Source organism: Lytechinus pictus, chromosome 9 (assembly GCF_037042905.1).
Source record: "Lytechinus pictus isolate F3 Inbred chromosome 9, Lp3.0, whole genome shotgun sequence".
Taxonomy (NCBI): Eukaryota; Metazoa; Echinodermata; class Echinoidea; order Temnopleuroida; family Toxopneustidae; genus Lytechinus; species Lytechinus pictus.
This window is the reverse complement of record NC_087253.1, coordinates 10172261-10414644: the sequence shown is the minus strand read 5'-3', so window position 1 is coordinate 10414644 and position 242384 is coordinate 10172261. Positions and strand designations below refer to the sequence as shown.

Sequence of the window (242384 nt, the reverse complement as noted above, 5' to 3'; positions counted from 1 at the left end):
AGTGATTTTTTTTTTATAAGATAGGCTTATATATATTTGGCTTTATCTTTTCCGCGAGCGAGCGGTATGGAATTTTTTTTCAAATTTGAGTTGTGAAACTAAATTTTTGTGCCCCTCCCCCCTTGGAAAATCGTGGATCCGCCCATGATAAAAGAAATGTGTATCAAACTGAAGAATTGACGCGAGAGGCGAAGCGCGAGATGAAATACTGCATGCATGACCAGAAAAGGTGACCCGAATAAGGAAAAAAATATGTAATATTCCAACATGAAAACTGGACATTCTAAGCACAAAATGAGTAGGCCTATATTAAGCAATAAATGATGCGAGCCTTTGATATTCCACCCTGAAAACTGGACATTCTGATCAGCAAATTGTAACCAAGAACAGAATGACCACCTATAGAAATTACAAAATAATTGATGCGAAGCGTAAGCCAAAAATTTTGTGATTATCTATTCTAAAATGCATTATGTTTTACTTCAAAAAGGGTATTTCATTTTGAAAAAGGCACTTTCCTGTGAAAAAGGGGATTTTTTTTTACTACGGGGAATTGCCCCCCCCCCCCCGCGGGTTCCGCCGCCCCTGGCTGCCGATCGGGAAAATTAGTATGGATGAAAATATTTCCGGCCCTCCTATTGGCAAAACCTGGATCAGAAGGTCAATTTTTTATCATTCAGATACCCCCCCCCCTCCCCGTAAAAATCCTGGCTAAAAGGCTTGGTACCTTTAAAAAGGAAAATTTTGATTATTATTATCTAGCCTTTGCTCTTTCACGTAAAATATTCGCCATGTATTGTCATACACTTATAAAAAGTCCCCCCCAAACAAAACCTTTACTTGAATAAAAAGATAAAATTCCTACAAGCATAATCACTGATTTTTTTGTTTATCAAAATCGAATGTAAAATAAAAAAGTTATGACACTTTTAAGTTTCGCCTCATTTCACAAAACAGTAATGCACATCCTGGTCGGTATGCAAATGAATGATGACGTCATTCGCTCACTACTTCTTTTGCAATTTATTATAATTATGAAATATGAAATATTCTAATTTTCTCCCCTTCATTGTCCTGTGAAACAAAGTTTTACTCCTACTCATGGGCGGAAATCCCTGGGGGGACAGGGGGGACGTGTCCCCCCTACTCAAAATAGTAGGGGGGACACAATATCAAATGTCCCCCCTACTATTTTTGTCTTTTATGATGGTAAGAAATATATCATTCTAAATCGAAATAAAACATGTATTTTGGGACGAGATGACCGTACTTTTGGGATGATAACCTTTTGTTTTGCTTGTCAAATTTTCCCGCCCCTTGTCCCCATATAGGCGGATCCAGGGGGCCGAGCCCCCCCCCCCTCCCTCTATTGGCGGAGCAAAAAAAGAAAAAACGGGAAAGAAAGAAGGAAAAAGGAAAAAAGGAGGGAAAAGAGAGGAGAAAAAGAAGAGAACGACGACGAGTGCATAAAATAAGATGAGGGGAAGACTTGGAAAATAAAAATAATCTTTCGTGCCACTATATATAATTTTCGCTCGCGCTTCGCCCTCGCATTGCCTGTTAGGTGATTTACATATCTTGTTCAATATGGAGCTCAAATATCAAGTTTGGAAGTCAATATACAAAACATATTTCACCTCGGAAATCGAACTTTCATTATTTTGTGTGATTTACAAATAGATTTTTAAAAAGTGCTCTGTAAAAATGTTAGTTTTATGGTCTGAATAATTTTATCAACATTTGCTGCTTGCGCTGCGCGTGCTCGCAAATTTTGATTTATCAGGTACCTATTATTTTCGTGTATTCCATAAAGTTTTCAAAATATCCTTTTTCAGGTCTGATTGTCAAGACGTATCAGCTAGCGCTGCACGCTGGCATTTTGATTGGCGAGTTATGTATGTTTAAATATTGATTATACAACAAACTACTTAAAATCCCCTTTTCATGACAGTTTATCAAAAAATTTAGCTCGCGATTTGCGCTCGCATTAATGGTTAAAAATATATTACCTGATACATCCTATTCATAATTACAAAATAAAATGTCCAGTTTTTATGCCATAATATCATCAGATTTCGCGCCCTCATTAGGCATTAATAAATATGATATTAAAATTAAATTGTCCCTTTAGTTTCATCTCGCGCTTAGCAAGAGGAATAGGAAAATAGTCATCATTTTCATGACATGTCGTAAGGATGTCCCAGTCCTATGTCAAAACTCAAAGTAATAATAATTAAAATTTTAGATCTTTTTTTAAGTGCGATCCTTATCCATCTTACAATTTTCCTACAAAGTGCTTGAAATATAAAGCTGTAATTGACTCTTTTTTCAGATCGGAATATCAAAGTTTCATGATTTTCATGATTAAAGATGTATTTAGAATGCCTAGATTCTAGGTCTAAATATGAAACACGCGCGCGCATGTTTATTCAAATACTCAACTTGTTCTCTGTTTAAATCATTATCCAGTTTCAGATCACAATATCAAAATTTTTCTGCTCGCGCTTTGTGCTCGCATTATTAATGTAGGAAGACCCCCTATTACTCATCCTTTTCATGATTTACAAAACATTTATTTTTTCGAAATTACCTATTCTGCTTGAGTTACAAAAAGTGCTTAGAATTTCCATTCTTTAGGTGAAAATGAAAAAAAAAATCAGCTCGCGCTTCGCGCTCGCATTATTTGATTGTTAAAAGCTAATTGCACGCAATCTTTAACAGGTACCTTTTCCACCAGTTCATTTCTACTCGCGCTTTGCGTTCGTAGTAATTATTAAGTTGCATACACATTTTTTTCAGGATAACAAACATTGCCCAGAATGTTCAAATTTTAGGAAAAAATACATAAAATTTCCAAAAAATTAGCTCGCGCTTCGCGCTCGCATCATATAAATAAGGATTATGTTTTATATATGAATTTATAAGAATAAAGCTAAGAAGTGACTAATGAGGACTACCCCTTTAAATAAACAAACACAAATCATCTTCGAGCTGCCGATCGGGGAAAAAATAGCTGAAACAAATTTCCGCCCCCTCCCTACACTGTTAGACCGCTGCGTAAAATTAGTGCTGTGTAAGATCAGTTGTGTATTTTTTTTTCACAACCATGCGTAATCGTACCCGAGTTGCGTTAGATATGGGTTGCGTAATGAGTTTTCTTCAATATGAGGTTACGAGATCACGTAAATTCCCGCCAAAGCGCTCCCGTTCACAACAGCTGTGTACATAAATTTACCACGTGACTTGAGACAGCCTATCAGCAGTCATAAAAGTTTTGTCAAACTTTTTATATCCAAAATGGAGCGTGTAAAGGAAAGGCTGCGCGAATGGGGATTCGAGTCAGCCATCAGCAATTTTGAGGGTAAGTGTGATTGTGTATTTTGTTAAACTAAAGAAAGTGTAATATAGATTGTGATAGATCTTAGTGTGGGTCGAAAAGGGAATTAAGTAAGCTTGCTTTTGCTACAGAACGAGGTAAGTTTGTGGAATGATCAGACTGAGTGGGATCGACAGTGCATTGCATTTGCAATTGCAGTGTGAGCGGTGCATGCAGCAAAGTCAAAGAGTCGGTGCAACGCTAGATTTTGCGAAGCGCTGTATGTAGGCTAGGCCTAGTACTATCTAGTACCGTACAATGGGCAGAACTCGGCCCTCGTGTAAACTCTGCCACAACATTCCTCTCAATCAAATTGAGTTTTTCTTGCTCTTGCAAGAACAATCAACAGCTAGCCTAAATTTAATCCATAGTTAAGAAACTGCCATTCTTCCGTCCTTGACTAATGGTGTCGATTAATGACGTTGAGTGAGACTCGTAAATGCTTAGTGCTTTCACTGAGTATGTTTTTTGGTGCACTAGAACCTACCTGACACTGTCCAAGTTAATTTTTGAAGGGGTAGCAAAATTTCTTTGGTAGGCCTAACCCCTGATAGGTAAATGTCAAGTAGTCTAGACCTATTAATAAATAAAATTTGATGGCATTCCTAGATGGGACGAAGGGTGATCTGTGACCTTGAACTTGGCACATTTCGCATTTCTTCTAACTTTGAGGGCGCTCTTCCTAAAAAAAAGAAAATGGCTCGTACAACTCCGCTGATTTTTTTGACGGGATTATTGCCCTTACAAAAAATTCCTGCAGTACTTTAGTGGTACTCTGTTGTACCTGTGTGATACTTCTGTCATACACGACGGTACCTCAGAATTACCACAGGACTTCTGTGGTATCACTCTGTGATAGTTCTGTCATACTTCTGTGGTACAGGAAAATATGAAAATTTCCTGCAATACCTTAATGGTACTCTGTCGTACCTGTGTGATACTTCTGTTGTACAAAACTGTATATAGAATTACAACAGGACTTCTGTGGTATCACTCTGTGATAGTTCTGTCATACTTCTGTGGTACAGGAAAATATGAAAATTTCATGCAATACCTTAATGGTACTCTGTCGTACCTGTGTGATACTGCTGTTGTACAAAACTGTATATAGAATTACAACAGGACTTCTGTGGTATCACTCTGTGATAGTTCTGTCATACTTCTGTGGTACATAAAAATATGAAAATTTCATGCAATACCTTAATGGTACTCTGTCGTACCTGTGTGATACTTCTGTTGTACAAAACTGTATAAGGAATTACTACAGGACTCCTGTGGTATCACTCTGTGATAGTTCTACTTCTGTGGTACATAAAAATATGAAAATTTCATGCAATACCTTAATGGTACTCTGTCGTACCTGTGTAATACTTCTGTTGTACATAACTGTATACAATATCACTCTGTGATAGTTATGTCGTACTTCTGTTGTACATGAAAATTCTAAAATATCCTGCAGTACTCCTATGACAACCCTGCGATACTTCTGTTGTATATGAACATTTTTTAAATTTCCTGCAGTACTCCTATTACTAAGCACTTCTATGGAAACCCTGTGATACTTCTGTGGTACATGAACATTTTGAAATTTCCTGCAGTACTCGATCCTATTAAAGACACTTCTATGAAAACCCTGTGATACTTCTGTGGTAAATGAAAATTTTGAAATTTCCTGCAGGACTCAATATAGGCACTTCTAAAATTCTATGGCAACCCCAGTGCTATACTTTCAAAATTTCCTGCGGTACTTCTCATGCAGCCACCCCAGAAATATGACTGAAACTGTATCACAGACGCTACTGGTGTATTTTCTGTGGTACAGTACATGAAAAAATTAGTTTCCTTCAGTACTTGTATGGAAGCCCTGTTTGTACCACAGACTAATTTTTTTATTTCCAGTGAGGGATTTATCTTTTTTTTCAGTTTCGGGAGAGGTCAGTAGCGTATTGAGTCTTATATTTTTAGAAGGCCATATGGCTTAAAAGGGCACCATTCATTTTAAAAAGTACAATTTTTTATATGAAAATTTAATTTTGTGATAGCTAGATTGTGACATATAGGCCCTATTTCAAAATTATATTTCACCCTGTCCCATTGTGTAGGTCTATATCAGCGAGGGGGGGGGGGGGTTATGCCTACTGAGACTCAGAGGTTTTAAGTTTGATAGCTTCTATTTCTACGAGAAAGGGTACTATACGTACTAGATCAAAACTAGGAGCAAAGCGCGAACTGAAAAATGCGAAAAATTATTGACCCCAAAATGGGCAACTTATATTTTGAGGACTATTGTTCGTTTTCAGGGTTATTTCTTTTTCATGCGCTCTTTTAAATTTCAATTATCATTTTTGTTTTGTTTGTTCGCCACTTATTTTTCATAAAAAACAGGATGAATAATAAAAAAATGACTATATTTAAAAGGGTACGTGTTGAAATATACAGGACACACCTAACACTCTTAGAGCTTAATGGTTGTGAGGAAGCCGGGTTGAATTTCAAAGAGATATTGTAATGAATAAAAATATAAGCATGAACGTATTATTCTACTTCATCCATCTCTTTCTAACAATACAAGAAAATAATTGAAGGGGAGGTCAACGCTAGAGATAATCAATAAATAAAGTAAAATTCACAAAACAAAATGCTTAAAATTTATTCAAAATCGGATGACAAATAACGAAGTTAAGTTGAATTTTAAGGATTTGCAATATTCCCATGAAACAGTTTTATTTAGGCATGTCTCATGAATATTCATTAGGTGGGCTGATGATGTCATATCCCATGTTCTTTTGTACAATATATGAAATTAGATTTATTCAACATATTTCTACCAAGAACTTAAACAATTGGAATGACGACTAATTAACCGCATTAGTTATTTAATGCAGCAACTTTACAATGGGGACACATTATTTACACATGTATTGAAAAAATAGATAATCATAATTTCATATCTAACATTAAAAAAGAAAAATGGGAATGTCACATCATCAGCCCACCAAATGAATATTCATGACGATGTGCACACTATCTGTTTTCACAAAATATTGATAAACAATTAACATAAGAAAGTTCAGCGTTGAATGTTGATTAAAAAATAAATCTCAGTTAAAATGCTATCTAAGATTTTGTTTTACACGTTTCATAACCAAGTTTTAATGCGATTCTGGCCCCTTAAAGTTTTTATTGCGAGAAAATACATTTTTCCAAGTTTCCCATCTATTTTTTTATTTATTTTTTTTTAGTAAAAAGGACCTATTTTCTTACAAATATATTATTATAAATAAAATTACTTCAATATTTGTTCTCCTATTCACAATATTTTTTACAGGTGGAATAGGATAAACTAAAAATAGGATATTTAATTTCCATTTTAAGGCCTATTTTTTGCTTTATATCCCCGGTTTATATCTTTGCCACCTTGCAATATGTTAGCCAGGCTGGTTTATATCTATTTCTTTTTAAATCAAATAAAATTGGATATTTTCAATCTATTTTTATGATGCGAAGCTATATATAGTTTGTAAATATGTTTTTTAATTGCAAGAACAATCTTGTATCTCTGTTCACATATGATGGCAGTTTATTTTGCTTCTTTTTTTCTAATTTGTATGAAGTTTGTATCTATATATTTTCAAACTATTTTCCATCCTTAAAGTGTCACAACCGATATCATATTATTTTTTACCTCGTTGGCAAAGTTATTATCTTTTCTTATGTTTCGCTTCAAAATGGTATCTTTATATTTGCTTGTCTTGCTCCTCCACCCCTTATCAAAATACCCTGCCGGCACTTGATCTAAGATTATTTTCTTTTACTACTTGAACCTTATAAAGGGATCTTTCCTTCGATCGCAAGAAAGGATAAAATATGTGTTTTTGAAAAGAAATAAAATTAAAAATACATAGGATTGGAGCTGTGATTTTCCTCATTGCTTTCTTTGTCATCCTACTTGCATACTAGTAGGCCTATATAACATATTTTCAGTAAAATTGTGAGACATGTTTTTAAATCCTATCCTTATATTAAAAAAAAGAATAAAGAGAAAGAAAAAAATTAAAAGACATAGAAAAGAAAAAGAAAGGAAGAAGAAATAAATATTTGAATTTTACTTTATTCAATTCCTTTACGTTAATAATATGATATATAAATGATGGCGAAAATAGTCAAATTGTCTGGTTGCCAAGTAAAAAGTAAGACCCCCCCCCCCCCCCCCCCCCTCCGAGCTCCCCGTACAAACGCACGGACTGTACCGTATACGTGTTTCCGGTTCCGCCATTTGAAAAAAAACGTTCGTAACTGCTCAGCTGAACCCGAAGCTTGATGAAGAAGGCCGTCAATATTTCAACAAAAACTAACAGAATATGGATCAGATTCGGACAACGACTTCTTAAGACATTCACACAACAGGCTAAACAGTAAGTTAGATCCATTTTTCGTAGTTTGGCGCGGCATGCACTTAAATTTCTTCGACTTTTTAATCATTACCGTACGGCCACTGCACTGCCGTTGTTCCCGATCGCTTATCGGGTGGGGGCTGATCTGCGGTGTGCGCGGCCGGGGACGGCCAACGGCTGGCTAAGTTAGTAGTATATTGATTGCGGCGGTGAGGATGTTTGTATTGTCATGATTGTAGCCAGGTCAGGGGTGGGCGCTAATGCAGTTTCGCACCGGCCGATTAATACCAGCATACCTCATCACCAATATTTGTTCCCAAATGTCATGACAAGTCTCTCAGACTCAGTCACATTTGAAGTCAATATATCCACCACTTTTCAAAATATCGTGATCGGGAATGGCTGTAGGCCTAGCCAGGCGGCTTCTAGAGAGTGAAAATCATTTACTAACGTAACTTCGTAAGGTCACTCTCATATGAAGCCAGGGATCCTTTCTCATATACCCACACAGAGGAAGCCAAAACTTGAAACTTTCACCCCCGGCCCCGAGATTTCTACTTTCCTTCTAAAAGATCTAGCCTAACGTTAGACCTAAATCATGTACATGGGATAAAACTTAATTTCCAACATTTCTACGCTCTCGTCGTTATTTTTGAAGAAGAAATTCATTCCAAAAAATGCGAAAAATATCATGATTAGACGGAAGAGACTTGCCCGATGTTTACGCCGCCATCTTGTTTTCTATTGTTCTTCGCCAACGTTACAGACGCGAACTTCGAGACCATGAACTCGATCTGATATTCTGAGTGACAGAGGTGGGATTTTATGGGGGTGGGGAATATAAAATTCATGCAACATCTTGATTTTTAAAAAGAATTAAAACTAATATTCTTACTTTACACAAAGTTTCATTTAGTTCCATGCTTTTATCAGTCTCAAAATTGGTGATTTAGAGCCAACATGAAGTTCCTCACACATATTTATAATTCGCTGCCGATTTCAAAACATTGCATGCGGATGCAATATTCGCGAGATACCGGGCCTGGTCTGACCCGACCGACCTCACACGCATGCGATGTATTGAATATTGATACGTGTGAGAAACTTCATGTTGGCTCTAAATCATCAATTTTGAGACGGATAGAGGCATGGAGAAGAACTGAAACTTTGTGTGCAGGAAGAATATTAGTTTTAATTTTTTTAAAGAGCGTGATGTTGCATGAATTTGATATCCCCCCCCATAAGATCCCACTTTTTGTCACTCGGAATAAGACAGATCCAGTTCACGGTCTCAAAGTTTGGGTAGGTGGAGCGTAGTGTAGCAATAGTGAAGTGGAGTGGAGCCTGCACAAACTTCACTCGAGGTAGGCAATCCCACAAATTTAAAAGAGGTTTCTATAAAATCAAGTCCGGCCTTCTATGAACATGACAAACTTACGAAAAGATGTGAAGTCAATTCACCCTAAATATCATCAATATCCCTCAAATAGCTTCATTTAAGCACTAATTTCTCTTCCGGTTGATAAAATATGGATCCGTCTTTAATTTCCAAAATTGTTCGTCTAACTAGCTAAAGGACGCATGTTTTATCTACATATTAAAGACACTACATAGAAAAGACTAGGCACAAAGACTATTATACATGTAAATCGATGCAAAGCATTACGCGATGTCGGCAAAGTGCCCAATCTTCTTATTGTAAAGACTTTAGCGACAATAACAGACTGTGAGTAAGGTTAAAATGCTCCTCTACTTTTAATGTTTTCATTAGCGCTGTTGTCGGGAACAAAAATCCATGTCGACATGTCGCTTAAAAATTAATCCCGACATCGACAATGTCGACATGAAAAAGGGACCGTAATTTAGCCTGGGCTCCCTAACATAAAAAAAAAGCATTCGATCGTGGAACAACACTCTCAATCAAATATATTCACCTTGACACGAGTGATATCCCCACACTAGATCTATATAATACAGGCTCAGTTCAAGAATTGAGCTTCCAAAATCACCGATTTAATCCACATTTTTTTTCTGGAGAATCAAGTTTTTGTACCAGGATCCGGTTTCGAAAGCATTGCTCAATAACACTCGTAGCCAATTTGAGAATCACCAATTACAACAGTGATCATTGCTGCAAACGCAAGCTCCTCAATTTGACAATGAAAAGTAATGAAAATCGACCGATAATTTCAGTATCACTTCCGCGGCGATCCGTGCAACGATCTCCAAACGAATGAAGGGAAGTTTTCTGTGACTTCGTGATATGAAGTAAGCGCTCAATTGCGGCAGTCACAACTTTGACAAAAACACGTGTTCGCTGCTGCTCACGTTTATGTGAAAAGTAATGCATTGAGGAGCAACGTATTATCAAGCACGGTGAATAGCGCGCGATGGGTACATATTTCCGTGGATGGGTACGGTGAATGCTACTCTCGCTATAACGGGATATCGAGGGCGGCTCGATCGGGCAGGCCGGCCCTGCACTGACGTATTTCTACTGCCGCACAGCTCGCAGATATTCTTTAAGCTGAATAAACCTTTTAATCGCGCCAATTACTGTGGATAAATGCTTCTAACTTTTCAGCTAATCTTTACACTCGTGATTGTAGGCTAGACCCCTTTTTATTTTATGTTTACATGTCGATGTGGGTGCGTGCATGTCGACATGTCGGAATTTTGAAAATCCTTCGTATGTCGACATCAATGTCGATATGAGGCCTATCGACAACAGCACTAGTTTTCATTGATTTTATGTTGAATATTATTAAAGAATATGACTCTTTGCACCTGAATTGTAACACTGAAATATGGAAATGAAGAAGTTTTATCATGTATTTTTATTACATCATGTATTTGTATTAACCTGCAAATAAAATTTTACTATGTCACTCAAATTCATTTCATTTCATTAAAGATTCAAAGAGGGATCTCTGGATGATCGAGCAGCAAGTCCAGCATTATGTGGGAAAGATACTACAGGTGTACACAGAAAAGGCCATGTTCTTGTACAAGACACGGTTGGAGTTCATAAAAGGTGATTATATAGGCATTCACTTCAGTAGATATTATAATTACAAAATTAAGCAGATTGTATTCATGCAGTGGCATACAGTGTAATCCTTGTTAGAAGATGTAGATTTATTCTTCATTGTTTTATTAAAGAGTTTCAATATGTGCTTATGACAATTTGTTTGCATTATAAATTGTTTGTCACTCTTCGGCTTAGTTTGCTTTTATAAGCAAGAATATGCTAAGAGAGATAGCCGCAAGGACCTCATTATCCGATAGATGTGTACTTGTGAAAAGAGGTCTAGATGGGGGCAAAACACTTTATTTCTTGTATTTTTATGTTGTTCATGTTATCGTAATGGTATGTGTTTTTTTTTCTACAGATTAAGCTGCCTCGTGCTATACAGACTTGGATAAAAACAAGCTGTCCAATGAATGGTGACTACTCAAGAGGAGCCAGAAAGTCAACTAAAGCCAGGGTATTTTGGGAGTTGATATGGCCGGGGAAGGGGGGAGGGGGGGTTTCCAGGGCCCCCCCCCCTTCCTTGAGATCTTGACCGCACAATCGCGTCTAACATTGGCACATGGGTTGTCTAGGGCATAATTTACAAAATTAAATTGTAAATTATTTCACGCAAATTGTTAGTAAGTGATAATACTAATTTATGCGTAATTAGAATACAATATCATACTTTTTCCTCTATTGCATTGACTTTGTACACAAAATCACGTTTTTGAGCAATTTTTGGTATGACATGTACTTACATAATGTCACGTTATTACAGAACCACGTACCGGGTGACACAAGATTGGTCTCAAAAGATGCACAAGACTAGAAAGAGGCATGTTTTAAAAAAATTGTGCGACAGCATGGTCGCAAAATTTTTGGAAGGGGGGGGGGGGGGGTCAAATTGGTCCAATTTAACTAAGGGTTAATAACTGGGAGGCTGTTAGCTGCCTTTTTACTTTCAAGTCTTGCACATCTTTTGAGACCAAATTTGTGATGCCTGGGTACGCTGTTCCGAAATTTCGCAACATTTTTATGTATTAATCCAACACAAATACTGTTTCTTGCTAAAAATTCACAATTAGTATACCAGTAATATACATTTATCAAGTCAAATTATTTAATTACATTTATAATCATAAAAGCTTTGATAAAGTATAAAAAAAAACAAAGAGTTGTATGTAGGCCTGGGACTTTCGGGTTTTTTCTCTTCGGGTACCCGTGGTAATTTTCGGGTGGGTACCTGAAAATCATGTCACTTGAAATATGACTGGTGGAAAAACCCCATAGGTGACGTCATCAAGCCAATGCGATGCAAGCCAATTTATGAATGAAAATATAGTAAGCATGCGCATTGCAAGCCTCCCGTGCCCCACGCAGTATTCCATCGAAACAAGTTTCAATAATCTGTCACCTCGTACCAAAATCGACCTAGAATTCCACTTTCCTATATATCATATGAATTATAAAAGGTTTTCTCACCGATACTGCACAGGTAAGCAAATTTTTATTCTTGCTTTTCCGTCAAAATCTTACGAAGTAGCATCGATATTACATCGTGTTCGTGAGTTTGTATCGCTACGTGAACAAAGTCAATTGATTTCCGGGTTTCGGAGCGTCAAATGCGCCAGCCAATCACGATCGTGTTCCCATTTTCGGTTTATGATGAACTAAAAATGGTAACAAGAACGTGATTGGCTGGTGCTTCGTAGGTCGATTTTGGTATGAGGTGACAGAGTATTGCAGACTTGTTTTGACGTAATACTGCGTGGGGCTGAGGCTTGCAATGCGCATGCTTACTATATTTTCATTCATAAATTGGTTTGCGTCGCAGTGGCTGGATGACGTCACTGCGCTGCAAAAGAAACATGGCGATGATTGAACGATCTCGGTCACATCATCATCACTTGAAAACTTGTATATTTATGGATATTTAGAGGGTAATTGGTGAAATTCAAAATGAGGCTTGTGTACTTTTGTAATGAGTTACAATCATGTCTTACACTACGCAATACAAATCAAATACATGTACATTATACTGGTGAGCAATTTTCGGGTATCGGGTATTGATTTTTCTACTCGGGTACCCGGGTTTTAGTCCCAGCCCTAGTTGTATGAAAATTTTCAAAAATAATGAAAGGTAAAAGAAAACAAGATTACAATGTCCATTGCAAGGGGGCTAGTCTAGCTATTCAGGATAATTGGGATTTTATTCAGTTTTTAATTGACATAACATTATGACAAGATCCCTCCATTTAGTGTATAAACAGCACATGGCCATGATTGAAATTCATATAACATTAAAGTATGCAAACCAGGCAGCTACATGTACATGTAGGACTCACTGCTTGTCAATTCTATTGTCTGCCAGGGTCAAGTGACATACAGTGCACATGTATAAGATGTGTGAAAGTACATAAGAAAATCAGCTTTTTATTTTTGTACTGTAACATTGGGTGAACTGGTGATCACTTTGGATATGATGCTCTTCATATTGGTTTATTTTATGTATATGAATTTTTGGATAATCATTAAGAATTAAAGCCATTTACTTAATATATGGAAGCATAAGCCCATCAAAGAACAGAATTATGTCATGTACAGCTAATTCATTTTGCGTGATATTACAATTGTAATTGTTTACTTGAGCAAGTAATTTGAATTGCTGCATGACCTAAACAATGACATGTTCCAATTCGAATAGTAACATGACCTAAAGAAGAGTTACTCCACCTCGATTGAGAGTGCTTATGTTAAATAATTGATGTTGCTACTTCAAATAATTGAGGTCAATCAAATTGGTCATAATTATTCAAGTCAATTTTGAGCTATATGTCATAATTAATTAGGTCATATACTAATTGAAATTACTAAATGACTCGAGTAGGTATGAATTCACATTGCCACATGACCTTAATTATTTTATGTAGCAACATCAAGTATTGAACGTCATTTAGTTATCAATTATGACATGTAGCAAATCAAATTACATGCCGCAATTTCGTGTTTATGATGGGCTCATGCTTACATTCATATATAACCCTTCAATACGTAGTTGGAGCAATTCTTAGACAAGAAGACTGTGTAAAATGATATGCCTATTCAATGTCAAAAAGGTTAATGTCTCAATAGATTTGATCTACGTTTTGGCAAAGTAATCTTATGTTCATATTTTTTCTAACCTATGGTGAACGTTCTAAATCATGTGAAATTCATTCAAAAATATCTTTCAGTATTTATGGACTTAAGTGAATTCTGAGCAAAATGAAGTGATTATGATTACGTTCATGTACTTTAAGTTTATACTGGTGATCAACACATCATAATTTCATCCCTTACTGTATGTGCACCATGCATTATCTGGGGCCCGTTGCAGAAAGAGTTGCGTTTAAACGCAAGCCAAAAAATCAAACGCAAGTCCCAAATGCGCGCTGTTGATTGGTTGAAAATCAAGTTGCGCATGATTTTTAGAGTTGCGATTGATTGCAACTCTTTCTGCAACGGGCCCCTGTACATGCAGAAGTGGTTATCCATTGTTTCATAACATGGTTGAGTAAAGGATGTTCTGCTTTTAGTATTAAGCCAATCGGGTGTTGACAAGAAGGGGAAAATGCAATTGCTCAGCTATTACAGTTTTTTTTGCAACCATAATACTGGTTAAGCCTTGGTTACATTCGCCGGCTCGTGGCCTTACGTCGAGTCAAAATTAACAGTCTTAATCATCCTTGTACCAGCTACTACCAGCTACACGTGGGTGGTTTGTACAGGAATACCTAAAACTGCTGATTTTGTCTCGCCGTAAGGCAACCGGTCATGGAATGTGACCAAGGTATTAATAATAATCGCTTAATGTTGTGTTAGAGGGAAGGATTCTGGGTCGAATCTAGCTTTCTTTATGTGATCTCAAAATGGCAGCAATGTATGAATAGTGAAAGTAGTTCATGTGGCATCTCAATGTTCATGGATATAAATCTTTGTACATGTCTTATCCTAAAGATGAAATGTTACTGCATTATTCTAGCAGTCATTTATGATATCAAAGATGTTCTATACTGTGCATAATACAGCTCATACATAATAAAGGTATGTGAATATGCTTTTAACGTCTTTGCAAATTTGTGGGTTTTTTCACGCCTCTTTTCATTAGTCAAGATGTCAAAGTTGTTGTGCTGGATCACAGGAAATTCTTACAAACTACTACGCCTAACAAACCAGTGCAGGACGGTGTCGTGAGAAAATCGCACAGACTACTACAGGACAATACCATAGGATTGTCACAGGAAATCAACAAGAATACCCCTGCAGGATTACCACAGTAAAGTATCACAAGAAGGCTGCAGGATGAGACCAATAATGCCACAGAAGATATCAAAGATCAGTATCACAGGAATACCACAGGACAGTACTGCAGGAATTGTCCTGCGGTAAGGTCTCTTGGTATTCCTGCAGTACTGTCCTGTAGTACTGTTCTGTAGTACTTTCCTGTGATACTGGTCTGCGGAATTCCTAAAGTACTGTCCTGTCATACTGTCCTGTGATACTATTTATCACCACAGGATAGTATCACAGGACAGTACTACAGGAATACCAGACCAGTATCACAGGACAGTACTACAGGAATACCTGACCAGTATCACAGGACAGTACTACAGGAATACCAGACCAGTATCACAGGACAGTACTACAGGAATACCAGACCAGTATCACAGGACAGTACTACAGGAATACCAGTCCAGTATCACAGGACAGTACTACGGGACACAGTACCAGAAGCCTGCGGTACTCCTGTAGTACTGTCCTGCGATACTGTTCTGTAGTACTTCCCTGTGATACTGGTCTGCGGTATTCCTGTAGTACTGTCCTGTCATACTGTCCTGTCATACTATCCTGTCATACTGTCCTGTCATACTATCGTGTGATACTATCCTGTGATACTATCCTGTGATACTGTCCTGTAGTACTAATAGTAGTGTGGTAGTGGTTGTAGCGGTTGTAGCGGTTGTGGTGATCGTGTCCTGTCATACTTCCTGCCATACTTATGCGGTTATTACCACAGGAAGTATCACAGGACACGGACCTGTTGTACTCCTGTTGTACATTTCTGTAGTACCGTCCCAAATTACGTGCACGTAATTCCTGCAGTACTTTCCTGCGATACTTCCTGCAGTACATATCACAGAGTACTACAGGAATTTTTTGTAAGGGTGAGCAAGTCAAAGTCTCTCTTGGCACATAATTTAGCTGATAAAGTACTATCACTACTATTGGAGATGTAGGCCTAGTTCTAGATCTATTAAAGGCTCTGAAAATATGCTTCTAAAATTTCAAAATTGAAATTTAACGACATATTCGGTAACATTGTGCATGGCAACGAAGAGTCCATTTTGTGTCGCAATTGATTTTTCTTGTAAAGCGTATAAAGTTCCTCCCATATCTAGATAATGAACAATTCTGGATTAAAATTCAGGCTACAGTAGTGGATAAAAAATGCCTAAATTTATTTCAACTCATTTTTTCTTAACGTGCATTGGTTGCTGTGTGAGGCTGTATCTTAGCAACCATTTCACCTTGGGGCAAAATATTTCAGGGTTTTCCATCAAACACTCTGAGAAACATTTGGTGTGAGTTTTAAAAAAATAGGAGGGGGTCGGTTGACAAATTAATTGTCAAAAAATTTGTTGATTTGACGTGGATTGATCCATTTTCTAGGTCAACCCTTAACAATACACAAATATTATGCCAAAATGCATATTGATTTCGATTGAGAAAAAAAATCATAAATTTTTTGATGTCATTGTTCTTAGAATTCTATTCTCAATCACATATCATGAAAAAATGCATTGTGTAATCATTTTAACAAGACAAAGTTATTAAATGTTATGGTTACAATTAAGCTCCACTTTTTGCCCTCTGCTGTAGTCAACCCTCCTTCAGGGGCGTCGATTCATTTCGAAAATACAAAGCCCAATGTTTTGTATTTTTGAACGAATCGATGTGCCTGCCCTCCTTTCCTTTCTCACAGGTATGTATTTTTTTTCCAAACTTGTTAACTGTACATGTAATGCAAATTAATATTTATGTGAATTAATACATTAACAACTGTACGGTAAAGGTACCATTATTGTCAATATGAAATACATTTATGAATTAAATGCAAATAAATGGTACAATGCACAAAACAATGCAAGCACTCACCAAGCTGCCACTGTTCCATTTCATCGGAGCTAGATGATAAATTTGGACATTTATTATTCAGTGTTATATTATTAATCAAAAAATGTATTCTCTTGATTTCCATTTCAGAGAATGAAGTCGATGAGGATTCATTTAAACTTTTGGATGATGAACTCATTAAAGAACTCTTCCCAAAAGTGGGACCAAGAAGCAAGTTCACCAGGAAGTATCGGGAATACATGCCCAATCTGAATGGTACAGGAAATGCAGAGGTTACTCGAGCAGATGTTCCAGAGGATGCTCAACCACGTGTAGTACCACAGGATGCTCGGGCACGAGCTCCAGAGAATGCTCAAGCGCAAGAGGAGGTACATGTTGACAATCAAACTCTGACTTGCTTTAAATGCCAGAAAAAGATAGGAAATTGCTGCCTTTTCATTCATTTACAGTATGTACATAACATTAATTCAGGAACATGTACACGTATTGTGTGCCCTGAATGTCAGATAGTGTTTACACATTGCAAAAGTTACAAAAAGCATGTTCGAAAGTATCATATTAATGTGGGACCCCAGCACATTGTTGCCGAGAACCATTTTGCTAATAACAATGGTGTCGTAGGGTGTGAAGAGGATGTACCAGAAGAGGATGTACTAGAAGTTGCTAGTGATGACGAATCTGGGTATGAAAGGTTATCTGATTCAGAAGATGAGTTTACTACAGCTGGGGATGTCTTCACAGAAAAGATGGCTTTATTTGTTTGCAACTTAAATTACAAATGCATACCAACGTCATCCATGCAAAATATAACAGAAAATGTTGAAAGTGTGATTCATGAAAGCGTTCGTCATGGTGTAAAGGAGATACAAGGGTTACATGAAAAATGGAGAAGTGGATCTTTGAATGGGGAATCATTCACAGAAGCCATAAACTCTTTGGAGTCATTGGAGGATCCATTGAGGGAGATGAAATCTGAAAAAAGGCAACTGAAATACTTTAAGCAAAAAGAAGTACTTATTCCACCAGTGAGCAAAACCCTGGGATACAAACATGTCCCACAGGTTAACAAGGTTACAGGCAGAGCAGAGGAAGTGAAGACAAAAGAGACGTTACAGTACATACCGATCGGGCAAATGTTGAAAAAATATCTTGAGCAACCAGGAATGATGCGAATTGTTCTCAAAGAAATAAATGGAGATAACACTACTGGCATGTTACGGTCATATCAGGATGGTGAATATTACCGAACATCCTTCAAAGAGGACGGTAAATTGCTAATACCATTGTTGTTGTACAGTGATGATCTAGAAATTTCAAATCCCTTGGGGTCACGAAAAGGTGCTCATAAGGTATGTGCCTTTTATATGTCCATTCTTTGTCTTCCACAGAAATTCCAGAGTGCATTGAGCAACATTCTGTTGGTAGCCCTCACAAAATCAAAGTTGTTGAGCAAATATGGTATTGATAAGGTACTTGATGTGATATGCGATGAACTAGAAGTGCTGCATGCTGATGGCATCAGAGTTGATACTCGAGAATATAAGGGACAAGTGTATCCAAAACTTTTTCAAGTAATTGGAGACAATCTAGCAGTCCATTCACTTTTGGGCTTCCCCTGTGGATTCACAGCCAACCATTTCTGCAGAGAATGCAAGTTGAGTAAATATGACTGCCAAGAGGACATAGAAGAAAGGGCAGACCAGTTACGGACTAGGCAGAATTTTGTTGAAGATCTCGAGACTGGAGATCTTACAACCACTGGTGTTGCACGAAACAGCAGTCTCAATAAGCTGTCTTATTATCATGTTATTGACAACCATTCATTCGACCTGATGCATGACTTGTACGAAGGTGTTGTACCACTCGTAGTGAAGTTAGTGGTAAACGATTTGATTGATCAGGGAGCAATTACTTTGGGGGAATTGAACAGTAGACTCACTTCCTTCAGTTATGGATTTATTGACAAACAAAACCGACCCTCCCCATTGACATTGGCATCTCTAATGAGGCCAAAGGGCGCAAGTGGGCAAAGTGCTTCCCAGATGAACTGTTTGCTTCATTATTTGTGTCTCATGATCGGTGACAAAGTTCCTAGAGAATCAGAAACATGGGAAGTTTTGTGCAGCCTTCTTGACATTACAAAGCTTCTGACAGCTCCAAGTATGAGTGTTGAAGCCACTTACATGCTGAAAGCCAAGGTAGCTCATCATCTTCAACTTTACGTTGATATTTTTAACATTCCGCTTACACCAAAACAACATTTTTTGGTCCATTATGCTCATTCCATCAGGCTTCTGGGGCCATTGAATGCTTACTCCAGTATTCGATATGAAGGTAAACACAAAGAGCTTAAACGTATCGCCAAGAACTCAAACAACTTCATCAATGTGGCAAAAACAATAGCTAAGAGGAACCAGAGCAGACAGTGCCTTGCATTTCTACTCAAACAGGATGTAGACCAAAGAGAGATCCAAGTACTAAGTCAAGATGTAACCCAAGTATCGGATCTGGAACATGCAGACAAAATATGTACAGCACTTCAGTGTCCATTATATTCAGATGTTACTGTGGCAAGTGCAGTTCAAATGAATGGGTACATCTTAAGACCCCACTCATGTGTTCTCCTTAGTTGGAATGAGGATCTCCCTAAGTTTGGAGAAATTGGCCAAATCATCATAGTTGATGGGACCATCTACTTTGCAATTCACCCATGGACGACCTTGTACTTTGATAGACATTTCCATGCATATGCTGTACAGGTCATCTCAGACACAATTGAACTTGTACAGTACCATGAACTTAAGCACCACAGACCTGTGCATGCAGTAAAGAGCTATGATGAAGATGACCAGATGTACTACATTGTCCTTCGTTTTCAACTTGCATGAAGTATGTGATTGTTTTTTGTTTTTGTTTTTTTAATTTTACATGAAACTGAAGGGGGCCATTTTTTTTCCAGATCAAAAAAGCTTCGAGAACATTCTACCAAATTTAAAGGGTACATGCATTTTTTTTTAAAAATCAGGAAGCAGAATTTTCACTGTTGTCATGATAGTTTACATTCCAGCAAGAGTTGATATCATAGCAACTTTTTATGAAATGGGGCCCTGTTGCACGTTCATACATACATGTAGCATCTTCTGGGAATTTTCCTTGACCCCCTCCCCACATTTTCTCCGGTCTCACATAAAGTTGTCCAGAGATCACATCAGTGAACTTGACAGGTGGTTACATGTAATTCAACAAAGCCTGTTGGATCGAAATTAAACAAAACACTGCGTACTGTACAGTGTATATGTACAAGTGTATGCTGTCAAGGGTAATTCTCATTCATGCTGTGCTTATTGATTTTTGTACTTTGTAAATTCAGGTGCCTATGGAGCTGAGTGAGGATGAGCAGGATCCAGTCTGGCAGGATCAAACGGCACCAAACCCAAGAAAGAGGGCCAGATGCATGTATGACTTTGTAAGACTTTAAGTAATAATGTGGGGTGATAGATATACCGTTTTAGACCTATAGCTAAATCATCCTTGTATGTGATTCAATTGATAGCTTGCTTTGACTTTTTTTTTTTTTTTTTATGGTGAAGCCTAAAATAAAACTGATTTGTCGTAAGACATTTATAGAACTAGCTTGCCTGACTGGTTATGTATGTGATATTAATGCATTGATGTTATATGGGTCATGATGCATGGGCAGTTTGGCTGAGCTATACCAATTATTAAAACAAAATGATAATCATAATAGTCTATATATGGGTCAGTCTATGGGGTTGAGTCAACTTTTGTGACATACCAGAATTCAGGCCTCAGTTTAAACCAAGCAAATATCTGCCAGTAATGACCTCACAAAAAAGGTGTCCCACCAAATTTTATATCTCTAGCATCATGCTGTATTGCAATTTCAGTCCTGAAATTAAGTTTATGGACAAAGTTATATAAACGTGATGTCTATGTAACATAGGTAAGAAAATCAATTTGTAATGCAGCAAATCCATGAAAGATTTCTGATTTTAACATGAATCCCTATGGCAGGGAAAAAAATTCAAATCATGGACACTGCAAACCTTAACCACATTTGAATTGACCTTCATTGTGAAATAAAAATGTTGATACCTCCGTTACAAGGACATTAAAAAAGATGACCCAACCCGATGGACTGACCCATATATGAAATTGATTTCTATACAGGATGTTGAAAACATCATTTTGAAAGGCAGAAACGGAAGGGGCTTGCTGGAGGCATTAACTCGAGGACGAGTTCTAAAGAACAGCGAGAGAATTCAACTCAACCAAGTATTGGTTAGCCATCTCATTGAAGAGCATGGATGGAAGTAAGTGTATTTGAGGGTGCATTGAAGTTGCACCAATTTCCTCTCAGGCTCTGCTCCTCAGTATATCTCCTTGATCAACCATTAACTCCCCTATAGATTGCTACACTCTCAAAATACTGTTTTTCCCCCTCTTTTTGAAGCTCAGTATAAAAAGAAGGGAACCTTCATTCATACTTGGCCGTCAACATGGATACTCTCACTCAAGTGATTAGAAATCTTATGATCATCTGGCACCCCTCAGACTTGTCGCTTGATTATCCTGAAATGCACAGAGTGAAATTGAGTGTTTTATATATGCAGATGTTTTTGTGCATAAATTTGCATGATCAAATTCAATAGAAAATAATTATTTCTTACAAGCTTCTATTCAGACCTATAGTTCACGTAAGAAATGCAAGTGCTGAATTTCAGCATGATCATGTACGTGGTTGGCGGACGAGATCGGAAGGCCCACCTAACCTCAAAAACTCCAAAGTAGCCCAGTCTTTTGAGGGTTAAACGTATTTGTTTGATTTGGCCTAAAATTTATTATCTTTACCTCTTTATATGACCTTCCCTCTCATTTTGCACTTCTGTTCATCTTTTCATGTTATTATTTTATTTTTTGTTGCAATTTTCATCTTTGGCATTTGTTTATTAAGTGAATTAGGTGCCATTCAAATCTTATATAACATCATTAAATTGAAATTACTCCTATTTTTTGAAAGCCCGCCATCACCTGTGAAGGAAAGCCTTGCGCAAAGCCTTGTGGATCAATTCAAAATTTTGAAGGACAACAGTGGAATCACAGGATATGTAAGTATTTTATTTGTTTTTGTTTGGGGGGGGGGGGTGTATAGCTGTGGAAGCAAGGACAGTGAACAAAGAAAAACAGCCTGAAACAATAGTCCTTTGATGTAAAACAGTCCACTGTAGAGTTGAGGCCTATTTCAATGAGCTTTCCAAGGGTAGGAGACCACAGTTGGGCAACTGCACAGAAATTGATTTCTTCTGTCATGTCCTAAATGGAGATAAATAACCTGATATCCAAGTAGCAGTACGTTTGAAATTCGTCCACAGATCGTATACATTCTCCAACCTATATGGAACTTTTGTCAAGACGAATGAACAAGACTTTATACAATGGAGGCGAAGGAAAAAAGCCCACTGCGTTAACAAGCTGTGATAGGCTGTCAAAACAAAATTAGCCTTGACACCCTATCACTGCTTGTTAACTTAGCATGCTTTTTTCCTCGTTAGCATTATATATTGCGGCTTTGTGTTCATTCATGTGATTTTACTCTGGTGAATGCACGTCGGAAAGCTTCAGTATATATCTGTATTCAATACCAGTGGCGTCGGTAAGCTCGGAGGAGACAAAAGATTGAAGGGGCAAGGCATTGTGTGTTCACAATGGCATTCCCCTCCAATCCTTTGTATGATCAGAACCTTCTGACGCCTCTGTTCAGTACTGTTTCCCGGCTCTCATAATTTCAGGAGCAATGGTTCATAGCAGGGAGAAAGCACCACCCTGCAAGTGGGAGTCTGGAAGACAGACTACGCTACGTAAGGATGAGGCACTACCAACAAATTCGGAAAGAGAATCCTGTGAGAGATGAACAGGGAAAAAGGTCGAAGGAAGGAAAGAGAAAGGCAGTTGGTATAGATGAATTGCCAACTTTGCCTGAAGATAAAAGTAAGTACGATAAGGTCAATAATATCAGAATTAGTGTAATTGAGAATTGCAGTGATTTAATTTTGATCAGTGTGATCAATTAAATATTCCCATCATTGAATCAAGTGAAAACATGCGAAATTAAGAATAAATAATTTTCATACCACCAGAACATTCTGCCAGAACATATACTGTGAATGATGTTTCAGCTGAAGTCATGTAGCCCAAGCATGTTGTGGAAAACTTATCCTTGAATTGGGGGGATTTGAGAGATAATGTAATAATAAATGAATTATTCAATGCTATAATGGGCATGGCATTGAATAATTTATGATAATGCATGGATCACCAATTTGTAATCTGCATGAGGAACTAATGATGAACTCTTTATAGGGCAGGATCCTACAGGCCAATTATGCCTGTGTTGTAATAGGTCACTCTTGTAATGCCTGTCACACCAAAGCGGTAGTGCTCCAGTAAGGAGGTGGGTGTGGTGTGACAGGCATTACAAGAGTGACCTGTTACAACACAGGCACAATAGGCCCATAGGATCCCGATCTTTTAGAAGTTCCTTGTTGAACACTTTGTCCAGCTTCACACAATAGAACAGATTTTTAGAATTGACAGTGACACAGAAAGTTGATGAAAACCATTAGATTTATTCCAATGCTAATATTTTGAACATCAAATCTTTGCTTTCCTTTCATTCCAGTCATGGAAGCAATAGAATGGATGAAATATAATGACACTCCCAAGGTCAAAGTCCAGGAGATGATGGCAGAAACTTGTAAACCACGTTATTCCTGGATTAGGTCAGATAGAGCACCAACAACGGCAGAGATCCTCGCAAGATATCCTCGGCTTCTAGATCCTGGAATTGTAAGTAGGACTGAGTCGAAACAAGTCCCCGCCCAGGGCCTGTCGAGCTGAAACCCGGTTTTGTGTTCTCAGCTATTCGATTTCTGAATCAAAGAGGAATGTTGGGTCTTGTCTTCTAAACCTTTCAAATTTAGATTTTTTTCTGAAGCATTTTTCAGAGACAAGTTGAGGTAGATATACTAAGAAATATTAACAAGTGATGCGGTTTCCTAAATTGAATTCCACACTCAAATGAATAAAAAATACTTTATTGATCAGTTAAAACTTTGATGGTGAAGGTTATGAAAAATTCATTTGGAAGTGAATGATGACTAGAAATACAGACATGTAGCACTTTGACATCCTCTCCCTCACCACACCAGCCACTTGTCTGGCATAATGACCTTGTCACCCATTCTTGTCTCATGTTTATCAACAATCTTTGACTCAGAAGGGAAAGTGATTATCTTGGGAATATTTGGTTTTCTAATTTTATTTTCGGAGTTGAGTTTATCAAGTGGTACATTTGGGAAGAGAAATGACTGTATATGAGATCTGATATATAACTTACATGGATTTAAATGTATAAAGCAATTTTTTGCAGATTTAACCCTATGTAGCTGGGGGGGGGGGGGGCTCTGATTTAGCTCCCCTTGATATTTTTTTGTGAGAGATTTTAAATGCATAAAAATCATGCGCTGAGATTTCAGGACTTTCCTTCACATCTCGTGCATCTTTTGACACCAAATTCGCAACACCCAAGCATGCTGTTCAAAAGCTATGCTTAATTTTATTAATTTTATGCTATTTATGATTGCAAAGGTGTCGCCCACGAATTCATCTAAAAAGCAATGAAAATAACAAGGTAGAAAAATAAAGAAATGTATAACAAATTTGAAAAGCAATGTATTACATAAGATATGAATTTTTATGCCAAATTTTTTTTAGTGTACATTTGTTAAGGATGCAATAATGAGTATCTGGACCAAAAATCAGCATAGCTTTAATTTCATTGAGTGATTTAGAGCAACAAAACCTTATTTCATGCATGAGCATTATAAGCATAATTTTCCTAATTTGATTTTTTTTGGGGGAAAAATAAAGTATACTGTTTTAGAGATTGTGTCATAGGCATTGTGTGTGCTGAATTTCATCGCAATCACGCAGTCGAGGGCTGAGGTCTGGTCGGGGGGGGGGGGGGGATGTCAAATAAGCGGGGTGTCAAATAACCTCCCCCCCCCCTCCCCCATGTATTGTACATTTATGTCCATTTACCATATTTCTGTTGAACTGTTTAATGTTGAATTGCAGATAAGTGTTCATCCGTTGCTATATATTTATTTCAGGTTCAAGAAGACTTTCGGCTAACAATATCTGATCAAACTAACCAGTTGTACGCAAAGTGGCCCGCTATGTCCAAGCAAGTTTTCCAGTATTCATCGGAGATCCAAAAAGACTGGAAAGAGAAGCTGGGAGAGGTGGAGGTGACAGAATTGTCGGATGGTAAGGTACCTAAAACTAATTCAGCATTGACTGAATATTTTAGTCAAAAATTTTTACAATTGAAGGCACATTTTTCTCATAAAGGTGGAGTTCAGTACAGGCTGAACCCTGTACAGGGTGGCCCAAAAAGTATGCGTCACTTTTAATCCTTAATTTAATTCATTTTAGATCAAACGTTAAAGTTTACGTGCAGGACTTTCTTATGACACAAAACTATGCAACCGTGACTCACTTTTCAACCAAACTTGGGTTGTAGATGCACTAAGGGGACCTGCATGTTATGGTCCAGTCAGAGGTCACATTGTAAGGTCAAAGGTCATTTCAGATCAAACGTTAAAGTTTACTTGCAAGACTCTCTTATGACACATCGCGATTTTCACAAATGGGCGAGACACATCATCGCTAACGCCTTGTTTCAAGATAAGTAGTAATTTGCTGTTTAATAAAAATCAGAGTAAATTAATAATACATTTGTTACACATACTTCTAAGCTCTCAATACCAGAATAGCCATACTACAAAGGAATACAAAACAGCAATGGTGATTGTGTAAGCATACCTTATATCGGGTGGCAAAATGAAATATACTAGAATGTCTTTGGCTTGACATGTGCATAGTATACTTATTCAAATTTTACTTACATTCTAATTTACAGATGAGTATCAGACCTTGGCTTTCAGCTTGCTGCCTGTATTGTTTGTGGGACGAGGCAAAGGGATGAAAGGCAGATGTTCGGCAAAGGAGGCTGTAACGTCATTCATAGATTTCAAGCCTGTAAGTTTTGTATTTGTGTGTTTTGAATCTTTGGCAAGTTGCCTACAAGCATACTATAACTGGTAAGGCATTATGAACAGGGGGAGTGGAGACAAATAGCTCTCTGGAATATAATTTGATAACATGCGCTACACTATCACAGCTATGCACCACCAATGGCACATACACATAAAATCAAAACAAATCATTTCTGTCCTTCATCCATCTACTTATGTTAAGAAAACAAGAAAGAGAGTAGTAAAAACTGTTAATTTCAATTCCACTGTGACATTTTAACCCCAGGTTTTCTGGTGGCAAATTCGCCACCCATGCTCGATCATGCCTCGTAGTATGCATACTGATCGTAAGTATACTGGTCCCAAGTGCTGCCTACACATTCCACTCTCCTCTCATCCCACCGACAATTATACTCCTCCCAACATTTTTCATGGTATCTCGGGAGCTCCTCTGCAGTGAGTGTAAAGTGTGTTTCTCTTGACCTAAATAACCTGTCTAGGTCACCACTATATCATGACTTCCTTCCCTCCTTCCTGACGACTCCTCCCCACACTTTGGCAACCTCGAGAGGTTCGACGGATTCTGTGGATGAAGCGAAATTGACTTGCAAGCTAGGATCAACAACTATATTCCGCTTATCATCATTTCGCTTCTTAGGCTGGCGCTTTCTCTTGCCTTGAGCCTTCTTTCCTTTCCTAAACTCATCATCAGTCTCCCCTTCCTCTGCTAGAGATGCCCCGTGTTTCACATCCGATTCTGAAACCCCGGTGGAAGTCTTACGGGTCTCGCTTGGTTCTGACCTCTTCTCTTTCGTAGAATCTTAAGATTTAAGTTTGGCTTCAATAATATGTCTATCAATAGTCTCTAGGATCAATTGAAATTTTTTCACACTCCAGTTCACCAATAACTGGTTTGAGCTTTATCTTATCACCACCCTGGTCCTCTGGAGCATTTTCATTATTTTCATCTTGAGGATCTGGTCATCATCTACTCCTCACCCTCTTCTGCTTCAACATCTTCCTCATTGCAAAGTGTGATTCTTTGCGTATTTGTGTACAATCTTGCGCAAATCACAAATGTGCAATTTTTTTCTACACACCTTTGTCATAAGATGCATGATTGCACACTTACTATGCAATCTATTTGCAGACAATTACCACTCATTTTATGCTTAAGAAAATTTTCTATCAGTTACTGTTTGAATGATTAAAATCGGTGAAATACTTTTCGAGATACTATCAAAAAATGTTTGGAGGGTAGGGGTAGGGTATATATTACCTATATTATTGAAACTTTGCAGGCTAATAGCATGCCAACACAGTTGCAATATGATACCAAACATGTCATGGTAGTTTCAATGGTTCTGATAAAAAGGAAGAAATAGTTAACTTCAAAAGCACAAAATGTAACCAAACCACCTTTTAGGGGTGCGAACTAATATGACACATGTTCCTTTCTGTGTTTGTAAAATGTGAGTTTATTCTCACTGACATATTTGCAAGGATCATGTATTGAGAAATTGAACATATTCTTATTGTATAAAAACAAAAGCATTTTAATCAAGACATTAGAATATAATTGTGTGCACCAGCTTAGTCAAGTTCCCCTTGAATCTCATCTCTTCAATACAGGAAGGAACATCCATAGATTATTATCTCGCAAATTTGGATGGAAAAGAAAGACCGCAGCCTTTCCTCTTAATCCTTGGAGGCTCAAGGTGGAAGCCAAACCAGGTCTTTGTGATAATTGAGCGAAGCACCATCCAGTGTTCCTCAATAATACAGGGTGTCGACGTCTGCTTCAAGTTGACCTATGTGCTGGACGTGGATTACCAAGCCCAATGTTCTCCAGCGTGGCAGATGCTCCAGCACTTGATCTATGAATTGCCTCCAGGTGCTCTGAGTGGAGTGGCTCTGCTCAGTTTTCGAACATGGCTGAGCAACATCCAGAAGGAAGATTAGCCTGGGCATGGCAGCATTCAGTACTGCCGTAATTTGATAAAAAGGAAGCAAGTGACAATAGAGAGTTTTGTAGTAAATAGGCAATTTTTCTCGGCTCTCCTTGTTAAAGATTAATTGTCTCTGGATATAAAATTGTTCAAGAACTACTTTTGGATAACTTTTTTTGACAAATAGTTATGTTCATATGATTTAATATTTATGTAAGAAATGTGTCACTTGCTTCCTTTTGTCAAAGTATTATAACCACTCCGCCGCTCACAATACTGTGACAAAAGGAAGTAACTTCATCAGCATTTTAAAGCAGACCGGCGTAAAAAAGAGTGATTGATGGTTAAACATATAAAAAAAAATTTGATTTCCTTTTTAATGTTACTATTTTGAGCACAAGAGATGGGTTATGGCAGAATAATCAGTTTTAAGAAGGGACACTGTCATACAACTTGTGTCTGTCCTGATTTCTTAGCTTCGTTATTTCTGCTTTCTCTAACTCTCTCCACATTCTTTGTTTTTCTCTTTCGGCCATTTTTTTAAGCATTACAATGACCTTATATCATTAGAATTGTGATAGATTTTGAATAGGTGGCTCAAAATTGAAAGATTTCAGTCCATTTCATTCCCTTTTTCTACCATACTGAGAGATCTATGTTAGTTTGGGGAAAATAACCCATTGCCATGTTAACAGTCAAAGGTGGCTTTTTATAAATTTGGCAACAAGTAGATTCATGTTCAGCACCCCAAAATAGGGAAAATAGTGGAAAAAATCCACAGAAAATTTTAATTATTCCTGCAAACTGCCGCATAATATCTTGTCACTTGCTTCCTTTTGTCAAAATATGATAATATGTGTGGTCTTCCTTCCCTTATTAAACAATATTTTATAATTCAAAATCCTAGTGTCATTCCTTTTTTTTTTTTTTTTTTTGCTTCACAAAGATAAGCAACAAGCAGATTCGTGTTTGGCATACCCAAATTAGGGGAAATTGTGGAGAAAAAAATCAGATTCTGCAGAAATTTTCAATTATCCTTGCAACTGTCCCCATACTTTTTTGTCACTTGCTTCCTTTTGACCAAACAGTATTTCATAATTCAAAAGTCAAGAAACATTACTTTTGTTGCTAACATGTTAAGCACGTCTTAAACACCTCACCTCACCTTACCTTTTTTCAAAGTAGGACAGAATATTTGAGACTGGTAAATTAAATCAAATCAATGTGAAAATGACGAGAACTCATCTGGATATCTGGACTAAATTGCCAAATATGTGTTGACACACATACAAACAACCTGCTAAATTGTTTATTTCTATTTTTGCAACAGTTTGCATTGTTTATGGATGGAAGTTAAATACAATGTGAGAGGACCAATGTTATAATTAGTGTTATATGTTACATAACATCTGGATCATTAACTTTCGACTTTTGTGAGATACTTGCATGTACATATAGAAGTTTTTTTTTGTTGAAAATGAAAGTATTTTGCAACTAGGAGATGAGTCTGCCTTTTTACACTCCAACTCTGTTATATTTTTGGCTTATAGGAATTTTCTCATGCAAATTGCCCATGAATCCTCAAATCGTAACAGTCATGAAGTTTTAATGAAAAAAAAAATGACAGTAAAGTTTAAGGGTTAGACATATCATTAGATGAAAAAGGGGAAAAAATCATTGGGGCCTTCATAATTGATAGGTTAAACATGAATGTATGAATGCATTTAACATGGTTGAGATCAATCGAAACTGGTTTACATTACTGCAGATGTTTCACTCAAATATTGCTGACAGGTTGCTGTCTATGTTGTCAATGATCTATTGGACATTCAACAATGCAGAGAAGTTAAACATTGTGTTGATGTTACTATAAAACAGATTAAGACAATGTAGCTGAAAATTGTTTTACTAATACATATTATGTGCATGTAATTTCAAGTGTTATCAAAATGTATCATTGATATGTTTGAACAGGTCTATAAAATATGTAAACCCCTCTCATAGTCCATCACTAATAACCCTAGCTACTTTGCTGAGAGCAGCAAGTCCTTCCCAAATATTTGAGTGATGAATATTTTCCATCTAAGGCTTAGATTGGCTATAAAATTCTTCATCTCATATTTTTGTTCCATGGCAAGATCTTGATCATGCCCTTTTTGGGCAAAAAAAAATCTGTGGTTAAAAGTTGATATTAACATGTATTTTTTGTAAGTTTTTTTAAGGATTGTTCCGAATTATGTGGCATAGAAGCGTTCAACCATACAATTCTGTTGTGGTCATTATCTACATGTACATGTATGTTAATGCTAATTCTTTGAAGTACCATGTCTTTTGATAAAAGTGATAAAATGACATTTTTTAAATGCAGGGCTGAAAAGAGCGAAACATGCATTTTAAAAAATATTTCACTTTGCTATAATGCTACTCTTGGTGATCAGGAACATGTTTCTGTCTTTAAACTTGGTAGTTTTGGTCAAATGAGATGTCTCTCTTTTTTCCCCTTTCACCATAAGATGAGGGAAATTATGATAAAAACAGAACAGTGATCTGAGCCCTCTTTCATGAAAAGTTCAAACTGATGTTAAATTTCTTCGCCATATGGATTGCCTTAGACTTACAATCAAAATTGATCGTTCAGCCATTGTAACAATTTATAAAATAGGGCCCTGTTTAGTCTAGAAGCAAAATTTAGAAATCTTAAAGCACTCTGTCAATTTTGTTTAAGAACTTGGACAAATTAACCAGATTTCTAGCCCACAATCTGCCCGAATCTGGCAGAAACTTACCCAAATTTTGTACTTGCCCCAATTTTATTGATGGGACTGTGTCCCACACACAACTCTGCCTAAGATATACATTGTGAATATTTTTCATGTTGCATACCATACAGGTGAAAATGATTGTATGAATGTGTTTTTATTATATAATTAACACACATTACCAAGGGTGTTAGTAAAATCATCCACCCGATAGTAACTTTGGAATCAGTCCAATCATACGAGGCGCAGCCGAGTATGTTTTGAACTGTTCCAAAGTTACAGAGAGTGGATGATTTTACTAACGCCTGAGAAAGTAATGTGTGTTGATTATTTTATAAAATAGTCACATTTTATAATGTAACTAAATTAGACAATGTGTGCGCCGAGTGCCGTTACTTTTGTTAGCATTAACATATTTAGCCTAGAGGTCAATTAAACAACATTTAATGTGAGAAATTAAGTAATTTGATTGAATTTAGTCCTGTACTCACCTTCTTTGGAAATGGAAGATCCAATTCAAATTTAGCGGGCATTAGTACAAGGCATTAGTAAAAACTTATGCCAGCTGAAAGTGGCTTCTGCCCTTGTGATAAGATAAATGACTGGTCACATGAGAGCTCTCGGTCAATCTTTTGACTAGGATCCATATCACCATTTTATAATACACAGTGAAGTTCACTTCAAGCAATTGTGCTGGAAATTATTTATTATACATGTACAAGTATGTTTATTATAGAAAAATTGACCAGTGGCAAAGGATGACTGGATCAGTTGAATTGAAAGGAAATATAATAATTTATATGCAAATACTTATAGGAAACATGATCACAAAGGGTCAAGTGAGTGCCCATTCTATGTGAAGGAAAAATCCATGTCAGTTTAAGTTGATTTGCAAGAGTAGATAATTGCAAATGTTTGTCATTTTAATTACATAAGTAAAATAGTGAGACTATGACATCAATCCACTCATTTCAAGAACTGTTGTAAAAATCAGTAAAGAAAAGAAATATTTCAAAGTTCTTAATTATTTTTGTTGATTATTTTATTTAAAAAAATGAATGTTGCACTCATAGATACTTATTCATTTTACTTAAATGTAAATTCAATGTAAAATTGCTCAGAATTCCTCCTAATATTGTGAATGTACATGCATGTTTGTATATCTTTAAACCATGAGATTGGTTGCAATTAATTTTGTTAGTGGTTGGATGTTTTTATCGCGTATTACATGAAAATGTATTGTTGACGCATTTGGAAGATTGTATGAATCCATTTATGAATGGAAATAAATACATCATAATACACACAATTCTTTATATGTATGTGTATGTGTCAAAGAGTGGTGTCCTATCTAACACAATTGGTTGCGTAAAATGAAAATTCAACAGTTAATGTTTAAGTATTAAACACCTATTGTGAAAAATGCCTACACAACCTGGCTGTGTAAGTTTATGGTTACACAATTCCTGTGTAGAAAATGTACACAACCGCTACTTAGAAAGTTACACAACCCGGGTTGTGTAGGTTTTTACACATTTGTTGCTGGGTTCATATTAGCCTCTTGTCGAGGCCCTGGCGGCTGCTCCCCGAGCGAAGCGAGGGATTCCCTAATTCGCGAAGCGAATTAGGCCTGGCGCGAGCCAGGGCCTCTTGACATCTGAACTGAATTATATATTCATGAGGAACGTCTTCCTAATGAATATACATGAGTCATGATATTACTGGTCACCGAGTAAACCAATGAAATGTCAGAGCTGTTTCGTTTTGGGTTCGGAATACTATATAGTATAGTAGTCCATTATTCTGCAGGGGATTCATTTAATTGCGGGACACTAAAGGGGATATAACCTGCAAAATGCTACAAGTAGTGGTACTACTACTACTACTACTACTACTACTGGCCGTAACAGACCCATCACCGCCCCGAAACTTCACGGGAGATACTGCTCAGCCGCTGGTCAGACTAGAGTCAACTCCCAGCAACTCCACCCCAGCTTCCCTCACTGCACTGCACAGCGGAGATCGATAATCGACGCCCCGGTTCGACCGGTGGAATCGCATGAAAGATAACATTTTTTCCATATCCTGTGGGTAGATTTACAAAATCATCTCGTCCTTTCAGTGCAGAGTTAATTTTATCGACTTGCAAATCCTTAAATCGATCAATATTCAGCATTTTAGAGGCATATTCAATGCTCTTTGATATTTCGTCGTCATTCTTCGCCAAGAATCCACGGGTCGCCATTCAAGATGAGCTCATGAATATTCAATATGACGTCATAGCAGCCCGCGCTCTCATTGGATGATTTTCACCGACCAGTTTTTGGTCGGTGAATTGTTAAAAACAATAAAAAACAAAAGAAAGTCGGTGAAATTCGGGTCAGATGTCCAGAGGCCCTGTCTCGCGGCGCTCTGCTTCGCTCTCTCCCTTGCTTTGCCATGTTCGCTCGGAAAGCAGCCGACAGGGCCTCGACAAGAGGCTAGGTTCATATATGATGCAGCGGCTGTGTAAGAATTTACACAAGTTGTGTAAGATTTTACGCAGCCAAATTAACAGTGTATTAGCGAAGGCTGGATCCGCCCCTGTGTCCCCCCTACCTTTTGGGAGAGAATTCCGCCCCTGCTCCTACTTGAGCAGGGGCCGCTGAAGCGGGGGGGGGGGGGGGGGGGGGGGCTTTTTCCAAAACCGTGTACAAAAACGTGACCATATGATATTGTGATTTTGAGCATAGTTCAGCCCCCCCTCCCCACTTTCGGAAAACCGTTCCGCGGCCCCTGCTGAGCATGTGGAATTAACATTAAAAAAAAAACATTTTATAGTTCAGTCAAGTTTTCGAATCGCCAAATCTGAAAAAAAAACATTGTATAATTCAAACAATAAAACAGAATAGTGAGTGAAGAACGTCATCAACTCTCTCAGTAGCTTTCACGAGTTGTGCATAAATATAACTATTTTGTAAAATATATGCATTAGTGTTATAACTTTCTTATTTCACATTCAATTTTGATGAAATTGTCAGTATTGTGCTTGTTGGATTTTTCTCTTTTCATACAAATCAACATTTTTCTGGGGTGGACTTGACCTATTATTAGTTCTTGTCACTTCGATATTTTGTAATACCACTGTCCTATAAAACATAGAGATGCCCTTGATTTAATCAAGAAGCTATAGGCCTTTACACTTTTGGCTCTCAGGTTCATATCCACATCTTTAGTTTTCTTAGTCACTGAAAATACTTTCTTTATTCCTAAATTTTGTAAATATTTTGTATTGGGGACTTTCCATTTGTTTATGAGCTAGGACGTACTGTAACTTCTATTTCATTGTTATCTGTATGAGGCCTATATAAAAAAAGTGAAATGTAGAAACGAATCCTATATTGAGTCTTGAACTAATTTTAAATATCTGCACCCCTCAGAAAAAAAGTTTATTTGAATCAACAGAAAAAATAAAAAACAATGCCCACACTGAAAATTTCATCAAAAATCGGATGTGAATAAGAAAGTTATGATATATTTCTTTTGTTTTTTATTGTTTGAATTACATTATTCCGTTTTTACACATTTGACAATAATGACCACTAACTTGACTGAACCACATAAAGTTTAAAAAATGGTAATCCACATACATGTACAGGGAGGAATAAATATTATATATGACAATGAGGAAAAAATAAAACTTTATTTCACATTTCGTGATAATGGAATACAAAAGAAATTGTAAACGGGGGACGATATCAGTCCCCTCATTTCATTACGATCCGGAATAGCATTTATTTTTATTTGGTGAAATATAATGAGCGAATGACTTTCTATTTACATATTTTGATGAAAGCTTTAGATGCTTGTTGGATTTTTCTCCTTTTATTCAAATCAACTTTTGGTTTGGGTGGATTTTTCCTTTAAGTGATAAAAGAAAAAGGAGATAGAAGAAGAAAGGGAGAAAATGGATTGAGGACGATATGACTAGAAGTGATTTAAATTTTTAAAAGTGATTATAAAACTGCCCGCGCGGCAGCCAAAAAAGAATAATGACATTCCTATACCAGCATAGTCTCAAATCGGACCTACTACTCTGACAGAGGTCCATGGTCTTAGTAACATGCAGGCAGTGGTATAGACACACCCACGGCCCACCCATGCACGAACCCTCACCCACATCCCCTCAAATAACATTTGTCATACCGGTGGGAGGGGGTGTTGTTGGCCTGGAAGGGGGGGGGGGTAGTCCCGGCCCGGTGGTGGTGTCTGGGTCAGGTGACAGAGCTAGAGGGGTGGGGTCTACGTTACGTCTAGGATCGTAAATGTTGACGGATGGCCAAACTCGGCGAGTGGTAAAACTACCTCGTCTTGTTTACGGGATTGAATACAGTACAAGATGAAGCTGTCAATGTAATGTGAGTACGGTATCAGTAAATACTTGGAATGCATTCTCACTGCACTGTTAAGTTTCTTGAAATGAGGGCTCCGATTCGATTTGAGGCTGCCCGTTCTTTGGTGACTTTGTCTTTGAGCCCGAGCCCGAACTGAGCCAATACTTTGCCTACGGTAGGACGCAGTATTTCCCCGGGAAGCTCCCGCGTGAGCATCGCGAAGTACGGTAACTCGACCGCCCGGCTGAGCCTGAGAGGAGCGATCGAGCTCCACAATAATTAACATCATCGATCCTGAACCCAACATGGTGAAGGCTCGCGGGTTTTTTACATCAATAATTTTAAATAAAACAAAGTTTTAACTTTGAACTTCTGCATGAAACATGACTTAAGTTTATTATTACATTTTGTCTTTTGAAAACATCATACATGTCAAATTGGATGAGTGCTCATCAGTAGAGCCTAGAGGCGCACGGCCAATATGGGAGACTCTCTCCAATACTAAAATAGGGTAGACAATCTCCCACATTGGAAACTTGCTTTGCAAAAGGACAAAAGAAACAACACCAACAAAAGCATGATTTTTTCCACCCAAAATTTTGTCTCACCGAGGTCAGAAGGTGAGAAGCCCATTTGTTTTGTGTGTGATTGACAACAAAAATCCTTATCAAAACAAAGGTAGACGGTGAATTTTGAAAGTATATAGTCAAAAGGGGTAATTTTTCATGAGGAATCTGCTTATCACATTTTTATTTGCCGCCAAGGTAATCCTTTTGCAGCAAATGTAAACAAAGGAAATTGGACTCCAAAACTCAAGACTGTCTCTGAAATTGGATACCCAAATTCTTTACAAAAGTCTCTGATATTGGAGATAATCTCCCACATTGGAGACAGTCTCCAATATTGGCCGTGCGCCTCTACTGCTCATGACCATGTCCATGATGACATGTCCAATTATGATAAATATGTCAAAAGAAACTTATGAAATGAGATTCATTGACCTAAAATGACCTTTGACCTTGTTCTAATGAAAAATCTTTCCTAAACCAATATTTTCATTTGAAATATCTGTCAAAATTTTTATCATTTGAACCTTTAACTGGGGCATGATGGGGGTATTTGTTGAATTACCATTCTGAAAGTGTATTGTTCTCTAGTTAAAAAAACTTGGACTTAAGAGTAATCGAGTATCACAGAACATCCTGTGCGTGTTTCAGGTCGCATGACCAAGGTCAAAGGTCATTTTAGGTCAATGAACTTTGGCCATGTTCGAGGTAATTATTAAATTGCTGCCATAACTTTCATAGTTTATGAAATATGGACAAAGGGGTAATAAAGTATCACTGACAAGTCTTAGGCCACATGATCAAGGTCAAATGCCATTTCGGGTCAAAGAACATAGTATTGTATCATTATATGAATGGTGTTTTTTGTGAATAATTAGTAGTTTTCAAAGTCAGCACTGCTGCTATATTGAATCGTGTAATGCAGGTGAGACTGGTAGAGGCGCTCCACTTGTTGACAAATTACCTCGATAACATAATTTTTAAACCTGTATCAAGTATTTAAAAACAATTATTTTCATTGTTATCTTGTCATTTTGTTAAGTTATTACTTGAGTATTCGAGTGATCCCAAGGCCCGTATTCTGAAGTCGGGTTTAACTTAAACTCATGTTTAAGGTTGTGGTTTAAGTATGGATAGCCAATTACATAAATCACTAACAGTAGAGATATCATATTTTAGCTCATTTTGCTCTCAAATCATTCATAATTGTCTAGGAAGTATAAATAAATGATTTTCTTCACCATCAATGAATCAGGAAAGAGCACAGTAAACATAAGAAACATACAACTTAATAAAAATGTTGACACTTTTGGCTTCCCATAATTTTAGCACAGAGTTAGACCACGGTCTATAAAGTTTAACCCGACTTCAGAATACGGGCCCAAGTGTCTAACCGGGATCTGCCGAACATTCAAACAGTGTGAATTTTACTAATCGAATAGCAATCGGCGGCAAGCCATTCGATCAATCGATGTTTACTCCCAAGCCTACCGGTAAAATTGACTTGCAATTAATTCCAAGTTTCTTGCATTGCAACAGCCTAATAGTCATAATTCTTTAATAACTATTTTTCTTCATAATATTGTTTTGAATTTATCTAGATTTAGTGCATCTACTTCTGCATAACTGTGTATTGAAGTCAACTGACTATGGATAGTCCTGTGTGTGCTAGTGTTCGTTCATCGGAAGACGACAGGTCCTCACACATCTTCACCGACCTCAGGTCACATGATGACCTCTTGCTTCCAGTCCAAGGGTCAAAGAGGTTAAAGGTGAGTGCAGGGAGATTGTCATATATGGGGACCCAGGCAAATTTGGCACCCGAAATGACTGCAAAGCCCTGGAAAAAAAAAAAAAAAGCCTTTGAAATTCACAGACGGTTCAGTATTCCCTGTATCATAGTTTAGCCAATTTGGGCTGGTGAAAATGTAGCCCTAGAAATATTTGCAATTAATTGTTTCCCTAGCTGGTAAGTACCCATTGATAAAGCCTATTAAATGTGTTGCATGTAGATGTGGAGTGGAAATCCACATAAACTCCAGGTTCCGTATGCAAGGACAGGATTTCTTCAAACATCATTTTACCCAGACGCTATCAGGCTGTGGAATTCATTACCGCCTGTCACTGTCAACTGCACCTCATTGGAGCTCTTCAAGCTGAAGGTGCAGTGTGTCAAGCTTCGTTAAGTTTTAGTTTGGTTTTTCAGCTTCACATAGTCCATTGTAGAAGTTTTTACTTGCACCGTACATTCAGCACTTGACAAGCACAAGGTACGATAATACGCCAGTGGCGGACTGTACCAGACTGGAAGAAGAAGAAGAAGAGTGGACTCCTATTTAAAAAGTAATGATGTAGTTTCAAAGGAATTATGCATGAGTTGCATACAAAAACTTATTTTTGTTGGCCGCTTTTCACATCCTACTGCCTTATTAAATCTGCAACATTTGATAAGCTTTTAGCATTGCAGTGAATGGGGATTTTCTAGGGCTCTTTTGACCATTTTGGAGGCAAATTGCCCCAAGCCCCCATGTAATTTTTCCCCACCTGATGAGTTGCCCCCATCTCCTTCGCCCACTCTTAAACGACCACCCAACAAAGCGGATAGAGATGCCATTTGAAAAAAAAATAATTTCACATATTCGAAAATCCGCCAAACCAATACCAGTTTGCCGTAATGCTGAGAGCCTTTGGGAATGTCTGAAAAATCTATAGTCATTTATAAGGCTCTCAACTGTTTTCCCTTTTTCTGCTTGTTATGATGTTGATAGGCACGTGGATAATTAAAATGTCACATTGAAGAGTTATTTAAATGTTTATTTGTACTTTTTTTCATATATGTTTCTTGTTAATTTACTTGGATTTCTTTGTTTGGTATTTTACAAATTTGCAGTCAAGTACTCACTTATTATTATTTTCAGTACACATGTATTACTTGCTGTCGTCAGTACATAGCACTGGGATCGTCACACGGCGGTCTCTATATCTTCCAGAGGGATACACTCAAATACTTGATGCAGATTGGTAATAAGGTATGAAGTTAAGACTATTTAACCAACTCAAGTCACATGATAATGTGATCTAACTATTCACCTTTGCTAGATAAGAACCCGCTGCACTATTCGTATAAGACAGTGTTCCCAGCCCATTAGGGAAATCAGGGAAAATTATTTTACTTTTTTCCAGTCAGGGAAAAATCAGGGAATGCGATTTAAAAAACCCCTCAAATCAGGGAAAAATGTTTTAAATGAAGGAAAATATCAGGGAATTTTGATCGGCCCTGAAGTCGAAAGCACGGTAGTCAGTCAGACTCTGGTATATATTGTAGCATATCAAACCATCATTAATTGAATGACTGGTTATGGTGGTTTTTTTTGGTGTTTTTTAAAAAAAAATGTAATTCACTGCAACAACTTAAAAAAACCTAGAAAACATGCAAAACTGGCAATAGGTTTGAATAATTACCGGTATCAGGGAGTTTCTAAACTTCATCAGGGAAATATCAGGGAATTTTGTTTTCTTGAAAAGCTGGGAACCCTGATAAGAGAAGGGGGAAACCCCAGTGTACTAAACCACCTGCAATCTTCCCAATCAGTTATATTGGAAGGAGAGACCTGCGGATCACAGTGATTCAGTTTGCTTTTCGCCTCCCAGGTGCAGGTGATGCCTAACAAATATTAATAGTAACTTTTGGGGTGTTGCCAGAAAATATTTGCAAATTTCAATTGAAAATTTACAAGTGATAGATCAAGTGTAACTATATCAAATTCATTTATACTTATTGATGCAAGAAATAGACCAGCAACCATTCACAAATTTGCAACTAATTAGAAGACTTAGTGATTGATCTTAGGACCTAAATTCAACACTGTGACAAAAGCGCGCATCAGCATTTGACATTTGTTAATATACGCGGTAAAATAAGCGTAATTTATACAGGAAATCTGCATAAACCATGGATTCAACCGTGGGTTTTCAAAACCACCTTTGTGAATTCGGGCCTAAAAGTCTCATGCCTGTATCACAGCCTATCCCCTTACACAACGCCTGGTGATCTGTTACTAAAGAGCAGTTCCCTGAATAAAATCTCATGCATCGCCGTTCTATGAACTTTTATATCGTTTAAAGTGTCAAATTTGAGTCTGTGCTTATAGACTAATATGAACTTGCTCTCTTATACATGTACATATACATGTACTCTGAACAACAAGGTCAACGTTGGTATCATGTAGAATCACATGATTGTATTTTTTTATTACATGTAATTGTGTTTATGTGAAGTTCTAGTCACATGCAAACCATGTACACTAACATTTGTAATGTTTGTTTAAATAGGGAATTTCCCCCTGATGTGTTTTATAAATGCACAGAAATGAGAGAAACGTTTTGAAGGTAACATCCATCAACATTATAATTGACGGGTGGGGGGGGGGCACTCAACTATATTGCTGTACACACGCGCCACCAAAAATATGTGTAAAAGGTAATTTTTGCTGATCATGGCACATCACGCTTGTGACACGTTTAGGGTGTCAAAAAGGCAAAGGCCAAAATCAAGCAAAAGGGGTAGGGTTGTGGGGTAAAACACATATATTTTTATGGGTTATACATGTACATGTTAACCCTAATAGGACTGGTGGCCCCCCTCGACGCTTCACGTGACTTTTTACGAGACAATGTCATGCCAAAAATGGCTCAATTTAATACTTTGTGTACAAAGTCTATGGGAGATGAAATTTATAAAAGAGTGATTATTTTTCGTTATAATTGATCTGCTCGATTAATTTTGGATTTATTTTAGTTGTCAAATGGTCTGTAATAATTTCCATTGAAAAAAACAATGAAAAACAAAAGATGAAAAAACAAAAAAGTACATAAGAAATTCTAAAAACAAAGAAATACAAAGGATTAAATTGGCTTTCGCAATTTTTCTTTGTGGAAACTTTAAATTAGATTACAAAGATGACATCTGGAAAAAAAATATTGAAGTGAAATTAGGTGTTAAATTTGCAAATAATGTTTTTCATGAATAAATTTGCATATTTCATTCATAATAAATAAAAAAATAATTGTTTTCAGAATTTTTTTTTATACTGCCGTATAGTTTATGTGGTAAAGAATGTGTGTGCCGAATTTTTTCGCCATCGCGCGAACGGCGGCCGAGGTCAGAAGAGGGGCCATCATGCCCCCCCCCAGTGCCCAGTCCTTATAGGGTTGAGGGGTCAAAATCGTAAAAAAATGCACACGTAAATACTTGAATAGGGTATAGGTTTGACCAATGGATAAATCTTGTTTAGGAGGGTTTGTAAACCTGTGTTCGCGCATGTGTTCTATATATAGTTGAGTGCCCCCCTGATTTAATTGATTTTTATTTATTTTTCTTCTGCTATTCCATATTTTGCATGCATTTTAGTTAATTTTGATATACATGCTTCACATTATTATTGTTATTGTCACTAATATTATTTTGATTATTATTATTTGGAGGCGCGGTAGCTCAGTCGGTAGAGCGGGGGATTCGTATTGCGGTGACCCGGGTTCGATTCCCACTTGGTGCGCTAGTGCCCTTTGGTAAGGCATTGATCCTCAGTACCAGGTCCTTCGGAGAGGACCTTAAGCCGTCGGTCTCCTGGTTGCTTGCTAAGCATTTATGCTTTCTTAGCAATCAGGTAAAAAATCACCACCACCACCTATTTGTCTTTACAGGAAGGACTCACAAAAGCTCTTTTCTCTCCAAATGAAAAAGTGATCGGCTTGGCAACGAGGTAATAAACATTAGGTTCTGATTGAAATAAAAATTGGAATCTCATTATGGTGTTACATGTACTTTACATTTGATTTGCAGATGCTTAATTAGTCTGCGGACACAGACCCTTGATTTTCACAATTTCCATAGTGCATAATGCAGAGTCTTAAAGGTAAAAGATAGTAGCTGCAGCAAACAATTATTTCATGAGAAAGTCTTTAAATTCAAGGTTAATCGTCACCATATTATCATATATCAAAGATCTGGTATATTAATGAAAGCATGAAATCTTAGCTCGAGACCGATAATTCTGATGATCATTCACACAAAAAAGCTCATGTGGGACAGTGTATTAATATTGTTTGGAAAAATACCCGACATTGATGGGATTCCATGCTTATTTTGCTCATTTCTCAGCAATTACGCATTTTCTCCCAAAGCTATTTGGCACATATTTTTCATTTATAAATACAAACACTTGTGGGGTAATTCTATTGGATTCTGTTTGAAGTAATTTTGAGATCGTTACCACAACTGGTATGTATCTTTAACTAGTGAGACTCGATATGGCTCTGCTTGGAGTCTAGTCTTCACTCTAGGCATGGGTTTGGTTAAAGTGTCAAACTTGAGTTAGGTGCATGCATACTACTCAATTATATTCGTGTGCGTCCTATTCGCGCATGCTTTTAAAGAGCACTGCGGATTGACATAAAATTCGCTTCTCAAGTGATCGATCAGCTGTCCACATGTTTCACATGTAGAAGTATTTTGATTGGTATTATTTGTATTATAGTTGATCCTTTTAGGTTTATCTATTGGCCAGTGATTAAATGAATGAATTAATGGATGGATGGATTGATGGATGAATGAAAAGATGGATGGACGGATGAATGAATGGATGAATGAAAGAACGGATGGATGGATGGATGAATGAATGAATAAATGATTGAATAGATAAAATGAATGAATTAATAAATAAAATAGATTAATAGATAGATAAATGAATAAATAAACAAATGAATACATAAATGAATATTAAAATGTAAGGAAATTATCATATGTTCATGATATGTGGCAGAAAATAGAATTTGTATTGAAATTTTATAATTTTTAAAACAATTTTGGTCTGATGCACAGATACAAGATTTAGAACGATATGATTGGAGGTGAATATGATCTCTATGAAAAGATATGGAGGAGTTGAGAACCATCAGTTAACAAATATAAGCCAGTTCACGGTTAGCTCATGATAAACTTTTCTCAAATGACCTTTGTGATTTTTCATTAGGATAAGCACAATCATTTTCAAATGTAGATGTTGCGGTAGAGTATTCAAATTCTAAGAACAAAAGGCATTGTATAGACCAGGTGACTAGAATAGTACATCAGGGATAAAGTTTGGAAATCTGTTTTATTGTCTGCCTTTGGCACATTTGACTATTGTTTAGGCTACTGTCAAATACCAGTGATTATGAAGGCTCTATTTATTACTCTTCAGCTTGGATGTGATAAAATGAATATTTTGAAAGGAATACATGAATAATCATCAAATCACAAATGCCTATGTCAGTGAATTTGAAAGCCACCTTCATGGTTTATCTCAAATGACCTTTTTCTGCTCGTGCGCAATTTACAACCGTGAACAGGCTTATTGGGCAATGCCATAAAATGATAACCTTTTTGTACATCCGATCCCCATTTTTCTCAAGTCTTACTTTGCATCATAAACTGACCAAGTCATGGTCCTTTGAAAACATTACAGACTGTCAGAAATCTGAGACAGGAAATTTCATGAAGGTCCCACATATAGGGGGTCGGATGTACATACAGTATTTTATGGAATTGCCCTATTTAATTTTGTTTTCAGCATTCACTACTCATTCCTGTTCTTAAATTTTACCTGTTACTAAAGTATTTGGATATTTTGTCTAATTCAACTCTTTTCCTTATGAAAAGTGGAGGAGCTGTCATCGCGTGGCAGCTGAACATTTCCTCGCGGCAGAAGGCAGAGAGACTGGTAGCTACACAGACCCATCGTAATCACACAATCACCAGTCTCTGCTGGGATGGGGCGGGGCTAAGACTCTTCTCCGGAGATGATAGAGGGCGCATCACTGTCACAAATACAGATAGCAGTAAGGTACGTCACTGTTGGGACGGGGGGGGGGGGGGGGGGGGGCTAAGAGTGTTCTTTGGGGATGATATAGGGCACATCACTGTCACAAATACAGATAGCAGTAAGGTACGTCACTGTTGGGACGGGGGGCTAAGAGTGTTCTTTGGGGATGATAGAGGGTAAAAAAGTCTCAAATACTGATAGCAGTAAGGTACATGTATGTACTTGTTAGGATGGGGCTGGGATCCTTTCCAAGAATTGCTGCGTTAAGCTAATACGGCAATGTGTAGTTCAAAACACAAAGGTATGAGCAGGGCTTCAATGACATTTCAAATTACTGAAAGGATCTGTCTAAACGGGTGGGCTGTAATAGATATTATTTTGTTATTTTCTATTGCTGTTTATATTTTCAACATCATTCCTACCATCAACATTGTCATCACAATCGCCATCATTATCATAATCATCATTGTCATCTTTATCTTCATCATGTACACCATCATCACAATACCCATCATTATCGTCACCGTCAAAATCAACTTCAACATCATCACTGCTATCATCTTCATCTCCATCATCATAATCATCATCATTATCCTCATCCTCCTCTTCCTCCTCCCCCTCCTCCTCATCATCCACCATTCTCCTCATCATCATCCACCATTATGATGATTTAGATCATGATCTTGATCCGTGTCGTTATTCCCATCATTACTGTGCTCAAAATCCTAACACTCATCATCTCTATCATCATTCTGATCACGATATTACTGTGATGATGACCATGATCATTATTTCTATTCTTAGCCATCAGGCCTCTTCAAGTTCCAGTCAGAGTTGGTTGTCGATGTCGACTCAAGTGTCGTTCAGATGGACTTTGCCGAAGAGAGACTTCTGATCTCTACTCTGACGAGGTGCTACTTATGCGACCCTAAAAAGTAAGATAGTGTTTTGTGATGGGTGATATTGCTAAGGACAAATTTTGTTTGATGCTATATTAAATAGTTATTCATAATAAGTTTGTTTCTATAAATTTCATTCAGGCATAAAAGGCACCCCCTTACGTTGTAATTTAGTGATTTTTTTTATCGTTGTTATTGAAGTCTTGTATAATTATTATGTTATAGGATCAGCTAATCACAAGGCTTGTTCCTTTCTTGCTGTCCCTCTCATATTCAATCCAATGTTTATTTCTATTTGTTGTTGTTGTTTTTCTTTTTTGTGAATACGATACTTTGTATATGTAGTGTTTTTGTATGGATTTTTATGAGCAAATAAATTGAAATTGAATTGATTGAATTGAAATTTATCTTACCCAACTGACCTTCGTAAAACTCTTCATAAAACCTTTTGATGAATTAAAACAGAGAGATGAAATTTTCTATTGGTTAACCAAAATAACTTGATGTTGGTTGAAACTCCCCTTTTAATAATTAAGTTTAACCAAGTTTTTTAATTGTTTGTTTTCATTGTTCAGGCGACTCTCTTTCCAGATTGGTTCAAAACTAAGGTTAGTACTTTCATTGTCTGTTTATTTGATTAGCGACATCAACTTTCAGAATCCAGTAAACTCAATCCAGTAATCTCAAGGTTAATTTGTAAAATATATGTATACCGTTATATCTTTTCTTATTCAAGGTCTGAACATGTTTATAATTTATTTTATGTAAAAATTAGAATTTCATACACTTGCAGTTTGTAAATTCCCGGATCCATCAAAGTTTTATACTCTTTTACTCTGTGTATATTAAAACCAGACTGTTCTTTTCTATTTATATGTGCATTGGTTTGCTTTAATAGCAATTGTTGACCTTATGACTATTTGATTTACAGAGATGGTGCTTATGGAGCTTGTTTTTTGAGTAAGATTGGAAGTGAGAAGCCCTCTATCTTTTGTGCAAGGCCAGGAAGCAGACTGTGGGAGGTAAAATTATTGTCTATAATGCTACATGTATCTCTAAAACTTTGTGATTTGTTTGTGTTTCCTTGTATTTTTCTTTCTATTCTGCTTATGTTTCTCCTTGAAATAAAATTGCCATTGTTTTTAGTGGATAAAGTTCTCATTACTGGCTCTTTGATAATGTTTATTTAGCAGCTATTTTGTATGTTAATGATTATTGATTATTAAATTTCTCTCTTTGTGAGTAATTCATAAAGTTTCCTGAAATATTATTATTATTTATTCGGCAAATAATACAAAAATACATTTCAGTATAAACGATACAAAATAAGAAATATCAATCATTGGAACGCCGGGGACAGAAAAAGTTAACTGAATTAATGTTTGGCTAAAACTGTGCCCTTTCCATCCCCATTCAATCCCACTTTCCTAAGTTCATGTACTGATTAATAACCTCTGCTGTTTATATTTCTATACCCTTTATCAAGGCCAACACACTTTGTCAAGTGCTCAACACACATCAGTTCAAACAGCTTCTAGCCACTCCCCCGCTTCCTGTCATGGGCAAAGGGTAAGATTTCTGGCAGTTCTACCAGGCAGCAAGTGCATCAAATGCAATATAGAAATTGTAAACAAGTATAACACAGGAAATTCCATCAAAATGAAAAAAAAATTATGGTTTTCTAAAGTTCGCTTAATTTCACAAAGCAGTAAGAAAAGTGCATGATATATGCATGTACAGTGTAGTATTGATGATGAAAATCTTTTTGTTTCATTATTTCTATTTCAGTGATATTTTTATTGATACCTTCAGTAAAACACATAAATCTAAATCAATGCTGATGAACATAATGATGATGATGACAATTATGATGGTGATGATGATGATAATGATTATGGTGGTGGTGGTGATGATGATGATGATGACTATGTTCATTATGATAATGCTGATGATGATGATGATAATGATTATGGTGGTGGTGGTGATGATGATGCTGATGATGATGATGACTATGGTCATTATGATAATTCTGATGATGATGGTGATGATGATGAAGATGGTGTTTATGATAACGATGGTGATGGCGGTGATGATGATTATGATGATGCTAACCATAATGATGATGATAATGTTATAAGTGATGATGACGATGACTGATGTTTAGTGATATGTGTAGTTTACCGTTTAGCAATGGTGAACGATGATGAGGTAGATGTTAATTATCAACCTAAAATATTTCTTTTTTCTCCTCCAGACGAGAAGTGAAATTTTCATCTGATGACGACAAACATCCTCCCCAGTCCCTTGCTTTCCCTATACTCCGTCCTCTCGGGTAAGTCCACATCTAATCATTTGGACACTTTTAAGTCTGGTATATTTTATTATATTCAGAATCTTTACTGTAGTGGGGGGCAATATGCATTAAAAAAAAAAAAAAAAAAAGCGAAAGTGAGGATAATCTGTGATGGGTGTGATCATGATTTTCAAACCTTTCTCTTGAAATTATCACTCTCTGAGATTTTTGTTGTAGATCAAAGTCACCCAATAAACAGCAGGGTTGTTTGAGACCTTTCTCATTAGGGAGCTTTCACACCGCAATACAGAACACTTTCAAGAAGATCGAAAATCTATTGTCACATCCCTTCTTGACAAAGAGCAACCAAGAAATTCTGTCGAAAATTGGTGAATCAAAACAGTCTCGTCCTAGATTCTGGACAAAAGACGCATTTGCAATTATTTGTCAGCTCTGAAACTTATGACGAAGTTGCTGTCCCGGTTCACCATTTTTCAACAAAGACCTCCCAGCTGTTTATGGTCATTTGACCTGCATTTTCAATACATTTACTTTTTTTATTGAATTCGTTCTGCGTGGCGGTGCGAAAAATCCCTATTGTAAAGCAAAGAAGATTGTCATTTTGGGTCAGGATTTGGGTCATTGTCGCCAGGGGAACAACATCTTTGAAGAAATATTCCAGAAATTATAATTCATCAATAATAATGACAATAATATTCAGTCCTTGTGTATCTCATATCATGTACCAATTCATGTCATTATGCACTTCCAAACAAACTTGGACAAATGCTGTTAAATACCTATTCTTTTCCTTCATTTTGTCCTCTTTTTCCTTAGCAATCAATTCTTGGTGACGTGGAATGAGCGAGGAGTCTTTGTCTTTGATCCTGTCAAAGTAAACGTCCTGTTTTGGACAAATGATATTTCAGGTATGTTTTTTATAGAACATTTTTCCTTCTGTATGCATGCTTATTTCAATAAGCCAGTTCGTAGTTCCTTTCTGCGCATGATCAAAAGATTCTACGCATGATCAGAGGAAGGTCATTTGTACTTAAGTGACATGGTGGTTTAAAATCTAATGAGATAAGCACCAACTTTGATGTCTTAATTATTTATATATTCTTGTGATTTGTGGTTTTCATTTACATCCACAAAAACAACAATGCGTCCACGAACGACTGGTATTTCACAATTTGCCAAGCACATTGTGCAACATGCTATGATATGCATTCAAAGTAGGAATGCAACAAGTACCTTCATAAAGTGTTCATTGGTGTGCTATTCTAGTCACCTGGTCTTTTCAATTTCTTCATCCTGCTATGTAAGGCAAGCTTAAGTAATATCTTGCTTTGAAATCTGCCTATCATAATGAAAGAAATGAAAGGTCATTTGACCAAAATTGTCCATGAAGTAACTACGAACTGGTCTATTGCACTAGAACTTGTACTCATGTATGTGTGACCAGCCACCCCCAACCAACAATGCATGTAAGTCGCCCTAAATGAATTTTAGATTTTTAATGAGTGTGGAAAAGCACATCCCAAGATTTAAAATGATATATAATTTGCCAAAAATGATCAACATTAACCCTCACTAGTACTTGATTGAATACAGAAGAAATTCAAGCAGTCAGCTAAAAAATGCTGTCAAAGAAACTCTTATATCTTGTCTTTTATTGAACTTCACAACTTCTTTTTTTGTTGTTGACAGTATGGAACTTAAGGCGCAGAAGTATCTATCTGTCTATCAATCTATCTACTTGTATGTTATTTGTTTTGTAAGGAGAACTTGAAGTAGATGAAATGAAATTTATGTGTTTGGATCATCAGGTTTATTAGATATGAGCGTAAGCAAGAGCTCCCTCTACTGTTTACACAACGACGGCCGCATCCGCAAGTACACACTCCAAACCATCGCCCGTTGTGCTGCCTCTCTCTACCAACAAAGCCTGTTGGTCCAGTGCTCTCGACTAGTCTTGCGATTCCAGACACAGTTCCAGCACTCCCGTGCCAGGCACCACATGCCACCGCGAGTCCTGCATGAGTTGGCCATGCGTGTGGCTGCGGAGGAATCCATCTTGGGCAGTGAAGTCGAGGAGCTTGCTGTTTCTGTGGAGAAGAGGATGGTGGATGTGTCGTCGAGGATGAGCAGTCGGAGGAGTAGTTTCGACTCTTACGACGGAATGAAATTGCAGTCTGGGATCTACGTTGTCAGGAAGCGACTTGACAGCGAATGCTCTGATGAACTTCCTCTGGGGTGAGTCCATCCATTTCTATATACTTAGTCTAATATTAGATGGCCTAATTTCTCTGATCAGGTTGGTGTTTCATAAAGCTGTTCGTAAAGTTACGCACAACTTTACGCACGACTGGAACATGTTCTTAGGTCATAACTCAAGTACATAGAGCTATCACAGCATAAGAAAGGATCACCAGTCGTGTGTAAAGTCATTCGTATCTTAGAAACAGCTTTATGAAACACCCACCAGTTCCATGACATCTGCTCTGGAGACAATTGCTATCATGGAAGATCTGCACGTTAAGCCAAATATAAAATCTAACCTCCAACACTAAACCATAATCCTTATCTTATTGTTCTGAACCATAAACTCTATTGCAGTCCCAACTCTAATCATATGGCCTCTGAGATGTTAAGACCGGAGCAAATGTCGCATGAGAATATGTTGTGTCACCCTCTGATTGTCTAACATCTTCATGGCTAAACCCAATGGCCCGTATTCTGAAGTCGGGTTTAACTTAGACCATGGTCTTACTCTCTGCTAATATTATGGGAAGCCAAACGTTTCAAAATTTTGTTTACAGTGATTGCTTCTCATGTTTACTGTGCTCTTTACTAATTCTTTAATGGGGAAGACAACTGTCATACATGTACTTATCCTTCCCAGGCGGTTAATAATGTTTTGGAAGTCAAATGAACTGATACATCGAATCTCTACTGTAAAGAGATTTATGGAACAACTGGCTTTCCATAGTTAAACCCCAACTTAAACTTGAGTTTAAGTAAAACCCAACTTCAGAATATGGGCCACTTTGACTACTGTCAGTTTGGCCCAACCATATTCATTTAGTCTAATGCTCAGATATTCTAATTTCCTTAGTCTCCACCAATTAAACATTTTCCCACTTTATCTCATAGTATTTGGTTTGGAAAAAAGTTAATCTAATAAAAAAAGAAGTGGTTTTAGACCAAGTATAAGTACATTATTGTCTCACGAGACAAAATGATTATTGGGCTAAGTTGCAAAACAGATTAGATGGATAGGCCCGTATACTGTAGTCGGGTTTAACTTAAACTCAGGTTTAAAGTTGTGGTTTAAGTATGGATGGCCAATTGTTACATAAATCACTAACAGTAGAGATATCATACTTCAGCTCATTTGACTCTCAAATCATTCATAATTGTCAAGGAAATATAAATAGATGGTTGTCTTCACCATGGATGAATCAGGAAAGAGCTGAGTAAACATAAGAAACGTACAACTTAATACAAATTTTGACACTTTTGGCTTCCTATACTTTTAGCACAGAGTTAGACCATGGTCTAAGTTAAACCTGACTTCAGATTACTGGCCATAGTGGACATGTAAGGCTTAAGTTATTATGCAACGGTCTCCTTGTCACCCAAGCAATGATATGTGACTTGGATATTGTAAATAAGATATGTCATTATTCCTGTATGGAGATCTATCCTAGCATCAACAGAAGTAATATAGGAAGGGAATTTCATGTACTTAAGCAAGCAATGGACATAAGAGCATGTTTTATCGGGTTAAGACTATATTGGCATTGATTCAGCCGACTTAGCACCCAATAGGGTTTATTTAGTAAGACTACGCCTCGTGAATATTCATGGAACAGAATATAGCGTACTTTACAATGTGTCGACCAGCTCGTCTGGTGTGGCGCGATTGGTAAAACGGTGCGCTATTATGAGTTCACTGCAGTCAAGGTCATTGACGCAGGGTCGAGTCTCGCCTTGAATGATTTTCAAAGTTCTGTTTTTTTTTTTAATTGAGGCAAGACTCTGAAAAATCACAATTCCAAGATTTGTAATCTCATTCAAAGCCTCCAAAACTGACTTTGCCCTTATCGTGTGGTTATGAGTCTGCCGAATCAACGCCAATGTAGTCTTAACCGTTCTATTGGGACAGACAAACAATATTTCTAAAGTGATAAATATTGATTTTTTATTTATGTATTTCATTAAATGGGTGCATCGTGGTCTAGTGGTTCTGACTCTCGCCTTTCAAACAGAGGGTCGTGGGTTCGAATCCTAGCCATGGCGTGTTTTCCTTAAGCAAGAAATTTATCCACACTGTGCTGCACTCGACCCAGGTGAGGTAAATGGAAGTAAGCAGGAAGTGATTCCTTAAAAAACTGTGTGCGCCAGAATCAGTAGACTAGCTTAGCCGGGGTAAATATAGGAGCGCTTTGAGCACCTAGCAAGGTGGATACATGCGCTATACAAATCCTCTATAATTATTATTATTATTTATTTATTTTCTCTTAGGTACGATGCCCACATGGAGAGACTTCAAGCAAGCCTAGAATGGACCAGCCAGGATACGATCCAAGAGACAAGTCTTACCATGGTAGGACAACCATCAAAGGATGCAACTCAGAACGATACTATCAACTCAGGAATCAGAGACAATGGGAGGGCACATACTGTGGTCAAAGACAAGAGCCTCGAGGAAGAAACCAGCAGCGGCGATGCTGTTACGGGAGACATTGCTCTGGGTGAACAGAGTGGATCTTTGCAGGACGCAGTGGATACCCAAGTCATTAGAGAGAACGGACTTCGTTTGGCCCAAGTGGATGTTGCAGGTGATGGCTGTGTTGCGGAGGAGGAAAATAGCAATGTTGTTGATTGTTGTGAGGTCATAGAACACCAAGAGAAACGGGATGTTGAGTCTGCTGTTAAAGAAGCGGAGGATATAAGCAGCAACAAGGTGGACACACCGGAAAGAATTACTGATGCAACAGACCCTGGAATGGAAACTCTGAGTCCTTTAAGTAGTCATTTAGACTCATGTGAGCCTTCATTGGATATTAGGCAACATTCCTCTGAGGAGCATGATACTTGGACTCATTCTAATGAGAGTAACATATGTTCTGATGAAATAGAAGCTCCTCGGGAGAAGGGTCTCTGGAAACAAGACGCAGAGAAGGTAGGATCTGCGACAGATGGCCAGATCCAGGTCCAAGGCAATTCCATGGACATGGATTCGTCCAGTACTGCAAATCAAACCATTCTCACAGAAAGAGAGGAACCTGAGGAAGTTTCAATTGGAGTGCAAGGTGAGGAAGAAAGTGGCCAGGTGATGATGGATGATCTGACCGAGAGCGATAGGTTGCATCAGGGTCAGATGCTGCAAGAGAAGGGTAAAGCTTTAGACATGACTAAGGATGAAGAGGTCCTCGTAGGTGATTGTTCTCAAGAGGAGCATGGTAAAACCAGTGGCCCAGGAGCAGATTCTGAAGAAGCCGTGAAAGAAATGGAAGCAAGGACGCCAGATGCAATTGCAGTTGGAGGAATTTCGTTTGAACAACTTGCGCTCAGAAGCAGTGGGGTGGACAAGCCTGTGGGTATCACTGAAAGCAACCAAATGGAATCTTTATCAAGTATCTCAGAGGATAATCACAACCCGAAGTTAGAAGGTCCTGAAGTACAGAAAGACTCAAAGACTGCCTTAGATGATATTCATTTGCTTGAACTAAGAGACAAGGGTGTCTGTATAGAGGAGACTGCAAAGAAAGCAGAGGACATTGGAAACCAAAGATATACAACAGGTGCTGAAGCAGGAGAAACCAAAGAATCGTTTAGTGTAGACACAACTGTATTACTTGACGTGTGCCTTTTGAGTAAAGAAACTGAAGTTAATGATGAAACTGAGGAATCCCAATTCCAGGAGGTTGCATGTATGAACCATACAACAGGAGAGGAATTGTACCATTCCAGACTGGATGAGAATGTGAGTAAGGTCAACCAAGAAAGCATTTCAGTTGATGTGTCTGGGTTTGGGCTGGATGTGTCTGGATTCGGGCTTAGCCCATCGGATGACTGCTTTCCCTCTTCCACATGTGAGGTAGAAGAGACCGTTCCTCAAAACCAAAGCTGTCATGTCCTAGTGCCTTCCATTGGAAATGAGAATGCACCTCATCAGAGAGAAGACATTGCTTGTCTTGGTGAAGAATCCGATCAATCTGTGTCTCTTAATGACGATCTTGTTCGGGATAACCTCGCTTTGGTCGACGTCACTGAGGTGAAAGCAGTTGACCAATCGGAAGAATCTTGCAGGAGTCCTCTCGAGTCGAGGCATTCCCCAAACCACCTGTCAACAGACGACAGCATCCTTTCAACGTCCCATACGTCTAAAGACTCCAGCGTTGGCAGCTCGTTTAGCTTATCAAGCGCCACAGATTCAACCATGTCACCGCTTTCAATTCAGATTCCCAATGCTTCAAGGAAATCCAGTTCAGCCGAAAACCTGGAGATTGTCATTGAGGATGACCTTGAGATGGAGGAAGGAGATGCCCAGTTTCCAGATGCTGAAACCGAATTGATCCAGTCTGTAACAAGGAGCCAGTACACCCAGCAAGAGAGAAAGGGGAAAATCAACCAACTTGCTGATGAATCGTCAGGAAGGCAAACCCCATCGGAATCTCCAAAACGGAAAAAGACGAAGAGTAGAGTGATAGACATCAGTGAGTAGTTTTTTTATAGATCATTTGATTTTATGCTTCTCCCCAAAAATTTCTTTGAAAAAAAATGAATCCAAAAATTGATAAACAAAGAAGTACATGAAAAAAAAATCGAAGAAAATTGATCATTTATTGAGATATTTATAAAAAAAGTTAACGAGATGATAGATTAATTTTGATACTGTTTTTTTTTATACTTGTGATATGAGATTTGTGATCTGACTAGATTTTGGGGCCATGGGGTCAAAGGTCACTGAGATGTTTGGTCAGATTCAGTAACAAATATATATTTTAAGAAATACATGTACCTGTATAACAATAAAAATATAAACATACATTGTGTGCTTTCATTTCAGCCGCAACTGTATCAAGGAAGCCATCACCTCTACATTCCCCAGCCCCTGGCTCTGTCCTTTACCGACCGACAAGTCTACCAGACCTCTCCCCCCATTCCTCATCCCAGCCTCGCTCCCTCAAATCGACCCCTTCACCCACCATCCCTTCCCCAGCCATGTCGCCTAAGAAGGAAGCTCAGAGACCCTCGCCGGTAAGCTCCACCCTGCCGTCTTCCAACGTGATCATAGCCGCAACGTCGGGGTTACCTCATTCGAGTGGATTGATGGAAACGCAGCAGATTATCTTGAACTCTACCGCTCAGATTAATCTCAAATCCGTCAAAGACAGGTATATATATTAGGTATAATCCTATATTAGAGAATTGAAATGTCTTTTACTGGGGTGTATTTCAGAAATTGGGGTTACATGACTGTTAATTCCTTTAGCATCATGTAGAAAACAAAGAAAATATCCCATAGCAGGAAAAAAAAAATCATTTTTGACAAAAATAAGAGTCGCTTCCTTTTGTCATAGGATTGCAGCATAGTCCATATCACGTACCATTGTGCGTCCAAAGGGGTACTTTAGCCCAGCAAGCCTTTTACACAGCACACAGGAATGAATTTCCTCACCCGGGTTGAGTGGAGGTACATGTATATAGATGACGCTATATAGATGCAGCGCATGTATTTTTATTGAAGATTAATATGTTTTCTTCTTTCCATTCTCCTCAGCCTCGCATCAAAATTAACGAAGACCAAGACCTTCCTCCAGTCCATCGGCGACAGCAACCCCCTCTCACCCAAAGAAGAGGAGCGTTCTACACCCCCACTCCAGCCACGCCCTTCCCCCTCCCCGAGCCCCGTCTCGGCAAGCCCCACACGCAGGAAAGGGTCCTCCTCGGCCATACAGCACAAGGAGATTGCCTATCAGCAGTCTACTGAGAGGTCCCAGCCTCCACCGGGAACTTCACCTTCAGTTGGAGCTCGTTCATCTGATAATGGGTGGTTTTCACAAGAGAGTGAAGAGATCGAAATTGATTCCAGGCTCGATGATGTGATTGAAGCTACAAAGACTGCTCTGTAAGTTCTTGCACAAGACCATGTTGTTTTGACTCGTCTTTTTTCTTTTGTTGTAATTTATGCTTTGTTGATCTTACGTTGATCCTTAAAACTTACCTGTTTCATTCTCAAATCCTACTGTCATTTATGTAGATGTAATTATTTAGTATTTCCAAATAATTCTTAATTATATATACAGTATATTGGGGAGCTCATAAAGGCAAATGTACATTTAGTGTCAGACATGATCAGTGATTGCCGCATACTGGCTCTTTTGAAATTGATTGACGAGCAGTTTCATTTTCACTTTTCTGTGAATTGCAATACAGTGCAAGAACCAGAACCAAATTATGTGTGCAGAGGTGTTTATGCTCACTTGTTAACTGTGCTGATGCTGGATATGATAACATCATGTTAAGCAGGGCATGCTGGGAGAACAGATTTCGGAACTACCTTGAGTAAAATATGATGTTATTATAATCATCATTTGTAATGTTTTTTGTAGCAAGCAAATCTCAGAAGACCCTAAGATGCGTTTCCCCTCCCAGTGCCATGAGAGGTGTTCTACAGACTGGGGTTGATAAGCTAGAAGAGACATATGATTATTTCCACTTCTCAATGTCTTCTTTAACTATCCTCCTTGAACCACTAAACTAATAATACTCATGTATATTTTTTTGTAGCAAGCAAATCTCTGAAGACCCTAAGACCCGTTACGCCCCCAGCACCATGAGAGGTGTTCTACAGACTTGGGTTGATAAGCTGGAAGAGACATCTGACTGTGAAGGCATCAACCCATCACATCTACCAGTGACTATCAGGGAGGATGTCAGTCGCCTAGCAATGCTCAGCTTTACTCTTGATATCTATGCAAATGAAGAAGGGCGTGGTGATGAGAGAGAAGCAGAGGAGGCTCCTCAATCAGAAATGGAGAAAGGTAGTGAATTCGCTGTTAGCCCATTGTCTGTTGCTTTGTTGTAAAGTGAACCATGTTTTTCAACGATCCGTCAAATCGCTAGAAATCAAGCATGTTTATGATCAATATTTTCTCGACCATGCATGATTCATACATGATGTGAAAGAAGAAAAGATGGATATTTAAGTTGTGAACTTTTCAAATAGATAGCAGTAAAAGCTAGAAAAAGCTACTAAAAAATCGTAATTTGCTCATGCAAATGAAAATTTGGTAGCACCAATTTTCATTGTTCAAACTTATTCATGCTTGCATTATCAACATTGATATTGGCTTCAATTGAAAGAAGAGATGCATATCTGTTCATTCATGTACATTTCATGAAGCAAATTTATGATCATGAAAGCAAAGGATTACTCTGAATTGTGGTTTTGGTTTCTTTTGGGGGATGCACTGTATTCAAAATTTATCTATGTATGGGTGTATAAGGGGGGGGGGGGAGAAATAATAAGTACATGATAAGTATAAATACAGTAATAAACAAAAGTGAAACTAAATTTGTAATCATTATTATATTTATTTCAGAGTTGGATGAATGCAGATCTGTATTCATCAAGAAGCATTTCAGATTACTGGACAGACGGAGGATTATGGAGGTACTGCAATACAAGCAGAGCTGCTATCATGAAGCGTTTAAAACTCTTCTACAGTGTGAAAGGGGTGAGTACTTGCTCCACTGTGGGGAACTTGATACATCGTACGATGAAAATATTTTTCCTTGTGAAAGGGTACATAATACATACATTATGCACAGAGTCTCATTTAGGAAAATGAATTGGTTGAAGCCCTAATTGATTAGCTTTCATACTTCAAATTGGCAAAAGTAGTATTTTCCAAGGAAGAGGTTTACGGTAATAATAATATATAGCATTTATGAGCTGCCGATTTATCTAGTTTCCAATTCAATGGCGCACTGTATATCACCCCGGCTGTAGCTCCAGCTGCTAAAGGTGCTTGGTGCATTTAAGGAATTCACCTCACCTGGGTTGAGTGCCGCACAATGTGGATAAATTTCTTGCTGAAGGAAACACGCCCCTTTCATTGAAAGCCGAGATTCGTAACCACTAGACCACGACGCCCCCACTGTACCCCATGTTGTGAGTCCTAGAATAGTGGATAGAAAGAAGGGGTGACATTGAGAGCTGAGGAAGTGGAAGGTAGAGTATAAGATAAGATAAGATGAGATGAGATGGGACAAGGCGAGAGAAGGAGATATGAGATGAGAAGGGGGGGGCGCTTCAGCTTTCCAAAACCCCCACTTTTGGTTCTGTACCCCCACTATGAACATCGTTCCGCAGCCCCTGTAAAGGAAAAGTCCACCCTAACAAAAAGTTGATTTGAATAAAAAGAGAAAAATCTAAAAAGCATAACACTGAAAATTTCTTGAAAATCAGATGTAAACTATGTTAAAGTTTTGCTTCATTTCACAAATTAGTTATATGCACATCCTGGTTGGTATACAAATGAGGAGACTGATGACATCATCCACTCACTATTTCTTTTTGTATTTTATCATATGAAATATTCTGATTTTCTCCTCATTGCCAAGTGAAACAACAATTTATTCCTCCCTGAACATGTGGAATTAGCAATGTTAAATAAGATATGGTTCCGTCAAGTTGGTCCTTATTGTCAAATCTGCAAAAAATGAAATATTGTGTAATTCAAGAAAAAAAATAGTGAGTGCGGGACATCATCGTCTGTCTCGTTTGCATGTCACTAAGTTGTGCACATCACTGTTTTACGAAAAATAAGCGAAGTTTGAAATGTTATAACTTTCTTCTTTTACATCCAATTTTGATGAATTTTCAGCGTTATGCTAGATACTGTAAGTTTGATTTTTCTCTATTCATTCAAATCAACATTTTTCTGGGGTGGACTTGACCTTTAGCTGAGCAAGTCACGAAATATGCCTTACTTATACCCCCATTGATTTCTCAGTTTGATTCGTCTAACTGTTGGTTTTTGTTTTTTTCAGCTGCAACGACAAACAGCTATCCTGATGATCAAGACAGCATAGATTTACAGGAAACCATTGACCAGTTATTGAGTGCCGACCTCATCTCCAGAAATCTGCCGCAGTATCTCGGCCTTCTGCAAAGGTACATGTACGTGTACATCATTGCAGTATACAGTATTACACTATATAAAGCAAGTACATTTATTATTATTTATCAGAAGTCTCTAAGCGCTGTAGAGTAATGCAGCATGATTACCCTGCCAAACATCCATTTACCTCACCTGGGTTGAGTGCAGCACATTGTGAATCAATTTCTTGTTGATGGGAATTACACCATCCCTTGGATTCAAACCTACGACCCTCTTTATAATTCAAAGTGTGAGGAAGGGACGTCTTTGTCTGTCTCATTTGCATGTCACCAAGTCGTGCATATCAAAATAAGCAAACTTTAAAATTTCATAACTTTCTTATTTTATCATGTCCAGAGACTAATCCACTGGGCCACAAGACTCCACATACCATTGTGATCCCAGCCATGGCGTAATTTCCTTTCAGCAAGAAATTTATTCACATTGTGCTGCACTCAACCCAGGTGAGGTGAATGGGTACCCGGCAGGATTAATTCCTTGAATGCATGAGCGCTGAAAGGCAGCTCGAGCTAAAGCCGGGGTAATAATAACATCGCGCCTCGGAATAGAATATTTCTAGATAGATGGCGCTCTTTAAATGCCTATTATGATTATACCATTTAAAGGAGAATGAAACCCTTGAAACCAGCTGAATCCATATCAAAGAGAAAAATCAAAGAAACATATTGTTGAAAGTTTGAGGAAGATTGAATGAATAATAAGAAAGTTATGAGCATTCGAATAATGAGATCACTAGTGCCATGTAGATCCTCCCAACGGCAATGCGACCAAGATCTGTGATATCACACACGTACAACTCCCTCATTACTTTAGTACTTATTTCACTTATATTCTCACTTTTATAGAGTCTATCACAAGGTGAGGTGTTCTCTTTATGAGATGACAAGTACAGAGGTTTCACAACATTATATCATTGATGAATCATTTGTCATATGATTAGAATGGGCAAAAAGAGATGTTTTGGGGTATATTTTCAGTGTCCAAATGGGAGAGTTGTACGTGTGTGACATCACAGGTCTTGGTCGCATTGCCAATGGGAGGATCTCCATAGCATTAGTGATCTCGACATTCAAATGCTCATAACTCTTTTATTGCTACTCCTATTTTACTCAAAGTTTTGTTGATCTTATTCTTTGATTTTTCTGCTTTCACAAAAGCTAACTTGCTCCAAGAGTTTCATTCTCCTTTAAAATCTTTTGTTACAGGCTTTGCGGCTTAGATTCCCAGAAAGCTTTGGATATGATGATATCGGACTTTCCATCCATCAGCCCGTGGCATGTTTATCAGATACTACATGACCAGCCCAAGGATCTCATCCTGCATTATGTAGAAGCGTTCCCAAGGACTCACCCACATAGCAACAGGTAAACAGGGTTTCTTGTAATACAATGGTCTGGAACTATTATTCTTTATAATTTTCTGTGTGTATTGATCTCCTATAAGTACTTCAATTTGAAATAGGGATCTTTGTGGTTTTGGTCAGTTTTAGAGTCCCCAAATTTTATGTTTAAAGAACAGATGTATCCCACGGAATACAGAATTTAATAGAAAAGGATTTTTTAAGTTAGATAATTTTGTTTAAAAAACGGATGAATCCCACGGAATACAGAATTTATTAGAAAATAATTTTTTTTTAGTTAGGTAATTTGAATAACAAGAAAAAGTATAAAGGGAAAATCATGAAAAAGAAAATTCAATAAAATATTAATGAAATATTTGCTTATCAAACATGTTCACAGTGTTTGCCGAGACTTATTCGCGTGGAAACTGACGTTTTTCTGAGAATTGCTATTTTTACAATGCCTTATCGTATGTCTTGTATATGTCACCAAAGAATGTGGAGTGTAAGGTTTAGAACAGCGATGAACACAAAATTGGTATTTTAGAAACAGAAAACTGGAGTCTCCAGGTTATTTATTTAGTTTGCATGCTCTATTCCTGGCAACTTGCCTGCGATTTGCGCTCGCATTGATTGTTGAAAATATATTAACTCATGCATCTTATTCATAATTACAAAAGTGCTTTAAATGTCCAGTTTTCAGGCCATAATATTAACAGATTCCATGCTCTCATTAGGCATATTAGATTAATAGTTAAGATATTAATTTAATAATCAAATTGTCCCTTTTTTCAGAATGGAATATCAACAAGTTTCATCTCGCGTTCAGGATGAAAAATAGGAAGATAGTCATCATTTTCATATGATGACATGATGTTCTTAGAATGTCTCAGTCCTATATGTCAAAACTCAAAGTAATAATAATGAAACATATCAGTTTTTTTTTTTACTGTGATCCATATCCACCTCACAATTTTCCTACAATGTGCCTGAATTGACCCTTTTTCAGATGGGAATATCAAATATTTTAAGCTCAGGATTTACACTCTATTCATGTTTTTTAATCAAAACTTTGTTTTCATGGCTGATATACTATCATTTTTTATTGTCCAAAGGAATTCAAAATTAGCCTATATCAATGTCTTTAAAAAATGACATAGAAGGCGTTTATGTCAAATAATTCACTCTTACATGTGCCTGTGTTTTGTAACCCTCCAGGACAAAATTCATAGATCAAGTGATGGCATTAAAACCACTGGTTTTAAGTCTAGCAGAAGCTGCAGTGACCTTTGACACGCCAAGTCCCAGTGACCTATTTTGTGATTGCGGCATACTTCCAAAGTAAGTGAAATTTATCAAAGATGAATTGATTTCATAATGTAAATGTTAACTGGGAGAATTTATATACTAACAAATCATTTCAACATGGCTTCTAACAGGCAATTTTTTATTTTTATTTTCGCTCGTTACTTTTCACAACCTTCTGCATAAATCTGCTGCTGTGGATTTACCATTGCAGTAAATGGGAATTCTCTTGGGCTCTTTTGTCTTGCCTGCATAGCAGAGCGAGACCATAGGTGCTGCTTTTCCGACGTCGGCGTCAACATCAAATCTTAACTGAAGGTTAAGTTTTTGAAATGTCATCATAACTAAGAAAATATATGGACCTAGTTCATGAAACTTCAACATAAGGGTGATCAAGTACATGTATTACTGAACATCCTGCCTGAGGTTCAGATGACCTATGACCTAGGTCATAGACCATTTGATGGCCCCCCTTCTGATCTCGGCCGCTGTTTGTGCGATCGCGCCGAAATTCGGCATGCACATTCTGTACCACATAAACTACGAGCTAGTATAAAAAAGATTCTGAAAATAATTTTTTTTCATTTATCATGAATAAAATATGCTAATTTTTTCGTGAAAAAACGTTATTTGCATATTTAACACCCAATTTCACTTCAGATTGCCCTTTTTTTCATCTTTTCAATCTAATTTAAAGGTTTCTACAAGGGAAAATAGCGAAAGCCAATTTTTTACTTATGTATTTCTTTGTTTTTAGAATTTATGTATTTCTCTGTTTTTTCATTGTTTTTTTTTTAATGGAAACTATTACAGTCAATATTGCAACTAAATTAAATCCTAAATTCATTAAGCAGACCAATTAGAATGAAAATAATCACCCTTTTATGAATTTCATCTCCCTCAGACTTTGTATGTAAACTATAAAAATTAGCCATTTTTGGCATGACATTGTCTCGTAAAAAGTCACGTGGTGCGTGATGCTATACTTGTATGTCGTGACTTTGATCTTAAAAGTTGCACAAGACTTAAAAAGAAAAAGTCATAAAATTTTGCGATGCTATCTTTTTGCATTTCGGAAACATTGCGCGATTAGTCGAGGGGGGGAGGGCCATGATACTCCATTAAGCAATTTAAATATCCATCATCAGCTATAGTTATCATTAATTTTTCCACTTCCTTTGTTTTTGTATCTTGCTTGTGATTTCATTCACCCAGGCTTGGGAGTCACCTGATAACATGGTCACATGACCTGACCCTTGACCTAATCCTGACCTCCGGTAGTGCTCCTGTAGACGATCTGTTACCTCTGTTTTTAAGGGCCGGCTACTGGAGAGGGGCAGTCGTCCTGTTACGCAGGGAGAAAGATCGCAAGATGGACGCTCTGAAAATCTGCATTCAACTTGGAGATGTTGCATTAATTGAGAAAGGTGAGAGCCAAGATGAAGTTCACTAATACATGTGTCATATCCTATGCCATTTGTATCACTTTTCTTCATTCAATATTGACCTAAATCAATTTCTGGAACACATCTCTTCATAGAACCTTCTAATATATTTAAGTATAAACATATAATGCACTCATTTCTTCTGAAGAAATAGAGGGATAATTCTTATTATGGAGAGCTGTTGGAGATGGAGATACGTACGTTTGTCTATGTACATGTTTACATAAAAAAAGGTTCCGCTTAGCCCGATCTTCAACGTAAGCTGAAATATACACTTAAAAAAAACGCATATAATTTTTCACACATATAGTGGGGTCAACTACATGTATGTGCCTCTGGGGCATGTTTTGAAATGGAAAGCATGGATTATAAGTTGATGCTCAGTCGAAAATAATTTTTCGATTATACAATTAATGTAATCCTCTGGCTCCTGGACCTTGACCTCATGGGAAAGACTCTGTTATTATTACTATATTCATTCTCAATTCCTACATAGATTGAATCCTGTATAGTGATTGGTTCAAATTGTAGCATCATGTGACCAAATACATTTTAACTATATTCATTCTTAATTCCTACATAGATTAAATCCTGTATAGTGATTGGTTCAAATAGCATCATGTGACCAAATACATTTTAACTATGATGTTGCGTGGCGTCAGACCTCGATATATTTTTCACTATACCAATATTCTGACGTCATTATTTGAGAAAATTGGATATTGAGCTAAACTCAGCGAGCTGTCTCTCCCGGGCAAGTCCTGTGATGCATCGGGGCAGGCCAATCAGCGTTCAGATTGGGGAAAAGTGGGCCATCCAACGCAAGTAACCGGACTCTGCAAGCTTAGTGCATAGATTTTGGTTCTAAATTATAAAGTAGGATATAAAACATATATATCAGGCGTTTCCTTCGAAAGCATAGTGGGAATTATTAATCCTCGGTTGGACTGGCAAAACTACTATTATTTACTATAGTTTACTATAGTAATTGCCAGACCAACCTCGGATAAATAATTCCCCTATAATTTCTCAAAGCCTGATATATTTGTTTATTATCTATACATTGTCTCATTTTATTGCAGACTTGATACCTGCTTCTGCGGAAGAATGGAAAACCGTTTTGGGATGGATGAAAAAATGTCAGCCATCTTGCAAGGGGAAGAAACGTTTGTCTCAGAGAAATTGCTTGAATTGTGGAGCCATTCTGTCACCTTACGCTATAAAGAGTGTATCCAAATCGACTTCCCATGTTGACGGTGAAACGGGTGTGAAAGAGGCAGAGGTAACGGACGATAGTACCAAGCCGGAATGTGACTGGTCAATCACGGAGGCATCACAGCCAAAGACCCAATCAGAAGGCTTGACAGAAAAATGCAAGCAGAGATTAGAGGAGTGTGAGATCAGTACTATCCAAAGGGACAGTAACTCGGAGGGATTGTATGGCCAATCAGAAGAAGGCATTGAAAATTGCAGTACTCTTCAAGAAAATGTACAAGAAGATCTGGGTTCAACTCACTCCCAAGCGAAAGCGAGTGTTCCTGATTGGTCACCTACGGTCACATGGCAGAGGATAGCCTTCCTATTGGTCGGTCACCTTGGTGCTTTGGAAGGGGTCAAGCTTTTGAGAGAGGTTCAGGTTCCTGATGGATTTCTAACCAGGGAGTTTAATCAGATGTGCATCTATGCTTGCATATGGGAGAGAAAGCAAAGGTGAATATCTTCTCTGTGCATGATAGTACATGGATTGGTTTTTTCTTACCATCTACGCAGGGGTGGATCCAGGATTTTCCAAAAGAGGGGGGGGGGGGACATTTTCCCAAGGAAAAATGTAACAACCAAAAAAAAAAAGGTCTTCACTTTCAAAAGGGGGGGGGGCGCACACTTCTGTTTCAACGGCATTTTTACATTTCAAATTTTGATTGTGCCTCTCAAAATGGGGAGGGGGGGCACGGGCCGGCTCTGCCCCCCCCCCTCCTGGATCCGTGAGTGCATCTACGTTTTGTCTTACCATCTATGGTACATTGAAGGTGGACCAAAAGCTATGCAATGTGTTTATAAACAATGAAAGCTATGACAATTTGGATGGAATTTATAACTTTAATAATCAGTGATAAATATTTTGGGGAACATAACCCAAGAAGAAAATAGCACAAAAACTCACTAAAACAAAAGTCTGACATCTGTTGAACACCTCTTGAAATTGTGACCAGATTTGAAAGGGGCCTTGATACTTCACACTTGATTTTTTATGCAATGAAACGGCAACTCTTGTGCCTCATTTTCTATGATCTTTTATAATTATTGTAGGAAAATAAAGAAGTCCGAGACAGAACTCCAAATCTGCAAATTGTAACAGACACTAATGTGTATATCTGGGGCCCGTCTTACAAAGAATTGCGATTGGTCCGATCAATCGCAACTATGGAAAGCCAGCAAAGTCAACATACATGTATGCATGACTGTATAATGCATGTTTGTTCAACAATTTTTCTAGATATGAATGTATATCCATAAATTAATTGATTTCTTGACAATTTGGTGTGTTCTTCTTTGTTTACAAAGGACATTTTGCCAATTGCCTGTAGAGAAAATTATGACACTGATGGATTTCCATAGAATTACGATTGAATGGATCAGTCGTAACTCTTTGTAAGACGGGGCCCTGGTGTAAAAGATACCCCCTGAAACGATTATTGTTCCTCTTTCACAGCTTGCTAAGCCATGCGATGATAGAAGGAACAGATACTTATCTCTGGTCTAAAAGACACCCCCTTCTGGGACCGTTCCTACAACACATCGTGATGGAGGAGCACCAGGATAGCATGGAGGGGTGCAAAGATATCGGTAGTCAGGAGGAGAGGGTAAGTCAGTGGCAAGGTTCTGTGATAGCTGGCACCTGTTGACCATTTCATAAAGCTCTTCGTATTTTACAAGTGACCTTTAGAACGACTGGTTCTCACAATGAACATTTACTGGTGAATATCATTTACCACAAGAAATGATCAGTAGCTACATGTATTCTGAAAGTCCCTCATAACTTATTAACAACTTTATGAAACGGCCCCTTGGTGGGTTTTTCATATAGCTGTTTTTATGTTATGAGCGATTTCACGAACGTCTGGTGTTCCTTTCTTGTGGTAAATGATATACTCAAAATTTCATTGATGTTAATTTAGCACCTAAGAGAGAATCACCGGTTTTATCGTAAAATTGCTTGTAAATTGCGTACAGCAATTTGATTGGAACACCCTCTAGGTGCGTTTTTCATATGACTGTCCGTGAAGTTACGCACAATTTTCCAATGACTTAACACGCAAATGGAAGATGACTGTTCTGTGCTCAGTCAATCAAGCTATTAAAGGTTAAAGGAGAATGAAACTCTTGGAGCAAGTTAGCTTTTGTGAAAGCAGAAAAATCAAAGAATGAGATCAACAAAAGTTTGAGTAAAATAGGACTAGCAATAGAAGTTTTATGAGCATTTGAATGTCGAGATCACTAATGCTATGGAGATCCTCCCATTGGCAATGCGACCAATATCTATGATGTCACAGATGAACAACTCTCTCCTTTTGGACACTGAAAATATACCCCAAAACATCTCTTTTTGCTCATTCTAATCATATGACAAACGATTCATCAATGATATAATGTTGTGAAACCTCTGTACTTGTCCTCTCATAAAGAGAACACCTCACCTTGTGATAGACTCTGTAAAAGTGAGAATATAAGTGAAATAAGTACTAAAGTAATGAGGGAGTTGTATGTGTGTGACATCACAGATCTTGGTCGCATTGCCAATGGGAGGATCTACATAGCATTAGTGATCTCAATATTCAAATGCTCATGACTTTCTTATTATTCATTCAATCTTCCTCAAACTTTCAACAATGTTTCTTTGATTTTTCTCTTTGATATGGATTCAGCTGGTTTCAAGGGTTTCATTCTCCTTTAAGTCCACCCCAGAAAAATGTTGATTTGAATCAATAGAGAAAAATCCGACAAGCATAATGCTGAAAATTTATCAAAATCGGATGTAAAATAAGAAAGTTATGACATTTCAAAGTTTCGCTTATTTTTAACAAAAACAGTTACATGTAGTCACGTGCAAATGAGAGAATCGATGATGTCCCTCACTCACTATTTCTTTTTTTTTTTTATTATTGTTTGAATTGTACAATATTTCAATTTTTACCAATTTGACAATATGGACCAACTTAACTGAACCATACAATGTTATAATAATGGTAATACCACATGTTCAGGGAGAAATAAAACTTTGTTTCACAGGAAAATAGGGAGAAAATTAGAATATTTCATGTCTTATAATAAAATACAAAAGAAATAGTGAGTCATCACTCATCAGTTCCCTCATTTGCATACCACCTGGTGTATGTGCACCTAACTGTTTTGTGGAATTAAGCGAAACTTTGTAACTTTCTTATTTTACAACCCATTTTTATGAAATTTTCAGCGTTGTGCTTGTTGGATTTTTCTCTCTTTATTCAAATCAACTTTTTGTTGGGGTGGATTAATAAATGGGCAGTTGAGGGGTAAACAGGGAAAAGTCACACAAAAAATCCCTTCCCAAAAGTTGCTGAAATTTTTATATTTAACATCTTTATATCAATGAAATCGTCATCTATTTTCCATATTTCCTTTGAAATTATTTGCATCAAATTGCTAACTATCAAGAAAATGAAGAATATTCACCTCATTTTTACTCTGAAAGATTGTTTTCAGGTGATGTTACATTCCTGGTTTTCTGAAAGTGGGACTACAATAAGTTGCTAATATAATTTTTTTCTCACACTATCAAATGGTTATCAGAATAGGAAAATATTTTGTAATTTTACTGTGGTGGCATCGTGGTCTAGTGGTTCTGACTCTTGCCTTTCAAACAGAGGGTTGTGGGGTTGAATCCTAGCCATGGCGTGTTTTCCCTCAGCGAGAAATTTATCCACACTGTGTTGCACTCAACTCAGGTGAGGTAAATGGGTACCGGCAGGATGTAATTCCTCAAAAAGCTGTGTGCACCAAAATCAGTAGGGTTATATAGGAGCGCCTTGAGCACCTACAATGTAGCAAGGTGGATACGTGCGCTACACAAATCCTATATTATTTTTATTTTTATTGTTTGAACAGCGTTTTAGCAAGCCCTCGACATGTCCTGTTTGATGATATCTTTTATATGTCCTGTGCAGGTCCTTCAGGTAAAGAAGCTTCTAGGCCAAGGAAATCACTTCATTGAAGATCCTAGAACTCACTGGGGTCAGTTTACAAACCTAAGCAGGTAAGAAGAAACTCAATCTGTTCCTCACGCACACAATTTCTTCAAAAATTTCATAGCAGCGGATCATGTATTGTGCGCCCAACTTAAGGGTCGCTTTATTATTAGCAGTCTGATCCAACAACAGCACTTCGTGTTGCCTTTAAGTTTGGACGTTCTTCTACGTCCCATATCCCAACGACACAAAATTTTGCTGTGCTTACAGAATTTTATGGCTGTAAAATGATCATGAGCATTGGAAAGTTATGGAATTTGCAAACATTAAAGGAAACAAAAACCCCAAGAGGAGAAGCAATTTTATTGGAAAGAGTAAAATGAGAGGAACAGTTTAAATCAAGTTTCATCAAAATCGGTTGTGAAATAAGCAAGTTATGGACGTTTAAAAGGTCTTGTTTTACTTTCTATGGGGATCCTCAAATTGGCAAACATGCTTCAAAATGGCTAATTTTGTGGACAACTCTCCATTTGTTCTGTACAAAATTTTTCAGATTTTGCCCATTATCTTTCAAATTGCATATTGCCTCATTCTGAGTATAATTTATGTCATGGGAAAATGTAATTCACACCACATATATCAAGGTCAGGAGGAAATGATGCGAAATATGTAACATAAAGGGGAAAACCTGAAAATTTGTGTACAAAACAAATGGAGGGTTGTCCACAAAATCAGCCATTTTGAAGCATGGATGCTAATTTTAGGATACCCATAGAAAGCACAACAAGACTTTTTAAACGTCCGTAACTTGCCTATTTCATAACTGATTTTGATAAAACTTGTTTTAAATTGTTCCTCCTGTTTTACTCTTTCCAATAAGATTGCTTCTCTTCTTAGGTTTTGGTTTCCTTTATATTTAATGATTGATAATAACAGTTCTTAATTTTTCTGACTGGCTTTACATATTTTCATATCAAATGTCTGCATGTTTTCTACAGGATATGCTCCTTGTGTCAGCAGCCTCTTTCACAGAACCTCTTCCGGGAAGCTGCTGGCTGTTTGATCTTCCCTTGTGGTAAGTGGATGATATATGACCAGGGGGAGGTTTCACAAAGATTTGATTCGGACTAAAGCCCAGCGCACACTATGCAACGCGATTGCACTAAGATGCGATTGAAACAGAATCACAGAGTGTGTGCCAACCTACAATGGGGTGGTTTCACAAAGAATTTATTCAAACTAAATCCCAGCGCACACTATGCGATGCGATTGCACTAAGATGTGATTGAAACAGAATCACAGAGTGTGCGCCAACCTACAACGCACTGCAGCTACGACCAGCTTTGTTGCAGAAGAATAGCAGACCAAATCTCAGACATTTGACATGTCAAATCTTTCTGCGATTGTTCTGCGAATTTCGGCCAAGCAGATTTGTCCTAGGCGATGACGTCATGGCCGATTTGCTGCGCTGCTGCAGCGCATACTGTACAACATATGTGAAGAAGTAGAGGCACCATGAGATGCAGAGCTTTTGCAATGTGTGCGCTGACATGTGATGCAATTGCACCGAGATTGGCATTCTTGTTGCAATTGGATCTTTACTATATGTAGATCATATCAATGCATGTACCTCAAAATGGATGTTGTGTGACAGATATGAGCTGAAAATGTGATTTATTGGATAAATTCTTTGATTTTACATCTGGTTTTAATTTAATCGGGTGCCCAATCCAAATAGGACATCTGCATTATTTTTGTCTTGTTTTTATAAAACATCTCAAGAATGATGTGGGCTGTTAATTTCAGGATAATAATAATACCAACATGCCTTATACAGTGCGTCCCAGAAAAAACGAAACCGAGATTTAGCGATGATTTATCATAACTTAATCAAAAATAAAATAGACAAATGACCTACCAATGTAAAGCTTAGAATCTCCTCTTTCATCTGATATTATTTAGATTATTCCTCATTCACGCATGAGTGAGCAAAAACAATTTGAAGGAATGATACCAAAAACTCATTTGGCGGGGGGTATATGAATTTCAAAAAGAAAATCACATGTCTTAAAAGTTTAATATCTGCTCTTTAATTTGATACCTCAATTACAGAAAATGGTCAAGAAATAACAAAGTTCTGGTTATTTGAAGTAAGGCTTGAATTTCCATAATTTCATTAAATAAACTGTTTTCACCGGTTTCCCACAGAAGCTATCGCATGGTTAACAAAAGACTTAATGCATGGCTGATCGTAAACAAAACGGAGTGTCGAGTGAGTTTGAACGCTAGCCTGTAAAGCCTCTTCATTTTATGAAATTATTGAAATTCAAGCCTCTTTTCAAATAACCAGAACTTTGTTATTTCTTAACCATTTTCTGTAATTGAGGTATCAAATTAAAAAGCAGATATTGAACTTTTTAAAAATGTGGTTTTCCTTTTGAAACCTAGATACAACCCGCCAAATGACTTTTTGGTATCACCTCTTCAAATTGTTTTTGCTCACTCATGCGTGAAGGAGAAATAATCTAATTAATATCAGATGAAAGAGGAGATTCTAAGCTTTACATTGGTAGGTCATTTGTCTATTTTATTTGTGATTAAGTTATGATAAATCATCGCTAAATCTCGGTTTCGTTTTTTCTGGGACGCACTGTATAGCGCATATCACTGCCAAATGCATCCCTATGCGCTTAATTGGATATTATTACCCTGGCTTTAGCCCCGCAGCCTTTTTACAGCACGGTGGCATTTCAAGGAATAAATTCCTGCCAGGTACCCATTTACCTCTCCTGGGTCGAGTGCAGCACAATGTGGATAAATTTCTTGCTGAAGGAAAAGATATTATCCTTGTCAGTAGCTTTCTAATATCCAATTACTGAATATGTAAAGTAAGTGCTCAAACGACTATTGTAAATGTAAATAAAAATGCAACCAAGAGAGGGTGCTACATTTTAATTCAAATTACAAAGCCCCCAAAAATATGTAAATTCTTATGGATAGATCTTGCATTCAATTACTACTATGCTTTTTAAATGTTCAATGCTCCCTGAGTCCCTGTACAGTTCACATTACTTTTTTTTATATACATGTATGTTGACATTTGTTCTACATACACACATGTATTTCAGTATGTCTGTGTGTATGTCCTGCAGGTGGCTTGTCTCTTTGAACATATTTTCTTCCTTGTTTAATACTTTTTCATTGTTTGTTCAATTCATTTATTTATTCAACCATCAAAAGGATAAAAACAGTACAATATACAGTATTAACAAAGTATCAGAAAATAAAAATTATGTATATATTTGTTACTTGTATGCAGGGCCTCCAAGAAAAACAGTGCTTAGTCCACTGATGGGGTTACGCTGGGTAAACAAACAAAATAAATGAATAAATGAATAAATAAATAAATGAATAAATGAATGAATAAATAAATAAATAAAATGAATAAATGAATAACTTTTTCTTTACCAAAGCTAAAGAAGGCTTTAATCCTTAGGAAATACCCCATGCACAACAATAAAGAAAAAAGTCAAACTTTGTGATTTTTAAATTTAGCTCATCAACATGTTTTTTATTCTTTGGGTATTTTTTGAAATAGTTATACTTTTCTTCATATAATGTAAAATTTGGGTACTCCAAGCATTCCTTAGATTATATTTTACTTTTGGGAATAGTTGTTATTATTTCTTCTTTCTTTAGACCACCGATCTTTCTTTCATTTTGAACTTCTCTAAATTGAAAATCGTAATTTCTTGCATGGATACTTGTACTGATACTTGTATGGATACATATTATTGCAATAAACAGGGATTTCCGAGGCTCTATTGAATTTTTAGATAGCTTAAAGCAGATACGAATCAATAGTGCCATCTCGTGTCCTCAACTACTCTTAACTGGCCAGTTTCCTGACCCATAATGCTAGTGTAGTCTGGTAATATAGACCCACTTGAATGATAACATGCTAATTAACTACTTAATACATTTATACCGCAATAATTATGTTACCAAGTAGCAAAGCAATTACTTTTCCTCTCAAAACAATTTAGTTTCTCTATACAAAAAAACAAAGTTAGGCCAATTTATTCTCTGTAGTATTAGTAGAGATCTGAAAAGGTATATTTTAAGACTATGTATTTATAACACACAGTCAATGAGAGACCACACACAGTTCACTCCCCCTTTAAAACGCATATCCTGAGCTATAAAATGATTTATAACTTGTCAAACTTGACCAACAACCGCCCACACAAGTACTTGAGTGAATGAAGAAGAAGAATTCAGCGTGAGCCTCAAAGGACAAGGAGAAAAGAAAAAGGGTTGGGTTCTACTCAGGCATACATGATTCTATGCATGGTGTTGATGCAGTCTAGGTGAAATTTCCAAGCAGCCTGTAAAAAATAAATACAGTCAAACCTGTATTAGTGGTCACCTGTCTATAGTGACCACTAACACTGATTCCCATGAAGGCAGGTCGTGTGTAGAAGAACCCGTCTAAAGCAGCCACCTGCCTATAGTGACCACTTAAACCGATTCCCATGGAGGCAGATTGTGTGTATAAGAACCCGTCTATAGCAGCCACCTGCCTATAGTGACCACTAAAACCGATTCCCATGGAGGAAGATTGTGTGTGTAAGAACCCGTCTATAGCAGCCACCTGCCTATAGTGACCACTAAAACCGATTCCCATGGAGGAAGATTGTGTGTGTAAGAACCTGTCTATAGCAGACACCTGTCTATAAAGGCCACATTTTGTGTTTTCCTCGGGTGGTCGCTATAGACAGGTTTCACTGTAGTGTCGAAGAAACTATTGTATCTCAGCTTTATTTACCTTAATACTTCTTCTAATTTCGACACTATGAAAAGAGAGAATTATCCTTTCAGATAAGCTGAGTTTCTTTTTTGTTGTTGATCAAATCACTCTTTTTGGCGATTTACAGAGAACCGTCCCTGGCGACTTTGTTGTTTTGGGGGTGGCAGGTTACAGTTGCTTTAACAAATAGAAATCAATAGAATGTTTTATAGTTGACTGGTTTTGAATGTCTCTATTCAAAGTAAAATCATCACAGAATCACATCAGCGTTTCTTCTTTGTCTTCTCTGCAATGTCAGAGGATAAATAGGATTATCCAATAGTATTGAAATACATGTAACACATCAGTTTACATTAAAGGGATACTGTTGGGTTAGAATACGTGTAAGTGCATCTAAATAAATAGAGTAAAATTCACCAGGCAAAATTCTTTAAATTTGATCAAAATCTCATATGTTACAAATAATAAAGTTATTGAGGTTTAAAGTTTGGAATATTTTGTTAAAACAGATTGTTTGCATACTGTCATGTTGGGCCGATGTCATGTTCCCACTTTCATTTTCTTATGTTATACATGAAATCATGATCATTTCATATTTTCATTCTGGTGTGTATGATGTGCCTCCCTTGTTACAAAATGAAATTTGCATCTATAATTGCGCTTGCCAAATTCACTCCGTAATGTGCTCAAGGCACTTTAAAATCAGTTTTTGCATAAATGATAAGATTATTTATTTATTTTATTTATAAGTATTATTCATCTTTATCACCCATCAAATGAATCCTTTGATTTGATATCTATTGTATGGGATAGCTTGAACCCAGATCACTAAGGGCACTCTGGTGGTCTAGTGGTTATGACACTGGTCTAGTAATCCAGAGGTCATGGGTTCGATTCCCACCCTGTCTGCCTATGATTTTTTCCCATTGGCAGGCATCACGCAGCAGTAGCTGTGTTGCCGTTGTGGTATTGTTGGAGAAACATGAAGAACTTATTATTATACAAATAAAATTGAATGTTCCTTCATTCGTGCAATTGACAGAATACTTTATGAGGTGAAAGATGAATAGATACATTCAACTCGGCTACACCTCGTTGAATGGATCATTATTTCATCTTTCACCGAATGAAGTATTCTGTCCATTGCACGAATGAAGGAACATTCATTATTTGGTTTATACTGTATGACACTTAAAACTAGATTATTTTTCATAGGAAATTTATCAGTTTCGATACAAAATATGATCATGCAGTGCGAGTTCGGTCTGTTGATTGTTGCATATGTCGCGTACAATGCCTGCATGCAATGGAAAAAATGGTATTGATCCATGATTGCACGATGAATGGATCCTAAATTGCACGGTTGATGACGTCATTGTAAAATGGTCCGAATGATCGATATCAAACACCCAATCAAATGCCAAGGATCCATCTAGGTATCATATAATTATCTTTATCACTCAACAATGAATCCTTAGATCTGATGAATTTTTTCATTCTTGGTAGACAAAATTGGAGTAAATATAAATTCATTCTTAGAAGAATTCAAAAGAATACAGTAAGTGGGGATATGACATCCTCAGGTTGCTTGCTCATGTCATACCAATAAAGACATCCATAAAACTGTTTCACCAAGATACATGTAGTGCCAAATTTTAAAGTGTCATAATCTACTGTATTCCTTGTCCAATTTTGATGAAATTCTCAGTGTTTTGTTTGTCTGATTTTATTATATCTGTTCAAATCATATTATATTCAGCCTGGAAGTACCGCCTTTAACACAGAGAAACTTTTCTTATACAATCAAAATGTATCGAAATAAGAATCTAAGAATTATTTTTTGCCAAGTTACTAATTTCATGAAATATTGTCGATAAAATGAAGAATGTACGAATATGCATCATGTATAGAAAACAATTTGAATGAACATGCATGTTAGATGTTGACGTTGCTGGCTTTCCTTAGTTGTGGTTGATTGGATCAATTGCAGCTCTTTGTAAGACGGGGCCCGGTTTTGTGTGTGGAAAAGTCAATGTAAAATGATGTTCTTGGGATGAGACTGTACATGATATTATCCATTTATCAGTGGTGTGAGAGTTCAGATTTTTATCTGATTTCAGATTTTTTTGTTTTGATTTTCAGCTTAATTTCAGCTTATTTTTGGCCTTCCTCTGTACAAAAAGTATGGGAGCTCTTTCTATTTCAGACTTTTTCAACACTCTTCAGCTTTTTTCAAATCTTTTTATTTGTGACCACTCACACCCCTGATTTATAAAACAGATCCTGTTTTTTCTTTCATTGACAGGCCATGCATTCCATATACCTTGCATTCCGGAAAAGGCGTGTACCTTTTGTTACTATGGCAACCAAGAGAAGCACACCTGAGCATGCATCTGTCTATCAACCATCTACCAATAAGGCATGTAGATGACCCGGGTCATTTTTTCTTTAAGTTGTCACAATTAATGAGAATAATTTCTTTGCAGTTGCTTAGCCCATGCACATTGAAAGTTGTGCTCAAAAGTTAGTGAACCCCACCACAAAATGCACTCCTCCACGCTGAATGTTGAATGCAGTCAACAACACTACAATTTTCAGCGGCGAGCCCAGAGAAACAGACTTAAAGCCCCTTTCACGATTGATGGTGCTACTGCTTACAACCACTGCGATTCTGTGCAACATATATTGTGACCAATCATCACAAACGATCACCGAGCAATTGTGAAAGCCCCTTTATTGAATGTTATACATGTACATGTACTTTATCCCCTTACTTCACATTCCAGAACTTGAACAATTTCGAAATGTTCATGTTGTGGTGGGATTCACTAACCTTTTAGCATCACTTTTTTGATATACCTACATGGGGAATAATCTTGGATTTAACAAAAATGGGTCCCCAATTTTTTTATGGAAAAGGGTCCTTCAAAAGGAAGGATGTGCCCCCCTCCCCTTCCACTCCTGCCCATACCCATGGAGACATCGGAACAAAGAGACAACTGGAAACACCACGGCTGAAAATGGATTGCCCTAAATAAAGTCTTTGTCTCAGAATTTTAAAATGAACCATGTAATATAGTCTCGCGGCTGGCAGTAGGCGATCGAGCTGACGCCCTTCTGCCAGCCATGCATTGATTTATTATTTTACCTTGAGTGACGGTACTCAACGGAAGAAGAAGTGTCATATGGGCTATTCCACGGTTACTCACGTTACATTTGGAGACACCTTGACTCATACTTGGAGCTGTTACTCCATTATTATTGATAGGAACTAAACATCTCCTTATCACAACAAAGTACACAGTCTGACTATCCTTTGTATAAAAACAAAACTTGGGAAATTTTATTATGCTCCTGGCAAATCTTTGGAATGTGTCGGTTACTCACGTTACATGATTTGGACATGCATAAAATGAAAAGTCGACATAAGTGAAAAGTCTCCTCATACAAGGCTTTTATGAAAGTTGATTATATCTATTTCAAAGAAGTATATTAGGGAGACAAACTTTGTACATAATTAAAAAAATAAAGAACACATGGTTTTTACTTGGGGTGCAGATAATATGGTTACTCACGTTACGGTTACTCACGTTACATTTTGTCCATGTATGGTTAACAACACAAATGTCATTAAAAATTCAATAATGTGTGTAAAATTCATTGCTAGGAACATCAAAAAGAGATTTTATACAAAAAAATTGAAATATTGGAGCTTTATTAGGGAGTAAGAGGGAAAAGTATGATTTTGCTTACTAATTATGCATAAATTAGCATAATTGCTTAATACCAATTTGCATGAAATAAATTACTGTATAGTATTGTAGATTATGTCCAAGACAACCTGCGTGCAAATTTTCGGCGTGATCGTGCGGCCAATGGCCGAGATCTCAAGGGGGGCCTGGGAGGCCCCACCTACCCCCCCCCCCCCCCGGGCCATATTAACTCCCAAAATACCCCAGCCTAGATAGGGTTACAGGTAAGGACATTCAATGTGTTGTTCGAACACTCTTTAAAATTTGGTTAATCGAAACCAAGTCTTACTAATGCACTCTCGCATTGTGAATACTTCTACTAATATTCAATTTTTTGTGTGATTGTATGACCACTGATATTTTGATGAACAAAGAGTCACATCAAAGAGGTGTACCCTCATTTTGCTTTTAATTAATCAAAAATAACTTCACAACTCACCATGAGACTTGAAACTTGACATCCCACTGAAAATATTACCTCACTGCATGATTTTTACTGGTTACTCACATTACATGATGGTTACTCACGTTACAAGGTTACTCACATTACAGTTTTTCTTCATCATTTTTATAAAAAAATTGTACTTTTTAATGATTTTGAGAGTCATCACTGTGTCAAAGATTGTTTGAAGGAAGAGAATTTAAAATCCCACCAATTAACTGTGAAGAATTTTTCTCTCAGAAAACAAAGTCAGTTTTTTCGGTTACTCAGGTTACATCACCTTAGCAGGTTGCAATATTCATTTTTGAATGACTACTACAAATTTACTTGAAAAGCTGTTGTGTATTTTAGGTAATTTGACTCTTCTAAACTTCAGAAATATATAAAGTGGTATGTTGTTGCAATAACAAAATGGTAATAAGGCATATTTCATTTTTCACTATTTTTCTTGTATTTTGGTACAGAATGGAAGACACAACTTTTGACCATTTTTTTCCAAAGTATACATATGAAAATAAACTTTTTATTTCTTGTTCCTGAAACTATCATGCATGAAGGACTTAAAGTATTAAAAAATTCAAGAAAATATTGAATTTGAATTTTTAAGCTCATGTCCACCAACCTGTGGAATTGCCCATATGATGATAATCAGGGTGCTATTTTGTAACGCTGTTCGTAAGATATTCACAACTGGTGAACGTTTCTTGTGCTAAATTGTGCTAATTTTCCTGGTTTTAGCACTGAAATGGGAGTTAATTTCCAATAACCCTCCTCAAACTGAAAAATATTGAGCTTTGCATTCAAATTTTGTTTAACAAGGATAGGCTTTCAAAAAAATGAGAGAGTCTATTCAGCATTCAAATGAGGGTCACCAGTCACGCGTTAAGTCATGCATAAGTGACAAAGAACTTTTGTGAAATACACTGTAAGAGGCTTAGGCCAACATTCGTGTGTGCGGGAAATCATGCATTACCTATAAACAACTTTAGAGAAAAAACACATAGGCTTATCTGTGGGAAGATAAGCATTGAATACCATGAGATTCATGCATAGTCATGACTACAGTACAGTATGTCAACAGTTGGTTTCAATTCTTTCATTTGGCTTTTAAGCGACCTCCGATTGACAAATCATGGGGAATTTGAATCAATTTGAAATTTGCAAAAGGCCAATTGACTTGCATAATATAATCCGTCCGCCATGAGAGCCCGTCGGACTAATGCGATAAGAGTTCGGACAGCACGAATTGGACCGAATTCGTGATAGTTATTTTACTTCAGGTCGTCGCAGTTCTAGTTTCCAACGATTCCTAGACTCTTAGCAGGTCTCTTGATTGCTAAACCAAAATAAATAACCTCTGTGAAGTTACATGTCTCAAAGTGATAACACGTAGTTTGCACATGGTTGGTTAGTCTACTAACTATCGCTCTCCTATATTAGACCTCCCAGGCATGCAGCCGAGTGAAAGTCTTGAATCCCTTCTCTGTTCCGAGATTAGCCTTGATTTCCCCATGATTTGTCAATTGAAGGTCGCTTTAAGATCCATTTCCTTACCGCAGATTCATTGAAAACAGCTACACTGCCTATATACTCAGTTAAATATATGGTTCAGAGAACTTGATCACGTTTTCAGTAGGAGGTTTCATAGAAATTATTTGTAAATAAAACCCACAATGGCATCTCATGTCAATAATAAGTGCTGTTGGTTATACATGTACTGAAGTATTGAGGTATCAGCCGACATTTTCATTGCTAGTGTTAAATAATTTGAATGCATTTTTGCGTGTGTCTAGTTTGAATCGTGCAACTTTCAAAAATGTTTTGATTTGTAGAAACCAGGTCACATTCCGTTCTATTTCTTTTTTTAAAATAATCAATTATGCTAGTTAATGCACTGCTTATTTTGAATTTGCAGACTCTTTGTAGGACTCTGCTATAAGATACTTAAAAAGAAATTCAGTAGCTCAATTTTTCCTTATGTGTTTTATTGTTTGGAAAATTACTTATGTATTTCTATGTTTGTTTGTTTTTTTTGTCGATGGAAATCGTTGGGCAATTTATTCTGTCCATAAACAAGATGAAATTAATTAAGTTTAATCAGAAAAAGTAGAAATACATGTAATGATACATTTATGAATGTTTGCTAAAAACACAATTACATGTATTTGCATTGGATTTGTGCACAAATTCACTCTTTCCACTCTTTTGAGGCCGACATGCTCTTACAAAATGTTACTTAATTTCAGACCTGCATACCCGAGTGTCGCCCATATGGTTTCATACATGTAGGTTGCGCGCGACTTGAAAGTAAAATTTCAGTATGAATCGAGGCAGTTTAAAAAATTTAGCGTGGCAGATTTATTGTGAAAAATGTCAAGGGGGCATGAATCAGCCCTCCCCCTCTATCATCTTATTAGGGTTAAAGGGGAAGTCCCCTCTGATCACTAGTTGGTTTCAATAGAAGCAGAACAAGCAGAGAAACATTGCTGAAGGTTATATGGAAATCCATCAATGAAAATAGTATTAGTTAAGTAAAATTTTGATTTTGTAAATGTCGCATCACTCACGTGCAAGCAGCTGTTTTATATGTCATGATTATTAATGATAATAATAGGCATTTATATAGCGCCATCTGTCTAGAAATATTCTATTTCGAGACGCGTTGTTAGTATTATTATTACCCCGGCTTTAGCTCGAGCTGCCTTTCAGCGCTCATGCATTCAAATAATTAATCCTGCCGGGTACCCATTCACCTCACCTGGGTTGAGTGCAGTGCAGCACAATGTGAATAAATTTCTTGCTGAAGGAAATTAAGCCATGGGTGGGATTCGAACCCACGACCCTCTGTTTCAAAGTCAGAAGATTTATCCACTGGGCCACAACGCTCCATAAATGATTCCATGAATTCCAATTCTTTAATGTTTCTTAGTGACTGAAAATATTGAAATAATGAAGGCCATGTACTTAAACCTGCTGCCTTGGTGTACTACATGTATATGGATTGCTAATAATGAACATAGAAATATCTTTATGAATTTTTTAGGAGGATTTACAGTATTTACCAATTTTCTTGTCTATACAATGTCCCTTGGGACATGGAAAGATTTTACGCTGTCAAATTTGGACAAATATATTTTGAATGAAAAACAGCTAAAATATAATTAATGAATTATGCAATTGTTTCATGTATTGGTTATTTGTTTTGACAATTCAGGTTTTAAATGGCATTCTTACTTCATGGGAGCACTTACATGTACATTGCTTACATGTAGTATACATATACTTAGTATTATTTTTCTATGAAGGATTCTGTGAATTTATATAATAGAAAAATATGAATTTATATTATACATGTAGATATATATATATATATATATATATATTACCATTTATGAACTTTGATTTAAGTACTATAAACTGTGTGTGTTCAATGAGCAATGTTCATGATATGTAATGTAATTTGTATAAAGAATATAAGTGTCTAATGAATTATGATTTAACAAGATTTTACCAAGATGTACAGGTTTACGGGAGAGGATTTACTAACTGAAATATACATGATTATGATGTCAAAACTAACCAAAGAGATGTAGATAGATAGATACAGATATATTTTTTACAATTAGGTGAACCATCATAGGTACAAAATAGTTCGCAAAAATGACACAGACCATGACAGTTTCTGTGCAAGTTTTACTCTTGTCCGCCTTCCTTTTTTTTAAAAGATGATCCTTTTTTGCCTCAGACTTGTGAATATACATCCTCACAACTTATTGATGCTAAGAACTTATTGTGTAAAGCATTACTATGTTTCTGTGCTATCGACATGTACACAGTTTTGTATTATTATTCAATGTTTTTGTTCATGTCATTTCACATCAATGCAGCGCCGTTGAAGGCTTGAGGCAGGTTGAAAGTGTTGTAATGATAAACTATTAATGGGGAATCTAGCTTTGGTTATAAAATGTTGTGTTGGAAAGGAGAAAAATAAGACAAACAGAATGGCGAAAGTTTGAAGGAAATCGGACAATAAATATTAAAGTTATGGCTGCTTTAAAATTGAGATCCCTAGGACTATGTAGATTTCAAATTGGCAATTGTTTAAGTAAATTATGAAAAGGAAAGGACAACTTCCCTATAGGCCATGTACTTAATTATCAGGGAGAGGGGGTTTTCTCCCAAGTACCAATTCCCCTGGGGCTGTCATATACATGTAAATACTGTATATCCCAGGTAGTATATTATTTTAGGTCATCATGAAGGAAAAGCATAATTGGAAGTAAAACTTTTGAAAAAATTACATTTTAGACATTTTATATCACTATGACATTACATATGCGGCCAATTGGAAGTCGCCATGGGTATAATAGTGATTACCAATATTTGCAACTTAAAAATTCATAACTTTCTTGATGTTTGTCTGATATTGTTTAAACTTTCACCTGTCAATTGGTCTGATTTTTATTTCCCCCTAAGAACAAGTTTTTATTTGGGTTGGATTCCCCTTTAAAGTTTGATTTGATGGTAAACAATCCTTTGATTTTGGCAAACACTATTGTAAATGGTTGGTGCCCGCCGAAGTGGGGGGGGGGGGGAGATTATTATATGTCACAATTTTTCCACAATAGAATATCAAATTACGGGGGGGGGCGTACCATCATTTAGTTACATTGGTCCGTATTCTGAAGTTGGGTTTAACTTAAACTCGGGTTTAAAGTTGTGGTTTAAGTATGGGAAGCCAAAAGTATCAAAATTTTTATGAAGTTGTATGTTTCTTATGTTTACTGTGCTCTTTCATGATTCATCGATGGTGAAGACAATCATCTATTTATACTTCCTAGACAATTATGAATGATTTGAGAGCCAAAATGAGCTGAAGTATGATATCTCTACTGTTAGTGATTTATGTAACAATTGGCTATCTATACTTAAACCAGAACTTTAAACCTGAGTTTAAGTTAAACCTGAGTTCAGAATACGGGCCATTGAGTTACACTTCCCAAGGCCTTTATATTTGGTAGTATTCTTTCCTGTCTTTTCTTCCCTCCATTTTCCCTCTTTTTTCAAGAGTTGCAAAGTCATGGGTAGTAATTTTGGTTACACTTCGTAATTCCAAAGGTTCGTAATTCCGAAGGTTCGTAATTCCGAAAGACGTAGATTGCCTATACCTCGATGTTAGTTAATCCGAAAACGTAAAAGGGTTCGTGAATTCGAACATTTAATTTGTGGCGTTCCGAAGGTTCGATAATCCGAAAACGAAATAAGGTTCGATGTTCCGAAGGTTCGATAATCCGAAAACGAAATAAGGTTCGTTGTTCCGAAGGTTCGTTAATCCGAAAACGAAATAAGGTTCGTTGTTTCGAAGGTTCGTTAGTCCGAAAACGAAATAAGGTTCGTAAATCATTTCGTTTCGGACCAACGAACCTTCGGAATTACGAACCTCATTTCGTTTTCGGATTTACGAACCTTTGGAACAACGAACCTCATTTCGTTTTCGGATTTACGAACCTTTGGAATTATGAACCTCACTTTGTTTTAGGACTAACGAACCTTCGGAATTACGATCCTTCGGAAATACGAATCTTCGGAATAACGAACCTTCGGAATATTCGAACCTTCGGAATAACGAAGCTTCGGAATTACGAATGTATGCAGTAATTTTGTACCTAAATAATTACTTGATGACGAGATTTATACACATGGTATGTAGCAGGGATATAGGAGAAATCTCTGTCCTTGGCCCCCTCATACAAAGAGCTACGATTGATCCGATCAATCACAACTATGGACGGCCAGCGACGACGTCAAAATCTAAAATGCAAATTTGTTCAAAATGTTTTCTAGATACACCTGTAATAATTCATACGTTCATCATTCTCTTGAAGATTCGGTGTGATTTTCCTTGTTTACTAAAGGAGCGAATTTCCCGTAGAAAAAAAAATGGTATGGATGGATTTCCATGCAGTTGAGATTGATTGGATCAATCATCACTCTTTGTAAGACCAGGTCCAGATCCCTTCGTTTGATATGGCATGTTAAAATTCAAAATTTCTTAATTTTTTTCACCACCTCAACTTTGGCATCCCCTGTAGCTGTTAAGATTTTTTTCTTTGAATCACTATGCAATGACATACTTTTTGGTTCATTGGAATTGAACACGAGTGCTATAAATGTATGTATGTTATTTCTTAATCAACTCGATGTGTTTATGTAGTTTACAATGCTACATGACGTAATGTGCATTATATATTTTGTATTTACATGTAGAACGATGTTTGTTAAACTGCAGAGCATCTCTTTAAAGCAGTTAAAAAGATCAGGCCTAACCTGCAGGGGTGAATGAAGTAAATAATATATCAAAATTAATGAATGATAACTTATTTGTGCTACCCGTTTAGTGTCCAGAGCTAGACTCTTGCCTTGCAAAATTTCTGAGAGAGTGAGAGAGAGAGAGGAAGGAAGAGGACGAGAAGAAGAAGAAGAAAGAAGGAGGAAGAAGAGAAGAAGAAAGAAGGAGGATGAGAAGAAGAAAGGAGGAGAAGAAGAAAATTATTAAAAGTAGGATATAAAACAAATATATCAGGCGTTTCCTTCGAAAGCATAGTGGGAATTATTAATCCTCGGTTGAACTGGCAATATGAAAATAGTTCTTTCCAGACCAACCTCGGACAAATCCACTATTTCTCAAAGCCTGATACATTTGTATAACGGAAATACACACCTGAAACATTACCTCAAGTGTCCTAACTTGAGGTGATATTTTCGTACTTGGCAAATGGCAAATCCAACCAGTTTTCTGCGTGCTACCTTCTAACATGTCCAAGGGCGCCGGAAGCGGGGGGGGGGGGGCACTTGCCCCCCCAAATTAAAATTTTGGGGGGCAAAACGAGATTTTGCCCCCCCCCCCCATGTGCCCCCCTAAAAGTAGAAAAATTATAAATCATTTAAGGACAAAAGTAAACGATAAAGGCACTTTTCTGCCTAAAAATTGTAATTTCCATTGTCAAAAATGAAAAAATTTCGCCCCTGACGGGGCAATTACATATAATAGTAAGCCTCGCGTCTTTTGACGAACATGTCCCTCTGTGAAACATACCTTTGATAAGCCCCTTTTCCATCTTATTACAGTGTGATAACGTTTAACCTTTTAATGAATACATTTCAGACTAAAACCGAATGGCAAATTGAAAGTGGTTCACCAATGCATGTTGGCTGTGTCGGCTAACAAACGCGCGGTCGCCCAGAAACGCTCAGACCGTACCCGATATCACTAACGCGCGTGAACGCTATACTCGAGCAACATATGGAATCTATGTCATAGCTGTCAAGCCCAGAAACCATAACATCTCGAGGTTGTCAATATCTCATATACTTGTTGCGTGTGTAAGTCATCCCTGAAATATTAAGTATAGATTAATAAAGATATAGATTTAAATTATGAAAACTTATTTCAATTATTTCATTTTCAACTTAATATAAATTGAGTTAATACAATAACAAGTCAGTGCCCTAAAGAAAATACCAAGGTCATTTCAACTCAATAATTATAGACATGTTATCAGAAAATTACACACAGAATAATTATGTGTAGAGGATTATAATTTATAATTTGTGAAAATGGTGAATCCAACTCGAAAGCAACAAAGGCCCCTGTTACATCTGAAAGTTTCCTACCCGAGACCCGACCGAGTCCACTTGCAACCTTGACTGGATTATTGGTGGATTAGCTTCGCGAACGGACCGAGTCCAAAATGTGGTCTGTTTACATCACAGCGTTCATTCCCTCCCCTATCGGTACGGTTTTGAGCGGTATCCGATTGCTGACACCAAACGGCACTCTCGATCTAGGCTCTGAATAATTTGCGCGCGCTAATTGAAGTTGTTTACATTTCGTTACACTCGTCGAGATTCTGGAAGAATGCTGATGATCCCAGCAGTATTTTAAGATATGATGACTTGAAAAGGATAAGTTTAAAATGCTTCCTTCTTTCCACTCAAATCAAAGACTTTATCAATCACAATTCATATGTCGCATGCCGCAAAACGTTCGAAGAACGACGGGGCTGGGGAGGGGATAGCGCGCGCTATGACGTAATTTGACAGCTGGCGAACGGACCGAGATAGGTTCGAAACATAGGTTCGAAAGCTTGTGTGCGTTTACATCTACGAATCGGTGGACCGGGGCCGGCCCGATACCTACCCGAGACTACCACTGGATGTGGTCTCGGGTAGGTTCGCTAAAAGGTGGCCCGAGGTAGGTTTGGGATGTTTACATCTGATTTCTTTCCGACCCGAGGTAGGCCCCGGGCCGGCCCGAGGTAGGGAATCTCTCAGATGTAACAGGGGTCTAAGAAATAATGTTTATGCATGAAAAAATAAAATCATCTGTGAAAGTGTCTACTTGATCCGACTTATATTATCCGAGATATGAATAAAAATGTAAATAAAGAATATAAAAGAAAAATAAGAGTTACAGTACTGCTCTACTATAGAAATCTGAAGATATTTTCATAGCTCCGTATTTTCCTCGATTCCTTTTCATTGGCATGATTGGCAGGCGTTTTGTCTGGTACTATTTCAGCTCATATGATATAGCACTTTTGTATTTTAGATTCCAAAACTCCTTCCCATTACCTGTTACTAATCAGATCGAGAGGCAGCTATTTCTCTGGTTCATCCCAGCTTTTGTTATTCATCGACGTATGCAAAAAAAAAAAAAAAAAAATCCGGGGGTGAGTGGGGCTGCAAGACCTAATTTTTCGAAGAAACTTAAGAGCGAGGGGGTTTGTGATGGGGGAGCTTTTGCATTTTCTAGAATAAAATTGAAGGATTTCGTGCACACTTTTGTGAATTTTTGCCCTCTCGATCGGCGGCCCCCGGCTGCGTACGGTCATTTGCTGGAACTGCGACCCTGATCATGATTGATCAGACATAAAAACCACATTCCGAAGCGATCGTTTTGCGCGTAGATTTCATAAGTTCTCATAAATTATGAGTAGGCCTATAGTCTTTCGTAGTGAATTCTATGTTTAATTCTCAAGAAATTTATTTTTGAATGCTCTTGGAAACGCAACTTTTATACTCCATTTTTACACAAAGTCCTTATCGTGGGGGTCCCACACCCTCTCCCGCTCGATCGCTTCGGTATCTCACGCTGTCAAAAATATTGTGCCCCCTTCGGGATTTTGCCCCCCCCCCCCTAAAACTGAAAGTTTGTCATCAATTATTGTCATCTCTAATGACTCCAAGTCAACAGACCCAGGGTCAAGTTGACGCCAAAATGTAAATGATATCGAAGACTCTTATATCCTATTCGAGGTAATGTTAATCTTTTATTTCTATTTAAGCATATCATATGCAATGCATAAAAGCGTATGCAATGCTTTCCCCGGGCCTCAACCCCCGAAAGAGGAAAATCACAGAAGGTCTCTTAAAGAATGTATAAATGTTTGGCTAACGTTCTAATTTCGATGTGTTTATGATGTTGCAAAAGAAATGTCGGGCCAACATCAATACAATGCCACAATATCGTCAGTCGCGAAAATGTTGGCAAATGGTCAACAGCACAACGTTTGGCCAATGTAAATATTATGACCTGATCGCAAAATTGATATATCTCACCAATATCATGCTAACAACATAATGCTGAAAATAGGGAAAGGTCTGCAAGGTGTTAAAATATAAATGTTGAGTTGAGCCAACGTCGTTGTGGTTTCGACTTCTTTTTGATATCCCAAAACTTATGCTGGCCCAACATCACTCAATGCAACGTCAGAAGTAGTATCTTGCTTTGAAATCTGCCTAGAATAATTAAATAAATAAAAGGTCATTTGATCGAAATAATTTCCCATGAAGTTACGACCAATTGGTCTATTCCATTGTTCTGTTTGAATAGTGTGATGGAGGGGGGCGGGCGGTGGTCCATGACTGGAGCTGTACATGGACTTCGACTCCGGGGGGCACTTACATTGACGAGTGGATACCATGCGCGACCAAAAAAAAAACACGTAAAAAGATGTCTTTTTCAAGATAGGGCACGTTACGTACGTATAACGTGGTAAGGGTGTCAAAAACACTAAAATAACGAAAAAAGGTATCTATTTCACTAGGAAATGTACGTCTTTAGGGTCAAATTTGCGAGGGTAAAAAGACTAACTGCTCTTCAGAAAGGACATACTTTTTGCCCCAACAGTCAACACTACGTGTTTAAAGTCCGATTTGCGCGAGGTGTGGGAGATGGGGCCGTACTCAATGATGTAGGTAAATTAATGGTAAAACCGACGTCCTCTCAGCCAATCAAAATCATGGAAAGGTGTCAGATCTGACAACTTGTCGGATGTAAATATTGATGAAACGCTCCCCAGGTATCAACTCGTCAATGGAAGTGCCCCCGGGCTTTGACCGCTTACTCATTCTTGTTGGACAGATGGACTCCCTCCTGCTTTTAACACCTAGCTAAATATTTTCTCTCTAGTTCTTTTTTCAAATAGACAATTTCGTAGTTACTTCATGGGCAATTTCGGTCAAATGACCTTTTATTTCTTTCATTATGATATGTAGATTTCACAGCAAGATATTACGCAAGCATGCCTTAGATCGTCGTTTAGGATGAAGAAATTTAATAGACCAGGGGCCTGTTGCAGAAAGAGTTGCGTTTAAACGCAAGTCAAAATATCAAGCGCAAGTCCTGAATGCGGGTGCTTCATTGGCTGAAAATCAAGTTACGCAAGATTTTTTGAGTTGCGATTGATTGCAACTCTTTCTGCAACGGGCCCCAGGTGACTAGAATAGCGCACCAATGAACACTCTATGAAGGTAATTGTAGCACTACCTTGCCTTAGAATGTTGTTACATAACAATGTACATTGCCTATTCACTTTTTAACTTTTATTAACGACTCTAGTACACCGTGTACACCGTGTCTGTACACATTTCACCCTCCAGTTAGCTGAGAAGTGCGATATGAATAAAACCCTTTCAATTTCAATTACATCTCAATAGGAAAGGAATGGCAAGAGACGCAGGCCAGTTGAGAGTCCACTGGAAAATCATATAACAAAGCTGAACTGAATACGCCAAAACTGGAACTGAATAGTTAAAGTGAACAAGTGAACCATGAACATGACTAAGGAAACCCAATGAAAAAATAACAGTGCTACACCATTGATATCATTGTAATATATATCTTTAAATTCCAGAAGAGCTCAGCGGGAATAGAGGGATAGAATGTGAGGTGTTTAAACTATATAGTACCTTGGTTTTTATAAAAAGATTTGCTTATTAACGCTCAATGCTTCGTGGAAGACGAGGCGACACTTGGTAAACACTATACACAATGAAATAAAAAAAATGGATACCAAACTCCCGGGAGGCCACTTACATTGACGAGTGGATATAATGCGCGACCAAAAAACACGTAAAAAGGATGTCTTTTTCAAGAGAGGGCACGTTACGTACGTAACGTGAAAAGGGTGTCAAAAACACAAAAATAATGAAGAAAGGGTATCTATTTCGCTAAGAAAGCTACGTGTTTAGGGTCAAATTTGCGGAGATGATGAAACAAAATTAAAATGTTTCAAATAAGGATGTCCTTTTTGCTCCAACACTACGTGTTTAGAGTCCGATTTGCACGAGGTGTAGAAGGTGGGGCTGTACTAAACCAAATGGTGTGTAAAGGTAAAACCGACGACCGACGGACCCGTGACACAATAAAATATCGCTGTACTTGTTTAGGATTCATTTCAGGGAATACTTGCCAAGAGTACTGTTTTGTTTCCAATACTTGTTAAGGGTAGGGTTTCAGTTGCCAATACTTCTTAAGGGGTGCATTTTCAGAATATGGAAAATACGTGTTTTGGGTGCTTTTCAAGACCCCATGGTCGCGCATGGTATCCATGCATTTGTCAATGGAAGTGCCCCCCCCCCCCTGGACCAAACTCCAGAAGCAGAGATTGCTAGCGGGCCGTGTGAAAAATAGGCCCAGACCTGTTCCATCTATATCGTGTGCAAATCTCTGCCAATTAATCTCCTTTCTTTGTAAATTATGCATATTTCTGTCAGTTTTCCACACGGGACCTAGCTCAGTGACAATTGATCTAGATCTACAAAAGGAATACGTGAGCTACTTAGTGATCACTCTTTTCCACTTTCCAGCCTACATGCCCTACCAGTTGGTGGAGTGGTTCACCTATCACCAGTGTTATCACGTTGAAACGTCTTTGATCCATTTTGTACCACGTACGGGTGAGTTATCCTTCATTTGCCCCCAAATGGCTCTGATCTAATACTATAAAGGTTTTATCATTAGCCTGTGCTTCAGATTTGAATTATTTCGGGCTACATATTATTGATATAGTCTAAAGTGGTTACGCCTGTTACAATCGGTTATGTCGCAGCGACGCTTAATGTCACACCAACGCAAAATGTCGCAGCTCGAGTGTCATATTATGCGATGGCCGTCCAACGCATATTGTCACAGTCAACGCATAATGTCGCAGCCTTTCCATATCACTATATCAGGGGCCTCGGAACGGTTTTCAAAGTGGGGGGGGGGGGGGGCTGAGCCAAAAGTGGGGGTGGCTGACCATGCTAAAAATCACAATCATATGGTCAATTTTACGTTTTTGTACACGGTTTTTGGAAAAAGTGGGGGGCTGCGGTTCCGCGGCCCCTGCATATTATGTCACTGGTCCTGATACAGTGGGGGTGTCGTGGTCTAGTTGTTACGACTCTCGTCTTTTAATCAGAGGGACGTGGCCTGGTTCGAATCCCAGCCATGGCGTGTTTTCCTTCAGCAAGAAATTTACCCACATTGTGCTGCACTCGACCCAGGTGAGGTAAATTGGTATATACCCGGTAGGATTTATTCCTTGAATGCTTTAGCACCTATACGGCGGCTCAGGGGTAATGATACCTAGTATCAAGCACAGTAGAGTATATGCAATTACAGGAGCTGCGTTATACAAATGGAACATATTATTATTGTTATTATTATTACATAGTGTCGCAGCAAATTTTCTATCACACTAGTTCACATGCCACAAATGCATAATGCCGCAGTGGTATTTCGTCAAGGAATATCTCAAGACCTCAAGACAGATAAGTTTACAATTATGGTTTCACTTGGTATTTTGAATTATCCAATCTGTTTACAAGGCTAGATTCAGAACCACTACACCACGGCTCTTCCACACCATTGCCTCTCAACTTATTGTGCGGACCTTAACAATAGGGATCGAGTTTTCGCATTTACTACGGAGATACTCTCTAGAACGCGTCGATTCCTTTGAAAATGCAATTAAAATCACAATGGAGAGCTGAGAGGCTATTGTCGAAAGTTGGTGGCCTGGGACAACAGAGGATACGAAAATTTACACCAGACGAACAATTGCAAAAGTGTCGTTGTCCAGACTCAAGAGTATCCCGGGGCCTGTTGCAGAAAGAGTTACGTTTAAACGCAAGTCAAAATATCATGCGAAAGTACCGAATACGGGTGTTTCATTGGCTGAAAATCAAGTTACGCAAGATTTTTTTGAGTTGCGTTTGATATCAACTCTTTCTGCAACGATCCCCCTGCGGGTCCACCAACCTTCGGCAAAAGCTTCGGCAGCTCTCCATTGTTATTTGACTTGAAATTTCAAAGGAAGCGGTGCGTTAGAGCATGGAAGTCCATGGTTAGAGTGTTCTCCGTAGTTAATTCGAAAAGTCTGGATTTTTGTACCCACCCTAGCTGGCCCTGTATTTAAGACTCGGTTGATTGCACAAACTCCAATTTGGCCAACCAGCGCGTATTAATATTGGCCGTTTTCGGTACAATCTTAATTGTATTGGACAGTGTTAAAACCGACGGAAATAAATTTCCGTGTTAAAACCGGGAGAAGTCCTTTTAAGGAGGATGCAGAGGCCATTGATTTTTCTCCCCGCCGAGTTTGTAAAGTATATTTACATTTTCGTGTCATTTCCTTCACCACGGCAGACCTAGTCCTCTCTCCTCAAGCCCATGTGGTTATTGCTTCAAGCAGTTTTTCTGCTTATACAGTGCGTCCCACAAAAACGAAACCGAGATTTAGCGATGATTTATCATAACTTAATCATAAATACAATAGACAAATGACCTACCAATGTAAAGCTTAGAATCTCCACTTTTATCTGCTCTTACTTAAATTATTCCTCATTCACGCATGAGTGAGCAAAAACAATTTGAAGAAAGGATACAAAAAAACTCATAATGCAAACTAACAAAATTGCGGAAATGGCACTATGATGCAAACAAAAATTTGAGCGAAACATTTATTCATACTTGGCATATTCATTAGATTAAATGTGATTGAAAGTATCCTATACAAAAATAAATAGAATTGTTAGGATGTGTAGGAAATATTGCTGTCGTAACGAGCATAGGTTTCATTAATTTCATCTATGTCGTCAGTATCTCATCGTATTTCGAGTATAGGGTATTAGACCTCGATATTTTTTGTAAAAATTATCCCCCGCTTCCACAATGATGCCATAATTACCCCTCCCACGGCCAATCTAGTCTACAAAGGTAGACCCACATCTGCAGTGTGTGTACCACAGCTGATTCAACGAGTCTGCATAGCAGACTAGGTCTACTGTGGCTGCAGATGTAAAATGTCTCGCTTCGCTCGCCCTTTCAGGCTGGTTTGCTTCGCAAACCAGCAGCAAGCGCGCTGAGATCCCACCTTACGAGCCATTCAAAGTCTGCATAGCAGACTACGGCCAATCCGGAATTCTCTGGGTGATGATTTGACAGTGGTTTATTTATTTTTACTCTGATGGTGATTATCTCATTTTTTTGCTAATATAGCAAGTCAAGTTTTTTTTTGAAAAATTTCAAGCCGCCCCCCCACCTTGAATATCTAATGGTGCGTCCCTTAGGTTGCCCGTCGGCACCTTTGGTTGCCAATGGCACTCGGGCAACTGCTAATTTCGAGACCTATCAAAATATGTTAATCAGTAGCGTAATGAGCCAAAAAAATGAGGGAACTCGATATGGCGTATCGCGTAAAATTAATAAGTTGCGAGTGAAGCAAGCGAGCAAAAATTTCGACATTTTTATTACAAAAATCCAAGTTTGTGATAGATTTTGACGTATTATTCGGGAAAAAATATATTTCACCCTTGTCCTTTCCTTTTCTTTCCTTTCTCTTTTTTTCTTAGTCGTTTGTGTGGGGGGGGGGGCAAGAGCCCCCAAGCACCCCCTTCCCATCTGAACGCCCATGATGTTCGTTTTAGATTTCATGTTTCCTTTTTTTATCATTGGCAGTCGGCCAAGATGCCTCAATGGGGAGGAGGAAACAGATGCTCAAGATGTGACAAGTCCGTCTACACCGCAGATGAGATAATTGCTGCAGGGAAGGTAAATGTGTGGCTTCTACAAAATATTGATTTAACAAAGATTTAAAAGAAGATGTTTGTCATAATCACCATGATCATCATTATCACCACCATCATCACAATCATCGTCACCATCAACATTATCATAATCATGTGATGCTCTGCTATAAATTGCTTATCATATATCATTTATTATCATATGGGCTATTCCACGGTTACCCACGTTACATTTGGAGACACCTTGACTCATACTTGGAGCATGAAGCTATTATTGATAGGAACTAAACATCTCTTTATCACAACAAAGTATGCAGTCTGACTATCCTTTGTTTGAAAAAAAAATGGAAAAATTCATTATGCTCCTGGCAAATCTTTGAAATGTGTCGGTTACTCACGTTACATGTTTTGGACATGCATAAAATGAAAAGTGGACATAAATGAAAAGTATCCTCATGCAAGGCTTTTATTAAAGTTGATTATATCCATTTCAAAGAAGTATATTAGGGAGACAAATTTGTATATAATTAAAAAAATAAAGAACACATGTTTTTTACTAGGGGTGCAGATAAAGTGGTTACTCAAGTTACGGTTCAGATGGGCTATACAGTACAAAGACACATTGAGCTCATGTCCACCAACCTATGGAAATGCCCATATATATATATAATTATTGTCATTGTGTTACAGTGGTGCTAAAAACTTAGTGAACCTTCGCCACGAAAACATGACATATTTTAAAGTGTTCAAGTTCTGCCCCGTTTTAGAAATGTAATTGTGAAGACATGTGATAAAATGTTACTTTCAATAAAGTTTGTTTCTCTGGGCTCGCCGACCATTGTAATGTTCCTGTCTCCGTTCAGCACTCAGCATAAGGGAGTGCGTTTTTGAAGGGGTTTACTAACTTTAAAGCACCACTGCTGTTATCATGTTACGTTATATTGTAGATGACCTATTGATTTGAATATATTCCATTGTCAAAGCCTCAATCCGCTATTTATTTTTATCTTTTTACCTGAATTTTTGATGAATCATCAACATCATCGAAATAATCTTCACCATTATCAACAGCACCACCAACCTTATCATCAAATTCAACATCTCATCATAATTTATTATAACCGTAATCTTCAACTTCACCATCATCACAATCAGCAGCAGCATCACTATCATCTACATCATCGTCATTATCATTATCATCATCTTCATCATCATCATCATCATAACCACCATCAGCACCACCACCATCATTACCATCATCATCATCATCATCATTGTCATCATCACAATCATCGACATCGTCTTCGTAATAATCATTATTGTCATCAGTCGTTATCGCCATCGTCTTCATCACCATTATCATCATCTCCAGCACTATTATCGTCCTCATAATCATCACCATTATTGCCATCATCTTCATCACCATTATTGCCATCATCTTTATCACCATTATCGTCATCATAATCATCATATTCATTATCATTAGTCATTATCACCATCACCAACGGCATCCTTAACATCATCATGATCAACATCGCCACCACCACCATAATCATCATCATCAGGGGCGGATCCTGAATTTTCCAAAGGGGGGGGGGCACATTTTTCCGAGGAAAATTTGTACAAGTAAAAAATAAAGGAGGGGCACAAATCTGTTTTAACGGCATTTGTACATTACAAATTTTTAATTGTGCCTCTCAAAGGGGGGGGGGGGGGGGGTCACGGGCCGGCTTTGCCCCCCTGTTTACGCCAGTGATCATCATCATCATCATCACCATCACCATCGTCACCATCACAATCATCATCACCATCATCATCACCATCACCATCATCATCATCATTATCATCATCATTATCATCATCATTAACTTTCTAAGTTATCATTTCCCCCTTCCAGTCTTGGCACAAATTGTGTTTCTCATGCGAATCTTGCAGTAAGCGCCTGGATTCCACCACCGTGTCCGATAAGGAGGGGAAAATCTACTGTAAAGGTAATCAAACATTAATGCCAATTGGCATTTACATCATGTACATTCGGCCCCATGTAATATTACGACACCTTCATGAAATTTTCCCTTGAGCGTGTGAAAACTCCCCTGTAAGGTTCTTTGCAAATATAGCCAATATGGTAATTAAATCTTCAAGAAGTTAAATAAAAATTAAATGAAAATGGATTTATCTGAACTCCCAAATTCAAACTTTGTTTTCTCCACGCTCTGTGAAGTTCTCACTGAATTTCTTCTACATACATTATGTACATTCAATCACGTTAGATTTTTTCCGAACCTATCGCATCTACTACGGTGGCACTCTCTACAACGCACCAATTCCTTCGAAAATGCAAGTCAAATCACGATGGAGAGCTGAGAGACTTTTGGCGAAAGTTAGTGGACCGACCGGCGCAGCGTCGTCAAGGTAATATGAAGTTTTCGATTGGCACGTCGATTAGTGGACTGCGACGAAATATACGTCATAATAGTCGAGCACATGATTGGAAGACACTGAGCATGTGCAAGCCATTCTTGACACGTCAACTTCATGATGACGACCGTGGATTTCACTCAGATCACGCTCGTTCGAAATGTAGTAAACGAGCAATCAAATCCTTGCTCATTGATTGAAGCGACGTGGTGATTTACTCCAGCGGTTCTGTATACCGTAAACACAAAGCAGACTATTATGACGCACTTTCGTCGCAGTCCACTAGTCGACGTGCACATCGAAAACTCGCTAATCTCTCGATACTGGACAACGACATATTTGCAATTGTTCGTCCGGATGATCTGCTGTCTACCGACTTTCGACAAAAGCCTGTCAGCTCTCCATTGTGATTTTAATGGCATTTTCAAAGGAATCGATGCGTTGTAGAGAGTGTCTCCGTAGTAAATGCGAAAACTCTCTATTGTTTATAGCCATATCGACAAGTGACATATCGTTTTCATAAACTGGGACGTGCCTTCCAAGCTGAAAATGATCTCAAAATCATTTGGACGACTAACCATGCTAACTTGGTTTAAGGGGGACAGGCCCGAATGTCACAGGCCAGTGCGTTGGTGTGGCCATCGTCATTGGGGAATTAATTTTTGAAAGGAATAATCCAGAAATAGATTCCAATAACCGATAGTTTCGTGGGGAGGCCCCTATACTGTGGAGGTGCCGTGGCCGAGTGATCTAAGCCGCTAGATTGGAGGCGGTTGATTGGATATCCGGGGATCGGCGGTCCGATACCCGGCGCGGCATGCCCCTGAGCAAGCCATATCCACATTGCTGTTTTATCGTACACCAAATAAATGCCATATGCATTATGAATACCAATGTGTGGACTTGTTTAAAGAAAGTGTGCAGTGGGCTCGACAAGTTCCTTTCATTATTTCTTATACGTTCCATATTATCTCCTTTATCATTTATGTTAATTTCATTGACTTACAGGGTGCTACGGGAAGCACTTCGGGCCGAAAGGATACGGATATGGCGGAGGGGCCGGTGCTCTTACAAACACAGACTAGATAAATATCTTGGTATTGCTACGGAAATGTGGTATTGCTAAGGTATTACAATGAAATGTGTCCGGTTTCATGAAAGGACCTGTGGGATGTTTTATCCGCCAAGTCACCACTTTATCCGACAGTTACCATAGTAACAGTGCCTCTCAGCCAATCAAAATCAAGGAAAGTTGTCAGATCTGACGACTTGTGGACGAAACATTGATGAAACGCTCCCTCGGGGCCCGGTTGCAGTAACGGTTGCGTTAAACGCAAGTCAAAATATCAAGCACAAACCCCAAATGCGCAACTTTAATTGGTTGAAAATTTAGTTGCATAAAAAATATATGTTTTCATTGTTTTTCAGAGTTATGTTTGATTGCGATTGTTTCTGCAACTGGGACCTGCGGGGGGGGGGGGGGGGGGTGGGTTCACAAAGATTTAAGTGTAACTTAGGCCCAGCGCACACTATGCAATTCGATGCGACGCGACTTTTTCTTTTAATAAATTACATTTCGCATTAAGTGTTTCGTTTCCAGGAAGCAAAATGATTTTATTTGAAGTTCGGCATAATGTTAGGAATAATAAAATCATAATTGTACTGTTTAAGGCAAGCCCTGTATTCGGAGAAAAAAACTGACTTGACTTTTATTCCAATAACGGGAGGCTCGAGTCCTATCGCAATTATGAATTATGATTGCTAAGATTGTATGGCTTGGAATGTTCATATGAAAATGTTATTGCAATTTCTTTGAAATTCGGATCGCAACGAATCGCTTCGTGTGCACTGGTCTTTAGATTCGCACTTTTTTGTTAAAAGTGTGCCATAGAAGAATCGCCGATGTTCATAGGGAGTTTCCACAATCACTAGTCTACGCAGACGCTGCTTGGATTTGATTTGAATTGAATAACTTTATTGTCCATAAAGGAAATTCTTTTTACGGGCGATTCCATACGTGTCGTACGGGACATTTTGACAAAAATTTCTAGTTTCCTAGCCGAATGCTTGAGTAATAGAATATTATATTTTTTCAATGATAAAGCTATAGTGGGTAGTCATGTGAAAAACTAATAACCAACACAAAAAAAAAATTATGGGTAAATTATAGATGAAAATGTTGTGTGTCGTACTGGACGCGGAAATGTCCCGTACGACACGCAACATTTTAAGCTCTAATTCACCTATGGACAACATATTTTTGTTGTCAGTTTTTTGCATGTCTTCCCAGTAGTACTTTAATATCACCACAAAGCAAATTGAAGTTGAAGTTCGTTTGGACAGCAGGCTGGAAAATGTTGTGAAAATTGCTGATTTTTCTAGCATGGAATCGCCCTTACACAACGATGTATACACATACATACACACAAAACAGATGGTGATAACATGACAACATAAGGAATTTGGTTTGGCTCAGGTATACAAGATTCACGTAAAATTTACAATGCACAATTATTTGAATTCTAAGTCCAAGTACATTAAAACTTGAATACTTGCACTTAGCATTGAACAGAATTTAGTAAAGTATCTGTAGTATGTCAACTTTATGAGTAATTTTACTTGTTGTTATGTTACAAATCGTTCATCTACTTATAACCCAAAAGAAGGTTCTGTTCTTTTGAATAGGCCATACAACTTTTTATAAATAATTTTCTCAAAAGTATTCTATGGCATCAATACATTCCTGTTTGTTATATGGCGATATGCACGATGATTAAAAAGGCATTCTTATTAAAGCATTAAAAATACAGAATTTTATTAATGAATTATATTATATGAATCTATATTGTAGAAATAGTATATGAACTTCGATTTAAGTCATGTAAACAGTGTCTTCAATAACTGTGTTGATGTTATGCAATATTATTTGTAGAATTGATATTGTAAGTTTTTCATAAATTTAACGAAATTAAACCACGGGTTTACATTAGAGGATTTATGACTGACTGAAGAATATATATATACATATATATATATTTAATTTGAAAGTATGTTTGTGAAACTGGAGGTCATCATTGTAAGCAGTTTTACAAAACTACAGGGCTAACTTGCAGGGGTAAATGAATTAATAAAAATTAATGAATAATATTTTGTAAGTGATACTCATTTACCTTTCAGTAGTGTAAAAACGTAGGATGAGAGAGAGAGAGAGAGAGAGAGATAGAGAGAGGGGGAGAGATTTCAGAAGGGAATAGGTGTGGGAAAGACCGAGTAAGAGAGAACGATGAGGTGAGGAGGAGGACCAGCGGCGTACCTAGGATTTTCCAGAGGGGGGGGGGGCAAATTTTTGTGAGGATATTTCGTCCGCGAAAAAATTTGACAAGCAAAAAAAAAAAAAAAGTCTTCACCCACAAATAAAGGATTTCGTACCGAAAAAAAATTGACAAGCCAAAAAAAAAAGGTCTTCATGTTTAAAAGAGGGGGACATGCGTCTGTTTTCATTGCATTTCTACATTACAAATTATCACTTGTGACTCGTCAGGGGGGGGGGGGAGGGGTACGTCCCCTGCATGGGTTGTGACTCGTCAGGGGGGGGGGGCAGTCTGCCCCCCTTAGGTACGCTAGTGAGGAGGACGAGGAGAGAGAGGGGGAGTAGATAAATATGTATCTATAGTAGATGCAGACCGAGTGGAACGTAGAGGGAGAGACGTGGGGGAAAGAAATCTATTGCTGGGAAGAGAGATGGCAAAGAGGGAAAATGAAGAACGGAAAATCAGATGAGGGCGTAAAAGGGATAGATGGGAAAAAAGAAGGGGATGGAATGAGGGCCAGGTCTTCCAAAAAAGAGAAATATCCAAGAGAAAACTGGAACAAAGTATTAAAGGGGAAGTTAACCTTGACAAAAAGTGTATGATAAAAATAGCAGAAAATTATAAAAATATTGCCAAAGGTTTGAAAAAATCCAAAGAATAAAGTTATTAGAATTGTAATAATTTTAGTTGTGACGTCATATGGTTTCCTACATATCGTAGAGTAAAAAAAACAATGTCACACTCGTTTTTAAAAAGAAAGAAAAAAATCACGAACCTTAAAAAAATTGTGCATTTTATACAACATAATGGGGTAGCTCCTCATTTATAACGTCACATATCAAAATCTTAACATTCTAATATTTTTCTTAATCTTTAACGGATTTTCATCAAACCATCAGTATTTCTTATTGCTTTTTCTGCTTTTCTTGCAATAAACTTTTCTTCAGGGTGAACTTCCCTTTAAAAGGTCTGTGTATAATTTAGTTTTGGAAAATCCCCCAAAATGCAGCTGTCACTATTCCATTTCATTAACCATTTATTACTTGCTAATGGCCTAAAACAATATTATGATGAAGAGGAAGTAAAATGAAAATATCTTTTACATGATAAATTGAGCGAATTTACATGAAAATTTAATTTGATCGGTGCCCGATCAAAATAAAATAACTGCGTGTGTCGCCCTTAACGCTTCTCGCGATTTTTTTAAAAAACTCACTCGGTGTGAGATGAAATTCATAAAAGGTTAATTATTTTTAATTCTAATTGGCCTGCTTGACTAATCAAGGGTTGTGATTAGTTGTTTCATGGTTGTAATAATTTCCATAAAAAAAAATGAAAAAATAAAATACATACGAAATTATGAAACCTAAGATAAACACAAGGAAAATTTTTGATTTGCAATAATTGTTTGTGAAAACCTATAAATAAGATTTCAATGATGCATTCAGAGAAAAAAATACAGTTCTACGTTAATTTTGGTTTTAAAGAATTATTTGCAGAGTTTATTCATATTGATTAAAAAAACAATTACCATGGTGTCGACCTTCGGAGTAACAAGACTTGAATGTAATGTACTTTTTGAATATCGAAACGCTGGACCATTCGAATCTTCGGAGCAGCGCACCTTCGCTCTGAACGAGCTAGTAGGCCTTACCGGCGCCGCCCTGGCCTTGCCTCAAATTACCTTATTGGTGTGACGTTTGTCAACATTGGCCTATGTGTTATTAACATGATATGGGAGCCGAAACCCATCTCTACTCAGTCATGTAGCGTGACATTCCACAATGGTGATTGATCGGGGGATCCTCAAGCAAACAAGGCCTTCCATTCATACCCACCTTTATTAAGGCCTGTTGATTCCACGGAGGAGAGGAGTGAGGTACCGAGGTGAGGGGGGGGGGGGCAGTGACCTAATGCGTTGAAGGTAATGAGTTTTGAGGGGACAAGACATGGCATACCAGCTAAAATTTCTTAAATGCTGGGAGCGAACGAAGCTAGCAAAGTAGATTTTTAACCTTAAAAACATGTTGTTTTAAAATAATTCTACAGATAATGTACAAAAAATTTAATTACATAACACCTCCTTATCCTTTTTCCTTTAGTCTCCTGTTTTTCTTAGCCGTGAAAATTTGAAGGTCCATGGGCCCCGCGCCCCCAAGAGGGTAGAGGTGCGGTGTCAGTCGAGTATAACGCACGAGCGTCTAGAAACACGTGTTTGTTTGTTGATTGAAGCAATACGTGCGAGACGGGATTATGGTGTTTAAGAACATTCCCCCATCAGTGGCGCAATGAGCCAAAAAATTTAGGGAGCCCAGATATAGCGTATCGGGCATAATTTATAAAAAGATGCGAACGGGCGAATCGAGTGAGCAAAAATATTAACATGGTAACTACAAAAATCATTTTTTTGATAATTTCATAGACCTACTCAGAATATCATATATATTTCACCCTTCTTTCTTTCTTTCTTTCTTTCTTTCTTTCTTTCTTTCTTTCTTTCTTTCTTTCTTTCTTTCTTTCTTTCTTTCTTTCTTTCTTTCTTTCTTTCTTTCTTTCTTTCTTTCTTTCTTTCTTTCTTTCTTTCTTTCTTTCTTTCTTTCTTTCTTTCTTTCTTTCTTTCTTTCTTTCTTTCTTTCTTTCTTTCTTTCTTTCTTTCTTTCCTTTTTTTTTCTTGGTCATGGTATTTTTAGGAGGGGGGGAGGGGCAAGCATCCTCCCATCTGTACACCACCGTCCCCAATGATGATAATGTAATAATGCTAATAAAATTATAATGACAAGGATATTAATAATGGCACCAAAATACTGATAGCAGTAGTAGAAGAAGAAGAAGTAGTAGTAGGAATAATAATAATAAAATAATTATGATAATAATAATGATAATAATAATAGTAATGATAGCGATGATTGATAAACAAATAAACATATAAATCCAAAATCTTGAATACTGACAAAAGTAATGATGCGTCCGTGTATTTTTCACTGAAGTAGAGCAGTAATAGTCATCTTTACTTTGATCGGTGAAAAGGCTTAGTCCTCTAATATCGTTGGAGTAAAGTAAAGTAAGGTAGAGTAAAGTAAAGTAAGGTAAAGCAAAGCAAAGTAAAGTAAAAAAATTATATTGAAAAGTTAACTTTATTGTATGAAATAATATGTAACCTGGTTTTCGAAATTCATGTCGTCAACTCTTTTTAAATTCTTTCTCAAATAGGAGAAAGGTCAGTGCGGAAAGTAGATAACCGCTGTTGGTGATCACTGCAAACATGTGACTAGATGTTATGCTGTGATTGGCTGGAATGGATGACGGTCCTCAAGCCTGGCGCCACAAGTCCGTCCGACAGTTCAATGACGTCACAATGAACAGTCTCGCTAACTACTTGCACAGATTTTACCATTGATATTCACTGTAGTAGTTTAGTCGAGAAGAGCTTAAACCTAGCAGGAATAGAATGCGAGTGCACATGACTAAGATCTGGATTTAACAAGGAATACCGAATTTCCATGCATCGACTTTTGTTTGCTATAACGTTATTTGCTTCATGGAAGACTAGACTACACGGGGTTCAGATTAAAGCGAAACCAAAAATGGATGCCAAACTCCACAAGCAAAGACTGATAGCGGGCCGTGCGAAAAATAGGCCCAGACCAGTCCCATCTCAAACTGACAGATCTGTACCGTGTGCAAAGAGATACCCGTCTTTCCTCATTCCAGCCAATCTTTATTCTTCTCTGACTGAGCACTTTGGTAACCCGAGTGAGGACCTTTGTCAGATTTCAACGCGGGACTCTCGCCAAGTGACAGGAAGGACTACGGGAGCAATTTAGTGATCACTCTTTTCTGGACTAGGTCTTAGGCTGGGTATTTAAGCTATCGCCAGAGTATCACCTTGGAACGTTTCGATCCATTTAATACAATAGGTAAGTAATCTTTCATTTTCAAAACATGGCTATTAGTATTGGTTATTGGTATTGGTTTGTCTAAACTAAATGCTCTATAACTAGAACACGCCGATAAAAGATTTGATATGATTATGCTTCATATTTGAATATTTCGCGCCAATATTATTTACCTGCTTAGTTCCGATTTTACATTGTACTAGTCTCGATTTGCCAACCAACGTTGTTTTATCTTAATTGCCAGGTTGTGACGCAATTATGTTGGCCTTGACAACAATATGAAATAGAAACTTTGCCTGTCATGCAGTAATTGATTCATTTCTAGGTTACTGAGCGTTCGCAACTCGAAGTCCACTAACCTCAGATATGTCGATCGCATATTTGAGATTCTTTTGCATTCAGCCTCCTCTTAGTTTCCTGGCGCACTTCATTTCATTTGGTGATGATAACAAAAGCATATGCATTTTGTATCTTTACAAATTTTCGTTCTTCTCATTTATTACGACTGTATCGACTATCAAAATTAATTTTTTCATGCTATGCTTATATTCAAAATATGTAAATTTTACAAAATGCAGGATTTGCTATCTTTCACTTTCACAGTTACTATCATTATTTATAAAACTATTATAGTTGTTATCACTATAATTATTGTATTATTATTATTAATATTAGTAGTAGTAGTAGTAGTATTAGTAGTAGTAGAAGTAGTAGTAGTAGTAGTAGTAGTAGTACCAGTAGTAGTAGTAGTAGTAGCAGTAGTAGTAGTACTAGTACTATTATAAGTAGTAGTAGTAGAAGTAGTAGTAGTAGTAGTAGTAGTACACTCCTACAAATCATTGTTAAAAAATCAACCGATAATTAATTTTGTTCGAATCTACCAGAATTTGGTTGATTGACTATGTTTATCGGTCGAACACATATTCAACAACTATAGTTCGACCAATCCATTGAGTGTAGTGGTATTAGTAAAAGTAGTAGTATAGTAGTATTATCATCATCTCCATCATTATCATCATCATCGTCATCATCACCATCATTATGATGTAGAACGTCAGCATTTATTGGTCACTCTTTTTTCATCTGTAGAGACATATACATTACACACACACACACTCACTCACGCGCGCGCGCGTACACACCCACACCATCATATGAAGTAATATACACATCTGTACTTGTTTTCATCCCATCCTCTCTCCGTAACAAACACCGCCATGAAGGTCATATGTTGTCGATATCGTCTTCATTAACCATCTCTACACATGATACACACGATAGTAGATCCCCTTTCTAAGGAACCTTGAATCAGAGCTCAGGAATCCATGGTATGTATGCCAAGATAGCCTTTTAGGCTTTGAAGTGACCCTGGGTGAAATAACTTCCGGGTTATCAGCACGAAAGGCCAAAGATGTCGCACTTGATTTTGAGGTAAAAAGTTTGGGAGGGAGAAAACGTCAGTAAATTCTTCTGCCATATTCGATTACAAAGCGATCAAGTATTGCATGTGAATTTGGCCAGGTATACGGGCTAGGTTAGCATAATGTAATTCTACAGTATCTTTATTCAAAGTGCAAGGAACCCCAAACACCGTATAGAAACTGTAACCTGTGATACATACAATTAAATATGTCTTATTATGTTTGGACACTCTGAAAATTTCAAAGTTATGATTTATTAAAACGCTTGAACAGCACATTTCCATATTTTAATCAATAATTTATATTTTGTGTCAGTGACACAATGTATAATGTAAATAATTACGTTATTATTTCACAAACAAACCACTATTGACTAAAATAAATGTTTCTTGTCATTAAAATGACATATGAGAGATACCATCCAACAAAAAATACATTTCTCTTTTAACTCGAATAATGTTTTGTCATTATGTCACGGAGATACCGGTACATTAGGGAATTGTGATGAATCAATAGAAACTATATATTTTTTCAAATAACAAAATCATGAATGATAATCATTTTTTCTCCACGTATACCACATTCTAAATATGCTTCATCAATTTTCGTGAAATGAATGAACTTTATTTTCAACCAAATTTAACATAACTTTCAATGGTCGACAAATCAACCACATTCTTTTCACATTTTTTTTCTTTAAAGGGGAAGTTCTCCATGACGAAGGTTTCTTTTGAAACACAGAAAAAAAAACATATTGCTGAAAACATCAAGAACATCAAAACCTTTTTTTCATTTGTGATGTTATATGCGAGCAGCTTTCCGATGAATAGTGTAGTGAATAAAACACCAATACAATGTAATTTCATGAAAAATATCGTTCCTTCAGTAGACCTATATCAACAGACAAATCATTTCAGATCTGCTCCTGAAACAAACAAAAGAAATAATGAACCATTAAAAACTTATTTAATCAATTTATGCATTTTTTATTACGAGACATACGTAGCAGCTGCATTTATACGACGTCACAGAACAAAAGCTTAATGTTCTTATCAATTTGTTAACCTTTTATGCATGATTTTCCTCGAAACCTCAATCTTTTTTTGTTGTGGTATTTCTATGAAAAACTTTTTATCAGGATAAGCTTTCCTTGGACATGAGTGACTATACCCTTTTAGCAATATCTTCCCCTCGAAGTAAACTATGTTGTCTCTGCAGCTATCCATCTGTCAATTTCAATGCTGATGATAAGCACATGTTCCTCAACGAATCCCTGGCTGGAGAATCTGTTATCCACTAAGTTGTTTACCCGAATTCATTTGAAAAATAGAACTTCAAGGTGATCTATAAGAGGATAGCATACCTGGGGCCCGTCTTACAAAGAGTTGCGATTGATCGGATCAATCGCAGCTCTTTATAAGACGGGCCAGATGGAAAACCAGCAAAATCAACATAATAAATGCATGATTGTACAAACATTTTTAGATATGAATGTATATCCATAAATTCATTGATTTCTTGATAATTGGTGTCCTCCTTTGTTTTTCAAACGACATTTTGTGAATTTCCTGTAAAAAAAATATGACACTGATGGATTTCCATAGAGTTACGATTGATTGGGTCAATCGTAACTCTTTGAAAGACGGGGCACAAGTGAGTGTTTCATAAAACTGTTTGTAAATTACAAGCAACTTCACAAGAGATTGGTGATCCCTTCGCAGGGACAAAATCAACGCCAATGCAAATCTAATGTGTATCACTTGCCACAAGAAAGGATCACCAATAGTTCGTAAAGTCGCTTGGAACATACGAACAGCTTTATGAAACACCCAACTGGGGACAGTAGCAGAGAGAAAATTGTAATCAATCGCTACGTCAAAAATCAAATGCAACCTGTATTTCAACCAATGGAATCGGCTTATCAGGCACTTGTGCTTTTTATATATATATATATTCTTTTAGTAACGTCTAAATACGACTCTATCTGCAACACGGTCCCGTATCCTAAAGATTTGTTGCAATAACAAGTACACAATTTCAGTAAAAAGTTCACTATCAGCCAATCAAACTGCATGATTTCATTTAGCTTTAAACCGTTATTGATTATAACAAGTTTTATGAAAGGGGCCCCTGGTCCCCAAACTTGAACATGGTAAAAGTTGGTAATGCGAAAAGACAGGGCACATGAAGAAGGGATGTACTTTTCCTCAAGGGTGGCTTAAAGGCCTTTTGATTTAATTGTAATAAGGTAGATGCACAGTAAAAAAGTTTCAATGACATATCTTTCTTTCTCTTTTTCTTTCTTTCTTTCTTTCTTTCTTTTTTTCTTTCTTTCTTTCTTTCTTTCTTTCTTTCTTTCTTTCTTTCTTTCTTTCTTTCTTTCTTTCTTTCTTTCTTCCTTTCTTTCTTTCTTCGTTTCTTTCTTTCTATATCCACACTTGTCGAATCTTCCCTCTCTATCTCCATATCTTTATACCTTCTCACTTTCTCTCTACGTTCCTCTCTGTCTAAATCTGCTTTAGATGTTTGCCTCAGGCTCCCCCCCCCCTCTATCCACCCTTGCCCCATCAACTCTCCCCTCCTCCCTGTCCCATCCCATTTTTTTAAATCTCATTATCTCTCTCTCCATCTCTCTCTCTCTTTACGTTCCACTTACCCTACATCTACTGTAGATAAACATTTGTCCTTTTTTCTCTTTCTCTCTTCCCCTCTCTCTAAGTATCTTACCTTGTCTCATCTATACCTCTCTCTCCCTTTGCTACTCTTTCCCTTTCTCCGTCTGTTTCTCCGTCTCTCTCTCTTTACGGTCCACTTTCTCCACATCTACTATAGATATAAATTATTCTTATCTCTCTCTCTCTTCCCCTTTCTCTAAGTATTTATCCTCGTCTTATCTACTCCCTCTCTCTCCCCGTTGTGCCATTCTCCCCCTTTCTCCATCTGTCTCTCTCCCTCTCGGTCTCTTTACGTTCCACTTGGTCCACATATACTGTAGATACACATCATTTTATCTTCTCTCTTTCTCTTCCCCTCTTTCTAAGTATGTCACCTCGTCTAATCTATTCCCCCTCTCTTTCTCCATCTGTTTCTCCGTTTCACTCTGTCTGTTTACGTTCCACTTGTTCCACATCTACTATAGATATAGATTTTTCTACTCTCTCTCTCTTTCCCTCCCTCTAAGTATCTACCCTCGTCTCATCTACCCCCTCTCACTCCCTTTCATACCCTCCCTCTCTTTAGGTTCCACTTGGTCCACATCTACTGTAGATACACATTTATCTACTCTCTCTCTCTACTATAGATATAGATTTTCCACCCTCTCTCTCTTCCCCTCCCTCTAAGTATCTACCCTCGTCTCATCTACTCCCCCTCTGTCTCCCTTTCTCCATTTGTTTCTCTCCGTCTCTCTCTATCTCTTTACGTTCCACTTGGTCCATATCTACTGTAGATACACATTTATCTATTCTCTATCTTCCCCTCGCTCAAACTATCTACCCTCGTCTCATCTTCCCCCTCTCTCCCCTTGTCTCCATCTCTCCCTTTCTCCATCCTTTTTTCCTCTCTCGCTCTTAACATCCCACTTGGTCCACATCTACTGTAGATACACATTTATCTACTCTCTCTCTCTTCCCCTCTTTTTAAGTATCTACCCTGATCTCATCTACCCGCTCTTTCAATTTCTCCATTTGATTTCTCCGTCTCTCTCTCTCTTTACGTTCCACTTGGTCCACATCTACTGTAGATATACATTTGTGTACTATCTATCCTTTCCCCACTCCCTCTCTCTCTCCCTGCCCCTCTCACTTTCTCCATCTGTTTTTTGTTTTCTCTCTTTCTCTACGTTCCACTAATCTCCCTCTCTTCAAGTTTTCCTTGACACTCGTGCCCCCACCCATTGATATATTCAATAGTTGTTCTACTCGGGTACAGGAGGGTGCCAAAAGTTCCCAAAGTTTCCCCTTTGTAATTCATAAATTTGTTCTAAAAGGAAAATTATAATTAAAAAAGTGATTGTTTAAACCGAGAAGATACACGATTAAGATACAATACGTAGGCAGCGATTTTATAAGATTTTGTTCCCAGGAGGAGGGGGGGGGGGGCCTCTCCCAAATGCTGGTGTATAGAATTTGCAAATCAAGGGGAGTGAAAACTTTTTAGTATAGTCGGCCCCTTCAAATCATCCCCTGCGATTGAATTATTACTTAAAGTAATCTGGAAACGCAGCTTATTGGACATGTAGGAATATTGGAATGGCAGTTATTCTATGGGTGAACGAAGGTGACATAGTGCAAGGGTTTCGGTTGGCTCACTTGATAAAAATGGTACTCCTCCACGTGAAAGTGAAATATTAAACAGTGCAATTTCAACACATGGGACACAAAATGCTATAGGGTGAATATCCATTTATACGAAATTCCACCCGTGCAATTTATACAAACCTAGTCCGAGAAGGTTAAAAGCGTAGTATCTGAGATAAATTGTATATACCCACAGACTGTGATGTCATGCTTATTTACATACTACATTTGACATAATTGGTAATAAATGATAAAGACAAGAATTTCTTGTACTGTAACCGCGCATATCATAATCATGTATAACATGTATAACGTCTCTTTGCGCTTCCCTCATGTCCAAAAGACTCAGATAATATTTTCTTGCATGGCGTTAGACTGGCGGCCTTTATAAGTCTCCTGAAATAAATTTCTGCTAGGTAACCTTATACCTCCCTTTGGGTTGATGTGGAAAATTTTCTAACTGAAGGAAATTACGTCATGTCTGGGACTTGAAACCACGACCCTCTGTTTCAAAGTCCGAAGACTGATCCACTCAGCCACAATGCTCCACACTGAGGTTGATGTACTCCAACGAGCTCTCCCTTGGTATCTCATCATCTCTGATAACATTCCTTGATCTACATAGAACTTGACCCACATTCTAACAGGAGGTCAGGGGTGGTGCTCAGTCTGTACTCCTGTGGCGCCAAGGTATTTCGGAAGGAGGGGGGAGGGGCAAGATCACTGGCGGATCCAGAGGGAGGGGGGGGGGGCAAAGCCGGCCTGCGCCCCCCTTTTGAGAGGCACGATTATAATTTGTAATGTAAAAATGCAGTTAAGACAGAAGTGTGCTCCTCCACTTTTTTAAATTGAAGATCCTTTTTTTACTTAATTTTGGCTTGTCAAATGTTTTCGATTACCAAATATCCTTATTTTTTGTTTAAAACCTTTTTTTTAATATCTTTTTTGCTTGTCAATTTTTGTGAGTGGAGGAATCTCAAACACGTTAGAGCGCCTGTTTCGGTTAAGATCCTGGAATAAACATAGCATGCAACTTCATTGTCGGCACGATCGAAAGTTTTATTGGAAAATCTAGGTCTACTCCCCAATCGCAATGTAGTTATTGATACCCCTGCCCCGACCCCGGCGCAACGGGGGTAACGGGAGGATGCCAATTCCTGGATTCTTATCACTGATCGCTGGTGATTATGTTTGTGTGTCTATATGCGATACACAATGTCAGGTAAATGGAATTATGTGTCAATATGCGATACACAATGTTTTGTAGATCAAATTGTGTGTCAATATGGGATACACAGTGTTTTGTAGATCACATTGTGCGTTAATATCTGCGATAGACATTGTCTTGTAGATCACACCATGTGCGGTAGAAATGTCTTGAACAGCAAATTGTGTGTTAATATGTGATACACAATGTCTTGTAGATCAAATTGTAAGACAATGTGCAATACACAATGTCTTGTAGATCAAATTGTGAGACAATATACGATACACATTGTCTTAAAGAACGTCTTGTGTGTAAATATGCGATACACAGTGTGTTGTAGATCACTTTGTGTGTAAATATGGGATACACAATGTCTTGAAGATCACATTGTGTGTCAACATGTGTTACACAATGCCTTGGAGACAGCTGTCAGAAGCCTTTCGGTTCAGACTTCTAAAGTCAGAGAGGTGAGAGAGTACTTCAAAGTCAATTTAGCGACAACGATATGATGGTAGTCAGAGTGTCAGGTTTTGTCCGGGGCGGGGAAATGGTATATGGTAGGTGCAAGATAGATGGCCTCAAGTGACGTCATTTTTTCTTCATATGATGACATGGGATAGAGTTACACGATACAGACCTTTTTTTCTCCTTTTGCCCTTTCACTTCTTTGAATTCCTAGGGGCGGTCGCCCTCCTGCCCCCTGTACATAGTGCCATCTGTGGAATTTGTAATATAGCAAGTCATGCTAGGGACGAGGTGATAAGCATACATGTATTTTTTTCGATGGGCCACATCGTAATTTTTAAGTACGTTCAGTGAGGTACTCTGTGTGACGAAACAAAGTGAACAACGATTGTCATCAGAAAATGCTTTGACACACACACGCTCACGTTTTTTAACATACCCGCACACACACCCACATACGTGTAGTATACGTATAGGCCTTCATAAATTATAAATACCCCATCTTAACCATCACCCTCTCAAGCTCCTAAAACTGACCAATGATATCCACGGGAAAATGCTTTGAATCACCCACATACGAACACTAACAAAACCCACACCCTCCTACAAGATTTGCGTGACCTAAACTTGACTGTTAAATGGTATAATTCTTTAGAACTTTCTTTCGTTTGTTTCAGATGACAACATGCTTCATCACACACACGCATACACACATACACACCCTCACACACACACTCTCTCTCACTCGCCTTAGCTTACATCACCCACACTATCTCGTAAATACTCTCATTCACACACACACACATATACCCACTCCTCAACCCTCACACAAATCCATGCACACATGCATGCACACATGCAACCCTGTACCCATGAAAGCAGGCACTTTCTCTCCCCTTCTCTCTCTCTCTCTCTCTCTCACACACACACCCTCTCATACACACACCCAATTACATTCACACATATAAAGAGACATTTCGATTGTTCATAGAGGCCTACAGTTTGTCAATATACGATATACAAAATTTTCATGTTATTAAGTGATTGCCCTTAGACATATTCAATGCAATGAATAATAAAAGCATGGGAAGTTTGAAAGCAATAATTCTATACAATATGCTCTCCCCTGATATGTATAGGTGATTCATGAATTACGCGTCATTTTCAGCATTATTATTATTATCATTATTATTATGACTATTATTATTATTACTATTATCATTATTAATATTAGTAGTAGTAGTAGTAGTGGTAGTAGTAGTAGTAGTAGTAGTGGTAGTAGTAGTAGTAGTAGTAGTAGTAGTAGTGGTAGTAGTAGTAGTAGTAGTAGTGGTAGTAGTAGTAGTAGTAGTAGTGGTAGAAGCATTATCAATAATATTATTATTACTACCATCAGTCATCATCAAGACCAATACTATTATCATATTTATAATTACTGTTCTCGTTACGGTAATGATGGAGATGATGATGATAACGATGTGCTGACAATGATTTTTTCATCATCATAATCATTGTCATAATGACTATTATTGTAATTTTCGTTGTTATCATGAAATATCTATTGACCGAAACTGTAGGTCCATTCAACACAATTATTGCATTAGGCCTACGTATTCCCATGTAGTTAATTACTTGGATCAAAATGAAACAAATGGGGGCATAAAAAGTTGTTTTTATCTTCAGATTGTTATTTTATGGTAAACTATTTTATTATCTATAACATGCCATCGAATTAAATGAGAGTATACTGTGCCAGCTAAACAAATAAAATTAAAAAAGTTATGCCCAAATTTATGACAAAGAAAAATTACATGTACTTCCCTCAGATAAGTCTAAACGGTTCCATGACATTTGCTCCGGCGACAATTGCTCCGCTATAAATTCCGCACACACGTGGAAATGACCAACTTTAACCTTGGATTTAAGAGTATACCCTATGTAACACCTAACTCTAAACCTAACACAAAAAGACCTATTGCAACCCTAAACCTAACTCTATATCTTAGACAAAATAAAACCCCGGAGCAATTGTCGCCGGAGCAAATCTCGTGTCACCGTCTCTGGACACATAGCATAACACACGTCAATGACACATGGCCTTGGGTCTCTTTAATGGGTCAAATACATTAGCCTAAACGTTTCTGCGTAAAAGCTGCAGTCACACTTACAAAAACTAATCCAAACCGACCGATGGCATGTCATTCAAAATAAACGTAATAGCCGTAATTAGTCTGGAGTCAGTGCGTTTGTTGTGACTGCGACGTCAACGTTCGGGCAAAGAGATAAAGTACAGCTGCGACATTGTTCCAGCTAAGTTCTTCATGAAAGCGTGTGGTGAGATGGGCGCATGCTGGCGGAGTACCAGCCATTCTTTGCCCAAATAGAGCGGTTCGCAGGCGCCTGCGGTATGCAAACTGCTCGTCAATTGGGGCGGTATGGCCACACGCCCACTATATCGCTTCCAAACCGTGGTTTGATGTCCCGTTGAGATTATGCCATCCATTAGAAGTGTGTCTACACATCGCAGTGATGGGGCTATTATTAGGAGGTGATATCAGATCAACGAACTTATTCTTTATTTTTTTCTGTACAGCACAAAATGAGGGCGAAGAGCAACATGAGTGCATCAGAACACTAAATACTGATAGTAAACCCAAGTTTAAGTCTATACTTAAGGGGTATATATTTTAGTAAATACTTCTATGGAATTTCATCTTACCCCTTCAATATTCATGACAATAATAATTATAATAATAATGATAATGATGATGATGAAGATGATGATGATAATGTGCTAGATATTCCCTTGAAATTATCTGTATTTATCCTTTTGTTTTTATTTCATAACAAGGTAACTTATATAGCAAAATTTAAAATCAACCGCGGGACCAACGAGTTTATTATTTGTGAATGAGATAGAAGTTGTCACTCCACGAAAGTGTAGTCTAAGGCTCTAAGATGACAATGGCTTGATTTAACAATTGTTAATGGATATTCATTAAAACATCTCGACAAAATTTTGGCATATTAAACAAACAAAAAAATCTATGGTAAAACTTGTGTTACAGAGAAATGAAATCGTGTTCTACCGGTTTGGCTATTCTTCGGAGAGTCGGATGCCATCCATTTCATCTATATCATCAAAAAATCAACTCGGCCTTGCGGTCATAGTATCGGCGTGTGCACGCCTATATGCGTTTGCGTGTATTAAGCCCAGTATTATGCGCGGCGTCGAAGTGTGTGTGCGACATAGCGGTGTGTGTGTGTGTGTAAGAGAGAGAGAGAGAGAGTGTGTGCGTGTTTTTGTTATGGTGTGTGTGCGGGAGGAAAAGAGGCGGGCGGGGGGGGGGTAAAAATATACGTAATGAAAGCCACAAGTGAAGTTTACTTGGATTGACTGGTTAGAATCACTGGGCATGAGGAGCACCCTTCCCCCTTAACAAAAGCAAAACAAAAAAACAAACAACCCCCCCCCCAACAAAAAAAAAACAGGCGGCATTTTAAATAGTGCTCACATTTGGGTCTGCACGACGTACATCTTACCAAAATTATGCAATGTTTTCTTCTTCTTTTTTAGGTAGATGGCGTTGCAAGTCATTACGTAAAATTAAATATAGGTCAAGTGTAGATACGTTTGTTCTAAAATGAGTCCATTACTGATTATTTGTTATATATCTACAAGTTCCCTTTCTATCCCTCTTGTTCTGCTTGTAATTTTGAGAAGAACTTGCGTCATTTCTTTTTGCCGGTTAGAATCACCCGGTTCGCGTTTTAGCTAAAGCGGTCAACAAACTTCTTGTGCCCCCTCATCTTATGGAAATCTGAATCCGTCCTTTAATGACGAAAAGTAGAGTGTCAACGTTAAATCGTTTTGACAACGAGGATAATAATGCTTTATACACCGGGCTTATTGACCTATTGAAAAATATACACATTTTTATCAATATCTTATCTTAGCTCGTACTAAAGTAGCATTTAGTAGTAGTAGTACCACTGTTATCCTCATTTTCTTGAATATTATCGTCACTATTATCATGATGATGCTAAATTTCCATTTCGTGTTTCTCTTTTGTATCATCCCCAGTCAGCCAAGATGCCTTTGGGTGGAGGAAGAAAATGCTCCCGATGCGGAAAGACAGTGTACGCTGCAGAAGAGATAAAAACCAATTCATTCTCCTACCATAAACTATGTCATAGATGCTGTAAGTCAATCTCAAACTTAATCTTCCACTAAAACATTGGGTGTTAAAAATGCATGACAACCGTTGGTGCCCATAGACATAGAGGACAACAACACGAAGTGCTACAATCACAGTCGAGATATTGAACATAACTCAAAGTTGTGTAAAAACAAAGAGCAAAGGTATTGTGATAACACCCATATAACTGACACCAACCGTTTTAACACCAAGTAAAACGACTGGTGTAGTCCTCCATGAACACCAATCAACACCATATTCTTTATGTGCTAGGTTTTGAGGATGATCGGCCCATTGTATTGTTGTCAGTCAAAATAAACCCATGATTGTTCTTTGTAATCTGTCACATATGCCTAAGTCGTTATTTTCATGAATAATGTTTTCTCCAAATAACTTCCGGCAACCTATTGATCCGCAATCCAAAGTAAACTACACCAGCACCAAATTTATATGATGCACTCAACCCTGGTGTGTTAAGTGGGTACCTGGCAGGAACTCGTTCCTTGAAACGCCGAGCGCGTAACCGAACCTCTGCTAAAGCCAGGTTTTATGTTGCATTATTGTAAAACGCTTCGAGACTTCTCATATAGAGATGTTAAGCGCTACACGGTAGCATCAAGCATACAAATCATTCATGATAATTGTTTATATTTCAGTCCTGTGTGACACCGGTTTGGACTCCAAGACGGTGTCTCCCCACGATGATGAACTCTACTGTAAGAAATGCCATGCCCGTAAGTTCGGCATCAAGGGTATCGGGTTTGGTATAGGAGGAGGGGCCCTTGGCATGGACGAAGGCGAACAACTCGGAAACGTTCCAGACCCAAGTCTAAGGTATGCCTTTAGAAAGAATTTTTAAAGATAGGAATATAGTACACACAATAATAATAATAACTTAGTCTTATATAGCGCTCTTCATGAAATCCATATCAAAGCGCTTTACAATGTAGAACATACGAAATATACAAACAAAAGTGAAATTAGAAATCATATAACTAAAAATTAAAAAATATCAAGGACACTGTAAATGGGGCTATGTTTAATATACTTTATTCATGAGGTACGTCTTTAAATTGGATCGAAATGATGTAATATGTGGGATACAACGGAGGGAAGCTGGGACCCGTTGTAGAAAGAGTTGCAATCAATCGCAACTCTAAAAATCATGCGCAACTTGATTTTCAACCAATCAACAGCGCGCATTTGGGACTTGCGATTGATTTTTTGGCTTGCGTTTAAACGCAACTCTTTCTGCAACGGGCCCATGGAAGAGTGTTCCAAAGACGTGGGGCAGAGCTTGAAAAGGACCTATCACCAAAAAGTTTAGTTTTTGCTTTTTTGACTTTTGAATTTTGATTTGCAGAATGAAGGGACCTACTGAGAGTATATGCCTGGATCAATTCAGAGATATATTTTGGAGTACGTCCATGAAGAGATTTGAATGTTAGGAGTAGAATTTTGAATTGTATACGAAATTTAATGGGGAGCCAGTGCAATTGTTTAAGAGTAGGTGTTACATGGTCATGTTTTTTAGTGAGTGAAACTAGTAAAAGATTACAGCATAAATTGCAAGTTACCCAAAGTGTTTGTCTTTTTATTTGTAAATAATATATTTATAAGGTTTGATTACTATATCATTTTATCATTTTATTGTTATATTTTGTAACTCCAATGAAATTTAGCCTAATTGCCTGCGATATGTGGATATTCTAATAAAACCTTAATCCGTAAACTTAAGTATTCCACATGCCATATCGCATCTCCCCGTGCCCTAACCTCAATGAGCAATGTCGCCTAAGGACGTAGTGGTTGTTTCATAAAACTGTTCGTAAGTTAAGAGCGACTTTAAGAACCACTGGTGATCACTTTTTAGGTAAATGATATTCACCATTAAATGTTCATTGGCGATGGTTTAGCGCGTAAGAAAAGATCACCAGTCGTTCTTAAAGTCGCTCTTAACTCACGAACAGCTTTATGAAACGCCCCCCCCCCCTGGGGCCTGTTTCATAAGGACTAACTGTTCTTACTTTGTCATTATGGCAACTACCTTGGTATCGGGGCTCAGCAGCCAATCACAGTCAATGTTTTCATGGTCATTGCCATGATGGCAAAGTTACAACAGTTGTGATTCCTTTATGAGATAGGCCCCTGTTCCCCGTAACACAAAGGTTAGCGATTAATCGTGCGCTTGATTTTCACGATTGATTGTACATTGTAGTCAATGCATTCAATCGTAGAAAATAATAATAATAATACATTGTATTTATATAGCGCTTAATACATGGTGTTTCTAAGTGCTTTACAAAACGATTAAGTAGCATACATCAATAACATTGAACAGTATAACACACATAAACAAATAAGAAATAAATTAGGAATAATCGTTTGATATTGACAAAATTAGCTTAAAACTTAAAGGAAGAATTGTAAAGGTAAGTTTTGAGAGAAGCTTTGAATGATTCGAATGACGGGACATCCCTCAATTCTATGGGAAGGTCATTCCAAAGCTTTGGAGCAACAACACTAAATGCTCGGTTCCCACACCTTGTCCGAGCTCTGGGTCCTTGGGCCAGTTGCAGATGAAGATGTGTGGAAGATCGGAGTCGAATGGAGGTTGTCGGGATCCTGGGTGAGAGAAGGTCGGTAATATAAGAAGGGGCTTGACCATGTTGGGTTTGTAAGTTAGAATCAAGATTTTGAAGATGATACGTGCAGAGACAGGAAGCCAGTGAAGAGAACGGAGGATAGGGGTGATGTTGTCGTGCTTACTGGAACGAGTTACAAGCCGAGCAGCCGTATATTGGAGAGGTTGGATAAGAGAGTCTGGTAAGCCGCAAAATAAGCTATTGCAGTAGTCCAAATTTGATGACACGAATGCATGAACTAATCGTTCATTTGCACTTGGGGTCAGATACTTTCTTATTTTCCCCATCCTGGAAATTCCAAAAGCTGCTGCTCGAGACTTAGATCGGATGTGGTCAGCCATGGTGAGATTCTTATCAAGCATTACACCAAGATCACGGGAGACCTTATTACATCCAACTGACGTTCCATCTCCAATCTGCAGTACAGGGAGATCCCGAGCACCTCTGAACCTGGAGAAGACATGTAGAACCTCAGTTTTAGAGTCATTTAATTGAAGATTGTTCCTTAGTGACCAGTCCTTAACATCTGCTATACACTGCTGCAATTTGTGGAGGCCTACATCATGTTCGTCAGGTCTGATGACAGCATACAACTGAGTGTCATCTGCGTACATGATGTGCTTGATTCCTTCATATGTGCTAATGACCTGCGATAGAGGACCGGTGTACAGTGCAAACACCAAAGGACCAATGACGGAGCCCTGAGGGATTCCCTGGGAGAGAGGAAAGGTCTTTGAGATAGCGTTGTTAACTTTGACCCTCTGTCTCCGATTTTCTAAGTAGGATGTTCTACGATCTTTGCTATAAAGCTTTGTAACACAAAGGTTGGCAATTACTCGCTAAAGGAAATATCAAGATCGTCGTTGCACGCGAATTTTGCTCAGTAGACTGACTAGGAACCAATCAGAAACGATCCTTCAAATTAGAGATTAATCGCTAGCCTTTGTGTTACGGGGGCCCTGTTGGCTGCAAACATGAAGGCCGCTGTTCAATGGGCAAAGTTCTGACCGAATAATATGACATTAACTTGTACCTGAAGATAATGGGTACAAAAGGAGAGGTATCCTGATGAAGTATTATGGTCTTAGGTGCGTGTAGTGGATACTTCTCTCGTCTCTGGTCTCAATCAGATGGTCTTGGGGTTTGAATATCCGAATAAAATTGAATGACTATTTTCCTATTTATAACAGGGGAGCTCCAGCAATAGCAGCAGCGTACGCCCATTCCGATCTGACGGGAGTCTCGGGGACCGGCGGTGACCGCTGCCCGAGGTGCGGCGGATCTGTCTACGCCGCAGAAAAGAAAATTGGAGCAAACAATGTAAGTATGTGGAGCTTTATGGAATTAGACTGATTCAAAGTTCTTTTGATAGATCGACCTACGGTCATTCTTGAGAAACTGCACCAAATGATTGAACGCATAATCTTATGGTCTTTTAACTAAATCTTGATAACATTGTTACGTCTCGCAGAGCTGGCCTTGAAAACGTTAAGGCCGAACACATACAGTATATAACTATGCCCGACAGAGGGAAGTAATCCACAAATTTTAATGAAGATAAGAAAGGAGATGTAGGAGATTTTTAATCTATACCGCTTTACTGTAAGGTCCTTTTTCAGGCAGATCAAACCTTTATTTTCGTCATCACCACAATGGTCAAAATTTTAATTCATCTTCTCCACCTCCTCATTGTAATCGTCGTCATCATCATCATTATCATCATCATCACCATCATCACCGCCACCATCACCACATCATCATTACCATCATAATATTTATCATCATCGTCATCATCATCACGATCATCATCATTATCACCATCATCACCACCATCACCACCATCACCATCATCATCATCATCATCATCATCATCATCACTACCATCACCACCATCATCTTCACCACTATCATTAACCTTCTTTGTTGTCATTTTCTCAACTCTAGACTTGGCACTCTAAGTGTTTCACGTGCTTCATGTGTAATAAGCGGCTGGATTCCACCACCTTGGCCGATAAGGACGGCGAAATCTTCTGTAAAGGTACACAAACATGATAAATGCCTAATTAACGATCGTCGTAACACCTACTTCCCACTGATTAGGTTTCGCGCCACGATTAAAACCAATCTAAATCGTGAAGTAATCGTAGGGATATCGATCAGCTACGAAAGTGCAATCGTAACGGATTGTACAACAGTGGGAGCGAGCTATAAGATAGATAAAGCCAATCACACACTACACGATCCGATAAGACAAGTTTTTCCTTAACAAGTCGCATTTTGCATGAACCCCAATGCTAAATCATCACCCTCCCCCCCCCCCCCATGATCTCGGCCGTCGACCGCGCGATCGCGGCAAAATGCTCATGGCATAATCGACAAAACTGTAAGATCAAATTCTCATTACTAATTTCTTTTTATAATTTATGCGTAAAATACAAAAGATGTTCTAATAAACTAAGAAGTGAATAAGGCACCCAATCTTTTTTTTCTCTCATTTACAGACTCTTTGAAGGATTCCGATCAAAAGTATTTTAAAAAAGCAATATAAAATTTTCCTATGTATTTTATTGCTTTAAAAAATCATTTATATTTCTTTGTTTTTCGACTTTTTATTTTTCAGGGTTGTTTTTAGATGGAAATCGTCGGCGACTGACCATTAATTTGCACAAGACTTGCAAAAAAAAAGTAATGGTGGCGCGGCGCGTCGCCAGTTTTTCGCGTTACAGATGCAAGACATGTGGTCCAAAGTTCCAAATCGGCTTCACTGCGCAGCTGATGATGACGTCATTAAAATTTGGAATAGAATTTTCTTTTATTCCTCCAGGGAGGCTCGAAATAGACTGGAATTTCGATGTCATTATTCATAGCACTATACGGAACTCTAATCGTTCAGATTCTTTAGACTGAAATGCTCATATCAAATGCTATGAACATTTCCTTGAAAATCGGAATGCGCATTATTACCTGCACTGTCCCTTCAGGGGACTTGCCCGGTAGAGACACATCACCGACCGGTGCGTCCGAAAGATTGCATGATCTGTGACGTCAGCGATGAAATAATGCACTATCCCACCATTGACGTCACGGAATAGCAGATTTTCTTTAGTGGGCGTTTCGCTTCAACACCATAGCTAGAATATACTTGGTCACATGATGATGTTTGAACCAATCACCTTTGATAAAAGATTGAATTCATGTAGGATATAATTTTGATTTCTAACTCACATTCTTACGTAATATTATGTACCAATCAACCACTATTGCCTTTTAAGAATTAGTACGGAGAAGGAAAGGATAAAACATCTGAAAGACAAGTTGGAATTAAATCCTATTATTAAGTACTCATTCCGTTTTCATATATACATGTAGGCCAAATTATTATTTTGTATATTATATTGTATGTTATGTCCGTTTATGTTGTGATCGTTTTGTTCATTGTTAAAATTTGAATGAGAATGATAGAAAAAATCTTGCAATCTTGAAATTTAATTGATTAGTCTAATTGCATATCATTTCTAAGAATGAATAGAATTCAAACTTTTGAGCTTGATTTAATGGCTATGTGCTATTTTATTTTTAAGTGTAAAGTCTTTAATGTCTAACAGTATGTTTTGCACTTATTTAAATGAATTTTATTTAAATTGAAAATGCATTTTATGCAATTTTGAAAGAAAATTATATAAGTGCAAACCTTATTTGCATGTTTATTATTTCTTATAATTTTGCTCGTTCTGCAATTTTGCTGATGCTATTTTACTGACACCTTGGAATATGTTAATTTTACTTTCTTTCTTTCCTCCTCTCGTTAGCTTCTGCTTAAACAAATTCATCGTACATTAAAAGCGGGTACATTGGATGTCTTACTTTTTTGGAGACCACGATTACAATCTCAAATATGAAGCCCACCTGCATAATTATTCGGCTTTTGCGTTAGATGAGAAATTTGAACATGTGAAAGTTTCAGTAAATAATATTGTCTATATCAATGAAAACCATTAGATTCCAATATCCGATGATTGAAATACATTCATATTGTCGAGAGGCATTGGTAATGATCTGAGGGGGTGGGGGCTCCATTTTCAACATTTTCAAAGTTGTATATCAGCCTATACGAGAGGATAGTCTAGTCCCTTTTCCAAAGATTGACCCAAAATCTCAGAAATCGGCGCCTTTGACCCTAGACCACAGAGATAGGGGAAATGTGCGGTGGGCTTCACAATCTCCTTGCATATTGTTTTATTATAGATAAATCCCATGACAATAAAGATCGTCTTCTCTCTGTTTTAATTGTGACGTTGCACTGCTTGATATGACAATTATTGTTGCTCTAACCCATGTGTTTGCAGGATGCTATGGAAGGGGCTTCGGGCCTAAAGGAGTCGGCTTTGGCACGGGTGCCGGTTCGCTTGCAATGGATTAGACAATGAAAATTGGTATTACAATGAAACGTGTCCTGGTGGCCCCATCCCTTAATCATTATCATTAGAGAGTTTTCGCAAATGCAACGGGGACAGATTCAGGAAAACGTGAAATGTATTGAAAATGTCCGTCGAATGACAAAGAATAGCTGGGAGGTCTTTGTCGAAAGTTGTTGAACCGGAACAGCAGTTTCGTCCTAAGCTTCGGAGCGGACAAAACCTGCTACTACGTCGCCTTTCCAGAGTCCAGGACCAAATTACTCTTTTGGTTCACCAATTTTTGACCAAGACTTTTTGCTTGTTCTTTGTCATGAAAGGCATAATTTTACAATACATTTTCAATGTTCTTGAAAGCGTTCTGCGTCTCCGTGCGAAAAGTCCCTACTTGCTGAAAGTGTACCATTCGCCGAAGATTACACTGTAAAGATACCATAGACAAAACCTGAACAATACCTATATGCGACCTTACCAAAGAAGTGTTGAAGCTACACCAGTTTTATTTGATTTTACACTGAATGGTGTTGTATAGAAACCTAATTGGCGTGAGCCTAAAACCAAACTGATGCTGCATGGTTCAATGTTATGTTTGGTGTGGTCATACAACGGGCAGGAGTTAAATCACCACAGGGCATTACTAGTATTTTTGCAGTGGAGAGTGTCTTATATAAACATACCAAGTTTCACATATAAACAACACCAAAGTGAATTAAGAGAATTTGATCCGAGTATCGGGAAAATTTTTCATCAAGCAAGAGAGGTCTTATTCATTTCTTTGACATTATGCTCAAACGAACGTACATTGTAGAGGGCGTCTGAAAAGTGTTGACGCCCTCTACGTTCTTTGATCTAAACAGCAAAGCGGGAACTCTTTGTTGAAATAAATATTTGAAACCCAAACAATTTCATACACAGCATAACATTGTGGTGTTGACCGCTGTACATAGAGGACACGATTCATTTTTACTTCAGTGCAAATTTACAGTGTTATTTCAACACACATGGGGTGTTATCACATCATCGGTTGTTACACTAACACTCTTTGGTGTTTTATTCAATCTCTAGGGTGTAATTTTAACACATTATGATGTAGTCCTCTATGGACAATTGTTTTTAACACCCGGTTTTACCGTGTATCTTTTCTGAGGTTTTGGCGAATGGTACACTAAAGCGATAACGTGACTATCGTGTTTCTGTAGAATAGATATCACAGAGAATTCATAAGATGTATTATTGCCATTATACCATTTAGCTTAGCTGTCTTTCAACGTCATAATTGTCAGTAGATTAGAATTCCACTGTTACACTTAAAGGGATGGTCTGGGCTGAAAATATTTATATCTTAATAAATATAGTAAAATTCACCAAGCAAAATGCTGAAAATTTCACCAAGATCGGATAACAAATAACGAAGTTCATTAGGTGGGCTGATGATGTCATATCCCCACTTTCCTCAGTTTTCTTATGTTATTACATGAAATAATAATTGTTTCGTTTTCTCAAACATTTTTTCAAACATGTGTAAATGATGTGTCTCCATTATGATGAAATAAGTTGCGGCAATAAATAACTGATTCACTTTTAGTTCTTTTGAATAAACCCAATTTCGTATAATGAAATACAAAAGATTAAGTGCGGATATGACATCATCAGCCCACCTTATGAATATTCATGAAGACATGCCTAGAACTGTTTCACCTGAATAACGCAAATCCTTAAAATTCAATAACTGTGAATTTTACTCTATTTATAGAGATATAAATATCTCAAGCCTGGACCATCCCTTAAATATAGATTTCTCGCTCCGCAACACAACGGATTCAAGAACACAACAAATAAATTGAGGCTACCGTCAAATGGCAATAGACAGCTGGGAGGTCTCTGTTGGAAATCGGGGATCGGGAACAGCAGTTTCATTCTAAGTTTCGGAGCTGACGAAAAATTGCAAATATTGTGCCGTTTCTCCGGAGTGAACTAGGAAACTGCTGATTAGATTCACAAATATTCGACAAAAACCTTTTAGTTGTTCTTTGTCATGGAGGGCGTTTGACAATACCTTTTATTTGTTCAAGAATCCTCCGTACGATGTGGAGCGAATTAAATCTCCCTCATATCACCTCTCCGGGATCCACTCATTAATTATTTTTAAGGGACTTCTCTATCCGGTGCGTCCAAGAAAAAAAGGAAACCAAAATTATCGAGGTTTTATCATAACCTGATCTCAATGATAATAAATGACACCTTGGTTTTTAAACTGCGCAAGTCGATCTCTTAGCGCTTTGAAATATAAATTAAGTGGACGAAATGATGAAGAAATAAAGAATCATGTAATTGGAAAGAATAATTGACCATATTTCACAAATGCAAAATCAAATAAAACTTTTTGCATTAGGAACATCTACGAATGATATACGTAAATCTCAGTGCATCCAAACTTTCTACAGTGTCGATTTTGTTCTCGAAGTAATCAGTGCAACCACAATTGAAAATATTTTTTAAATACAGTGAAAATCACCAGCATTTATGTAATATAGAATTATTTAAAAGTGGAACCATGTGAAAGAAGTAATGAAAGAGCTGAACAAGGAACTGTACATGCTCAGCAGAATGATATCATATAATCTTCCTGAACGTGATTTGTTAACACTATATGGCCTATACAGTGCGTCCCAGAAAAAAGAAACCGGAATTCCCACATTTTTTTCTCTTTAAAGGCATAATAATTATGATATTTCATTACATCATCATCTAATTCGATTATCCCTCTGTCATGTTGATACCTTACATGTGACGAACACTTCACGCATTAATGGGTAAGAAGAGTTTGAAATTTTAATGTCAAAGTCATGTTGCGCAGAAAAGTTTAACAAGATTTAGATTTAGATTTATTCATTTTCCGTTCACAAAGCATAACAAAATCAAACGATATATAGTCAAATTTAAAGTACAACATCAATCGGAATACGGTATAAACAATGAGAACTAATGCGAACTAAAGTAACTTTGACTATAATAACTATATAAAACAGAACGGAGGGGCTTGCCAAGAAAAGCAAAGCTTGTATGAGAGGCAAGCCCCCGTAACTTAGTTTCAGTACGTATATTACAGATTGGTTCGTGGTCACCTGTGCTTATTCGACGATTGGCTCATCAACATTTTCTTTTGCATTCTTTGTTAAGTTTCTCTCACTGATCCCTGAAAATGAAAGTGCATTCGGGTTAACACGTGTTTTTCTTCGCAAATCGTTTCTGTTAGGCCTCAATATTTATTGTTTGTAATCTGCCATGCGTGGATGATTTGCTAAGCCGTTGGTCTTACATTAAGATGATATTCCACTCTTGCCATAAGTATCAATCCATCCTAAAACGTTTAATAGTTGTGAAATTTATCTCTGAAGAAAGGGTTTCCTATTTTTGTGGGACGCACTGTATATGTAAGAATGCTCCCGCGTCCCCTATTAAACCTGCAAACAATATAGAGCACCATTAATCTATCGAAAATGATAATGTCGAAGCCAATTGAGATAGATGACTTACGCTTTCACCACAGTTTATAATCCTTGACGAAACTGAAAATTATCTGTAATTTCCTTGCTCGTCGATTCACCATTCATGCACGTGATACCAGTTGAATATATTAAGGTATTTTCAAGTATAAAATTAATTACGATTTATGACATATTTATGAAGGTAGGTTGTAATCTGGTACATTATCGAGAAAAGAAAGGAAGATTAATTTATCAATACAATGTGTCCGGTGACATTCGAATGTCAGGTTATTGCATATTGTCATGTTGGGTAAACTACGTCCTTATTTATGGAAAACCAAATGAAAATGTTTTGTTGGAAAAAATGTAAAAAAAATTTGAAGAAGAAGAAGAAGGAAGATGAGAATGAGATGATGAAGAAGAAGAAGAAGGAGGAGGAGAAGGAGGAGAAGTAGAAGAAGAGAAGAAGAAGAAGGATGAGAAGAAGAAGGAGAAGAAGAAGAAAAAGAAGAAGGAGGAGGAAGAGGAGGAGGAGGAGAAGAAGAATGAGGAGGAGGAGGAGAAGAAGAAGAAGAAGGAGGAGAAGAAGGAGGAGGAGGAGAAGAAGAAGAAGAATAGGAAGAAGGAGGAGGAGGAGGAGAAGAAGAGAGGAAGAAGAAGGAGGAGGAGGAAAAGAAGAAGATGAAGAAGAAGGAGGAGGAGAAGGAGGAGAAGAAGAAAAAAGGATGAGAAGAAGAATAAGAAGAAGAAGGAGGAGGAGGAGGAGAACAAGAAGGAGGAGGAGAAGAAGAAGAAAGGGGATAACATCAATGGCATCTATATGCCAATGCCGATGTAATGTATGTAGTGTAATACGTATTGCAGCGCTTAAAATCATAAGTGCTATATAATTATTGTATATTCTATCATTATTAATATCAGTTTTACAACATCGACACAAAATATAATGTTATCAAACATACATATATGATGTGGGAAATGAATTCCGGAGATCATGTACATGCATGTAAATTTCTGTTTTCATGTTTATTTTGCTCACTGCATACACTGTGTCTTTATTTCATATTCTCATGCCACATACCATCATTGATTAATTCCTAGGTTGTGTTGCATGTGTGAAATGATGTGCATGTTTTATTTGATAACGATAATATTGAAATATCAATATTCGTTTGCTTATCTATATCTTTGATGTTCATTCTTTATTAATAACATAGCATGTGAGCTAAGTAAACCTATTTTAAAACATAATTTACATCCCTTTTAAATAACATATTTGGTTAATATAATCATAATCAATGATGATAGAAATGCTGTTTGACGTGCAATACGTGACACTTGATAAATAATTTAAAGATGAGATTTTCCTCTGTTGCTCCATAAATTTCAAATTGAGATAAAGCATATTAAAACTCAAAGAAGACGTGTACCACACTGTTTTTACATTGAGTCCACATTGTGTTCACAGTACGTACACAATTTTCCACAGTATATTCACATTCTGTTCACATTGTGTTCAAAGTATATTCGTAGTGTGTTCACGATGAGTTCACAGTATGTACACATTGTGTTCACATTTGGTCAACATTGTATTAAGTGTGACAGTATTCACATTGTGTTCACAGTATGTTTATTGTGTTTTCACATTGTGTTCACGTTGTGTTCACGTTGTGTTCACATTGAGTTCTCATTGTCTTCACAGTATTTTCACAGTGTATTCATAGTCTCTTAACCGTGTGTTCACATTGTATTCAAATTGTGTTCATTGTGTGTTTATAGCGTGTTCACGTTATGACCACATTGCGTTTACATTGTGTGCTCAGTATTTTTTTTACATCGTGTACGCAGTGTATTCACAGTGAGTACACACTGTGTTTTCACAGTAAGTATTCTCATTCTGTTCACATTGTATTCACAGTATGCTCGTAGTGTGTTCACGATAGGTTTACATTGTGTGTACAGTGTGTTCACATTTGGTTCACATTGTCTTCACAGTGTGTTTATCATGTGTTCACAATGTGTTCACGTTGTGTTTGCACTGTGTTCACATTGTGTTCACAGTCTTTTCACATTATGTTTCACATTGTGTTCACATTCTATTCACGTTCTGTTCACATTGTGTTCAGAGTGTGTTCGTAGTGTGTTCACATTGTGCCCGCAGTGCATTTACATTGTGTGCTCAGTCTTTTACATTGTGTACGCAGTGTAGTCACAGTAAATTAACATTGTGTTAACATTGCTTTCATGGTGTACTCATAGTGTGTTCACATGGTGTTCACAATCTATTCGCATTGTGTCCAGTGTGTTCACAGTCTTTTCCAATCGTGTTCACAGTGTAATTACACTGTTCAATGTGTGTTCACATTATGTTCACAATGTTTTCACAGTGTGTTCACAGTTCTTCTCTGTTCAGTAGACAATTCTCTCTCCCCCTCTAAGCACTCACTCTTATATCTTTTTTACGACTTGTAATTCTTAGGCTGCTACGGGAAAGGATTCGGGCCCAAAGGAGTCGGATTCGGTGGCGGCTCTGGTGCTCTGGCCACGGAATAAAGCGTCCTCTCTTGGCGGAAGTTTACTAATCCCGGACAACCTTTTTACTTAAAAATCAGTGTTATTTTATCTCCAATATAAATAAGATCATTCATTACCTCATTTTCCAATACTCGACACGATCTCTTCGTCGAATCCACCCAGACATACACTGTAAAAACTGTGGTGTTAAAACTGACACCAGTTGGTGTTAATAGAGGACCACACCCTGAGGTGTTTAAATTACACCCTAGAGATTGAACATGACACCAAAGAGTGTAAATGTAATAACCCAAGGTGTTGTAATAACACCTATGGGTGTTAAAATAACACCGGCAATTTAACACCGGTGTAAAATAACTGGTGTGGTCCTCTATGTACACCGGTTAACACCACATTTTTACTGTGTATGTGTACCATGTATACGTGTTGCTGTTTATTGATATTTTAAACGTATCTAAAATCTTGACGACTAAAACACCCTCTGAAATTATTTATGGAAAGTGAAATAGCAAGTGTTTTTACTTGAATTACTCGTCATTATAAGGTGATGATATAACCAACGAAGTATTCCGAGGTTTAATTAAAACGTTGAACAGATCAAATTTGGAAATCATGTTATCAAAAATATTTTCCTCACAAACTAACGCTGATAAAAAAATAATAATTATCTGTACACATGGATTCTTGTTGTCCTAATGTTGATATGATAGGGATGTATATGGTATTTTTAAGGAATATTTGATATTTTATTTTCAGTATTAACGTTGAATAAAAAAATTCGTAATAAAATCTTACACACGCTTTAAGGTTTTATGCTAGAGCGTATTACTCGTATTACGAATTTATATGTATAAATAAAGATCAATCAAACTTACGAATTAATAAAAACATCCTTTAAAAAAAATAGGAACTTGTTTTGTATTGAGTTTATTTTAAAAAATCTTTATTGTGTATTCCATGTTCAATCTGTATGTTATCGAAACATACATCTGATAAGACATTTTAAATATTAAAATAAGCATTTTTTCAGATTTTAAGTCTGAATTTGAATCTAAAGAGAAGACATATATTAACAATTTTTTTTTCTTCAAAAATATCGTTCAATGTGACGGCTGCCTTCTATGTAGCATGCGGTATGTAAAGTGAGGTTCCTATATGAACAGCCACCCCAAACCAACAATAAAGTCGCCCAGAATTAATTTCGAGATTTTTACTTAATTTGAAAAGCCACGTACTTAGCATGAAAATGATATATAACTTGGAAAAAATGGCTCAACAATAACCCACTCAAATACTTGATTTAAAGCAGAGGAAACAACGCGAGAGTTTCAGGAAATATTAAAGGGAGAAAACAACGTTTGAAGTTTGGGTTCACTCAAGCAATGGGATGTGCACCCTGTGCAGTTTCAATGGAACTTCCAAGCAGTCTGCGAAAAGCTTGTGCCTTGAAACTATGGTCTTTTGTTATCTTATCAGCTTTACAACTTGACATTTTTACAGTATGAACATAAGAAATGCTCCTTCAGATAAGCTAAATTTAAATTTTGGGTTTTCGAAGACCAGTTTAGTATTTTGGCTATTACAGATATCCTTCCCTGGCGAATTTTTGGGGTGGCTGGTTTTCTATTCATGTGTGATGCTTTGAAAAATGTAACTAAGTTGAATGTATTAAGAATGCATGCATTTTAGACTATTAGTTTGTATTTCATTTGAATAAATAGATAAAGATTGTATAGTTTAGTAGAATCTGTCTCGGACTTTAGGGTGAAATTAAATTTGTACATTTGGAAGAAAATGGGCTGTTCGTATTTCATTACCCTATATTTTTTTTCAGTGGATATTTTTATGTGTCCTGTGTCAAGAGAAGTCAGGAAGGCGTGTTAATCATAGTGTAATTTATCTACATTCACTCTAAAATTGAAATATTCAATCAACATTTGAAAGGTCGGAGGAGTGGCAACTTTTTCTAAATGTTGAATTTATTACTTTAAACAGTTAAATGGTTCGACCAAACACTTGCAAGGTTAGATTCAGCTTAATGCAAGGTTGGATAGAACATTTGGAAAGGGTTATCACTAATCCATTCTTTCAAATGTTGACTTCAAATTTTATTTTTCGAGTGTTTTGTCTATAATGAATAATGAAAGACCTGGATGAACTAGATAGGTACAATAATATTCAAAAAGATGGGGGGGGGGGGGGATTATGTGAAACGGTAATTCTGCCTCCCCATGGAAAAACGCAGTACATGTATCTACATTTTGCACACGTTGAGGTATTAAGCATTTTAAGTTTTTTTCAAAGCCCCTCAGAATTGAATAGTTTTGAGGTTGCTTTGAAAAAGTAAAATAAAATGCTTAATATCTCAACTTCTGAAAAATTTAGATAATAATAATTATAGATGGAATTTGTAATGCGCCAATTCTACTCTACAGAGTGCCCAAAGCGCATATATTGCGTTTCCCACGAGCAGGGGCGGATCCAGGATTTTCCAATAGGGGGGCAAATTTTTCGGAGGAAATTTTTGACAAGCCCCCCCCCCAAAAAAAGGCTTTTCAACCACAAATTAAGGATATTTTTTACCCGAAAAAAATTTGACAAGCAAAAAAAAAAAGGAAAAAAAAGAAGGTTTTTTTACATTACAAATTGTAATTTTGCTTCTCAAAGGGGGGGGGGGGGGGGCACGTGCCCCCTGTATCTGCGCCTGCCCACGAGGGAAACCCAAGGTTCAGTGTAGATACTGCGTTTTGCAGTTACTGAAAAGTGGCTTTCCCAAAGGAAATTCAGAAAACTGGATGTGACATGTAAAAAAAAGTGGTTTACTCACTACTTTTCTGAAAAAAATTAAAAAAGTAAAGAAGTAATGGTTTTAAGAGACGAGAGTATTAATGGAAAAGAGTATGAAGAGAAAAGGGTTTGACGAGACAAGTCGTGTAGAGACAATGGTGTGACGAAAAAGGAGTAAAAAGACAAGGGGTAAAGAGACCGAGTCATGTAGAAGAAAGTTACGAAGATACAAGGGTATTACGAGACAAATATATCGAGGGACAAGTGTGTGAAGAAATAGTTATGAAGAAAAGCAGGGTATGAAGATACAAGGGCTTGAAGAGACAATGTCTTGTAGATACAAGTGTGAATGAAGAGACAATGGTGTGATGAACACATTACAAACAAGTGTGTGAAGGAGCAAGGCTATGAAGAGAGTTAAGTATGTGAAAAGACAAGTTTATGAAGAGACAATAATAAGGAGAGACCAGGATATGAAGAGACAAGGGTATTTATAGACAAGGATTAGATGAGACAAGAGTGTGAAGAGGGGTATATGTAGAGACAGATGCCTGAAAATACAGGACTATATGAAGACACAAGAGTGTGAAGAGACAATGGTATGAGGACCCAAGGTTTCGAGACAGTGGTGGAAAGAATGAAGAGATAAGATGATGCAGTAGATATGTGCTTGAAAAAAAGGAGTGAAGAAACAATGGTATAATTGACGACTAGTTTCGGGAGTCCAAGTTGCTTGAGAAAAATCCTTTCATTTCAACGAGGAAGGAATCACATCCTTGAAATGAATGTAAGAATGAGAAGTGTTTATTAAAGTTAATAAATCACACTATTTCATCATTCTTTGAATTATGGAACCCAATTCATCTATAGATGTTAATTTTAATGGCAATAATAATATAAAGCATTTATATGGCGCCATCTATCTAGAAATATATTCTGAGGCGCACAAGAAAAAGAGAGAATTTGGATGAGTGTCAAAGTGCTAAGAACTAATACTGTTAGAAGAGATAAAACTGCAGTTTAGATTTGAAAGTCTCTGGTGATGATACAATTCTTAGATTCAATGGCAAATTATTCCAAAGAGGAGGTGCTGCAGCCGAGAAAGCTCGCTCACCATAGGCTACTCGTGTTTTTGGAGTCTGGTGTGAAGATCTCTGGCTACGAGCTAGTGTTAATATTTTGGATGCGCATTTGCGTTTGTGTCCTATGGATAACAAACACATATCCTATTGTCAACTTAAAACCTGCACTGTGACCATGGTGAATGCTTATTCTGAAGCCGTTTCCTGAAGTCGGGTTTAATTTAGACCATGGTCTAATTCTGTGCTAAAATTATGGGAAGCCAAAAGTGTAAAAAATCTTATTGCATTGTTTGTTTCTTATGTTTACTGTCCTCTCCTGATTCTTCGATGGTGAAGACAATTATCTTATTTATACTTCCTAGACAATTGAGAATGATTCGAGAGTGAAATGACCTAAAATATTACATCTCTACTGTTAGACATTTATGTCACAATTTCCTATCCGTACTTAAACCACAACTTTAAACCCAAGTTTGAATTAAATCCGACTTCAGAATACGGGCCTATGTGACCAGCCATCCCCAAACCAACAATAAGTCGCCAAAAATGAATTTGATCATTAATAACGCATGCAAATGTGAATGCAGAGAAAACAAAGCGAGAGCTTAGCATGATATGTGCACACTGAGCAATTTCAATGAAACTTCCAAACAGTCTGCAAAAACCTGTGTCAAAGAAACTCTTGTATCTTGTTTTCTGTTCAACTTTACAACTCGAAATTGTTACAGTATGATGATGAACAAATATCTCTTCAAACAAGTTAGGTTTTGAATTTTGGCATTTTGAAGACCAATTTACTGTTTTGGCTATTAACAGAGAACCTTCCTCGGTGACTTATTAGTGGTATTGGGGTGGTTGGTCACACACATGTACATAAAATATTGAATTCGTCGTATAATGAAATAAGAAATATCTTTAACAACACATTATTTATAAATGTCACATATAAAACTTTGTCTAAAACTTACAATCTTAGCATTAAGCTTTATGACATACAGCGACTACAATTCGAAGAATCTTATCAAAGGAGTAAATAAAGGCTCGCATGCCTTTGGCAACAGTACTGAATGTTACATTTGTGAGCTGGATAAACATTTCTTAGGGCCTTTTTATACGTGAATCTTGAGTTGCAATTGCATTGCAATGATGATTGCTATTGTAATTGTGACTGTGATTAGCGTTCGTGATTCTAATCATGCTCTAGTTTGGTTTCACACGTGCTAAATATTCGTCATTAGCCTTATTTTTCGCTGGAATCATCATTCCAATTACGATTGTTTTTTATCGTGTGAAATGGCGGTAACTATATAGTTCAGCAGCCCGGGAGAATTATTCAACCGAAAGTCGGACAAGTAATTGACCACTGGATGGAATGCTCTCTAGAGTTCATTGCGGCCGAGTATTATCAGCGGCCTTCTAATCGAAATGACGTAATATATGACGCCACTACAAATTGACCCACGTACTTTTCACAAATTTTAAGAGAATCTACAACATAGCCTAAGTTTGAGAGAGTCTCTCTCGGCTAAGTTCTTGTTTTTGTTCAAACTATTTTTGATATAGTACTTATAGCACAAATGCAAACTTAAGCAGCAGAAGTTATCGTTTGCATAAGCAAATTCTGTCATAAAATTTTCATATCATTAGCTTCGGAGATTTCTTTCGGCAAACATTACCGAAAAATTGATTAAGAATTGTATTTGCTCCTTAATTGTACTTTTCATGAAGTATTTCCCTGCAAACATTATTTATATCATTCTTTACTGTCGAATTTCAGAATATACATTATATGTCATTAATTTCAAATGCAATTATAGAGCACGTTTTCAGACCCCCCCCCCCTTGATCATGGTTCCTAAGTAAAAAAGTATATGCGTTTTAGACATTATTTCGACTAGGTTGGCCAGAACCTAGTGGCAAGGTCACAGGTTTTTAGAGTGTATGCATTTCACTGACATTTTTTGTCTTTTCATCGGCATCATATCCGTCTTCCTCGATTTCAAAGCTGGAGGTACTTGTGAACAGGTACTCACTGGACAAACCCAGTAACAACGAAACAGTCTCGAATGTCGACTGGGTCAAGATCGAATCCCTGACAGACGGTACTCTTAGAAGCTTTCCATCTTCGCCGTACAATTCAATCCTGTCTTCCTCCTCATCGCTTTCAGATAGTGTCATCCCGTAGTCATCCAGGGATTCGACGTCGTCGTCTGTGCCGTTTGGATTATCGAGGAGCTCAGCGTTGAAAGCGTCATCAGGGTCGATTCGATCGTTAAGGTTGTCAGAACTTTCGGTGAACGCGGCATTGTCGTAAACATGGGAATGGCTGCTTTCGTTTTCATATTTGTTAGAAGAATGTCGATCGGAGATTTCGATGTCGTTGATTCTGAGTGACGGAGTTGGAAGTTTTTGATCAACACCTTGTTTCGTTGACTTGGGTGGATCATCTGCCACTAAGGGCAACACGACAATGTAGTTATCCTCTTCATCAAAGACCTCGTCGTAGACGGCTCCTTCCTCATCATCTTTAGAGAAAGCATTATTGACGTCGTCAGAATGAAGGACGAGAGCCGAACCTTGAGAATTATTCTGAGGATCAAAGTTGCCCATTTCAGTATACAAATTTCCACTACTACCATTATTCGGTGTTTTAAGGGTATATATTGGTCTCGGGGCAACAGGGGGTGCATGTAACGACGGTTGATGCATTTTACCTTCAGTCTCTGACTCCATTGGGGTACTGAGGCTTCGAAGAAGATTGTATTTAGTGTTCTCGATTATTTTCCGTGAGGCTGCAGGTCTTTCTGCGCGGCTTGTCCAGCATCTTCCAGCGATGTTCTCGTATTGTAAGATGGAATCTCGTTTCATCTTTGCTGCTTTCGTTCCAGTATCCTCAGACAATGACAGTTTTTCAGATTTGGGGGATATGATTTCATACAGCCATCCATCTTTAATTGCTGATACTGGCCTGTCTGGGAGGCTGTTTCTGCGCCGCTGACAAAAACCCAATGGTTTGAACGAAATCATTGTTCGACTGCTTTCATCAAGTCCTAAATCTCCAGATGAATATTCCTGAAACATATCCGAACGGTCGGCTGTACCCCCTTCATCAGACTCACTGCTGCAGTGTACCTTTTGGAGCCCAGAAAAAGCTGCCGCAAGGCCACTCTGGTTCCTATTAAGTGCATGTCTGGCGCAAGCGCCATCCTCGCCTTCAAGTCTTGTCTCATCCCGGTTATGGATATCAAGGGTTCCACATCGACTGTTCGTGACAGATCCTCTTATCTTCAAGGATTCTGTAAAAGACACATAAACAATACTCTGCTTTATTTTGGCGTGATGCCGATGCTGCTTCTGCTGAATAATCATTCGGTGAAGACAGCATCCACTTGCTACTACTGCCGCTACTAAGGCAACTGCCAGAAGTGGCATGCAAATCCAGAAAACCGTATGTCGAGAATTCCATGAAGATATTGTTAATTGTTCAGAATCATTCTTTTCCATTACAGCACCTACGTCTTCGATAGAGAGATATGATCTATATAACAGATTTGTTGAATTCCACTGCTCCTCACCAATATACAGTATTCTCAGGTTTGACGGATTGGTTGGATCTTGCTCGGAGAAGTTGCTGAGTAATGTATAAGACGCAAAGCGAGTTTTCACCATTGGGAAAGCTGGGAGATCAACTCGAACTATGGGGTTGCCTCTTATATTGAGGATTTCCAAGGACGTTAGATTGATCAGGATGTCAGGGGAAAAAGAAGATATATTGTTGTAAGACACGTCGAGATTTCTCAGAGAAGGCAGATCCTGCCCCCACTCACCATCGAAGTGAGTGATACTGTTGAATTGAAGGTGAAGTGTCTCAAGTCGTCGAAGGCCGCTGAACGTGATATTGGAAACGTGGCGTAGTTTATTGTGGGATATGATTAAATGCCTTAGATTCTGCAGACCATCACACCAAAGCGGTCTCAAGATACGGATATTGTTGTCCCATAGATAAAGATTCCTCAGGAAGGAAAGACCGATGAAGATCCGTCTGTTTAGAGAATCTAACAGGTTCGACGACAGGTCAAGTCCTCTAAGTTTAGAGGTATTCCCTGCCCAGGAGATGTCAATGTTCTCTGATTTTATAAGGTTGTTGCTCAGGTCAAGCCACTTCAGGTTTTTGAGCCTCTCAAATGCGTCTTGTCGAAGACTCTTAATCCGATTCTCATTCAAGAACAAGTACTTCAAACCTTCCCAGTTGCTAACATTCCATGCGCCAGTGGTGTTAAGTTTATTGTTAGACAGTGATAGATATTTCAAAGAAACACTATCAGTGATAGGAATAACTGTATTAGTCAAGCTATTTCCACTTAAATCTATTCCATTAGGAACTGCGTGAGTTTTCCATTCTGGAGGGTTGTTCAGTCCAAGGTTTCGACAGTCTGCACAAGAAACTGTCTTCCAGGGTAGATGTCCACAGTTACTGGCGGCATGGCTGCATGAAGACCACTTCTGCTTCCGAGTGCATGCTTCTGTTGGAGAGTAGACCACCAATATTACAAGAAGGCAGAGTTTCATGAGCGCCATATTGATTTCAATAATCCGAAATAGATCCCGTTATGAACAGTATTCCCCGAAAAGATCTAAGTAAGCTTCTCAACTTCTGTGGAGAATCATCAAATATCTCAGTGTACTTTCGTCAAGTTAAGTTTTCTGTACGGTACTTACATATCTTTAAAACAAAATCAGGAACATGTCCAATCACATCCAGATAACAACAGCTAAATACACGTCTCAGAGTAAAAAAGATTCAGTTTTCTTTGCCGTACATAGATGTCTCAGGCTTACAAGGTGGAAAAGCTCGTTCTCGTATTCGCAATCAAATGAAATAAAATCGTGTTTGCTTTGAATTAGGAATAGATAATCAAGATGTGTGTACTTCGGTAAGTGAACTGCTCTTCGTTTCTGCTTTCCTTATCTACTAATTTATCATTTTGTAGCCATCTGACGATCTGGTATTAAATTGGTTAACCTCAAAGTGTTGGCAACAAGGAAAGACAGGTCGCCGTCACGTGAATCTGGAGACAGGCGGGGTGTCACCGGGGATTATTTGTGGGGGGGGGGGCACTCGGATTTGAAAAGGTAGTGGTGTACGGCCCCCAAATCTGAAACCACACCTAAAAAAAGTTAAGTTGTTATGAAACGAGGGGCTTAAGAACTAGATGGCCCTCTGCAAATGGGGGGGGGGGGTGCTTGAGAACTGTAATTTAACATGAAATTATGGGGGGGGGGGGGTTCGAGAACAAACGTCTGAAATTATGGGCTTGAACGGAGGGGGGGATGGCTGGTCAATAAAAAATGGTGAGAATTTTATGATTGGGAACCGCTTACAAGGCGTAAATGGGGGGGGGGGGGGGTTAAGGGCCACACATATCCTTATTGTCATAATCTGTGAATGCATCCTCGAGGGTATATTGATATTAGGGATAGGAAAGTATTTTTTTACTTTTAGGTTGCCGGTTTTTTTTTCAAATCTCAATTGAATAATAGGGCTGATTACAGTTATTTAATGACCCACTATTGCGCTCCCCCTTTTTCATTAACACATGTTTCTTCTTTCACTTAACACAAATTCTAATTTTCGTCCGCCTCCTTGACTTGACGTGAAACCCCCCCCATGGGATGGTCGTCTACTATACCCCCCCCCTTTACCCAGTTACCTAAGCGTGCTGTCGGTTGATGTGTTAAGAGCAGTATTGTCTGTTTAATTGTCGCATTGGAAAAGAAAATTGAAACTAGTAACCACTTCTGCTTTGGCACGCAATTTCCACAAAAAAAATCTCTTTAAGACACCAAGTTGTGTCCAAGGATCAGCGCAGCAGCAGCAGCAACCAGAAAAAAAAGGGGGAGTGGGCAAGTCACCAAATTGTTCAGAGCACTTGCCGAATCCGAGGGGGGGGGGGGCTGCTGCTGCCTTTTAATTTTCGCTAAAGTGGTATTTTCTTTGTCAGATCACCTTGAAGTATTGACCGAATTTCCTTTAACATCAGATAGATTATTTTTTGGCACGCAAAAATTGTGCATAACAAAACGCTGATTGTTTAAAAATGTAAATTATTTGCTCCTGACTGGCTTTGCTCGCTTGCAAATTGGTAAAAGTAGCGCCATTTACAAAAAAATTACCCCCCTGGAAATTATTAACTCACTTCGTAGTTTGTACGTCACTATTTTAAGGATCTTAACATCAAGGTACTTATAACGAAACGAAGAGACCTCTAATCAATCAACGAGTTTCGATCTAACAAAAAGAAAATAATACAAAAATAGAGGGTATTCATCTCAACTTCCTCTCTCGAATGTTGTGTGAAAACAGATGACACTAGTTTATCAATTTTATTGATCTGTAATGGGCGCGCTTTGTTTCAATGAAGTATGGATAATTTGGGGAAGAATAATTAACTTCTTGTACCAAATGTTGTGTGAAAACTAATGAGTCTAGTATGTCAAGTTCATTGATATTAATAATCTGCTTTAGGGATGTGCTATGTCTCAATGGAATTATCGATGTTCATGGATATTTTTTTTTTTGGGGGGAGACTAATGCTTGGTTAATAAATTTGAATTATTCCTCATTCACGCGTGATTGAGCAAGAACAATTCGAAGAAAGGATGCCAAAAACTCATTTGGCGGGGGGTATCTGAATTTCAAAAAGAAAATCACATGACTAAAAAGTTCAATATCTTCTCTTTTCTTTGATACCTAAATTACAGAAAATGGTCAAGTAGTAAAAAAGTTATGATCCCTCGAAACAATGCTTGTATTTCCATAATTTCATTAAATAAACGTGTTTTCACCGGTTTCCCACAGAAGCTATCGCACGGTAACAAAAGACCTAATGCATGGCTGATCGTCAACAAAACTGAGTGTCGAGTGAGTTTGAACGCTAGCCTGTAAAACCTCTTCATTTTATGAAATTATTGAAATTCAAGCCTTATTTCAAATAACCAGAACTTTCTTATTTCTTGACCATTTTCTGTAATTGAGGTATCAAATTAAAGAGCAGATATTAAACTTTGTAAAAATGTGGTTTTCTTTTTAAAACCCAGATACGGCCCGCCAAGTGACTTTTTGGTATCCCCTTTTCAAATTGTTTTTACTCACTCATGCCTGAATGAGAAATAATGTAAGTAAATTCAGATGAAAGAGGAGATTCTAAGCTTTAAAATGGTAGGTCATTTGTCTATTGTATTTATGATTAAGTTATGATAAATCATCGCTAAATCTCGGTTTCGTTTTTTCTGGGACGCACTGTATATATAATATTTGGAAAGCATGTTTTCGCATGAACAAACTTCCTTGTTATCAGGGAGTTTTTCGCAGGATTTTCTGCATTTTATTGGATTGAATAAACAAAATAAGTTTACAATGCATGAAACATAATCATAATATGGCCTAAAAATAACCAAGTAACAACTTTATAATGACACGAGTTAGACATAGATACGATGTATAGGCAAAACTTAATGCAGATAAAGTCGGAATCAAACTAAATAAGCCAAAAATAAAATGCTTGAAACATAGGTATTATGGCGCCACTCCGCCGTTAGAATAGAACAAAGAAACATATAGACCGGTAGATTTTTTTTTTTTTTTTGGTGGTGGGAGTGAGGGAGTATGGTGACTGGAACACGAAATACTTGCTCTTGTTTCCCTTTTGCAAATTATAAACATTATAATAACAACCCCAAACCCTAAACCTATCACTATCCTACAGGAGGTTAGATTTCAATGTTGATGACGTCGCCGCCAGCGTCGGAAAAGCGAAGCGCTCTGCTATATAGGAGAGGCAATTAGGCTTACAGCTACTACCATCACAATAAATTACCATCATAATCTTTATCTTAACTACCGCTTTTCTTATGATACAATCAATACAAATAGCACTCATCGAATCCACAGGAACATGCCATACAACCGCAACTTTCATCACATGCCCCCCCCCCCTCATCTACAACATTCATCATTATGCTCCCCACAAATTTCATATGCCCCGCAATCCACAGCTTTCATGTCCCCCACAACCATAATTTTTATGTGCCTCCACATCATATGCCCTCCCCACATCCACTAATTTCATCACACGCCCCCCCCGAAAAAAACATACACATCTCTCATCATTGCTTCACCCCTCAACTTTCATCACATGCCCCCTAACATTCACAACTTTCATCACATGCCCCCATACAGACATCTTTTTCATCATTGCCTCTACCCCTTCATCTTCAACTTTCATCACAAGCCCTCCCAACATCAAAATTTTTCATCAATGCCCCCCTCCCCTCAAACATCCATTGTTTGTTTTGTTTGTTTTATTTCCGTATATAAAATAACAGATACAAAGTACATACAAATACATATAACATGAGATGATGAGGTCAATATTAAGATACAATAATAAAAGGTAAAAAATAAAGTAAATTATACGGCTGGTAGTCCATATTCAGCTGCAATAATGCATTGCTGCTGGTCTTCCATGGAGCCAGTTTACTTACAAAAATGCTATGATTACCATTCATCGTACAGTGTATGCCCCCCTCAAATTCGCAACTTTCATGATATACCCCCACCCCCACAACTCTCAACATATGCCTTCCCTACATGATACATCCATATTTATCACATGCCTCTAAATATCCACAACTTTTATCATATGCTCCCACCCACACATCCACCACTTTCATATGCCCATCACAACATCCACAACTTTCATCATTACCGCCATCCATAGCTACATGTATAACCATTTGTCCTCCATCACTTCCATAACTTCATCACACACCCCCCCAATCATGAATCACTATTTTGTGCTTCAAATAGTTAAAAATAAAGTGAATGAAAGCATCAACCAGTATTGAATCCATAATTTGTTGGAATTAAACTCCCAAGGAGAAAAAAAATGAATAATTATTTTTTCAATCCCAAATGTCTTGTGTCTCTTTTTCTTTTTTATGTTATTATATGAACAACATTACATGCTACAACCATCGAAGTTCCAGACTTAAAAAAAAAGTAAGACCTTTACAGCTTCAACTAATTTCTTTGAAGTGAATTTTCTGTATTTCAATCTAACCACATAGCCAGCCAATAAAACAAAATGACAAAAATTATATTTCATGATTCCATTTATTTAGCACAAAAAGCCAAATATTTACTCTTTTTGTACAATATTTACAGCTGTACAATAGAATGGTAGAAAAAATACATTTAATGTACATTATCATACAAATTAATAAAATAATGCAAATCGTATCAACCAGCTTAAATCGGGGAAATTATACCAAAGTTCTTTGGAAGCATATAAGATTTTTTTCTGAGAGATGAGCGCTTTACAAAAACTGTTTATTATTGTTATCATCAATATTGTATATAACAAGCAAAATTGATTTTTGTTCTTTCATATGAAGTAAATAAATCAGAAAAATATATTAGATATGAAAGACTTGTATGCATATTACCTTTTAAATAGCAAATATTTTTATTACAAAGTATATTTAAGTAAATACATATAAGAACTTTTCTCAGTCATTTCTCAGTCATTCTTATAGGAATCAAAATGACTGAGAATAAAGACTTACCACCCAATAAATGGCATGAACAAGTTCCAGTTGTGCATCAAGTTGTGAAAAATTCATGAAAACTCCAAAGAATCCAAGAATATGCCAAAGAAAAGTTGAATGAGGTCAATAGACACCGTTAAATCTTTTTCAAAGTGATAACCATGCACTTGCCATTTTTCAATAGAAAATGATCTCCATAAGACTTTACTTTCTTTGGTTGTAACTTTCCCTACGATACCATCCAAGTCAGGGAAACGCTTGACTTTACAACAGTGGCTGAAATAAATAAGATTTCAGGGTAACACAATGATACAGACCACTGGGTCTAGCCATGGTGTAATTTCCTGCCGCAAGAAATTGATCCACAAATTGTGCTGCACCCAACCCAGGTGAGGTAAGCGGGTACCCAGCAGGAATTCATTCCTTGAAAAGCTTGTGTCCTGTAAAAGGCTTGCCCGCCTAAAGCCAGGGTAATTCTTTCCTAGTCCCATTGGAAGGGTCTGGAGATAATATGGTACAGTACATGTAATGCGCTACATGCATGACCCTTAGAAGCGGGGTGCTGGGGTATTTCTGGGGTGAAATTTTGGTTGGTGTGCTCATTAGGCTTCGTTTACAAAATTATCACATAGACAAGATTCACATAATCTTTTTTTTTTAGAGCAGAGGTGTGAAAAAAAAATCACCTCTATATTTTCTTAACCAACCAGGGGCTTGTTGCAGAAAGAGTTGCGTTTAAACGCAAGTCAAAAAATCAGTGGCAAGTCCCAAATGCGCGCTGTTGAAAATCAAGTTGCGCATGATTTTTAGAGTTGCGATTGATTGCAACTCTTTCTGCAATGGGCCCCAGGACACCCTAAATCGTTCCCAGGCTCCTGGCTACATGAATGAAAGAACCCTATTAATGAATACTCTTTTCATTTAATATCATAACTTTATTGCTAGTTCTTCATGAAATTTGGACACCCTAAATCGTTCCCAGGCCCCTGGCTTCATGAATGAAAGAACCCTAAATGAATACTATTATCATAATAATAACTTTATTGCTAGTTCTTCATGAAATTTGGACACCCTAAATCGTTCCCAGGCCCCTGGCTACATGAATGAAAGAACCCTAAATGAATACTATTATCATAATAATAACTTTATTGCTAGTTCTTCATGAAAGTTCTTGGTTTGAGAGGGGGCAGTATGGTACCCTGTCCGAGCTTCATATTGCTATTATTCAGATTACCCTTCAACGCCCCCCTGATTGGTAATGAGGCAGAGAGGGGGTGCTGACGATCGACCCCCTGGTTCTGAGCGTTCGAGCGGAGGGCTGCCTGGGCAAAGAGCCCCTTGCGGTGGGAGCCTCTGACCTTCTGGGTGATAGCTCGTACCAGATCCCTGGCGTGCTTCAGGCTGTGAGCTGTAGGTGGAAGGGGGAGGTGGATAGAATTTTATATTTAAAGCCATTCGGGGGAAACAATTCATGCAGGGGATCTGGGCAATTTTACCCTCAAAATGCTCAAGGGCCTTGGAATAAATAAAACAAGCCCCCATTTTTATACTTGCAATGTTAAAGCTTATCCAATGTTAATTTATACCTCGCTTTATACGCTCCTATATTCATTTGCTCTTCGTTAAAAATTTTAAAGCAAAAAGTGCTATGATATATACATGTAGATACACAATACATTTTACTCTGTGAAACTGACAACAATGTACTCTTCAAATTGTCTCTCAAAACTCACATATTTCAGCAGATGTATAGAGCCTGCGCCTATGGATGTTTTTAACAGAAATATGGCGCAACACAAATGCTGTGGATCGTCGTCATCTTACATACATGTATACTTACACATTTCATCCACACCAAATTAAATCTTGAACGTTTCAATATAGTTTGATATATGTACATGTATATCCCATAAAATAGAAAGAAAAATTGTTAAAAATTGAGGGAAAATCTTACCTTTTAGCCTTGCCTTGACCTCGTCTGTAAAGAATCCACATTCTAACCACTCGTCAAAGTCGATGATGCAGTCAAATGCAGTCAAACCTTGGATATTCTTATGCCTCACGTTGGCCCCTGTATATATATATATGTAATGAAATAAAAAAAATCAAACATCTTAGTCCCACATATAGTAACAAATTGTAAATGCAGAAGTCGATGTACAGTCAAATAAAGAATGGGTAAATAATACTCTTTTTATTATTATTAATGTATTACATTGTAGTTCCTCTAATTATTCATTCCCTACATGAATGTGAAGTGATACTACTTTTCGTTGAAAGTTGGACTGCAAACCAATTTGGATACTTAAAAGGAAACCAAAACCTAAGAAAAGAAGCAATCTTATTGGAAAGAGTAAAATGATCGAGAGGAAGAATTTAAAACATGTGTCATCAAAATCGGATATGAAATAAGCAATTTATGGACGTTTAAAAAGTCTTGATTTACTTTCTTTGGGGATCCTCGAATTGGCAAACGTGCTTCAAAATGGCTGATTTTGTGGACAACTCTCAATTGTTTGGTACACAAATTTTCAGATGTTCTCCCTCTATTTGAGATATTTCACATTATCTCCTCCTGACCTTGACATATGTGGTGTGAATTATATTTTCCCATGACATATGTTGTACTCAGAAATAGACAGAATGTAATTTGAAAGATAATGGGGAAAATCTGAAAATTTGTGTACAAAACAAATGGAGAGTTGTCCACAAAATCAGCAATTTTGAAGCATGTTTGCCAATTTGAGGATCCCCATTGAAAGTACAACAAAAGTTTTCAAACTTCCATAACTCGCTCATTCTATAACCGATTTTGATAAAAACAAGTTTTAGATTGCTCCTCTCATTTTATTCTTTCTGATAAGATAGATTTTCTCCTTGTATTTGGTTTCCTTTAACCCTAACTAGGCCGGGCTTTTTTGGCTGTTCTGTGGCCGGGAGGGGGGTTGATTCAACCCCCCCTGAGATCTCGGCAGCCGATCGCGCGAGCGCCGCAAAAACTTGCACGCTGGTAGTGTGCGATGTAATCTACAAGGCTATATGGTAAAATTTCCCAAAATGATGAGATTTTATTTTATATGAATTAATTATGCTAATTTATGCATAAATCATACTTTTTGCTCCAATTCACTTAATAAAGCTCCTAGAATGCTAATTTTTTGTAAAAATATTCTTTTTAGCATTCTTAACAATCACAAATGAAAAAAACTTCGGTTTGGAAATCAATTTCTTATGTACATGTATTTTATTGTTTTATGAATTTCTTATGTATTTCTGTTTTTCAACCTTTTGTTTTTATTAGTTTTTTCACCAGATTTATTGCACAACCTTTTTGAAGCATAATTATGCTAAAATCAATTGATTTCAGCTGTTTAAATTAAAAATAATCATATCTTTATGAATAAGATGAGAAAACTCAATTTGCATTGACTTTGTACACAAAATCACGTTTTGGAACAATTTTTGGTCTGACATGCACTTACAAAATGTTGCGTAGTTTCGGAACCGCGTACCCGGGCGTCATAAATTTGGTCTCAAAAGATGCGCGAGACTTAAAAGTATAAACTCTGCGAGTGGACCAGTCAAAAAATTTCGCGCGGCGGAATGATCGCAGAAAATGTTGAGGGGGGGGTTGATTCAACCCCCCCCGGCCTGTTTAGGGTTAATATGCATGAAAATAATACATTTAGCCGCATTACAGGAATCTTGCAATACAATGACAAATCAACCTTACGGCTCCAAATCAGTCATAAGACTTTGAAATAACTGCAAATCATTTCTTCTCTGATTCTTGCTTGTTATTTGCTTCAAGATGTTGACATTGTTTTACCTCCGTTCAATAAGACACTAGCTGCGAAGTAACTGTTGGACTGGGTAGCGAAGAAGAGAGGGGTGCAATTATCATCATTGACCGAGTCTAAGTCTGCACCGTACTCGATGAGAAGCTCCAGTATATCAGTTGGTCCTGTCATCCCCGCAGCATAATGGACTGGTCTGAAGGAGCAATACACAAATGTAGAAAGTGAGGAAATGGAAAGGAATGCTCCACACTATGGTAGGGGAGTTTTTGTGAACGGCTTAAAAGAATCAAGAAATATCTAATAAATAATTGCTTAAAATAATGTACGTGAAAAGGCATTTATGCAAATCACATTGTAAAGCATTATCATGAATGAGAAGATGATAAACACAAGTTTAATTTAAATTAATTTTAATGAATATTTAGAAATTATATTTTAGATGCCACATTGTTAACAAGCCTTATGTGATATGACTTCTTGACTTAGTAGGTATACCTTTATGCTTTCATTGGCAACAGATGTTCATACAAGTATAAACATCTATCTACCAGTCCATACACACATATATAAATAGCATGATACAGTGCACATATATGCAACCAAGCACATGTTATTGGTAAAGGTAACTGTAATTTGTCATGCATTTTAAGAAGTTAAACTGTTAAAAAGAAGCAAACAGATTTGGTGGTTTTGCAGTTTGACAGAGGTGGAGAATGGTGGCTGCAGATGAATTAAAGGGGGCAGTCTTAACCCTATCCAGGCTAGGGGGAAGGGCCCCCCCCTCAACGATTTGCACAATATTTTGTAGATTATGTCCCAGACAACCTACATGCCAATTTTCGGCGCAATCATGCAGTCAACGGCCAAGATCTCAAGGGGGGGGGGGGCCTCCCAGTCCCCCCACCCTGGCCATATGAACTCCCCAAAACCCCTGCCTAGATAGGGTTAATTAAGTCCTTCAAACTTGGAAGTGAAACTACATGTAACTAATATCAACCAGTATTGTGATAGAATAGAACTTTAGAATGAAAAAAAATATTTAAGTTAACAAAAAAAAAAATGAAAAATTTGTCATGCAATCTAGATAAGAAAAAAGGAATAGTGAACATCCATGCAAAATTCTGTAAGAAAGAAAATATAAATGTTAGCACAAAGTCAAGAGAGCAATAAATTCACATGCATTGATATGTGTAGAGGCAGTTTCATGACATATGCTCCTGCGACAATTGCTCTTGCTCAAAATGCATACATTAAGCCAAACATAAATGCGAGCTTTGAAACCTGACCTAAACTTATTCCTAATCCTCATATGATATCAAACTAAAAGCCCTATCACAACCCGATCCATGACCTTATATCGTCAGAGAAATTAGAAGAGGAGCATTTATCGGAAGAGTAAATATCTTGTTAACGCACAGAGAGGGCTCTCACTGCCTGTCTCACAAAGAGATGCAATTCATTTTCGGTGACATGACAATTGCTCCGGGCTTAATTTCACCTAGGATGTAGGGTCTGGGTTAAGGTTGCAAAAGGATTTTATGTTAGGTTTAGGGTTAGGTTTCAGGTAGGATATAGTGTTCAACCCAGGGTTGAGGTTGGCCATTTGTTTAGTGTGTGGAATTTAGAGCTGAGCAATTGTTGCCAGAGCAAACTGTCATGGAACCTCATTCTTAAACTACAGAAAGTTTTACTCTTCTTTTTCTCTCCCCACCCCTCCCTCCCATTTTGTTTCTTTACTTGAACAAGTGGAATGCCTCTGGCCGTCTCACCTGCATCACGCGATTCAATATAGCAGCAGTGCTGATTTTGAAAACTACTATAACTCGCACAAGATGTTCAGTGATACTTGGTTACTCTTATTTCCACGTTTTATGAACTAGACCAATACACTTTCAAATTTATGGCTGTAATTCAACAAATACCCCAATTTGGCCAAAGTTCTTTGACCTTACATGACCTTTGACCTTGATCATGTGACCTGTAACTCGCACAGGATGTTCAGTGATACTTGATTACTATTATGTCCAAGTTTTATGAACTAGACCAACACACTTTCAAATTTATGGCTGTAATTCAACAAATACCCCAATTTGGCCAAAGTTCATTGACCCTAAATGACCTTTGACCTTGATCATGTGACCTGAAACTTGCACAGGATGTTCAGTAATACTTGATTACTATTATGTCCAAGTTTCATGAATCAGATCCATAAACTTTCAAAGTTATGATGGTAATTCAACAGATACCCCCAATTCGGCCAAAGTTCATTGACCCTAAATGACCTTTGACCTTGGTCATGTGACGTGAAACTCATGCAGGATGTTCAGTGATACTTGATTAACCTTATGTATAAGTTTCATGAACTAGGTCCATATATTTTCTAAGTTATGATGACATTTCAAAAACTTAACCTTAGGTTAAGATTTTGATGTTGATTCCCCCAACATGGTCTAAGTTCATTGACCCTAAATGACCTTTGACCTTGGTCATGTGACATGAAACTCAGGCAGGATGTTCAGTAATACTTGATCAACCTTATGGCCAAGTTTCATGAACTAGGTCCATATACTTTCTAAGTTATGCTGTCATTTCAAAAACTTAACCTCAGGTTAAGATTTGGTGTTGACGCCGCCGCCGCCGCCGCCGCCGCCGTCGCCGCCGCCGTCGCCGTCGGAAAAGCGGCGCCTATAGTCTCACTCTGCTATGCAGGTGAGACAAAAACCAGGGAGCTCCTGCCCCCTCAAGACTATAAGGTTTAACAAGTGTGTCATAATGAGCAAATCCCCCTCCCCCTCCCTCCCTATACTTACATGTCTAAATGCAGTATTATGTTATTAGCAGAGCTGCCAACCACACTTGACAAAAAATCCTATTATTTCACCCAAAAAATCCTATTTTTAGACAAAAAATCCTATTCATACCCGTCGTGTACTTTCCTACTATACATCTCATTATTTTGTTGTGCTCACTGTAATTTGACCTTGGTCATGTGACGTGAAACTCATGCAGGATGTTCAGTGATACTTGATTAACCTTATGTATAAGTTTCATGAACTAGGTCCATATATTTTCTAAGTTATGATGACATTTCAAAAACTTAACCTTAGGTTAAGATTTTGATGTTGATTCCCCCAACATGGTCTAAGTTCATTGACCCTAAATGACCTTTGACCTTAGTCATGTGACATGAAACTCAGGCAGGATGTTCAGTAATACTTGATTAACCTTATGGCCAAGTTTCATGAACTAGGTCCATATACTTTCTAAGTTATGCTGTCATTTCAAAAACTTAACCTCAGGTTAAGATTTGGTGTTGACGCCGCCGCCGCCGTCGTCGCCGCCGCCGTCGCCGTCGGAAAAGCGGCGCCTATAGTCTCACTCTGCTATGCAGGTGAGACAAAAAGGAAAAAACTGTCTGCTTATTTTTTGCTAGAAAAGACACAGCTTCGAAAGAAACCAAGTATCAACATACATACAAATGCACATATGGGACTGTGATGTACTCACCTATGTGTTTTTATGTGTATTAATACATTTGGAAATCGGTCTTTTTGAGTCAAAAGAGAGGTCATAATTCCTGTTTTTAATGCTTGCAAATAGATTTTCAAAGTTCTGTGGAAGATATCTTAGCAGCAACATTTCGTATCGTAGCTCCCCGAGTCTGAATAGGCTGATAGCGCACAGATAGCTACATGTAGCTGCAGTGGTTTCATGCAAAGCTCACGCACGCCAGCCGGCCGGCTGGATAATAGCTACTGTATGCTAGAGCGGTAAGCCTATGTACTGTCATGTGTGTGTGTATTTGTGTGTAGATCAACAAAAAGGGCGCATGACGAATTGGTTGCAATTTGAACTGTATAAAGTTGATAAATGGTGCAAAATCGGGAGAAAAATTGCGCTACTTTGAAAATTATTGGTTGCCCGATTCGGGCCACCAAAACTTAACATTTTTCAATAATGATTGCCCGAGGTGGATTTCTGTTATGTCGAGCCTTACCATAGCTATATTTTCAAAAAATCGTATTTTATTTGTAAAAATCCTAGTGTCGTATTTTAAGTGAAAAATCGTACGGAATACGACAAAATCGTACTATTTGGCAGCTCTGTATTAGTCATTCATAAAACTTTGAAATAGGCCAAAATCATGCAAATAAAATATAGGAAGGAAAATATCAAACAAGGTGACAAAAGAGTGTAAATCATTCATGCACGTGCCTCAAAAACCTCTTGATTCAGAAAACAAAGATATAGGGTGGATGGAGGCACAGAGATACTAGATGATGAATTATCTTGAAATTTGGACTAACAAAAGATTAAAATATTGAAGTGTGTTTCTTTTCATTTTACCATTTATATTTTTTATCAATTTTATCAAAAGGTCTATCAAAATGCTTCATTCTTCTTCTTCTTAATTCCAAGTAACTTCTTCTTTTAAATTTCTAGAACAGAAAGTGGATTAAACTAATGTTTGCAACTTAATGACAAAAAATTATATATACCTTCAATAGAGAATTTGGTTTTTAGTGTAGAACAACAAATAATATCCGAAATATATATATCTTTTTAATGCAATACTTCACTCATCATTCTTCATTACGTGTTTGTCTCATATCTGTTTTCTTTTCTCGATTTCGATTGCTAATGTTTAAAACAAAAATGCCACAGACTTTAATCAACTTTGAAAGAGTTTAAAAGGATTAAAAGGATATTCATCATCTAGTAGGTTTTGATAAAAAATATAGATAAAGGAAAGGATAAGTTTGGCAGACCATCCTTACTCTTTACGCTTTGTGTGAAGCATCATTCCAGCCGCATAATGCAAAGGGCTACACAAAATACCAGAACAAAGTTTAAAGAAAACAACCAAAAACAAAAACAAGCATTGCAAACTGATAACAAAACAAAATATAGAAATCATCATAACAATTTAAGCAGTACAAAATCACGTTGAATATTCTTTTAGAAAAATGAAGTATAAAAGAACCCTTTACCAAGCTGATATATTTTCACGCAAAATAATATTAACAATAATAATAGAAACCCTCTGAGTGTACAATTAAGTCACATATGTGCTGATGTACTGTATAACAATCATAATTTTAATGCAGCACACACTAATAATGATATATAAATGTAGTTTACAAAAGCAATACAACGAATTTAGACAAATCGCATGACCTGAAATTTGTCAACAAAACTCAACATATCTCAACAACTACAAATTACAAAACTGAAATCAACTTGTTGTTTGAAGGTTTGCATGGTGGTACATGTATGTACAATCGCTGATGTGGTTTACGGTACACCATGTGAAGTGTTATAGAAACAGTGGATAGAAGAAGAGAAGAAATGGATAGGCGAGAACGTGGAGATTTGAGAGTAGAGTATTCTTTCTTGAAAGTAGTCCTGAAAAGGACTGTAAACCAGGAAAGATTGATGAGTTGAGAACAGCTTGAGTAGTAGAGCTAATGAGGAGATGCTGGCTTGAGTCGGCGAGTAGAGATGATGAGTAGTAGAGAGACTCATCATCTCTACTTGCCGACTCAAGCCAGCATCTCCTCATTAGCTCTACTACTCAAGCTGTTCTCAACTCATCAATCTTTCCTGGTTTACAGTCCTTTTCAGGACTACTTTCAAGAAAGAATACTCTACTCTCAAATCTCCACTTTCTCGCCTATCCATTTCTTCTCTTCTTCTATCCACTGTTTCTATAACACTTCACATGGTGTACCGTAAACCACATCAGCGATTGAAATAAACTTGATGAAATGAGTGCAAAAGCTGCAATGTGCATACACCATGATATACTATATAATGCATTTTCGAAGACCATATAAAATATTAAAGCCAGGATCAAGCTTCAACTACATGGTGTACTTGCATATATAGTTTGCAATGCTAATATGACTTTTTTTGTCTTACTGATTCCTTTTCTTGACATGTAGGCCAACTTGGAGTTGAAAAATGTTGATAGAACATTGGAACAATGAAACAATGGATGGAATTGATTTAAATGAAAAAAAGGGCGACACGTATGCATGTGATATTACTAAAGGAGCAGTTCACTCTTACGATAAGTTGGTTTTGATAAAAGCAGACAAAAATAACAGTGAAGATTTAATGAGAATATGCTAAAGCATATTAGCAGAGGTATTAAAAAATTTCAGTTTTGTGATGCCACAAACGAGCAGCTTCTCCATATCTCGTGTGATATGAATTCTCAAAAAGGCCATTCCCCCCAAAAAAAAAAATAAATGAAAGTGGTTTCATTTGAGCATTAAAATCAAAGAAATTGAATTTTTGACATTCATATCACGATAAATAGGGAGCATCTGGCAGATGACGTCACAAATTAAATATTTAACCAATTAATTACTTAATTTTAATAAACTGAATTAATTAATCTTATTCATTGATGGGTTTTTATCAAACTTCTGTCAATATCTTTCTCCAATTTTTTCTGCTTGTAATAAAACCAACTTATTGCCAGGGAAAACATCCCCATTAAAGGTAAATTGTGACATTGGTTTATTTCAAAACTTTCTTTTAGATTTCACTCTTCGCTTTTCAAAACGCTCATAAACAAGTTCTGAGTCCATAAAATGTATTGCATTGGCCAAAAGAACTGTTTTTATTCTCAAAAAAATATATAAAGAAGAGAAATTTTGCCAAGTGAGCTTTCTTTTGATGCAGATTTTGAAATTGATATAAAAAATGAAGAGCGCCACCTTGAGACCAAATGACATCAATACCTGCTCATGAATATTCATATCCATCGCCTCTGCGCTTGTCTCACGTGCCGATCTGTATACCGGCTATACAGTACAGTATCGGATTGAACGGCGGAGTCTGTTTGCGACTTTTTCATTAATATCCTGTAGGAGCGTGTGCATTCGCGCAGTCCCTCGACGGCAAATTAAATAACTTGGAAACAACCAAGGAACTTTTTTAAATGACCATCATAATAATTGTGATGTTATGCACGTTGTTTTTCAAATCGCGGAGAAAAGGTCCTACGTACATCTTGATATCTGGGCAGAGTACCAGGTACCGAGAGACGGCTTCCTTCCCTTTCCTTGCTTTTCATCTTTGCTTCGTTTCTCTAGCTGTATTTTTTTTTCTTTACTTGTCCAGGGTATGAAGGGAGGGAGAATTATGGTTGCTTGTGAAAGGGCTATTCTTATTTTTTTTCCCGTTTTTTATTTCTATTTTATAATTATATTTACATACGCATTTTTGTTTCGATTCCGATTCACTGAATTGTTATCAATTTCTTCAGGTTATGTATTTTGATTTGTTCATTATTATAACGTGTTGTAACATTTTTTTTAAAGGAAAAGGAAATCATTTTGTATTGAACTAGCTTTGCCGCCATTCTTCATTATTTTGCTTTGTGCGTTATATAGGCCTATAAGATGCTCTTTCTCTTCCAGTGATTATTTGTCAATATACTGCCTCAATGTATTTATCACTAAAAAATGACAAATACCGCGTGGCCTATGCCTTTTTTTTTAAACAATATATTCTGGGGCGGATCCAGCTTTCACTAATAACGGGGCCGGGGTGAACAATATTTTCATCCACATTTTTCCCGATCGATCGGCAGCTCAAAGCTAGTTTTGGTTGGAATCTATAGTCGTAACAGTACTAAACCCTATAAAAAATGCGAGCGTGAGGTATTATTTTCGGACTGTGTATTGTGTCCTGAAAATTGATCTGAGCAATATGATCATTAAACAAGATGCACACTGACGGATAAGGTGCTCAAAAATTTGAATAAGTAAAGGCCTATTTAGTTCCCTTGTTCGTTTTACTATAAGCCCTTCAACAATGTTTCCGTGTTTTGTATTACATTGATCAGTTAATATTTCTTTATGTCTCATACTATTTCGATATGAATTATACCTTGTCATTGTACTTCTTACTATGATTTTATATACTAATAACTCTGAACTTGTGAACCTGTTTAACCATGACTGAATGAATAAATCAATAAATGAATTGGTATAGATGAATAGATGTTCCATCGAACAGGCAATGCGAACACAAAGCGCGGGCTAAATTGTTTTTATACATGTGTAGTGACATGATTGGCTCCCACCCCTCCCCAAGTCTGAATTCCCCTCACCTTTTTTTATTCATTCTTCCTCTTATATTTTGCCCCCCGCTCTGCTTTCGTTCATATTACTTTGCGCCGCCAATATCGGGGGGGGGGGGGGGGGGGCGTAACGTCGGCCTCCTGGATCCGCCTATGATACCGGTGCGTAGGTCTGTATGTTATAACCATGTAACATCGATCCCCCTCCAAGTTTCTCTTTGCATTTTTCTTTTCAACTTGTTATGGTAGTATACTGAACAAGAACAAGTATGACGTCTCCTAGGTGCCTCTCCCTCCACCCACTCTAGCTCCTCGGTCCGCTGCATGTGCTCGGATAATAAAATTACGTACTTATCATGGTGATATATATATAATAAAATTGCAAATTTTATTGCAAAAACTGCATTACTCGTGAATTTGTGTTTCGCATTTCTGATGTCTTATTAAATATATATATATATATATTCGAGGACATACAGCTAGGCGGAACTATTTGGGGGAAGGGGTCTTCCATCTCTGTGTGATTCCGAAGTTCCGATGATGGTTCAGAGAATGTACTTCATGCAAAATCACGTTTTGGCATGACCTCTCAGCGCTGGGCATATCGACGGACAAAAAAATGCAAAAATGTGATGGATCGAAATGGTAAAAAATATATATTTTAAAGAAAACCATCGTTATAAAATGCAGTCATACCAACATATTTTTGTTAATACCAGTTTGAACTTAGATAAAAATTATAACCCGAGGCTATATTAGCAGCAGGGGCGGCGGAACCGGGGGGCGGCAGGGGCACTTAACCCCCTACATAAAAAAATCCCAGTAGGAAAAAATGCCTTTTTTAAATGGAGAGTGCACTTATTTCAAAATGATGTACATGAATGTCCCTTTTCAAAATAAAATACCCTTTTTGAAGTCAAACGATACATTTTAGGTTGGAAATCACAAAATTTTTGGCTCGCGCTTCGCGCCCACATCATTTATTTTTTAGGAAGGCACTCACTTTGTTTTGGTTACAACTTGTGCTTATAATGTTCAATTTTCAGGTTTAAATGTCACAAATCTTCAGCTCGCGCTTTCCGCTCGCATCAAAGGTACACATTATGTTCTTGGTTTCAAACTGCTTAGAATATCCAGTTTTCAGGTTGAAATATTACAAATTTTCGGCTCGCCGCGCTTCGCATCAATTATTATTTATTAAGACACACAATTAAGTTCTTGGGTTAAAAAAGTGCTTAGAATGTCCAGTTTTCTGGTTGGAATATCGCGCTCGCGTCCATTCTTCAATTAGATGCACATCTTTTTCATAACAAAATTGCTCGGAATGTTTGATTTTCATGTCTTATTAGTCATGTTAGTACAAGCAATGTCTAGAATTTATAGCTCGCGATTTGCGCTCTTAACACCTCGCAAGAATGCTCTTTTAACAATAATTTGCGCGATTTGACCAAAAAGCGGCGAGTTTCACAACTTCAGATTTGAAAATGTTCAAACTGCTTGCTTGCTACGCTCGCTCCCGGAAAAATAAAGCCTAAATAGATATTTTATCAATCAGAAAAGACTTTAAAAAGGTTTTGCTCAATTTAATTACTACAAAACGCACAACTACTTAACACAGATGATAATCTCATGGTGAAAATATAAGTTTGCATAAAAAATGCAATTTTTTGCATATTTGTGCCTTTTTTCGCTTTGTCCCCCCCCCCCAAAAAAAAAAAAAAAAAAAAAAATTGAAAATACGTTCCGTCGCCTATGATTCCGTCACCTATGGCACTCGCTGGTATTTGAATATATCATCATTTACACCCTCTCAAAGAAAGCAGACTTACTTTTGCCCTTTATTTTGCCCACAATGGAACTTACAGGAAAGCATATCAAACAGGATGCAAATGGAGGTCTATTCAGCCGGACGTTATTATACGCTTTGGAGTTTGGATTCTTGTTTGCCTAGAAAACGTAAAGTATTTCAAGAGTTTTTATATTTTCATTACATCTTTGTCCTTATTTCTCTATATCCGTAGCTCTACCATGCGCGTATTCGGGGGCGCCAAAATAGGGAGAAAAGGGAAGGAAAGAAAAGGGGTTGACGAATTGCTGTTTGACATGGGGGGGGGGGGGGTGGATGCGCCGAATTGATGTTCAACCTAGAGTATGTATATAGCGGGTGACGAATTTATGTTTTGCTTAGGGGCGCCGAATTGATGTTCGACCTAGGATGTGCCAAATTGATCTTCATCCTAGGGGGGGGGGGGGGCGAATTAATGTTTTACCTCGGGGCGCCGTATAGATGTTCGACATAGGGGCACCGAAGGGCACCGAAATGATGTTTAACCTTGGGGATGGGGCGCCGAATAATTTTTTTCTATATACGGTTGTCGAGTTGCTGTTTGACATATAGGGGCGCCGAATTGATGTTCAACCTAGGGGGTGCCGAATGGATATTCACCACACGCCAATTTGATATTTGTCTCGGTGCATCAAATTCAGGTTCAATTTACCTAGGGAGGGGAGGGGGTGCCAAACTCATGTTTGCTCCCATCAATTACCAATCATGTTCATGATTACCAAAAGTGCCTAGAAAGTCCTAATTTTAGATCAGAATATAAAAACAAATTCATCCTACTCTTCGCATTAATTGTTTAGTAAGGTGGCGATCCTGTTCATGGTAAGATAAGTGCTTAGAATGTCTGACTTTGTATCAAAATATATAGATTTTTATTCAGCTCGCGCTTCGCGCTCGCATAAACTGTTTTGTTACTGATCATCCTTTTCATGATAACCGAAAATGCTTACTCAAATGTCCAAATTTTAGGTAAGAATATGAAAAAAATTTCATCTCGCTCTTTGCGGACGCATCAATGTTTAGTTAGATGACAATCCTGTTCATGATTACCAAAAGTGCTTAGAATGTCCACATTTTAGGTCAAAATATCAATCACTTTTTAAGCTCGCGCTTCGCACTCGCACAAATTTACGAGGTCAGAATATCAAAAAATTTGAACTCGCGCTTAGCGCTCGCATTAATTATTTAGCTATATACTCATCCTGTTCATGGTTATAAAAAGTGCTTATGATGTCCAGTGTTGGATTGGGAATTCAAAAATTGTCAGTTCGCACTTCGTGATCGCATAAAATGTTGATAGATACTCATCCTGTTCTTGATTGCCAAAAGTGCTCATAGATTTTTTTCCCCTCAAATTTTAGGTCAGAATATAAAAAAAATTCAGCTCACGTTTCGCGCTCGTATCAATAATAATTGTTTAAATAATTCATATACATATCATGTTCACGGTTGCAAAAAGCGTAGAATGTTTGATCGGAAAACAGATGAAAATATCCCCCTCCCCTATTGGCGAAAGCTGGATCTAGCCCCGGTTAAGAAATTACAGCTCCCGCACATAATTTTAGTATGGTCTACCACTCTGATGAAAAGTTGAACTAAATTGAAACCCCAAAACGCTTAAAAATTCTATGCTTTCTGGTCGCATTTATTCTTTTCAAGAAGTGGATACAACTTTGATCTTTTTTTACATGGACACACTATGGACACATTAAAAAAAATGGTCTTCGATTGCCTTTTTCACGTGGTTGTGGAATAAGACAATTCAAAATGCATTTAGGCACTTTGATTGCCTGAGTGGTCGGGTCGGGGTGCAATTTTCCGAAAAGTTCACAGGGGCGCAAAAATAGTGACCCCCTCGTGGTGCAAAATCCTGGATATGCGCATGTCCGTCGGGCATCGTTTCCACTTTTGTACCTCTTTATCTATACCGGTGTGATACTATATAAGTCCATGGATCAGTTTACTTCCATTTCGTCTGATGCCAAATCGTCAAATTGCCAACTCGCCTACTATCATTAAAGTCTACCATAATTATGTTCATCCACTATCGTCTAGTAACCAGTTGGTCCAATAGCCATTCAGTCCATATACCATTTGGTCTAATTGGACAACGTGCTATTGTGCAAAATGAATGAAAATGAATTGGATACTGGACCAAATAGTTGTTCGACGAAATATTGATGGACGGAATGGATATGGACTAAATTAAATCAGACCATGTGGTGAGTGCAAGTTGGCACTTGGCAGTCGACGACTTGGCAATTTACCAATGGACCTACTAGGCCACTAAATTGAACTTGTCCGAGTGTGCCATAACACCTAAACTGCAGGCTTTCTCATATCCGATACCCCCCCCCCCCATCCCCGCCGCCCCAAGAAAGGGAAGGGGGGCATGGAGGAGAGAGAAGAAATAAAGAAAGAAGTAGAGTGTTGAAAGGGAATCAAAATAATATGAATCAAAGGGAATGTAAACGCAATATCATACTCTGTTTGAATCGCTTCTCTTTCATGGAATTTATATTTTGAATAGATCGTTTCATTTCAGTCTTTCTCATTATTTTACTTTCAACCCTGTATTTCATCAGCTTTACTATCAAAAGCCTGCGTAGCGAATTACAAAACGTCCCACCCTTGTTTCACCACCCATGACATTACGTAATTATCATTTTATTATTATCATGTAATGAAATTCATACTGTGTTTACACGCTGCATCTGCTGTCAGTTTGACTACCTTGTAAATATTTATTTACAAGGTAAAGCTTATTTCCAAGGTAATATTTATTTACAAGGTAAAGCCTATTTCCCCACTGGAAAATAGCTTTAGAGCTTTCGTGGGTCATCCTGTGTAAGCCTGTTGTTTTTAATGCTACTGTATATATATTATGGTGACTTGCGAAATAAAATCAATCAATCAATATTTTTTGACGATATCCAGTTGAAATCAGTGGCGTTCAAAATAATGGGGAAGGATTGGGGCTTTATGGATTCCCAAATTTGTCACGGCCAATACAAAAAGAAAGCGAGAAGGGGAACTAATATCTGAATATTATGTCAAAATCTATCACCGATAAAAAATGATTTGTGCCCGACACATATATCTGGCCCCTTAATTCATATATTTTACGTTTATTATTTACGCCAATAGTTCAAGCAAGGTTCCTAACATCTTTCTGTATTTTTCGATGTTTACACAATTCCTAGCCTTGGGTTGGGGGTTGTGTGTATTCCTTATGTTCGCATTTTTTAATGTTATTTTTCTATTTATTTCAATATTATCCTCTCCAACTTTATTATGGTATGACTATTCAAGGAATTATAATTACTCGTTTGCTTGCATGCTCCATGACCGCTTTGCCTTCACTCCGGGCGGGGGGGGGGGGGGGCACTTACATTGACGAGTGGATACCATGCGCGACCCCAAAAACACGTAAGGATGTCTTTTTGTCAAAAACACAAAAATATTTAAAAAAGGGTATCTATGTTGCTAGGAAAGCTACGTGTTTAGGGTAATATTTTCGGGGATGATGAAACAAAATTAAAATGTTTTATAAAGGATGTCCTTTTTGCCCCAACACTACGTGTTTAGAGTCCGACTTGCGCGAGTTGTGGAAGGTGCATGGGGCCGTACTAAACCAAAATAATGATGTGTAAAGGTAAAACCAACGACCGACGGACCCGACATAACAATAAAATATCGCTGTACTTGTTTAGGGGTTCATTTCGGGAATACTTGCCAAGAGTATCGTTTTGTTTCCAATACTTGTTAAGGGTCGGTTTGAGACGCCAATACTTGTTAAGGGGTGCAGTTTGAGAATATGGAAAATACGTGTTTGGGTGCTTTTCGAGACCCCATGGTCGCGCATGGTATCCACTCGTCAATGGAAGTGCCCCCCCCCCCCGGCCTTCACTTCTCTCAGTGCGTATTCAGAACTATTACTGTATTCTCATTGATCCCCCTGGAGTTGTAAAAAACCCATAAAGGCAAAATATTATATTTTCATCGGCAGCACATGTGCATTAATTACATCATCATAAATTAAGTACATCAGGGTCCATGATCAGAAAAAGCGTATACCCATTAAACCTCGCCAGATGGGGCTTGTCCCAAAATAAAAATTTTATTTTTGTCTCGTTTCGAAATTTCATTTTTATTTTGGCTGCTATATGCTTCAAGCACATATTTGCTTACTGTATATAGTTTGCCTATGCATTTTACTCATTATATATATATTTTTTTATATATTGTATTTCTCCAGTCACTACATATACGATTGTCACTTGTATTATGATCATGTCTCAAGCATTGTAAATTTGTTTTGTATATTATTCCCATAAATGCAAAAAAATCCTGCAAAAAAAGCCACATCACCACATAGTTGAACCATTCCAACTATTTATACGATCAATACGATCGCCTCGACTGATCTGATACGATTAATTATTCCGCGATTATAATTAAGGCCCTTGGAACCGGGGGTGCAAAGCACCCCCAAGATTTTACAATGGGGTGCGGCGTGCATTATTTTCCATGTAGGCAGCTCCCCCTGGAATTCTGGTATAGGTGTCGAATTGGATAAATGTAGGAAAATTACCAACATTTTGTATTGGAACCTTTTTTAATGTTTTTCTTTTGCTTTGTCAAATTTTCCTCAGCACCGCCACCAAAAAAAAAAATCGTGACAGTGTGAACTTGGCACTTTTTTTTCAATCATAAAAAATGATTATATTATTTTCCCGCATGAGTTTTGAAATATTGACACGTACGCCAGAATCTCTTTGGTCCTAATATGAAGCATAAATTTCCACGTCTATAAAACAACAGTTATCATTCGTTTTTCCTATAGTTATAGCAGGGAAATGGGAGTTACAATTCCATTGATAAATAAGTCTAAAATGTTATGCCAATCAAGATGCAAGTCCCGGATGCAAGTAATGTCTTTGTCCTGCTCATGTCGCAGTCATTCACATTTTTTCAACGGTTGAACTGCTCGTGCACACTCTGTATGCGTATAGGCCTTTCCCGGAGGCCTTTCTTCCTTTCATTTGTTGCTATAAAATTTCATCTTTTTATCAATTCTTTCTACTTGTTTACTGTCTATGAAGGGGTAGCAAGTTGATCTCCCATGGGGTGCCCCTACATATTGCTGCATCATTTGTATCCATTTCTCTTTGACCATCCATTTCTTGGGAAAATACATCAATTGGATGATCCATTTATATATGCCTATCCATCCATTCTTTCAGTCATCCATCCACCGGTCGTGCTGATGGTTTGATTATAGCATGGACGTAATAGGTCCATGATTGCATAAAGTATAAAGCGCCCTACTATATCATTATAGGCTACCCCCACCCCCTCCCCATACTACATAAAAACTCGGCGACCCATGTACACATTTCAAAGCAGACGTAATGTACAAGCACAATTCCCTTGTACATGTTGCACCTTGCTGCTTCTCCAGGTTTGCTTAGTCTTCTTTCACATACGTTGTTGCACTTTGCCCCACGGCGTGCCTTGTAAAGTTCTGTTGTAAGACTCTACATGCTGGTCGGCCCTGGAAATCACAACTCTGAAGCACGTGCACCGCGCAATACTCAACTTCTCATTTTTCCATATCTCGATGCAAGCTTTCTTGTGTGGATGCAAAAATAAGAGTTTTCCCAGAAATCTTGTCCCTGACGTCATGTCTGCCCCCCTCATTTTTTGACTCATGACGCCTTTACTCTGCTTGTTCGACCTTGAGCCGTTGGTCCCCTGGTTGCTTGCTCACAGGCATTCGTGCTTTCTTAGCAGTCAGGTAAAAACCTCGGCAACAGAAATAACAGAAATTAGCAACTTGATGCGTACGTTGGTCACATTCATGCTATCACGGTCTACACAATGTAGACTACACGTACGTACTTCGCATCAACAGGTTTCTCAGCTCACCTTTTGACCTCGCGAGTTCAATCTAAACAAACGAAGAGTAGTCAAGTGTTGCATTGGGATTGTATCTTCGTTATGTTTTACTATAGGCCTATATTTAACCCCGCATTGGGGTTGCATCTTCGTTATGTTTTACTATAGGCCTATATTTAACCCCGCATTGGGGTTGCATATTCGTTATGTTTTACTTTAGGCCTATATGATTGCATCTTCGTTATGTTTTACTATAGGCCTATATTTAACCCCGTATTAAACAAACCCTGTTTTATATCGTAGAACCTGCTCTGAAAGTAATCGTTTTTCTCTTCGCCCTTTCCCTTCATGCTTGGCTGTAGACAGAATGGTGGTGGCCGTCTGTTTAGAGTTTTAAATATTTTTGGTCTAACTTTTTTTTCCAATTTCTCCTCTGTACTTTGCGAGTGGATCTAAATAATCTGAAACTGACTGAAACATTCAGGAAAGATAAAAAAACACCAAAATATCAAATTAGGGTATGTTGTATCCATATCCCTTTATGATGGCTCTCCTGATTCTCTTTCACCAATCCACTTCTTTCTTTCTTCTCTCTCCTCCCTCCCCCTTTCCTTTGGGGAGGGCCAAGGAGTCAGTATACAGAGTATAAATACAGTGAGCTGCGCTATAGCGCCTCGCTGTAGTTCCCGTATATGTATCACGCCAAGCTATACATGAAGGGAAAGGTGCATAAAAGAGCTACAATCCACATGAATAAAGATCAAACTCGGAACTCGGCCCTTGCCCATCTCTGGGATTCTCGTATCTCTTTTAGTCTTGGAGTACTTTCAGATTCATGACATAAGAGTCCGAAAGTAAGCCGTATTGGGCAATCCTTTGCTTCGTCATTCACGTCAGATAATCAACGTGTCTGAATCCTTTTTCACGCGTACGATACATTTATGGATATAGCTCAATATAGTATTCTTATCCTGTGTGTGCTATCGCAAATAGTGGATTATATCTGAAACTAATGCAGAGCGCAAGCATGTCGCTAGCCGCCTAGCATCGGCTCATTGAGCTTGCACGCACCGTTCGATGTTTGCTTTCTACTCAGCTACACACACAGAGTACTGCACTTTGTTGATACGGGGATTTCTTGATACTGCGCATGCGCCATGACGTATTTCATCAATATGCATGAGTCGTAATGAATATGCATGATTCGAACGGTGTTCTAATATCAATTTATTTTTTAACCCGAGAGGGCGTCAATAAGAAAGTTCAACCTTATATCGATTAACCGATAATTGTTATAATATATGTTTCACCCCTCAATATCATGAGAATATAAAAGTTATGCAAGTTTCTTTTCCGTGATAAAATAGAGCAATTATATAGGTATTTAATGAATGTAATAATTTCAAAATTGATTCATTGCCCTTGTCTGAGATCAACCAATCATACACTATACCTTTAAGATTGTTGCTAGATGAGGAATGGATACTAAAGCTATTTCATAAACCAAACTTGCACAAACACACACATACCTACAAACACACACATACCCACATCCACCACCGTAATACTGAGCAAAAACTTGAAAATTTAAGTAACCGCGATAGCTCAGTCGGTAGAGCGGGGGTTTCGAATTCCGGCGACCCGGGTTCGATTCCCAAGTGGTGCGCTAGTGCCCTTTGGTAAGGCATTTATCCTCATTACCAGGTCTCTCGGAGAGGACCTTAAGCCGTTGGTCCCCTGGTTGCTTGCTCACAGGCATTCGTGATTTCTTAACAGTCAGGTTAAAAAACCTCGGTATAAAAACCTCGATATGTATAAAAAAGATATCATACTGTACATAAAAATAGGGCAATTGACCAATGTACATGTAAGCGCTGATTCATCCCAAACAAAACCTACAAAATTTCACCAAATCTTTCCAAAAAATGTATTCATAACATCCTCAAACCTATACACACAGCATAACAGAAATATCAGTCCTTCAGATTCTCTCACAATTCATGATCATTATTAAAAGTGACGAGTAATAAATGAGACTTACGTGTTGCCTCCGGCGTATCTTTGGTCTAGATCCGCACCATGCTTGAAGAGAAACCGCATGATGTCCAGACGCTGCTTACTATATCAAACAAATAAAAACATCGCAGACAATATACGATTTATCTTTGTGCACTGTCAAATAACATATATATTCAAAGCATATCAAAAATACAGAAACAAGCAAATAAAAAACATCAAGATGGTGAAGAAAAGACAAGTTTTCTTTGTGGAAATTGTCAAATACCATATTCAAAGGAGATTTAAAAAGATACATACAAACAAAACAGATGCATTGAGCATTGAAAACTATCTGCCCCTCTCTTCACTTTATCCTGCTACTACTCAAACTATCGCTACTCAAGCCATATTCAGCTCATCTCATCTGGTTTAATTACAGTAATTTTCAGGACTTCACTCCCTTTCAAAGAAAATAATACTTCTAATTTTCTCTTTTCATCCTTTCTCGTATTTCCATTTCAATCTTTCTGCCTGTATTTCTTTCCCTTCTCCATATTACACACAGTGAACCATAAACCTTCTCCACGTGATAAACTCCACCATGCAAACCTACAAAGATCAACTATCTCCCTTAGGATTTAAAAGGGAAGTTCACCCTGATGATAAATTGGTTTGAATAAAAGCAGATAATAAGCGAAAAATATTGAAGGGTTGATGAAAATCCTTCAAACAATGAAAGAGTTATGAAATTTCAAAGCTTTTAATTCGCAACATCATATGCGAGCAGCCCCCCATATATCATGCAATATGAATTCCATAAATTCCATTATTTTAATGGTACATGATGAATACAAATATTTTTCTTATAGAAAAGGGTATAAAATGATGTGTCTGATGATAAATCCACCGAAAAATAAAAATCACTTTAAATTATTTGAGAAAAAAGTATTTGGGGTAATTTAAATCCCACACATAATAGATTATGGAAGAGCCACTTAAAAATTCAGAGCTTTGTTATTTTTTTACTGATTTTCATCAAATCTTCACCAATATTTTTCTGCTTTCGACAAAACAAACTTGTTATCAAGGTGAAACTTCTAATCACTTTTTACGAATCAAGTGTGCTTGCAGGTGAATCCCTTTTAATTAAAGTGTACCAGCACACCAAGCAGGTTCGATCCTCAATTAGTGCACAAGTGTCCTTCGGTAAGGCATCAATCTTCATTACCAGGTCCCTCGGTTGGTCCTCTGGCTGCCTGCTTACAAGCATTCATGCTTTCTTAGCAATCGGGCAAAAAATTACCACCATTTACCAATTTTTTCCAATCCATTCAGTAATACCTCAGTCACATTTCCCCTACGCTGGCCGTACGGTGAGTTGAATACAGCTGTTTTCATATTTTGTTTGTACCAGCTACTGCATATACATGTACTTATAGGTGATTTGAATAAAATTGAATAAAACAGCTGTTTATGACTCGCCGTATGGCCGCCATTGGGGAAATGTGACTGAGGTATAAGCAACCAAAGAAGTAGTATGTTATACCTTTTAATCTGCTCTGTGAGTAACCTGTGGACGAGTATATCCTGCTCATGTTCTTTGAAGGTAAAACCCTGATCGATCAGCCACTCCCCGCACTCCAGGAAATCATTGGCCAGGGAGAGGTGAGGCAGCGATGGGGGCGACTTGGGGTCTTCCTTCTCAAGGCTCGCTCGTATGGCGCCCTCTTTGGTAGCGTCTAGGTCAAGGAGCACCTGAATGGCATCGATCCTCCCCTGCATGGCGCAGCAGTGGATGGCCATCAGTTCCTTGTGATTGCGATGGACCAAGTTGATGTTCTCTGACAACTAAACGCAAAGAATACGAAAATAAAAAATAAATAATTATATATCATTAACCGTATCAGACATCTGAGCAGGGCAACTTAAATACATTGTTGCCTGCTTACGACTGTGATCGGTCCATGGATCAAGTAGCCGGTTAAGAAGTTTCCACTTGTTTAACCACGGACAAATTTATTGCCCGCTCAGGAAAGTCTATGAGAAAATGCGTGGAAATGTAGCGGGCAATAAGGCAGAGTTAACATCCGCGTATTTGTACGCATTCTTTGATCGCGCAGTGCTAAACGTCACAATGTTAATAAAGTTGAGACAACGCTGGATACTGCGTCCCTATCCTACCAAGGCCTCGTCTTGCAAAGAGTTGCGATTGATCCAATAAATCGCAACTGTGGATGACCAGCAACGTTAACATCTATCATGCATGTTAGTTCAAAATATTTTCTAGCTTTGATGTATATTCATGCATTCATTGTTTTCCTGAAAATTCACTGCACTTCTCTCTGCATATAAAGGACATTGTGCAAATTTTTCGTAGAAAAAAATAATGACACTGATGGATTTCCATAGAGTTACGATTGATCGGATCAATCGTAACTCTTTGTAAGATGGGGCCCAGGTGTCCATTTAACACCTGGGTGATCAGTGGCAAGTGCGGATTGATGCCTTGCCAAAGGACACTAGGCTGCTGTGGGATTTGAACCCACGACCCTCTGATTGCAAGGTGAGTGTCACAACCTCTACACCAGGGGTTCTCAAACTTTTTCTTTGAAGGGCCAGATGAGACTCCAAGTAAACCTGAAAGGGCCAGGGTGAAGTGGATACTTAGAAAATAAAATGTGCGCGAAGCGCAAAGACCCATGCGGTTGGGGTCCTGGATGCCCTCATGTACAATCTGGTCTTATTTTTGGAGCATTTAATCCAACAAATTTATAACAGTTTCATATGGAACGTAGACAAAATTAGAAAAAAATCAAAATACTGCGAGAGTCATTATTAATGATAAAAAATGTAGTACTTTGTTAAAAGGAATCTAGATTGTACCTATACATACCTGGTATTGGGGAAACAGATAATGTCTTGAAGTATCAATATTTTGTGTAGTCAAAGTAGAATGAATAATAGAGCATGTCTGTTGTATACTCTAACAAGGGTGTCAGTCTCCTAGTCAATATCAATGTGGAAAAAGTGACAGTCTGTCAGCAACAAGGTGTTTGAACATTGGCACAAAAGGTGTAATTGCCAGACGAAGGCACTGGTGCAAATGTTTACTGGTCAAGCAGGGGCCGCGGAAGCGGGGGAGGTTTAAGCCCCCCACTTTTTTTCAAAACCATGTACAAAAACGTAAAATGACAATATGATTGTGATTTTTTGCATGGTCAGCCCCCCCCCCCCCCACTTTGAAAACCGTTCCGCGGCCCCTGTCAAGGTACTTCGATATGAGTTAATTCTTGTGGAAAATGCACTTTCGCACCTGTATGTAGATCCAAACATATGGTGAGAACAGCGCTGGTAATCTAATAAAAAAGTAGATCGAACAGACAGAAAATACTCTAAAAGACACTAAACTTTGTTTAAAAGTCAAATTAATTTGATTGCCATTACTTTTATTACGGTTAGGTCTACACGGATACACATTGTAATCATATTGAGCTATCATGGCTATGTTTCATATTGTGACTTAAAAGTTATTTTAAAAACCCAGCAGAGTCTCGCGGGCCGGATTAAGAAGCTCCGCGGGCCGGATCCGGCCCGCGGGCCGTAGTTTGAGAATCCCTGCTCTACACAATGACACTTCCACATTATACATTGTACTTTTGTAAATCATACACAAAAATAGTATATGATTTATACAGTACATGATGCATGCACATGAGTTAGTTATGCAATCTATCCTCACTCGAGTTGAGGCGCTAATAAAATATCCATGCAGCACAAAATGGATCAAATATTGAAGACCTTTCAACCAATCAAATTGCAAGAATCTTTGTATGAGTTGAACAATGTACATTTTTCCATGGATAAGATTAAAACAAGATTTAGATAAAAAATTTTTTTTAGTGTAATTGTAAATCTTGTACCCAGATGAAGTATTTAGAGAGAAGGTGCGTTTCCACTCACCAGTTGTTGTATACATTCCATCTGTGTTGGTTGTCCTCCTTCCCCATAGCACTTTACATGGAGGGGCGTGTTCCCTTCACCATCAATGGCGTTTAGCTTAGCACCGTTTTCAAGCAGCAGCTAATACAAGAAGGGAATTAATGCATATTCAGCATCATCAGCATACAAAATAGGGAGGTAATAAGAGAGAGATGGAGAAAAACAGGACAAAAAGGAGAAGGAAAGAGAATGAAGGAGCAGAAAAGGAAGAAGGAAAACAAGTGGTGGAGAAGGGGAAGGGGAGAAGAAGAAGAAGAAGGAGACGACGACGACGACGACGAAGAAGAAGAAGAAGAAGAAGAAGAAGAAGAAGAAGAAGAAGAAGAAGAAGAAGAAGAAGAAGAAGAAGAAGAAGAAGAAGAAGAAGAAGAAGAAGAAGAAGAAGAAGAAGAAGAAGAAGAAGAAGAAGAAGAAGAAGAAGAAGAAGAAGAAGAAGAAGAAGAAGAAGAAGAAGAAGAAGAAGAAGAAGAAGAAGAAGAAGAAGAAGAAGAAGAAGAAGAAGAAGAAGTAGAAGAAGACAAAGAAGGAGAAGAAGGAGAAGACGAGGAAGACAAAGAAAAAGAAGAAGGACGACGAGAAGGAGGAGGAGAAGAAGACCAATCTGAAGAAGGAGGAGAAGAAGAAGAACAATCTAGAGGAGAAGGACAAAAAGGAGGATAATAAAGAGATCCAGAAGAATGAGGAGAAAAAGAAGACTATAGAAATGAAGAAAAATCTCACCCTTATGGTAGGTTTATCCTTAGCTCTGTGTAGTGGGGTAGCACCTTTATAATCCCTTAGATTCACATCAACACGTTCTTTCAAAAGAACCTTAAGAACTGGAACAACACCAAAGTAGGCAGCTGTGTGGATTAGTGTGCTACCATTGATGGATCTACAAAAAAAAAAAAAAAAAAAAATAGAAATACAATTACAATATCAATAACATATAATAATAATGTAATAAAAATGATAATAGTAATAATAATGATATTTAACATCATCATGACGTTTGGGGAGCTGGATAAAAATATTTGCACAAAAGAAATATAAAATAATCTAGTAAAAGGTACTATTAATGTTCCTTAGTGAGAATAGCTTTCACAACAACAATAATAATAATAATCATATAATTAAAATAATGATGCTAATAACAATCATAATAATTATAATAATAATATTAAAATCAATAATAATAAATATCATGACTACTGCTACTAATAATCAGTTATTGTAGAGCCATAACATGAACAATTTAACATCTTTAGGTGCTTCCAAATGAATTAAATACATGTATTATTGTCCCGGCTTTAGCCAATTCATTTCTTAATCTATTTTTTTCTTTTATTGTCATCTTTCTTTCAATTCAGACTTCCTTGTTTGCCTCACAATCCTTTTTTATTGCCCTACAATGTTGTAATTTATTCAATGTATCATTTCAAATAAGAGCCTTTTTGTTTACATCTGCAGTTTTATGCCATACCATTGATATTTGTGTGTTAAAAGTACATTGTTTTCTCGTATTGGCTTGTGACAATTGAAGATTTCAAAACTTTCTTTTTCCGATTTCACTCATCTTTTTAAATATTATGCTTGCTTGATTTTTCCAAATCTCTTGATGGAACTAAAATTTTGTGGGGATGGATTTGACAATAGCTTTATAACACCTTAATAGCGTTATACCTGCTTCGTAGACTAGCAAACTTGCGTACTCCTGCGAAATGATCTTCTACAAGTCGTCTCAAGAGGGCAATATCACCTCTCATCAATCGGGGAATACAGTTCTGAAGATGATCGTAATAACCTGAAATTACATCAGTAAAAATCATTAACTTGAGATGAAAACTACTCTAAAACCACAACAAAGATTGGGAGTTGTGTGTTTGGATCCTACACTGTTAAAAAAAAACCTGATTTTACAGAAAAAAGAAAGAAGATTTTGCAAAATGCAATAACAGAATCACAGAATCATTCTGTAAATTCATAAAACAGGAATTTTTCTGCAATTTAACAGAACAGGTCTGTTTAAAAAGGGGAAAGGGGTGTTTTATTAAAGGAAATTTGTACGGTTCCATACACCAAATACCAATTTCCTGTAAGATTATGCAATCTGGAAAGATTACAGGTGTTCTCGAGACTCTGCTGCAGGAACTTCTTTTATTTTAAGGATAAATTTTCTAACAGTGTATCACAGCCTCGCAACATTAGGCAAGGCATTAATCCACACTTTGCCACTCTCCAACCAGGTTTTAAATAGGTATGCACTCCCAGTAGGATGAAAAAGCTAATGTAGTATTGCTGAGCAATTGATTTGGAAACTCTCCCTGCTTCCTTGGGAGTAGACAATGTGCACACATTGTGTAAGCAACAGTTTAATGATTGGGGTAATAATACAATCATGTACATCTGTTTATATGGTATACACAGGTACCCATTCACCTTAAACTTGGGTTGAGTGCGGCACAGTGTGGATAAATTTCTTGCTAAAGGAAATTAACAACCCTCTGTTTGAAAGGTGGCACGACATATGCTCCAGCGACATTTCCTCTGGTCTTGATATCTCAGAAGGCATAGGGTAAGAGTTAGGATTCAGAATAATGTAAAAATTAGGATTAGAGTTTAACTGTGACACTTCCACTTGATTCCAAAACTTATTTGCAAATCAGATTAATTTTATTGATAAAGGGCACGGTTTGAAATGAATTTTTTTTTAAGGTATCTATAACTCTTGTGAACCAAAAAGGAAAGATCATGAAAGAGTGAATAAATCATCGGCATCTTACCCACTAACTCCGTTCTCTGTTCATCATTCTTAGAGATATCAAATGCTGTCTTTCCCAATTTATTCTTCATCCATATATTAGCTCCCCACTCTAGCAGAAGCTAAAAATAAAACAGAAGGAAGAACATGTCATGAGCAGGACTAGAGAGGGCATAAGAAGGGAAAATTATTTCATATTGTAAAATGTCTTCTTTTAAAGGCCCATTGGTTAAGTACAAAAAAAAGAAAAATAAAATAAAAATGGAGGTATTTACTGAAAAATGTCATCTAAGTGGGGTGAGCAGTGGAATACCAAAAAAATTGTCTTCATGATCAAGAAAATAAAACACAAAAGGAAAGAGAGCAGGGTGAAATATGATACCATTTTCTGAATATTATGTAAAAATCTATTGCAAAATAGGAATAAAAAAAAAAAAAAAAAAGTCAAAATTTTTGCTCGGTTGCTTTGCTTGCTCGCAACTTTTTAGCAATTTTACACAATACGCCATTTGTAGCCCCTACGACACTGGGTGTGATGAACTGAAAAAAAAAACCTTACCAGATGAATTAGGAAGAATACAGACTTGAGAAAATTCACGTTCTCCAAAACATACGATCCAATTCTAACACCTTGCAGCCTTCTTGCAAGTGAAAGTTTACCAAAATAGGTAAAATTAAATGACGAAGAAAACACCTTTTTTGCAAGATGTTAAAATAATCATTTATTTAGGCTAAATCTGATTTCATATGCAAAATTTTCACTCACCTGAGCAGTATTACCATGAGCTCCCTAAAGAACAGAGACAAAAAGAAAATTAAAAAAAATATTAATGAAATATCGATCGGGTATACAAGGTGGAATATTGATATGATAATATTGGCTTCAAAACCCGTGATGGTTGGATGCTCTTTTAATATAAAATAGGTACATACATGCACATGTATACTTTCAAGCTGCATTTGTTAAAAATGAAAATAAAATATTAATCTTTATGTGCGTTAGGATTTTTATGTAGTTACCAACCCTCAAGAAATTTACGATCCTCGTCATCTAATCTCTTACAAATTCCAGTTGCTAAGAAATCATGAGGGGAACGGGCCTTTGCTCATGCAGGGCCTAGCCTGTGGAATTCTCCCCCACACAGTTTGAAAACCCAGACTTCAGTGACCACCTTCAAGGGCAACCTGAAAACATACCTGTATAAGAGTGTTTTTTGATAGACATTGACTTATTGTTTCGACATGTATCATATGTAAATAGTTTTTGTTGTTCTGCTCTGAAGCGCCTTGAGCATCTAATCAAGATGGAAAGTGCGCTATACAAATCTCATGTATTATTATTTTTATTATTAACATCGCACTTAATATCAAAGAAGCGGCATATATTTCTGGAATCTGCTATATTGGTGAAAAAAAAGCTGGAATTAAAAAAAGAAAGAATTAAATGTCTTTCTAAGAAAACTGCCCAGAGGAATAGCACCCCTTATAGTGAATATAGTATCATCATACACCTAGTCAAGAAGTTTTTGATAGAAAGGCATTAATAGTGCCTGCTTAAAAATTACAATAAAACAAATTTTGTAACAATACTATCATACAAAGCATACATACACTAAAGTATTTATTAGCCTTCAATAGAGCATCACCTTTTTTATGCAAACCAGCCAACAAGATCCCCAAACCCAATGACATCAAGTATTTTTCAAGGGCAGTTCCAGTTAGGCAAAAAAAAAATTTCTGAATAAACGTGAGTAGAACTTGCATGAAGTCAACTGAACCAACAAAATACCCCAGAAAATGTTTCTATGCACCAACTTATACTTATTTCCAAAAAGGAATGTTTTTAGTATCCCCGGTTTACAATTAGAAGCAAAAATATAAGAACAACAAAGCACTTACAGGAAGGCAATCAGAATCATTAACTAGCCGATTAAACACTTCTGCTGTTCTAATGCATTTATTCACTTGTAAAGTTCGAACCTGCAATGCTTCCTTTTCCCCTGTAATTTGCTCTGATATCATATGCCTTCAGCATCTCATAAAGATGGAAAGTGCACTATACAAATTCCATGTATAATCATCACAATTGTTACATAATTCAAATAAGAAATTTCTGTAATCTATCAAAAAAGGAGAATTGTTTCTCTCCTTTTTTACTGATGCAAAACCACCTTGGCTGACACTCCTACAATGTATATGATTCAAACTCTTATTATGTAAACTGATGTTAGTAATCCCAAACAATGCTTAAAACCACCTAGAATTGAACAAAGAATAAAAAAAAATCATGTTTGAACACATAATGCAGACCTGCCAACCTCTGTGATAAAAAAAAAATGTATTTTTCCCCAAAAAAGTGTATTTCATAATAAAATGCGTGGCGCACTCGCTCATCGCAGCGCTCAAGCTGCATGCAAGCTAAAATGCGCTCTGCTCTTGCAGATGAAAAACAAACAAACATTGAAACATGTGTATGTATCTCACCCTGGTATTAACAAAATGATTGAAAAAAAAACAAGTTACCTGAAATTACATTGATCTAATAACCATATTTGTGTAAGTTTTATGAAATAGAGATATATAGAGATGATTTTTCTCAATAAATTACGATTTTGTAAAAAAAAAAAAATATATTTTTAAAAGAAAAAACGTCGTGCCGTATTTTGGTTGCAAAAACGTACTAAATACATGTATGCCAAAAACGTACTGGTTGGCAGGTCTGGTAATGAAAGTTCCAGGGAAGTTCATTATCCCCAAAGTAGAGAGACATCCTACATGTATGATAAACCATGTTTCTTGAAACACACAAATTAAACAAGGGTGGTGTTTCAAAAAGATTTACGTGTGACTTAGAATCACACTTAAATTTCCATTTGTGTGTGGTTTAGTACGCACGACCGCATTGACCAAAATCATGCTATTAGAGGATGCGCGCTTCTGCATATTAAAGAATGAAACTCTTGAAGCAAGTTAGCTTTTGTGAAAGCAGAAAAATCAAAGAATGAGATCAACAAAAGTTTGAGTAAAATAGGACTAGCAATAGAAGAGTTATGAGCATTTGAATGTGGAGATCACTAATGCTATGGAGATCCTCCCATTGGCAATGCGACCAAGATCTATGATTTCACAGATGAACAACTCTCCCCTTTTGGACACTGAAAATATACCCCAAAACATCTCTTTTTGCTCATTCTAATCATATGACAAACGATTCATCAATGATATAATGTTGTGAAACCTCTGTACTTGTCCTCTCATAAAGAGAACACCTCACCTTGTGATAGACTCTATAAAAGTGAGAATATAAGTGAAATAAGTACTAAAGTAACGAGGGAGTTGTACGTGTGTGACATCACAGATCTTGGTCGCATTGCCAATGGGAGGAACTACATGGCATTAGTGATCTCAATATTCAAATGCTCATAACTTTCTTATTATTCATTCAATCTTCCTCAAACTTTCAACAATATGTTTCTTTGATTTTTCTCTTTGATATGGATTCAGCTGGTTTCAAGGGTTTCATTCTCCTTTAATCAATAAGATTGAGTTTTAAATCAAGTGCACATCGGCATTTAAGCATGACATAAGTCACACTTATCTTTGTGAAACACCCCCAGCAAACATTAGAAAGCAAGTTTTAGCTGGATTATATCACTACTCTTCCTTTGATTCCATTAGAAGCACCGTCCCGTCTTATCACCTACATATAGATCTTACCTTTCTGTCTCTACGTCGAGACTGTTGCTATTAAAATATGCATTAAGAAATCAATCTGTATTTAATGGGCTTTATTTCAATTTTATAATCTTTTCTGTCACATTTTATTCATCAAGATTTCAAACATGCATTCTAAATGCACTACTTGGATTGATAATTGATTGAGGGAAACTTTGCAAATAAAGTGAGACTGTTGGTGAATACAATTGGTTGCCTGGATCTGAAAATATCCATTCCAGAGACTGAATTGCACTAGTTACAATGACACTTATTCTGAAGTCGGGTTTAATTTAAGCTCTGGTTTTAAGTTGTAGTTTAACTATGGAAAGCCAGTTAATACATAAATCTATAACAGTTGAGGTTCAATGTATCAGCTCATTTGACTCCAAAAACACTATGAACTGCCTGGGAAGGATAAGTATGACAGTTGTCTTCACCATTAAAGAATTAGCAAAGAGCACAGTAAACATGAGTAGCATTCACTGTAAACAAAATTTTGAATCGTTTGGCTTCTCATAATCTTAGCACAGAGTTGGACCATGGTCTAAAGTTAAACCCGACTTCAGAATAAGGGCCAATATGTACAAGTAGAAGAAAATCAAACAGGTATATGTGTGTTAAAACAGTACAGATAAACACAGATTATTGCTGTTTCTAATGAGGTAATATTTTTCTATCACATGTAATAACCACCCACTCATAAAGACACATTCATTTGGTTCCCTTGAACATGGGATAATTCAATTCAATTCAAAATTTATTTCCAAAGGTATAAGCATCAATACATTTCTAAAAGTTATAACACTAGGGAGGTTACAACTCAGGAAGCAAAACTTGTAATGATTGCACCGTGACAAATAACAAAAACAAATACATGATACTTTAAAAAAAGAAACTGGGAAGGAAAAAAATTAATACAAAGTACAATACCTAACAAAGGAATATACCTGTCCAGGAAGTCCACCTGATCATAAACCGTTTTTCCTCCTTAAGAGATCTTTACAAACAGATTTCACTGTAAAACATAATTTATTTGGAAACTATGATAATAACAATCCGCTTTTATATAGCGTTTAATACATCGGAAGGACGTGCCTAAGCGCTTCACAGATATATTATTACCCCAGTCATCGGATTCAATCAGTCATTCCTGCACACAATGTGTGCACATCCTCCCCTCCCTGGGGAGTTTTCCAGTCAGTCGCCGGTGAGGTGCATGCACACAGTACTGGACAAGCTGCAATGACTTTCACATCCTACCGGGTACCCATTTAAAACATTGGTGGAGAGTGGCAAAGTGTGGATTAACGCCTTGCCAAAGGATGCCAGACCGCGGTGGGATTCGAACACACGACCCTCTGTTTACAAGGCGAGAGTCAGAACCACTACACCACGGCTCCTCCAACTATGGAGATACAAAAATCAGTGTATTGGAAATAACATATCCTTGTACAATGGTGAGTACTGAATTATGTAATTATTAGGCTTCATACAGGGATCAAAGGTTCCAGTAGGCAGCGGGTTAACTTTTTGACTACTGATTTCCGTAAATCCCATAGGCTTTGTACAGGGATCACCCAGTTTCGGTAGACAATGGGTTAATTTCACAAAACATACTAACCTTGCCTTCTTGCGCAAAAGAGGTTTTCCCGGCGCCATCACTTATCCGAAACATCTAGAAAGATTGAAAAAAAAAATTTAAAAAAATTTAAGGCATTCAAAAATGTTGTACACATATAAATCTAGATATCAGCATACACATAATGCATGAATGTAACTTCAAATTAAAGTAAAAAATGGCTTCAAGTTGCAGCTGATGATGGCTTAATTACGATTGGGATATGAATTTGCTATTATTCCTACAGGGAGGCTCAAAATTTAGATTTCAGTAACCATACCGCTATTTGGATCTTTGATCGTTAAGGTTTTATAGGTTTGAATGATCACATCATATGCCATTAAACCATTACAATTTCTTTGAAAATCAGTCGCTTTGGATCGTGTAGTGTGAGCCAAGCTTTAGTAATGAAAGTAATGAAAGTTAAGATTTTACAGATAGGATTGTTCATCAAATTCTATTATAATTTCCCTCAAAATTGGATAACATCCGATTGTGTAGTTTGCACCAGGCTTTAGTATTGAAAGTGATGAAAGTTCAGAATTAATAGTTTGGAATGTTCATATCAAATGCTATTACAATTTCTATGAAAATTGGATCGCATTAGATCGTGAATAGTGCACTGAGCTTTAATAATGAAAAATGAAAGGTGAGATTTAATCGATTGGAATTTCCTTATCAAATGCTATAAAAATTTCTTTGAAAATTGGTCGCTTCAGATCTAGTGTGCACATGTTAATAATAGTGATGAAAGTAAAAGTAATACCTGACTGATCCCTTTGTGTAATCCCTCAACTGCACCGAAGAAAGGGGAAGCGCCGCTGACATTCTTAGCATCGAGTTTAGCTCCATTCTCAAGCAGAAACAATGCAATATCCTAGAAAAAGAATACATAAATTTAATGTACATCTCAGCATGAGACTCCCTCATTAGGTACTCTTGCCCAATCCCATCAAATTTCCTTCTCACACATGTATCACAGCCAATCCTCATAAACACAATGCCTGGTGATCTCACACAGTCATTGTTCCCTGCCTAATAAAAATCTCACACATGACTGGTCTTTCAACTTGGAATCTCTGAAGAGCGCTTCATGAAAGGACTTGTCAGACGTTTTATCCGACAAGTCCCATTTTATCCGACAGTTACCGAAGTAACAGTGGTTCTCAGCCAATCAGAATCAAGGAAAGTTGTCAGATCTGTCAACTTGTCGGATAAAAATGTTGATGGAATGCTCCCCTGGGGACCGTTTCATGAAAGGATTTGTCGGATGTTTTATCCGACAGTTACCATAGTAACAGTGCCTCTCAGCCAATCAGAATCAAGGAAAGTTGTCAGATCTCTGTCAACTTGTCGGATAAAAATGTTGATGGAATGCTCCCCTGATCTCCGCTTTAATAATAGCAAGGTGACTTTTGATCAAACAACTGAAGGTACATTGTAATAATAATGATAATAATATGGTCCATTTATATAGCGCAGCTACTATACACTTAGACCAAAAGCTTCGGTCTCTGTTATGTTGGTTGTTCAGCTGAACTCCATTGGCTTCACTCACCAAATACAGAGACCGAAGTTCTAGCGCGATCTGTACAGGGGACTCAATGGCCATATGTTTATGTACTTAAAATCGGATAAAACGGGGAAGTGAATTTGCGCGACAGCCGAGGTAAGTCACTGTTTTTGTTCCTTTTAACTTGATTTTTCTCAGTTTTTTGGCAATTGATGCCAAGAGGGAATATTAATTTGCATTTTGGTCGCGTGAATTTTCAAAATTTTTACTCATTAAAGACAAAAATTGAAGAGCCCCGACGGGGGGATTTTGCATTGCAAGTCCCCTAATGGTGGCTGCACGCTAGCGAGCCGTCTGTGTATGAGGAGAAATAAAAAAAAAATAAAATGTTAAAAAACTCCTCGAAACAGACGGCTGCCAGCTGTCTACTATACACTCAACTGCGCTTGATACTTGGTATATTATTACCCCGGCTGTAGCTGAGCGGCCATATAGGCGTTAAAGCGTTCAAGGAATAAATCTTACTGGGTACCCATTCACCTCACCTGGGTCGAGTGCAGCACAATCTGGGTAAATTTCTTCTAGGATATCTTGCTGAAAGGGCAAGTCCACCCCATCAAAAAATTGATTTGAATAAAAAGTGAAAAATCCAACAAGCATAACACTGAAAATTTCATCAAAATCGGATGTACATGTAAAATAAGAAAGCAATGACATTTTAAGTTTCGCTTAATTTCACAAAACAGTTATACGCACAACCTGGTCAGTATGCAAATGAAGAGACGGATGACATCATCCACTCACTAATTCTTTTGTATTTTGTTATATGAAGTATGAAATATTCTAATTTCCTCCTCATTGTCAAGTGAAACAACAATTAATTCCTTCATGAACACATGGAATTAGCATCGTTTACTACATGGTTCAGTCAAGATGGTCCTTATTGTCAAATCTGTAAAAAAATGAAATATTGTATAATTCAAACAATAGAAAAAAAAAAGAAAAAGTGAGTGAGGGACATCATCGACCGACTCATTTGCATGTCACTGAGTTGTGCATATCACTGTTTTGTGAAAAATAGGCAAAAATTAAAAATGTCATACATGTATTTGTCTTATTTTACATCCAATTTTGATGAAATTTTCTGCATTTTGCTACCTGTAGTTTGATTTTTCTCTATTTATTCAAATCAACATTTTTCTGGGGTGGACTTGACCTTGAAGGAAATCACGCCATGGCTGGGATTTGAACCCACGTCCCTTTGATTGAAAGACGAGAGTTGTAACCACTAGACCACGATGCCCCATCACTCATCGAGAGTGATCCCTCACTATTTTTATCCTTTCTCACTCGAAAACTTTTATTCATTTGCAGGCATTTCTTTGCATGCAGACCTAACTCATTTTGACACCTACGTTATACAGTATCATTGGCCTATGGGAGTCTTACTCTCAACTAGTCATCCCATTAGCAGCCCTGCAGTATCTGTGTACTTAAACATACGGGAGGGAACCCAACATTTACCAAAATGGCGGTGCATTTTTACTGAAAGTGGTTCCAACAAGAAAGATGCCCAAGAGAGTGCCCCTTTTACAATAAAATTGTTTGTTAAGGAAAAATACACTTAAATTCATGCTGCAATAAAGACTATCCAATTACCTTATACCCTTTTTAACTAATATTGAAATGGACACAATCAAATATTAATAGCAAACGAGTGAAATAAATTGTTTATTGAAAAATTATCTATTAAATACTTTTCATTTTTGAAAATTATTCTTGTCATTATACAAAAATAAATAATATAGGAATAATATAGCGCACGTATCCACCTTGTTAGGTGCTCAAGGCGCTCCTATATTACCCCAGCTAAGCTAGTCTACCCATTCAGGTGCTCACAGCTTTTCGAGGAATTACTTCCTGCCAGTACCAATTTACCTCACCTGGGTTGAGTGCAGCAAAATGTGGGTAAATTTCTTGTTGAATGTTAATACGATATGGCTGGGAGTCGAACTCATGTCCATAAGATTGAAAGACAAGAGTCTTCACTATGCCATCATAGAAGAATAGATTTAAGGAAAAACATTTTCAACAACTACATAAACTTACATAATGACCATTCCTTGCGGCCATGTGGAGGCCCATATTGCCGGTCTTTTTCTCACGAGCGTTGATGAAACTTGGTCGCTTCTCTTGGAAGAAGACGATAAGTTTGTAGACAGTATCATACTCTCCTACTTTACACGCTTTGAAGAAGAGATTCTCCCATTGCGTGTAGTTCCCGGGAAACACTTGGTACAGAAATCTAAATCAAAGGGAAGACAAGAATGATATGTTATATCACTGGCGGATCCCGGGGGGGGGGGGGGGGGGGGGTGGGGGTTGGTGCACAGCCGGCCCGTGCCCCACCTTTTGAGAAGCAAAATTAAAATTTGTAATGTAAAAATGCCATTACAACAGAGGTGTCCCCCCTCTTTTGAAAATGAAGACCTTTTTTTTTTTGCTTGTAAATTTTTTTTGGGGTACGAAATATCCTTCATATTTGGTTAAAATCCTTTTTTTTGGGGGGGGGGGACTTGTCAAATTTTTCCTCCGAAAAATGTCCCCCCCTTTTGGAAAATCCTGGATCCACCCATGTTATATGGTTTATACAGCCTTGAATTCAGTCCATCTTCTTTCCTCTTCTACGCAACTTAATATTCTATTATTGCATATACACTTAACATGATCGGAAAAATTTCATTGTTATTTCTTTTTCTCCCTTTTTTTTTTCTTTTCCTATAACCCTTTCCATTCCTTCCTTGTACAGAGCCTATATGAAATACAGAATTTTATAGTCAAAGAGTTAACTTACATGCTCCCTGCTTTGAGTAGTTTATTCTTTGATGGACTTTCAACATAGATCTAGAAAAGATAAACAAAAACAGCAGCTGTTGGTTAAAAATGACATCATCTACAAAGGTATTGTTACATTATTCGTATTAACCTTTCTGGGTAAGTTGTGGGAAATCACTCGCAACTTACCTGCCACAAAGTTTTGAGCATGTTCAAAACTTTCTGCAGGCAAATCAGACTTTTAACCCTCAATCACCCGGGGTATTTTGATTCTTGTCATTCCGGGGGGGGGGGGGGGGGGCCATTATGGCCCCCCCTTAAGATCTCAGCCGCTGATCGCTCGAGCGACGCAAAAATTTGCATGCTGGTTGTGTGCGATGTAATCTACAAGGCTGTATGGAAAAATTTTCCAAAATAATGAGATTTTATTTTATATGAATTAATTATACTAATTTATGCATAAATCATACTTTTTGCTCTAATTCACTAAATAAAGCTCCTAGAATGCTAATTTTTGGTTAAAATATTCTTTGTAGCATTCTTAACAATCGCAATTAAAAAAAACTTCGGTTTCATAATCAATTTCTTATGTATTTTATTGTTTTATGAATTTCTTATGTATTTCCCTGTTTTTTTTACTTTTTGTTTTTTATTGTTTTTTCAATGGAAATCGTTCCAGACTTAATTCTGATCATAAGCAAGGCAAAATTAATTAAATTCAATCAGTAAAAGTAGAAATAATGATACATTTATGAATTTTGGCTAAATACATGTACTGTACACAATTTGCATTGGATTTGTACATGAAATCACGTTTATGAGCAATTTTGGGTCTGACATGCACTTACATAATGTTGCGTAATGTCGTAACCGCGTATCCGGGCGTCACAAATTTGGTCTCAAAATTTGCGCGAGACTTGAAAGTAAAAAGTCAGTGAGCGGCAAGGTCAAAAAAATTTGCGCAGCGGATATATCGCGAAAATTGTCGAGGGGGGGGCCATTATGGCCCCCCCCCCCGGGAGAATTATGGTTAACATTTAAAGAATGAACTAAATATGATGGCACTAAACTGTTCAGCCATTTGTAGATATATCATTCATTTACATATATTTGTACATGTACTAGAAATCAAAGCTGATTTTCTAATTAGTGACTTTTATAATTAACCCTCAATCTCCCGGGGTATTTTTTGTTCCTTGTCATTCCCGGGGGGGGGGGCCATTATGGCCCCCCCTTAAGATCTCAGCCGTGGATTGCGCGATCACAACAAAAATTTGCATGATGGTAGAGAATGACGTAATCTACGCAGTTGCATTGGTAAATTTCACTGAATTCATATATTTTTATTCTATATGAATTAATTATGCTAATTTATTCATGAAATCATACTTTTTGCTCTGATTCACTAAATAAAGCTCCTAGAATGCTATTTTTTGGTGAAAATATTCTTTATAGCATTCCTAACAATTGTGAATGAAAAAAATTCTGGTACCAAGACCGATTTCTTATGTATTTTATTGTTTTTTTAATTTCTTATGTATTTCTTTGTTTTTTTACTTTTTGTTTTTTATTGTTTTTTCGATGGAAATCGTTCCAGACTTAATTCTAATCATAAACAAGGCAAAATTAATGAAGTTTAATCATTAAAAGTAGAAATAATGATACATTTATGAATTTTGGCCAAATACACAATTTGCATTGGATTTGTACATGAAATCACGTTTATGAGCAATTTTGGGTCTGACATGCACTTACATAATGTTGCGTAATGTCGTAACCGCGTACCCGGGCATCACAAATTTGGTCTCAAAATTTGCGCGAGACTTGAAAGTAAAAAATGTGCTTCAAAGCTTTAGAGGTACATGTACATGTATTATTTATAAATTATACTGTACATGTTTGTATAATTTGCATTCAATCTGTCTTCTAGCAGATGGTCTAATTACATTTTGGTCCAACCATTAGTCTAATACCCTATTGGTCCAATTTCCAAAACTCTAACTATAACTTTCAATTACCTTAGTTACTTTGTGAACTTTGTCATCTAAAATTTTGCTTTTGCCTCTAATTGCAAGACATGTTAGATCCAAATATATGAGAGAAAATGGGTAAAGTCTCACTAAAAGTTAGGCAAAAATATCCAACTTGAAGTCACTCTTAAAGGTTTATTTTCAATTGGTCTAACGCAAATTCATCCGATTACCAACTTGTTGACTATAATTTGGTCTACCACCAGTTCGTCCACTATCCACATGGTCTAATTGCCATTTCGTCCACTCACCAAATTTTTGTTTAATAACCAGTTGGTCCGATAGCCATTTGGTCCATATACCATTTGGTCTAATAGGACTTGGTTTTAATTGGGCGAAATGAACAAAAATTAAAATGATTATTAGAACAACTGGTTATGAGACGAAATGGTCATAGACGAACTGGTGATTGGACGAAGTGATGATTAGACCAAATGGTTATTGGGCCAAATAGTTGTTAGATGAAATGTTGATGGACAGAAAGACATTAGACTAAATGAAGGTAGACTATATGATGAGTGGACGAGGTGGCAGTAGACGAATTGGCAATTTACCCTCTTAAATTCCCCTTTGTGAGCGGTATACAATGTATAATGCATCGTTGCATTGGTAAAGATTAGGCAGACTACTTAAACTCTCTTATAAACACTCCTTGATGGTAAAGGATTAGACCATGTAAGACAAGTCTAAAAGGAAAGTAGACCAACCGATTATCTTACCTCATATTGGGGGTAGTTTGAAGGAACTAGGTCGAACGGTTCGTAAAGGGATACTCCTAAAATCCTGCGAATATTGACTGAATGTAAAAACAAAATAAAACAAAAAATGGGTCAGAAAATTTATTCCTCAAAATGCTTTAAAGCACCTTATTTACAGCTGTACTAGAGCTGGGATGATAACATGCAAAGCTTAGAAACATATGTATTCAGAGATATATAAATGTTGCATATCATGAATTATCACATTAAAGGGGTACTCCAGGCTGAAAATAAGACGGGGTGAGGGGATGATTCGGCCCCCCTCGACTTTTTCACGATAAATCCACCACGCAAAATTTCTTGACCGCGTCGCTCGCTGTCTTTTTACTTTCAAGTCTCGCGCAATGGTTGAGACCAAAATTGCGACCCCCAGGTATTCAGTTCTGAAATAACGCAACATTTCGTAAGTGCATGCAGACCCAAAATTGCTCAAAAACGCGAATTTGTGTACAAATCCAAGGCAAAATTCTCAAATGTATCATTATTTTTCCTTTAACTGATTAAAATCAATTCATTTTGTCTTGTTTTATGGTCAAAATTAAGTCCCCGACAATTTCCATTGAAAAAACAATGAATAACAAAAAGTTGAAAAACAAAGAAATACATAGGAAATCACATTCAAGGTTACCATGGTACATGTAGTTACAATAATGGCAAAGTTACAACAGTTGTAACTCTGTATGAAATGGCCCCCTGAACATACAGTACCTACTCATTACCAATATTATGCTTAACAAAAAGCTGGATAAAATCTTACTTTTACTTGGCCCCTTGCCATGGGTGAAGTCATCTATGAAGTCGCCGGTCTCAGCGTCCTTGAGAACGATGCGGCGGTCAGTGGTGACCGTCTCTCTGGCCTTGCAGAGGTAGAAGCCCGACCCCTGAGTGAGGGTCAGATTGATGGCCAGCGAGATGCAGAGGTCATTCATACTGACCGCTCTCGGGACGGTCATTTGATCGAATCGGTCCGTCATCTTCTTGGAGATAGCTTCCCGAGTCTGCAAGAGATAATTAAATTTTTTTTTAAATTCATTAATGTTATTGTTTCACAAATATCTATCAAACATTCAGGAATATTTTTCAATATTCTTTTCTGCTTTCATTAAAACCAAATTACCATCAGGGTGGACTTCCCCTTTAGTATCATGGACAGTTATCCTCGAGATTCAGTGGAGCTTAGTGGTGGGGAAGCTTGTTTTACTTGTACCCTCCACCCCCCCCAAAAAAAAGGATTATTATTATTATTACTATTTATTCGGCATTTCAAAATACATAAATTACAGTACAATACAAATTACATAAACAATTATACGTGACATAATACAAAGGACCTGGAATAGAGATGAAGGGGCTGCCTGGGTTTGGGAAAGGTTAACTAAATTACCATGACCCACAGGTCTTCCTTCCCACACCCCTTTACCTCCATCCAGGTCAGTATAAGAATATAAAAAGAAACATATGAATTAAAAGTATTCAACTGAACCTAGCAAGAGTTAATTTGGGGAAACAAATGTAACATGGACCCATCAGCAATTATCATTTCAATATCATTGATTCATTGCAATATAAATAATAAAAGAAAAGAAAAAAATAATAATGCAGTAATTTGACTTGATTGTGTCCATATCCAAACTCTTTCGAATCTTAATTCAAGATTCAAGAATAACCTATTGGTATGAAAGCAAGCATACAAAGTTTCCAGTAGCTTTCAAGCACCCACAGAGATTTTCAAAAATACAGCATACAGCAACAAAAATCTATACATTATCAATATACATGTATATTAATAATAAATTTCTGGAATAACTTAATACTCTTTAAATTCATAATTCCAATTCATGAGCATGATGAATAGATGTCTGAGTGCTGCTATAACCCCCCTCCCCCTCAATCTAGTATGTGGTATATAATCATCATCGGAATCATTATCCTAAAATTTACATTTTAATGTCCATTATCATAACTATGAGAAATATCGAGATAGGTGTACAAGACAAGGTGAAAGGAAATTGGATTGAAGAATAAGGTGTAGAGGAAAAGGATAGAAAAAACTGAAATAGTAATTAAATGATTACATAATCTTACCTCTGTTTGAATAGTCTCTATGTGTTTCCACCATTGCCTGCACGCTCCAACGTCAAACTTACTCTCTATTAACACTCTCTCTGTTCATTAAAAAAAATAGAGTTAATAGTATCAAAGTAATAATGGAAATGCAAGCATCATTTCAAAGCAGCAGAACTATTTCTTGACCATTTCCTGTGATTGAGGTATCAAACTAAAAGCAGATATAGAACTTTTTAAACATGCGAGTCTTTTTGAAACTCAGAAACCAGTCGCCAGGTGACATATTAGTAACCTTTCTTCAAATCGTTTTTACTCCCTCGTGCGAGTATATGGACTCTCATAGGTTATACCAGATGAAAGAGGAGACTCCAAGCTTTACAATGATAGGTTATTTGTCTATTCTCTTTGCGATTATGATGAATCATTGATAATTTTCGGTTTCATTTTTTTGTGGGACGCACTGTATATCACGCGGTTCAAATGTGTCGTGAACAGAGTCATGTGATGTATCACATGATTTAAATGTGTCATGGACCTAGAATCATGTGATATATCACATGGTTAAAACCTTTGTGCCCCCAATGCTCACCTTGGTTGCAATCTTCTAGAGTTTCCTTCAGCATCTTGCGTTTCTTGATCAGCTCAACGTCTTCAAGAACCTCCGGAAGATTGTCAAGATCGTGTTGTGCTGCCCTTGTTTGATGCTCCAACTCAATCTATCAAAAGAAATAACAACAATACAAATGACTAAGTGATTAAGTGATAAGTGATCAACACCATCCAATTAAACATGTTTTATAATAATTATTATTCATATCATCCACATCGTAAAAGTTTTAAGAGATACATGTGAACTGGAACAGTGGCCGATGCATTTTGGAGGATTGACCAAACCTTGGGAGAGGCTTTGATAAGGGAATGCGTTCTTACCAGTCTGTTAATGACGGCTTTGGCCTGTCTGATCTTGAATCCACACATGAAGTAAACACACATAGCACAGCACACAGCCATGGGATCAGCCTGCAAAAGATATCGAGAAAAAAGACACTTAATAACCCGATTCAGATCCATATGAATAACGATGATGGTGATGGTGGGGTAGTGACCGGGGGGGGGGGGGGGGGGGGGGGGGGGGGCAGTCAAATATATTGCTGTACGCACGTGTGACCTTTAAAGGGGTGTTTTTTCAGTTTTGGACACGGGCCGCGCGTGCACTCGTTAAGGGTATCAAAAACACAGATTTAAGAAAAAAAAGGGGTAGTTTTGAAAGACTGGTCAATGGTCAATCGCAGGGTCAAACGCATTAAGGGTATGTTTTTTTTCCAAAGCTTTTTTTTAAAGACTAGCCAATCGTGTTTAGGGTAATTATGTTTTTTCCCCAAGCTTATTTCCCCGGGGTCATATTCTGGTGACAATTTGTTTAGGGGCCAAAAAGTGTAAATAAAGCCTGCGAAAACTTGTTTAGGGGGTTATTTTGCACACAGTGAAAAACTGGTTTAGGGGATGTTTGGAAATAGTTTGGCCGCGCATGTGTACAGCAATACATTTGACTGGCCCCCCGGGGGTAGTGACGATGAGGATGATGATGGTGGCTACAATCATGTTGTTGATGATGATGAAAATAATGATGGTAATGACAGCCATATTCATGATGATGACCATGATGATGAAGACGATAATGATGACAATGATTAAAGGTGTGGAGAAGCGTGCTAGTGTGTTAACAATGATTCGACCCTTCAAATATTGGTCTGCTTAAAGGTAAACACAGTAGTTGCAGCAAACAATTATTTCATGAGAAAGTCTTTTAAATGAAGGTTAATTGTCAAAATATTATCATACATATAGATCTAGTACATTAATGTAAACTTATCTTTGTAAAATCATGAAATTTTAGCTCAAAACCGATAATTCTGATGTTCACTTAACAGTGAAAAGCATATGTGGGACAGTGTATTGCTTCGAAAACTACCCGACATTTGATGGAATTCCGTGCTTAATTTGCTAATTTCTCAGCAAGTACGCATTTTCTTCAGAGCTACATGTATTTGGCATATATTTTTTTATTTATATAAGCACTTTGATGGTAATTTCATTGGATTCTGTTCGAACTTATTTTGAGATTGTTACCACAACTGGCATTTATCTTGAATACAACGTTACAGTGTCATCGACTTCCATCACCTATAAAGGCACTGCATTTTTCAGTAGGAATCCCACTCAGCTTCTAACAGCAGCTTTTCCATATTCCCCATCATCACTATCTTACCTCTAAAAGATCTGAGGAATCTATCGGAGTATTGATGCGTATCATCTTCTCAAAGGTCTTGAGGGCAAGGTTGATGGTCCAGCGATCGTTGAGAAGAACCTCGGTGGTGAACGTACCTGGGATGAAGGAGTTGACCAACTCACACAGGACTCGACTATCAACCAGATCATCAAGGCCCTCTACGTTCAGCTTTCGGCCCTCCCTTGTACTCTGTTATGAGGTGAAACAAATAATTCACAATAAAAAATAATAATAATGATGATGATAATGATGATGAAAATGATGATAATGATAATGATGATGATGATAATGATGATGATAATGATGATGATGATAATAATGATGATTATAATGATGATAATGATGATGATGATGATGATGATGATGATAATGATGATGATAATGATGATAATGATGATGATGATAATAATGATGATAATGATGATGATGATGATAATGATGATAATGATGATAATGATGATGATGATGATGATGATGATAATAATGATAATGATGATAATGATGATAATGATAATGATGATGATAATGATGATAATGATGATGATGATAATAATGATGATAATGATAATGATGATAATGATGATAATGATGATAATAATGATAATGATGATAATGATGATGATGATGATGATAATGATGATGATGATAATGATGAAGATGATAATGATGATGATAATGATGAGGATGATAATGATGAGGATGATAATGATGATGATAATGATGATGATAATGATGATAATGATGATGATGATAATAATGATAATGATGATAATGATGATAATGATGATGATGATAATGATGAAGATGATGATGATAATAATGATGATAATGATGATGATGATGATAATAATGATAATGATGATAATGATGATGATGATAATGATGAAGATGATAATGATGATGATAATGATGAGGATGATAATGATGAGGATGATAATGATGATGATAATGATGATTATGATGATGATGATACTGATGATGATGATGATGATAATGATGAGGATGATAATGATGAGATGATAATGATGATGATGATAATGATGATGATGATAATGATGATGATGATAATGATGATGATGATAATGATGATGATAATGATGATGACGATAATGATGATAATGATGATGATGACGATAATGATGATAATGATGATGATGATGATGATAATGATGATGATGATAATGATGATGATGATAATGATGATGATGATAATGATGATGATAATGATGATGACGATAATGATGATAATGATGATGATGACGATAATGATGATAATGATGATAATGATGATGATGATGATAATGATGATGAGATGATAATGATGAGATGATAATGATGATGATGATAATGATGATAATGATGATGATGAAAATGATGATAATGATGTTGATGATAATGATGATAATGATGATGATGATAATAATTATGATAATAACAATATCAATAACAGGGCGAGCAGAACTCAGCTATCCAATAGATAATCCAGGACCTCTACTTTCGGCTTTCTCTTTTACTCTATACCAGGTGAATGGCCCACTTTACATTACCCCAGCTTAAGCTCCAGCTGCTAAAGGTGCTTGGTGCATTTAAGGAATTGATCCTCCCAGGTACCCATTCACCTCACCTGGGTTGAGTGCAGCACAGTGTGGGTATTAATTCATTGCTGAAGGAAAACACACCCTGGCTCAGATTCAAACACACGTCCCTCATATTGAAAGACAAGAGACGCAACCATTAGACCACAACGCCCCCAATACTCAGCTATCAACCAGATTAGTGTAGGTTTCACGGTACACCATGTATCTTTCTTGGGCAATTGTTGGTCCTGAAGGACCACCCAAACTCGACGTTTCGACAAGTGTGTTCTTGTCATCTTCAGGAGAATGAGCAAAGTTTGTAAAAGCAGGCCTTATATACTCTGTTAAGGTGCCGTATGCACGCTACCTTGTATGGTACTTATCTCTGATTGGCTAGAGAAGTCACAGCCAGATTATCCAGGCCCTCTACATTTAATATTATACCCGTTCTTGTACTCTATAATAGGTTAAAAGAGTATAAACAATAACAGAAAAATCTTGTCTTTAACCAGCAACTGTCACATGGTTCGGCCAGGATCAACCTTCCTCTCTATATCTCTTTATCCTGCCTTCTATTCAACTTCTTTATCTTTGATCCCCTTCCTAAGATCTTTTTCTTAGAAGATGTTATTAACTCATGAATGTTTAGCACATTCTGGTACGAAAATATTTTCAAGCAAGGCAATTATTTGACTTGTGAAAGGTCAGCTTAGGCACCTTGTCGAAAATCGGAGTATTGCCTTTCAAGAATCCCGCAAGCAGCTTTTCATTAAACCACAAGCTAGCTGAGCAGTGCTAGACTGACGTTGCTCTATCCCTTAATCGTTGAACCCCAAACAGGTAGCAGGATTCCCATTGTTAATGTCTTATGGTCTCATGGGGCCAGGGCTTGAAATCCTGACCGTCTACCTCACAACCAGGAGGTCGCTATTTCAAGACCTGGCCGCGTCAGACCACTAGACACATAGTGCCCGTACAGGGGGATTCCTGCTGAAACACCTAGCACAGACTTTTGACAAGTCGCCTCATGCAGAGTATACTGTACAATGGAGTTGAAGAAGAGGTGACACGACATAGGCTCCAGGCTTAATTTTGTCTAAGATGTAGGGTAAGGGTTGAAATAGGGTTTTATGTTAGGATTAGAGTTAGCTTTAGGATAGGGCATAGCGTTAACTCATGATTGAAACTGGTCATTCCAGGGGCCCATTTCATAAAGGATTTGCAACTGTTGTAACTTTGCCATTGCGGCAACTGCCATGGAAACCTTGATTACATGTATGATTGGCTGCCGAGTCCTGTTACCAAGGAAGTTGCCATTATGGCAAAGTTAAAACAGTTGCAAGTCCTTTATGAAACGGGCCCAATAAGTGTGTGGAATTTAGAGCGGAGCAATTGTCGCCGGAGCAAATGTCATGGAACCGAAGGAGAGTGAGCTTACATAAAGTCAAAAGCAGGAAATTCTCACAACCGCAATGCATAACAAATTCAAGAACATAGTAAATGCATTGAAAATGCCTGTCATATGACAATAAACATCTTACAGGTCTTTGTCAAATATTAATGAAATGGAACAGCACTTCTGTCCTAAGTTTCGGGGCTGACAAAAAATTGCATCTGTGTCGGTTGTCCAGTCCAGGACAAAATTGATACCTTGATTCAAAATTTGTTAACCATGACTTCTTAGTTGCTTTTGTTATGAAGGGCATATACAAATGTATGACAATACATTTTCTATGTTCTTGAAAGCGTACTGCATCATTGTGCAAAAACTCCCAGAGTATGAGCTTACATTCAGCATGGTAGTGACCATCTCCAGGATACACTCCTCAGGGTCGGGCCGGTGTTGGGATTTCTTCTTGAACTTCTTGCAGAAATCCTCTCCGGGGAATCGGACGTGTTTCGGCTCGGGAGGCGGCGGGCTCTCCGATTCCTGTTCAACCAGGGGGAGTGAATGTTTGTGATATAAAGGGGAAAACGTGCTGCATGAGAATGAACCCAATGATGTACATGTATGAGAGGCAATATGAAATGTGATGTATGACTTTTACCCAATGACCCATATTCTGGACTGTGGTCTGTGGTTTGATAAAAGTAAGGTCTAAGGTTGTGGTTTAACTATGGATAGCCAGTTGTGTCACAACTCTCTAATACTACGGGTTCACTTTACCAGCTCATTTCTCAATCAAATGATACATGCATTACAAGAAATTTTCTTCAAATAATACAGGTGTAACTAAAAATAGTGTCATATACATGTACATGTACAATTAAAGCATGGGGAAATTTTTTTACATTTTTGGCTTTACATTATTCCCCCCCCCCCAAAAGGAATTAGACCATGGCCTAAGATAAACTGGACGTCAGAATATGGGCTAATGAATAATGAAAGGCATCTTACAGTCACCAAATCGACAGATAAAGAGAAAAAGACATAAATAAGGCTATGCTAGACTTCTGATGCAACTTCCGTGATATAGAATCTTTCTACATGTATTTGACAATGACAAGCGCTGTCTATACTTTGTCTTTGCAAATTTTCTTTGTGTATAAACCAAGAAGAATGAGATACACGTACATGTAGTAATGATACAGTTTATAGCAATACATGTATATAAAGCATCGTTATTTAGTTGCCTTTTTAAGAGCGCACTATGAACTACATACATTCAGGCATAACATGTAGCTCTTGAAAGCAATTGGTTTTTCTGCATTTTGGTGCATTTAAAGAATCAATACAGATGTAGAATGAATCTGTCTACGTACGTCTTGCTTGTTTTTTTTTTCAATAAGCTTTTGAAAATTTACAATTCATGCATGACTTTTCACAGTAAATGATTAACATTGTAGGGCCTGTTTTCAAATACATGTAACTGTTAAATTTGCCGTTATACAATGGAAATCTGGGCCCGTTGCATAAAAGTTTCTATTTTGGTAACTTTGCCTTCCAATGGTAACTAGCATGGTAACATGACCCAACAGCCAATCAGAATCAAGGATTTAATGAAAGATAATCGTTGGATGGCAAAGTTATACTTTTATGCAAAGGGGCCCTGGGATGGTATTCTGCCATCCACTGACAATAGGAAGAAATTCTTGATATTTTTTTTTTTGAAATTGTACCTTTTTTCTTGATTTACAATATTTTTTTGATGCTTTACATGATGCTAAAGCCCCCATCACACTTATTCGGAATCAGCAGGAATCAAGCAGAAGCTAGAAAGAAAAAAATATTCAAAAAATCTAGAAATTTTTGGGAGGAAATTATGAATTCACCAAACTGGAGTTGAAATTCAGTAAATTGACCAGGTGTATCATCATACACTAGTCAAAATGAACCGCAATGGAGTCAGATTGATAATTCGTGCTACGTTCTTGGACATTCTAGGGGCATTCTAAATATCCTGACTGCATTCTGAGTGCATTCGAAATATTTTTGTCATTTCTTTTGGCCGTCCCGAAGGTTTTGGTCATGTTCAAAACATTCGAGGGATATTTTCGAACGGTGTTCGAAGTAGATTTAAATGACCAACTGGTGGTCAAACAATAGTCCTTTCATTCAGGCCAATTCTGCTTGATTCGGAATAAGTGTGATGGGGGCTTAAAGGACTTGATCACTGGGCCCCGTCTTACAAAGAGTTAGAGTTGACCCAATCAACCACAACTATGGAAAGCCAGCAATGTCAACATCAAAAATACATCTTTGTTCAAAATATTATCTAAATATGATGTATATTCATACATTCATAGTTTTCTTGAATATTCACTGTGCTTCTCTTTGTTTTCAATGGACATTGTGCAAATTTCCTAGAGAAACAATTATGACGTTGATGGATTTCCATATACTTGAGGTTAATCGGATCATGGACCTATAATGATCGGATCAATCATATCTCTTTGTAAGGCAGGGCCCTGGTGCAAAAATGAAAGCAACGGCAAGCAGGTGCAACTTACCCCGTGTGATCTGAGCGATCCTGCAGAGTTTGGGGTGTAGGGAGGAGGGGGCGGGGTAGGCAGGGGCGGGGTGGAGGGTGCGGGTGAGGATACAAGGGATTCGGGAGGGCTTTCAAAAGGGTTCTGTTCACATCAATCAGCAAAGGATGGTGATCAGTGGAGATCGAGTCATGTGTGAAGGGAACACAGCAAGCAAAATAAAAAGCAAGTTTAAACAAGGATCATTACAGACATGACTGACAATTTGTACAAGCAAAAGCAAGTTTAAAAATTAATCATTACAGACGTAACTGATAACTAATACATACAGGCACGGTGTGCAAATGTGCATGGCTGCAGACACTTAAGGAAAACAAAAAATGAACTACGTCTTGGGGTCGCATACTCTAAAATAACAAAGAAATACATTATTTCAAACTTTCATCATTATTTCAAAAATTGATAAAAAGTACATGTAAGGGCAGAATAAATGGAAACATACTCCTTTTCTTTGTAAAAAAAAAGATGTGGAAATGTTTTAGCATAAAAATATATTCCTCCAAATAGCAATGCAGGGTTCTAAAGAACAGTTTGAAACATACTGTACATTACATTACAAAAGCACATTCAAATTTAGTCAAAGTGCAAAGCACACACAAGCAAAAGCGATTTCACAATCTGCATTTTAAAATTATGTTTCTTTTAAATTGTAATCTGATGACTTGGGCTTTAAAATAATGATTTTTTTGGTTGAATACCAATTAATAGTAATACGTTCTCTGAAAGACATAGGTTTGTGATCAATCTCTAATTGACACTGGTCAATCAAGTTCACTGTGACATGTACATTTTGTTCAAGATACAGACAAAAAACCAATAAGACTTGATCTTTCATATTTGAAATCCATAGCAAACTTATTTTTGTCAGAGCCAAAAAGAAGATTGACTGTTACTGGTTTGCTGTAACCATGGTAATTGCAATTAATATCAATGTTAGAATCACTACATTGTAATATGGCCTAAGACACTTGCAAAGCAAAAAAAAAGTGAAATGAAAGACTCTTTCAATCGTAAGTCTGATTGCAAAATCTCACCGGACTGTCTGGTAGGGTGTCAGCGATCAAGGAAGAGCCGCCAAATCCAGAAAGGAAAGATTTTTGGTACGAGACTTTCTTTTTCTTCTTCTTCTCAGGCGGAGGTTTTGGCGTCCACTGTATCAAATTGAAGCAAGAAAAACATCAGCTGGATTATACAAAACAAGTTTAAAGATAAATGAAAGAAGTGATAACATTTATTGAATCAGGGATAAAGTGGCATATTGCATTTGAAGTAGTTGTGGGGCATCACGGTTCTTTTTTTAAAATACAATCGGATGATTCTGCTTCGCCCAAGAACCAGGGCATGAGTGTGCATTAATAAATAAATGAAAATCTAATCGGACTAGATCTTTCGGACACTAATACTGTAGTTTAAATTTCCAGATATTCAAATTAAAAAAACTGAAACTTTCAAACAATACCTTAAAACATTTCTCTTCAATTCTTTTTAATTTCTTTCATAATTTCCAAAAAAGTGCCTTGAGCACTCTACAGAGTGGATTTGGCACGATATAAGTCTAATAATTATTATTATTAAAAATTTCCACACGATATTAAATTTCAAACCTCATTAAATCTAACAATGGAAGGAAGTTTTGCATGGAGAATTTGTCAATTTTCTTGCGTGAATTTATCCAGCCTCTGAAGTTTTGTGTCCCATTAGTTCGCCCCTCCCCCCCTATGTAAATGGTGCAAAGATACAATTCATGTACAAAGCCAACTTGGGGCGAAATTACAACTGCAAATATGACAGTGTTGAAACACCAAATTTGTTTACAACTCTACCCGTCAACCCCAGATGACACAATATCTTTAATAGCGCCATTTCATAGCAAAGTAACTTCAAATATGCAGACCTGCCAACCACTGGGAATGAAAAATTGTATTCTGTGATAAAAGAAAGGTGTATTTTGAAAAAAAAAGTGTATTTCATAATAAAATGCGTGGTGCACTCGCTCATCGCGGCGCTCAAGCTGCTTGGGAAGCTAAAATGCGCACTGCTCTTGCAGATGAAAAAAAAAAACATTCTAATAAACATGTGTATATCTCAAACTGGTTTTAACAAAATGATTGAAAAAAACCCCCAGTTAACTGAAATTACAATGATCTAATATCAATATTTGTGTTAGTTTTATGACATAGAGACATATAGATATTTTTTTTTTCAATAAATTACGATTTTGTAAAAAAAAAAAAAATTTTTTTACAAAAACATATTTTTTAGAGAAAAAACGTACTGCAGTATTTTGGTTGCAAAAAACATACCAAAAACGTACTGGTTAGCAGGTCTGAATATGGCGGTCTCTATAGGATCCTTACCTCAAAAGGAACCTCACACAGAATCCTATCATCATTGGTAGTGAGGTACTCCAACCTGTCCCAGGTAAACCAGATATCATGACTTACAAGTCTCCATAGAAGATCAAACACCTGATACAGATGATGATAGAGAAAGAGAGGGAGAGAGAGGGAGAGGGGGAGAGAGAGATAGCAAGAGAAAAAGTGAGCAAGGGAGAAAGCGCAAAAGAGGGAGAAAAAGAGAGAGATAGCAAGAGAGAAAGTGAGCAAGGGAGAAAGTGCAAGAGAGGTAGCAAGAGAGAAAGTGAGAAAAAGAAAGTGAGCAAGGGAGAAAGTGCAAGAGAGGGAGAGAAAGAGAGAGATAGCAAGAGAGAAAGTGAGCAAGGGAGAAAGTGAGAGGGAGAGAAAGAAAGAAAGAAAGCAAGAGAAAGATAGAGAGAAACCATGCAATCAAGAAAGAGAAATTAACAAAACAATGCCATTAGAAACTGTGAGGTAACTTTAAGTCTGGTGTTGGTGCTTGTGCTATTGTTGGTGTTGTAATGTAAGCACAATTCAGATATACATACAATACAGTGTACATTGTAAGTTTATTAACAAAAATATTTAAAAAATGTTTAAAATCTCCTAATTGATACTAGCTCAACACCAAGTAAAACCTTTCCCAAGACCAGCCTTATTTCTACTTTTCTGCTGTGCTAATGTAAAGATAAGCCCAACACCAACAGGTCAACGCCAAACTTGAAAACACCTGGATCAAGCTGGGAAGATACCATTTAATTTCAGGGCTGGCATTACTGGTGCACAATAATTGGCCCCTCTAAGCTAACGTGTCCAATCCAACTGGATCCACACCTGTGATGTGTACACATCCAACTCTTGCCACTGGTGGTGCATCACTTCAAAATTGCTGCTTGAATCACTGCTTCATGATGAACAAACATGGGTACAGTGCCTAACCCTGTGTATATCCGGTGTTCAATGATGTTGTGTGGAATATTGCATGAAACAGAATTTCAAGTGATTGTGGAAAGAGGAAGTATTGAGAGTCAATAGTATAAAAAATCTAAAATGTCACATTCAAAATCTTCTCTTGAACTTTAGAAAAAATACATACAAAGCAGAGGTGTAAAATAATGAACAGGAACTCTGGGGTTGATATCAATGAATCTAACAATTTTAAGTGAACTCGTCAGCTTTTCATGAGACATGGTCCTTACAAATTAAACGCCACCAGAACATTAATACATTAATGACAAAGACAGCATATACATTTTACCATAGACTTGATTATCAACTGTGAGGTATCTAAAAATGTGCTGTAAAATTAACACAATGAGAACAATAAATGATCTAATTCTGCCGTCTGTCAGACTTCTTGATAGATCCCCTGATGTTGCATAGAGACGGATGCACAAAATGACTTAAAAGAAAGGACCACTTGCAGCATAAACCAAGGAAAAGAAAGACCAAGGCCTGGTTTTTTTCCGTTAGAAAATGAAATCCTTGAAGGTAAAGAGAATAAACCATGGACCTGCTTGGAATGAATGCATGAAAATAATGGGATTAAAGCCTGTCTAAAACTTTGGTAAAGGTTTTTTATTGTTTTTTTTTACTTGAACTTGGTTCGGTTATTTTAACGGTAAATTGCCAACTTGTCCACTCATAACATGGTCTACCTTCATTCAGCCTAATGCCATTCCGTCCATCAACAATTAGTCCAACAACCATACGATTGAATGACCATTTGGTCCAATCATCACTTTGTCTATGACCATTTCATCTCATAACCAGTTGGTCTAACACCCATTTTATTTTCATTCATTTTGCCCGATTAACACTGAGTCCAATTAGACCAAATGGTACATGGACTAAATGGCCATTGGATCAACTGGTTATTAGACGAAATGGTGAGTGGACGAAATGGAAGTTAGACCACATGGATAGTGAACAAACTAATGGTAGACCAAATGATAGTAGATGAGTTGGTAATTGGACAAATTGGCAATAGAACAATTGAAAAAAAATGTTTGAACATTCCAGTCTTACAAAAATTTAGTGAGAATTATAATCATTTTTTTTTACTTGATTTTTTCTGAACATATTCGAGAAGTATAAAACACAACTCCTTTACCTAAGATTTAGAAAGGCTTTAAAAAAAGAAAAGAAGGGCCAAGGGGAATATAAGTGAACTGATCTTACTCCAGCGGCTTCATAATCATCAATATTATCAACATCATCAGGCTGCAGAACACAAAACAGTCATTTAACATGAACATTCAAATTACCAATTTTATTTCAATGAATCATGATATTCTTGCCCCCCCCCCCCCCCCGTTTTATTGTTGTTTACCACTTCAAGCAGAAAAGTCAGCTTCTTACTGAATATCATTCATTGTGACAAGACATGATAGCATAGGAGAATGAAATAAAAACACCATTTAACATTGACAAACACAACATTGAAGTTGCTGCTGAGCTGTACAGGTATCGAGGGGGCTGGGGGGCTTAGTGCCCCCCCCCCCCACATAAAAGAAAGAGAGGGGTAGGGTCAAAGCTTGCTACATTTTTATTTGGGGGGGGGGAGAAATCGTGCCCGTTATATATGCTTGTCTAATAACTGTTTTTTCCGTTTTTGTTTTTTCTTAAAACATGATGACAACTACATTGAGGTAGTTTCTTATCAACATGAACATCTAAATATATTTTTTTTGCCCCCCCCCCCACCACCCAATTAAAGAAATCTAGTTTAAAAATCCACTTGTTAAAGAAAACTTTTGCAGGAATATCCTGCACATATGCAGGGCAAAGGAGGAAGTATTGTAAAATCAAAAACCTAAAAAATTACAAGATAGCAACCTCAAAAATTATTATTTAAACTTACATGTTCAGCATGCCTCATGGCAAAGAGTCTGAAGTCTACGAAGATATCACCTGGAATAACTTCACTGGAAGGTAGAGAGACATAAAAAAAAAACAAATTGCAAGTTAAAATCATGGTGTTAAACATAAAATAACAGCCACATTGTTTTGACTTACTTGAAGAATCAAGTACAAGACTCAAATGCCTGCCTCTGATTGGTTGAAAATGTAGTTGTGTTTGATTTTCAAAGTTGCATTGAATTACAACTGTTTCAGGAAGGGGGCCACGATGGGATAATTGCAAGTTCTGTTACAGTGGTTAATATTCTTAATCATAAAACAGATGAGGAAATAGCAGGATAAATTTGGTGGTTTGAAAACATTACATGGAATTTAACAGAAAAGGAAATAAAAGGATAATTTGGGTGATTTTACATACAGTACATTACATCAAGTCAACAGCAAAATAAATCACATGGTTTAAATGCAGGGTCGGAATTACACGGGGGCGACGGGCGATTTCGCCCCCATGACAGCCCAAATCGCCCCTAAAAATTCTCAAAACCCAATGCTTTGGGGCGACTTTTTATTTCAGAATCGCCCCAATAAAATACCATCGACAATGTAAAAAATACTTCACATAAAATACGTTCTCCAGCGGCGGAGCAAGCGCATCTTTTATATCGCCCTTGCTAGCTTTAAGTTGAACGGTCGATGCAATATCCGAACCTTCCGTAACACCGGAAGCTTCGCGATTGTAAAATAAATGCGCAATGCAATATTGGATGCGGAGTACGCATAGTCTTTAGCACGGGTTTTTTAGAATTATTGACGCACTTGCCGCATGGCTTATGTACGTACATATACACGTGCACGATTAGACTGCACAGCTGGTAACGAGACCACGTGCATCGTACGGTATATTATGTGTATTAGGCATGCATGCACAGAATTGTATGCGATCAGCTGGTGATTGTGACAGCGCTGATTATCGACATCGTCGAATCGGAGTGCGCGATGGATAAGTTTCTAATTCTAGTTCAACCTGGCTCTGCCAAACGGCCAGAGCCAGCGCCAGAAACCTCTCCAAATCGAGATACTGTTGAGAAGGATAAGCCAAAAAAGAAACAGTACTGTACAGAGACAATCAACAATAAAGTCTTGGGGCTTTTAAAGTGTGTGAAGCTGAAGCTCTGTTGCACTAGCGTACCTACGCCTACGGGGGGGGGGGGGGGGGGGCAGTCCCTGACGAGTCACAACCCATGCACTTTTTTTTTTTTTTTTTTGCTTGTCAATTTTTTTCTGGTACGAAATCTTATATTTGTGGCGCCGCTTTTTATATTAGCTTCTAAAAGCTCAGAACATTTTTAACTGTAATTACTGTAGGCTACACTGCTACAGGCCTTACAATAAACAACAGTGATCCCACCAGAGCAGTGGCGTACCTAGGATTTTTCACAGGGGGGGGGGCCAAATTCGTCCGCCCAAAAATGTGACAAGCAAAAAATAAATAAACAAGTCTTAGACTTTTTTTTTTTTTTTGCTTGTCACATTTTTTTTTTTTTTTTTGCTTGTCACATTTTTGGGCGAACGAATTTGCCCCCCCCCTGTGAAAAATCCTAGGTACGCCACTGCTCTGGTGGGATCACTGTTGTTTGTTGTAAGGCCTGTAGCCTACAGTAATTACAGTTAAAAATGTTCTGAGCTTTTAGGCATCACATTGCGTCTCGGAATGTCAAAAGGTAATTGCTGATATGCGATTAAAAAAAAGTAGCCCCATGAATTAGAAAATAGCCCCAAGATATTCAGTGGTAGCCCCAATGTAAAAAAAAAAGTAGCCCCTAAAAAAAAAAAATTAATTCCTACCCTGTTTAAATGTTACATTGCAATGGTATGGCATGCAGTGAAACCTAGCCTACAGTATATCAAAATTCACCTATGTCGACAGCACCATCTAGAAAGGACCTGGATTATTCATTACTCTGCGGCTTGCCGTCGATCTCCGGAGAACAGAGGAAGGAAATCTACAATTCTACATACATGTACTAAATTCTGACCGTAGATCATTTTTCATTCCAGGTAATGCCACTGTAGAACAAACTTCCATAATATCACAGCCTAGGCCTATATCTGTTTTTTTTTTGTTTTTTTTTGCTGTTTTCTTTGCTTACATACTTTTCTTTGAGTTCTTTGACAATCCATTCCATTCTTGTAGCTTTCTGTTGATGTGTGAGACCATCAAAGCTCTGAAGTTTCTTGTTATCGATTCCAGTCATACCTGTAGTAAAAAAAAAAACATACGTATACACAATAAATAATTTTTATAATACACATTTATATATTGCCCTATTTTATAAAAGGAAGTGAGATAGGCCTAGATCTAGATCTATATTACTAGTTTTGAATGTGTTTAAATGTTTCAAATTGAAAAAATTGTGAGGGTCAATTTTCATTGGAAAACACAGTATAATCCTGGGTTGATGAGATTATGGCTGGGGACTGGGCCATTGGCATCTAGATTTATGTCAATCCAATTTACATGCCTAACTCAGTACGACAATACACCAGACGGTGGACTATACTGTTTCCAGAAGAAGAAGAAGAAGAACTCGTCCCTCCACACTCCCAGTCCAGTGACAGTGTATCTGATTCTGATATCTCTCTCTTCCAAATCAGATCTGACTCAGGCCAGTTCACATACAGACTTTTCATTCATGATTCCGAACATGAAAAATTGAAGTCCTCTTTCTTTATGATTTACGCTTTCCGAACGGAACAGAAGGCTTCAAAAATAAAAAAGTTTAGGCCTAAATTTAAAACATATTTTAATATTATTACTTAGGGGGGCCTACTAGATTTACTTTTAGACTCTAATCATGTTAATATAAATAATTCAGACATGCTAACGATAACTCACTTTGTAAAAGCATCTTCATATTTGTTCCACCTAACAGATCCATGAGGACATTTTTCAGCAGCATGTCATACTTATTGAGCCTGAGATTAACCCAGGCTGTGAAACCGTTCATTCGCGTTCGGAGCGACATGTTGGCAATGCTCCACCGGACGACTCCTCAACGCCAACGGTCCCGGGGCCGGGCGGGGGGAGAAACGTACGTTCAGCCGCTACAGTACTGTAACCGAGTCAACAAAAGTCTCTCGTATGCGCAAACGGCCGGACATTTATGAGCTGATTCTTTGGAACAAACAACGCAGTTCATGATATGACATAATTTCAGATAAATCCGTTGATTCAACTGTTATCATTCAAAATTCTGCACCTCGACATAAGAGTAAAACGATCTTTGAGTTTGAAGTTTGATGAAGTGTCGAAAGCAGACACGCAAATCGTCTATCACTTTGATGCCATGGAAAATGTCAACAAATTGAACTGGGCATGCGCAATTACGATTTGAGAGGCCCGCCGCGCGGGTACGGTGGGGAAAGGACAGGTGTATGGTGTACTGTTTACATTCGAAGTATGAATAAAAATGAAAATTCTAGGGCCTAGAAGAGAGTCATAATTTGCCAGATAATTGATATATCGCCTGTACTGTCTTCGGCATTTTATAGTGTATTTTGATCATGACGTCACATCACCTTTCTTTCTGAAATGCTTTTTTTTCTCGCTCGCTATGACTCTTCAGTATCGTATATTGAAAAAAAAAAACAGGCCAATACTGCAGCGCGCGAGGGATCGACAATCAATATAATTTACATATATGTAGGGGCTGCGGAACGGTTTTGAAAGTGGGAGGCTGAGCCAAAAGTGGGGGTGAGGGCTTACTATGCAAAAATTCACAATCAGATGATTATTTTACGTTTTTTACGGTTTTGGAAACTAAGTCATCTTCCGCGGCTCAAGTACTATTATTAGAAGGTATGTTTTTATGGCTAATCACCATTACACTAGACTGTAGGCAATAATATCTGCGACTATTCCAACTCCACGCATGCCCTTCTCGTGTTTTTATCAAATTTTACTCATGTATTTTGCTTGTAATAACCGAGTCTCTAGATAGCTTTCTACATTTATGGTTAGGCCTATAACTGTACTAATCATTTACATGAGTTTTTTTCCCTATTTTGACCGCATTATAATGTTTATGTGTTTTTGTACTTTGATAAAATTGCCCCCCCCCCCCTTAAAAAAATCCTGCAAAATAATTAAATATTGTTATACCAATGTTTTATTACTTCTCTTGACTATATAAACATAAATAATGACGTCATAGTTTTGGTAGACAGTAAAACGCCATTTTAAATTTATTCAACGATGTAACGGTTTAAACAAGTGTTTAAAATCTTAAAGAACACGAGTTCAAGTTTTAATATCTCTCAATATATCGGGTTGCCTAAACGGACAACTATTGTAAGTTTTATAAAGTAAACAGCGTAAAATTTTTAACAACGTTTTTTATTATGTAAACATAAATAAAAAAATAAATGTTGGTTATTATGATATCAATCAAAGCAATCATACAATCAATGTTAAAAATAATTTTAACAACGCTGTTTCCTATGTGAATCGCATAGTAGTATTTTAAACATTTTAAACAAAGTTTAAATTCAAATATATAATTATCAATAATTTAAGCATGGTTGTTGGCGATTTTAAACACTTGTTTAAACTGATTAAACAACTACTGTGCGATTCATAGTAAACAGCATTGTTTAAATATCATTATTTTTAGCAGTGTTGTGTTGTTTGGACAGTTTTACAAATAGTCTGAAGTCGCGGATCCAGGTATATAGGGCACATCAGGCCCGTATCACCCCCTTTTTTTTAGAGGCACCCTAAACATTTTCTAGGGGAATATGTGACCAAAATGACCTCTATTTGGTAGTGAAACCCCTTTTTTTTGTCACTTTTGTTTCCTGTACAAAAGTGCCCCCTAGAAAAAAAAAAACTGGATTCCGTCCCTGATTTGAATATTAACAATCAAAAGAGCGCAAATAAAAACGGAGTCGTTTTCAGACACCCCCCCTTCCCCCACTGCAGCGGTGTGTTGGCTCAGTTGGTAGAGCGTCCGTCTCACAACCGGGAGGTCGGGGGTTCAAACCCCAGCCGCGTCAGACCAAAAGACGTTAAAAGATGGGAGTTGCTGCTACCCTGTTTGGCGTTAAAGGGGAATCCAGCCTTGGCCATAAAATGTTGTGTTGGGAAGAAGAAAACAAATTAAACAGAATGGTGAAAGTTTGAAAGAAATTGGACAAGCAATAAGAAAGTTATAGCTGCTTTAAAATTGAGATCACTAATACTATATAGATTTCAAATTGGCAACTGGGTAAGTAAATTATGACAAGGGGCAAGGACAACTTTCCCATAGGCCATGTACTTTATTATCAGGGATTTGTGGTTTTCTCCTAAGTACCCATTCCCCTGGGGCAGTAATCTAAATATAACCCAGGTAGTATATTGCTTTATGTCCTCATGAAAGAAAAATATGATTTGAAATAAAACTGGGGGAAAATGACATTTTAGCCATAATATGTATTGGAGTACATGGAAGAGTAGTCCTTGCCTTACATCACTATGACATCCCATATGCGGCCAATTTGAAGTATCCATGGGTATAGTGATTACCACTTTTTACAACTTTTAGAAATTCATAACTTTCTTGTTGTTTGTCCAATATTGTTCAAACTTTCACCTATTAACTTGTCTGATTTTTCTTTTCCTTATAAAAACAAGATTTTTGGGGGGTTGGATTCCCCTTTAAATAATTTTAAGGGATATAGACCTTCGTATAGCTACATATGGAAAACTAGCGGACAGAAGGTCCTCGCTGCACGCGCGCACCCTTATAACACGCAGAATTCCCTTGCATTATACCCTTTTTTCACAAACAAATGTGTAGCAAGGACAAGCGTTGATTCAGATAGAATTTCCGCCCCCCTGAAATGAATGGTAACAACTTCTTCTATCAGATGACCATAATTTTTTTTACATTCAACTGGTGGGAAATATGGCACTTTATTACATTAAAATCACTAGAAACCATCCATAGTCAGGAATATGTATTGGGATAATGGGTTTGGGGGACATTTTTATAGTACCCGGGTGGATTATTTCCGTCGTCACATCGGTGGGTGGTGGTATCATGAATTTCCGCCCAGATTACAATAAAGGGCACATTGTAAGGCAAATACTCATGAAAGAACCATGGAGATTGGTTAATAAGGAAATAGGGCACTTTTATCATCAAATCAGAGGAGATTTTCTTTGTGATAGTGATGTCCGAAGAGCAAACCTACACTCGTGACGGGTCCATTATGTATACGAGGGGTGCATCCTAGCTTACCACTGCATAGCTAAGTCTGAAAATTAAGTTTTGCTTATTTCTTTCATTGTATAATGATGTTTTAATGTTCAAAGAACGATAATTCATGAAAATTGACTCAAAATATTGCGAATCAACACTGAAACATTATCTGTGTATACATTTTATCCCTCTGTAATGCTATTTCCCCCATAAAGCCGCAATGGAACATTCCGCACCACTAGTCATACGATGATCGCGAGGTCTGCAAACGTCGTCTGCTATGTTTTTACATGTCCGGTACACTGCATACAAGTTTTCGATATGCTGGCGCTGCACAGCGGCTGCCGGGCCCACTATCAATTGGGCAAAGCAAATTTTCGGAGTATTTCATTTCATGTGTATTTCGAACAATAAAATACGGATTTTCATCTTTTCATCATTTCATTAGAGCCATATTCTGACGTTACAGTAATGAATGTATTAACTTCCGAGGAATGAAAGAAAGTGCATGCGTTTGATTGATTAGGTGCATTTCGAGTTAGTAGCTACCGAATAGTCAAAATTCCGGTAATGATGGAAGGGCGAAAAAAAATTTTCTTATGACACTGTATGAATCAAATCTTTTCTCGGTTTTAATTTGTGTGGCGACAATCGACATCATTTCAAGTAAGGATATTTTTCTTTACTTTCTATAGATTTTGTTTAGTTACATCTACCTTGTGCAGCAATTCTTTTTTATTGTTGTTCTTTTTTGCTTGTTTTGTTTTGTCCGTTCTTGTATTTTTCTTCAGCAGCTTAAATTGTCTTATTCCTTCTTGTCTTCTTGGTAAATTGCCAATTCGTCCACTCCCAACTCGTCCACTGACCACATGGTCTACCTTCATTTAGTCTAATGCCATTCCGTCCATCAACATTACGTCTAACAACCATATGGTCCAATCATCATTTCTTCTAATCACCATTTCGTCTATTACTATTTCGTCTAATCACCAGCTGGTCTAATATCCATTTTTTTTCATTCATTTTGCACAATAAATACTTTAGTTTAATTAGACCAAATGGTATATGGACTAAATGGCTATTGGACCAACTGGTTATGGGACGGAATGCATTAGATTAAATGAACGTAGACCATGTGGTGAGTAGACGAACTGGTGATAGACCAAATGGTAGTAGACCAGCGGCGTAACAGGGGTCGGTGGCCAGGGGGGGCAAGAGCCAAAAATTTCCCGGTCATATAGGCCTAGCATACCGTAACCTCGTACTAGTGTGAGTGGGTCATAATGGTATGAACAGGCGTAATGGTGTAATGAGGCGACAATTTTGAGAGGGCCAGATATTGCGTATCGGGCAGAATGTATCTTTTAAAAAATGTTGCGAGCGAGCGAAGCGAGCGAGCAAAAATTTTGACATTTTTAGATACAAAAAAATCAATTTTGTGATAGATTATGACATGATATCCTGAAAATATATTCCAATCTTTTCTCTTTCCATTCCTTTTTTCGTGGTCTGTACGCCACTGTGAACAGGAATTTTTGCGGCAGTAGCGTGAAGAGTAAAAAAAACAAAAACAGGGGCGCAGTATGGCGCATGTACTAAAAAGCTGCTTGATATAAATTCCGAGCGAGCGAAGCGAGCGAGAAAAAAATCACCTTTTCATGAGAATCTAACTTTGCTATATTTTTTGACATTATATTCAGTAAATAAAATCATAGTCCTACACTTTTTCTGCGCTTTTCTTTCCTCTTTTTTTGTTGCAGATCTTTTAGGGGTCATGGCCCAACCCTTCCATACTCACATACGGCAGTGCTATGTGGTTGGGGTCCTGGACGGAGCCCCCGGAACTTCTTGATATCAAAGCCATTTAAACCCCGCAGATTGCCGCTATATCGCGGGTATATACAGGATATAGCTTTTACACAACACATTCATTCAACCCAGTTGCGTAATGAACCAAATGTTATGAGGGGGCAAAACATAGCGATGTGGAAAAATTTGTAAAGAGTCGCCAGCGAGCAAAGCGAGCTGGAAAAAAAATTGCCTATTGAAATTAAATTCTAATTATGTGATAGATTTTTCCATTATATATTCAGCAAATAACACATTTCATTGTTTCCATTCGTTTCATTAATTTGTCTCCTATATTTCTTTTATTTCCCCTTGGGTGTGGAACCAAGACCCCCACGCCTGTACGCCAGTGATTGAACGAAAAGCTTAATGCAGGAAGGGTTCCTACAAGGGGGCGTTATATAGAGCCATTGAATGTTAGGCCTATAAATGAGGAGCCCCTACTGCGTGGGGTCTGGGGCAAAGCTTTTTTGAAAAAAAATTTAGCAAGCTTATAGCAAAATGTTGTATGCATGCAGTCCATCTTTCTTCCCGCTCTTTATTTTCAATCCTCGGCAGCCCGGTCGTGTTATTAAGTGGTTTTTTTTTCCTTGTTCTTCTTTGTTTTCCAATTTAGCTTTTGACTAATTCTACCTTCATTTCCCGCTATTATTTGCCACTTTGTCATCTTTAAATTTATTTCCCATCATGCTATTGCTTTACTTAGGCCTATTTCGGAATGATTTGTTCTTTCTCAAATGTTCTACTTTCGTTCCTTTTCCCGCTTTCCTTCCTTTTCCACTGAAAATAATAATAAGTTCTTCGTTTTCTTTTGATTTTCCCTTTCCTCCTTTCCTTTTCCCTTTTCCTTCCCCTTCCCTTTCTTCCCCCTCCCTTTTTCTTTTTTTTCCCATTTTTTTTTAATTTTCCCGGTGAAATCCGCCAGGGGGGGCAACTTGCCCCCCCTGCCCCCCCGCCTGTTACGCCACTGTAGTAGACGAGTTGGCAATTTGACGAATGGGCATTAGACGAATTGGAAATAAACCGTCTTGTTCTTGGATTATATTTTGCTCGTGCCTTCATCTTGTGACGTTTTATTAATTCTTGTAAAGTTTTGTTTCGTGAGTACCTTTCATTTTTTCTTGTCATATCTTGTTATTATCCAGCCAGCCTTGTTTGTGAAATGTCTTTTATTTGGAAGAATGTGGAGAATATTGCAAAACGAATGACCAATATATCTTAAAGACTTTTATAATTAATTTTACATAAACAAAGATATGATGAATTGTATATTTAAATCTTAATTATGCATTAATATGTATCTTAAAGTTTACTGAAGGGAACCTTCATTAATAAGCTTTGCTTACATTTTTATTTCATTATTCTGTATCATAATTCGCTTTATACCATGCAATTTAGTTGAAAATTAGAAAGGAAATAAATGTGTTATTAATCAACAATCGAAGGAGATTTATTATAAATAGGCGTGCTATTCGCCATGTTTGCAGGAAATAGAGGTCTATTTCTTAGATAAAAATCTCGAATCATGTTTTTATCATTTATTAACACCCCTATAGGCATGCATTTAAATGTCAATGTGTTTATTTTTTTATTACATGATAACGAACTTTAAATTTATTTTTTACTTTAAACGAACTATATATAATTCTATCATACTGCCTCAGTTATATTTCATATTGTAATGTTGTATGGGCTTGTCAAAAAACAAAAATCAATTCTTTATTTCTTCTTCAGAAAAAAACTGTTCGTATTTGTACAAACTCAGACTATCGAGCTCATTCAAATCCTTTGTTCCATAAGCTGAGAACCATAACCATACATGACATTCATTACCTTCAAATTGCTCTTTTCATGTACAGATTCCAAATCCGCGAACTTCCAGACAACCTTTTAAAGATGTTCTGTTTCAATACATCTATTCATAATTACCCAACCCGTACCTCTACAAATGTTCATTTAGAAAAACCAAGAACAGCTCTTGCCCATAGATCTATTCAACATACTGGCCCTGACATTCGGAATTCACTTTCTATTTATATTCGTTCGTGCCAAACAAAAAAAAATCCTTTAAGAGGCAAGTTAAAAATTTCCTTCTTTCAACATGTTCAAAATATGAAACACAAGGCTGATAATAATGTCATATATGTTGTATTACCATTGTATGGTTACATAATATACCACCACACATATGTAATTTTTTTTTTTTGCTATTTATGATTATTATACAAACAAAATACCTCACCAACGAGTCTTTGTTATCAAAATATGATGTCTTGTATTTTATACATTGTTAGTACTCTTTTCATGTTTCTCTCTTACTTTTCAATTATCAATAATATGCTCACTTGGTTAAAAAACTATTTAAATGATAGAAAGCAAGCTGTATTTTCCAAAGGAAAATTATCTAATATTAAAAAGCTTTCTATTGGAGTACCGCAGGGCAGTGTTCTGGCCCCCATCCTGTTCTTAATTTTTATTAATGATATATCTGAATGTATTACTGAAGGTACTTGCAGCATATTTGCTGATGATGTAGTAGTATTTGCCTCTGACAGTAAATTGGAAGATGTAACAAAGAAATTACAGAAAGATGTACACGCCTTAAATGACTGGTATAACCGAAACCGATTACGCATTAATACAAGCAAAACCAAAACAATACTAATTAAATTAAGATCATCCGATACATTTAATATATTCATTAATAATGATCTGATTGAACAGGTAAAGTCTATAAGGTATTTAGGCATTGTGATAGATGAAAACCTGAAGTGGAATGTATATTTAAAAGAATTATGTAAATCGATTGCCTATAAGATCTACTCTTTAGGCAAGTTGAGTAAGTTGAGTTCACATGTACTAAATATCCTATATAAATGCACAATTCAGCCCTGTATAGACTATGCAATCTCTGTTTGGGGCAACTGTCCAGCAGCCTACAAATTGCCCCTAAATAGATTGCAAAAAAGAGCTGCCAGATATGTATCTGGAATTTCTGACTATCAAATTGCGAGCGGGAATACATTGATAAATCAACTCTCCTGGCAAACTATTGACCAACGTCGAGATTATTTTCTGGCAATTCTCATGTACAAGTGTATAACGGGCGTTGCCCCTCCCCGCTTATCAAATGAAATTGAAATGTACTTCGATCGCCATGGCATGAACACTAGGAATGCAAATTCACTAAATTTAGTATTACCCAAACCTAACATATCCCTATTTATAAACAATCCTTTAAATATGCCGGAGCAGTAACTTGGAACAAACTCCCGGAAGATATCCAGAATGCCATTTCTGTTGAAAATTTCAAACATCATTACAAGAAATTTCGCTTAAATCTATAACAATTATTTAACTGTTCTATTTTGGTCCATATAAATATCTATAGTATTACTATTATTAGCATGATTACCAAATAATACACGTCTACTTATTATCGATTATTATGATTTCCTATGAGTATAAAAATTGTTACAATTCTTTAAATTGAGACCCAATCCTGTCTTGATATCGATGTATGAAACCTCTTCTCTTTTCCTTCACTTCTTTATCTTACTAAGAGATAAATCTTGCTATTTGTTCTTTTCTTTCTGATGTTTCATTTTTAGCATTATTTGTATTGTAGTTTTGCTGTATATAATAACATGTATTTCTAATTATTTGCAATCTTTCCTGTTAATATGTGTATATTTTCTTTATGCAGGACCATTATGTGAAACAGCCTGCGAGCTGATTAATGTTTTATCCTGTTGAAAGATGTTTTGATAATAAAATAATAGATTCAGTTCTCTCTTTCCCACTCTGTTTTTCACCCCTATACTCTATCTCTCTTGTTCTTTTTTTACCTCTTATTTGATGTTCGCATCATTGAATGTATTCTCTTAGCAAATGTATAATTTATGTATCATGTGTATGTATTTTTTTCTTGGAACATCGTTCTCAAGCTCATAGAGCTTATGATGCTCCAATCATGTATATATATAATATGAATGATTATACTAATATGAATATTATGTAATGTTGAAAATGATGTATATTATTATGTATTCAATTCAATTCAAGGCTTTAATCCAGACACAGCTGCATATGCAGAGGTCCATATCAACAAATAACATACATGTAATATACATCAAGACAAACATACAAAGATAATACTGGAATAAACAAAGAACAAATAAAGTATAAACAGTCAAAAAGGAGTAAAACAAATCACACTAATAACTAGGAACAAACAATGAATACCTAAAACAAGTGGTTAAGCAGTAAGTGAATAGTACAACAGTACAATGGAAATATTTACATATGGCAAAATGAGTAACTTGTCTCGAAAAAGACAAAGATACAGACTAATATTAGTAGACCACTAATTACTTATGACTCTGCTAACAAATTGTCATACCAACGCTTCCACAGTTCCGAGGTGTACCTCGTACAGCTCTGTAAGGGGTTAACCAATATATTTACAATAGCATTTTCAGAAATGTCAATTCTCTCAATAAACTTAAAAGTTAGGTTTCTAAGAACGGCTTGACATGAAGGTACATGAGCGTCAGCGAACATTCTACTAGCACTAGAGTGCCTAGGTAACTGAATAAGCATTCTCATGGCATCGTTATAGGCTACCATAAGTTTCCTTAAACTGCTCTTTTTATATCTGTATATGAATAAATCAAATCAAATCAAATTGTCCGTCCTTCCTTTTACCTATTTCTTTTTTTCTTCTATATTTGGCTGGAATAAATGCTTAACATATCGAATTCAACTTTATAGTTTAACTCTCAAAACAAAACGAGTTCAGGAATCGTCAAGATCAATAATTATTTCGAAATTATTCCAAATAAGTAATCGGTATTTTAACCTTTATTTTCAAGGTTTTAGATTTTTTTATTCTGCAGAATCGTTAATTCGCATATGTGCTCGTTTTTTTTAACACAAACGCAGTCTGAGGGAGAAATAAGAACTAGTAAAAACGGGTTTAAATCAAGTTCTTTAAGTTCGATCAGCATGGCAAAAAAATAATCAAAGTTCAAATGTATGGGTTAGTTTTTTTTGGAGAAAGCATATGATACAGAAATTGAGTCAATATTCAATTTTTATACTTTTCACCATAGAAACATTTTATTTCTTTGCCATCAGTATTGATTTTTAAAGTTTGAGCATCCGTGCCATTGAAACATAACCTATTTTTTTATGCTTCAAAAATATATTTTCCTCTCTTTTTTGGCTGATAACACAAAAATGATATTTTTACCAGTCTCTCATATTCTTTCTAATCAATATTATGACGGGAATATCGACCTTCTTACAACATACCGGGGGAAAAAGAGGGAACATTTGAATATGTTACGCGCGTCTTAATTCAATTTCTTGGTATTTTTGTTATCATATAAAACGCTATTGAATGATGATACCCAGTTCCCTTCCAGGGAAAGAAGTTGTTTTTTTCTGTTTCACTCATTCTGTGATAACTTAAGCAGTTTGTTTTCTTTTGCTTCCCAGTCAGGGGCGGATTTTCAAAAAGAGAGAGGGGGGGGGGCTCATTTTTCCGATTAAAATTTGACAAGCAAAAAAAAGGTCCTCGCTTTCAAAGGAGAAAAGGCACACTTCGGTAAAAATGGCACATTTATATTTTAAATTTTGATTATCGCTTTTAAAGAGTGGGGGAGGGACAGGAGCCGGATGTGCCCCCTGGATCCGCCAGTGCTTCCAGTTAAAGTAATTTAGGCCTACATTTAAACCGTCGGGTATAGTTGGTATTTCAACTTTCAACAATCACTTGTCATTCCATTCAAATCATCTCCGGCATTTAATGATATCTTGAAATCATAAAAGCCATATTTCCGAGAAAAAAAATCAGTAAAACAGAAAATGAATTTCGTAAAAAATGAAAATCCTTTAATTGATTTTGTAAATTAAAGTTTGAAGCTATTCACTGCTTACATTCTCTATTTAGTTCTGGTTAATCTAATGTTCATTCATTTTTAAAGTTTAATCTATACTCAGATGAAAGGAGAAAGTATGTTTTATAAGAAAAGCGATCTAATTTTTCTTTTGTGTCAAATTTTAAATCAAAGGGGTACTCATCAGGACTGCAAATAATTACATTTGAATAAAAGGAGTAATATTCACCAAGCAAAATGCTGAAAATTTCATCAAAATCGGATAACAAATGACGAAGTTATTGACCATTAAAATTTAGCAATATTTTGTGAAAACATGCAGTTAATATGTGCGTACCGTGATAAATATTCATGATGGGCTGATGATGCCATGTTCCCATTTTCTTCTTTCTTATTTCATTACATATGAAGTCATAATCATGAAATCATGATCTCCCTTGTAGCAAAGTAATTTTTTAAGCCTAGTTACCAAGAATGCATATAGCATTTTCATTTATTTGAATGCAGGATAAAAGAGCATTGTCGATTAAATACCTTGCTCACGGGCATAGGTGCCGCGGCCGGGGATCGATCCCCGGACTTTCAATGTATAGTTAGGCGCCTTAGACCACTCGGCCACGGCACCTACAGTTGCAGCAATGAATATTTTATGCATTAAGGACGTTCCACAGTTATGTTTGTGCGCATTATGATCTGCGCATATTTTACACTCTGCGCGCTGACGTCACAATGGATGAACACGTGATTAATTAGCTGTGGGTATGAACTGATTTTTCTCATCATCTGCACTCTAACTGCAGATCCGATGCGTTAGTTTATGAAGCTAAAAAAACTTTAATTATTCCATGGACCATTTAAAAAACATCTCTACAATTTTAAAATACTTTACTCTGCAGTGCTGCCAAAAATCACGAATATGACCCCGAGTTTGAATAAATGGTAGAGTGGTTTTGATTTTTCTTCTCATAGATACAAAGCATTTGGCGCATTTTTGGTGTTTTAAAAAGCACATTTGCTCTAATGAAAATGCTGATAGTTTGAAAACAAGCACATGAAGCCCTATTTTTTAATGTTTGCATCTCTTAGGTATACCTTCCTCTACAACTTTGCAAATTTTGGTGAAAATGACATGGATTTTGAATAAAGTGCAGCATTTATTGTACTTTTGTAGTTTGTTATTGAAATTTCACTTTTTTGATATTGGGTTTTTGTTATGTTTTACGCCATTTTTAAGAACTGACAGAGCTGTTAGACTTAAAATTGCAAACAAATAGCACTATAAATAGATTCTCCAATCTAACGATACACTTATTAACTCTCTTGCGAAATTTGATGACTTTTTCATGTATTTTGACTGAGTAATGGAGGTTTAAACTCATCGTATAGTGATCTTGCGAGGTCTAAAAATGCCAAATTCTTTTGAATGCGCAATCCGTTAGAACATTCATTCGGGTGAACTTTGAAGCTCCATAGCAAAAAATCAAGCACATGGACCTATGTTAATTTTTGCATATTTCGAATATTCACGTTCTAAAGTATCTATGTGCAAAGTTTTGTGAAAATGACATGGATTTTATTTTAACTGTGGAACGTCCTTAAATCAGTCGTCACTACATTTAAAAAAAAATTCTTAATGGAAAAAAAAATTAATAAATATAAATTCAAACAATGAAATACAAATAAATAATCGAGGATTGTCACTTTCTTTATTGCATATTCATGAGGACATGCATAGAACTGTTTTAACGCACATGTGGAAATTAATTACATAACTTTGTTATTCATTGTCCGATTTCGGTAAAATGTTTAGTGTTTGTCTGATTTTACTTTATCTGTTGAAATCATATTATTTTCAGCTTAAAGTATCCCTTCAAGCTTTCTGAATTTAAAAGATTTGGTCACCGGCATTCGTATTAAATGCACATTTATTTCTTTCTGTTTCTGTTTAAACCAACTTCTTATTTTACCAATAAAATCAGAATACAATCTTTGCTTACAGTTTTTTTCTGAAAAACATTTAAGTGGAAAAAAAAAATCCTCGAAGTGCCTTTACATAGATCCCCTCCCCCTCCATTAACCTTGACAGAAAAATACAGAAAAACACAAATTTTCTTAAAAAGTGAGAATAAACGTCGCAAAAAATCGATAAGCGATCATTCGTTTATTTGAAGTAAAGACGTGGATAAGTATGCATTGTTCGCAGGCAAATAACAAAAATTGGAGATAGGTCGCTTACTCGCTTGGTCGAGGAATCGTCTTGATTGAATTAGTTCAGACTGAGGGATATTAAAAAAATGCATCACCGGAGGCTGACATTGAATAATTCCTTTAGAGAATGGATAATCCTTTCATAGTGTATATGGATTTTGAATGTGCCTGTCTCCACCTTGCCCACACTGAGTAGGTTCTGCGTGTGTGGGTTGGAGAGGGTGAATGTGTGTGCGCGCGTATTGTGCGTGGGCGAGGTGCATGCGTGAGGCGGATTTTTGCGAACGGCTTTATGAAACCCCATCTTGGAACCTCCACTGTATATAAGATGATGTTGGGGGTGCAGATGGCTTGCAGAACTGCTTTCCACATTCGATAGGAAGATCAGTGCAACAGTTTTTCTGGTGTAGCCTGTATCTCATTGTGTTTTATACATCGATATATAGACCTACGCAGGTAAGTTGGCATTTTACTCTAATTACAATAAATATCTGAAATGCGATGTTTAAAGTGTTAATAACATAGTAAAGTGGTATAATCGATGCTAGATTTTGATATTAGTTCTACTGAACACTGGTGATATTTTTCTTGAGTGGTATCTTGACAATAATTTATATTTGTATTGATCTTAATTGATTTTTTGTTTTACTTTTTATTACAAACTATGCATACAAAAATTGAATTCCATTAACATATCAAATGATTTAGTGATTATCTAAAATTCTCGCGGTATTATTGCTGAAAGATAAACTATATTTTGTTTGACTAATGGAAGGGTGCAATTATATATCACTCTAATCCTCAACACTCTTTATTTTTAATCTCCATTCAAACGGACAGTGGTGACATTTTCCTCAAGTGATATCTTGACAATAATTTAGATTTTTATTAATCTGTTGGTGCGTAGTGGTCTAGTGGTTCTGACTCTCACCTTTGAAACAGAGGGTCGTGGGTTCGAATCCCAGCTATGGTGTGTTTTCCTTCAGCAAGAAATTTATCCACACTGTGCTGCACTCGACCCAGGTGAAGTGAATGGGTACCCGGCAGGAGTAATTCCATGCATGCACTGGGCGCCGGTGATGGTAGCTCGAGCTAAAGCCGGGGTAATAATGGCAGCGCTTTGTATCCTCAGGCAAAAACACTTTATAAATCCAGATATTATTATTTATTATTATTATTATTATACCAATTAAGCAAAACAACTTTTAAAAAATATGGTAAGCAGGGTACAACTGATAAGACTAGTAGTTTTTTTTTTCTAGTAAGAAATGACTACGTGGTTCCAAAATTTGTGTCCCAACTTCATGGACAGATCCACATGTGTTCTTTGTCTTTGTCAACTACAACATATTATATACTTTTCGAAACGGAAAAAAAAACACGAATCAAAACCCGAATATATTGTAGGACCAAGCGCTCGTTCCTTTCTCAGCTCCCCCCCCCCTCCATTCTGCACCTGCACTCATCCATATCAAAGACAAAAATCAAAGAAACATATTGTTGAAAGTTTGAGGAAGATTGAATGAATAATAAGAAAGTTATGAGCATTTGAATATTGAGATCACTAATGCCATGTAGTTCCTCCTATTGGCAATGCGACCAAGATCTGTGATGTCACGCACGTACAACTCCCTCATTACTTTAGTACTTAGTTCACTTATACTCTCACTTTTATAGAGTCTATCACAAGGTGAGGTGTTCTCTTTATGAGAAGACAAGTACAGATGTTTCACAACATTATATCATTGATGAATCGTTTTTCATACGATTAGAATGAGCAAAAAGAGATGTTTTGGGGTATATTTTCAGTGTCCAAAAGGGGAGAGTTGTTCATCTGTGACATCATAGATCTTGGTCGCATTGCCAATTGGAGGATCTCCATAGCATTAGTGATCTCGACATTCAAATGCTCATAACTCTTCTATTGCTAGTCCTATTTTACTCAAACTTTTGTTGATCTTATTCTTTGATTTTTCTGCTTTCACAAAAGCTAACATGCTCCAAGAGTTTAATTCTCCTTTAAGATAGTATTATTAAACAATATAATTTGTAATGGTTTTCCAGGGTTACCACACCTTCAGGCTATGCTTATAGTGGCTTTCATTCTGGATTTGTTTTTTTGTTTTAGAAAATACTTTCATGTTCATATTTTTATTGTTAAATATGTTGTTATGTACTATGTATTTTCTTTGTTGTTGTGTATTTGAAAAAGTTGTAGAAACAATAAATTAAACGAAATGAAAAGTATACAGTATGCCTTTTCGTAAGTCAATCGTCAAGTCATATACTGTGCGAACTGTTTTGGAACCACGTAGTCATTTCTTACTAATTGTTGGCTTTACATTTGTATTAAGAGTTTAAGACCATACATTTTATTGGAACTTTTGCGCCATTTAAGGTAATTTAACTTAATTTTTCATTAAGTTATTTAGCAAAACAGTATATAACGCTGGAAATGGTGTCCATGTAGCATTGGGATATTTACATTTGTTCCTAAAAGTCAAATAGTTGCAGTTAGACTGACCAAAACTTGAAACAATACGTACATTTACTTGTTAAGTCAGGTAGCTATAAATACCTCAGATATATGCATAGTTTCAAAAGAAAATGTAAAACTGTCACAGTGTCTATGTAGCATAGGGAAATGTCACATTCGGTGGACACCGAATAGCATATATAGTGACAAGTTTTAAATTTTCCTCTGCAAATAACACTATATGCAAATGAAATCTGAGGTATTTAGCTACCTGACTTAACAAGTAAATGTGCATATCATATCAAGCGTTGGTCAACCTAATTACCATAATTTGACTTTTAGGACCAAATTTAAAACAGTCCGGATGCTACAAGGACACCGTGTGCCTGTAACAGCATCATTTTCAGATTTGCTCAATATCTTCATAAAAAATGAGTTTAAATAGCCCAGAAATTTCAGTAAAATGCATGCCCTTAAGTTGATGCAGATACAATTAATCGATTTGAGCAAACAACTTTTCACTGTGATTATCATTTCAAGTGTTTTATACCACTAATCATTTTTGGTTATGGAAGACTTTCCATGTTTGAAAATTTCACATTTTATTCCTCTCAAGGGCTCTCCATATTCTAGCTAGAGTATTCATATAAATCATGCTTAACTTATCAGTATGATAACGATTTATTTGCTTACTCGAGGGAACTTTTCTTTTTAGAGGGGGGGGGGGGGTGGCATTGACTGTAATGTTATAAATCCAGCTAAATCGCTTGAACAGGGAAAAATATATGTTTCAAAACAAATGTATAAGAGCAGTGAAATGAATATAAATCTACGGCGCATGAAATAAAAATTGTCAATTTGAACTCAATTCATTCAAACATTTTTTAAAAAACCCTTCCGACCTGGCTGAAATTAGCATCCGAATGGAAGACGAATCCCCCTCCCCTGCACTCTGTCAAAACCAGGCGTTGAATGTGATATGAAAATTTATTACAAGCCGTGGTTGCACATCGTTTTTCTGCTTGATCTTACAGTTGGTGCCGACATGGACACCTTCAACGCTTCAATCTGGACGACTGACACGACAGAGGTCACTGATGTATTGTACGAAACCGACACAACCCCCAAAGGAACCAACGGACCTGTTTTCAGCATCACCTTCTTAATCCTCGTGCTACTGGCTGCATCAACCGTCCTGACCAATTCCTTGATACTGGCTGCATTTTATGTCGAAAAGAAACTGCGGACGTACACCAACTACTTTATCCTGAACATGACCATTGCGGACTTCGCGGTCGGAATCCTCTGCATGCCGATCCGGTCAATGATTCACCTCTTTGACGGATGGCCCTTCGGCAAGGTGGCAAGTATTTTCTTCATGGGGTTTCAGAACTCTATTTTGGGTGTGTCCGTTTGTGGCGTTGTGACGATCTGCATAGACAGGTACATTGCGACCTTCTATCCCATTCAGCACTACCAGAAGAAGAGTATCCGCAAGGCTACAGCAGTGAATGTCTTTACTTGGGTCTCGTCATTCGGCCTCTGGATGATGATGTCCACGGCTTGGGACTTCATCCAACCCAACAACCTTGTAACATCCTCCGGTTTCTCCAGACCCAATTATTCCCTCACCTACACGTCTAGCTTGTTCATGTTTGCCCTCCGGTTCGGCTTGCCATTCGTCATCATGACCGGCCTGTACATTAGAATATACTTCCGGGTCAAGAACATAGGTAGTAAGCATCTCACGAAATTTATGAAAAAGAAAAAGACCAATGAAAAGGAGAGTTCGGTTACTGGTTCCGTTTGTACGGACGAACAATTGAGCACTGCAACTGTAGTCAGTTTAGAAGAAGGGTCGACAGCTATTGATCAGATATTTGCACTATCAGGCATGTCCAACAACGTCGAGAAGTCCGAATCATCCAGAAGCATAATCGGCGACGACAAAGAAACTGAAAGCCGCGCCTCTCTTGAATATGGCAAACCTAGAAATGTCTCACCGGCAGTTGTGCCACATGTTGGCAAAAGGCTGGCGGCATCGAAGAGCCAAATTATAAACAAACCACAACGAGAATCAAGGGCCGAGGGACAGAAAGCGATGCGGACCCTGACATTCATTGTCGTTGTCTTCATCATCACCTGGTTACCAACCGCCGTGACCGTCACCATGTACGCCTTCTTTCCAGATTTCTACCACTACATCAAGAATAAAATCAGGCTGTCAGAGATCACACGCTGGGTTGCTTTCAGTAACAGTCTCGTCAACCCATTGGCGTACGCCATGGCTCAGCCCTTGTTTCGACACACCATTGTCAAGATCATCTGTCGTCAAAAGATTTGACCGTCGTAACCTCTTCTTTAACATGCAAAATTGTAAGGGCGTGCGTACTTGAAAAACTAGGGATTGTTCGCTCTGCGACATAGGTAGGATTTAAGAATAGAATGAGTATATTAAAAATGCCCGACAAATAAGAACAACTGGGAGGTCTTTATCGAAAGTTGGTGTACCAGAGCAGCAGTTTCAGAGCTGACAAAAAATTGCAAATATCAAGGGCCGCGGAACGGTTTTGAAAGGTGTGGGGGGGGGGGGGTTAAAACCATGCAAAAAATCACAATCCGATGGTCATTTTTACGTTTTTGTACACGTTTTTTTGAGAAAAAAGTGGGGGAGGATGAAGCCCATCCAACACCCTACCCCCCCCCCTTTTTGCGGCCCCTAAATATGTCGTTTGTCTAGATTCAATTAATAAATTGCTGTTTGATTCACCAATATTCGACAAAGACTTCTTTGTTCTTTGTCATGAAGGGCTTTTGACAATACGTATTTTTATCTTATACACCAGCTCGTAGCCTAAGATCATCACACCAGCAACTTCTTAAGACTCCCGAGACACGTGTAGCATATGGTGCGCGAGCTTTCTCTGCCTCATCACATTCTCTCTGGAATAATTTGCCGTTATATTTAAGAATGATACCATCACTGGAGACCTTCAAATCTAAACTGAAGTCTTATCTTTTCTAATAGTATTAGTTATTGGCACTTTGACACTCATCCAAACTTTCTTTCTTTTCTTGTGCGCCTCGGAATATAATATTTCTAGATAGATGGCGCTATATAAATGCCTATTATTATTATCATCTTCTTGAATCTCCAGTACGTCGCCGTGCAAAAAAAGCATACATAGCCTCCAGCCAATTCACAGTTGTATTATGGGCCCCGTCTTACAAAGAGTTACGATTGATCCGATCAACCTCAAGTATATGGAAATCCATCAATGTCATAATTTTTTCTTTAGGAAATTGGCACAATGTCCTTTGAAAACAAAAAGAAGCATACTAAACTGTCAAGAAAACAGTGAATGTATGAAGATACATCACATCTAGAAAATATCATGAACAAACATGTATTTTAGACGTTGACGTTGCTGGCCGTCCATAGTTGTGGTTGATTGGATCAATCGTAACTCTTTGTAAGACGGGGTTCAGGATTCATTGAAGGGCATGATAATCACGCAACAGGTCGTAAAGATGTTCATAAAGATAGGTACGTCTTCGTCTCACAAAGATTGATCCTATTAATCGCAACTATGGAAAGACAACAACGCCAAAATTTATAATATATTTCAATTCAAAGAATTTCTAAATATTACTGTCTTGACCCATTTTTTGTTTTCGTTACTAAAGGGACGTTAAATACCATTTCGATATGCAACATTATGTCATTGATAGATTTCTATAAAAGAATTTGAGTAAATTAACCACAACTATGGGTACTGATATGCGCTATACAAGCAACGTTCTGTTATTATTATTATTATTGATATGAAGATTTCTCGTTTACCGCTTTCATTAAGTAATTCAAGATTGACTTATGTGCTCTGCAAATCATTTTTACAATATTATTGTTAATAGTATGCTTATTCGTTTTGTGTATATGTTTTATATTCACAATTCACATTCATGTAATAAATCATATTTTTCTGCATTATCAAGATTGGGAAAATTAGTCTCATGTGATCATCATAAACAGCATAAATAGTTTTCCCCGATTATAGTACACGTATAATGCTATCAAATTGCTTAATTTTAGAAGTAGCCGAAGACAAATATTAGTGGCTCAATGTTATACGCACATTATATATATTCTTACAGGCATATTTAACAAATCCCATTTGTGTAAATATAAAAATATGTGTGATATTCAATTGCACAATTTTTAGTCATATAAATATTTGTAAATAATTCATTATTGTATTTTAGTGTTTGTATGAATTGCAACATGGTATTTTTAAAGATTATATTAAAAATGGAAGCTTGCATTCGATAAAGAAAAAAAATTGAAGTTAGTGGCCAGGTCCATCATCAACAACAAAAAGTTGATTTGAATTCAAAACAAAACCAACATAAAATGATTTTTTAAAGGAATGGGATGTCAAATAAGAAATTATGACATTTGAAAGTTAAGTTTAACTTCTCAAATCAGTGATCAGCACAATACGGGTCGTATGTAAATGAAGAAAACTATCACGACACCCACCATTTTTTGTTATTACATAAAATTCTCCCCTTCTAATCTCTGGGACCCGTTCTTAAAACAGCTTAAATGTTCTGAAATTCTTAATTCTAATTGGCTAAATTCAGTGATCAGTACAAGACTTTATGTAAATGAAGAAAACAATGACACGCACCATTTTTCATTTTTTTTTATTTATTACATAAAATATAAAATTCTTCTCTTCTAATCTCTGGGACCCATTCTTAAAACAGTTTAAATCTTCTGAAATCCCTTAATTCTAATTGACCGGTAGTTAATTTGTTATATAAATTGTGCTTTGGTTATTTTGACAAGTCTTTATGACACAGTACCATGAAATGGTGTAAAGCACATCATAGTTTAATCGTACTTATATATACTTACATACCTAACAGTTACAATCACCATAGAATGCAATTTGGAAGAGTGGGAGAATTTGAGGCGATATAACGATGCCATTTTGAGTAAACTTCTGGCTCTTCTTAGCTATCGTTTCAATTCTGAGCTACGTTAGAAAAAAAAAGATAACTAAAAAACAGACGTCATGTGGAGTTGACAAAATAACAATCTGGACGTCTGGCATTGATTTTTTTTTCGTAGAAAGCTTCTGAATGGTGAAAATCTGGGCTATTTCAAAATATTACGAACGATATACCGTACGATAAATTTTGTTTTTCAACTGTTATTTAGACTTTTCTCTGCCGATGATAGGTTTTTATTCTCTCATTACGGATCTTTCGCTCAGCAACGAATGGAGGATTCAAGACCATCACATCAACCTTATTTTTTTCTTTCGCATTCTCATGTTCGTTTTTTTACCTGTACCTACAAATCTTTGATCAATCCTTTCAGGGATCCACACTCAACAAGCCCTGCTTTTCAGTGGATCCCTCCATTTACTCAACTTTATTTTATTGAAAAAAGGGAATTATAACGGTAGCCTTGCAAATTGTTTTGTCGAGAATGATATACATTTTGTTCTATTTCCATTGCATATATTGTTATTGGTTAATATGATTATCACATTATTTAGTGTTTACCATAAACATTTATTTACTTTTCATGTATAGTCATATTGCTTGCAATGTATATTCATTTGTATTGATTTGTATGGTTATCATTTTATATCTGTGTAAATATTTTCCTATGTTGTATCATTGGGTTGAGAAATGAAATAGACTTGAACAGCGTGTCAAATGCTCTTCATGACAAGGAACAACAAAGCAGTCTTTGTCGAAAATTGTTGAATCAAACCAGCAGTCTACTCCTTGAGGAAAGTGCTGTTCATTAATTCTCGACAAAGACTTTCTCGTTGTTCTTTGTCATGATGGGCATTTGACAATACATTTACCATGTTCTTGAATCATCCGTACCTCGCTGAACGAAAAATCCCCGATATCTTTGTTCCTAACCCACCATTAATTGCATTCCAAAGACTGTTGGTATGATACTTGACATTTGTTGATCACTGCAATTCAAACATGCATCTTTAATCTTAACTACATGGTCGCGATGATACGAAACGTGATCAGTGGCCGGTTGCAAACGGAGTTTTAACCAAATGTAACTCTAAAGAATCAAATGCAAATTGATTCTCAACCAACCAGATGCGTGCATTTTGGACTTAGGCCTACATCCGATCGCTTGTAATGCATTTAAATGCAACTCTTTCTCCTACGGGCCCCATATGCTGTTCGCGTATAGCAGCGTTAGTAGGGATATTTTTGACCCACTACGCAGACGCTTTCTGGAACGTAGAAAATCTACTGAAAAAAAATTCGTGAAAAAGAAGTTTTATCAATACAGTACTGTCGTCTGTGACTCTGGACAAATGACATATTTACATTTTTCTCGGCAGCTCCGAATCTTAGCGACGATCAGCTGCCCCGATTCATCAATTTTTGACATAGCCCTTTTAGCTTTTATGTCAAATTCACTGTATAGTCGTTATCAGTACTTCTGAAATACAAACATTGATTTAGCGTCACACATCACAAGTTGAGTTGGGGATAGACATGTCAGCTGAATCCATTCACGTGGCTTGGTAACCGAGTCCACGCCTTCGGTGACGACCTCAACTGCATGGCCAGTATACTTTCTAATCTTCACCTGCCCGTTCTTTGTCTTGATCGCCACGTATATGCTATCCCGCGAATCGACTGTGATGAACTGTCTGGCGTCTTTCACCCCTGGCATCCTACTCACGATGTCCCCACCAGGATCAAGGACAGTGACTGCGTCTTCGTTTCCTCTCCACGAGTTGGTGACAGCAATGTTGCCTGTCCGCATCAAGGCGATGCTCCACGGATCCACGGCCGTTTTCATGGTCCTGGTTCGTGCCCCACTAACAGGGTCCACCACCTCGATTTCTTTAAATCCACGTAGTCCGATGTATATGTTATCCTGTGGGTCGATGCTCAGAGACCGGTGCGTACCAGATATCCGCAGTGCGTACAAAGGCCTGGCCACCGACTGCCTTCCGCGGTATTTGCATGTATATATCTTGACCGACTTCACGTCGTCGTTGCAGATCACCAAGGTTCCATCTCTTAACCGCGTTAGACTTCTGATTTTCAGGTGGTCTAGAATCCTTTCCCGCTTTTCAGTGTCGATGTTGATGATATCGATGCCGCCGGATCTGTATCCAACAGCCACGCAGTTCCCGGGTAACGCCAAACATGCTTTGAACCACTCTGCTTTGTCGGTTGGAAGACCAATTGTTTTAACCAAGTGCCATTCGGCGTTGCCACCATCGGTACTATCTTTCAAATCGATATCTTTGAAGTCCTCGAGAACATCCTCTGTAAAAAGAATAAAAAGGATTATTTCAAGTCAAGTCCACCCTAGAAAAATAGTATAACGCTGAAAATTCAATGAAAATCGGGTGTAAAATAAGAAAGTTATGACATGTTAAAGTTTCACTAGTTATATGAACCAGTCAGTGCAATGCAAATAAGACAGTCGATAATGTCCCTCACTAATTCTAATAGCTGTCTTGTGCATTAGCAGATTCAAATATAATTTGATGTCAGTTAAATCCAGAAATGCATTTATCGGAAAAAAAAATAATAAAAAGTTGGGTTGTATTCTATGCAGTGTTGGATGGATGTGGTCTCTTATTTTTTTTAACGGATCATACGGATGTCTATTATGGTGGTTGATAAGGCCTACGTCAACATCTACTATTGATGAATCTCGACCCACTCGAAATATCGGATACAGAATAGAAGCGAGTTTTGACTTGGAGTCACCAGCGTACCCAGCATCAACTACGACAAAGAAATGTATGGGCCCATGTACAAGCATAATAGAGTCACTATTGTCCCCAGACAATTGGGCCCATGAAATGCTTTGTAGGATCTGATACGCGCCTGCTTGGAGTAATGAGATGTACATTATGTTAGTGGTACATGGCTTTGTTACAGAAATAGTTACAATCAAACGCAACTAAAAAATCCAACACACTTGGTTTTCAACTAAATAAAACAGCGCATTTAGGATCTGATTTTTATTTATTTATTTATTCTTTTAAGTTTCGTTCTAACGCAACGCTAACTGCAACGGGCAGCTGGGGCAGGTTTTCTACAAACCTTTGTTAAGCAGGGACGATTGCATAGCCTTGGTGGACGCCATCATACCCACTCGTCTTGGATAAAATGGAATATCCTTTTTAATTGTAATTTTATCAAGGAAAGAGAGAGCACATACTGATTGAGGTCCTTATACCTTGTATATAAACTTCCTGGGACAGATCCAGGCGTTGTACGTGTTTGAAAGCGTCTGCTAGTCGTTTTCTGATCGCGGCCGGTTTCCCGCTCTGATTTTTTCGCCATCGTATCAGCATCGTTGATAGTGCGCCCTCAATGTTGTTCGGATTGTCGTGTTTAACCCTTTGCGTGCGACGGGCTTCCACAGAAGCCCAGCGAGTTGTTCACTTAGCTACGACGGGCTTCTACAGAAGCCGAGATTTTTTTGGTCTAATTCGATGAAGTTTTTCAGCTTTTTCGTAATTGTTATGTACTAAAACCTCTGCCATTATTTCCTTTATAAACCTATTTCGATAACAGAATGAAAAAAATATACAGCTACGTGGGGAAAAATCCCGAAAATAGGAAATCATTTCAACTTTACCCGATTTTTTCGTTGGATTCAGACGGGGACGAATAAATTTGGTGACGAGCACGTACGCGCGCGCAAAAGGCCTGATCACGTGACATGTTCGGATCACGTGATTTGATCCATATCGTACACCAACATCTTTTCTGCAAGATCGTCACGTAATAAGCTACGCGTTTATTCACCATTTCCGTCTTATTATTTGTTTCATCAAGGAGATTTCACTCTAGAATGATATCTCCTCGGTTTCATCGATCGATTGTATTTTCAGAAAAACAGAAAAGCTTGTACGAGAGTAATGTCTTAGTACTTTGAGCTGATCTCGGTACACTTTTGAACTTTTTCACTATAATCATCTCTCTTCTTCTCATTATTTTTGTCTACTATTCTGTAAAAAAAAAAGAGAAAATAAAGCAGTTTAGCGCACCATTCATCTTATGCTGTTTTCAAAAGGAAAACGTCCATGTTTTTCATGATATCCGCACTACCCGAACAAAAGAAGGTCAGGGCGGCCACTCAAACAAAATCCTTCCGAAAAGAGCAGGATACAGATGGTCAACGCCCCGAACAAAAGGAAGATTAGTGTTTATCGAGAGGATGACTTATTGAATGCTTTTCGTACTTAGCAATACAAAAAGCTTTTATGAATACTTTTTTTTATTTCGACCAACATACCGGAACTAAAAACAACAAACTTTGTCTCATTTACCAACAACTCGTAGGTGCTTATGACATCCGTCAGTGATTCAAAGCGCTTCCCCTTGGTGATGATGCATATAAGGATGAAAGAAGAACCATTTAGGGAAATTGTAGAAAAAAATGTTCAGATGTCACGGAGAACGAGAGAGAATGAGAGACAGAGAATAAAAGGGTTAATAGACAAGTGCGCTTTGCTAAAATCCATGAATATCCACTTAAACGAATAACAACATGACTTTATTTTTGGTTATAGATTACTAAAAAAAATCCCACAACGTTTGTTTGTCGCAACTCGGTCTTCAGACCCTTGTCAAACTGATGACTTTTTTTTATTATTCTTGTTTGACATACCCCTTCCCCCTCCAGATAGAAATGTTCTGACCTGCACTCTAATATTGCTTGTTTGTCTCCTCTCTCCGATTTTCTGGGGTTTTTTCGCCAATTTCTTAATTTTTTTTTAACCGGCAAAAAGCGTGGTAGAAGAGATTCATTTAGAAAAAATCCGACCCACCCGTTTTTGTTCCCGTTACTGCAAACAAACATTTGGGTCGCTTACCCTGGTTAGCATCAAAACCGAAATATCTTATTTCTTACATAAAAAAACAGGGGCCGCTGAGCGTTTTTGATAATGGAGGGGTTGAGCCGATAGTTGGAGGGAGTGCACCGGCTAAAAGAAAAATTACAAATTTATATAGACTTCGGATTTTTTGTACATGTTTGCTGAAGGGGAGAGGACTGAAACTTCCTACCAACTCCGCCGCTTCTGTACTATTAGATTGAACGATTAAAACGATAGAGGCAAAAGTGAATTATATTATAATAATAATAATAATAATATGCAACATTTATATAGCAATTATAATACAAATGTTTCTAAGCGCTGCATACTATTACTATTATGATTTGTTTTAATGATTTATTTATTACCATGATTATTTCATGTGTTTTTGGTTGTGAAATCAAGGAGACACATAAAAAATAGAACAAAACGAAAGAACAAATAAAAAACACTTTTAATTGCAGATGTTATAATTTATTCAAGAAAATCATTTCTCTTACTTTTAGTAGTTGCTAGCATGGCTCTTTTTGAGGGAAAAGTAAAATAAAGAAAGAAACGTAGAAAGTGACAAGGAGAGAGTCGGGAGGTATGATTTCAGACTTACAATTTTAGTCACTCGTACTCGTGTAACTTTGAAATAATTTCAGGATATTACAAATCGAATACTGGTGCGCAAACTTCAGGAAGAAAATTATTTTACTATTACAATAGCTGCGTGGCAAATTGAATTAATTGAGACATATAATTTACGAAAAAAATCTTTAAAAAAATGACTTTTAGTGAAAGATGGAGGCCTCTGTCTTGCCATATCCTTAAGCCCCAAGTTCACAAAAAATAGATTAGTCGTGCATTTTCTTTTGCGATAGATATCTACCCACGTTATTGGAAATGGAAGATGATATAAAATTTATTGTGAAATGAGAGTTACAATACTGTAGTAGTTTTAAAAGATTTTTCGGGACTTTTTTTGAGAACCTGGGAGAAAACCCCCCTAAATTTTCGACATGATGGCAACGATGCAATAGGATGAGAGGCTCACAAATGCAACAATCTCTGATCAATACAAGTTGGCAAAATCGAGGCATACTCTCGGAACGATTTCCGATGAAGAGAGAGAAAGAGAGAGAGAGAGGGGGAGTTAGCAGTAATGTAAAATGACAGGAACTGAGAAGAAATAAATCAGAGAGAATGGATAGAGGGGGATGGGGCGGGTATATACCTCGTAATCCAAATCGGGGAGAAGGAAGACGATACATATATCATTGAAATGAGAAGAACTAAGAGGGGAGGGGATATAGAAATACATTAGATAAAGGAAAGGGAATGAAAGCGGTAGATAATACATTCAGTTACAGGTTAGAAACCAGGGAAAGGGAAAACGAAAAAACAATCCCTTGGTACCGTTTTAAAATACATGTATTTAAATACATGTAGACTACTACACTTTATATTGACAAATGCGCAATAACCCCCCCCCCAAAAAAAAAAAAAAAAAAAAAAAAAAAAAAATCATCTGCCAGTCACATATAATGATTTCAGTAGCTTTCCAGTGCCCCTGGTGCACTTTGAATCCCTGCCCCCCCTGCGTTCTTTCATTCTCTCATCTTATTGCTATTATTTTTGTCTTCTTTATATTTCAAAGGAAATAAATAGAGAATAAAGCAATTTAGAACACCGTTTATCCTCTACTCTTTCGAAAATGAAAACGTCCTTGTAGTTCTTGATCTCGGCACTCCCCAAACAAAAGAAAGTCATGGCGGACGCTAAAACAAATCCCTTATAAAAAGAGCAGGGAACAAATAGCCAACGCCCTGAATAAAATGAAGATTAGTGATTTCGTCAGGATGACCTACTGCTTTTCGTATTTAGCAGTACAAAAAGCTCTTAGGAATACTGCTTTTCATATTACGACAGTAACATTTAAACAATGTAAATGTCTACTTGTTTATTGACAAACCATGCAGGCGCTTAAGAAATGGCAAGAACGTTTTCTTCTTGAGCATGACAGCACTTTATAAAAAAAGAAATACTTCCCCTTTTTGTATACGTTTCCTGAAGGGGAGGGGGGTGGACTCCCGCCTCCTACCAACTCCAACACCCCTGTACTGTTTTAATTGAACGATTAAAAAGAAAGAGACAAAAAATGATACAAATTTTTCATGATTTATTTATTAATTTTGTTTTCGATTGTGAAAAAAACCAGAGCGGTTAAAAAATGAATAAAATGGAGGAACATAATAAAACACTTTTAATTTAGATGTTACAATTTCATTAGATGAAAATAATTTACTTTCTCTCATTGTGACGAACAGTAGTCGGTAGCATGGTTATTTTGGAGGGAAAAAGAAGATAAGAAAAATGAAACGTAGAACGAGACGAGGAGAGCGTTGGGAGGTATGATTTCAGATCCTCTATATAATTTGAAACTTATTTACACCCTTCACTCTTTGAAATTGCAACGGAAAACATATCGAATACTGGTATGTAATCTTCAGGAACAAAATTGTTTTTTTTTAATACAAACCCTAATTTATGAAAAGATACCAAAGACGATATTTAGTGAAACGTTGAGGCCACCGTCTTGAAGCCCCCAAAAAATCACAAAATAGTTTCGGACTTTCGTTGCGCGGCATCATCATCGCACTTGCAAGGGAAAATTCGCGCTTTTTTGTTCATTCTGGAAAATAAAGGTATATGGTATGCTGTGATTTCACCCAAAACGGATTATCGTTGTAATTATACACTTTGCAAATGATCTCTCTACAAGGAGGTAAAGAGACAATTCATGAGTAGCGGGACAATAGGCAATGAAAAAAAAGCACTAGAGCAGACAACAAAGCGGTATCGATCGAACCCGACCTGTCCGCGCGTGCTGATTGCCCTTACGCATTTTTGTACACAGTGCCTATTGACTTGGGGGAAAAGCGAAGCTTTCACAAAATAACACGACTTTTTCCTCATAAATTTCTTAACTATTCTGTTGATTTGAGAAGCGAAACCTGTATTTCTAGAAAGAAAAATGTCTGATCTTTCATCTTTACATTTACTAAAAATCCTGAAAATACATCAGTTTGGCGCAATTAGCAATTGATTGGGAAAACACCGCCACAGATCCAAATACCAGCAATGTACAAAAACGGCTCCGCCGCAGGGAGAGGTATCGGGATTCGCGGGTCCGCACGCAAAGGGTTAAAGTGGCTGAGTTTGGAGTCTTGGAAACCCAGTCTCAGTCCCAGCTTATAATAATCCTCGGGGTATAGCTTAGACGCTAGTTCCACCAACTCAAGGTCCCTGAGATCATCGTCATTTGGGTCTTGAGAGCTTATGGGATAAAATGAACCAGTATTGAAAATCATTCTTTAGAGTGGATTGTTAAAGGCTTGCTGGGAAGTTTCATTATTGTGTTAATTTATGGCTTTCAACGCAGTAAATAAGATCGCATTGATAAGTCAGAAAGAATTTAAAAAACCAGCAGGATTCGAACCTCTCATCTACTGATTTAGAGTATTATGTCATTGATTGGAGTTCTCGAATCTGTTCATTTTTAAGGCTGCCATTCTCTACCTAAGCAAGAAGGACCTCAAACACTTCGGTCATACTGACTTATGGTAACATTCCAGCGAATATTGGAAATTATTGTGGCTCGATAGTGAATCATTTCATATTTAATGTTGGTAGGCCTATTCTATTGGATTGATACCAAATACTAAGAAAATGGTCCATATTGGCTCGGGATTTTTTTTCTTCAATATGTAAATTATTATGATTAGATTACTTGAATTATTGCATATTTAATGTTGGCATTTTACTCCAGAAATAAGTCTGACCTAAAATACTTATGAATCGTTCGACCTGTGGAATACGTATACTAATATTGAAAATCAATATAGGAATAATTTAATCATTTCATATGTAATCATGTGGTAATCTATTAGATTGACCACAAATTGTTCCGTATCATACACATTGGAGGTGTATTTCCACAAATATTGATAGCCATTGTGATTAGTTTTTAGTATAATCAAATTTTATTGTTGACATTCTATGCTAAAGCAAGACTGACCTCGATCACCTACAAATCGTCCATAATGATGTGGGGGTACATTAATTTTTAACGAATATTAGTAAGTTATCAATTTATTCAAATCGTTCAAAAAGGGAATAAATAAAAACGTATAAGGAAGAGCACCCAGGACAAATCTTAGTAAACAGAACGAACAGGGCCATCATAAATAACATTGAGTATAATAACAAAACAGCATATAAAATACAAATACAGTACATTACTGTAATTACCAGGACTTGAACGTACTTAAACAAACATGGAATTGTAATGGAAAGCTAATGTTGAAGAAGAAGAAAAACAAGAGCTAAAGCGATTGAGAAAAGGAGGGGGGGGGGGATAAAAAGAAATAAAAGATGGTACATACAAAGATGAAATAAAGAAAATTAGTGTGACCTCCGTATTGATTGCACTTAATACTCCAAAACATTTAAATCGCTAGTTTTCAACATTATTTTATTTTTCTACCTTTAAAACGCAAGTTATATTATGGTCCGTTTATATGTTATAATTATGTTATGGGGAGGCAAATTTATTTTCATATGCATTAATTTTAGAGTACCGAAGTATGACGTCACCAATCTTCTCTTCCACATCCTGACAAATTCAACACCACACCCCGGCAGAGCACGGTGGAGTACCCCCTAAGACCCCAATAATAATTGAGTCATTTCATATGTAATTCTAGCATTTTATACTTTAACTAGACTGATCCATACTGAGGTGCATTTTTCATATCTCCCAGCCCCTTTGGTAAATTAGGCAAAGTACAGTTCATAGTGCATAAATAATAAATTGCTGTATACCTTGGTCCTGTCTTACAAAGAGTTACGATTGATCCGATCAATCTCAATTCTATGGAAATCCATTATTGTCATAATAAATATTTTCTACAAGAAATTTGAACAATGTCCTTTGTTAACAAAAAAAGAAGCAAACTGATTTGTCAAGAAAACAATGAATGTATGAAAATACATCATAGTTAGAAAATATTTTGAACAAACATGCATAATAGATGTTGACGTTGCTGGCTTTCCATAGTTGTGATTGATTTGATCAATCGTAACTCTTTGTAAGAGGGGCACAGGTTTGAGAATCTGCAAAGGTGTCAAATGTTGTAATAAAATATGGTCAGCTTCCACGTGAAACTTGATACCATTGAGTGATTTGTAAAAGAGCACACCGGGTTAAAAACCATATGACTTGTATTGAATGTCTACCAGCAAAAACAAACCATAAAACGCGGATTTGGCGTTATTTTGGTAAAACGAGAGCATGCATGCTGTCATGAATATATAAATGACATCACGTCTCCATTATCAATTTTTAAACATTCTAAATTGTTTTAACATTAAAAAATAATACAACTGTAAATTATAGTGTTTTCCTTGTTCAAAAAATATGTTAGAGCAAAAGGGGATCTTATATCTGAAATAGGTAGTCAATGTATATCAATAATAACTACAATCATATAGTAGTAGCTGATCGAAATAGGAATAAAGTAAATTTTCATCCGATTTTGCTACATATTATTATAATTAAGGTTGTATTATTATTATTATTGCTATTATCATTATAATTATCATCATTTATATTGTTGGCAGTGCTAGTATTTTCATCAATATCACTATTGCGGATGTTGCTGTTATTATCATCATTAAAAGAATTTAAAAGTATGGCCTATCGAAATTTTAATGTACATTAAAATATACATACCTCTCCCACTGTTGTATTGGTGAAGACGAAGCCATGTGTCAAAATTAAACGGGCTCTACAAACAATGATGAATATTAAAGGGAAGAGATAAAGAAAGCACAGATATTACAAAACAAATAGTGCGTGACATGTTCGGTTCCCTCATTGACTGCATACCGACTAGGATGTGCAGATAACTATTAAGGAAATATAAAATTCAATCACAATATAATTTGACATGCGATTAGATGATGTCACTTTCATAGTTAGACTCAATTATTTTTCTCTCCGTCTTGATTCAAATTTATTTTGTGTGTGTGTGAGGGGGGGGGGGGTGTCTTGGTCTTTAAAGGGTGACGTCAGATAATTAGACCAGGGTATACATACAGACAGGAAGCGTTCATTTCCGTGCACAGGAAAAATGTGGAAACTCGTTGATGAATCCGTCTGTTTTGGCTATTCATGAAAAAATACCGAACTGTGATCATTATGAGGATGAGTTTTTTAGCTCACTTACGACTGGTCATCTCCAAATGCTAATAGGCAATATTATTTCAATTTAATTGTGTGACGTCAAGGTTAATGAAGAATCACACCCACATGCGTTAACATTACACTATAGCTGTCTAGTTTGTAACATAACACGGTGCCAAATATGCTATACCAAAAGCACCATGAGAACATGGGAACTGAAATGACATAAATGTAACACAAGTTACGTGAGTTGATCAATGTAACATAGTGGTTTACTTTTAACCCCAAGTTCTGGGGGGTATTGTATACACACACACACACACACCCTCACACACACACACACACACACACACACACACCCTCATTCTCCCTCTCTCTCGCATATGAATACATAGGCCTATATTTAATTTAACAGGATATTTCATGTATTGTTGAGTGCATAATGGAAATATGAATAACAGCTAGCTTTTGTTTGCTAGCTGGAATATCATGTCGGTGGATACGATGAATGAGACCATATATACCTCCCGTTGTGTGTAAAACTAATTACGTTCTGGAATAGGCATAAACGTTTGGATAATGCGAATTAATGATATTCATCAAACACTGTTGTGTTAATCTTCCTGTACATTTTTACATTGAGAACCAGTATACCCCGGTTTCAAAATTATCTTGGTTCAACACCTATGGTGTTGTGAAAATTGGTTCTTACTTTAACACATGTACTTTGGTTTTATGGTCGATCCCTGTGTGTAATTGTAACACCTCAGTGTGTGGTCATCTATAGGGACATAAATTGGTGTCAGGTTTAACACGTACCCTATTGGATTAAACCAACGTCCTGAAATATATAGGCGTACATTTCTCTATAAAACGGAATGAATATTTGAATACAAGTGAATATAAACCATGCAAATAGGGAGTTTGATAAGCCACGGAAGTTCAAACACGGTTCAGCACTATATGGCACTGCACATTTTCCGGGACATTTTCGACAATGCAAACAAATTAATTCTATCCGTCAAGGAAGATATGGGCCTAATAAAAATAGTGATATTGAAACTTATGCGTAAGTTTCTTATACGTATCAGAAGTGTTTTCTGATCGCAATATGTGCAACGAATACACTCAGTTGTTAGACTCTGTGATTTCTGCACAATAGAAAAACTGTTGTGTGCAATATTAGTTCTATCTTTGTGAACTTAACCACTGATAATGACTAAGCCTATTATTAGTTTTCATATTTATCAACCGTCCAATAGGACCTGTAGCAGTTATTTGTAATAAAAAAAGCATGATTGAAATGGTGATTTTGATAATAAACTGTTAAATGAAATCAGAATACATGTGAACTTACCTTAATATATATGCATCCAATGTCCGAGGAAGACTGTAGTTCTGTCCCATAGCTGAATAAAACGTTCTTGTACATGTTGTATGTAATATGTATTTCTCAGCACTAACATTGGGGGCGCCATGAACGGTATCATGATAAATACTCCTGTATATACGGGTGCCAGGTAAAAATGGCAGAGGTAATACTATGGCAGAGGTAAAAATGGCAGAGGTAAAAATGACAGAGGCAAAAATGACAGAGGTAAGAATGGCAGAGGTAATCCGGGGGGATGGCCAGTCATGCGTGACCCCAAAAAATGCGTTTAAAGGGGTGTTATCAGTTTTAGGCGCGGGCCACACGAGCACTCGTTAAGGGTACTAAAACACCGATTTTAAACAAAAAGGGTGGTTTTAAAAAAGATCGGTCAATCATGGTGTATACGTAAGATAGCAAGTAACAAAAGTAGTGTAACGAACTATATTCATGTTGCAAACATTGTCATATATTACCACTAAAAATGTACAATTCAGGTTTCTGAATTTTGAAAAAATAAAGTTTTCTAAAAATCATTCTGACAACGAAAAAATGAAAGAAGAGACATTGAATTTTAACTCAAACAATTATGGGCAACAAATGTTGCGAACTTTTTATTTCCTGATATTTGAAGTTGAACGTGGAAATTTTACCTCTGTAACTTACGTTACTATGCTTATTTTTCATTGACCATATTCATTCTTTGAAGAGATGGACAATGCAAATATCCGTCCATTATCAGATACTTTCAAAGATCTGACCATTCTAATTTCAAAGTATCTGACTATACTGTCTTCCATTTTGATGAGTTACTGCTACCGTGAATTATGGTATTGATAATTGTGATCCAGGTTGTAAACTATGCAAGTTAGATTGTTCTTTATATTATTCTCATTCTATCATATACAACTTTCACATAACTACCAAAAGTTATTAGTTGGATTTGTCAAACATATATTCTAAAACAATCTCTATCATCAATTGACAAATGAAGAAGCGACTGTTCAAACCTTGGTAACGTATGTTACGCATATGAGTCACGTATGTTACAAATATTAATCACTAAAGAGAAGAGTAATTTTAAGAGCTTTTCTAAATATCAAGAATACCAATATTTTGCAAGACTGCGTCTATATAAGTATACATCATTATATCTGGCTTAAACGTGAAAAATGTGAGGGATATCACGCGAGCCTGTGAAATTTATGAGAACATCAGTACAGTGTTATATATACATGTATATGTACGCATGAATACCACGAGTTTCATTAAAACAAATACCAAGAAATGTGTACGTCTTTCAACAACAAGTATGCATGGTTTGCATAATAGTCACAACATAAAGAATTGTGAATTATCGGAAGATTAATTCAACTATAGTCAACGGTAACGTATGTTTCGAAATTGAAGCATTCGAAAGTGGATACGTAAATACACATTTTCTCACGACTTTTGGGTTGAGAGTAAAACTAATGCATGACACCCTGTTATAAATGCAACAATGATAAACACACAAAGGCATACCTGTCGTACTTTGTAAGCATTTTTTCAGATACAGACCATATGGAAAGGTTAAAGGGACAAATTGCAACCACAAGTTGTGTCCATTAGAAGCAAAGTTCACTTACATATACAATTTCTTTTACGTATGTTACATCGTTGTAAAAAACATCAACTGTAAATTCACAAATCGTTTTTTTTTCTGCAAAAGGTAAATGTAATTTTGCATGTTACACTTTGGAGGAATATAATATGCGCACAATGCATTATTTTCACCAACGCCAAACAAATGTAACAAAGAACAATTAAGTTAAATCATACAACTGTATGCTTCATTTAGTCCAAGTTGTTTCCTTTAGAAGAAAAGTTCAGTTACATATATAGTTTGCTCAAACGCTTTGCTTCAAAGATCATGTGTTCCTTTTCAATTGTAGTGGCTTGCTCACGTGAAATACAAAACTTTCTTTTTGATAGACGCCGTGGAGCTTCGATGTGACAAAGTACCCGGTCACGTGCCACCCATAGTTTATCTTCTCTGACTGGCCATTTGAACGTGTTTTCTTGCACCTTCCCACTCCCTGTGGCCATAAAACTGATGTGAACATCTTCGTCATCTGCTTCAAGAACTTGACCCACATACCAGTCCTCATCGTACATAGCTGCGACCCAGTCTTCCGTCTGATATACTGGCTTCACACTTTGGTCAGAGGACGCTGGAACTGTATCATCACTTTGTTTGTTGATAGACTTTTTCGTAGTGCTGCATCTTGCTTGGGCAAGATCATGTTTCATCCAACCATCGCACGCGGATGATGTTGCATCTAGGTGAGAATGCATACAATTATCGCAGTAACATGATAGTTCACGAGTTAAAATCTTGTGGTCATCTACTCCAACTACTGCGTGTAGTTTCATCGTACCTGCGATTGGCTTTACCGAAGACCATTTCTGACTGATTTCCTTAGAGGCCAAAGCACATTCGTCTTTGCTCACAAAACAGTAAGTGATGTTGCTGTCTTCCCTTTCTTGCGAAGCCCAGGCGTAAAAATCGTTGGCGTCCTGTATTACCGCGGATTCTCTCTTCACAGCGTCATCTGCGAGCCTTTTTACAGTTCCTCCAATGCCGTCGCACGGCCCTTTGCCGTGTCCGGCTTCAAAGTAATTCCAGGAAGCGAAAACACCGAACATCTTGTGGTGGTCAGACACAATGGAAAAGATAGTTTTGTTTCTGTATTGTGCGGTCGGGCTGTCCGTCCAGTAATGGATCCTTTTCAGGTATGGTATTACCTTCTTTACCCTGGGTATGAGGTCCTTGATGATAGCAAGTATCGTGTTGGCGTTGTGACCCTTGTCATCTGAGACAGTAACAAAACTGTGGTGCTTCAAAGAGCCTTCATCATCGCGGTAGTACATTACCATGGGATGGAGAGTAACACCCTCCTGGTTCCAGTACCCCGACTGGACTTCTTCCAATGGTACGCATACATAGTTTTCGGCGAAGTCCATTTGAATGAGACACTCGTCCTTCCTCAGTTTTTCTTTACAATTCCTTATTGCTTCATATTGCGCTTTTACGCGTTCAACATGTTGACGAAATTCGATACTTTCGGCTTGGAAACACTCGGCAAACTCCACCCCTTTCAAAACAACTGGTTTCAGTTTTGTCTTTTTTTTACCTTGGTCTGTTGATACACGCTTCCACTCGTCAAACTTCACTTCTGTCTCTTTCGCAAGTTTCTCCGTCATCGCCTTGACCGCCGCATCGTCATTCAACTTTATGAACTCATCTGGATTGGTGTTTGTCACGAGGCCAAGCTGCTTCAATGCTTTTAACTTGAGAGCAAAGTTCTGATGCTTCTGACACAGACTGGTATTTCTCGCAGCAAATTGTACGAGCTTAATGTGGGGTTGGGAACGGCGGATCCTCTGAAAGGCGGACAAAGAGACATGCCGTTTGTCTACATTTTCTGATCTGTACTTAACGTACAAATTACCTACGTAGTCGCTCAACAGTCTGATCTGTTTTTTCCCTTCTCCTGACTTGGTGGCGTCATGTTTTCCTGGCATGACACGCGAATTGTCATCCCGTGTTAGAAAGTTGATCACGTCATCATGAAGGGCGCGCCATGACTGACGAACTTGGCGTTTCATCAGGGTCGCTGTCACGTTTTTAGAATGACTTCGTGAAAGATTTCTCCTTTCCAACCCAGTCTGGAAACTAGCGTATCGTACGAGCCTATAGCGCTTTACCACTTTGCCTGATATGATCTGATTCAGAACACTTTTCTCGTTAGTTTTTCTGTTAGACTGTGACGTTGCCCGAATTTCATCGAGAACAGCGTTTGTGAAGGTAAGTTTCTTCTTGATCGTGTTCGGGACAGACTTAGGCGAAACACCAACTTTTCGCAGTTCTGACATTGTTTTTGAGCGTGGAGTTTGTCGGTTACAAAGTGCAGGTGTTGAAACTAGTTTCTTGGAAACCCTTTCATATCGCTTACTTATTCTTTTATTTTCTCTTTTCGCGGCTTGTAATTTCAGCTGTAATTGTTCGATCTGCCTGTGTGCCTTACTTATGGCTTTGGATGTCCTTTTTCTTGCTGCGATCCTTTTTTTAAACTGAAATCTAATACGCAACGGTGATTGAACAGAGCTTGGGCCAGCAACAGACGACACGTCCGAAATGGCAGTGTCATCGTCATCTCTGGAAGCTGGTGCGTCAACCAAGTCGACGTTATCACCTTCATTCAGCCTGTCCAGAGTTCGGTTTACATCTTCTTTTACTTTCTTGACGAAGGCTCTGTGTTTTGTAACTCTTTTATTCACATTTTTTCTGCGCTCATGTTTTTCCTTTCTCGTAAGTTTTGCCACAGGAACGTAATACTTTTTTACACGTTGTCTCTCGGATTTAAGGAAGGCTTCTTCTCCAATATTTTCCCTTTTTCGTCTCCGGTAATCGGCTTGAATCTCGGCTCTTGATTTCCCCATTTTGACCTTTTGGATCTAAGGAGTAAACATACAATTCCCGTGTCAGTGAAATCAGAAAACTCACATTCCAAATTGGTAATATGAAACACATAATACGTAACCTACGTTACCTCTATTCACGGGGAATCAAGAGTCACATAATTAATGTGAAAATTACAATTGCTATAACTCTGAAGTAAATAGTATGATAATTGAAATGAAAACATAATTCGCATCATTAATATAATCTTTAACATACGAATTTAGGATTGATTTAGAGTCATTGAAACCTACGTTACCACTGTATTCAGGGCAACATTGATAATATTTAACCCCCGAAAGAATGCTCAGTACAAGACTAAAATTGTAATATGTACTTCCTTCTGTTTATTTATGGATAGTAGTCATATTCAGGATAAAGCTTTGGCGCTAAGTACGACGGTACAAATGCAGATATAAAATTGAAACCTACGTTACATGAAGTGAAACCTACGTTACGGTATTGACCATGTGTATAGTACCCTACATTTGCATTAATATCTAAGGAAGATGTAAACTTTTCATTCTTCTCGATAAAACAAACATCGAAGTATTTGCTTATTATCAAAAGGTACCAAAATTTGAATGCTAAATGCTAAAACATGATATTGAAAACATACCATACCTTTAGCTCAGATCTTAGAAAGTTCTCGTGCACTCTGTTCACGACGTGTCACCTTTGCAATGCGCCATCTTGTCGCTTTGACCGTTTCTAAGCAACTATGACGCGAGATGGCGTTAGATAGCTCAGGTTAGCGATGACTGGTTGCAACGTTAGTGATTTTAATTAAAATTATTTTTCAGGCGGTAACGTATGTTTCGGTAACGCAGGTTACATTTGACCTTCGACGTGATTCTCTCAAACGATTACAGATGACTCATGAAATAAAAACTCAGTACAGTGGTAGGGGTACCAAATGCCTCTGTTTGGTAACTCCTTGTAACATTTTCATTCTTAACTTCCCATAACGGTGGTAACGTATGTTTCATTCCTTAACCATACGGTCTAAAACATGTTTGTGTATGAAGCTTTTACTCTTCATTGGATACCCAGATGGCATATCTAATGTTAACTGGCAGTATACGATATATTTTCTAAGTTTTTAGGATGGATAGTGAACAAATCTAACACCAAGGAATTTTCGAAAGGGGGAATATAAATCACGGTAACGTATGTTTCACATACCTTTGCGACAAATTTAATTTGTAAAATAATCAAATTGAATAGTTTTCAATTGTATTAAGTCTTATTTTGTATTGTAGGCATACGACCTAATTTGGTTTAGAACCAGTTGTAATACGAAAAGAACGTGTTTTTATTTGCATAACATAACAAATCAATATATTTGTTAAATTTGCGACATGCCGTTTTCGTCGGGATTACGGTGTTTGTGTATTCATAACTTCCGAAAGAATCAAACCTGAAGGTTGAGATTTTCGGCAAATATAGTTAACAATATACATAAGGTGACTATAAACCCCGAATTACGTTAATCTGGCATTGCTTTATTTTTTCCTTGGTAGAATCATTGCGACACGTTTTTCACTGAATTGTACATATTTAGTGGTTTAATGCTTATAGAGCTTATAAGCTATGTAAACGGGGACATCCCGATAGTCAGCGGGTCTGATATAGTCCGCGGTGTTTGTAAAATTATGATCAGGATAAAGTGAAATAAAATGTAATCGAGAGGTCTAAAGGGGTCTAAAGGTCAAATGATACGAGATCATGGGGTTCTATAAAAATAACCCAAAGGGCAATCGCCCCCTGATAAATACTTCGAGGAAAATATCCCAATATATTTACCAACACGGACTGTTACACCCCCTGTTGCACCCACAAATGTAATAACGCCCACAAATGTAATAACGCCCACAAAATGTAATAACACTTTACCCACAAATGTAATAACGCCCACAAATGTAATAACACTTTACCCACAAATGTAATAATTTCACCCACAAATGTAATAATGACTGTACCCACAAATGTAATAAATTTAAAGGGATTTTTGGCGAATCCGTTCTAAACTAAAATCCTATAGTAATGCATTCATATAGCACAAAAGTGCAAAGTCTTTTTTCCAGACCCGGTTGTTTCAAAAATTATAATGTAAGTCCAAAGTCTTTTTTCCAGACCCGGTTATTAAAAAAATTATAATATAAGTCCAAAGTCTTTTTTCCAGACCCGGTTGTTTAAAAAATTATAATATAAGTCCAAAGTCTTCTTTCCAGACCCGGTTGTTTCAAAAATTATAATATAAGTCCAAAGTCTTTTTTCCAGACCCGGTTGTTCCAAAAATTACAATATAAGTCCAAAGTCTTTTTTCCAGACCCAGTTAATTAAAACTAGTGGTATTAATGTCTTTGTTGTTGTGTTAACTTATACGGCGCGTATTGTGAATATTTGCGCTAAGAGTAAATTGAGAATCAAGCATAGTCTTTTCTCCAGACCCGGTAACTAAAAACTAAAACCCTATAGTAATGCGTTCATATAGCACAAAAGTGCAAAGTCTTTTTTCCAGACCCGGTTAATCAAAAATGATAATATAAGTCAGTCTTTTTTTTTCCAGACCCGGTTGTTTCAAAAATTATAATATAAGTCCAAAGTCTTTTTTCCAGACCCGGTTGTTTCAAAAATTATAATATAAGTCCAAACTAAAATACGATAATGATATTCCAGTGGAATAAAATGTTGTTGTTTTAGCTTATACGGCGCGTATCATTCAGTGGTGAATATTTGCGCCAATAAAAATAAGAATCGAGCTAAGTCTTTTCTCCAGACCCAGTTAATTAAAACTGGTGGAATAAATGTCTTTGTTGTTGTTTTAACTTATACGGCGCGTATTGTGAATATATGCACTAAGAGTAAATTGAGAATCAAGCGTAGTCTTTTCTCCAGACCCGGTTACTTAAAACTAAAACCCTTTACCCACAAATGTAATAATGCACTTTACCCACATAATGTTTGTAATAATTTTTGATCGCCCACAAATGTAATAATGACTTTTCCCACAAATGATATGCATTTGAAGGGATTTTTGGCGAATCTGTTCTAAACTAAAACCCTATAGTAATGCATTCATATAGCGCAAAGTCAAAGTCTTTTTTCTCCAGACCTGGTTATATAGAACATTTAAACAATCTTCCAAATAAAGATCCCAAAATCAATTCTTCTTAATGTTGAATAACATAGAAGTTTAGCATAGTCTTTCCTCCAGACCTTAATATTTCAAATAGCAAATAAAAAATAATAATAATAATAAAAAAAGACCCCACGATCTTATTAATGTTGAACAAAATGTAAATATAGCATAGTCTTTCCTCCAGACCAAGTTATAAAAAAGTCATTCAAAAACAAAACAACAACAACAACAACAACAACCAAAAACAGACCCCGCAATCTTTTCAAAATTGAATAGCGTGTGTGTGTGTATTTGAGTTTTGTCAGACGTGTATCAATCAGATATGATTATTTACGTCTGGGACCGACCTTTAACGTCATCATCCGAAAGACGTGACCAGGGCTCGAACCTCTGCATCAATTTGTAACCTCCCCGCTTGGATTACAGGCGCACGCCACAACGCCCGGTTAGCATCGAAATATGGTGAAGTCTTTATTCCAGCCCCGGTTTTTTTAAAAAAAGCATATCATAAAGAACAACCCACTATCTCATTGATGTTGAATAACTTGAAAAATATAGCGTAGTCTTTTTTCAAGACCCAGTTATTTCAAAATAACAAATCATAAAAATGATATATAATAATAATAAAACAAAGGCCCCACAATCTTATTGATGTTGAATAACATGGAAATATAGCGTAGTCTTTCCTCCAGACCCACTCATTTCAAAATTACAAAACAATTTTTTTAAAGAGTAAAAAACAAACAAAGACCCCACTATCTTATTAATGTTAAATAACTTCTTCTTCTTCTTCTTTCCTTGGTTGGCAACCAGTCAGGATTGACTATTTTTGCCACAGCTTTTGTTCATTTTCAACAGCTTATTATTTTTTTCCTTCTCTTTTCTTGTTATTTTTCTTTTCTTTTTTTTCTGTTTTCTTTTCTTTTCTTGTTATTTTTTTTAATTTTTTCCTCTTATTTTTTCTTATTTTTTCTTCTTTTTTTTTCTTTTTTTCTATTCTTTTTCTCTTCTTTTCTCTTTTTTCTTTTTATTTATTTTTCCTTTTTTTCTTTTTTTTCTTTTTTGTATCCGTTCTGTTTCTTGCAGCACGTTTTATTTTCTTCTGCTACAGTAAGCTGCAACAGAGAAAACAAAAGTAAACTGGATTTGTGGCCTGATAAAACTTCAGGTTTTGGGACACCGAAAACTAAAGTATGGGATGAAAGTGCAAAAAAAACACAAAAAAACTTGAAAACAAAACCAAACAAACCAACAAATAAACAACAAATCCTCTCTCTTCATTCTTAACTCCTTTCTGTCCCCCCCCCCCCCCCCCGACAAATCACCAAATTAAAGAATTCGGATAATAAGCAAAGGGTAAGGAAGGGAAAAAAGAATAAGGGAAAAAAAAGAGAGAAAAATAGGATCCACGACGATCGCTGAGCTCCGCATTATACCCTGGTCACACCCGCCCCACGGCGGCCGCACGGCGAGTCGAAAACAGCCGCTTCATTAATTTTGATTCAAACCACCTATATGTAGTTGGACAAAAAATGTTAAAACGGCTGTTCCCGACCCGCCGCACGGCCGCCGCAGAACAAAAGCGACCACGGTATTACGGGCTATCTGTTGTCGATGTAGTAAAATGACATATATTATAATCAAAATATATAGGACCATAGGAAAGTGAGTAAAAATCGACCATGTGTCTGCATCTTCTTCTGCTTTTTGTCTCCCTTTCATAGATTTAACGCTTGTAGAAAAAAAATAATAACGAATAAATGAATAAATAAAAAAAAAAAAAAAAAATGGAAATATAGCGTAGTCTTTCATCCAGACCCAGACCTTTCATATAACAAATGAATAATAATAAATAAATATTAATAATAATAATAAAAAACAAAGACCCACGATCCTATTTATGTTGAATAACATGGAAATATAGCATGGTCTTTCCTCCAGACCCAGTTATAAAAATCATTAAAAACACAACAACAACAACAAAACAAAGACCCTGCAATCTTATCAACATTGAATAGCATGGAAATATGGTGTAGTCTTTGCTCCAGACCCAGTTTTTTTTAAATAGGAAATTATAAGAAACAATAAAAACAAACAAACAGTATCAGCAAAGACCCCACAATATCATTGATGTAGAATAACGTTGTTCTAATCTTGGGTTTTAAGGCGCGTATCATATGAATATTTACGCCTATGATTAACTTGTCGTCTTTGTGGTATGCGTTATCACATGGTTTTTATAGTTTTGAAGATGCTGGGGTCTAAGTTTTAAGATTAATGTTTCGCTTAATTTGTATTTTTAAGAGAACTTGGTGTGGGGTAAAGACAACACTCTAAACCCAAGCATTTTAACTGGGTTTAATTTTGAAGATTGGTATTAGCTTTGATTTTTTTTCAATATTTGTTTATCTTATAAATAACCGGGTCTAGACGAAAGACTAAGCATAATACTTGTGTTATTCCACAGGAATAAGAATATGAGAAAGATTAATGTTTGTAAGATTGTTTAAATTATTTTTTAAATGACTGGGTCTGGAATAAAAACAACGCTCTAAACATGTGCTTTTCTACATGGTCTTAATTTGGAGGATTGTTGGTTCGTAGATTCGTTGTTGGGGGTTGGGTTTTATTGATTTTATTTCTTGAAATAACTGTGTCTGGAGGAACGTCTACAATCGATCTTCATGTTTTGTAATTTGGTGATTTGTTTTAGAATATTTGTAAAAACTATTTTTTTTTCAAATAATAACCAAGTCTGGAGAAAAGATGTTTGCTTTACCAGTGCATTATTACAATATTTTGTAGGGGGTCTTAGTATTATTTAAAAAAAAACTGGGTGTGGGGTAAAGACATATTTTTTTACTGGGTGTAACTTTTGAAGATTGGTCTTAGATTTGAAGTTTTTTTAATTAATTTTTTAAATAACCGGGTCTGTAGGAAAGAGTACGTTTTAAAACTCGTGTTATTCCACAAGAATAAGAAAATGATAGAGTCTTACGTTACAAGATTTTTTTTGGTAATTTTTTCAATGATTAGGTCTGGAACAAAGACAGCACTCCTAACCTCTTTTTAAAACAGGTTCTTAGGTTAAAGGATTGTTTGGTCTTAGATTTGTAGT

General features: G+C 37.2%; 7 protein-coding genes, 1 long non-coding RNA gene and 1 other non-coding gene across 23 annotated transcripts; 7 read left to right on the top strand and 2 right to left on the bottom strand.

The window, feature by feature from the left end:
* Positions 1-7644: 7644 nt before the first annotated feature.
* LOC135155494 (uncharacterized) lies at positions 7645-14039 on the top strand. Its single transcript, XR_010294639.1, has 3 exons — positions 7645-7791; positions 10685-10804; positions 11163-14039. It is a non-coding gene; the product is annotated as an uncharacterized LOC135155494 (long non-coding RNA).
* Positions 14040-15997: 1958 nt separating this feature from the next.
* Positions 15998-32096, top strand: LOC129263337 (uncharacterized). 4 transcript variants are annotated; one of them, XM_064104640.1, is made up of 9 exons: positions 15998-17328; positions 20331-20426; positions 21152-21294; positions 22002-22089; positions 22771-22969; positions 23661-23827; positions 25153-25309; positions 25965-26083; positions 27712-32096. In XM_064104640.1, the coding sequence occupies exons 1-9, from the start codon at positions 16948-16950 to the stop codon at positions 28039-28041; spliced, it is 1680 nt and encodes a 559-aa protein (XP_063960710.1). In that variant the 5' UTR covers positions 15998-16947; the 3' UTR covers positions 28042-32096. The 4 variants fall into 4 exon arrangements, 3 of the variants coding, with proteins under 3 accessions (XP_063960710.1, XP_054757235.1, XP_063960711.1); XM_054901260.2 differs by having other exon boundaries at positions 16996-19849; XM_064104641.1 differs by lacking the exon at positions 15998-17328 and adding an exon at positions 19042-19849 and having other exon boundaries at positions 20331-20416.
* Positions 32097-35075: 2979 nt separating this feature from the next.
* Positions 35076-76838, top strand: LOC129268309 (uncharacterized). Of its 3 annotated transcripts, none has more exons than XM_064104637.1 (26): positions 35076-35184; positions 37328-37498; positions 38645-38755; positions 41430-41488; positions 43426-43609; positions 44393-44523; positions 45063-45095; positions 45419-45509; positions 45974-46056; positions 46742-46819; positions 47618-47709; positions 48610-49036; positions 51311-53508; positions 53862-54189; positions 54576-54923; positions 55586-55839; positions 56401-56535; positions 57854-57977; positions 59190-59348; positions 60542-60664; positions 61844-62055; positions 63156-63783; positions 64784-64934; positions 67275-67363; positions 68294-68370; positions 74411-76838. In XM_064104637.1, the coding sequence occupies exons 2-26, from the start codon at positions 37376-37378 to the stop codon at positions 74488-74490; spliced, it is 6318 nt and encodes a 2105-aa protein (XP_063960707.1). In that variant the 5' UTR covers positions 35076-35184; positions 37328-37375; the 3' UTR covers positions 74491-76838. The 3 variants fall into 3 exon arrangements, with proteins under 3 accessions (XP_063960707.1, XP_063960708.1, XP_063960709.1); XM_064104638.1 differs by having other exon boundaries at positions 57887-57977; positions 74411-75624; XM_064104639.1 differs by lacking the exons at positions 35076-35184; positions 37328-37498; positions 38645-38755; positions 41430-41488; positions 43426-43609 and adding an exon at positions 43690-43711.
* TRNAT-AGU (transfer RNA threonine (anticodon AGU)) lies at positions 72938-73014 on the top strand. Its single transcript has one exon. It is a non-coding gene; the product is annotated as a tRNA-Thr (tRNA).
* An 11073-nt stretch (positions 76839-87911) lies between the features above and the next one.
* Positions 87912-97221, top strand: LOC129268310 (cysteine and glycine-rich protein 2-like). Its single transcript, XM_054905881.2, has 5 exons — positions 87912-87975; positions 88360-88542; positions 91586-91678; positions 93551-93644; positions 95083-97221. Exons 3-5 carry the CDS (start codon positions 91595-91597, stop codon positions 95157-95159), a joined length of 255 nt encoding a protein of 84 aa, XP_054761856.2. The 5' UTR covers positions 87912-87975; positions 88360-88542; positions 91586-91594; the 3' UTR covers positions 95160-97221.
* Positions 97222-112760: 15539 nt separating this feature from the next.
* On the top strand, positions 112761-127030 carry LOC129268311 (cysteine and glycine-rich protein 1-like). Of its 3 annotated transcripts, none has more exons than XM_064104636.1 (6): positions 112761-112874; positions 113528-113705; positions 116707-116836; positions 117461-117554; positions 119863-119949; positions 125899-127030. In XM_064104636.1, the coding sequence occupies exons 1-5, from the start codon at positions 112766-112768 to the stop codon at positions 119934-119936; spliced, it is 585 nt and encodes a 194-aa protein (XP_063960706.1). In that variant the 5' UTR covers positions 112761-112765; the 3' UTR covers positions 119937-119949; positions 125899-127030. The 3 variants fall into 3 exon arrangements, with proteins under 3 accessions (XP_063960706.1, XP_054761858.1, XP_054761857.1); XM_054905883.2 differs by lacking the exon at positions 125899-127030 and adding an exon at positions 121703-123714 and having other exon boundaries at positions 119863-119972; XM_054905882.2 differs by lacking the exon at positions 119863-119949.
* An 11949-nt stretch (positions 127031-138979) lies between these two features.
* Positions 138980-198787, bottom strand: LOC129267777 (uncharacterized). Of its 7 annotated transcripts, XM_064104628.1 has the most exons (29): positions 198322-198787; positions 197580-197682; positions 195427-195490; positions 194745-194786; positions 192564-192674; positions 191241-191357; positions 190168-190290; positions 188006-188146; positions 184619-184828; positions 183280-183369; positions 182939-183065; positions 182368-182447; positions 181040-181280; positions 180244-180320; positions 177514-177563; positions 176769-176964; positions 173913-174023; positions 173150-173203; positions 168578-168601; positions 167834-167933; positions 166734-166854; positions 165792-165945; positions 165033-165152; positions 162619-162920; positions 161116-161193; positions 148011-148058; positions 143262-143425; positions 141387-141503; positions 138980-140840 (listed from the first exon to the last, which is right to left on the bottom strand). In XM_064104628.1, the coding sequence occupies exons 1-29, from the start codon at positions 198449-198451 to the stop codon at positions 140584-140586; spliced, it is 3552 nt and encodes a 1183-aa protein (XP_063960698.1). In that variant the 5' UTR covers positions 198452-198787; the 3' UTR covers positions 138980-140583. The 7 variants fall into 7 exon arrangements, with proteins under 7 accessions (XP_063960698.1, XP_063960700.1, XP_063960699.1 ...); XM_064104630.1 differs by lacking the exon at positions 148011-148058; XM_064104629.1 differs by lacking the exon at positions 194745-194786.
* Positions 198788-215150: 16363 nt separating this feature from the next.
* On the top strand, positions 215151-216464 carry LOC129267778 (muscarinic acetylcholine receptor gar-3-like). Its single transcript, XM_054905404.2, has one exon. It carries the CDS (start codon positions 215151-215153, stop codon positions 216447-216449), a length of 1299 nt encoding a protein of 432 aa, XP_054761379.2. The 3' UTR covers positions 216450-216464.
* A 1424-nt stretch (positions 216465-217888) lies between these two features.
* On the bottom strand, positions 217889-231952 carry LOC129268819 (uncharacterized). 2 transcript variants are annotated; one of them, XM_064104626.1, is made up of 5 exons: positions 231606-231952; positions 229796-229850; positions 227204-227337; positions 222369-222524; positions 217920-221443 (listed from the first exon to the last, which is right to left on the bottom strand). In XM_064104626.1, the coding sequence occupies exons 2-5, from the start codon at positions 229828-229830 to the stop codon at positions 220593-220595; spliced, it is 1176 nt and encodes a 391-aa protein (XP_063960696.1). In that variant the 5' UTR covers positions 229831-229850; positions 231606-231952; the 3' UTR covers positions 217920-220592. The 2 variants fall into 2 exon arrangements, with proteins under 2 accessions (XP_063960697.1, XP_063960696.1); XM_064104627.1 differs by lacking the exons at positions 222369-222524; positions 227204-227337 and having other exon boundaries at positions 217889-221443.
* Between the last annotated feature and the right edge of the window lie 10432 nt (positions 231953-242384).

What these genes read in the sequence shown, in the direction of transcription:
- LOC129263337 (XM_064104640.1), top strand. Translation starts at nt 16,948, where the DNA reads ATGGTACAATGCACAAAACAATGCAAGCACTCACCAAGCTGCCACTGT. An exon ending in ATTGAAGAGCATGGATGGAA is followed by an intron (nt 21,295 to 22,001) that starts GTAAGTGTATTT and finishes ATTTTTTGAAAG; the next exon opens with CCCGCCATCACCTGTGAAGG. An exon ending in CATTCATAGATTTCAAGCCT is followed by an intron (nt 26,084 to 27,711) that starts GTAAGTTTTGTA and finishes TCTTCAATACAG; the next exon opens with GAAGGAACATCCATAGATTA.
- LOC129268309 (XM_064104637.1), top strand. Translation starts at nt 37,376, where the DNA reads ATGGATAGTCCTGTGTGTGCTAGTGTTCGTTCATCGGAAGACGACAGG. An exon ending in TGATGCAGATTGGTAATAAG is followed by an intron (nt 38,756 to 41,429) that starts GTATGAAGTTAA and finishes TTGTCTTTACAG; the next exon opens with GAAGGACTCACAAAAGCTCT. An exon ending in TATCTCGGCCTTCTGCAAAG is followed by an intron (nt 57,978 to 59,189) that starts GTACATGTACGT and finishes CTTTTGTTACAG; the next exon opens with GCTTTGCGGCTTAGATTCCC.
- LOC129268310 (XM_054905881.2), top strand. Translation starts at nt 91,595, where the DNA reads ATGCCTCAATGGGGAGGAGGAAACAGATGCTCAAGATGTGACAAGTCC. An exon ending in AGATAATTGCTGCAGGGAAG is followed by an intron (nt 91,679 to 93,550) that starts GTAAATGTGTGG and finishes TCCCCCTTCCAG; the next exon opens with TCTTGGCACAAATTGTGTTT. An exon ending in GGGGAAAATCTACTGTAAAG is followed by an intron (nt 93,645 to 95,082) that starts GTAATCAAACAT and finishes ATTGACTTACAG; the next exon opens with GGTGCTACGGGAAGCACTTC.
- LOC129268311 (XM_054905882.2), top strand. Translation starts at nt 112,766, where the DNA reads ATGCCTTTGGGTGGAGGAAGAAAATGCTCCCGATGCGGAAAGACAGTG. An exon ending in AGAAAATTGGAGCAAACAAT is followed by an intron (nt 116,837 to 117,460) that starts GTAAGTATGTGG and finishes TCTCAACTCTAG; the next exon opens with ACTTGGCACTCTAAGTGTTT. An exon ending in CGGCGAAATCTTCTGTAAAG is followed by an intron (nt 117,555 to 125,898) that starts GTACACAAACAT and finishes TGTAATTCTTAG; the next exon opens with GCTGCTACGGGAAAGGATTC.
- LOC129267777 (XM_064104628.1), bottom strand. Translation starts at nt 198,451, where the DNA reads ATGTCGCTCCGAACGCGAATGAACGGTTTCACAGCCTGGGTTAATCTC. An exon ending in GTCAAAGAACTCAAAGAAAA is followed by an intron (nt 195,491 to 197,579) that starts GTATGTAAGCAA and finishes TCTACCTTCCAG; the next exon opens with TGAAGTTATTCCAGGTGATA. An exon ending in TCTAGAAGATTGCAACCAAG is followed by an intron (nt 182,448 to 182,938) that starts GTGAGCATTGGG and finishes TTTAATGAACAG; the next exon opens with AGAGAGTGTTAATAGAGAGT.
- LOC129267778 (XM_054905404.2), top strand. Translation starts at nt 215,151, where the DNA reads ATGGACACCTTCAACGCTTCAATCTGGACGACTGACACGACAGAGGTC.
- LOC129268819 (XM_064104626.1), bottom strand. Translation starts at nt 229,830, where the DNA reads ATGGCTTCGTCTTCACCAATACAACAGTGGGAGAG. An exon ending in CCAATACAACAGTGGGAGAG is followed by an intron (nt 227,338 to 229,795) that starts GTATGTATATTT and finishes TTATCCCATAAG; the next exon opens with CTCTCAAGACCCAAATGACG. An exon ending in CCAGGAAGTTTATATACAAG is followed by an intron (nt 221,444 to 222,368) that starts GTATAAGGACCT and finishes TTCTTTTTACAG; the next exon opens with AGGATGTTCTCGAGGACTTC.